The sequence below is a fragment of the Desmodus rotundus genome, chromosome 3 (genome assembly GCF_022682495.2).
Source record: "Desmodus rotundus isolate HL8 chromosome 3, HLdesRot8A.1, whole genome shotgun sequence".
Classification (NCBI taxonomy): domain Eukaryota; kingdom Metazoa; phylum Chordata; class Mammalia; order Chiroptera; family Phyllostomidae; genus Desmodus; species Desmodus rotundus.
In genome coordinates, this window is record NC_071389.1 from 114400573 (window position 1) to 114644365 (window position 243793).

Sequence of the window (243793 nt, forward strand, 5' to 3'; positions counted from 1 at the left end):
GGGTATAATTTGAACTGAAAGGAGCCAGGAGGTCAGAATGTGTATGCAGTTACAAATGACACTATAGAATGTGGGCGCCTAGAGATAAGAGGAGGGGAGGGCTGCCTCCCCTGTGGGTCAGGGAGGTGAGGAAAGTTTCCTCTGAGGAGGTGGAATTGACACAGGTCAGTCTGCAAGTAGCTGAGCCCTAATGACTTGGAGAATGTTCAGAAGACTGCTGAAAGATGTTGGGTCATTTCTAATGCTATCAGATTGGGCTAGCTGAGTCAGGATTGACTAGAACATGTTCTCATTGTGCAGAGCAGGTAGCAAATAGATTGATCTCCTGAGGTTAACTGAAATCTGGGTGGCCTGCCCACCTCTACCAAAGTTGAGGCTGGGACAAATCCTGAGAACTTGGCAAAAGTGCCACTTCGTTCACTCCTAGAGTAGCTGCCCTCCTGGTCAGACCTTGTCTGGCAGTTAGGAGGGACTCCTCTAAATGAGAGGGAGGTTGTGTCTCACTGTTGACAAGTTAGTGCTGACAGGACTTGTCGCCCTACACCTTGCCCCACAGGTAGAGTTGTGTGAGTTCAAGGGAGAGGACCTAACAGAGGAAGAAGATGGAGGAATCATCAGGAGAATACGGACTCGGGGCGAAGGCTATGCCAGGCCCAATGAGGGTGCTGTGGTGGAGGGTAAGACAGTAGGCAGGTTTTAATTCAGTTTCCGATACTTAGTCTCTGGGTGGCTTTGGGCAGGTTACTTCCTTTCTCTGATCCTCTTTTTTGGTCTGTAAAATGAGGGATTGGAACATACCCTTTTATCATCCCTCCAAATGTGAGAACACCAGGGTGTCCTGGGGGCAGGAAGTGATGAGACCATGGAGGGATGCCAATGGCATCCTTCTTCAGTCACCTCCCCGCTCATGCACTTGGTACATTGCCTTTCTTGCATGCCAGTCGCACTGGAAGGGTACTGCAAGGACCAGCTTTTTGACCAGCGGGAGCTCCACTTTGAGATCGGCGAGGGGGAGAGTCTGGATCTGCCTAGTGGGCTGGAGAAAGCCATTCAGCACATGGAAAAAGGAGAACATTCCATTGTGTACCTCAAGCCCAGGTAAGGAGTGGGCTTGGTAGAGCAGGTGGGTGAACTGAAGTCAGAGATCTACATGTCCCCAGTGAGTTAAATGACTGGCCATGTATATCGTCTCCTCGGTGTGTGTTCACTACCCCCCACAGCCTCATTCGTGTTCACTGTGCCTCTGGGCACACCAAACATAGGCCATTATGGCCTCTTTGCTGTATTTAGGAGTGTGGCCACAGTTTTCCACATCTCCTTGGATCAAAGCATAATCTTTCCAGTCAAGGCTGCTACAGACTCTCTCCTTCACCGACATCAAGGTTTTCGTGTTCATTGGTTCACTCACTCGTTGGTGACATTTATGGAAGCACACTTACTGTGTGCCGTCCACGATGCTGACAATCTCTAGTTACTCAGAGACATTGTTCCTGCCACCTATTGACTCATTTCTCAGTGAGATGCCATTTCAGTTAGTAATCACGCCAGTGTAATTTAGCATGAGTTGTCACAAGGGTATGGAAGATACTAAGAGAACAAGTAATGTGTTCGGAGGTCGGGGAAGATTCTGACACAGGACAGGGAGGTGCTTCTGGGGAAACAGGAGGTTTTTTCGGTGCAGAGCAGGTGAACTACTGATGAGATGGCTTAGAGGCTTTTTCTGCCCCCACAGCTATGCTTTTGGCAGTGTTGGGAAGGAAAAGTTCCAAATCCCACCAAACGCTGACCTGAAATATGAAATCCACCTCCAGAGTTTTGAGAAGGTAAGTTGGCTCAAGGTCCTTCCCATGCTGAAGTCCTGTCCTCCCTGGAGGTGACTGTTTGGGGTTGATGATGGTTGTGTTTCTCCTTTGGGGAATGGCAGGCCAAGGAGTCTTGGGAGATGAATTCAGAGGAGAAGCTGGAACAGAGCTCCATAGTGAAAGAGCGAGGCACTGTGTACTTCAAGGTGAGCCAGCAGCCATGGTCCTGAGGACACGCCCAGGGAGGGCTCCTCTGGGCCCACCTTTCCCTGCCAATGGCTGAGGTCAGTTTCTGCCAGGGAGTGGACAAGTGACACCTGCAGTCTTCACTTAGCACAGCTAGCTGGTCTTGCCTGGGGGCATTGAGGGTGGGGGTGGGCAGGACTCTCTTAGGCCTATGGGTCACTAATGACTGCAGGGTATGACAGCCTGGTGCCACTGAGCCTGTGCTGTGTACCTGAGCCACCCTCCCAATCTAGGAAGGCAAGTACAAGCAGGCTTTACTTCAATATAAGAAGATTGTGTCCTGGTTGGAATACGAGTCAAGTTTCTCTGATGAGGACGCACAGAAGGCACAGGCCCTTCGGCTAGCTTCCCATCTCAACTTGGCCATGTGTCATCTGAAACTACAGGCCTTCTCAGCTGCCATTGAGAGCTGTAACAAGGTGAGGCCCCTTTAAGGAAGTATGAGAGCAGCATTCACAGGCGAGGTTGGGGGTGAGCTGCTAGCATGTCTGAAAGTTGCCCTCAGTGACTGAGGTAGGAAAAAGCAGGATGGACCATTGGGAGCTCAGCGATTCAGGACCCAGAGGCAGGGGATGAGAAGCAAGCACCTTGGCTTCAGTGGTAGGAGGAAACTGACCCATAAGTAAATGGACACACTGAACGGGAAGAGCTACTTAAGTGCTTGTTTCACCCCGATTCTTAGCCTCTCCCTCTTACATACCTCCCTTATTCTAAAGAGAATGAGAATGATATCTAAGGTCCTCCTCCATCTGAAGACCTGTCTTCCCTCTCTGCCTCTTGGATTGAATGAGATTCCTTCATAGACCTTGGTCTTTTCCATTTACTGCCCCAAGTTTCATTCTTTTATGGGCAGAGCCAGCCATTTGCATTCCCCATCATCCTGCTGAGAATACCTTGAAAACCCAGTCTTGGTCAGATAGCTCATCTGACCTCTGTAGGAGCTGAGGTCTCACTGTTGATTCCTCCTCCATTATTAGGCCCTGGAGCTGGACAGCAACAATGAGAAGGGCCTTTTCCGCCGGGGAGAGGCCCACCTGGCAGTGAGTGACTTTGACTTGGCACGGGCTGACTTCCAGAAGGTCCTGCAGCTCTACCCCAGCAACAAAGCCGCCAAGGCCCAGCTGGCTGTCTGCCATCAGCGGATCCGCAAGCAGCTTGCACGGGAGAAGAAGCTCTATGCCAATATGTTTGAAAGGCTGGCTGAGGAGGAGAGCAAGGTGAGGATTTAGACAGGTGTAGGGACGAGGTAATATCTCTTCCGTCCATCTTAACTCCTCGTCCCTGTGTCCAACCCAGGTGGGCTCTTTGTGCCTGTGGTTGTCTGTGCCAGTTCTGGAAACCAGAAGTTGCCCTCATCCCTGGAGCAGTGGCATGGATGTTCTCTGAGTAAAAACCCCTGCTGGCAGGGTTAGCATTCCTTGGTGGTCAGGACAGGAAACCACTTGCAAGTCCTAGAGGTCAGGACTCAATTGCCCAGTGTGCTTCCCAACGTGTTCTCGGTCCCTTTTTAAAATAGTAATGCAATTACATAGTTAAATTCAAATTGTACGAAAAGAACGTGTAGGAAAAAGTCTACCACTGCTCAAAAGCAACTGATATTACCGGTTCTTACATTATTCCAGTATATTGAACACATTTACAAGCAGACACATTGATGTTTTCTCCCTTTTCCCTAATAAAAGGCAACATGCTCTACCTGTTTTCTATACCATGCTTTCTTGATATCAAACCTAGATGCTTATTTTACATCAATAACCAAAAGAGCTTTCATGTTCTTTCCTATGCTTATGTAGTTAGTATTTGATTGCACAGATACATCATATCTCATTTGCCCAGTACCCTATTTCTAGTCAGTGTCCTAACCTAACACTGTCCAATAAATATAAAACGCAAACCACATACATAATGTTAAATATCCTAGTAGCTATGTTAAAGAAAAAGAAATAGGTAAAATTAATTTCTTTTAAGATTTTATTATTTTTAGAGAGGGGAAGGGAAAGAGAAATATCAATTGACTCCCTCTCACACACCCTCAACGGGGGACCTGGCCCGCAACCCAGGCATGTGCCCTGACTGGGAATCTAACTAGCAACCTTCTGGTTCACAGGCCGGTACTCAACCCACGGAGCCACACCAGCCAGGGCTAAAATTAATTTTAGTACTTTCTAGGTGACCCAGGGCATCTAAATATTGCAACATGTAATTCTTTTAAATTGAATTCATGTGTTTTAGACTAAGTCATAAAAATTCAATGCTTGTTTTATACTTAAAACACATCAATTTGATCTAGCCATGTTTATTTTTTAATTTTTTTTAAATTTTATTTATTTTTTAGAGAGGAGGGAAAGGAGGGAGAAAGAGAAACACCAGTGTGTGGTTGCCTCTCACATGCCTCCCACTGGGGACCTGGCCCTCAACACAGGCGTCTGCCCTAGACTGGGAATCGAATGCTGGTTTGACCCTTTGAATCGCAGGCCAGTACTCAGTCCACTGAGCCACACCAGCCAGGGTGTGATCTAGCCATGTTTGAAGTGGTCAGTAGCCACATTGGCTACCATGGTGGACAAGTACAGTTCTAAACAGTATTGCAAGAAATCATCTTATAAATTCATAGTTTTGAACATGTGCAAGTGTATCTTCAGGACACATCTCGAAAAGTAATTGCTGTGTCTGTCTAATTCTGCTAGAAGTTAATGCTTTTTGGGTTTTATGTTTTTGTTTTTGGGTTTCTTTTTTAGATTTTATTTATTTTAGACAGGGGAGGGAGGGAGAGAAACATCAATGTGTGGTTGCCTCTTTCACATTCCCCCACTTGGGACCTGACCTGGCCTGCAACCCAGGCATGTGCCCTAACTGGGAATCGAACAGGTGACCCTTTGGTTCACAGGCCAGTGCTCAATCCACTGAGCCACACCAGCCAGGGCAATGTATACATTTTTTTTTCACTTGGGAATGAGTATGTGTGGTGAATATATACATGGTGTCAGGGTGCTAGGTATGTCTCACCAGATCGGTTGAGTGCAGGTAGGCAAGAGTGTGGGGACATGGAATAAAAGTCACCTTTCTCATCAGGTGACTGCATCAAATGAGAACTGGAATTCATCCTCTTTCTTCTCACAGGCCAAGGCAGCAGGGGACCATGCTGATGCAGAGATGAAGGATGAGCAGAAGGATGTGGCAGGGAGCCAGTCTCAGGTGGAAACGGAAGCATAGCCTCTCCCCAGCCTTATTTCTGCAGCTACCTGCTTCCCCTGCTCCCTCCTCTGCTCCACCCTATTCGTTTTGTAAAAAACTGAAGAATTTTGAGTGAATTAGACCTTTATTTTTCTATGTAGTTGGATGGTGGCTTTGGCGAAAGGGGGAAAGGAGTAGGCTAAGGGGATTGAGGTGGGGATCATTTCAGGTGTTTTACCCCTTCTTCCTCTCCCCCTTCCCCCATTACACATGAACGAATGTCCGTCTACACACCCTCATAAGGATGTTAATTTATTTTGCTTCCTCTTTGTTGTCAATTTGTCAAATGGTAGAAGGGGGTTAGTAGTATGGATGTGGGGTCAGATGTGAAACCAGGGTGTAGAGGGACACCTCCTGGGCAGCCATTTTCCTCCTCCCTGTCCATTTCAAAACATGTGGCCTCCATGTGGGTGCTAGGGGCATGGGAAAAACCACTGTTGTGCCCATTACCTCTCTCTGTTCCCTTCCTCACCCAGATGGTGTGGTTGATGTCTTCTGGTATCATGGTGACCACACCCTGTATCCCCTTCCAGTATTTCCTCTCAGTCAGGTCACGTCCCCCCCACCCCCCCTCACCACCTCAGCCTCTTTGCATGTTGCTGAAGGTCCAGGCTCATCTCAAGTTCTGCACTTGAGCAATAAAGTGGAAACAATAAAACCTGTGTCAGGCATCCCTTTTTGTTACTGCCTCAGAGGGTGGGCACTGGTGGCCACCCTGGGGACAAAATTAAGGGAGTTACCCACCACATACATCCCCAGTCCTGCTTAAAATGCAGCACCTAGTAGAGAAGCTGTATTTGGCCTTCTGGGCCCCACAGGCTGCAGCCAGGGCCTTTGTTGAAGCCTGGCCATGGCTTCCAGCACTGCCCCCAGCAGCCTGGCAATGTTGCCAACTTTGGTCATCTTTCCAGACACAAAGAGGAAAATATGAACTTCTAAAATATAGGGGCCACTTACAATTATTTTGAGGTTAGATTTGTTTATTTCTGCCTGATTGAGCAGAAAGCACAAGCGTCCTTGGTTTCTTTAAAGTCTCAAAAGTCACTAACATCTCCTGTCAGAGACCTTTTCATGATGATGAAGCAGGAAGAACAGTCCTCAAGCTGGGGAACACAGGCACTTCGGGCAGTTTTCCAACTTCCTTCTGGGCCCTAACAGGAAAAAACTTAATGCCTTTTCTGTTTTGACCCTTCACCCCTATGGCATGGGGCCCTGGGGAGAAGCCAAGGAGCACAGGCAACAGGCTAGAGTGACATCCATGCCCCTGTCCTCCTGTGTGGGCTGTTTAATTCCTGCGCAGTGACAGCTAGCATGCCTACCCACATGCCTGCAGAGTTCCTTCCAGAAGAATTCCTGCATACTTTTACTATGGAAGATGAACTTACATGTGGAAAAGTTTTGCCAATTCATACAGCATGGCTGGTGCTGGAGCTAGAACTAATATTTGGGCATTATGTTTTCCCAGTGTCCTCACTTTCTCTTTTGATAGATTTACATCATCATCCTGGGCTTGGCCCTTGTGTCTGGGTCTTTGTGTTATTCCAAGGTTAGATGTGGCCCTGTAGCCAACGATAACAGCTAACCCTCATTAAGTATGGTATAAGCCTAGCACTAGGCCAAGAGCTTCATGCAGATTCACATCCTTGCAAACCATCCTACAAAGGATGTATCGCTCCATTTTACAGATGAAGAAACCAAGGCTCAGAAGTTACTGGAAAGGTCTGCCTGGAATGTGAGATCTCAAGCAAATCCAAAGTCAGCCATGAGATTCATGTGACCTTGAACAAGTTGAGCCTCTCAACTGCAAAAATAGGGAAATGGACAAAGTGCTCCTGAGGTTCCTTCCAGCTCATAGTGCTTCTATAGGAATCCAAGAATTTAAAAGAATCACTTGTGCCCTACCTGGGTAGCTCAGAGCATCGTGATATACCGAGGTTGTGGGTTTGATCCCAGGTCAGGGCACATACAAGAGTCACCCAATGAATGCATGAATAAGTGAGACAAGTTGATGTTCCTCCCTCTCTGTAAAGTCAGTAAGTAAAAATAATAATAATAATAAAAAAATAAAACCACTTGTGCAGCACCCTGTAGTTGGACAAGTCTTGCTTTATGTGACATAACTTTTGTGAGGGTGTTTCATTAAATGGCCAAAAGTCTACGGTTAAAGATAAACCCACCACCTACTCCACTCTGGGTCAATGCTCACATTCATTTCCCTGGTAGTTGCATGTTCTTCACCAACACTCAAATCTTTCCATATGGAGAGGATGTGCTTGAATGAGGAAAACTCGTAGCAACCAGTACTTTGAGCTGTTAGTGCAAATTTGCAAGTTTCTAGAAATTTTAAATAGGGTTTATCTTCCTAGTGCTGATTCAAACATCAAGTTCTACAAAGTTTATATCCCAAGTGCTGTATTTCCAGTCTCTCCAGTCTATCAAGTCCCTCCCCACATCACTGTGCACCTCCAGCCCACTCTCTTGTCCTACAAGACTTATGTTGCATTTCCTCATGGCCCACCTATATTTCATTCTGCACAGCATTCAAATTATATCCTTCCAACTGTTTAATACACTGTCAATGATTTCCCGTCCCGTTTATGCATAAGATCAGAATCTATCATGGGCCACAAACCCCATTAAGGTGTGGCCTAGCCTGCCTTACCCCCATAATTACACATTTGACTCCAGTCTCTATCAGCCACACCACCCTGAGAGTGAGTGTAAGGGTGAATTGTGTATCTCATCTCATTTGGTGAAAAAATCTGTAGAAGATGTTATAGGTGGGACTAGTAAAAAATAGTACCTTTTGTCTTGGCTGGTGTGACTCAGTGCAGTGAGTACCAGCCTGCAAATGAAAAGGTCACTGGTCAGTTTCATTCCTAGTCAGGGCACATTCCTGGGTTGCAGGCCAGAACCCCAGTTGGGGGACATGCAAGAGGAAACTGACTGATGCTTCTCTCCCCTTTCTCCCTCCCTTCCCCTCTCTCTAAAAGTAAATAAAATCTTTTTTAAAAATAGTACCTTTTTAGAAAACATACTAGGAAATGGAGAATTACACAGTGGAAAACCACAATGAGCTATCACCTCACATCTATCAGGATGGCTGTTATCAAAAAGTCAATAAATAATAAATTTGGCAAGGGTGCTGAGAAAAGGGAAGCTTCATACACTTTGGGTGGAATTGTAAACTGTCCAGTTTTTTTGTTTATCCAAAAGTCGATTCACTTGTCATCGATTCATCTATTTCTTAATTTATTTATGAAAGAATATCCAGACAGATAATACTGTTTGTAGCATATGATATAAAATAAACTGGCTTGTTTTTTTAAAAAAAAAAAAAAACAGCAGAAACTTTCATACCTTATTCCTTCTAATGACCAATCTTCCCTTTGCAAATGCAGAACACCTCAGGGCCTTGTAACCCTTAAGTTGAAATAACAACGGGCTAAGGGCAGTGCTGAACAAAGCCAATGTAAGAGTTGGAAGGCATTCTAAGAGAAAAACTTGTCCTCTTTCAGGAAATTGTTATTGCTGACTGTGGCTATAGTTTCCCGGCTGCTTGCCAACCTCAGATAACTTGACAACACACCAATTATTCTCATTAAATCTAAGAATCATAATAAAATCTTCTTATATAATGAATACTAAATATGCCTTGAGAGGTAGTGAGATTGAGACTCAGGAAGTGAGATTGAGAATGGTCAATTAAAAGCAATGCCTTCATGAACTTTGAGAGTTCTTTGGCTACAAGAGACCAGCCATACCCTATTACCAACCCCCAAAACATGTATGCTTCTTAGGATTGCCTCTTCCACTGTTAGAAGTGTTTCACACATAAAACAGTAGCGGTTTTATTTTTACTGAGGTGCAATTTACATAACAAAAAATTAACCATTTTAAATTCAGTAGCACTTAGTCCAATTACAATGTCGTACACGCAACACCTCTGTCTAGTTCTAAAACATGTTCATCATCCTCTGTTTTAAACTCATTTCCTCATGTTCTTCAGTGAAGAACTACTTATTGCCCTGACAAGTGTGGCTCAGTTGGTTGGACATCTTCTTGCAAAGCAAAATGTCATCTGTTTGATGCCTGGTCAGGGCACATGCCCGGGTTGCAGGTTTGGTCCCCAGCTGGGACACATAATGAGAGGCAGCCGATGTTTCTCTCCTACATTGATATTTCTCTCACTCTCTTCCTCTCTCCAAAAATAAATAAAACATTAAAACAAAATAAAACTACTTATCATCCTTCAGTTAATGGCTGACAGACTCTTGAACAGACAACAAACCTGACAGATTCTAGGATCAAAGCTTTCCGGAGTCGGTCCTTTCTGATAGGGCCAAACTTATGATGGGTGGGACTTTAAGTAAAGCTCTGAATAACAGCATTTCACTCAGAGGGTTGGCCACACTATTCTGCCTAATTTTTAGGTCAAGTAAGTTTGAGAATCAGGTTTCTGTACTTCATGAGTTCTTACAACATTTAGTATGCTAAGGTGCACTGTGAACAAGAGGGGGAAGGGGAATGAGGAAGTCTCTCAAACTGAGTCCATTAGAAAGCCCTAGGTCCTGTCCCCAGGATAGTGAGTGCTATGGGCCTCACCTGTAGAAAAAGCTTTAAGGTCCCGTTTCCTACCTGGGCATCTGCAGCAGACAGATTTTGCCCACTCTGACAACTCCTGGAGGGAAAAGTGGACAAAGAATCTCCCTAGAAATATTTCCCACTTAATGCCTCCCCTCCCATAGCAGGTTTCTACTGAAGCTATTGTTTGGTTGATTTGTAAAGAATATGCCACCTGCTCTGGCTGGTGTAGCTCAGTGGATTGAGTGCCCATCTGCAATCCAAAGAGTCATTGGTTCCATTCCCAGTCAGGGCACATGCCTGGCTTGCGGGCCAGGTCCCCAATAGGGGGCCCTCAAGAAGCAACCACACATTGATGTTTCCCTCCCTTCCCCTCTAAAAAAAAATAAGTAAAAATCTTTTAAAAAAAGAGTATATTACCCACACAACTGTATCCATGTCATGTAACCAGGAAGATGGCATGGTTAGGCAGTTCCGGGAAATAAGCTAAAACCCATGCTGAAAGATTGCTTGTCTGAAACAAGATGGGCAGTAGATGGTACATGTGGAGACTCACCAACCATCCCACTAGAAAGAGCCATGAACAAGAGTGCTCCTTGGAGAGCCAGGGATCTGTCTACGTGACTCTGCAATGCCCAGTCTTGTAATCCACTTACTATGAATTTAACACTCAATGAAATTAAAGTAATTGATACAAGGTGTGAGTGGCATAAAAATGAAAAGACTTGATTCATGCCATATGTATCTGGAAACTCATATCTCCTTCCTAACTTTATTTGGCTCTCCTGGCAAAAGCCAAAAGGCAGGGTATCCGAGCTGTGATCAATAATGACATGACCTTCATGGCAAAAACAGAACAAATAAAAATAGGTACCTGCTGGGCACAGAAAAGTCAAGAACAAGAGGCAAAGTGATGAGGAAGATAAAACTAAGGCATTGTGGAGAGCTGGGTCAGAGTATGATTTCAGACAACTGGGTCAGGCCAGGGCACATGGTGAGAGGCAGGGTGATCCTCATCTATTTTGTGCTGAATTAGTTTTGTTTGTTTGTTTGTTTTACAATTTCATTCATAGGGCTGGAAAAAGAAAAAACAATGTAGAAATCTTAGTGAAAAGAAACATAATTCAAACTATTTTACTTGACATCTAGAGGTTAATATTTTAAAACTGGCCTTTGTTTTTCCATCCCTTAAAACCAACACGAAGCTTGGGGTTTGAGCTAGGATGAGAATAGAGATGCTGTATGGCAAGATGTAGTAGCATGCAACCCCTCCATAAATAAGATCATGTATTTAAAGTGCCAGGTACACCTGTGTAACCCGAAGACTTTGAATGGACCTGGCCAATCCCACAGTACACCACAGAAACAGAAACTTCAGTGTATCTGAGGTCCCAGTATTTCTCTAAATTGCCTCCTGTTTTGACCTTTTTGTTCCTTGTTCTCATCTCATCTGGCCTTCAGACCCATTGGGACCCCCTAGGACAAAATGTGTCCTTCTTCCTCTCTTGCCCCCAGGCACCAAGGTCTTGCCCACCAGTGCCTTCTCTTTCTAGGTTCAGAAAGCAAGACCAGCCCTGGTCCAACATCCTCAGATGAAGTACAGATCCTCACTTTCACAAAGTTGACTTCTGGAAGACCAATGTGTTAAATCAGCCTGGGCCAGCAGACCTAAACCTTAAAATGCATGAAGTACCTGCAGATTTCACAAATAATACTTTTGGTGCCTTGATTGATGAGGCACCCCAAAGAAAGACTGGACTTGATTCAACATGAAAAGTTTCCCTAAGAGGCCAACCATGACGGTGAAGTCCCATTTATATTACAGAGTGAGGCCACTGACAGTGGGAGGCAAGAGCTTTGCAGTGGGGCCACAGGGCAGGGCAGATCCAGTGTCTAAGCAACCTTGACTTGTAGCCTCAGGACTTTCCTAGGAACTATGACATAAATGATAGAAAAGATCTGAAGTTTTGGATCAAATAATCCTGGTCTGAGCTCCACCTCTACCATTTTCTGCCGTGTTACTTAATCTTACTGAACCTATTTTCCTCATCCAAAAAATCGGAATTATACAAGCTCACAGGTTTTTTGTGTTAATTACATGCAATAATATATGTGAAATGTGCTTTGCACCAAGTGGTTTTCAAACTACTGACCAGAGCACACACACCGTTAAAAAAAACTTTTACTGGACAGCTACATGCAAAAAAATGAAACTCGATCATCAACTTACACCATACACAAAAATAAACTCAAGATGGATAAAAGACTTAAATATAAGTTGTAACATCATAAAAGTCCTTGAGGAAAACATTGGCAGGAAAATCTCAGACATTCCACACAGCAACATCCTCACAGACATGTCCCTAAAGCAAGGGACATAAAGGAAAGAATAAACAAATGGGACCTCATCAAAATAAAAAGCTTCTGCATGGCTAAAGAAAACAGCATTAAAATGCAAAGAGAACCAACAGTATAGGAAAACATATTTGCCAATGATACCTCAGACAAGGGCCTGATCTCCAAAATATATAAAGAACTCACATGACTCCACTCCAGGAAGACAAACAACCCAATTAAAAAATGGGCAAAGGACTTGAACAGACACTTCTCCAAGGAAGACATACAGAGCGCCCGGAGACATATGAAAAGATGCTCAGCATCACTAGCCATCAGAGATGCAAATTAAAACCACAATGAGGTGCCATCTCACACCACTCAGAGTGGCCAACATACACAAATCCACAAACAAATGTTGGAGAGGATGCGGAGAAAAGGGAACCCTAGTGCACTGTTGGTGGGAATGCAGACTGGTGAGGCCACTGTGGAAAACAGCATGGAATTTCCTCAGAAAACTAAAAATGGAACTGCCCTTTGACCCAGCAATTCCGCTGCTGGGATTATACCCTAAGAACCCTGAAACACCAATCCAAAAGAACCTGTGCACCCCAATGTTCATAGCAGCACAATTTACAATAGCCAAGTACTGGAGGCAACCTAAGTGCCCATCAGCAAACGAGTGGATCCAAAAGCTATGGTATATTTACACAATGGAATTCTACGCAGCAGAGAGAAAGAAGGAGCTTATACCCTTTGCAACAGCATGGATGGAACTGGAGAGCATTATGCTAAGTGAAATAAGCCAGACGGTGAGGGACAAATACCATATGATCTCACCTTTAACTGGAACATAATCAATAGAAGAAAAAAGGAAACAAAATATAACCAGAGACATTGAAGTTAAGAACAATCTAACAATAGCCAGGGGGGAGTGGGGTGGGGACAGTGGGATGAGGGGATTACAGGAACTACTATAAAGGACACATGGACAAAATCAAGGGGGAGGGTGGAGGTGGGGGAGGGAGGTGGGTTCAGCTGGGGTGGGGTGGAGGGATGGGGAGAAAAGGCATACAACTGTAACTGAATAACAATAAAAATTTTAAAAAAAAATTTTAATATACATTAGCCGCTATATACAGATATAAATATATACAACTGAAACAAAGTTTTCATAAGAACAATACTTTTCTTACTATGAATCACTTGATATTTTCTACTCTCTCCTATTCGTGTTTTTAAATGCTGGTTCAATTCACTACGTCGTTTTCACAATTCCTAAGAGGTAACTTTTAAAATACACTGCTGGGAAGCATACAATTGTCAGTTATTACGATTATTATGATTCTCAGGGGTGCTCTGATGGCTGGAAATTTTCATTGCTACGGCAACAAAGGAAGAGGTCAAGGTTACTGGGTCAAGCGCTAGAGCGCCCCACTGCCAAGGGAATAGAGGAGCCCGGTTAGGGTTGGTCTACCCAAGCGCTCTAGCACTAAGGTGAGAAGGAGTGGCTCACACCCCTGTCACTCACATCAGTAGCAGGGCGAGCCCGCCCCACGCCAAGAAGGCTCAGAAGGCCCGGAAGGCCCGCCTCCTCGCTAAGGTTAAGCGAAGAAGGCTAGGATTGGAAGCTCGGGCGGTGATGTAACTTCCTGCTATCAGTGGCCTTTCGCTGTGGCGGTGCCGGGAGGGGCTCAGGAAACACTTAGCGGTGCTCCTCGACCCCCTTAGCCCTTAGAAGTGCGATGAGATCCGTTAGTTACGTGCAGCGCGTAGCCCTGGAGTTCTGCGGAAGCCTCTTCCCGCACGCAATCTGCCTCGGAGACGTAGACAACGATACGGTCAGTGCATGCGCACTACCAGAGACGCAGCCCGGGTCTGTGCAGGGCCGGGCCGGAGGGCGGAGCCAGGGAAGTGGAGGAAGCCCGCCGAGCGAGTGACTCATGCGCAATAGAGCTTGCGTGGCGACCTAGGGAACAAGTTTACTAATAGTTTAAGCGTCGCGGGTCGTTCTGACTGAGTTTGACTCGCGCACTGGGTCTGGTAATCTTTTACGAGCGGGGGTAACTGTCTCTCTGTCTAATTAAGTAACATATTCACCGAAAGAGCCTAGTAAACTTTGGTGGCTAAATTTCCAGGTTCACTGGTTCTGTTGTTAGGCTTCCTCCACTTTACTTTTCAAAGCTTCAAAATAGGCTTTAAAAGCACCTCTGCTGCCCTGGCCGGGTAGCTAAGTTGATTGAAGGGTCATCCCGGACCCGTAGAGGTTGCGGTTCGTCCTGGTCAAGGCACATACCTAGGTTGCTGGTTGGATCCTTGGTCCAGGCCTATAGCGGAGGCAACCGATCACATCGATGTTTCTCTCTCCCTCTCTCACATCAATAAACATATTCTCTGGTGAGGATTACCGTACCCCCCCCCCCCCAAAAAAAGCACCTCTTCTGCTCTTACACTTGGCCCCTTGCGACGCTGGAATACATTGCTCTATCTTGCCTCACCTTCCAACTGGTAGAATATGCTTCTCCCTAAGGCAACAGATGTCCTCGCCGACCCAATCTCAATGTCTTACTGCGGTACCTGTTCCATACTACCCGCAGGTGTCTGGAAACTTTTAAAGTGCTACACCTTGACTGACAAAAATAATTTTCATCTACCATTGCTTTCTCTAGAGTCGTTCCTTATTTGAATGAATTAATGCAGGTAAAGCAGGTAGCATCATGCCTGGCACACAGTTACAGCTCAATTAGTGTTAGCACTATTGTTAGTATTTGATTCTATTTTAATGAAAATATTGAACTGTCCATTATGTGCCAAGGACTCTGCTACATTCTGGGAATTCAAAAATGAACAAGACAGCCCCAGCCCTCAGATAGCTCAAAACCAGGTGGAATGATAGTAATAAGGTGCTTTGATTAAAATACATAAAATGTTCTAGAGTGGAGCATCAAAAGGGATAGGGGCTATTGATAATGTGAAACACTCTTTTCCCCAGACTTTATCTTTTCATTCCTTAGCTCTATTTAATATTTTTAATACAAAGCACCTTATTACCTTTCTCTCCTACCCTCTGTCCCATCTTCCTAGTCTGCCTCTCTGTTCTGTACTGTCTTTTCCCTGAAAAAAAGGGGGGGAGGGGAGTGACTAAAACATCCTCCTCTCTTTCCAGACTTCTTTGTGCTGTGATGATGAATGAGGCCTTCTTTGGCTCTACACTCTCTGGGGAGGAAAAAGTTATTTTCATGAATTTGTATTATGTTTTCTGGGCTTTCACATTTCTTCATATGCCAAGCAGAACAATTTTTATGAGAAAGTCAAGGGAGGCATTTTTAAATAGTAAACTGACAAAATGACTTTAGATGTACATTATTTTCCTCTTTATCTGATTGTCTTCTTTGTTTACAAGAGAAAAATACACACATTTTTTATAGCTTCATAGCACCAGCTATTTTGGAAATTGTACTTTTCTAAGTGCAATATTATACACTCAATTCTGCAATATTAGGGATATTTATATTTTTTCCCATTAGGGTAGGAATTTTTTGGGTTTTTTTTGTTGTTGTTGCTGTTTTGTTTTTTGTTTTTACTGCTATATTCCCAACACTGAGAATAGTGCCTGGCACATAGTAGGCACTCAGTAAATGTTTGTTGAATAAATTAAGATTGTTATGAAGAGCAAATGTGATTATGTATCTCATAGCAATTTGAAGGGCTCTTCCTGTTATTAATAAATATAATGGAAAGAAGAACAAGTAGTTGAGATAGTTGGCTAGCAGTTAAATGTGGTACACTCAGTATACATAGAAATTTTGTTATTAGTCCCCCAGGCCAGCATTCGGAGATTTGGGGCAAGAAAAAAACTTACTTTGAAAACATACAATAAAAAAATAAATAGGACTTCCAGCCAAGATGGAGGCATAGGTAGATACACTTTGCCTCCTTGCACAACCAAAAGAAGGACAACAACAAATTAAAAAACACAAAATAATCAGAACTGCCAGAAAATCAAACTGTGTGGAAGTCCAACAACCAATGAGTTAAAGAACAAACACTCATCTAAACTGGTAGGAGGAGTGGAGATGGGCAGCCAGGGCAGAGAAGATGCACGGCAAGGTGGCAGCTGGAGGACTGGGCAGACGAGACAACAGCTGGTGGTCCCACATTTCTATGTGGGTAAACCGGGAGGAACAGCCAGGGAGTAAGACAGACCACACAACCTAGGGTTCTGGAGCAGGGAGGTAAAGCCTCAAAACCTCTGGCTGTTAATACCTGTGGGGTTGTGGCAGTGGGAGAGACTCCCAGCCTCACAGGAGCGTCCACTGGAGAAACCCACAGTGGACTAGAATGTACACAAACCCACCCACCTGGGAATCAGCACCAGAGGGGCCCAATTTACTTTGGGTAGTGGGGGAAGTAACTGAAAGCCGACAAAGAGCTGAACAAGTGGCATTATTCCTTCTCTAACCCCTCCTCCACATACAGTGCCACACCACAGCAATAACAATGTGGGTTGCCCCACCCTGGTGAATACTTAAGGCTCCATCCCTTACTACGTAACACGTGTGCAGAGACAAAGAAATAGGGCCCAAATGAAAGAACAGATCAAAGCTCCAAAAATAGAACTATGTGATGAAGGGATAGCCAACCTATCAGATGCACAGCTCAAAACAGGTAATCAGGATGCTCACAGAAATGGTTGAGTATCTTCCCAAAATAGAGGAAAAAGTGAAGTCTATAAAAAGTGAAATAAAGGAAAATGTACAGGGAACCAACAGTGAAGGGAAGGAAACTGGAACTCAAATCAATGATTTGGACCAGAAGGAAGAAATAAACATTCAATCAGAACAGAATGCAGAAACAAGAATTCAAAAAAAAGAGGAAAGGCTTAGGAACCTCCAGGACAACTTTAAGTGTTCCAACATCTGAATCATATGGTGCCAGAAGGAGAAGAGGAAGAGCAAGAGAGAAATGCAAAACGTAATTGAAAAAGAAATTCGTGCTTGTTTTGCTATTGCACCTGAAACTGCAACAGTGACAGACATGTTGTGTGATAGATAGAAAAGGCATTAAATTTGTGGGTGGGAGACCTGAGCAGAAACTCTGTTCTAATTGATGGCAACATGTCACACTGGAAAGCTTTGAGACTATATGAAGACTTCAACAAGGGACTCCCTGAAATGAGTGACCATATTTACATAACTTTTATTATAGTACTGTATATTGTTGTAATTATTCTATATTATTAGTAGTTCTTGTTAATCTCTTCCTGTGCCTAACTTATAAATTAAGCTCTACCACAGTATGTGTATATAAGAGAAAATAGTATGTGCAGGGGTGGGCAAAAGTAGGTTTATAGTTGTTCATATGAAAAAAGACACGCAGGTTATGATTATTATTATTATAGCTTTATTAACTCAAAAGAATGTCGTAATGGCAGAGTAAGCCTATTTTGCCCACTCCTGTATGAGGGTTCAGTACACTCTTCAGTTTCAAGCATCCACTGGTGTCTTGAAATGTATCCCCACGGATAAGGGGGGGCTACTGTAGCTGCCAGAGAGCAGATGGGCTGTCCTGGGAATATCCTCCTCCAGTGCCATTGCCTCTCTCTCTGCCTGGCTCACTGCACCTTCCACACTGTTTTGTGATTTTATTCCTGTGTCTGTGCCCTTGTTAAACTGTGAGATCCTTCTCAGTAGGGAGTCTGTGACATTTTGTCTTTCTATCCCTAACTGGTTGTCCAGCTTTACCTGCAAACTCAAGGGCTGACTGCACATTCTCTTTCATTCTGATTTTTCTTTGTTTCTTAAAACAATCTTTTTTTGGTATTTGTCTTTTAAGTAAACATTTTATCGAGGACTACTATAGACTTATTTGTTGAATGAATGTATAAGAAAAAGAATGGATTGTACGAAGGATGCTAACATCCCTAGCTTTGCAGGTGTTTTAACTAGAGGCTGAAAACCACCTGATATTAGTGCTCACAATACACTAATCACTTCTAAATACTTCCCTCTGTTAGCTCAATTCTTGCAACAACCTTATGAGGTAGCTACTCTTATGATTCTCATTTTTTTTAAGAAAAATTTTAAAGATTTTATTCATTTAGTTTTAGGGCTATGGGAAGGGGTAGAGAGGGAGAGAATCATCAATGTGAGAGAAAAACATCCATTGGTGGCCTCTTGCATGTGTCCTGACTGGGGACTGGACCCGCAACCCAGGCATGCACCCTGCCAGGGAAACCAACGGGTGACCCTTTGCCTTGCAGGACGAGGCCCACCCAACTAAGCCACACTGATCAGGGCATGATCCTCATTTTGCAAATGAAATATAGGCATAGAGAACTGGAATCCAATGCAGGCAGCTGCACTCTGAACCTCTGTGCCACGCAGCTTCTCTCCTATGCATCTGCAAAAGTTCTCCGAGGATGGAATAGTAACATCCATTTCTGTAATAGAAACATCAGGTGTAGAGGGTTTGATGTAAACAAACCTGTTTTATGCTTCTGTGATCTAATACTCCCATAAATAATTCCCATAACTATTAAAAATAATGTAAGATTCAAATCAAGTAAATCATTATTGATAAATTCCAATTCATTGTTAGCTTTTCCTTACTGTTTTCCTTTTATGTCTTTGTTACCTTTAAAATTAAATCTTCTGGGAATCTAATATTCACTCTACTTTGAGGACAGGAAGGGGGTGTTGGATGTCCCCACGAGGGGAAATCCTGAAGCTGTTAGTAGAAATAGGGTTTGGAGTAACCTTATTATCATTGTTACCCCCTGGGAAGTGGAGTATTCATATACAAATAGTGGTGAAGAGGCTTCATGCAGGGAGCCTGCCATCCTGAGAGCTTAGCCACCACTTGGGGGCACCAGAGGCCCAGAACATGGATCCTGACACACAGCCCCTTCCTGCTGCTCCCCACTCCGGCACCACCATCCCTCTTTATTCATTCTTAGGACACCAAGATCAAAAGTTCTTGCTAAAGGAGGGAGGGCCCCCAGAACTGCCTTTTTTTCCCCTGGCCCTAATGGAATATGAGGTTTGGAGTTAAATTCCCCAAAAGTTGAGTATTTTGGGTTGTTTCCAAAATACAAGGTGGGGCAAAAGTAGGTTTACAGTTGTTAGTATGCAGAACAGAGAGTTTACTCCTGTATTATTATTTATTAATTATTGTATTACTTTCCATACAAACAACTGTAAGCCTACTTTTGTCCCTCCCTGTATGTATGGCCTGTTTGTAATGGATGAATCAGAGCCAAAGTCAAGCATGGGGCATTGAGCTGTTCAAATGTCAAACTTCTCTGGGATGGAGTCTGTGTTCCCCCATTCCTCTGGCCTCCCCTGTCCCTGACACACGCACACACACACACACACATGCACACACCCACAACCCCTTCCCCATGGAAATTAAGAAACTTAGAAAACTATGGCTGTGTTGGTCACAAAAGATTCTTTAATATGTTTGATGAAGATTCAAGTTGATGTCCTGTGATTTCCCCAGGATGGGCCCAGTAGAGAAGAGTTTGAGGTGGGTCAGCAGGACCCATGCTAACACTCCTCTTTCTCCATCTGAAGTTGAATGAACTGGTGGTGGGAGACACCAGTGGGAAGCTGTCTGTGTATAAGAATGATGATAGCCGGCCGTGGCTCACCTGTTCCTGCCAGGGAATGGTCAGTATTCAACTACCTGCATCTGAAGGCGGGGGAAGGGATTTTTTCTGTCCAGGAACCGTCAAGGCTGAGATGGACACAGGAGCTCACCAGTGTGCCCTCACTCACCAGTACCCAGCTTAGCCACTGGTTTGGGATTTGCTTGATTCAGGGAGGGAAGCCCTAAGGCAGCACTTGCATGTACACATCCACACACATCCACACACGAGGGACTCCCCAAGCACTTTAGGAAAACTGCCTAGGTTGTCTGATCTTATAAAGTATAATAGATATTGGGGGTAGTATTTGAATAAGTCTAGAAACATGATAGTCTTGCTAAATTGGAGTTTTGTTTTGTAGAGATTTTGCTTTCAGCCCAAATTGCCTTTACTTCCTAATATGAAGAAGTAATAAGTCTTCATATTACTCTGTGGGTAAACCAAACCAAATCTATAGCACAGTAGCTTGGTTAACACAGACCATCAGCACAGGTCCCATGGCACCGGTTTCCAGCACATGCTAGTAATGAGAAAACCTGCTCCTTCCTGCTTCACAGAGATGAGGGAGTACTGGTCTCCCTCTGGGTCACCCTGAGCCTCCCTTTCTTCTTTTGCAGCTGACTTGCGTTGGGGTTGGAGATATATGTAATAAAGGAAAGGTAAGAACTTTCGGGGGTCTTGGGACTTGAGTGTAACTCCAAGGTCTTAGCTGGATGGATCCCTGCCTTAAGGTGGAAATCAGTTGAGAGTTAATGACCTTAGCCCTAATTTCTGTGTTCTAATGATCAGTTCTGCGCTCAAACTTCCCTCCCCAGTCCACCTCTCCCATACCTCTATCTCTCCCAGAACCTGGTGGTGGCAGTGAGTGCTGAGGGCTGGTTTCACTTGTGTGACCTGACTCCTGCCAGGACCCTGGATGCTTCTGGGCACCATGAGACCCTAATGGGAGAGGAGCAGCGTCCGGTCTTTAAGCAGCACATCCCTGCCAACACCAAGGTCATGCTGATCAGTGACATCGGTAGGAATGGCTATCTTTGCAGGCAGTTGGGGCAATAAGAGTCAGTGGATAACAGAGCAGATCTCAAGGGATTCAGTGGCGGGGGGTGGGGGGATCAGTATTCATTTGCACAATTGCTATGGAGAAAATAAATCACGGAAAGGACCTAGAGAGTATTGAGGTACAGGTAGCAATTCTATATGGAGTGTCAGGGAAGTTCTTGCTGAGAAGGTGACACTTGATCAAAAATTGAAGATGGTGAGGGAGTGAGCTATATAGATACTGTGCTGATATTTTGGCCGGAAGCTGTCTCAAAATTGGTGGTGGGTGTATTGGATGCATCTGGACACCCTGAGGTGCGTATCTGAGAGAAGCAGTGACAGGGCCTGTGGAGCAGGTGGATGGGTAGGGCCAAGGGACAAGGAGGTGCTGTCGGTACAGGAAGGGCGGGGAGGCACACCAGACTCAGAGCATGTGAGATGGCTCCACAACAGGTTGGGCTTGAAGTCAAAATGCCAGCGGTAATGTTAGCAGAGGAGTAGGGATGGGATGCTTGTAGGGTTCAAGCTGACGAATGCAGCTTTGGCTCCAAACTTGTCTTATTTTCTGGACCACAGATGGAGATGGGTGTTGTGAGCTGGTGGTAGGGTACACAGACCGTGTGGTACGGGCTTTCCGTTGGGAAGATCTGGGCGAGGGCACCGAACATCTGACAGGGCAGCTGGTGTCTCTCCAGAAATGGACGCTGGAAGGTCAGGTGAGAAGCTGAGTAGAGGGACCCCGGAGCTTAGAGAGCAGGGAGGAAGGCCTCCTAGAGGGGGGTTGTGGGCCATGATACAGGGTGGAAAGAAGGGAAAATCATCTTGCTGAGAGAGATCTAAAGATCATTTCAAATCAGTCTTAGGGGAAGTTGCTAGTCATGGCAAATAGGAAGGAACCTAGTGCTGAGAACTGGGAATGTGAAGGTGGGTGTAATGTCTGTGTCAGGATCTGGACCCGGCAGCGGAAAGCAGATAGCATAATTAGAGAGGATGGCACTAGGCAGGAGCCCTGTGAACTCCGGAATTCCTACTGCTGCTGCCCTTGAAGCCTGGGGGACTGCCCCCGGGGCCCCTACTCCGATTCTCTCCCATGTTCTTTGCAGGGTCCCACTTCCTCTCTCTCCAGCCCCCTTTAAGCCTCTGTTCCCTGGTGCAGGTGGACAGTCTCTCAGTGACTCTGGGGTCCCTGGGTGTTCCTGAGCTGATGGTATCGCAGCCAGGCTGTGCTTATGCAGTTCTACTGTGTACCTGGAACAAGGACACTGTGCACTCTGCTACCTCTGAAGGAACCACGGAAAGCAGTAGGTAAGTGGTGCAGGCCTGTGGATGGTGTGGGGTACATGGGAGCAAGATGGGGTCCTGGATGTACATGGCAGTGGATGGGTCTGCAGCTGGCAGAGCTGCTTCAACTAGCTTCGGCAAAAGCACCTCCACCCTAGTAAGGGAAGACCTATATTTTGGGACCCAGGGAATCTTGACTCTAACGTTGTAGCATCTTGAAGAGGTTCTAAGATTCTAGCCTGGTAGCTCTGTCCCTCTCTTTCCAACTTGCCACACAGGCCACATGGGTCAGCTATAGGTTCCTAGCTGATTCCCATCTCAGCAGCTCTTTCGGAAATGGGGCCGCAGACATGCCAGAGGACTAAGCTCACTTGGTCTCCCACTTAGTCTCCCAGTCTCCTGCCCACAGGGAGACCCCAGCTGCCCGAGATGTTGTGCTGCACCAGACGTCCGGCCGCATCCACAACAAGAATGTCTCTACTCACCTCATCGGCAACATTAAACGAGGTGAGGGGGTGGAGGGACAAGGCAGGTTGCTGGGGGCAAACATTACTTTTGGGAAAGGAGATGTGGGACCTTCTCTCATTTCTAGTCCTGTCCCTCCCTCCCTCCCTGCCCTTGACCATCCCTCACCCAATATGCTGTGATCTTGCCTTGATCTTCACATTTTCTTCTTCTGGTCCTTCTGTCGCACCCACAGGCCACACCCCTGAGAGTGGTGGCTCTGGCCTCTTTGCCCTCTGTACCTTGGATGGTGAGTTCCCCGGGTCAGCTACAGGCCCCTGCTGGGGTGGGAGGTTGTGTGCCTGGGGGGTCTGCTCAGGGGTCCCGTTCTCCCCATCCCAGCCTGCCTCTCCCCCAACAGGGACACTGAAGCTTATGGAGGAAGCAGACAAGCTGCTGTGGTCCGTGCAGGTGGATCACCAGCTTTTCGCCCTAGAGAAACTGGATGTCACGGTGGGTGGAAAACCTGGTGGAAAAGAACATTCTCACCTTCTTTACATGGAGATACAAGGTTTCAGTGAGGCCATTATCACTTCATAGTTAACTCTGAACCTTTACCTTAAGGCCCTCTTTAGCCAGGTAGCTCCCTTCGAAATGAGTTGTTCCCCTATTGCTTAGCACTATTCTCTGTGCTCTGGGGAACCTCACACTTCAGTACCATTCAGCAGCAGAAAAAGCTCCAAAGAGAACCAGCTAATTACTAGGGTCCAGAAGTTTGTCATCAGTCCCAACTCCAGATGCATATGAAGTTTTTTTCTTGTTCCATGTGAATCTGTCCTTACTGAGGCTGTGGCCCCTGAGTCTGGAGATGGGGGCTGCCTTTGCGCTGCTGTCACGCATGCTGACGACTGTAGGAGAGGAGGCATGAGGCTGTGGGGTCAGACGGGACAGGCCTAGGTTGGAAGCCTGATTCCACCATCTCCCCACTGAGTGACCTTTGGTGCATGATTTTATTTCTACAAGCTGAAGTTCCCTCAGTGTCAAATTGGGAATAATATTGCCTACTTCACAGGGTCGTTGTGAGTGCTATGTGAGGTGGCTCATTGGACAGCAGCCCCTTTGGTGCCTAGCACATGGGAGAAATTCAGTAAGAGGCATATGGTTGTTTTCTTTCTCAGCCAGCTGTTTGTCCCATAGCGAAGGCTATAGCTTCTTTGTATTTCATCCAGCCCCATCGTGAGATCTCTTTTTAAAATGGTTCCTGGCCACCCCTGCAATCTTGTCTCTGACCTTCTTCAGGGCAATGGGCACGAGGAGGTGGTTGCCTGTGCCTGGGACGGACAGACGTATATCATCGACCACAACCGCACGGTTGTCCGCTTCCAAGTGGATGAGAACGTCCGAGCCTTCTGTGCAGGTGGGCCCCTGCCCCCGGCCCCCACTGACCACACTCATCTGCCTCCTGCTGTTATTCTCAGCGTGTCCCCTCGCGGGAGTCTGCACAAACAAATGCGTTCCTTACCTCTTTCAGTAGAGGGTGATGGGTGGGTACTAAATTGCCATCTTTACAGGTTTAAATAAGGAAAAATAAAAGGTGACATCAGAAAGCTCTTTCCCATCTGAGTATATTGGAACTCTGTGCAGAACATTCCCCTAGAGCAGCGATTTTCAACCTTTTTCATTTCATGGCACACATAAGCTAATTACTAAAATTCTACAGTGCACCAAAAAATAGATCTTTACCAATCTGACAAAAAATAGGTATAATTTTGATTCATTCACACTGGATGGCTGTTGTTATGTTGGCTGTTGTCATTTTTTTAACTTGACAGTCTTAAGAGAAAAGAGGTCAGTGCCCCTGACTAAATAGACAGGAATTGCATGTTTTAAAAATTCTTGTAGCACACTAGTGTGCCGGCCGCAGCATACTGATTGAAAATCGCTGTCCTAGAACATTCCCATTAGTTCCAAACTGGGACCTTGGAAGCCAGCGCTCACTCTGTGGGGGGCATGGAGGATCTGTGGTCACTGAAATGAAAAGAACTAAACAGTGCTCTAGCCCACATACCCCAGTGACCTGAGAGGTCAGTATGCCTTTGCAGAGGGGCTGCCCCTCAGAGAAGCCTCAGTTTTTGATCTACCCCTTGGACTAGCAAAACTAGTCGTTACTCCAGGGCCATCACTATGATAACAAAATCAAGCATCACATTTTTGGATGCTATTCTGCCTGAGTTTTGTTACTATGGTTTTTCTATATCTGGAATTGGCCGAGTTGTTTATTGTTTTACCGAGTTTACAACAGAGTAGACCTAGAAAGAGAGCCATTAGTTTTCTGCTTGACATATGTGGAAGGGCCAGAACCGCCAACTCTAGAGCCCCTATCTTATTCTTACCTCTCACCACCGGATGAAACTTCTTGACCTTTGTCTCACCACCCACACCTCCTAGGCCTGTATGCCTGCAAAGAGGGCCGCAACAGCCCCTGCCTCGTGTATGTCACCTTCAACCAGAAGATCTATGTGTACTGGGAGGTACAGCTCGAGCGGATGGAGTCTACCAATCTGCTGAAGTTGCTGGAGGCTGAGCCAGAGTACCAGAGCCTGCTGCAGGAGCTGGGCATAGGTGAGGCCCAGCAAGCTGCCACAGTGGAAAATCAGGGGCCCAGGAGAGCCACGGCCTCTTACCAGCCCCTTTCTTGCCCTCAGATCCTGATGACCTCCCAGCAGTCCGCACCCTGGTTCACCGAACCCTCTACCATCCTGACCAGCCACCACAGTGTGCTCCTGCAAGCCTCCAGGATCCCACCTAGCTGGACTTTCCCTCCTACCTGAGGAAGGATCCTCCTGAACCTCCCTACCCCCAAGGTATCCATGGTATTGGCAGGATAGGGAATACACATTACAGAGGTGCGTGGACAGATGGCAGCAACCCTAGGGTGACTGTGAACTATAGATCTCATGTCTTCTTGGTGAAAGAAGAGACAAGTTGACCCTCTGCCCATTTTCTTGTGTACTTCACCCATCACATCAGCAGGGTGTAGGACCCTGGCCTTATTCCACACCACCTGGGACTTCTCCCTCCCCAGAGCTAACCCACTCTTGCTATATGGAAAAGAGACTTGCATGTGGCCCCAACACTCAGAAGGAAACTAGGCTTTGGCTCCAGTGGAACAGTGAGGTAGGGGCTGTACCCCATCCCAAGTGCCATCTTCCACGTCAAAATTCAAGGTTATTGATAGTAGTAATTATTACAGGAATGGGAGACTATTTGTTTGTGGTTTTTTTGAGATGTCTTTCAGAACATTTTACAGTCTCGTTTTTCTGTGTCCCCAGCAATCCTGAGATGATTTTGCTCTATTTTCTGAAGAAACTGGACCAACACTCTCATTTGGCCATACCTTTCAAGTACCATGCAGCTTCATAGGCCTTGCTCCATTTCCACCCACTCATTTCCCCCAAATACCTTATGTCTCTCAGACAATAGACATTTAAAATCTGGTGCAGGTTCATGATCCAGACCATAGTCAGAATTATATTTTGGCCATTTATATCCCTTCTGCTCTTAATTCTGTGTGCTTTAAATCAGTATCTTTCAAATTGTAGGTTGCAATCAGCATTTTTTGAATAAATGAAATAGAATATAATAGAATGAAAAATATATAGCTTTCAGTGTAGGGAAAGGTTGTTTTGCTTTAATTGTATGTGTTTACTGAGTATAATATAAAATATATTTCATATTTCCTGCTTTGAATTATGTTCAAAGGAGTTTGAAATCCATTGCTCTCAATTATATTGACCCCTTTCTGAAGGGTATAGGGCAGAGTTATCATTCAGCCTCTGATGGGCATGAGGGAAGACCAAAGAAGCACATTACCATAGAGAAACAGATGTTTATTCAAGTTGGGGAGCAGCTGAGCTGAGGGCCTGCCATAGTGCCTGGGGGTCTGCAGTCCGCAACTACAGAAGCAGCAGAAGACACAAGGGAAAGGAACAGGGTGAGATCAGGAAAGCAGAGGTCATGGAGCAAGGCAGTGAAGGACCAGGGCACTATCTATCACACATGTGATAGTGAGTCCCTCTCCTCTCCTCGTGAGGGCAGGAGACTTGGCTGAGAGAGGTAAGGCCAGGTGTCACGGGGCAGCTTCTTACGTCCTGGTTCTTCTCTAATCTACCCCACGCTCAAGATTTTGTTTCCAGCCCAAGGTCCTAGTTACCTAGTTCAGGTTAGTTACACACTTTCTTCCTCTAGACCACATCCATGATTTGAGAGGCTCAAACCTGCCAGAAAAACACTCAGGGGTCTGGCTTCTTACGGTTTGAGTTCCTCTCTTCACAGTGAAGTCAGAAGAGCCTCCTTGTCTCTTTGCCATGGCTTAGAACCTGGTAGGGGATAGAAAGCCATTGATTCTAAAACAAGACAAGCTCCACCTATGGAAGCCAGAGATAAGGGGCAGGAAGAAGATCTAATGGAGTGGATAGTTCTAGAAATAAGAAGAAATACAGATTCAGTAAAGTCTGAGTACTGACAACTCTACTACCCTGTCCACCTTTGGGGCCAGCTGTCTACAGGGCTCTTGCACACTTATCCCAAAGTTCAGGGGCCCAGTGGATGAAAAAGCAAGTGGAGAAGAATGAATATCTGGGGCAAATATTAGAGGTATATCCAAGGGCTTGCACTGGGTAATCAAGTAGTAACTGGCTTCAGACGTTTGCAAGCTCAGGAAAGGTAACTAACAGAGATCCTAGTCTTGTGAGCTGGCATTCCTCTACCAAACCACCGTCCTACTGTATTGAATTACTCTGTTCAGCGCTTCTTCCCCCACTGAACTGTGAGCACACGTGTACAGAATCAGAAAGGTAAGCACCAGCCCGGCCAGGGAACCGGTTGGTGAGGTGTGGTGTCTAGCTGTGAAACATAGTGAGCCAAGAGGTGAAGTGAGAGACGTGAGAGTGACGGCAGTGGGCAGTGGAGAGGGTTTGGCGGGAGCTGGGGCACAGGTGGAGGACAACAGAAGGCTGCAGCCCTCGACTTGGCTGGTTTCTACCATGCCAGGGCCCCAGCCTGGAACCCCATTTTGCTTGTGTCGTTTTCTGCAGTCCTGATTTTGGCTTTGCTCTTCTTGGGAGGGGAATGAGAGAAAACAGGGAAAGCAGAGCCCTGAGCTCCTGGGCCGCCTCTGGGAAAACTCCTGGGGGGTAGGGAAGTTGCCAAGAAGCAGGGAAGAATGTGGCCAACTGAGGGCAATGGAACAGCAGGGGCAGGGCAGTGACAAAAGGCACAGACAACATAGTCCCCAGCTACCTGGCTGTAGTAGTGCCCCCATTCCCCACGTGGCTGTTCCCTTAAGTCACAGTGCTTCCTCCTGGGGACTGACTGGAACAGCAGTCACTGGCCAGGCTCTTGATACAAAGGCAGGAAGGGCAGCTCTGGGAAGGGGGCTTTCAGCCGCAGCACTCCATGCTCCAGGTCAATACAGCACTGTGGGGTGTGGAGGGGAAATGTAAGCTTGTCTCAGCAGGTAACCTCCCTCCCAGCCCCCTCTTTTTGTGTCCCCTCCCATTTCCCACAGTTTTCCCCTGCTCCTTGCTTCCCCCTGTGGTCATTCACCTGGGCCCCTGTCAGCAAGGGACCCAGTTCTCCACATTTTTCACTTGTGGGGAGATCAGGAGCCTCTAAGGAAGCAAAGGTGCATTTGCATATCACATCTTTCTCATCAAAACCTGACCTGCACCTGTGTTCCCTGTTTCTCTGTCCCAGCCCTTGGTCAAGCCCCAAAGTGCTAGCATCCTCCTTACCTTGAGAGAAAGCAGAGTCTGCAGTCCAAGACAGAATTCAGGACTCTCAACATCTGCAGGAACCATTTGAAAACAAGGTTCTGGAGGGTACCTAGGGGTCACTGCTGCCCTCCTGTCAGCACGTGCCCCTTCTTTGCCCCCCTCCATCCCCAGGTCTGAGAATCTTGGCACAGATATTGGGGATAGTCAGAGCATCTTTGGGGACAACTTGTCTGGTGCTGGCAGGGCTGAAATCTCTGCCTTTGCCTCACCCAGCAGAGAAAGGTAGGAGAGATGGGAAGTGGGGCTGTCGATGAAGGGAGAACTTACCCACCACCTGGGCCGAGCACGCCACAGTCTGCTGACCTAGCTGCAGCTCCAGCTGCTCCACTTGGATTGGGGGTCCAGGGGCCAGGTCTTCCCCTGAGGCTTTTAGGACCCTCTTCCCTAACCTGTGGTTGGGAAGCAAGGTTATGGCCACTACAGCCCCCACCCCCATTCCATTTGTCAGGTAATGTCCCTCCCTCCCCACCACATTTTGGGTTCTCACCCAATTGCTGGCCCTACATAGGGTCTAAATCCTTGTCTTCTCTGCCAGAGCCCCCATCAACTCTTTGGTAAATAACATCTTTATTAGATATAGTTCATATACCATAAGAGCCACCCTCTTAAAGTGTACAATCAAGTGGTTTTTAGTATATTCAGAGTATACCCACTACTACCTAATTTCAGAATATGATCACTCCCAAAAAAAGCCCCATCCCCCATCCACTGTTTTGGGCCACACTCTTACCCCAGGCGGGTGAGGCATCCAGTGGAGATCTGGTTGTAGTGGGTGCCTGTGTCCACGGCTACCCGAAGCACCTGGTCCTGGCACTGAGAGAGAGGGTTGTAGGGGATTTAGTGAGTCCCAGGAGAATAGACTGGGACCTTCACCTTCCTAGCCTTGGGTGGTTCCCTTTCAGAAACCAATAAAGGGGATGAACTGAGTCTTTAAAAGAGGCTTTTGTGGGACTCATGTAATTGAGGCAAAACTAGTTCAAATAAAGGAATTTTTAAAAAAAGTAAATGAGCTGCACTTTGTAGTGAGTCCCTCTGTTTGGAAATGATTTGATCAGGAATGGAGATCTGTTTATTTAGAGGAATTCTTGGGAGCCTGAGGGCCACGCCGTTAGAGAAACCTAGTTGGGAGTAGAGGGGCGGTGTGGAGATTGGGATACCTTATTAGGAAGTTCAGGTGTGGGTAAGAGAGGCGTTGACCACAGGAAGAGAAGGAAGATACATTAATTTTCTTTTGGATTTATACAGACATTTTGGGTTCCACTTGGGTATCATAAACATGCAGTTTTCTCATTGCAAACATTTATGGAGCATATACTATACACAGATGTTGCTGGAAGGCCCAGCAATGAATACTATTGTTTTGGAGTCTAGGGGAAGTGAAATGAAACTACCGTGTGGTAGAAATGATTGTCAGTAAATTGCTCTAGACATCGAGAAGGAGGAAAGGCTATTTCCTACTGGGGAAATCAAAAGGTTCCAAGGAGGAGGTAACGTTTGAGCTTAAAAGATTGTAGAATGTGGATATAAAATTATTGCAAAGCAGGCAGAGGCAATGTTGAGCAAAGACCGTGATGGAAAAGCAGTGGGCATTTATTAATTTATTAGGAAAGTTCAATTCTGTTGAGTGGTCAAATGGCTCCAGAGATGACGAGGCCATCACATGATTTTTTGCGGGATGGTTGCGTTTTCCATCCGTGGGCACACCGTTCATTATTCGGAGCACTCTGAAGGGCACTGGCACATCACACGCAGAGACTGTACTTTGATCAAAGAAAGGGGGAGTCACAGTGGTGACGTGAAATTGCAGAGGGAAAATGGTCAGAGGCAGAGAATAAAGGAGATAGGGGATCCCATTTTTTTGGTCCAGGCTTGGGGGAGAGGTTCCTTTCCTCCCTCCCTCCTTCCCTCACAGCCCAGGGCAGAAAGGAGTGGGTGGAGTGAGCCAGTCACAGGCAGGATAGTTAATGAAAGCCAGTGCCTTGGGAGGTTCTCACCTTGCAATTGACCAGAAGAGCTGGAATCTCTGGTGTGCTAGTCTTCCTCCTGTTCTCCTGGCCATGAATCAGGGCCTGCCCCAGGGGAGACTCCCCCTGACTCCAGCTCTGGTTTCTCTCTACCAGGCGTCTTTGGATCACACTGTGCGGCTGCTGGCTCCATCACAGAACAATGAAGGTAGATAGGTCTAAAGCCAAGTGTCCAGGCTGCTCAGTTTCCCCCACCTCAGATATCCCAGGGTGCTGTCCCCAACCACGCCCCATCCTGAGTCTCAAAGGAGTAAGAAAGGGGCAGGAGCTCACCCGAGGCTCCTAGCAGTCAGATTACCACAGCAGAGTGAACCCCAGTATCAAACTATGCCATTTTTCCCAGCCCCCAGTGGATTGCTCAGTGATGAAGAAATGGAAAGAGAATAGTCCATCTAGTTTAGACTGATTAATATCAGTTGATGGGACATTTCAGGAACTAGTATTATGCTTGGGATAAATTCTCTTTCAGATCTACAACAAGCTATTTTTTTTTGGACATGTTTCCCCCTTTGACCTCGTCCTTCAGTGGGTTGCAGGTCCTAGGGTGAATGGTGCAATGAAAAGAAGTGAAAGCAACAACAAAAACGACAAAGTTAAAATCCTTAAAACTAAAATGCTGGGAGTCATCCTTTTAATCTCCTTCACCCATAACCCCCACACCCTGCCCAATCACTTCCTAAATTCTGCCAGTTTTGCCTCCTGTGTTTATAGTCCATCCCTACTTTCTATTACTGCCTTTATTTCAGACTCACCACAGCTCCCCTGGATCACTGGGATGCCTCCTTATGTTCATAAGAACCTGCCTCCAGTACTGTCTCCTCTCAGGTACACCTGCTCCAAGTCAATGGTTATCTAAAACCCTTGTTATTCAAAGTGTGGTCCTCATACTTAGAATAACATCAGCACCTTTCACATCACTTGGAAGCTTGTTAGAAATGCAGAAAAGCTACTGAATCAGGAGCTTCATTTTGACAAGATGCCCAGATGATTCCAGTGCACATTAGAGTCTGAGAAGCACCCAAATAAAACAAAGCTAACCATGTTACTCCCCTTTTTAAAATGCATGAAAGCACCCCTCTCCCCATTGCTTACATGGTAAAGCTCAAACTTTTTAAGGCAATCCACAGCCCAGATGACCTGGTTACTGCCCGAATCTGCCTCTTCTCCCCTTTCCCGTCACGCTCTGCTTGGCTCACCCACCCCAGCCACCCTGCTTGTACCGCTTGCACCAGGCTATTTTTCCACCTTTGCTTCTCCTCTCCCCTATTCCTGAGACTGGATGGCTAACTCAACACACTTTGTTCAAGAACTAACCATTCAGGAGAGAGTTCTGGGATTCCATGTGCATCTGGTAATTAGTGCAGGTTTACCTCCTCCAGGAAGCCCTCTCTGACTTCTTTGTGCTCTTCCCTCCACACACAAGACTGGGGTAGCTCCTTTTGTCATTCTTCTCACAGATGTCATTTGTGGATTTCACTCCCCCATTAACTTAGAGAGCCCTTGAGATCATGTCTGTATCTTACACATCTTTATATCCCAAGGCTTTCAGCGTATAGTAGTTACTCAATAAATACTTGCTGAAGAATAATGTATCCCGTCAGCCTCCACACATGCTTCTCCACCTGCCCTCTCTCTGTGGGAGCCTGAGATTGTTTTTCCACCCATGGCTTAATGAGGCCCTTGAGACTGCTCCCGCCGGCAAGGCTGCCAGCAGAAGACCCAACTCTGGGAAAAGGGCAGCAAGCTCTGGGACTGGCCAGAAAGAGCAGCTCTGCAGTTCCCAGCTCTCCTTCCACTTTTCCCATGGGGATGGCCTTTCTCCAGAAATCATATCAGATGGTTCCCAAAGAGTAGAGGCTATAAGATTCTAGCCACTGGGAGCCAGAGAACCTGCTTCCCTGTTCCCTCATTTCTCAGCTGTGCTTGCTATGCTTGCAAGGAGGAACAGCCCCTGGAGTTTCTCTGAATTGAAATCTCAGTCTGATTACTTTTCCTTTTACGGGGCTGCTGGGATAGGGCTGGGGGATTGCCTGGCCTCTGGGCAAGGTTCCAGGAGGGGGCACATTTGACTGGGAGGAAGGTGAAAGGTAGGGCTAGGGCACAAAGGGTAGTGAGGGCCTGTGATTGCCTCTAGGTTCCCAGGTGGCAGGGTCTGCCGGAGTGGCCTGAGGCCCCCAGAAATGGCTTTGTACCCGTCAGGTTGCAGGAGTTCCCACCCTCCTCTCAGACCCTCTGATGAGGAGATGGGAGAGTGAACAGAGTGCTCCCAAACCTTGGTACAGAAATATTTCTTCTATGAGCAAGAGGTTAGATATGATTTCATGTTCTCTGGACCCTACAGAGCTTCGTTTCTCTCTCAGGCTAAATGAAATAGTAGCTGAATGAATAATATCAGCATTTGGATAGTGCTTTCTCTTAGTCAGGCACTGTTCTACGTTCTTTATAGGTATTAGCTCGTGCAACTCTTGCAACAACCCTATGAGGTAGATACTATTAATTTTATCCTCATTTAATAGATAAAGAAATTGAGGCACAGAGACATAAAGTAACTTGCCTTGGTTAGTGTCAGAGCAGGATCTAAATCCAAGCAACATGGCTTCAAAGCCCAGGGAAATGCGTACATGCGGTTGCCCCTGACCCACTCACCCCTTCACTGTCACTGCCCCACCCCATCCCCTCTGGAGGCCAAAGCTGCTGCAGGGAAATGGAAGGAAAGGAGCCTGGAGGGAGGCTTGGAGGGAGGAAAGGGACACTCAAGGAGGTCGGGTGGCCTGGCAAGAGCCGTAGGAAATCCTGATACTTTGGCAAGGATGGAGGACTTCAATGCTTCATTCCAAGGGTAAAAGGCAGCCCTGGCATGAGGGAGCATGGTTTAGGGAGAGGAAGACAATCACAGCCCTAAACTGGCCAATCCTGCAGCCCTCTCAGCTGTAAATGACCGCTCCAGAGGCTCCTGTGTCCCTGAAAACCTCTACTAAACAGCAGAGCTCACTCCAACATAAACCTTGGATTTTAGAGGGGAAGCTGCACAATGAGAATGGGGTCTCTTAGCCACTAAGTTCAGGGAATATCCCAGTGAAGAGCTGAGAATGGCCAAAGGGAGCCCCTCAAGTTGGGGGGACTGCCTGTCTCCCACTCTCAGTGAGGGAGGGAATCTGAAGGCTCAGAGTCTGCACTTAAATGTCCTTACCCCAACCCTCAGGGTAGGGGGTAGGAAGGTGGAGAAAAAGGGCCAGAGGAGTTCTCCAGGGTGGGGTGGGGAGAGGGCTGCCTCACCAAGTCCTTGGAGGTGCCCAGCCTCTTGAGGCTGTCCAGGGGCAGCAGGTCAGCAGAGTCCTTGTGCAGGAACTGGGTGGCCTGTTTGAGCCTGCGCTGCTGGCTCAGGTGGGCTCGGTCCCGAAGCTCTGCCTCTTGTCCCCTCCTGCTGGAGTCTCCCCCCTCTCTCCTGGCCTCCTGCCTGGTGCTCATGGCCCTTGCGAGGCTTGTTGAGCTTGATGAGCCGGGTGGGGGCTTCTGAGGGGTCCTCCCCTCCGTCCTCTCTGCCTCCTGTGTCCCTGTGGTTCCTGTCTGTCTCTGTCCCGGGCCGCAGCTCTCCTGACTGGAGGGTCTTAGAAGGAGGAAGAGGAAATAAATAAATAAATAATACTCAGGAGCAGCCGCGTCAGACACCAATTCCCAGAGAGCTCAGTAGAGGGAGTGAGGCTCCGCTGGAAAAACCCAGCACTGGAGAGAGGGTGGCGGGCCTGCAGCTGGCAGGTTCTGCAGCGTCTCCAGTTCTGGGGTCCTGGCCAGGGTAGGTAGTGGAAGGGTGTGTGTATGTGTGCATGCGTGAGGGGCTGTAAAAATGCTGTGGACTGTCGGGATGCCCATGCTAGGTTGTTTGAAAGGCAGTGTGTGTCGTGTGGGGGTGGCAGCCTGCGTGGGTGTGCTTGGTGTGAGTGGGATATGCAGGTCTATGCAATCGTGGGTGTAGGCCGTGATCTGTTCGGCAGACACCGCCCCCCACCGCCCTCCCCAGCCCACATCTCCTCCACCTGGGGTTCTTGCAGCCCAGGAGTTGGAGTGCAGGCTAATAACTAGGTTCAGAACCAGAGGGGGCAGCATCAAAATGTCCTTCCCTCCTTTCCTCCCCCTCAATAGGGGACCTTTCTGGTCTTAGCCTTTCAGTGTGGCCTATGTCAGATGAGTCTTTATTTTATTTACTGTGGGATCTGAGCTCCAGGGATGGCAAGAGCAGCTCTGACTCTCCCCACAAGCAGGCCCTGTTTCTCCCTCTGTTTTATGTAAGGCTTTTCCAGTCCTGGCTCTTTAAAAAAAAAAATGTTGTAATTCAAACATGCAGAAAGTTATAAAGAAGAACCAATAACCTTTACTTGGGAGCCTCCTGAGAAAAATAAACGGTTGCAAATATAGCTGAATCTCTGCTTATACCTTCTCTTCTCTCCACATAATGTCCCTCCTGAATTTGGTGATTGTCGTTCCCACACCTGTCTTTATACTCTTTATGCACATACATGTGTGTGTATCCTGAGCAACAGAGCATTTGGTCTTGCCTAACCTATTGTATTTATTCTTCTGCAACTTGTCCTTTTTTGCTGAATATTTTATTAGTGAGATTCATCCATGAGGTATGCATAGCTCTAGTTCATTCATTTTAACTCCTATATAGTATCCCTCTATACGAATACAGCATATTTAAGAAATTTAGGTTTTCATTATTTTTCTTGCAACCAGTGCTGCTGTGAACTTTTCACACATCTCCCTTGGGGACATGTATAAGCATTTCTTTAGAGTATATACCTAGGAGTGGAATTGCTTCCCCATTTATGCACAATTCCAAATTGCCTTTCAAAGTATTTATACCAGTGTATACTCCAGTCAGTAGTGTATGGGGGTTCTGGGGCTTCACTTCCTCGCCAGCACTTATATCGGACTTTTTATAACCCTGGCTCATCTTTCTTCAGATTTTTCTCTTCCGGCCTTTTGTCTTCAAATCATCAAGATGCTCTGTCCAAGCACCTGCTCACATGTGTTGGACACTCACAGGATGAGTACCCCACCAAAGCCCTGCTCCTTAGGGACAGTCTGTTCCAAGGCACATGCACATTCAGACAAACCAGATGCCCACTGGTCTTCTATGGACCAAGCCTCTCTGAAGCTGAAGCATCTTCGCAACCACTGCAATGGTATGAGAGAGAGTTGTGTCACGATCCCCATTTATAGATGAGGGAACTAGCTATGTGTTATGGTTTGATTTGTGTCCCACCCAGTTCAAATGTTGAAGTCCTAACCTCCAGCACCTCAGAAGGTGATCTTGTTTGGAGATAGGGTTTTTACAGAGATAATCATGTTAAAACGAGATCAGTAAGGTGGGTCCTAATCCAATATGACTGTGTCTCTATTAAAAGGGGAAATTTGGACACAGAGACACAAGGAAGAATACTATGTGAGCACAAAGGCTGAGAATGGGTAATTCGTCCACAAGCTAAGGAATGCCAAGGATTGCCAGCAAACCACTAGAAGCTAAGAGACATACATGAAACAGATCCTTCCTCATAACTCTCCAGAGGAAGCAACCTGGCCAACACCTTGATCTTGGACTTCTATCCTCTACAATTGTGAGACAATAAATTTCTCTTCTGTAGGCCAGCCAGTTTCTGGTACTTTGCTATGGCAGCCCCAGGAAACTAAGACACTAAGATTTAGAAAACTTGCCCAAGACTCAGTTATTATAGGGCAGAACTAGGTGGCAAACCTTTGTGTTCTGTCTCCCAGGTCTTGCTCAGTTTCCACTATGCCAAAAGGAGAATTCTGACAGAAATGGTAAGTGTTGAATGAAGACCAGAGTGTAGTAGGATTCTATTTATCAAGCTCTGGCCCACCAGATCCTGGCTTCAGTTAGACTCAGTTCTAGTGGAATATTTCAGCTCCCTCTCATGCCTTTGATAACCATCAACACCACATATTTGCCTGGAAAGAGCTGTTTTCTGGTGGTCGTTTCCATGGGATTAACGGTGTGCGTTGACAGATCAGTGAGTGACCTGCAAACTGTGATGCTGCACAGACCTCAACGCCGAAAGGTATCTCCTCCAACTTTATTCTCAGGAATTCATTTCTTAGGTTTGAAAATTCTTCAACATCTTCGAGTCCTTTATTAATTCACTTTTTGGAGGGGTAACACTCTCAATGAACAAGAATGAGATGACTCCAGGCACTTAGCAGAGCTGCCTTGGGCCAGCCTGGCAACATGAACGAGATGTCTCTGTACTCAGGTGCACTTCGGTCTGTAGATTGCATTCCAGGGAAGACTAAATGTACCTTTGGATGGGGTGAGGTTGGGGACATCGGTTTCTCTTCTGCAGTGGGTCTGATAAGGCCTTTGTTGCCTGGCCCTAGGAAACACTTTTGTTCAGGAAATGCCATTTCCTGGAATGTAGCTGAGTTACCCCAAATTCTGCATGTTCTGCAGACTAGGACTGCCTCATTCACTATCTATCTCACCATCTTGGGGTGGGACTCAGGGGCAGGGAGATTCTTTTTTGACTTTTTGTGTCCCTTGGCTTCTTCCTTTGTAAATTTGTTCTTTACCCAAAGTTGCAGGGTGAACAAGAATGTTCTTGCAATACAATGTTCTGAGCTCTTTTTTGTCAGGGGCTAAAGACATTTTGTTGGTAGGATGGTGGAGAGTACCAGGGAATGTACTGCAGCAAATCTGTAACCTCAGCTGGGTTGTCTGTATCTTTACCAGTAATTCACCTCAGATCCCTCCTCTCATTTTTAACCATTGAATCTAATGATGAGACATAGAAGGAGAAAACTTCCAAGAACACTATGAAGGAAGATTAAACCATTCTAGATTGTAAAGAAGCAGAGGTTTTCCTTTCCAAGATGCTTGGGAAATATCTATAATTTCTCTTATTTATTTCATCTTGTGGTTCACATAGAAGTGAATGGACCCAAATTCTGAAATTTTACGAGAAAAAAAATGGAAATGTGCTATATGACTCCATCACTACATTGGTTCTCCTCTGAATTATAACAAGTTTTCAGAATGAATTCAGTCAAAAAATATTTATCGAGTACCTACTATGTGTCAGATACTGAGCTAGACCCTGGACATGTAGTGGTGAACCAGATGAAGTCCCTACCGTCATGGAGCTCACATTCTTATGAGGAAGGCAGATAGTGAACAACTAAACTCATAGTGTCAGATAGTGGTAATAGCTGAAGACAAAGCTGAGTGAGAGGAGAGTGTGATGGGATGGGGCTTGGGAGTGGCTCTTTTAGAGCAGATGACACTGTGCAGCGATAAGAACAAGGTGAAGGAGAGAGCCATACAGGTACCTGGAGAAGGGGTGTTGCAGACACAGAACTTGGAACAGTGCAGGTAAGAGAGGATAGGCCAGGACAGGGCTTATGTCGCACACTGCACCCCAAACGGGGCAGATTTCATCTTCTACAACCCCTCTGTCCGACCTGGCTCCTCCTGTGAGCAGTTATTCAAACCAGCAAGACAGGTGGAGTAAGAAGAGAATAGAGCTACCTGTCTCCCCTAGGATGGAACCATTTCCTTGATTTCCTAGACACAGTGCTCCCCCCACCTGGGATAACACCCCCCAAACACGGAATCAGACAGACCTGAAGGAGAACACAGAGCACTGCTGAGTAGTTTCCAAAGATTGCTGGAGGGCAATGTGCCTTCATATTTCTAGCAATGAGGAAGGCTGAGAAGGCCTCCAAAAGGTAAGGTTTTCTTGGCCTTTACCCACATAGGCCCTCAGTCATTCTAGAGACTGGCTTTAGATAAGACCAGACAATACCTTGTATTTGCCATTGGGTGTCTGACTGCCATTAGCAATTCTAGACTTGTGCTGATCAATACAGTGGCCACAAGCCACATATGGTTATTACACACTGACATGTGGCTAGTCTTTGTTGAGATCTGTTATAAGTATAAAATTGCTGGATTTTGAAAACAATATGAAAAATATGTGAAATATCATTAATTATTTTTACATTGATTACATTATTTTGTTGCCAATATTTTGGATCTATTGGGTTAAATAAAATATATTATAAAATGAAATTTAACCTGTTTCTTTTTACTTTTTTAAGATGGCTACTAAAAAATTAGAGTTATATATATGGCTCTATCATATTTCTGTTGGAAAGCACTGTTCTAAATATATTCACAGCTCATTTCCTTAAGCCTGATATAATCTGAATTCTAGTCAAGATGAAGGCATAGGTAAACAAGGCTTGCCTCCTTGCATAACCACAGCAAAAATTACAACTAGACTACAAAACAAATATCACCTAGAATTGTCAGAAAATCAAGCTGTATGGAAGTCCAACAACCAAGGAATTAAGGAAGCCACATTCATCCAGACGGATAGGAGGCATGGAGATGTGAGACACGTGGAGAAGTGCAGAGAGGCGTGGAGAAGTGGAACAGGCAGTCCGACACCCATGTGTGGTGAATAAAAATCGGGAGGGATACCTCTCGAATGAGGGATTCCCAGCACCACACCAGACCACCCAGCCCAGGGTTCCAGAACCAGGAAGATAAGTTCCCATAACTTCTGGCTGTAAAAACCAGTGGGGGTTGGGGTGGCCAAAGAAACTGAAAGATTCCCTGGAGTCTCTTCTTAAAGGGACTGCAATGGACTTAGGACTTACTCAGACTCACATCCTCTGGGCTTCAGCACCAGGGCAACAGCTAGAAGGGCACCAGTGGCATACGGGGAGAAAGTGAAGTGTCTGGCATCAGGGTGAGTGCCAGGAGACAACTTCCTCCCAGACAAAACTACAGAGGCCAGGCAGCAGCATTGTCCCTTTTTTGAGCCCAACCCCACACAGAGCCACAGAATGGCCCCATGTGTTGCCCCACCCTGGCAATTATGTCAGGTTCCCCCCATCCACTTAACAGTGAGCTTTTCTACAACAGGCCACGCTACTAAGACAAGGAGTCAAAGCAGCTCTACCTAATACACAGGAACAAACACAGAAGGCTGCCAAAATGAAGAGGCAAAGAACTAGCGCCCAAATGAAAGAACAGAACAAAACTCTAGAAAAAGAACTAAATGAAATGGAGATAAGCAATCTATCAGACACAGAGTTCAAAACACTGGTTATTAGGATGCTCAAGGAACTTATTGGGTACTTCAACAGCATAAAAAAGACCCATGCAGAAATGAAGGTTACACTAAGTGAAATGAAGAAAAAATTACAGGGAACCAACAGTGGAGGGGATGAAGCCAAGAATGAAATCAATGATTTTGGAACATAAGGAAGAAACAAACATTCAATCTGAACAGCAAGAAGAAAAAAGAATCCAAAAACATGAGAACAGGCTAAGGAGCCTCTGGGGCATCTTCAAACATACCAACATTTGAATCATAGGGGTGCCAGAAAGAGAAGAGGAAGAGCAAGAAATTGAAAACTTATTTGAAAAAATAATGAAAGAAATCTTTCCTAATTTGGTGAAGGAAATAGACATACAAGTCCAGGAAGCATAGAGAGTCCCAAACAAGTTGGACCCAAAGAGGACCACACCAAGACACACCATAATTAAAATGCCAAAGGTTAAAGATAAAGAGAGAATCTTAAAAGCAGCAAGAGAAAAGCAGAGACTTACCTACAAAAGAGTTCCCATAAGACTGTGAGTTGATTTCTCCCATCCAAGTACTAACCAGGCCTAACCCTGCTTAGCTTCTGAGATCAGATGAGAATGGGTGCATTCAGGGTGGTATGGCTGTAGACTGTCAGCTGATTTCTCAAAAGAAACTGCAGGCTAGAAGGGACTGGCAAGAAATATTCAAAATCATGAAACCAGGACCCAACAACCAAGATTGCTCTCCCCAGCAAAGATATCATTTAGAATAAAAGGGCAGATAAAGAGCGTCCCAGATAAGAAAAAACTAAAGGAGTTTATCATCACCAAATCATTATTATAGGAAATGTTAAAGGGACTTATTTAAGAAAAAGAAGAATAAAACTATGAACATTAAAATGACAATAAATTCACAACTAACAACAATTGAAGCTAAAAAACAAACTAAGTAAACAAGCAGAACAGAAACAGAATCATATATATGGAGATCATTTTGAGGATTATCAGTTGGGAGGTAGAAGGCGGGGAATGGGGGAAAAGGTACAGGGATTATGAAGTACAAACTGGTATGTACAGAACAGACAGGGGAGTGTTAAGTACAGTGTAGGAAATGGAGAAGCCGAAGAACTTATATGCATGATCCATGGACATTAACTAAGGGGAGGGGGTTGCTGGAGGGAATGTGGGGTGCTGGATGGCTAAGGGGGGAAAATTGGGACAACTATAATAGCATAATCAATAAAATATATATTAAAAACATGATATAATCTATTCTAGCATCTCTCCACTGTATCAGAAAGTTCTTCACAGCTAATCTAAATCTCTATAACTATATTCAAAATCTCTCCTTCTTGTCCAAACCACAGTAGAGACAGAAGTAAACTGGTTCCCACATTCATCATTTTAACCTTTTATGCCTTTAAATGTCTGTATACCTTTTCTTTTTAATGTTCTTCCTCAAGGCTGAATAGTGCCAATTCTTACTTCTGGTTGTAGGAAGGGGAGGAGAGTTAATTTGACACAGTAAAATCATTCAGTCAAATGCCCTGCCACATAAGGAAATTCCCAGAATATTCTTCGTGGAATGGGTTATTCAGAGCCACACTAATAGCTCCCTTGAGCCCATGGAGGGTGAAGGGCAGCCAGTTCTATTTTGAGCTTTCTCCTCTGGCCCCTGTCAGATCTGCTGAAGAGAGGAATGAAGCTGTTTTCCAGAATTCTCCTGTCCAGAAGTTCTGTGCCAATTTTGAAAATTTATCACCTTACTTCCACCCCCAAAGGTGATCTTCCAAAGATTCCAGGCTAGGGAAAATTTGCATTTTTGACACTAAGATGTTTTTCTCCTAATTTACAGATGGCAAAACCAAGGCCATGTATGTGTATTTACTGATGAAAGCACACCAAACAGAAGATTTTGAAATGAACTCAAACAAGCTTGGTCAAGTATTCCAACTCAGTCATTTACTAACTGGGTGACTTTGGGTGAACTGCTTAATCTTTTGGAATCCATGTCCTCAACTATAAAACTGAAATATCAACATGTAATTGTAGAATTGCTGTGAAGTGTAAATGAGAAGCAGAAGCAAAATGATTAAGAGCCCTCTATGCCTCAGTTTACTCATCTCCGAAATGGAGATTATAGTGGCACCCACCTCACGGTGTTGTGAGGATTACATGGGGTGACAAGTGAAAAGCTCTCACCACGTTATATAACACACAGTAAGTGCTGAGTAGATGCTAGCTGTTATTTAGGAACCGTACAAACGCATGCTCGTGCTTGCACGGACAGGCACACACACGCCTCTCCTTTGTTCTCCTAGGACAACCGAATCAGGTGTCTGGTACATGATTTCTCACCCTATTTTAATTGTTTATTTGTCCATCTTCCCACCAGATCCTCGGCTTTATCAGGGTAGGGTTTGTGTGTGCGGGTGTGTGTGTTTCTTCTCTCTCTTCTTACACAAAATTTGTTGAATGAATTGTTCAGCAGGACTCCAGGGGACGCAGGAGGAAACAGGCCATTGTCTCCGCAGCTATTGAGATGACGAGACACTGGAACAGCCTGTTGTGCTCCCCACCTGATTTTTGCAGTCACAGAATCCAGCTGATGCCATAGGCATTCAGTCAAGGGCAATCACTCTTCCTACTCATCCCCCTTCCCTCCCACCCATAGGGGATTATTTGCTGGGCCCTCATCCCCTAGGCCCTGTACCCTAATCTTCATCTGACAAGTGCCCTCAGAGAATCTGGCAAAGTTGCCCAACTCTTTCCAAACATTGTGGACTTCTGAGTTCTGATAGAGACTCTTGTTTCACCTTTCTTTGGGCATTAGCATTTCTCTTCCTCCCTCTTGTGTTTATCTACTTTCTTTCCTATTTCAGTTTCCATCCTTGCCTAAGCTGTGACCTGCCCTCGGCACCCCTGGACATGACCTCCACTTCCTAGTGATGCTCATGCTGAAGAAGTCACTGGCCATTATCTAGCAAACATGTCATGATACCCTGTGTCACTGTTCAGCGAGCATCCAATGAAAATGGTGGTGGGCTAAAAGAGGCCACATCAAAACTTCTACCTTAGAAGTAGAGAATGCAGTGGCATTATCCCACTAGCACACAGCATTTGTGAGAGACTGTCTTGGGACCTGCAGAGAGCGCATTGGCTGGAGACTAACCTGAGATGGGCAACCACTCAGGCACAGAACCACTATATACAGCAATAGGCAGCAGCAATTACTTCCATGGTGTGATGAAAAGAGTAAATGTATGTGGCTCATTGGACAGTACAACTAGGAGAGAGCTCAAAGGTGGAAGAGAAGCATGAAGACAAAGGGCTTGAGCAAGCAAGCCCGTGATGAGTAGAAACAAGACGCCAGAGTGTCCTGGGGAAGGAGGAAGTGAGTCTGGGGAAGGCTGGAGAGAGGATCTCGGCTCTGATTTGTCATCTCAGGGAGCAGCAATGGGGATTTTTGAGGCATGACATTTAGATGGGAGACATCCAGATGAAGACCGAAGGTCATGATTGGCCAAGTGGCTGGCCCTGCATCTCTCCCAGGGGTTCCTAGCCCCCACAGCTTCCAGAACTCACTGACCCCTAAGCATTCCTCAGGCCCCCAGCAGCTCGGGAACCTGAACTGGCCTCAGCAACCCAATTCATGAGACTAGTCCTGGGCATAGGGAAAGTGAGGTTGTGGAAGGGGAGGCATTAACCCAGAAGTGGCTTTGAAAGCCTCTGTGCTGGGATTAATTAGGGTCTGTGAAGCTGGTGGTATTCAGTAGAACACGGCATGTTCTGCAGAGCAGTATGCTGGGTATTGGGCAGGGGAGAGGTCCATCCCCATCATCCTCTCAGATATACTCTTCAAAGTTGCAGTGAGAGAACAGGTCTTTAAGGCAGACCCAAGTTACAGGGATCCCCAACTCCACGCCACCAAAGGCTTTCAAGAACTCCCTATTCATTAGGGTATGTGGGAGGGTGGGGGCAGGGGGTGGTGTTCACGGTTGCTGGCTTGCTCAGCTGAGGATTGCCTTACAAAAGTCCTCAGGCCCAGGAGGACATATGGGTGGATGCTATTCTCGTCCCCCATGATCTCCATGGCCCACTGGTGGTCAGGAACTTCAGGAGCCTTGCTTCCACATCTCTGGCTGGCTGCTAGACGAGAGGGCCCCTGATAATATTGGAGTCCACCTGCCAGTAGGAAGGAGGCTGCTGTCTGGAGAGCAGAGCGGGAAAGTGATTGGGGGTTTGGGTCCTGGAGGTCCTTCTGACGTGAGGCTGGCAGCCGGGGGGTGGTTTGGCTTGGCCAAGGCCCAAGTCTATATAAGTGCAGCTTACCTCTGTGCTCTCCACTAGCTCTAGGTCAGAGAGCAGGCAGCTTTCTCTGAAGAATTCCGATGGTCTCCTTCCTTCAGCCACCCACGTCTTCATATTAACCCTCTAAATATTCCCAGGCCTGTCACTGTGCAGGCGACAAAACCCTGGCCTTGTGGGCAAGTAGCCTGAGAAGCAGGATGAGAACACAGGCCCTGGCGTCCTCCTAGAGCATAGCCCTGTGCCTCCTGTCCTACCACCAGGAGGCCAGGGACTGCCTTTGTTTGTAGCCTGGAGCTAGTCTCTTCTCCAATGGGCCTTGATTTGGCCTCTGGCCAGTGAGAAGGTGTTTTCTAACGGCCTACCCAGCTCTGACATGGTAGGATCCTAGGTAAAGGGATCTCGTCCTTTCTAACACCATTCCCAATCCAAAATTGGGAGAATGGGTCTATTCCCAGAGCCCCTGCCCCTCCCCAGAGTACTCAGGAAATTCTCCTTCACCCAACTCCTCTCCACCTACCCCATACACATACCATGGAGAAAGGTGGCAAAGAGAAGGACTGTTGAATAAAGTCATAGATTTGGAACTATAAGGAAATTTGGAAACTCTGTATACACACCATATTTATTAAATTCTTTTAAAAAATTGTTTTAAATATTTTATTTTTAGGGAGAGGGGAAGGGAGGGAGAAAAACATCAATGTGTGGTTGCCTCTTGAGTGCTCCTTACTGGGGACCTGGCCCGCAACCCAGGCACATGCCCTGACTGGGAACCAAACCTGAAACCCTTTGGTTCACAGGCTGGCACTCAATCCACTGAGCCACACCAGCCGGGGTATAAAATTATTTTTAACTGAGATGAAATACACGTTAAATGTACCACTTAAGGGAAACAATCCAGTTGCATTTCATTCATTCGTGATGTTGCGTAACCACTCATTCTATCTAGTTTCATCATCCCCAAACTCAAAACCCATTAAGCAGTCAATCCTCATTTTCTTCTTTCCCAGCACCTGACAACTAGCAGTTTACCTTCTGTCTCTATGGACTTGCCTGCTCTAGTGAGCTCGTATAAATGGAATCATACAATAGGTGGCCTTTTCTGGCTTCTTTGGTGCAGTACAATGTTTTCAAGGTTCACTTACATTGTAGCATGGATCAGTACTTCATCCCTTTTTATGAATAAGTAATACTCCATTCATTCTTTACTTTTATTCTAGAGGTAATGGTTCATAGCTTTATTTTCAGAGGGTCTACAATGTGCCAGGCACTTTGCAGGGACCTCACTTATGTGATTTTACTTATCCCATTAATTTATACCCTAGTGGCTCCTGGGTGCACATGAAAAAACTGTAAACCCGAGGGGACCGACGACCTCCCCCAAAGGTCACAAGCAGGTTAATAGATGGTTAACCAGGACTGGAGCCCTGTGGTGTTTTGATTCCCAGATGCCTGCAGGGCTTGAGAAAGGTGGAGACAAAGGGGCAGTGGGAAGGATGCCAAGAGAAGCCCCACTGGGGAAGATCACCAATTTGAGGTTTGTCGGGGACAAGAAGAGGTGAAGTGGCTTTCTCTTCAGAGGCCTCCCAGCTGCCTCCCTGCTGCCACCTCTACCAGGTCTCCTGCAGGCCCTCCCCTACATAATCTCCACCCAACCTGGGGCAGCACCTTTCTGACTGATGTGTTTTGCCTGCTCCCACTTTAGGCTACTTGTCCTGGCACCCCATTGTAAAAGCTGAGGAATCTGGGTCACTTGCAGCACAGGCCCAAGGCCCTCATGTGATGCTCCAGGGGAACCAGTCTGATCTTTACCTTGTTCTTCTCCTGTCCCTTACAGGAGACCTGGTCAGCCTTCCTCAGACTTCACTCTGCCATCCTCTGGCACCAGCCTTGGCCTGGCCCTGCTCCCCCAAACCCGTGTAGGACCTGCAACCCAACAGAGTTGCTTCCAGTCTTTGTCCAGACATCAAATTGTCCATGGAGGGATGGAATTGAAGTTATTTTTGCCTAATAAGCTTCCTGTACTCTGGCCAATCCCAGTCTTGTTCCAGTGGGCTATGGGAGTGGAGGTAACTTCTTACCCACACTTCTTAGAGTGCCTCTTCCCCCCAACCCTCCCCCACCACACACCTCCTTCCTGCCCACTCCTTGTTCTGTCCCTAGGAATGGGATCCCCACTCTGCTCTCCCCACTCCCCACCCCTATTCCTCCCACTTGGTATGAGAGAGTCCTCCAAGGAAGACATACAATTTAGAGTTTCAATAGCATCTCAAGAATCTGGACTACAAAGATGGCTTGAAGTTGGGGGTATTGGTGGAGAGGCTCTGTTCCTCAGAAGCCAGAGTCCTTCAGCCACCTCAAAGTCTTCTTGCTTAAGGAGCATTGGTTGAGAACATTGGAGCCTAGGGGTCTGTGAGCCCGGCATGGTCCCCATCCATTTGGAGGGTTTTCTAGGTGTGTCCAGATCTTCTTTTTCTCTTCCTCAAAAAAGCTTTGCTGGGCTGTGCCTTGGAGAGATAGTGGAGGGGCAAGGCAATGCGGTCCTCTATCAGGGTTTGGTAATTCCTCACGAGGTCCTGTGTCAGGGGTGCCCTTGGCAGCAAGGCCAGCTTTAGCGCCTTTTCCTGGTAATGAGGCACAGGGTTTGGGCAGGGCCAGCTCCTGGCAAAATCATTGGGAAGTGGGTTGGGTAGGAGCTGGAGGCCGAGGGGTTCAAACCTTCCACCAGCTGAGATGTGTTGGTACCTGTTGGGGGGCAAGGGTGTGAAGAGAACAGGAGGTCAAAGGAGAGATCAGGCATGGTAGAAGGGGTGAGATGGGAGAGCGGGAGGTAGCTCTCCATAAGCTATGACCAATCAGGCTGTAGGGAATCTCTTCTATCTCCTAAATGGACGTTGATCTATTCCAAATGGCCTGTACCCTGTGTGTATTTTGCATTAGGCTGGAATAATCGTGTCTGGCTGGTCAATCTTTCATCCTTTTGCCATATCGTAGGTAATATCATTATCCAGATTCTAACTACTCTTCGAGTCCCATCTCCACCACTGACACAGGGCCCCTGGGAGGCAGAGTGGACGCAGCACACATGCTCCCCTCATCACTGGTTAACATGACGCTGCTACCCAAGAGCACTTCCTGCTCTGCCCTGCTGCCTTCTGACACCTGGTCCGATGGCTCCATCTTCTACAGGTGCAGTGTTAGAGCCGACAGTGGGAAATTGGCTTTGTAAAAACTGTAGTTGAATAGTGGCAAATTTCCTGTGGCTTAACATGCTTTGCACCTGGTTCAAAAGATGGGCCCTGTTTGCTGTCTTCAGTTACATCAGAGGTTCTCGGGCCTGGCTGCACATCAGAATCATCCTCAGGAGCTTTTAAAAAATACCATGCCCAGGCTGCCCCAGGCCAAGTAAATTAGAGTCTCCCAGGAGGGGCTCCAACCTCGACATTTCTCTACAGAGGCCGAGATGATTGTCAGGCACTACCAGAGTTAAGAATGACTGGGTTTGTATGTAAATGTTCTATTTCCCACCAAGATCATAAGTACCTTGAGGCTCAGACCTTGTCTGAAATCCTTTGGGATTCTCGTGCCCAGAATGTGCTCTCTCATGGATCTAGAGCCACTTTAACAACTTATTTTAACCCCTCGCAGAGCTGTTTAAAAGGGACGACAGAACATCTGGCCCTGTCATTTGTCTGCCTGGTATTGATACGCATTAGCCATCAGTAATCTTCACTGCAGGGACAGTAGAGAGAAGTCCAAGGTCCTGAATAATCTTCTCTCAAAATCACCAATCATTGGCATTTTTTTAAGTTTACAAATCTCCATAGCCTACTCCCCAACCCCTCAATGCTTCTCTTAATGCCCTTGGGATCAGAATTTGAGACATTCTATCCTTATTCATCTCTCCCTTTCCTGGCACTCACGCCCAGTCAGTTCCTACCATGGTTAGGGTGGTGGGGATGGGGAGTGGAGGAATAGAGGGGTTAGGGTGGAAGCTGCAGGGTTCTCCAATGGTTCCTTTCGCTTTTGCATTCCTGTCCCTGTTCACTGCAGTAAGCCCTCCTTTCTGCTTTCTGAAGGCTTCCCACCCATGAAGCCTTCCAGAGGGGGATGCTCTAGCCCACAACAATCCCTCCCTTCCTCTTCTGAATTTCTGTTATAACGTCTATTTTTTGTTTAGTGCTTCTGTACATTCATTAACCCATTTTATCTTCACCTATTAAGGACGGCATGGTATTTACCATCCCCATTTTATCAACAATGGAACTGAGTCAGAAAAGCTAAGCAATCCAAGCCTCTGACTCCAGCTCTCAGCTCTTCACACTAATGACTGACAGCCTTACACCACCCTCCCTTTGCCTCACACCTAGCTCTTAGCATGTGCGAGCTTGCATTGACAGCTGTCTTTCCTTGCATGTATGTAGGTGTCTGCCTTTTGTAAGCTCCTCAAGGGCAGGGATTGAATGACTTTCTCTGTACCCCCAGGGTCTATAGCAGGTGTTAAGAACATAGTTGTATTTCCTAATTTTTAGTTAAATAATTGAGCCCCTTCCCTGGCTGTCCTTTCCTTGCCTCCATCCCTTCCTTCCAGAGTTTAGTTTTCAGATGACCAGAGGTGGGAAGGTTAGAGTACCAGTCAGATATCAGAAACAGTAATCAGAGAGGAAGGGGTCACCTGCAGACAGGTAGTGTGTGAGCTCCCTGAGGAAGGAGCGCCTCTTACTTCTTAAAGTCCTTTGGCGGCAGGATGTTGCCCTTGGTGTCCAGTGGAGGTGCCCTTGCTTCACTCCTCAGCTTGAGTTTCTCCACCTCTCTTAGTTCCTTCACTGTCCTGAGAATCACCTGGTTCTTCCTTTTCGTGTCCACGAAGATAGGATTACAGCTGATGAAAGTTAGAAGGCTGTTTTGACCCATCCAGGAGGGAGGGGGGATGCAGGGCTCTGCTGGGAGCCGGCGGTGGGCCCTGGAGTCGGTCAGCCAGCGCCAGACATTGCTATCATAGGGCCTGTCAGGCCTGGTGGGAAAGGTGGCGGGCAAGTGTCCCACATCAAGCCACGTGTGAAAGCCCCAGGTGTGCTCAGTTTCATTCTTCCAAGGGTGGATTAGTCGGTGGCGCACCTTGGACTTCATGTCTGTGCAGGGTGGCAGCTTCTGGGCCAGCCGGTGGTAGGCTTGCGGCGTGAAGCCAGGCAACTCCCAGGGCTCATCAGGGAGGAGAAACTCATGCTGCACCCATGTGTGGTAGGTTGGGAGAGTCTCACTTGCCCGGACCATCTGGAGAGAGACAAAGGGAGCCTGGGGGCACTCTGCCTCTCCTTCCCAGGGGCAGCCCCAGAGGAAACAAGCTGCCCGCCTCCTCCAGACCCAGGGCTGTTCAGGACACTGACAGCCTGGCAGGGAGTCAGGCCTCTGCTCCTGCCCTGCCCAGCAGTAGTTACCATGGCTCCATAGTATTCTCATGGATCTTTCGGCTTTTGTTCTCTTTCCATCTACCAGATTTGGGTTTTGATCTCCCACCCGCTACCCTCAACTTGAATTTTCCCACTCTTCACCCATCCTCTTCATTTGGCGCCCCCACATCCCGGCGGAGGAACTTATGCTCCTAACAGGGCACGTCAGGCCTGAGGAAATCCTGAGGAAAAAATGCCTCATACCAAGCCAAGTGTTGAAGGGAAATCTTTCTCCAAAGGATAGAGCCTGGGTGCTTTTCTACCTGGACTCCTCCCATTACTCGTTTTGCTGTCATTGGTGGATTGTGCTTCTCATTAAAATACAAGCAAGCATAGAAAGCGTCTAGACTGTTGGTCCCTTACCTTTTCTGTGCCCCAGCCCCCATGAAATAAACAGTAGCAAATATGTAGGCACTGTGCTAAATACATACCCACATCTCATTTAATTTCCACACCCTATGAGCAGGTATTGTTATGTATGGTCCTCATCTCAAAGATGCAAACAGCAAGACACAGTAAATAAGTCACCCAAAGTGCTGAGTGAGTGAGCAGCGGAGCTGGGGACCTTGGTCATCTGTCTGCACCAATCATGAACTGTGCTGTTCGAAAATGCCTCTCCCTCCCATCCACTCCTAGGACTTTTCTTGTTCCCAAAACTCACCTGTTTCTTGGGGCCAGCCTGCTAAATCATTTCTATGTGACCACCCAGTGGGTTGGTCCAGGAGATGTAATAACCAGGCATCTCCTCTCCTCTGTTCTGAGCTGTGTTCACAGTACCATAGGATTGAGAGAGGACGACAGCAGAGTTCACAGGCTAGAAGATCTACTGTCCTGTAGAAAGCATGCCCTCCCTGACCAGGGGGAGAGTCACTAGCCCAGTGGGGGTACAAAAAGGTAGGCCTCAGAGATGGGGCCTTACCTCCTACCTGCAGGAAAGGTTCTCTGACATGGGATGGATTACCCTGCCCTCTGGCTGATCTTCCTGGCCTATAGGCCATTGTGCTTCTGGGCCTGATTGCCAGGAGAGGCAGCTTTGTAGGGAAGACCTTACTGGCAGCATTGTTTGCTGTTGGGGTTGCTATGGTGATGTTTCCTGGATAGTGATACAGGGAGGAGGGCTCATTAAGCCCTTGGGCCCTGGCTGTCTCAGGTGAGACAGCTGGGGAAGAGACAAGTTCTGACTTCAGAAGATGGTAATGGGAGCTCTTCTGGGGAGGGACTTGCTTAGGGAGGCCTGGGGAGAAAAGCAGGGCAGGCTTTCAGGACTTGGGGTGGGAGTAGAGGTGGTCATGAGGTACCTGTAACTGGACCCATGCTTTCTTAATATTCTGGGAGGTCTGCCCGCATGTCCTCCTTTCCCTTTTTGGGGACTGACTGCGAGAACAGTAATGGGAAAGCTGTGGATTTCTGTGCTAGGAAGCTACGTGCCTGTGCAGGACGTGGGAGGTGATCCACACTAAAGCCCTTTGCACTCAAGTGCTTCATGTTAGCTTCAGGCCTTGCTCTACCATCTTCATCATCACCCACATTCTTTTCCAATCCATCTTTATGCAGTTGGGACCAGACACCAACACACCAGAGACCGACGTTTCTACCCTGGATTTTATTGAATAGTAGTTACAGTAGTGTTCTTGAGCTGGCTCACATGCATGTGGTCAGCTGGGGCCTCGGGTGGCTCTTTGCAAAGCTACAGTGCATGCTAAAGAAGCCAGGCAGATCAGGGCCTTTTTAGCCTTCTCAGGTCTCAGGCCAAGTCCCCATCAGTGCTAGTCTCTCTGGCATTATTAGGGACAGTATCAGAGAAATGTCACATGGGCGCACAGCAGGGCCTGCACACTCTGCTTCAGATGCATCCTTCCCCCACCCTGAATTCAACTCTTGATGTATCACAAGGGACGTTTTTACCAGGACTTCTACTTGCAGGAAAGCTGACTTGGAAAGCTGGGGAGATGGGAGGGGCAATAAGAGGGGCGCTGGCAAGCAGATCTGCTGTCTGTGTGCCTACAGTAAAGGACTCGAGGCAGGTACCTTGGACGTGGAGGAAACCGTGCACTGCAGGTCTCCCCTTCTCTAGGAACTAAAAGCAAGGAACAGAGGCAAACTGAAACTTCTGTCATCCTACCCACCTCCTGGTAGTCTGTAGATAATGATCTAAGGAAATAAGCTTGCATTTAAAATTAGAGGATAGTTTGGGGGACATGTACTATTTACAAGGGCACCCTGCAAGGAGCAGGGAAGATGAGACTGCTGGGTGCAGAATACAAATAGTTTTGGGAGTTCCTAATGTTTTTTCACCCTTGTTTCTGCTATGCCTACCCTTCCACTCTCACAGGAAGAGTGAGGAATCATTTTCCCTAGGGGAGCATAGGGTGGCACAGAGTCCAGTCACCAGGGCCTCGATGCTTGCAGAGGGCCGAGTGGCAGCTGGAGCGTGATGTCTGCCTTGGCATAACCAGGGGCTAGAGGCGCGGACGGATGGTCCCTGCTTGCTGTCCTTACTCAGAGGCTGTGGATGGCCCAGCCACATGAGTGCCCAGAAGAGTGGACAGCTTGAGCAGCAAGGGTAAGGTCAGGTCTCTACCGCAGCTCAGGAATGAATTGAGCCCAGTTGATGTTGTCAGGGCCCAGCGGGTCCTCCTCCAAGCCAGGGAAGCTGATGTCCAGCAGAATCTTGCTCAGGCTGTCATTCATTGTGTCCAGAACTAGGCCCTCTGTCAGGGAGCGGTTGGCTGAAAGGCTGGCAACCTGTGGCTCGGGGGAGCCTGGCTTGGGAACTTCCATATCTGAGGGGGAACAGCTGCTGAAGGGGCCAGAGTTGAGGTCAAAGGGTTCAGAATTGAGGAGTTCTCGGGGTGAGTCAAAGAGGGGGATACTTTTCAGTGGGGTGGTACTGAGATCCGTTAGCCCCAGGGAATCGGGTAGTGGGCCAAAGGCACCCTGGGGGGTTCGTACTGGGCTGAAATCTAGCCCCTCGACTTTGGCTGGGGGTGTAAGCCTCCAGGATTCGGGGGTCAAGGGGAGGACAGATTTGCTTGGGGTGGAGGAGATGGGCAGAGTTTCCTTAATGGGTGTCTTAAAAGGTCCACCCTCCTCCTGGGAGTAGCCAAACTGGGAGGCAGGCACAGAGGACTCTGAGGGGAGAGCGAGCCCTGTGGCTTGTCTTGAAGTCCCGGGGGCCTCTGAGAAGAGCAGCTCGGGCTCATCCACACAGGGAGGCAGTAGGTGCTGCTTCCTCCGAGACCGGCTCATCTCCCTCCTCTCCCTTCGTTTAATCACAAGCATTTCAGAGACACACTGGGCTGGGGACCTGAGCCCACTGTAGGACTTCTTGGGCCTTGGAGTGGGAGAGTGGGATGAGTCATCCCAGGATTGAGACAGGTCCTCTTTGACAGATGGGCATGGTGAGGGCCACTCTATCAGGGGCGGGCTCTCCACCTTCATGGGCCTCCCTAAGTGTGGCGTATCCTCTCCGGGTTGGATTTCCTCCTCCTTGATGGACTGAACTGGAAGCAGAGGAGACAGCCCTTCTCCAAGCAGGAGCTTTTCCTCTTTTACTGGCCCTGCAGTAGGCAGAGGGGCTATCCCCTCATCAGCTAGCAGCACCTGAAAGGGAAACAGGGACAAGGTGAAAGGGAGCTCTCGAAGCCTTGAGATTCAACACAGTCACCAGGCAGGACACAAGATGATGACCAAAATAAGTGGCATGCTACCACCAATCCTCTTTTTAAAGTCATAAAAACTATTATATACGAGAATAAACGATGAAGATGGTAGTTCAATTACAGGGGAAAAGACAGATTGGACAGCATCTAATGTGGTGCTGGCATAAGTACCTATCTGAGAAGAATACAATTGGGTGCCTATTTTACACCACATACAAAGACAAAAGAAAAAATTAAAACCATACAAATCCTGAAAGAGAATCTAGGAGACTACATGTACAATCTGAGGGTAGGGGTGACCTTCTTAACCAAGACTGGAAACCCAGAAGCTGTAAGAGAAAAGAGAGATGTATTTGACTATATAAAATTTTAAAATCTTACTGTGGCAAGAAAAACTACAAACCAAGTTAAGAAACAAACAATAGAAGTTAAAAAAAAATCTCCAACATAAAAGACAAAGGTTAACATTTTAATAACAACTTTCACAAATCATTAACAAAGCCCTATGAAAAATAGGCAATGTCCAAGAACAAGCATCTCACAGCGAACAATTCCAAGTAACCAAACATAAAAAGAAGGTGCTCACACTTAATAAGCAAAGAAATATGAAATAATTTTATGCACATTAGATGGGCAAATATTGAAAAGATTAATAATACCAATTGCTAGCAAAGACACTGGTCTTGTCATATATTGCTGGTGGAAATGTGAGTTATCACAGATTTTCTGGAAAGCAATCTAGTAATATTTAGTAAAATTTAAAATACCTCTTTACTTAGCAATCTCATGCCTGGGACTTTATCCAGTAGAAAATAAAAGCACTAGTAAGAAAATACTTGCAAAGATATTTATTGCAATGTTGTTCATAGGGATAAAAAAATTAGAAACAAAACATGCCATAAAAGTGGAATGGTTGGAAAAATTACGGCGCAGCCACACCATGGAATACTACGTGACCATTAAAAAGCAATCAGGTGGAGCTATGCCCAGTGACTTGGAAGAATTTCTATGAGGCAGGAAAGCATCTGTAATGTAATCCCATTTTCAATGTTCTGTGTGTTATGCGTGTATAGATAAGATGGCTCTGGCTATGGATGTATGTCTGTTACACTAAGTATGGATAAAATATGTAAGACAGCGTAGTAAAGTGCCGACATGGGTTATCTTGAGGAGCAGGGTAATGTAGGTGAAGTTGGGGGAAGGGAAGTGGAGGGGAAGCAAATATAAGAAAAGGGGGGAAAGGACTTAACGAAAACAAAAACAATATACGTGCTACAACCACATTAATGCACAAAAATACAATTATATGTGGTAGTATGTATAATTTTATGAATATTAAAAAAAAAAAAACAGCAAACCCAAGTCTCTAAACTCCAGAGACCATTCTGTTTCTATTTCAGTGAAGGGGGTGGAGCCTTTTCCGTACATTTTTTACAGGTCAGCTCTTGCTCATAACAACTTCTCTAGAAGGTTAGGTCCAGATTTGGTAGCCCATCAAAGTACGGTTTTAACTTACCTTCTTCACCTTTCTCTCAAACTAGACCAGTGATGCTTATTGACTGGGGCAACCCCTCCCCCTGGGGGCCTTTGGCAATGTCTGGAGACATTTTAATTTAATTTTCCCATGGGTTGGTGGGGAGGTGCTCCTAGCATCTATTGAGGAGAGACAAGGGATGTTGATAAACATCATTCAGTGCACAGAACAGCACTTTCACCCCAAGCAAAGAATTATCCAGCCCTAAACATAAATAGTACCAAGGCTGAGAAACCCTGAGCTGGACTGACGAGTTCACTCCACTATTACTGGGTACAAACTGGCATTTCCTGCCTCCATACTCTCTCCCCTCTTGTCTGTTTACCCAAATCCACTTGCTTGTAAGACCCATTTCCTTTGAAAACTCTTCCTGATCCATCCCAGCCCATCTATCATAGTGACCTTGTCTGAATTCTTATAAACTCATTGGTATGTAATCCAGATTCCTTTATAGCTTTTATAATGGTATTATATTTTCTTTTTGTTTTATGCCTTATCTACCCAGCTAGATTTATGAGCTTCTCAAGGACAACTTAGTAGAGTGCAGTTGCAAGACATAGGCTCAATGCACTTAATCCTCAAGAGAAAACAGAAGCCACTCACCTTGGGGGCAATACGGACCCGCTTGCTGTGGCGGGCAAGCTCTGAGCTCATGAGTGAAGCTGCTAGGGGCAATGGCACCTTTACCGAGGGCTGTAACACCAGTGGCTGGTTCACTGGGAACTGAATGGGTACCAGGTAGGAGCTGACCCGGGGTAGCAATGGCTTCATCTTTCGCCCTAGAAGGAAATAGGAGAGATAAGGGGTAGGGGTCCAGGGACACATCCCTTCTCAGTCCCAGGAGCTGTGCTCTCCTCTGGATTCAGATCCCTTTGAGCTAGGTATAGAATCCTGGAGTCTGATCCCCTAAAGTTATGCCCCCAGAACAAGGATTAGGCCTGAGGCCCACTCTCCCATACTAACGTGCGCCCAGTGGGAGTTCAGTTTTGATGGTCACATTCCGGCGGAGCTCAGGATTGTGTCGTTTCTGCTGCTGTGTGTGGCAGATAGGAAGAGAAAGAAACCTGGATTAATAAGGTGGGGAAGAAGGCGGGAGAACCCACTGGCTGCTCTGGTACCATGCACTGAGCTCCCTGACAGCCCAGAAACCAAAGCCGCTCTGGGAGGATGCAGGCGAGCACTGCCACCGAAGCCTGGTTAGTGGGAAAGGTGGACAGCACGCAGATGTACTGTGGCAGGTCCCAGCACCTCATCCATGTGTCCTCACCACCCCCAGGGAATGCTGAAGCACGTAGCTCTATGAGTGGCAACGAAAAGCCAGGGCAAAAATGAAAGGAAACACTGCTTCCTGCTAGGCCTATGCCATGCGCTGTGGATGCCGCTCACACCAAACTCGTGGCATGTCCTCTTGCCATGCCCACTCTGCTGAGCATACCTTTATTATGCTGTGTGAGGGGGAGGAGAAGTGGACACGAGCCCTCTTCTGGGGGGATGAGGTGGCAGTCACAAATTTCCTCACTCCCAGAAGTTCGGGGCGCTCTGCATTTAGGATCAGCAGTCACATGGCCACAGGCTCCCTTCCCCTGCTGAGAGTCTTGTCCCTGTCCACTAAAGCCATGCTGAGCAGCAAAAGGAAAACAAGGCCAAGCCCCGAGCCAGAGGGAAAGACTCTTACTGATTCCAAGTGCTCGGGCGATTGTGGAGACCCTGGGTCCAGTGGCTGTGGCGGTCAGGCATTGTGGGAGAGAAATGAGATGAAGTTACAACCAGCATGGCCAATCAATCTGACCACATTGGGAAAAACATCTATTCCTGCCTGATGCTGAGAACCATGCTGGACAACTGTCCCTCCCAGCAGAATAGTTATGGGCACTCTGAAATCCTAAAACAATTGCTTCTGAAGAGTTGTTCTGCTGGCTCAGTTTCTGGTCTCCAGCCTAAAGAAGGGTTTTGTTTTTTTTCCCCTTAAAAACACAAGTTTTCTTAGATTTCATAATAATCACCTGAGATGCTTGTTAAAAATACGTAATTCTGGGCCCATCCCAGACCCACTAAATCAGAAACCCTATGACAGGGGCTTGAGAAGTTGTATTTTAACAAGCATCCCAGGCAGTCCTCATCCACAGGGCAGCTAGGGAAACACTGCCCCAGGTAGTCCTCTCATTTGGATCCAAGTGGTCCTCTCCATGGCCTGGTCTAGCATTGCAGTGTGTTGTCTGGTGTTTGTCAGCTGTACTCAATTAAGTGAGTTTTATGCAAATCACCCATGGGCTGGCTGGCTTCTAACTCTCCCTGGATCAGTTCAGATCATCACAAGGACCAATTGTTTCCTTCTGAGGTGGATTTGCAACCTCCAACTCTGGCCCCATTTAGATGAAATCAGGACACTCACCTTAAACACCTGATCCAAGGTCAAGTAGCGATTGGCACTAGGGTGAATGGTCCAAAAGGAGACCTTGCCATTGGCAGATGTCTCTCGAACAAACATGTCATGGAGAGAAAGGTTATGGCGAATGGAATTCTGAAAGAAGAGACAACCAGTTATCAACTACTTTAGATTCAGAAATATCACCGTTGAAGTTTCCTAAGGGGAAACCAGCCTCAGATCTCATCCACTGTAGCCAGTACAGGCTTCGTCAAGTGTCCCACTCTGTCCTTGGCCTCCAAGTTGTAGAGCCATCCACCTCAGCCATAAACCTCTCTGTCCTACAGGGATAAAGGCCAATGCCATTTCTTAGGTGGTGGTTACAGAAAAGACCTGGATAGCTGTCAATGGCTTGGAAAGAGGAGTGAGACTGTGAAACAATAATCAATAGCAAGATAGATGAGTAAAGAAATTAAGAAACTAGGAAATTTAGTTGAGGTAAGGGGATGAATTTAAAGGTTCTGCTGTGGGGAGAACAAAACAAAAAACATTTGGCTGGAAGCTGAGTATCTGTCAGAGGACTTGAGCTGTGGCTCTGACATTGTAGTGAGAGCCACAGGGACTCCCGGGCATCTCTGTGTTCCCATGTATAGGATGAAGAGAAAACCCCCTGCCTTCTAGAAATATTAGGTGACATTAGAGGCTCAAAGGCAGCACTGTTTTTAAAAGATCTTTTCGTAAAGCTACTTAGTCACTCCAGCTGCTGTTCAATGTAGCACAAAAGTGGGCTTGGCACTACATTGAAGAGTCACAGTAAACCTTAGGTAGTGACAGATGAAGTGGCCGCAGCTTTCTCATTGACGATTTTGCGGGACTCAGCAGGATCAAGTCCTAACCCACAAGATACAACTGTCTATAGTTCCAGCACCCTTTGCATTCAGCACTCGCTCACACCAGACACCAAGTGCTGCACCTCTGTGAAGACCAACTGTCGGAATAGAGTGACTTAAACCTGGGTGGTTATGGAACACAGTACCTTCCAGCCTGGTTTGGCCATGTGCTTAAAATAGGGGAAGTGGTCCTCGATCCAAGTGTAGATATCTTTCAAGGTCATGCGCTTCCTTTCGGTGCTGTTGATGGCGAACTGTATCATGGCCATGTAAGAGTACGGGGGCCGCTCAGACACAGAGTCCTGCCAGGGTGTCGGTGCTCCTGGGGGCTCCTCAACCTGAGGGTTGTGAGAAACCCGAGGGGAGGAGAAAGGGAATGACAGAAAGAGTTCGCAAGACCTCCTCCAGCCCCCCTTGAAGAACATTCCCTAGAGAAACCTCTTATCCCATAAAAATCACACTAGAAACAAACTCATCTGAGACCAATATTCCATGGAATAAAAGTTTAGAATTAGGAAGCATCTTAGAGATGGTCCGGTCCAGTCCCAATTTTCTGTCTTCATTCATTTTGTTGAAGATATTATCCAAAGAGGTAGTTGAAACCTCTCAGAAAAGTTTGGGCGTATGTTATGATTCTTAAAACATTGATTTCACACAAAAACCACACCCATTTTTCACACCTTGGGGGCCAAGGTCTTAGTCCAATCCTTTCTCCTGATGTGATGTGAGTAAACCCATCTTCTTTCAATGTTTGTGTGAGAGAAATATTTCTGAGCACAGGAGAGAAAAATGTCTGCAGATGACACATTTGACTCCATCTTAGGCAAGTATGATTCACATTATTAAAATACTAATGTTAAGCCCTGGCTGGTGTGGCTTAGTGGATTGAGTGCTGGCCTGAAAATCAAAGGGTCGCAGGTTCAATTCCCAGTCAGGCCACATGCCTGGGTTGTGGGCCAGGTTCCCTGGTATGGGGCATGCGAGAGGCAACCAAACATTGATGTTTCTCTCCCTCTCTTTCTCCCTCCCTTCCCCTCTTGTCAAAAAATAAATAAATAAACTATTTTTAAAAATAAAAATAAAATATTAATGTGAATATTTATTCACATTTTAAAATATTAAGCTTTAAAAATAAATAAAATATTGAGCTTTCTTATATTTATAAGTTTGTATATTCGTTGTCTATAAATTTTATTATATTTATATATTTGTATATAATAACTTTATAAAGTACACAAGTTTTAAGTGAACAGCTCAATTTTTATGTATGTGCATATCCATGTAAATATTCACTTTTAAAGTCTGTGGAATGAATGATTAAAAGAAATATACAACAGAATCTAGGTGTGCAGCAACTGTGAAAAACAACCTCAGGCCACATAATTGGGTCAAATCAATTTTGATTGCTGGGGAAAAATTTAAAATTCACATCTAACTCACTTTATTTTCTATTAGTATAACTTCTAAGAAAACTATCTGGTTAGAAACGCTGTATTCCTTTCATATTGTTGGGTTGCTCCTTTAAAGTTTAAGTGACTTTCCAAACTAAGAGCTCTTCATCATTTCCTGAATACCTAGTAAGGGTGGAGTACTAAACTCAGTGGTAATGGAACAGAGGGAGCCAGAGGAATCTGCCCTCAAGCAAATTTCACAGATGGAGGAGAAAGATCCCCAGCAGAAATGTAGCTCAAAAGTCATACAGAATTGCGTTAATTGAGTGCTAATAGCAGCACTTGCAAATTCTGCTGCACAGGCCACTTGATCCATTTCCCTTCTTAGAAGTTCCCCCTATGGTCTCTGATTTCCCTAGTGAGTGACAGAACAGTTCACCTTGTCCTGACTCTGCTCCAAGTGCAGATTCTCCTTTCCCTCCATCTCTTGCTTGATGTTGCAGGGGCCCAGTCCATCGGAACTCATCTTTCCAAGCCACTGGATGTTGGTCAAGCTGTTATTAAGAGTACAGCTTGCTGCCTCACCGCCAGCTAGAGGGGAAATAATCCAGATGTCACTTAGCTGCTTGGGCTGATGCCCCACAGGCCCACTGAAATTGGTGCTTAGGGAACCACCTCACCAAGAGCTCTATCCTTAGGGACAAGGGAATACATGCTGTGGCCCTCAGGTACTCCATGCCACTGTGGATTTCGGGAGAAATTCAGGGGCATAGTTTAAGGTACATTTCAATCTGGGCCACACAGCCTTAGAGATCAGTTAAAACAACCTTATAAAAGAGTCTTGAGTATCTGCACAGAGAAAACCATTTTTCCTCCTCATGCTTCAGTGTTCTCTTTTATTAAGATGGAGAAAGATCCCTACTTCTTTATACAGTCGATGAGAAGGATAAACAGAAACAATAAAGAAAGCTTTTTCCAATATAAAGAAGGCAATTAGGAGCCCTAAATAATAATTACAAACCTTTGGACAGTGCCCAAAGGATCTGGGTCAAGGTTTCAGAATGACTTTCCCCTGGTTCAGGATACATGCCTGTCTATTGTAGGCATCAACACGGCTACAATGGCTACCTTGCCACCAAAGTCCTTGCCACCAAAGGGGAAAGGCTAAGTTCCTCAACCCTTTGCCTTGCAGACCACATACCACAGTTCTCCCATCTCTGCCCGAGAAGGGCTCCTGGTGGTCTAGGAAGATTCATATCTGTAGAGGCAGGTTTTGGTCCCAGGGTCTCGGTGATCACTTCTGTCCTCTTATGGTCACCACTGGTTTGGGCTTGAGGCTGGGGTCCTGGAGGGTGAGTGGGGGCTCCCCCACAGCTGATGAGGATGAATTTATTGGGCCCATTGCTGCCACTCTCTTTTCCTTTGGCGGTCAATGCTGTGATGATGCTTTGGATATTGGCGTTGTTGGGGATCACCACCACTTGGGTGTTGGGCATGGTGGGGTGGTTAATAATCTTTATCCCAGCTGGAAACTTGCAAGAGGTGGACTGTGCCATCTCCTTGGAGGCCTGCGCTTGGCCAGGCTCTTGTTGGGCAGGGGGCCTCTTAGGCTCCTCCTCCAATGTTTCACTTGGGCCATTTTGAACAGGAAGGGGCAGCCTCCGTCTTTTGAGAATCAGTGGCCGACGGGGGCTGGTTTTCATTATGAATCTGTGCTTTCACTCTCCATTGAGAATCACAAGCATGGACCCTGGAAAGTGCAAGGAACAGCAGAAAGAGAAATGTTAGGATGAGGAGTTCTATTAGAGAGGTGTGTTCCTCTTCCTATGACCAGGAGTGGGCCCAAGTGAATGCTCCCTAAGCCTTTGTAAAGACCTCTGACAATAGATAAGTTCCACTGACAAAAGAAAGCTGAAACTGGAGCAAACAGAAGCAACTCAAATGGGAAAAGTAGGATTGGGTTGAACATAGGTCATCACAGACAAAGGTCTTCTGGAAGCTTAAGTATGTTTGGCTATAGAAACAAGTGGTACTTACAAAAATGTAGGAATGTCTAGTATCACCTACTAAAATACAGATCACTGGCAGTAACTGTAGGCACAGGGATGCTGGGATAGGAGGGCATTTGGTAATTAGGAGCCCTGACAAAAACCTAATCCCATAATCCATTCTAGGATCGAGCCTTTACATTTTATGTCATCTTAGTTTACAAATAAACGGATCAGTGCCAGTAGAATCAGGGGAGAAAGGCAGATTGTACCATTGCACTATTGCCACACCACTGAAGAAACCATCCCCAATTCACAAGACCCCAGGTAAAAGGGAAGCTTCTCACTTCAAGGTAAAGTTGAGCAGATTGTACACTGCATCACAGAAGGGAGTGCCATTCATTTCACAGACTGTTATACTTGCAGTGTGTTGCCATCAATGTGCTAAGGTGGTTGTGTAATGTTAAAATATAGTTTTATCTTTTTAAAAATTTGTGCTTTGTTGATTTTTTTAAAATATTTTTAAAATTTATTTTTAGAGAGGGGGAGAGAAACATCAATGTGTGGCTGCCTCTCACATGCCCCCAGCTGGGGAGCTGGCCTGCGACCCAGGCATGTGCCCTGACTGGGAATCAAACTGGAGACCCTTGGTTTCACAGGCCAGCACTCAGTCCACTGGGACACACCAGCCAGGGCTGTGCTTTGTTGATTTTAGTAGATATATAGTATACTCTACCATTATGTAAAATTGTGTAATCTTATTTATAGATACTTTGACAAAGGAACAGGTTGTCTCTTTTTTAGGACATCTGATATCACCCTAAAAATGATTGTCACACTCACGACATTTGCCATCTGCTTCAAGTTCTCAGGCCCTCTCCACTCTGACGCCTTCCTTTCCTTTATATCTAGGTTTCCTCTACCTTCAAATCTCAGTTTTCCTTCCATCTCCCATTCATCAAGCCTCCCTCTCTCCCTCATCAATAGTAGATACTATTATCCCCTCCCTACTCCCCAAAGATATCTTCTAAGGCTTAATTCTCTCTTCTAATCTCTGGCCAGCCTCTTCCTATCATTGCCAACACTTTAGCCCAGGAGACTTCTAGAGTGATTCCTCTGACCCACCCCAATCCTGACCAGGGTTCTCAAAAACCAGAAGGGTCCTTTAAGATGCTGGAGTGGAGGCAGTGTGGTATAATGGTGAGAGCACCTGGAGGCAGAGGACTGTGCCCGCAGGTCTGTCTTTGACTTAATGTAGAGTCAGCTCAGTCTTCATCAAGGCCACAGTCTGCCTAGGAAAGTAGGCCACTCCAGCCCTCTCAAGGCTGCGGGCAGGGTGCAGAGGTCAAGCATCCAGGGAAAGCCAAGGGGTGCTTTGAGAAAGAAATGAGGACAGGCCAGGGGGTTGGATGCAGGAAATATTTGCACCCTCGCTCAGATCTAATTCCTGAGTGGCCTCAAACCTCCACTCTTGTCCCGCACCCTGCTGCTAGACCTCCTGACCGCGGCACCCGAGAGACCTTGCTCCCTGCCTGCGCCAAGACCCGGCCTCAGCCTCCATTCCTCGGCTCCCACTCACCTCCCCACTGCAGTCCCCGTCGTTGCTGGGCTGTGGCTCCTAGGGCGGGCTCCGGGCTCCTCCAACCTGGGGGCCGAGCCAGGGTGTCGGACAGGGACTCGCGCCAGGTCCGCCGGGTCCCCGGCGGTGCGGGAGGGGTGGGGAATCCCGGGGGATCCCGGGAGGGGAGGGGGTCCCAGGCCAGCGGCCGGGGGTGGGGTCGGGCACCGGAGCTTTCAGTTTGTTCCGCTGTTTGAAATTGGCGCCGGCGGAGCGTTGCTGTCACGTGAGGGAGCGTCGCCAATCGGCGCCGGCCCTTGTCTCCGCGTTCCGGGGTCGAATGCGGCGCTGCCTGGGGATCAGCGGACCCGACGCCGCCCGGCGGGTAAGGCGGATACGCCGGCTCGTGGGTAGGGAGCTGCAGTGGGAGGCTGGGAGGGCGCCGACCGGGCGCAGGCGAGGGCGGGTCAGCGGGGACTTGGGGTGACGGCGGCGCCTGGGCAGCCCATTGGGCTTGCTGTCCCTCGCGCGGTGCTGTCGCTTCCCTAATCACTACAGAGATCCTCCTCCTCGCCTCCCTGGGGATCTTCCTACTACATTTTCGATGTCTACCCTGGTTGATTTCCTTACTGGGGAGACTTGTATACCATGTACCAACAACCGAAGATCGTCTAGTTCCCCCCACCAGATTGAGAGTCTCTGAGGGCAGCATATGATCTTAGTAAAGTTTCCAACAGCTTTTTAAAAATTGTACACCTTACCTCAGCTCCAAATCTTCAAATACTGATCTGTCTCATCCTCCGCCCGCGACCAAGGCCAATTTTTTGTATACACTAAAGTTCTTCGTTAACCTACTGAACAAGTTTTATTGAGCACCTACTAGTAGGTGCCAGGCCCTGCTAGGATACAATGGCAGAGGAGGTTTTGACTTCACCGTCCAATGGGAGGAAAGAGGCAGCACAGAGGTTTTCCAAGAATCAAAAAAGCTAGTGGAGGGTTATAGCTGTGAAGTGATAAATTAGAGGTCAGTGATAACTTTGAGTATCTACAATAAGGAGATCTTCCCTTAGGTAGGCCAGGAAAGCCCTTTCTGATGAACTGAATCGTGGTAAGATCTGATATCTTTATGCAAAAAGAGGGAAGGAAACCCTCAAAGCAAAGGGATTAAGGTGTGAAAGCTGTGTGGCAGGAGGGAGTGTGGTGAGTAAGGAGGCTGAAGAATCTCTGAGGAGTTTGAACTGAGACCTGAGTGGAATCTGGTGTGAGATGAAGCCGGAACCACAGGAAGCAGGACCTTAGTCTAACTAAGGAGCTGGTCCTTACGCAAAACTCAAAAATTTTAAGCATAAGTGAGTCAAGATCAGACGAGTGGTTTTTTTTCTTCAGCTAAGACAGAAGAGATGATTATTGCACACATTACATTCATCAACAACTGAGAATAGAACCAGTCCAGAATGTCACAGGTCGAGGACAAAGGACCAAAAGGGACTGTTTTTGTAAGAGCAGGGTGGGTCTCCAAAAGGTGGTCTCGGGCTATCAGACGACGTGTAATTTCTAGATCCATTGAGAAGTTGTCAATAGCAGGCCTGCAGTCCAACACTTTGTACCAGTGTCCCTGGCCTCTGGCCTCCCTTATTTCTGCTCCTGTGGCTTCCACAGGTGCACAAGCTAGCGATTTACTTGGACCGCTCCCTCTTGCGCTTCAGCTGGCTCATTCGCTTCTTCCTCTACTTGGCTGTAATGGTAGGAAGGTTTCTAAGATGGTGCTAAGGTTGAGCCCGATGTGCATTTTTAAAAGGTCTCTGCAGGGGGTGCCAGAGTAGATTAGGATAGAGTAGTTAGGCAATTATCGCAATTATCCAGGCCAGAATTGTCAGAACTGAAGGGTGGTGAGGAGAGAGGGGGAGAAAGACAGAAAGCGGGAAAAGGGGCCTTATTGAAGACATGTTTAAGAGGTGTTGGGTCTGATGGGAGAGGGGAAGGGGAAATGTCAGGGTTTCTGGATGCATAACTGGATGAATAATGATACAGTTCCCCCGGGAGATAGTCACTTTTTGTGGCGGGGGTGCAGGGGAAATGATCATGAACACAATTTTAAATGTGTTAAGTTTGAAGTGCATTTGAGACATCTAGTTGCTGTCAAATAGGCAGCAGGGTATGTGGGTCCTGAGTGTGGAGAATTCTAAACTGAATATATAAATACTTAAGTCTCCTTCTAGGTGGTTATTGAAATGTGAGCAGATGATTGCCTAAAAAAGGTGTAGTGCGTGAGGAAGGCTCCAAAGCACTGCTAGAGGGAAAGGCCTTAGAAAGCAAAAGGGACTTGATCTCTAATTACAGAAGAAAGAGGATGGATGCAGATATATGCAGATTTGCATGATTTCTGGAAAATGTATTAACTTTGATGTCTCTCCTGTATTTTTTATGCAGTAGGAAATAGGTCATTTGTTGAGAGAGGAGAGTTCTAAAGTTTTAAGAGAGTGGAAAAGTTTTCAGGTGATCTTTGTGGAAAACGAGTTCCTACATTAACAGTAGAAGTGTTGCTCAACGTAGTGTCCACTTGAGGCTAGTTAATTTCAACACTTCTCACTGGAGTCGTTGCTACCACTGTCACCTCCACTGGACTCCTGCAGTACAGCCTTCTCACTGGGTTCCTGCTTCCTTTCTCACCCCTCCCTGCAACCCCCCTTTTCTCACAAAGCACCTCCAGTAAACTTTTTTTTTAATCCTCACCCAAGAATATATTTATTTTAATTTTTTAAAATCCTCCCCTGAGGACATTTTTTCATTGCTTTTGAGAGAGAGAAGGGAGAGGGAAACATTGATGTGAGAGAGAAGCGTCATTGGTTGCCTCCTGTATGCGCCTGGACTGGGGATCGAACCCACAGCTTATGTATGTGCCCTGACTGGAAATCAAACCTGCAACCTTTTTGGTGCATGGGACAATGCTCCAACCAATTGAGCCACATGGACAGTGCTCAAGTTAACTTTTAAAAGTGTAAATCAGATTATGTTACTCTTCTGTCCAGAACCTTTCAGTGGCTTCCTATCACATTAGGAATAATTAAATACAGAGTCCTTAACCTTGCCAATGAAGACTGGTGCCACATGGACTGCTCCTTGTCCCCTGCCACTCCCCAGTGCAGCTCTGCTGACGTTGCTGTTTCTTGGAGAGTCAGACATATCCCCACCTTGTGATTGTTGCACTTACCATTCTCTCAGCCTGGACTGTTCTTTGCTCACATCTTTCTACTGTTTACTGGTTCTCCTCTCTTCACTCAGGTCTTTGCTCAAATATCACTGTTTCAGATAGGCTTTCCCTGACAACCCTGTCTAAAATAGCAGTCAGCTTTAAGTGCCATAGAGCAGGGATTTAATTTTTGTTCTCTGGTATATATTTGTAGCACCTGGAACAGTGTCTTCCACAGAGCAGGCGCTCAGTAAATATACGTTGAATGAGTAAATGAACAAACAGGTATATTTATTCCCTGTGTTGTCCCTAGAAATGTTAGCTTCTTGTGTGTAGAGACTTTCTCCTTTTTTCCGTACCTGTATCTGCACTGCCTAGTGACATAAGTCAGAGGATGCTATTTTTGCTGTTATTGGGACCGAAAGAAAGAATCATGAAGGTAGAGTGGAAGCAATCACACTGTTGTATGACTTTCTAGGTCTAGCATGCTCAGCTGCACCTCCGATTTACCTCTCTTCCTATCACATTCAAACTTCTGTCCCACTGTCACAACGATGAATTGAACCTCTTATTAAAGTTGATCTGGTTACTGAATTCAGTGAATACTTTTTCAGACTTTCTATTACTTTCTGGGTCCTGTTGTCCCTGCCTCTGTCTCCACCCTCCCATCTCCACTGACAGCCCAGGCTCCGGCCTCATCATTTTTCACTTAGGTTACACAACCCCTTCCTAAAACTGGTCCTCCCACTTCTGGGGTACTTGTTTTCTCTTTTCACACTGTTGCCAGGATGATCTGTCCAAAAGACAAAAAGCAAACAAAAACCAATTATGATATATATGAGATGATTGAAAATTTGAACATTTCTGAACACTTGATAATATTAAGGAATATGTATATATATATATATGTTGTGTTAATGGTAATGATATAATGACTGGGAGTATCATATTTTCTTCAAATAATACAGAGGTAGGGAGTGTGGATGGGTTAGGATTGGCTGTGTGTTGATTGTTGTTGGATCTGGGTGATGGGTAGACTCATATTACTTAGTCTATTTTTGCGTATGTCAAAATTATCTGGGGTGAAAAGTTAAAAAAAAAAAGTGTGATCATATCATTTTGTTTGAAATTCTTCACTGACTACTTAGGCTGAAATCCAAACTGATATCAGGTACACATGTTTTTTCTGAACTAACCCTGACATCATGTCCAGCCTCAATTTTTGTAATTCATCTTTTCATACCCTGTGTCCAGCTACATGTGGTCTGTGATTCCCTGAATTCATATGCTCCTTCATGTCATTGTGCTTTGTTTGTGCTGCTCCTTAGCCTGGAGTGCCCTCCCTGCTTTTTGGCTTTCCCTTGCCCTTCCTAGCTCGGTTAGGTGTCTCCTCTAGAAAGCTTCCCCTGGAGTGGAAGCGTTGGTCCCATGATTGTAATTGTCTCTCCGCAGCTGGACTCTCAGCTCTTCGAAACAGAGACAGTCTGACCTCTGTGTCCCTACAAGGGCTTGGCACTCAATAAATGATATTGTAGACTAAATTCCAAACACATGCTCAAAAAGTGTTCATTGAATAATTGTTGAATGTAAACTACTGTGTTTTAACTCGGTGTAGTTTAGGAAGGTGCACTCTCCAGAGCCTTTGGTAGAGTGGTAAGTTGAGAGTGGAACTGGCTGACAGAGTATGAAGAAGAGCTTTTGTTTCTTCTCTGCAGGTATGGCTTGGAATTGGAGCCTCTTCCGGTACCTGACTACAAACAGCACCATGTGGTTACTAACTGCTGTTCACTCGCCTATTGATGCCTCCCAGAAAAAAACGCCGCCAAACGTCCCGGAAAGCCCAACTGCAGTTCCACCAACAGCCACTGGAGGGCCCCAAACACCAGTATGGATCGCCGCAGCTTCCCGTCACCCACACTAGACAGGTGCCCAGCAAGCCCATTGATCACAACACCATCACTTCCTGGGTAGGCCATGGAATTCTTACTTTGACTATTACTCTGTTAAGCAACTCAGAACATTGACTTTCCTGCCCCATGAACCAGGACCTCCAAAGAATAAGATTCTTGGGGGCACGGACAAGGAGGCAATATACTCTTTCTGTCTGTTGTCGGCCATCTCTTCCGGTATATCTCCTTTTCTAAGTTCAAACTGTAAAAGTAAGAAAAGTCCAACTTGGGTTGGTTGGAACTGGAGTCTCGCCCCCCACGTCCCACATTCATCTGAAAGGGTTTAGTATAAAAGTTTCACTATCCAGTAGCTGGGTGAGAAAGCCAGATAAATGGCAGAACTAGTAAAAAAATGAGATTGTTTCCTGAGCTTCATGGAAGAGGTATTTAGCTAAGTACTCTATGTACTGTTTAATAGAATGAACTTTGAAAAAATCCCACAGAAACAGTATATGTCATGTTTTGACAGCTTAAAAGCCCTGGAAAGAGAATATAGCCACTAAATGTCTGGGAAATAGTATAGCAAAAGGACCAGACAAAAGCATTAAATCTTCTTAGGAGTACTTAATAAATATAATTTGTTCAGGATTGCTGAGGAGAACCATAATACTTGCTTCTTCGTTATGAAGAAACTTAAATGTTAAGCTCCTGTGGATGAGAAGAGGAATAAACATTTACTGAGAACTCATCATATGCCAGGTCCTGTGCCACTTGCTTTCCACCCATGATCTCCCTATTCTTGTAATCAGTCCTTCATTCTTAAAGGGGGGCCTTTGTGCAGGCCTTCTGCTAGGTGCTGGGATCAGTGGTAAGTAAGACTGCTTGTCTCTGCCCTCAAAGTTTAAAGATAGTTAAACAAGTTGCAGCTGTATGGTGTGACAAAGAAAAAGAGGCATTGTCCCCTTTGTTACATAGGAGGAAACTGAAAGCCAGAGTCATTGAATAGATTGCCCAAAGCTCATATTGCTTTCTACTAATATCCCATTAGAAAGGTATTTTTGTTTTGTATCCCTTACAATAGTGGGTCCCATTTAGGATTCTTGTGTCTGGTCACTGTATATTTTGGGTTGACTAAAAAAGTTTGTCTAGTTTTTTTTGCATATGATGGCTCTAGTAGTACTTAGTTGTCTCTAACTTCATTTGAAACAATTTTGTTAGATTGTATTGTGACAGCTGTCACATCAGTGTGCATTTTAAAAAACAGTTATCAAAATTGGTAAATTTTTGTGTAGCCTTTTTAATATTGAAGATTGAAGAAAATAAGCAACATTTTCAGCATATTATGCTTTATTATTTCAAGAAAGGTAAAGATGCAACTGAAACACAAAAACAGATTGATGCAGTGTATGGAGAAGATACTGTGACTGATCGAATATGTCAAAAGTGGTTTGCAAAGTTTCATGCTGGAGATTTCTCGCTGGATGACGCTTCATGGTTGGGTAGACCAGTTGAAGTTGGTAGTGGGCAAATCGAGACATTAATTGAGAACAATCAGTGTTATATCATGGGGAAGAGAGCTGACATACTCAAAATATCCAAATCAATAAAGTTTCAGTGAAAATGAAAACTGTGTCTTTTATTTTATGGAAAAAAACTGAACAGACTTTTTGGCCAATAGCTTCTTCCCTTAGGTTTGTACTTGATATGTGGCTCTTCTCACCTTATCTTTTCTTTTTTTAATCCTTAGGTATTACCTCAGTTTGATACAACAGCAGATAGCTGGTTCCTATCCAACAGGAGACAGAAATGTCATTATCAAGACCAGTTAAGACATTCAAGTCGAAAATCTACCACCTCCAAGTTTCCACATCTAACATTTGAGAGTCCACAGCCTTCTTCCAATTCAACCACACTTGGAAGCCCCTTAATCGAGAAGTGTCCCAATCATTCAGAAATGGACGTGTCCAGAAGGGCCTTAGTTCCAATGCTCAGTCCTCAAAGCTGTGAGGAACTGTCAGCACATGCACTTCAAAACTTACCTTATGTGTTCATTGCACCTGATATCCAGACCCCAGAGTCATCTTCTGTGAAGCAGGTGCCTGTTCTCCCAGATCAGAGGGAAAACAGCCTGCCCGGCTGCTCCTGTCACACCAGCACCCCTGTGAGCCCAGAGCCTGGGGCAGTCCTGGTTAAAGACACTCCTGAAGAGAAGTATGGTGTAAAGGTCACGTGGAGGAGACGACAGCACCTGTTTACTTACCTCAGGGAGAGAGGGAAGCTGAACAAAAGCCAGTTCCTTGTGAAAAACTGACAGGATTTCTCAGATATCAGTAATCTCAAGAAATTGATTGCTGGTTTTCATAGACTTGGTAAAGTCACTTTTCTGGGTCACAGAAGAGTACATCAATAGAACAAAGTAAAAATAACACTAATAACATCAATAGAAAAAAGGCCTTTTAGCCAGAGCCTTGGAGTCATAAGGAAATTCAGTTCCCAGATTTGCTTTTTAAAATACAGTTTTTAGTGTCAAAAACAGTTCACTTCATATTTTTCTTGTATGAACTGTTAAAAATTTTAAATATCCTGTAGTAACTGTTTAAGATGTGTGTAAATAAATGGTTGCAGAAAGTTTTTAGGGAACCCTTCTTGCCATTAATGCAGTAACATTGCCCCCTCCACTATAGTTCTTTCTTAATTGTTTGCTTTAACCACTACTCATTAATCCTTTAATCGCCTCATTCAAACTAATTCATTCTGCATCTTTGAGTGCCAACTCTGTCAGGCTCAGTGGCAGCTCCCTCTATGACTCGTTGGATGGAAAAAAAGCAAAGCAAACTCTGACTTTATAGTTGAACTGCCACCTGTGCAACTTTGGCTCTTTGGCTGAAAGGCAAGAGGAAGAAAAGGCAGCAAGCTCTGTTTTAGTGACTACAGTAGAATCCAGGAGGTAAAGGGGCCATGGGTAAGTTGCTTAGGTTTGCTATGTTTTGTTTTTTTCCAACCAAAGAAATCTGTAAAAATTAAATAGGATGGCAAAATGATTTCTTGGAGTAACTTTAAAATTTATGTAAATAAATGTGGAAACTTTCAGAGAATACTACTTACTGTAATGTAGGACTGCCCAGTCAACAAAATATCTCCGTTGTCCTTTCACCAGTACAAACAGCATCTCATTCAACTCCATTCCCTTAGATTTAAGAATCTACTTCTGTCAGGTTCAGGCCAAGCTAGACAAGCAAGGATTATTCTGTTTATTTTATAGATGGGGATTTGAAGCACAGATAATGAACCATGTTCAGGGTCACACAGTGGAGGCTGACCCAGCCAGTGTAAAGCTCTGCTCTCCTAGCTTGGGTCAAGTTCTAGGCCTCTTAGAACTTCAAAACCAGCCCTACCTGGTGTGGCTCGGTTGGAGCGTCAACCTGTAGATGAAGGGTGGCAGGTTTGATTCCTGGCCAGGGCCCATGCCTAGGTTGCAAGTTCCATCCCCTGCCCAGGTGCTTATGGGAGGCAACTGATCCATGCTTCTCTTTCACATTGACGTTTCTCTTCCTCTCTAAAAGCAATGGAAAACTGTCCCCGGATGGCGATTTTAAAAAAAGAAGAAGAAATTCAAACCCAATGTGGAAACAACTTTGACCTTGGAATGCTATAAAATAAATTGAGTGTGCAATAACTTTTGCCAGGACTCTTTTAGGTATTACAATGTAAGTTGGTGGTGAGAAAGGACGTGATGGTTGGGGACAAGATTTATTGGAAACGAGAGTACAGATTTAGATAGCGGATTTCCTTAAGGTATTTGGATGTCTGAAGATGGTCCGTGGGCAGTAGAGAGAGGTAAATGGTAAAGATTTATAAGAGTCTATAGAGCAGGTCTAGGCATGCTCTGAATGAAAGCTTAGGCAGGAGTCGGGGAGGCTAAAGGAGTTCTGTGTGGTTCCAGTGTGAGAGCAAATGCTCTTCACTGGGAATAACCGCTGGAAGAGGCCACAACTGTGGGTCCCAGGAAGGATCTGTTGTGAGGGAAGGCTCGGGCTGTGAGGGAGCCAGCAGACGTCTGTAAGTCCTAATTAATATTACAGACTCAGGAAGCGCTCTGGGTGGTCTCTGTACAAACCGTTTTGAGTGCAGGGAGGCCACTCAGTTTGTGCGGTTAGTGGGGGCTGGGCGGATCTTCTGACGGACTCTCTTCCTAGCGTCTGGGAGCCAACAACACTGCGGGAAACATCCCTAGCCTCTGTGGCTGCTGTGGTCCAGACATTCAGCTTTCGCGCGTCACCCAGGCCTCGGCCCAAGCTCCTCTAACTCGGTTCCACCTCTCCTTGGAAACCCTCCCGCAACGCCGGGCGGCGGCAAGAACCAATGATGGAGGAGCGGCTGGTCTGTGGGCCAATAGACGGTGGCGACAGTGCGGAGTGCGGTTGCCAGGGGGCGGGGCCCGGCAGCGTTCCAGGCTTGCCACCCTAGCAGCGGAGTCGCGAGTCCGGACGAGTTGGCTACTTTCTGAGCTGTTGGAATGGAGGCGTCACGCTGCCGGCTCGGACCGCTCGGTGACAGGTCGGAGAGGGGTGATGGCTAGTCTCGTTTTGAGCGGGGCGGAGGGCCGAAGCTGGACAGTGCAGTCCTCTGTGCGATCTCTGAAGCAGAGGGCGGTGGGCTCAGGTCGGGGAGGGAGGGGCTGATTTGGAGCCTCCTTACTCTTCCGAGGCGGAGGATCCCCTTTACCCAGGGCGGCGGTGGGGAGCGGCGGCTCTGCCTTCTGCACCGGGAGAAAGGACTTGGTGTTGAGTCCCTGCTTGGGAAACTCTTGGAGTTTTCGTTGTGAGCTCGCCTTGCCCTTTGTGGGCCTCTCTTTCTCAAAACCCGTTAGCCCTGCCCTTCAGGAATGGCTCCGGAGTGTCATAACAGATTAGATGAAGTTTTTCTTCAGGACGTCGAAGTGGAAGGTTGGGCAGTATCTAATAATTTACTCTAATGCCGTGGCTTTTGCTAGGCAGTGCTGAATTCTGGAACAGAATCCAAGGGCTGAAAATGCGACAGTATTCCTTTGCTTCTATCCGCTTTTGTAGTAATTCTCTCTTATTCAGGATTGGCTGTCTTATTTGCAACATTAAACATACCCCCTTTTTGTGCTCCTCTTTCTCGCTCACGTCCCTTTATCTGCCTCTGCCAGAAATAAAACATCCGAAATCTCAGCGTGTCAATTACTTGTTTGTCCGGTTAATGAAAAGTTAATGAGGAGCGGCATTGACTTAAAATCATTGACTTAAAACTTTGGCATTGTCTGAAGATTTTAATCATACATGCCTACTGCATTTCCTAATTTTTATTCCATACCACAGCAAATAAACATTTCGCGTATGACTTAGTCTGCTATTTAGACTAGTAAAGATAGATATAAACAATTCTAAACCATTTAAAAACATTCTCAGAAGGAGGTACCCATTTTCCTCTTTCATTAGGGTTTCTTTGTGTGATAACTGTGCTCTGTGAATTTTGCTCACTGCACTTTTTTTGCAGGTCGACAGAAAAATAATCTACACATATAAAAATATTTGCACATATAAATACCGAGGTGCTAGGAGAAGGTAAAGTTAAAATTGAGCGCTTTTGTTAAATTCAGGTGGTTATTTGTCCAGTAGTGGGCACTCAATAAATCTTAATTGAATGAACTTAAGGCGATAAATTTCAAGGATACCAGATGTTTGATATGACTCATGATTTTGGGGGGGGAATGGAATTGACTTTGAAATTGAGAATGGTTAATTTATTGTATCTGGAGTTTGAAAGGATAAGTTTAAAGTTCTCCCCTCCTTTTTCCCCCAAAGAAACCAACATCAAAGGGGAATATGTGAGTCATCAAATGTTTCTCGTGCCCTAGGTAATATTAGTGCAGCCTCTGTTACTATTTAACTCATTTGTTGTTGAGAGGGAGTGGAATGTGACTTGGTTTTTTTTTTGTTTGTTTGTTTTTTAACAAACAAACAAATATGTTTTTTGGCTCCAGGTTATGTGTTTAATGTTTTTCATGAAATAAATGGATAGAGGGTTTAGAAAAAAAATCTCATCTGAATAAAAATATGTTCATTGATTTTAGAGAGCGAGAAAGGGGAGGGTGAAGGAGGGGGAGAGAAAGAAACATCAATCCGTGGCTTCCCGGTACCCTCCACCACTGGGGTTACCCACAGCCTAGGTGTGTTCCCTCACAGGGAATGAACCTGCAACCCTTTGTTACACGGGCAGGCAATCCAACCAATGGAGCCACCAAGGCGAGTTTTTGGCATTAATACCTTCCTTTCCCTTTCCTTTGCCCTTTCCCTTTCCTTTCCTTTTCCTTCCTTCCTTCCTTTCGAAAGGGAGGGGGAAAGAGGGGGAGAAACATCTATGGTTGCCTCTCATATATGCCCTGACCAGGCTGAACCTGCAACCCAGGGAATCCAACTGGCAACCTTTCATTTTGCAGAGACGTCCAATCAACTGAACCACACCGGTCAGGGTTGGCATTAATACCTTTCAGAGTGAAGTATAACATCTGACCTCTACATTTCCTGTAATTTTTTCTTTTTTGAATTATGTGACAGTTTTGCTATGAGGTGGATTTATTTTCAACAAAGTGGAAAAATTAGCAAACTTCAAATATTTTTCCTATGTCTGAAATATTTAGTGCAAATTGGAGCTGGAATTTGAAACAACACTCTGAAGACTTTTGATGAGGCTAGGCATTTGATATTATAGATTCCCTAGAGATGACAGCAATTGGCTAGTGCTAGAATTGGAGCTCTCTTTGGCCTTTTGTTCCTGATCTAGAATTGAAGGTGTGGTGAGAGAGACTTCTCAGGGTTATGTGACCTTGTGACCCATAGTTGACTAAGAATGTCTTCAACTGTGGTTTCTCCATATGCCATGATTTCTCTTTTAAAAATATGAGCAGTGGAAGTGCCTGGAGATTGTGTCTTGGCCAGGCTTGTTATCCTGTCTCATGTTCTTCCTTTTTTAAATGTTTCATCAGATCAAGTAATTTTAAAAAAAGTTTTTTCCATTACCACTTAGTCCCCTTATACCGCCTCCCCCCAGATCAACTAATTGTTGGCAAACAGACCTACCCAGTGCTTTAAAATACTTAGATTAACTAATACATGACTACAGTATGTTTGGCAAATATCAAAAGATAGAGTAAAGGCCTCATAATGTCTAACAAATGCATGTATTTCTCCAGTTGTGAAGGTTACCTACAGACCTGAAGGGAAAGAACAAATTTCCTTTCAAGATCCTTCTGTCTATGCAGACAGACATTTTTGGAGTAGTTTTCCTTTCTGGCTTCTCTTATTCCTACCTGTAGGAACTCTGCTGTTTGCCTGCATTTGTGCCCATTGAAAGAAAAAGTTGTTTTTTCGCACCAAGAGGAAAAGTATGCTTGAATTGCTCAGAGGAGGAGTTGAAACTGTCCTGCTTCTTTGTCTTTGAGGATTTTAGGACCAGAAGGGGCCTTGGTGATTCCCTTAGTTTTCCTATTTGAGAGTTGTTCCACAGTGGAATTAAGGCTTCTTTCAAATTCGAATTTCCAGTCTTCCGCTTTTGCTTTATTTCTTCTGAGTCAATTCACTAGGAATAAGCTCTTTGTACTACTAACTCTATTCTGCCTCATCAGACATCCTTACTATTAGTAAGAATGAAAGCTGCAACATTTCCTGGCCTGGTTAAGCTTAAATCCACTATGCCTAATAGAAGACATAGTATCCACATGCTGATTGATGTGTTTTTATTCACTCAATACTTGCTATGAATCTCTGGCCCTTTGCCTTAGAACTTCTGTGGAAACATACATGATGAGCACTGTATCTTGAGCCATGGGCCTCTGGAGAACCACAGTTCTGAAAAGGATTGTAGGATTACTTTTATTTTGTACAAGATGGCACTTGCTGTTTTAACACATGACTTTGTGGTAAGGTGGGAAACACTGGGAGCTTCTCCTGGGTTCCTGAGTTCTAGTCCCAGCTTTTCTCTCCTCAGCAGTGTGAGCTTGAGCAGCTCATCTCCTCCTGTTGCTTCAGTTATCTCCTCTGGGAAGTGAGGGGTTCTTCAGGTTCCCTCAGTGATTTATAATGAATTAATACAATAACAAATACATACATCTGAGCTGCACATGGCTCAAATTTCAAAAGGTACAGAAGGATATTAAGTGAAAAGTATGTATTTTCTCATTGTCTCCATTTCACCCAGTTCATTCATTGGTAGGTTTCTTAGGGGGCCTTCCAAAAATATTATGTGTGTTAAATAATCCTTTCCAGACTTAAAAATTTGATGATTTTCACTTTTAGGGTAGAATATAATATTGTAAACTCTGATACCTACTTTTATCCTGGGCAAGATCTATTTTTAGAAAATGAACTATAGTTGCTGCAAGTTTTAATTATTTCCTATGATAGTGTATAGAAAATAGGACTATAAGAAGAAAACAAGAATTATGTTTTTCAGACAGACTTCTGGAAAAATAAATCATTCTATTTAGCTTTGCAGGAAGAAACTTCAATAAGTCTGTAGTTTGCCTTTAATGTTGGGTGAAATGAGTTTAATAATTGACTTTTTTCCCTATTGAAACGTAGTATAATTTTGTTATGGTGATTTGATATGCCATACAAGCTAGAGACCAAACAGAGAGGAGTGTTTTGACTGAGTAACATAAGCTATGTGGGACATGCAAAAAGAAGAGGGGTTCACTCTAAAGTAATTTTCCTTGCTGCATTCTTTAGGGCCAAATAAAAGATCTAAATCAGTCTGATCGGTTGCCAACTTTTCCTTCTTGCCTCTCTCTCCCCCCGAGCAATTCTCTTCTTTCTGATTGCCTCTACTAAATAGGTCTCTTAGGAAATGGATTTTCATTCCCTGACTTCAGTTCCAGGTTGTGGAGTCATTCAAGTAGAAGACAGATGAGCCTAGAATACTAACATTTCTGCTCAGATGTGGAAGGATGGATTCCAAAGGAATCTTTTTCTGGCAGTTCTAATTTGATCTTTGAGTGCTTTTTCCCAGGAGCAATGTTTTGTTCCAGCCAGATGTGTTTCTAGGTGTCTTATTTAGGATTTGACAAGATGAATCTATTTGTCAATTAACTTAGAGACAGTTACTTTATTAAGAGCCATTGCCCCAAGGGACACAATGAAATCTGATGACTCCTTTTTCAGTACATTAACTGCACTAGGTTGCTCCCAAGGGCTTCTTCAAAATCTATTTACTGGCCTGGAAATTCTGCTACCTAAAAATACCAGATGAACTGGCATTTTTACAGAAGAGATCCTTGGCAGACATTTTGAAGTAGCATAATAATGAAATTCCAAACTCTCTGCTGGCAGTTTGAATATATGTGGTCAGAGGTGCAGGTTAGCATGCTGAGGTGGTGAGTGAGACTTGTGATTGAGTTCTAGATCATTCACTGATCAGCTGTGTGACCTTCAGCAAATAGCTTCATCTTTGAGTTTCAGGTACCTCTGTAAACGGGATTGTAGGTTTATTGTGAAAATTAGATGAAATGATATGTGAAGTATTTAATGTAGTTTCTGGCACACAATGGGCACTAAATGGAGCAGTATTGCAACTGGCACCATGACATTTTAAGTGTGCAATTCAATAGTTCTTAGCAAATTTGCAGAGTTTTGCAAGTGTTACCAAAATCTAATCTTAGAACAGTACCATCACCTCCTTCCCAAAGAGACCTGCCCATTTACAGTCCTTTCCTCTCCCCCCGTCCTCACTCCTAGTCCAAGGCAAGTGCTAATATACTTTAGGCGTCTGTGGATTGCCTATTCTGAACATTTCATAGAAATGGAATCATGATACATGGTATTTTTGTGATTGCCTGCCTTGACTTAGCAAAATGTTTTTGAGGTTTATTCCTGTTATGTGTTGCACATATCACTGCTTCACTCCTTTTCATTAGTGCTAGTCTCTCTTGTATGGCTGGTTCTACCATGTTTTGTGTATCCATTCATTACTTGATAGGTATTTGAGTTGTTTCTGCTTTTTGGCTATTGTGAATAATGCTGCTGTGAATATTAGTGTCTGAGTTTTTCTGTGGACACGTATTTTCTTTTTTTTTTAATTAAAATTAACTATTATTATTGTATGTTTTTTCCAGGACATATATTTTCATTTCTATTGCATATATACCCAAGCGGAGTTGTTGGGTCATATCATTACTCCATGTTTCACAATTTGAGGAACTGTCAGACTCTTTTCCAAAATGTCTGCAACATTTTACATTCCCCCTTGCAGTGTATGAGGGTTCCAATTTTCTGTGTCCTCACCAACACTTCTTATTGTCTGTGTTCTTTTTAAATTAAATTTATTGGGGTGACATTGGTTAATAACATGTAAGTTCCAAGTGTACAATTCTGTGATACATCACTGTTACATTGCATTGTGTGCTCACCCCCCACGTCTGTTCTCTCTCTGTCACCATGCATTTGGTCCCCCTTTGCCCCTTCATCTTCCCCTCAGTCTCCTCCCTCTGGTAATCACCTTCTGTAGCCTGTGCCTAGGAGTTTGTTTGTTCATTTGTTGCTTTCCGTTTTATATCCCACGTGTGAGTGAAATCATGTAATTCTTCTTGTCCTTTTCCATCTGACTGACTTTGCTTTGCCTGATAGTCAAGATCCATCCATGATGTCGTAACTGGCAGGATTTCATTCTTTCTTATGGCTGAATAATACTCCATTGTATACACACCACATCTTCTTTATCCAACCATCCATCGAAGGATACATAGGTTGTTTCCATGTCTTGGCTACCATGTATGTAATGCTGCAGTGAACATAGGGGTACATATATTCTTACGAATAAATGTTTTCAAAAATTTCATGCAGATACCCAGAAGATGGATTGCTGGGTCATATGGTAACTTTATTCCTAACTTTCTGAAGAACCTCCATACTGTTTTCCATTGTGGCTGTACCAATTTCCATTCCCACTGGCAGTAAGTGTTCCTTTTTTTCACAACCTCTCCAATACTTGTTATTTCTTGTCTTCTCGATAATAGCTAACAGGAGTGAAGTGGTATCTCATTGTGATTTTGATTTGCATTTATTTCCCATATAGCTGGTGAATTTGAGATGTGTAAATCTTTCCACACATCTCTTGGCCATTTGTACGTCTTCTTGGGAAAAGTGGTCAGATCTTCTGCCCATTTTTAATAGGATTGTTTATATTTCTGTTGAGTTGTATGAGTTCTTTATATACTTTGGTTATTAGCCCCTTATAGGTGTTGTTTACAAATATCTCTTTCCATTCAGTCAGTTAACTTTTTGTTTTACTGATGGTTTCTTTTGCTCTGCAGAAGCTTTTTAGTTTAATGTAGTCCCATTCATTTATTTTTTCTTTTACTTTCCTTGCCTTTGGGGTCAAATTCATAGAAACCTCTTTGGGATCAAGGTTTATAAGTTTAGTACCTGTGTTTTCTTCTGTGTACAGCGGTACCTATGTACTCATCATTAGTGGGTTCTGGAACTCGTGACAAGTGCAGAAACCGAGGAGTACCTAACGGTGAAGCATTTTCTTTTGCGGGGTGGTGTCATTACTCTTACAAGTGCTGGTAGTGCCAGCAGTCTTGAGTGAGTGCTGAGAGCTGAAACATTTTTCTTCTTGTCAAAATGCAATGAGTACAGGGTTTGACAAGTTCTGAAGGTGACGAGTACTGAATTATGACTGTATTTTATTGTTCCAATTCTTATATTTAGATTCTTGATCCATTTTGAGTTATTTTTATGTATGGTGTCAAATAGCAGTCTAGTTTCATTCTTTGTGTGTGGCTGTCCAGTTTTCCCAACACAATTTATTGAAGAGGCTTTCTTTCCTCCATTGTATGTTTTTGACTCCTTTGTTGAATAGTAGTTGCCCATATACATGTGGGTTTATTTCTGGGCTCTCAATTCTGTTCCACTGGTCTGTGTGTCTGTTTTTCTGCCAATACCATACTGTTTGGATTATTGTAGTTTCGTAGTTTAACTTGAATTCAGGGAATGTGATATCTCTGGCTTTGTTCTGTGCTTCAGCTATTTGGGGTCTTTTGTGCTTTCATACAAATTTGATGATTTTTTTCCTATTTCTTTGAAAAATGCCATTGGGATTTTGATGGGGATTGCATTAAATCTGTATTATGTTTTAGGTAATATTTACATAATAGCCATTTTATTTATTTATTTTTTTAATTGAATGCATAACTTTATTAAGTAAATGCTTTGTCATGAGAGTAATATGGTCATTTAAATTATGTTGATTCTTCCAGTCAATGAACATGGAATATCTTTCCATTTCTTGTGTCTTCTGCAGTTGCTTTCAGTAATGTCATGTAGTTTTCAGTGTGTAAGTCTTTAACATCCTTTGTTAAGTTCTTTCCTAGATATTTTCTTCTTTGTTGCAGTTGCAAATGGACTTGTCATCTTCATTTCTTTTTTTTATATTTCACTGTCAGTATGTAGGAACACACTGGGTTTTTGTGTGTTGATTTTGTATCCTGCAACTTGACTGTATTTTTTTGTTTTTAACAGGGTTTTTTTTTTTTGGTGGAATCTTTAGAATTTTCTATGTATAGAATCATGTCATCTACAAAAAGTGACAGTTTTACTTCTTCATTCCCAATTTGGATGCCTTTATTTATTTCTTCTGCCTGGTTGCTCTGGTAGGACTTCCAGTACTGTGTTGAATAACAGTGGTGAGAGTGGCCATCCTTGTTTTGTTCCTGACCTCAGAGAAAAAGCTTTTAGGTTTTCATCATTGAGTATGATATTGGCTGAGGGTTTCTCATATATGTGGCCTTTTTGATGTTGAGGTACTTTCCTTCTATACTCATTTTATTGAGGTTTTAAAAATCATAAGTGAATCTTATATCTTGTCACATACTTTTTCTGCATCTGATATGATCACATGTGTCTGTGTTATAGCCATCCTAGTGGAGATGAAATAGTACCTCATTGTGGTTTTGATTTGCTTTTCTGTAATGATGAATAATGGTTAGCAGTTTTCATTGCTTATTGGTCATTCCTATATCTTTAGAGATATATCTGTTAATTTACTTTGCTCATTTTTAAATTTTTTTTGTCTTTTTATTATTTAGTTGTAAGAGTTCTTTATATATTATGAATACAAATCCCTATCAGGTAAATGATTTGCAAATACTGTCTCTCAGCCTGTGGATTGTCTTTTTACTTTGTTGACGGTGTCATTTGATTTTTTATTTTGAGGTAGCTTAATGTGTTAATTTTTCTTTTTATTTTGTTGTCATAATAAAATATCATTTTGATTTGTTGTCATGTTAAAATATCATTGCCTACCCCAAGCTTACAAAGATTTATGGTTATGTTTTCTTCTACTGGGTTTTAAAGTTTTAGTTCTTATATTTAGGTCTTTGATTCATTTTGAGTTAATCTTCATGTATGCTGGGAGGTAGGAGTCCAAATTCATTTTTTTAAAGATTTTATTTTATTTATTTTTAGAGAGAAAGGAAAGGAGGGAGAAAGAGAGAAAGAAACATCAATGTGAGAGAGAAACATCAATTGGTTGCATCTCATACCTGCCCCATCTGGGGACTGAACCTACAACCGAGGCATGTGCTCTAACCAGGAATCAAGAATTGAACTGGACACTTTCAGCTTTGCAGGATGACACCCAACCCACTGAACTACATGGGTTGTGGCTCTTTTTTTTTTATGTGGCAGTTCAATTGCTGTAGAGTTATTTGTTGAAAAACTATTCTGAACTAAGTGTCATAGACTACTTTATAACTTAGTATGTCTACATCTATGTTTTATTCTTTTTAATGATCACAAAGTATTATTTTTCATAAATTTATTGTATTCTTTTAAAATTTTTATGTATTGACTTTTTTAGAGAGAGAGAGAAAGAGGAGGGGGGGAAGAAACACTGATTTGTTGTTCCACTCATTTATGCATTCATTCGTTGCTTCTTGTGTGTGCCCTAACTGGGAACTAAACCTGCAACCTTGGGTGTATTGGAACGATTCTCCGACCAACTGAGCTATCTGGCAAGGGCATACATTTATCTTATTAATTTGCTGATGTATTGACAGACATCAATATCACTGTCACTTTTTTTCTTATTGAAAACAATAGCCCTGGCTGGTGTGGCTCAGTGGATTGAGTGCATGCCTGTGAACCAAAAGCTCTCCACTTTGCTTCCCTGTCTAGGGCACATGCCTGGGTTGCAGGCCAGGTCCCCAGTAGGGGGCGTGTGACAGGCAACCACACATCGATGTTTCTCTTGGTCTCTCTCCCTCCCTTCTCTTCTCTAAAAATAAATAAAAGCTTAAAAAAAACCCCAATAATGTCCTTGTTACATGTATCTTTGTATATTTTGCCTAGTATTTTGTATGTTTGGGGATCAGAGTTTAAATTTTGATAGAGGCTGCTAAGTTTCCCCCCAAATGTTATAAAAATGTTCTTCAACAGATATGAATGCCCACTCTGAAGTGCAGCAATTATCATCAATTCTTGTTGCTCAGTCCCTTGTATGTACATACTGAGTACACAGTAGGCACTTAGTAAATCTTTATAGGTGATAAAGGTAAGTGTACAACTGAGAGACTATAATTTTATCAGAGTCAATTTAAGTTGGTCAGGTGAGACAAAGAATGTACAGCTAACTAAAGCTTTATATTTAACAACTAATAGCAAATTTACATATTGGAGTAGGAACAATGGTAGTCAAGATTATATAGCTAACCTTATAAGATGTCCTTTGTAGATGAAATAAAGCACATTGTTTTGGGGTTCTTTTTAAAGATTTTATTTATTTTTAGAAGGGAAGGGAGGGAAAAAGAGAGGGAGAGAAACGTCAATGTGTAGTTGCCTCTCAGGCACCCCCTACTGGGGGCCTAGCCCAAAACCCAGGCATGTGTCCTGACTGGGAATTGAACTGGTGACCCTGTGTTTTTCAGGCCAGTGCTCAATCCACTGAGCCACGTGAGCCAGGGCTGTTTTTCCTGTTTTTTTTTTCCCCTAAGATTTTATTTATTTATTTTTTAGAGAGACAGGAAGGGACAGAGAAAGGCAGAGAAACATCAGTGTGTGAGAGATACATGGATCAGTTACCTCTACATGCCCCCAACCAGGGATCTAGCCGCAACCCAGGCATTGACCTGCTGATCGGGAACCGAACCAGTGATCTTTCTGTCAGCAGGTCAGTGCTCAGTCCACTCAGCCACACCAGCCAGGGCAGCACATTGTGTTTTGAGTTCAAGATTTTCACTGGCAATTATGATAGGGGATTTGTTAGAAATGTGTGAGAAATAGAGGCAGGAGGAACCAGAAAATCTGATCCAAGTGCCTTTATCTGATGCTGTGCTTACAGGCGGGGTGGGGGTGGAGGGTGAGGGGAGGAAGGAATGGGGATTTTAAAAGAAAAAGCACGGAGTTTGTGGTGGGGGAGGGGAGGGGTTAGTCTCTTGTTCTTCTAGGTGGGTGCCTTGGGGTTCCAAGATGTGAGCCAGGACAATGGGTTAGGAAAAGGGCGGGCTGTTCCCAGGTACAGGAGGGTCAGTCTGATCGCCGGCCATTGTGGCTGGCGCCTGTGCGCGCTGGGAGAGGGTTTTGATTAAGCCGCGGATACCAAGTACCAAGCGAGTTGAGACACCTGAGTCATGGTCAGTCCGGAGGTCAGGGAAACTGGCCTGACCCTTTCTGAATGGACGCAAAAACTACATCAGATGTATATAATAAAAGAAATTTTGATTAATGGGTATAAGAGTTCTGGTTGACAACGTGTAATTGAATGTATAATTGGAGGATGTACCAACTTGGAGGTGCTAAGATTAATCATCATCATTTGGTTTTCAGATGTAGTTTGATAAAATAATTAGTAGTACAGTGAGTTCGAATTTAAGAATATGTTTAAATATCACAGCTGCCAGCTTTTCTCATACAGAATAATAATCTCAGACTGATAATCAGTTTATGTGATATGACTGATACTAATAGTTTGAACCATTGAGCCAATGAAGTACATATGGTAACTGTCAGAGGAAAATAAATGAGGAAACCGAAGAAGAACAGAGTAGAAGAAGCCTCTATCATCTCAGCAACTGGATTGATTGTACCTCTAAGAGATTTACTTTTTTAAAGCCTATGATAATGTGTAAAGTCAGTAGGGTATGTACTTTTCTGTTAAATCTCAGAAAGATTCATCCGAGGTTTAGAACTAAAAATCAGTCAAAATTTTTTTTCTTTTTTTAAAGCAATGGTTTTAGGCTTACCTGTGTTGAAATTATTTCTCATAATTAGGCAATGTAACCAGATGATCATTTATCATTTTCTTACTTATTTCCTATAGCCCTACAGCTATAAAGTGGGGATAGTAATATTTAATTTTTACCTACCTTGCAAAATCAAGACAAGGGATGATGAATTAAAATATTTCTTTAAGGCATAAATAAGAGGCATCTTTTTCTTCTAACTTTGAACGTTGTTTATCAAATATTTATTTTACATCCTCCATGTTATGGGCACCATGTTTCATTAGTGATGTTGAGTAATGTTAGAAAAGTATTGATGTTTGTAAGTTTCTTTTGTAATGTTGCTTTTGTTTTGAGTGTTAGAAGTGTTGTCTCTAAAGTTATGAAAGTAATTACTATGTACAGTAAGTCACATAAGTGCTTATCAGAGGCATTATTTTGGTAGTTGCTCTGTTGTAGTGAAAACAAGAGAATTCCCAGAGAAATGTAGAGTGTGTCTCCAGACATCACTGCTGTTGCATAAACATCATATAAAAGACACTGATGTAGATAAATTCAGCTTCATTACCTACAGGCTTGCACTTGAACCACAGGTGTGTACCTACTTCCTTAACAGGTCCCTGCCAGAACTGTTAAGTGTCTTCCCAAAACAGAGCAAGTCACTCTTGAAGGTGTTCTGGGAGTTCATGTTGATAACTGTGATAATGGCATCCGTTTCAATTACTAGTTTAAAAATAACAAAATTTAAAATAATTTTTTTTTCAGTTTAAAATGCAGCCATTCAACCCCCCTGGCAATGGGCAAGGAGACACCTGATTGCTGGTGTTGCTCTTATATCAGTCGGGCAAAGCAGATGTACAGTCCTTAGTTCATCCTAGCTTGCTGCCTATGTTGGTGGCCAGAGCTGTTTCATGCCTGGGGCACATAAAAAAATGGAGTCATTTGGAGCCATTCAGCACATTCTGAGTGAGCATGGATGGCAGTTAGCACAGCTCAGATGCATGTACTCATAACTCAGACACTGGGTTGATTAATATGTAGCAGAGCATTGCTGGCTCCTACAGCAATTTCAGCCATTTGTCATTTCAAATTATTTTTTTCTCAGTCACATTTAATGGGATAAAAAGTTGACTTTTAGTATAGTATATTTTTAAAATGCTAGTCCTGGCTGGGGTGACCCAGTGGATTAAGCGCTGGCCTGCCAACCAAAGGGTCACGGGTTCATTTCTCAGTCAGGGCACATGCCTGGGGTGCAGGCCAGGTCCCCGGTAGGCGGGTGTGCGAGAGGCAGCCACACATTGATGTTTCTCCTCCTCTCATTCTCCCTCCCTTCCCTTCTGTCTAAAAATAAATAAATAAAATCTTTTTAAAAAATTTGTTCCTTTAAAAAAATAAAATGCTTTTACATGGTACAAAATTTAAAAGATCAAAAGGGTATGAACGAAAAGGCTGCTTTCCATTCCCTTATCTGTTTAGTTTTCTGCCCTAAGGCAATACTGATACAGCTTATATTCTTCCAAAGATACTCTCTGCATTTTAAATGAAATACCTATGTATACTTCCTTTTATAAATGGTAGCAAATAGTACTTCCATGTTTTGTATCTTGCCCTTTTCCAATAATTAATACAAATCAGTATTTCTGTATTTTACTCATACCAGTGCAATAGTAATAACTACAAAGTCATATAAAGTTTAATTTGTAATCATACTGGACAGTTGGCTAAAGTCAGGAAGTAATAAGCTAAGGAGCATAAAAATAATAATTCTGTAAATTTGCCCAAAGATGAGTTTCTCTAAGAAATATACGTTGCATTTATTAATGTTCAGAAATGTTAATATTTCATACCAATGAGTAAGTATGTGATCATTGTATACAATTGGGCTTTTTATTTATTGGGAATAAGGAAATAAAGGAACTCTGGGCAGTGGCAGTTTATATGTTTAGATTGTTCTTGTCCTTTCTCTTTATCTTATCTGTCAACTTGGTGGCTTTTTTAACTTTACACTGATAAAACAATTAATTCACAAGCAAGGGTGTGTTGTTTAAAAATATAATAGTGGAGGAAACAAGAATGATTATTTATTCACTGTGCTCTGTAGAGAGGAATTGCTTGTATTCGTGTTTCTATATCAACTCTAGAAGAAACTCTCTAGGAGTCATGAGCGTTAAGCTCTGCTTCAATTGTTGACTTTCATTGTTTTTTTTTAATTCAACCTTAGGATTCTTGTAAATATATTTCAGTCTTGAAATACCCTTTGTCTTTGATATTTAGTCATCTGAGTTCCATAGAAAGGCATGAAATTCAGAATGATGCCGATAATTGAAATAATTGATCAGGCAGAAAACAGAAGGTAGCTCCAAGAAACAAAGATCGGGGACTACATTTGGGGGGGAAATGAATCTCTTCATTGGTGTCAGCAAAGGTCTGATACTTGTTAAAGTGGACCTTTGCTGAGCAACTCCAGGGATGTGTGCACGGTCTGCACTAGGGGGTGGAGAGGGTGGGGGTTCCCTGTTCCCCTTCCATTGACTTTTCTGGTCTCTTTCATTTATCTGCATCTTTTCAGCAGTTTATTTATTAATTTGTACCCATAGTCACATTTATAAATGTTTATTATGTGTTTATAAAGCACTGAAACTAGCTTCTATGTAGCTTATAGAGTTACTCTGATTTCTTTGTTACATAGGCTGTATATGATTTCACAGATACACATGGCAGAATTCCTTGGCAGTGAGAAGTGAGGTAGTGCAGGATATCACAATGTAACAAAATATCATGATTCAGTAATTGGGAATAAATATATTAAAGTATCAGGTGTATTAATTTGAACAGCATATGGAAAATTTAGGTATTTCAGAAGAAAGAGTTCTAAAGGAAAATTTTAAAAAGAGTTGTATCTTGAAAATGTCTTTAAAAATGAAGTAAAATATATCACTTTGCATTGGTTGATGATGTAATTAGTCGTTCTGTTCTCCTGGAGAGTTATATATCTTCATGTATTTTTTTTCTTAGCTTCCAACTCTGTCCGTTCTATTAGAGTTAGAGATGGCAGTTGCAGCTGTACCATCAATTTGTGTCATTATTAGCTTTTTAGTAGGTGTCTTAGTATTTTTTGTTACAAATAAAATATAAAGTACACTATTTTTAATATAGTGGTTGAGAGCACAGGCTTTGGAAACTAGACTGCCTGAGTATGGGTCCTGGCTGGTTGTGGCCGTTTACTGATTGTGGGACCTGTAACTTAGCTGTGCCTTAGTTTCCTCAACTGTATCATAGTGATAAAGGTTGATTTACTTAGCTGAATAACCAACACTGAACTCAGGTCTCAGATATCTCAGATCCAATTAAAAATCCCAGGAGAGTCTGATTACTTCAGCGTGGGTCAGGTGTCTACTGCAGTCTGTCAGTTTATGGCCATAGAAACAGGACTGTGTGGGATAAGTGCGCTCTACAGACATAGCCTGGAGATCCAGTCTTGTTGGAGATAGGGGGGTTGTCTGGGTCCGCCAGAAACCCCAGAAGGTGCTTCTAAGTACAGTATTGACACTATCTCTTTTTTATTAATAGATTTTATTTTTAGAGGAGTTTTAGGTTTAAAGAAACATGAACAGGAAGTACACTGTTCCCATATATGCCCTCACTCCATCTCCCCAGTTTTCCCAATTAGTAACACTTTGCATTAGTGTAACACACATGTTACAGTTAATATACATTTTTAAAACACTGGTACTTATCCCTGAACTACCTACTTTAAACCCTGTAATAAATCATTCTGCCATTTGGATCACATCTGAATTGCCATGTCTGTCACCAAGTCTCCACTGACCCTCACCAAGTCACATAATAGTTTATTCAAACCATGGTTTAGTCTTATCCCATTAGTCCCTTTGCTCCTTGAAGAAGGACCTGTGTCTGATAAATCAGTATCACCCACAGCACCTAGCACAATGCTTTGCACTTAATTATCCTCCTTAAGGTTTTTAATGAGTGAGTGAATCATGAACGACCATGGTGAAGTAGGAAAACGAGGTGATTAGAGTCAGGCGACCTTATTCTGGCTGCCACTAACCAGCCTTGTGACCTTGGACAAGGGTAAGTCAAAAGTCAGTCGCACTCTGGAGGGAGAGGGCAGTGCCTTCATGAAATCTATAGTCCCTTGTTGTCCTTTACCAGATACTTTGCTGGGTTTATGGAAGCATAGCACCTGCCACCACTTTTCACCCTAAATATTACACATTTTATCTGCTAATAAAATATGTACTTGTCGCTACGGCCAGTTGGCTCTGTTGGTTGAAGCATCATCCCATACACCAAAAGGTTGTGGGTTTGATTCCTGGTCAAGGCACATACCTAGGTTGCCGTTTGATACCTGGTAGGGGTGGGTACCGGAGGCAACCAGTCGATGTTTCTCTTTCACCTCCATGTTGCTCTCTCCTTTCCTCTCTCTCTCTCTAAGATAAGTAAAAATCAATCAGTCGATCAATAAATAAGACAAGTATTTGTCAAGAGTTTCAAAAACATCATTTGACCCTCAAAAACCACCTTGATTTTTGAAATAAAAATGAAGTCAGGCTAAGTGGCTTGCCCAAATCATAACTTGTAAGTAATGAAACCAAAAGCTAAACTTCAAATCTCCAAATCTTGTGTTCTGTATACTCTTAATTATCAATAACTACTTTAACTTTCCTGCATTATAATACCAAGACTTTGTTTTTTTCCCTTATAACTCCTCACTGGTATCAACAAATTTGGCTGTTTGAAATATGCATCAAATTTTTAAAAAACTCAAGAAGAGAAAATCAGCTTAATGTTTGAGAAATCATTTTCCTGAAGATAATGCTTAATAAATTGCTTGTTGGTGTCTGTGAGTTTTCATATTGCTAAAATAATAGAAGGCTTGAGCAGCTGACTGTTATAGATGAGAATACAATATTGCCAGGATGGTTGATTGTTACTTGATTACCTGTAATAATATATTATTAGTAACTAAACTCCATAGTTCATTCAATGGGTTTTGTGTTGTTCATTCTATGGGTTTTGACAAATGTATAATAGGATGTATATATATGCCATCATACAGTAGCATACCAGTATACAGTAGCATACAAAATAGTTTCACTGCTCTCAAATCCCCTGTGTTTCACCTATTCATCCCTCCATTGATGTTTTTACTGTCTCTATGGTGTTGTCTTTTCCAGAATGTCATATGGTTGCAATCATACAGTATAATTAATTAATGAATTGATTACGTTTATTATTACCAATTTTATTTTTATTTTACTTTTATTTTTTTTAAGGATATTTTATTGATGATGCTATTTTTTCCCCAATTTTCTCCCTTTATGTCCCCTCTACCCTGCACCCCCCAACCCTCCAGCATTCTCCCTCCTTAGTTCATGCCCATGGGTCATACACATAAGTTCTTTGAGTTCTCTGTTTCCTGTACCATTCTTAGCCTCTCCCTATTTTATGCCTACCAATTAATTCCCTGTACCTTTACAGGGAATTAATTGGTAGGCATAAAATAGGGAGAGGCTATTCCCTATACCTAGGGAATAGGTATAGGGAATACCTATTCCCTGTACCTTTCCCCCCATTCTTCCCCTCTGCCTCCCCACTGATAAACCTCCATGTGATCTCCATTTTTATGATTCTGTTTCTGTTCTAGTTGTTTGCTTAGTTTTTGTTTTTGTTTTTTAAGTTCAGATAGTTGTGTTTGTTGTCATTTTACTGTTCATAGTTTTTGATCTTCTTCAATTTCTTAGATAAGTCCCTTTAACATTTCATATAATAAGGGCTTGGTAATGATGAACTCCTTTAACTTGGCCTTATCTGGGAAGCACTTTATCTGCCCTTCCATTCTAAATGATAGCTTTGCTGGATAGAGTAATCTTGGATGTAGGTCCTTGCCTTTCATGACTTCAAATACTTCTTTCCAGCCCCTTCTTGCCTGTAAGGTCTCTTTCGAGAAATCAGCTGAGAGTCTTATGGGAACTCCTTTGCAGGTAACTTATCTCCTTTTCTCTTGCTGCCTTTAAGATTCTCTCTTTATCCTTAATCTTGGGTAACTTAATGCTGATGTACCTTGGTGTGTTCCTCTTTGGGTCCAACTTCTCTGGGACTCTCTTAGCTTCCTGGACTTCCTGGAGGTCTATTTCCTTTGCCAGATTGGGGAAGTTCTCCTGCATTATGTTTTCAAATAAGTTTTCAGTTTCTTGCTGTTGTTCTTGTCATTCTGGCGCCCCTATAATTTGGATATTGTAGCGTTTAAAGTTGACTGGGACATTAACTCAGTAAACCAGCAGTAGAAAAGTGACCCTTTCTTTTTTGTCTCCTCAGTATTTTCCAGTCTATTAGAATTACTGTTACTATTATTTAATATCCTGTATTTGCCTTAAAATGCTGATGCTGTCTGGAGGGTACACTATTGCTATTGTAGCCTATGGTAACCTTTTTTTCTTAATCCTCACCTGAGGATGTGTTTTTTACTTATTTTAGAGAGAGAGAGAGGTGGGGAGAGAGAAACATCAATAGGTTGCCTCCCATACGTGCCCCAACTAGGGACTGAGCCCACAACCTAGGTATGTGCCCTGATTGGGAGATGATCATGTGTTTTCCCTCCCTCCCTTATTTTGTTGATGTGTACCTGTTACTTTTTGAGAAGCAGGGTGACATAAAGGGAAACAACATGGACTTCTGGTGTTGGACATATTGCATAAAAATTTTGTATTGTTTTTTCTAATTTATGTGACCTTAAGCTTGGCTCAGTATTTCTTAAACTTTTGGAGCCACACTTTTTTATTGTAAAATAAAGAAAATAATACCAACCTTACATGGTTTACATGAAGAGCAAGATTTATTTGTATAAACCCCTTAGGACTCTCCCTAGCAGGTAGTAGAAACTTTTTAACCTTTATGCCCATGACATATTTCTATTATTATTACCTTTCTGTTGTTGTTAGACTTTTGTCGTAAGTAGTGTTGGTTAGGTTTATATTAATATTATAGACAGTTTTTAAACTTTTATTTTAAGGAAAATGTAAGGAAACTTGTAGTAGACTTCAAGAATAAGATGGTTAGATAAATTAAAAGTATTTTAAAGGCAAAATTAAAATATCTCTGGTGCTAGAATAGGTATGGTCAAGCGATACCTAAATTATGAGATTTTATTATGAAGATGATGACTGCACATGTCAAACAAACAAAGTAATTTAGCAAAAGAGAAACTTAGAACATTATTTTTTCACACCCTTAAACAAGTTATCTGAATGTCGGCTACCCAGAATGATAATTTTCTCTTTATGTCTGATCAGCAGTGCATTGCTGAGGAGTGTGAATTGAGGTAGTTTGTTTGGAAAGCTACTTGGCAGTAAAACTATTCAGAGCCTTTGACAAGTCTTCTTGTTCCAAAAAGGATTTAAGGTCACCCTGTAACTTTAGTAATTCTATTTCTGGGAATCTATATCAAGAAAAAATCTTGAAATGCAGATACAAACTTTATTTAAATTTATTTGTTCATTTGTTATAGAGGTATGATAATTTTTAAAATTAGTAAAAATAAACTCATATTGAGAAAAAAGTATACAAGTGTATCCTGACAAGGACCAGAAATTCATTGTGAGGACTTCCAGCCAAGATGGAGGAGTAGGTAGATACACTTTGCTCCTCACACAACCAAAAGAAGGATAACAACAAATTTAAAACAAAGAATAACCAGAACTTCCAGAAAACCAAACTGTATGGAAGTCTGACAACCAAGGAGTTAAAGAAGAAACATTCATTCAGACTGGTAGGAGGGGCGGAGATGGGCATCCAGAGCAGAGAGGACGCATGGCAAGGCAGTGGCTGGAGGACCAGAGTGGGCAAGTCGGTGGCTGGCAGTCTGGGCAGTTCCACATTTGTGTGTGTATAAACTGTGGGAACAACTGAGGAACAAGACAGACTCCACAACCCAGGGTTCCAGCACTGGGAAATAAAGTCTCAAAACCTTTGACTGTAAAAACCTGTGGGGGTTGTGGCAGTGGGAGAAATTCCCAGCCTTATAGGAGAGTTCATTGGAGAGACGCACAGGGTCATAGAAGGTACACAAGCCTGCCCACCCACCGGGGAATCAGCACAGGGAGAGCTCAGTTTGCTTGTGGGTGGCAGGGGAAGTGACTGAACCCCAGCTAAGAGCCAAGCAAATGGCATTGTTCCCTCTCTGACCATTCCACCACATACAGTGCCACAGTGCAGCGAAGTGGGTTGTCCTGCCCTGGCGTATACCTAAGGCTCTGCCCATTACAATGTAACAGAAACACGAAAAAATATGGCCCAAATGAAAGACCAGGTCAAAACTACAAAAACAGAACTAAGCAGTGAAGAGAGAGCCAACCTATCAGATGCAGAGTTCAAAACAGTGGTAATCAGGATGCTCACAGAAATGGTTGAGTATTGTCACAAAATAGAGGAAAATGTGAAGGCTATGCAAAGTGAAATAAAAATATACAGAGAACCAACAGTGAAGGGAAGAAGACCAGGACTCAAACAGTTTGGACTAGAAAGAAGAAAGAAACATTCAACCAGAACAGAATGAAGAAGTAAGAATTCAAAAAAGATGAGGAGAGGATTAGGAATCTCTGGAACAACTTTAAATGTTCCAACATCCAAATCATAGGGGTGCCAGAAGGAAACGAGGAAGAGCAAGAAACTGAAAACTTATTTGAAAACATAATGCAGGAGAACTTCCCCAATCTGGCAAAGGAAATAGACCTCCAGGAAGTCCAGGAAGCTAAGAGAGTCCCAAAGAAGTTGGACCTAAGGAAGCACACACCAAGGCATATCATAATTACATTACCCATGATGAAAGATAAGGACAGAATCTTAGAAGCAGCAAGAGAAAAGGAGACAGTTACCTACAAAGGAGTTCCTATTAGAGTATCAGCTGACTTCTCAAAAGAAACCTTGCAGGCAAGAAGGGGCTGGAAATAAGTATTCAAAATGATGAAAGGCAAGGACCTACATTCAAGATTAATTACTCTATTCAGCAAAGCTATCATTTAGAATGAAAGGGCAGATAAAGTGCTTCCCAGAGAAGGTAAAGATAAAGAAGTTCATCATCATTAAGCCCTTATTATATGAAATGTTAAAGGGACTTATGTAAGAAATAGAAGATAATCAAAAAATAAGAGCAGTGAAATGACAATAAACATGACTATCAACAACTGAACCTAGAGAAAAACAAACAAAAAACTAAGCAAACAGCTAGAGCAGGAACAGAATCACAGAAAGAGAGATTACGTGGAGGGTTATCAGTGGGGAGGGGAGGGGGGAAGAATGGGGGAAAAGGTACAGAGAATAAGAAGCATAAATAGTAGGTAGAAAATAGACAGGGGGAGGTTAAGAATAGTATAGGAAATGGAGAAGCCAAGGAACTTACATGCACGACCCATGGACGTGAACTAAGGTGGGGGAATACTGGTTGCAGTTGGGGTGCAGCGTGAAGGGGAATAGAGGGTAGAAAGAAATGGGACAACTATATGCTTGTTAATGGGACAACTATGCTTAAATGGAACAACTATGGGACAACTATTAGGCTTGTAATAGCATACTCAATAAAATATATTTAAAAAATTCATTGTGATATGAGAATTTGTAGTATATTGGGATTTTTCTCTGTAAAGTTTTTTTAAAAATCTTTAAACAGCTATATGTGTGTGCACATGCATTTGTATTATGTGTGTATATGTATGCTAAATCACATTAAATAATTGTCTCATTGTCAACAATTTTTGAGAGTCACTGGTCTAATGGGTGGAAACTGATGTAAACATAACGTGAAGATATTCAGGATAAGTATAATTTATAACTAAAATGTAATATTAATATGATTTAGAAATATTCAAAGCATTTTCAAGGTAGAGCAGAAGAAATTATGGAGAAATTGAGGACCTTTTCATAGAGAAAATGATGACTGAATTAGCAGCATATGTGTGTGCATGCGCACATTTATCCATCTTGGGCTTTCATTGAGCTTTCGAATCTCTGAATTTATGCGGAAATTTTAGTGATTGTTTAATTACAAATATATTAAATGCTTAACTGCAAACTCAGTTGGAAGACAACAGCTAAAGTCTCAGTTGTTCCTTTTAGTCTTTTTATTAAAATTACGTTTTACTGATTATGCTATTAAAGTTTTCTGAGTTTTCCCTCTTTGCCCTCTTCTATCCACCACCCCCCTCTCCTTCAGGCAATCCCCCTACCACTGTTCATGACCATAGGTCATGCATATAAGTTCTTGGGCTACTCCATTTCCTATACTGTACTTTACATCTCCCATGGCTATTCTGTAACTACCTATTTGTACTTAATCGTCTCAACCCTTCACCCATTTCACCCTCCCCCCATCTGGCAACCCTTAAAATGCCCTCTGTATCCATGATTCTGCCTCAGTTCTTGTTTGCTTAGTTTGTTTTTTTAGATTTCATTATTGGTAGGTTTGTATTTTTTGTCATTTTATTGTTCTTAGTTTTGATCTTCTTTTTCTCAAATAAGTCCCTGTAACATTTCATATAATAATGGTTTGGTGATGATGAACTCCTAGTTTTTTCTTGTCTGGGAAGCTCTTTATCTGCCCTTTGATTCTAAATGGTAGCTTTGCTGGGTAGAGTAATCTTGGCAATAGTTCCTGCTTTTCATGATTCTGAATATTTCTTGCCAACTCTTCTAGCCTGCAAAGTTCCTTTTGAGAAATCAGCTGACAGTCTTATGGAAACTCTCCTATTGGTAACTAACTTCTTTTCTCTTGCTGCTTTTAAGATTCTTTATCTTTAACCTTTGGCGTCTTAATTATGATGTGTCTTGGTGTGATCCTCTTTACATCCATCTTGTTTGGCACTGTCTGTGCTTCCTGGATTTGCATGTCTTTTCCTTCACCAAATTAGGGAAGTTGTCTTTCATTGTTTTTTCACATAGATTTCTAGTTTCTTGCTCTTTCTCTTCACCTTCTGGTACCACTATGGTGCGAATGTTGGACCTCTTGAAGTTGTCCCAGAGGCTGCTTATAACTCTTTATTTTTTTTATTCTTTTTTCTTTGTCTTGTCTTGATTGGTTGTTTTTTGCTTCCTTATGTTCCAAATCATTGATTTGATTCTTGGCTTCATTCACTCTACTGTTGTTTCCCTGTACATTGTTCTTTATTTCAATTGGTGTATCCTTTGTTTCTGACTGAATTTTTTTTTTTTGTGCTGCTGAGGTCCTCACTAAGTTCCTTGAGCATCCTTATTATCAGTGTTTTCACCTCTGTATCTGGTAGATTGCTAATGTCCATTTTGTTAGCTCTTTTTTTTGGAATTTTGATCTGTTCTTTAATTTGGGCCCTGTTTCTTTGCTCATTTTGGCAGCCTCCCTGTGTTTGTTTCTGTGTATTAGGTAGAGCTGCTTTGACTCTGTGTCTTGGTAGTGTGTCCTAATATGGTAGGTGTCCTGTAGGGTCAGCCTCCCCGATCACCCAGTGTGGGTACTTGAGGTGCTCCCTTAGTGTTGGCTGAATACACCCTCCTCTTGTAGTAGAGCCTTGATTGCTTTTGGCAGGTCAATGGGAGGGATTTACCCAGGCCAATCAGCTATAAGGACTGGCTGTGACCACTGACCACCAATTTCTGCTGTCCATGGAGGATCAGCTGTGCAAGGGCAGTGTGGCGGTGCTCCAACATGGCTGTCCACTGGGTGTGCTGGCTCTGGATTTTCCCAGGTCTTGAAGGCCAAGGTCAGCCCCCTCCTCTGTTTTGCCTGGGCCACACTCTCTGAGCTATAAAGGAGTCTGAGATGGCTGCTACTTATGCTGGGTGTGGAGATTCTCAGGTGAAGCCAAGATGTGAATCTAGGCTGGCTGCTGCTAGTGCCATGCCTGGGGCCTCTTAGCAAGAGGTACGGGGGCTGGGGAACTCACTGAGGCCAGCTGTTGCTTGTTTGAGAGAATTTAGGAAGTTGTGAAGCATGAGTCAAGACCAGCCATTCATATGGGAAAGCAGTTTGAGTGGGCCTGTAAGCTGGGTTGGGCAGAGTCTCAGGGGATATCCAGGGCAGGGCAAACAGTGTTAACCAGGTTGATAGAGTTTCAGATATGGCACCGAGTTGCCAGCTCTGTTGGGGGAGGGTTTAGAAAAGGGATAATGGCCTCTGCTCACCTTGATGCCAGAAACTTCAGTTTCACCCCTGTATACCACTTGTGCCTTTCAAGGAGCTCAGAGGGAATAAATCTGAATAGGTGAGTCCGTATATGGGTTTTTTAAGAGGAATTGCTTGGGGCTCCAGAAGTTTCTTTTAACAACTCAATCCCCGCCAGTTTTTGCAGCCAGAAATTATGGGGATTTATCTTCCTGGCACTGAAATCCTTGGCTGGGGGGGCCTGATGTGGGGCTGGGACTCTTTGCTCCTGAGGTATCCCTCCCTAATTTTTATCTACCACATGTGGGTGAGGGACCAGCCCATTCTGCATCTGTGCCTCTCCTCCCCGTTTGGATGGATGTGGTTTCTTTTATTCTGTAGTTGTCAGACTTCGTTCAATTCAATTTATGACAGTTCTGAGTGATGGTTCTATATTTTAGTTGTAATTTTGTTGTGGTTGTTCGAAGAGGCAAGGCATGTTTGCCTGTACCGCCATCTTGACTGGACATCTCCTTTTGGTCTTATCAGGGCTGCTTGGAGTCTGACTTATACATGCTTCGTTCAGGGGTCAACCAGATATTTGGGCAGAGTTTATAGTCTACATGCTAGAGATACAGATTTTGGGGTTTCAGTCATGGAAATAGATTAGATAATATAGGAAAGACCTGTAGATGAGCATGTAATCCTAACTAGTAATGATGAATGGAGGAGAATGAAAAATAAAGGAATGTAAGTATTATGAAGGCTGAGACTAAATCCATGTTAGTTGCTGTATCCTTAGTGCCTTGTAGGTAGACATGCTCAATATTCGCTGAATGAATTTAATGAAAAGAGACTGAGGAGCAGTTAGGTGAGAGTAGAACCAAGGAGTTTGCAAGAAAACAGTGGAGGAAAGAGTTTCAATGAGGAGCTAGTAGTTATTCTTGTCAACTTCTTCAGGGAAGTCACACAGGAATGAAGAATGAAAACAAGCTATTTTGGCAATTAGATAAAGAGTTTCAGGAGAACAATAAGGGAATAAAGCCAGATTTTAATAGTTGAATAGTGAACTGTAGTTGAAATGGTGACAGTGAGTGGTGACTATTCTTAAGTTACTTAATAATGATGGGAAGTGGAGAGATAGCTTCATAACTTTATGGATAGATAGGTGTAGAAGGTATTGTAGTTTTTAAAAGAATGACTAGGAGCAGAGAAAAGAACCCAGTAGAGGTAGAGAGTCTGAAGATACGGGAGTGATGTTCAATATTCATCCCGGGGGAGGAGGAGTCCGAGTCAATGTGCCAGCATCAGAGTTCACTTTATGGAAGAGAAATATCTTTTCTTCTTTGATAGGAAGAGAGAGGAAGAGTGTATTTTTATGAGTAAGGTAGGAAGGGAGGACAAGAATTGCTTTGGAAATTGCCTGCATTTCCTCAAGAAAGAAGAGCTTTGTGACCACTGGGCCCTTGAGCCCCCTTGAGAGTAATAACCGAGTGGCTAAAACCTAATTCACATTGTAAGTTTCATTTTCCAATTTACATGGGTATATATTTTGCTTATTTTTGTGGTAAGCCTGATCTTAGAACTTCTTTATATCCAAATATTTATAAAAGGTCTGAAGTATGTACATGGGAACACATCTAACATAGTTTTGATGTTGGAGATTTTTCATCATTATAGTTTGTAAATGTTTAAAATACATAGTTGCACAGGTTTAACATTGAATTGATATTTATATTATAGTTGGAACTGGATTGTGAATTATTTTAACTCCTTTTTGTACGTGGATTTTTAAAATAGCTTGAAGTATAATTGATGTATCTCAAACTCCACACTTAAACTACATGTTTATGAGTGTTGACATGTGTATACACCTGTGAAACTGTCACTACAGTCAGGATAACGAACCTGCCCTCAACGTTTCCTTCTGCCTTTGTAACCCGTCTTTCCTTCTCACCCTCAGACACCCACTGGTGAATTTTTGTCACTATTGAATAGTCTGTATCTCTTAGAATTTTATGTAAATGTAATCTTACAGTATGTTCTCTTTTGTGTTTAGCAGAATAATGTTGAGATTCATCTATTTTGTTGTGTGTATCAATATTTTTTCCTTTTTATTGCTGACTAGTATTCCATATAAAATTTGTTTATCTATTCATCTGCTGATGGGCATTTGAATTATCTTCAGTTTTGGGTGATTACAAATAAAGCTGCTATAAATGTTCATATATATACATATATACATATATATACATACATACATACATACATACATACATATAGGTTTTTTATGGACATGAGCATTCATTTCTCAGGTAAATATCTAGGAATCTATGAGTGGAGTGGCTCTTTCAAATGGTACATATATGTTTGACATTTTAAAGAAATTAACCAACTGTTTTCCAAAGTGGTTGTACACTTTACGTACAACCGCTGGTTGACCAGAGTGTAAGAATTCAAGTTACTCCATAATCAACACTTTGTATGGTCATAGTCTTTTAAATTTTAGCCTTTTTAGTGGTTGGGGACATACTGATATATCATTGTGGTTTTAATATGCATATGCTCTTTTGTGAAATAAATCTTGAAATATTTTATCCAACTTTTATTTTTTTAATATTTTTTTATCCTTACTTGAGGACATTTTTTAATTACTTGGAGAAAAAGTGAGAGGGAGAGAGAGAGAGAGACTTAATTGCCTTCTCTTACATGCCCTGACTGGGTGGGGATCAGACCCACAGCCTGGGTATGTGCTCTTACAGGGAATTGAACTCATGATCTTTCCGTCTATGGAACAATGTTCCAACCAATTGAGCCACACTGGCCACGGCTTTTGTTCAATTTTTAATTGGGTTTTTTTTTTGTAAACTGGTAAAAGTTCTTTCAATTTTAAATGTAAGTCCTTTGTTGGGTATGTGTTTTGCAAACATTTTCTAGCAGTATGTGGCTCGCCTTTTAATTTTCATAAGAATTTACTTTGCAGAACCATAGTTTTTCATTTTGATGAAGTCCATATTGTTAATTTTTACTGATTTTTTTTACTATGTGAATTTAAGTAAGTCATAATCAAACCTACAGTTTTAGATATTTCTCCAATGGGAGTGGTAGTCAAATCTTCAATTAAGTGTGAATAACAAACTAGAATTAACAATAAAAAATTATGTTGTTTTTTTTGTTGTTGTTTTGAGGTAATCCTTCTTTCCTTTATCTTTCCTATGCTAGCATCTTTCCAATAATACCTTGTCACACATAGTAAGTACATTTATTAATATTTCTGATAGGTTGAGTTGAACTAAATTTTTATAAATTGTATTCATTTTAAGTTCATACATGTAGCTAATTACTACAGATTTAGAATTTTGAATTCTTCAAACTAACATGAATAAATTGCCTTCCAAGTTGTCCTCTTTATCAATCCATATTGGCATTTATTGCATTTACTTAATAAAGTAGGGTAAGTTCTTCTCTTTTACGTTTCTTAACTATTAGTTTCTGAGACTGAAAAATATTATTTGTGATGTTATGAAGCAATAATAAAGTCAGTAAGGGAACTGTTCACTCAAGTTGCTATCGAAAAAGTCATGGGCTGTTCACAGCCTTCCATTTTTCAGAGTCTAATTCTGCTGCGTTCCTGGCAAGGATGGTGAGTACTCCCTCCAGTACCAACAGAAGGAGCCTGTTTAGCCTTCATCATTGGCTAAATTGCAGTTAGGCGCTGATCACAGCATCCTTATTATTTGGCACAGTGTAGGCGGCAGCAGGAAGCACACTCTTATTGTATAGTAGCGAGGGATTTTGTGTACCTGGCAGCTAGGAAATTGTTTTCTTTTTTGTAGGCTAAGAGAGTTTGATAGGAATGTTGAGAGTTAGAAGAATCTAGGTGATAGATACATTATTAAATGCTTCAAACTAGTCAGCATGATCTCTTAGGTAGTAGTAATTGAATGGGTAATGTTTTAAAGTAGGCTCTAAGTTTCTCAGAATTTTGATCTTGGGCAAATTTCTTTTGGGGGGGGTACTATTTATTTATGACATATATTATATATGTGATCCTCTCCAGTTAGAAGTTCTTTGAGACGATGCCATCAGCCTAGGGCAATTGGACAATGGAGTCATCTGACTCACCCATCCTGTGAATAGCCCTGCAGGTAGCATAGTTTCTAAACTGGCCATTGGACCCACTGTCACCTTGTCAACCTCAGCCATGTTCATTTGGGTGGACATGTGGTTCTTGGCCCTGATGATGTGATTGCTGGTGGAGCATTTACACAGCACATGCAGGTCCATGAACTTGCTGGTGTTGTCCTGCATGTCAAGGGCACACTGGCTGCCACCATGACAAACGCATCTGCAGAAAACTTGGACAAATTTCTTTATTGTTTCATACCATCGCCGTTCCTTAGAAATATTGTGTGTGTAAGTGAGGTGCTAGAGTAAAGGGCATATGGATTTTTAAATGTACTCACTTAAAAATAGACTCTAAAATAGACATTCAGCAAAATGTCTGTATCTTGTTTTTATCTTCCAATTATTTTGAAAAAAATTAAAATATGCTGAAAAGTTGCAAAAAAAGTACAACTGATGACCTATGCCCTTTACTTGGATTTATTGCTTATTAACATTACTTTTTAATATTTTAATTTAAAAAAATCTTTTTCATTAGACTTATAGAAGTGTTGTAGAAATATAAGAGAATTCCTCTATATCTTTCACCAAGCTTTCTCTAATATTAATATCTTACATGACCATATACAGTTATCAAAATTGGGAAATTGGTATTAAATACTTATAATTAATTCAAGGTTTTATTTGAATTTTGCCAGTTTTCCCACTAATGTCCCTTTTCCAGGACCCAGACCCAGAACCCTGCAGTGTATTTTAGTTGTCATGCCTCTATAGTCTCCTCCAGCCTGTAGAGTTTCTTACTCATTCTTTGCCTTTTCTGACCTTGACATTTCTGAAGAGTACTGGCTAGTTATTTTGTACAATATTTCTAATTTTGGGTCTGTCTCATGTCTCCTGATGATTAAATTAAAATTATACATTTTTGTCAAGAATATCACAGACATGATGCCATGCCCTTCTCAGTGCAGCATATCAGGAGGAACATGGTGTTGCTATGTCTCATTGCGGGTGAGGTTCATCTTAATTACTTAGTTACGGTGCTGCCTGCCAGATTTCTCCACTATGAAGTTACTGTTTTCCTTTGTAGTCAGTAATTATCTTGTGGGCAGATACTTTGAGACTCCGTACATTCCGTTTCTCAGATACTCTCATCTGCTAATTTTAGCATCTGTTGATGGTTCTTGACTGCAAATTATTACAGTGGTGATTGCCTAATGGTGATTTTCTGCTCCCATTATTTTATCTTTATTAATTGGATTTTTTTTTCTGTAAGAAAGAGCTGCGCCTTCTCCTCCATTTATTTATTCATACCATTATGGACTCATGAATATTCAGGGAAGTGTGTATCCTCCAGGCTACTACCCTGTTCCTGTTCCCTCATTATTTCTACCCCACCCTCTCTCAGAAAGGCATTCTCCTACATGACCACAATACTGTTACTACACATGGGACACTTCACATTAATACGTATTCTTGTCTAATGTGCAATTCATCAAATATCCTCAGTGTACCCATAATAGTCTTTACTGTGTGTGTGTGTTTTGATCCAGAATCCAAGGATTATGTGTTGTTTGTTGTCAGAAATATATTAAATCTCCTCTACTTTAACCTAGAACAGTTACCCAAGCCTTTTTTTTTGGGGGGGGATCTTTCTTGATACTAAGCTTTTGAAAAGTCCTGACAATTGTCTTAAAGAGCTGCCCTCCATTCGGGTTACTTTTCTCCTGAATAGATGTAGGTTAAGCCTTGTTGACAGGAATATTACATACATTATATACATTATATTGTATTCTCAATATGTCACATTAGAGCCAGTCTGTCCCATGAGAGTTGCTGTATCCCATCACTTAGTCAAGGTGATGTCTACCAGATTTCTTCATTGTAAAGTTACCTTTTTCTCTTTGTAATATAATCTGTGGGGACACATTTGAGATGGTGTTGAATATCCTACATCACTCAGTGGTTATAGCAGCCATCGATGTTTCTTTCAAGAGTGATATTCTACGTCTATCATTTATTCTATTTTTATTGGCATTATTCGGGAATGCCCTTTATTTGTTGTTCTGCCACTTATTTATTTACAATCAGTATAGACTCATGGATTCTTTTTTTAAAATCCTCACCAAGGGTATGTTTATTGACTTTTAAAGAGGAAGGAGGGGAGAGAGAGAAACATAGATCAGTTGCCTCCCACAAACACCCCTACGAGGGATCGAACCCACAACTCAGGTGTGTGCCCTGGCCAGGGATCAAACCGGAAACTTTTTGGTGTATGGGGTGACACTCCAACAAACTGAGCCACCTGGCCATGATGATTATTTTAATAACAGCTTTGAGAAGATATAATTCATATATTATACACTCCACTCTTTTGAAATATATGTACTTCAGTGATTGGTATATTCACAAAGATGTGCAGCCATCATCACTCAATTTTAGGACATTTTCATCACCTCAGAAAGCTATCTTATATCCTGTAGCTATTGTCCCTCAACTCCCATTCCCCAGCCTTAAGTAGTCATTAATCTGATTTCTGTCTCTATTTGTCTATTCTAGACATTTCATAAAAATAGAATTATAATATGTGGTCTTTGTGATTGGCTTCTTTCACTTAGCGTAATGTTTTTAAGGTCCTCCCATGTTTCAGTACTTATTCCTCTTCATTGCTGAATAATATTCCATTGTATAGCTATACTAGATGTTTATCCATTTATCAATTGATTGACATTTGGGCTGCTTCTACCTTTTGGCTATTGTGAACAATGGTGCTTTAAATGCTATAAAAGTTTGTATGTACACAACAATGTAAATATAATTAACACTACTGAATGGTACACTTAAAATGGTTAAAATGTTAAATTTTATAGTATTTTTTACTACCATATAAAAATAAATTATGGAATGTCTGTATGATAGAATTTTATATAACAATTTATTTTTTAAAGATTTTATTTATTTATTTTTAGAGACAAGTGGGGAGGGAGGGAGAAAGAGTGGGAGACAAATACCAGTGTGCAAAAGTGATGTGGATCCCAGCCAGCAGGATCCATGTGTTGAGGTTGCAATGGACAAATTCACACGGACTACAGAAATCCTGTGGAGAAAAAGGGATGGCATGGCCACTCTCTAAGAGAGAGAGAGAGAGAGAGAGCAAGAGAGCGAGCATGCCAGAGAGCCCGACCCCTGCCTGGACAGGCTTTTATTGCTTTTCTGGGTACATTACATCGAGGATGGTCCTCATTTACTTTGCACAGGTTCGCTGTAGGTGATTACCTTTTACAGACAACAAAGGAAAGAACGCTGCTAATTACTTCAAAGACAAGTATGTTACAGATCAAGGGGAAAAGTGGTTGAACTGGTTACACTCCATAGTTGGGAGGTTTAGCTCAAATTTAGGAAGTTAAAGATACTCAGTAAACATTTGCTGCCTCAATCCAGGGTGAGGGAGTTTTAGCAAAAGCAAGTCTCATGGCAGCAGCCTAGGTACAATGCAGTCCTAATTCCCCACGGGAGAACCTATCTGTAGGTGTGGGTCCTGTGTGCCTGACCTCGCACCGCACTGGCTTTTCCAAGTGGGGGCTGGGTTACATTTCCCATGCCCGGAATGGTTCCCTATACAAAAGATATATCAAGCGATTGCCTCTTGCACACCCCCAACTGGGGACTTGGCCCGCATCCCAGGCATGTGCTCTGACTGGGAATCGAAACAGTTACCTTTTGGTTTGCAGGCCAGCTCTCAGTCCACTAAGCCACACCAGCCAGAGCTCATATAGCAATCTAATATTGTAATTATAAAACCTAACATAAAAAGGTGCTTAAGTGTAATCTTAAAATAATGTAAAATTATGTAAATAAATTATGTAAAAATAATGTTTCAAATCTATAAAAATTGATAGAAATATATGGAAGGATGTTTGCCACAATGTTAGCAGTGATCATCACAAGATGGTAGGATTATAAGAAACAAGATGGCGGTGTAGGTAGACACACTGTGCCTCCTCGCACAACCAGAACTGACAGAAAATCGAATGGCAAGGAAGTCCGACACCAAGGAAATAAAAAATAAACATTCATCCAGACCGGTAGGAGGGGCGGAGACGGGCAGCCCAGGCGGAGAGGACTCGAGTTGCTGTGGAGGGACCGAGACTGGCGGAGTGTGGGACCAACAGGGCAGGCAGTCTGACCACTGGCAGACCCTGTGACCCCACATTTGCGCACAGATAAACCGAGAGGGCCGGACTCAGAGTGGTGGAGAACGGGGCAGGCAGAGCGGCGGGTAGCACCTCGTGGCCCCACATTCACGCACAGATAAACTGGACAAACGGGGGGAGCAAAGCTGACCGGGCAGCCCAGGGCTCCAGCGCAGGGAAATAAAGCCTCAAACCTCTGATTGAAAACACCCGTGGGGGTTGGGGCAGCAGCAGGAGAGACTCCCAGCCTCACAGGAGAGGTCATTGGAGAGACCCACAGGGGCCTAGGGTGTGCACAAGCCCATCCACTCGGGAACCAGCACCAGAGGGGCCCAGTTTGATTGTGGGTAGCAGAGTGAAAGACTGAAATCCGGTGGAGAGTGAAGCGGGCGCCATTGCTCCCTCTCGGCCCCTCCCCCATGTACAGCATCACAGCGCAGTGACCAGCGTTACCCTGTCCCCCCCCCGGGAACACCTAGGGCTCTGCCCCTTTAGGTAACAGACGCGCCAAGACAAAAAAACAATGGCCCAAGTGACAGAACACTTCAAAGCTCCAGAAAAAATACAACTAAGTGAGGAAGAGATAGCCAACCTATCAGATGCACAGTTCAAAACACTGGTTATCAAGACGCTCACAGAATTGGTTGAATTTGTTCAAAAAGTAGAAGAAAAAATGAAGCCTATGCTAAGAGAAACAAAGGAAAATGTACAGGGAACCAATAGTGATGAGAAGGAAACTGGGACTCAGATCAATGGTGTGGACCAGAAGGAAGAAAGAACATCCAACCAGAAAAGAATGAAGAAACAAGAATTCGGAAAAATGAGGAGAGGCTTAGGAACCTCCAGGACGTCTTTAAATGTTCCAACATCCGAATTATAGGGGTGTCAGAAGGAGAAGAGGAAGAACAAAAAATTGAAAACTTATTTGAACAAATAATGAAGGAGAACTTCCCCAGTCTGGCAAAGGAAATGGACTTCCAGGAAGTCCAGGAAGCTCAGAGAGTCCCAAAGAAGCTGGACCCAAGGAGGAACACACATAATTACATTGCCCAAGGTGAAACAGAAGGAGAGAATCTTAGTAGCATCAAGAGAAAAGGAGACAGTTACCTACAAAGGGGTTCCCATAAGACTGTCAGCTGATTTCTCCAAAGAGACCTTACAGGCAAGAAGGGGCTGGAAAGAAGTATTCAAAGTCAGGAAAGGCAAGGACCTACATCCAAGATTACTGTATCCAGCAAAGCTATCATTTAGAATGGAAGGGAAGATAAAGTGCTTCTCAGATAAGGTCAAGTTCAAGGAGTTCATCATCACCAAGCCCTTATTATATGAAATGTTAAAGGGATTTATCTAAGAAAAAGAAGATTAAAAAAAATATGAACAGTAAAAATGACAGCAAACTCACAGTTATTAACGACCATACCTAAAACAAAAACAAGAGCAAACTAGGCAAACAACTAGAACAGGAACAGAGCCATAGAGATGGAGATCACATGGAGGGTTGTCAATAGGGCAGTGGGAGGGGGAGAGGGGGGGAAAGGTACAGAGAATAAGTAGCATAGATGATAGATGGAAAATAGACAGGGGGAGGATAAGAATAGTGTAGGAAATGTAGAAGCCAAAGAACTTAAATGTATGACCCATAGACATGAACTATAGGGGGGGAATGTGGGAGGGAGGCGGTGGGCAGGAGGGAGTGGAGGGGGGGAAATGGGACAACTGTAATAGCATAATCAATATATTTTTAAAAAGATGATAGGATTATGAAAAGTCCATTTCATTTTATATTTTTTTACAAAATTTATGAAACATATGGATTATTTTTATTTATTTTTTATATTGTAGAAACTGGTGTTTATTCAAGTCATCGCCTTAATTTTGCAAACCAGCTTAATGAAGCATAGAATGCAGTGAATTATTCAAGGTCAAACCATTAATTAGTATGATATGAATATGGATTATTTTTATAATTAATGAAAAACACTGGAAAAAAAAACATTTCATACAAAAAGGGTTTGGCACAAGAAATCTTCTTGTAACATACATATTATTTCAAAAATCCTTTCAATTAAAGAAAACAGTACACTTATAAAGAAAAAATGTGTGCAAGTAAGAGTGGATTTCCTGGATCATATGGTAACTTTATGTGTAATCATTTGAAGAACTGCTAGGCTCTTTTCCAATGTGTGTTTGTACCATCTTACAATCCCACCAGCCCAGCCACATATGAGTATTCTGGTATCTCCAGATCCTTACTAATGCTTATTATCTTTTTTAGTATAGCTATCTCAGTGAGTCTGAAGCAACATCTAATTGTGGTTTGGATTTACATTTTCCCAATAACTAATAATGTTGAGAATCTTTTCATGGGCTTATCAGCCATTTTTATATCTATTTTGGAGAAATGTCTATTCAGATTCTTTGCCCATTGGAAAAAACTGGGTTGTTTGTCTTTTGGTTGAGTTGTAGGAGTTTTTTGTAAATTTTGAATACCAGAATAATCAGATATATGACTTGCAAATATTTTCTCCCATTCTATGTGTTGTCTTTCTACTTTCTTCATAATGTCCTTTGATGACAAAAGTTTTTAATTTTGATGAAGTCCGATGTATCTGTTTTTATTGCTCATGCTTTTGGTGTCATATCTAAGAATTCATGGCCAAATCCAAAGTCATGAAGATTTACTCTTTGAGTTTTCTTTTAAGAGTTTTAGAGTTTTAGCTCTTACAGTTAAGTCTTTGATACTTTTTTTTTTTGGCTGTCAATTGATGTTTAATGAAATACTTTCTTTTGTAGTTCTTTACTAGCTGGGCATTCTGCTGCACCAGTGTCTATGTCACCTGTATGATTATGGGAGTGGCGGCCATCAACATTGCAGCCCACAGACTGGGCAGTCCCCGGGGTCTCTCTGATGGTTCCAGACAGTTTTCTAGCTAAAGATCAGTACTGTATCTGTTGGGAAATGATAACAGTCCCATCAAAAGTGATATTTCCACTGTGCTTAATGTTTTTTTTCTTCTTCCTATCTCTTGGTGGTTCTTTGAGGGCCTTGACGATCAGGGCAGAGGCAGAAGGTACTACCTTAGTCTGGGGCCTTCTGTTCTGAATGGTTGCTTTGGTGGTGTCATTACCAACCACTTCTGGAGACAAACCGTATCTTTAGAGCCAGGGCAAACATGGCACTGACTTCTCCACTGGCATCTCAGGTATAGACAATTGTGATCTCCTTGGGGTCAAACTTAGATGGCATGGGGAGGTGGCTGGTATTGGATGAACCTGGATTCAGGACAACCGGAGAAAGTTGTACCTTGGCCTCCTTCAAGCTGAAAGCTGAAATCATCTTTGATACATTTTGAGTTAATTTTTATATATGGTGTAAGATAGAGGTCCAACTTCATTCTTTTGCATATGGATATCTAGTTGTCTAGCACTACTTGTCGAAAAAACTGTTGTTTTCCCATTGAATTATCTTGGCACCCTTGTCAAAAATTGATTGGCCATAGATGTATGGGTCTGCTGCGACTTTAAAGTGATCATTTCCTTTTCCTTTTTTTTTTTTTTTATCATTTTGTCCTATGTGTGTATACTATAAATAGTCTAATTTGGTTTATGTTTTAGAACTTGATATAAAAGGAAGCTTTAAAAATGTAATGTTTTCTCTGTTGCCTATTTGTTTTACATAATGTTTACAGTCAATTTATGGATTTGTGTTAGGATGAAGTTCATTCATGTTCATTGATATTCATTCACATTCCATTGATATTCATTCACATTCCATTGAATGACTATACCAAAGTTTACTCTTGGCAGATACTTGTGTTAGTTTTAGTTCATCTAGTGATTCTTAAAAGTGTGTCTACAGGAGTGGATGAGTAGGGATAATCTTTTAACAGACTTTTAATAAATATTTGTTAGACAAATAAGTGAGTAATAGTATGGGGAGATAGGAAATATTTTTGGTGTCCATAAACAAAGGTAGGTAGGGCACGTTTTTAGAGAATTATACGTGTGCATTCTGCAGTGGTAAAGCCCTGTGCAGGTATCTTCAGCTTAGACTTTGGCTGGTCAGTAACTGGAGAATAGTTCAAGAGAATGGAGTTCTTTCTTTTTTTTTAAGTATATTTTATTGATTATGGTATTACAGTTGTCCCAATTTTTCCCTCTTTGGCCTCCTCTGCCTGTTTCCCCCCTTCCTTCCAGTGATCCCCATCCTTAGTTCATGTCCATGGGTTGTGCATGTAAGTTCTTTTTTTAAAAGTACATTTTATTGATATGCTATTACAATTGTCTCATTTTTTTCCTCCCTTTTATTCCCCTGCACCCCAACTCCAACCAGCATTCCCCGCTGCCTGCCCCCCTTAGTTCACGTTCGTGGATTGTGCATATAAGTTCTTTGGCTTCTCCACTTCCTATACTATTCTTAACATCTCCCAATCTATTGTGTACATACTGATTATGCTTCTTATTCCCTGTACCTTTTCCCCCATTCTTTCCCCTTCCTCTCCCCCTCCCCACTGATAACTCTCCATGTGATCTCTATTTCTGTGGTTCTGTTCCTGTTCTAGTTGCCTGCTTAGTTTGTTTTTGTTTTTAGGTTCAGGTGTTGATAGCTGTGAGTTTGTTGTCATTTTACTGCTCATAGTTTTGAGCTTCTTCTTTTTCTTAGATAAATCCCCTTAACATTTCATATAATAAGGGCTTGATGATGATGAACTCCTTTAACTTTACCTTATCTGGGAAGGACTTTTTTTGCCCTTCCATTCTAAGTGGTAGCTTTGCTGGATAGAATAATCTAGGGTGTAGGTCTTTGCTTTTCATCACTTTGAATACTTCTCTCCACTCCCTTCTAGCCTGCAAAGTTTCTTTTGAGAAATCAGGGGACAGTCTTATGGGAACTCCTTTGTAGGTAATTCTATGCCTTTCTCTTGCTGCTTTTAAGATTCTCTCTTTATCTTTAATCTTTTGCATTTTAATTATGATCTGTCTTGGTATGGCCCGCTTTGGATCCAGCTAGTTTGAGACTCTGCTTCCTGGACTTTATGTCTATTTCCTTTGTCAAATTGGGGAAGTTTTCTTTCATTATTTTTTCAAATAATTTTTAATTTCTTGCTCTTCCTCCTCTCCTTCTGGCATCCCTGTGATTCAGATGTTGGCCCTTTTGGAGATGTCCCAGAGTTGTCTTAAATTCTTGTTTTTTAAAAATTCTTGTTTCTTCATTCTGTTCCAGTTGAATGTTTATTTCTTCCTTATGTTCCAAAACATTGATTTGAATCCTAGGTTCCTTCCCTTCACTGTTGGTTTCCTGCGGATTTTTCTTTATTTCCCTTGGTGGAGCCTTCATTTCTTCCCTTATGCTTTTGCCATATTCAGTGAGATCTTTGAGTATTCCGATCACTAGTGTTTTGAACTCTGCATCTGATTCTTTTTCTGGGGTTTTGTTCTGTTCTTTCATTTGGGCCTTATTTCTTTTGTCTCCTGATTTTGGCAGCCTTCCTGTGTCTGAGTACTAGGTATAGCTGCTTTGATTCCATTTTAGCACACCTGTTAAGTTGTGTGGGGCGGGGCAACCATGGCTCCATGTGTGTGAGGGAGGAGTCTAAGAGGGGACAATGCCAATGCTGGCTGACTTCTGGGGGCTTGCCTGGCCCTTGTCCCATTTCCAGTCACTTCACCCACTTCCCATATGTGACTGACACTCCTCTAGCTACTGGCCTGGTTGTGGTTTCCAGGGTGGGTATGTGAATTTGTGTGTGTCCCAGGCTCTCCTGTGAAACTGGCAGTTTCTTCTACCACCCTAATCCCCACTGTGTTTATAGCCAGGAGTTATGATGCTTTCTTTTTCCCAGCTCTATGGTCTGGCCTGGGGCTGGGCTTGCTCTCTTACAATGTGTCTCCCTGATTTTTATCCACCACATGTCAATGTACGGCTGCCCATTCTGCTGGCTGCTGCTGGCTACTGCCACCTAGCTGCCTTGCTACCTCTCTGCCCTGGGCTTACCACTGCCACACGGAGTCCTCTTTGCTCCAACTTCCCATCTCAGTCCCTCCTACCCTCTGGATGAATAAAGCTTTTTTAAGTCCTTGGTTGTTGGACTTCCATACAGTTCTGGGTGTTTTTCTGGGTGTTTTCACTTTTAAGTTAGTTGTGTTCCTTCATATGGTCGTGCAATGAGGTGAGGCATGTCTGCTTGTGCCTCCATCTTGACCAGAACTCCTGAGAATGGAGTTCTTGTGTGCACTATCATCTACTACATTTGAATAATAGGTCTTTGTTTCTTTAAGATATGTATTTAGGGTTTTCTATGTTAATACCAAGTAAATAGAAAGTTTTCTGTGAGAAAAATACGAGGAAAATAATAATTTCATTTCTTTTACTCTGCAGAAATTTTGATTTCTTTTTTCACAGTGACCTGTTAATTTATACCATGGCTCTGTACAAAAATAAAATGGTTTTCATTAGATTAACAGTTTAAATAAATACCTGATGGAACATTCTTTTTCATTTTTATAGTTCATCTTTGGGGCTAATAGTTCATGCTTTCTTTTCTGTTCTTGAACCAGGATTGTGATCACTTTATTGGCCGTGTTCATTCCTGCAAAAAAGACAATTTATACATTTCTGTTACAAGCATAATAATTGGCCACAAGGCAGATGCTTTCCAAACACTTACAATAATAATCTGTTCATTGATTAGTGGTAAATCCAGTTAAGGATTGAACCTAATCTGTATCCCTTCACTGGTGCCTTCTCCTTTGTTCCCTAGGTCCTAAGCAATTACTTTCCAAGATTTCTGTCTTGTAGAGGTCTTGTATATTCAGCCATTTACTACCCTTTCTACTTTGTGGTCCCATGGGCATCTCCAGCTCAGTTCTCGAAATCAGTGTTCAAGCTGACTTCACCACTTTTGCCTCCACACATGATGCTCAGTGAAATAAATCAGACAAGAAAAGACAAAACCATGTATCCCTTGCTTTTCGAAAGCTTGCATCACACCACTTTGCTTTTATGAAAAAACCTATATTGGTACATGTTTTTGCTAAATGAAAGGAATCCAAAGAGAATTTTCACTTTTACCAACAAAAGCAAAAAGTGAAAACAACATTCAATGTTTGTTTTGCAACGAGACTAATAGATAGAGACAGTACGCACCCTGAGCAGCAAGAGTGGCCCCACCAATCTCCTTCTCCGGGAACTACACCCAGCATCTCAGCATCCAGCTGCCGAAGAGTTGAACTGTCTGAGAACATCTCTCCTTTCTTTGCACTTATTTTGTGTATATGTTAACAAGATGTGTCCCAAGTCACAAGGAAAGCCTAAGAGAGCTCATAAGGATGTTACACTTAGTGTAAAACTGGATGTAATGAAACATATTTGATATGATTTGATAGGTTATTATTGGGGTCTGAGAATGCTAAAAAAATTTTTCCATATAAATGAATGTTAATTGCTTCTTTGCTTTATGCCCTTATGGCTTATGAAGAGTTTCATAGGAATGCTACTTTCAGATAGCATGGAAACCTGTACTTATAATATCACTTATATGTGGAATCTAAAAAACCAAACCAAAATACCAAGCTCGTAGATACAGAGAATAGGTTGGTAGTTGCTGGGAGGAGGTGGGTAGACAAAATTGGTGAAGGGGGTCAAGAGGTACAAACTCCCGGTTATAAAATGAGTAAGTCATTTAGGATGTAATGTACAGTTAGGTGACTATAGTTAATAATATTGCATGGCATATTTGAATGTTGCTAAAAGAATAGATTTTTTAAAACAAATACTGGCTTTTAATTTAGTTCTTTACTGCTGAAAAATTATTTACAATGATTCCACAAAATTATTTACAATGATTCCACATGTGGCTAAAAATTTGGTGAAAATGATGGGTATAATCTCTTTTCATTTAAAAAAAAAATACATTTATTGATTATGCTATTACAGTTGTCCCATTTCCCCCCCTTCACTCCACTCCATCCTGCACACCCCCTCCCTCCCACATTCCCCCCCTATAGTTCATGTCCATGGATCATACATTTAAGTTCTTTGGCTTCTACATTTCCTATACTATTCTTACCCTCCCCCTATCTATTTTCTACCTACCATTTATGCTACTTATTCTCTGTACCTTTCCCCCACTCTCCCCCTCCAACTTCCCTATTGATAATCCTCCATGTGATCTCCATTTCTGTGTTTCTGTTCCTGTTCTAGTTTGCTGAGTTTGCTTTTGTTTTTGTTTTAGGTGTGGTTGTTAATAACTGTGAGTTTGCTGTCATTTTTACTGTTCATATTTTTTTTAATCTTCTTTTTCTTAGATAAATCCCTTTAACATTTCATATAATAAGGGTTTGGTGATGATGAACTCCTTTAACTTGACCTTAACTGAGAAGCACTTGATCTGCTCTTCCATTCTAAATGATAGCTTTGCTGGAAAGAGTAATCTTGGATGTAGGTCCTTGCCTTTCCTGACTTTGAATACTTCTTTCCAGCCCCTTCTTGCCTGTAAGGTCTCTTTGGAGAAATCAGTTGACAGTCTTAGGGGAACTCCTTTGTAGGTAACTGTGTCCTTTTCTCTTGCTGCTTCTAAGATTCTCTCCTGTTTAATCTTGGGTAATGTAATTATGATGTGCTTTGGTGTGTTCCTCCTTGGGTCCAGCTTCTTTGGGACTCTCTGAGCTTCCTGGACTTCCTGGAAGTCTATTTCCTTCACCAGATTAGGGAAGTTCTCCTTCATTATTTGTTCAAATAGGTTTTCAACTTTTTGCTCTTCTTCTTCTCCTTCTGGCACCCCTATAATTTGGACATTGGAACGTTTAAAGATGTCCTGGAGGTTCCTAAGCCTCTCCTCATTTTTCTGAATTCTTGTTTCTTCATTCTTTTCTGGTTGGATGTTTCTTCCTTCCTTCTGGTCCACACCGTTGATTTGAGTCCCAGTTTCCTTCGCATCACTATTGGTTCCCTGTACATTTTCCTTTGTTTCTCTTAGCATAGCCTTCATTTTTTCATCTAGTTTTCGACCAAATTCAACCAATTGTGTGAGCTTCCTGATTACCAGTGTTTTGAACTGTGCATCTGATAGGTTGGCTATCTCTTCATTGCGTAGTTGTATTTTTTTCTGGAGCTTTGATTTATTCTTTCCTTTGGGCCATTATTTATTTATTTTTGTCTTGGCCGCCTGTTACATAGTAAGGGGCGGAGCCTTAGGTGTTCACCAGGGTGGGACAACCCACGCTGCACTGTGGTGCTTTATGGGGGGGAGGGGCCGGAGAGGGAACAGTGCTGCTTGCTTTGCTCTCCCACTGGCTTTCAGTCACTCCCGCCATTAACCTGCAATCAAATTGGGCCCTTCTGGTGCTGATTCTTGGGTGGGTGGGCTTGTGTGCATTCTAGGACCTTGTGTGTCTCTCCAACGAACTCTCCTGTGAGTCTGGGAGTTTCTCCCACCACTGCAACCCACACAGGTGTTTTCTTTTTTTTTTATTTTTATTTTTTTTTATTTTTATTTTTATTTTTTTTATTGTTATTCAATTACAGTTGTATGTCTTTTCTCCCCATCCCTCCACCCCACCCCAGCTGAACCCACCTCCCTCCCCCCTCTCCACCCTCCACCTTGGTTTTGTCCATGTGTCCTTTATAGTAGTTCCCACACAGGTGTTTTCAATCAGAGACTTTGAGGCTTTATTTCCCTGAACTGGAACCCTGGGTTGTATGGTCTGTCTCGCTCCCAAGTTGTTCCTCTTGGTTTATCTGCACTAGAATGTGGGACCACCCAGTCCACAAACCACCGCCTGGCCAGTCTACCAGCCACTGCCTTGCTGCGAGTCCTCTCCAACTGGCTGCCCGTCTCCACCCCTCCTACTTGTCTGGATAAATGTTTCTTCATTAATTCCTTGGTTGTTGGACTTCATACAGTTTGATTTTTTGGCAGTTCTGGTGGTTTTTTGTTTTTAAATGTGTTGTTGTCATTCTTTTGGTTGTGCGAGGAGGCACAGTGTGTCTACCTCTGCTTCCATGTTGGCTGGAAGTACACAACCTTTCTATATACCTCTACTCATTCAGATTTAGCCGTAAGTCACTTTCAGTTTTTGTTCTTTTCCACACTGGGAAGGACTATACTCAAACTCTTATCTGGCAGCTAAAAGTCCCTAGCTTTACAAGCACATGAATGAAGTATAAGAAACATTGTCACCCTGTGTTGGGGGTCACTGTCCTTTTCCAGAAGAGGGATTTCAAATCTCCTTCAGGAGTGCAGATCCAGCTTTCCCTTTCAGCATCAACCATAGCAGCAGGGTCTTTGTCCTCCTCAGGGGGTGCCTGTTTTATCCTGGTGGATCCAGGCTTTGATTCCCATCAGCTTTAAGAAAGAATGTGATGTCAACAGGATGCCATTGGGACCAGTCCATTGTTCAGCAAACTGCTGTTCAGAGACTTGAGTCTTCCAGGTCTTTCATCTGTCTTTGGGTGTGGTTCCCACAAATGGCACCAATTGGATTTCAACTATTTCCCTGAGTGGGGTGATTTAACTATTTACCACCGTGGTAGGAGAGCAATGTAAACCATTTACTCCTAAGTGTCCTTGGTTTAGGGAAGGTAGGATTTTGTGATTTACTCGATGGCTGTAAACTGCTTGGCTGATTAATAGTCTACTTAGTTTCCCTATTCCATTTATCCTGGCTTACTGGCTTGTGTTATATTTATGCACAGTTGTATAAATTTGACACGAATAAATCTAAAAAATATAAAATGACGTGAATAAATCTCAAAAAATATTTTTCTGACCAAATGAGCCAGGAATAAAAGAGAGTACATCACTCCAATGGCCCCTTCCTACTCCTCCCCAGTGATCTGATCAGATCTCTCTGTATCAGTCTGAGAAGATGGCAGGTTATGGACCCTCAAAAACCATCTTAGTGTCTCATCTCAAGCCGACCTTTTTATAAAAAGACAGGTTAGGTAGGAGGCTTGGGGAAAAAAAGGTTAATCTGATAAAAGTTGCAGTCCAGCTGTGGTTTTCCTAGTACTTTATCTGTTGATCACCAATTCTTTATCTGTCAATTCTTTATCTGTGTCCCTCCCTGGAACACACCATTTCCATCACTTGCAGACCCCTGACGCACAATGGTTGAATTGCTCATCAACCTTCTAGGTCATGCATTCCAGTTCCTGGTATAACTGCTTTTTGCATACATTGATTACTTAATCTTATCAACTACAGCTAAGGCTAAAATCTTTTAGGTGCCTCTGGGGCCTCCTGAGAGATGAAGGTCAGGGTCAGCCACCACCTGTGTTCTGCCCAGAGCCACTTGGCATGAGCTAAAGTGATCTGGAGATGACTGCTACTTGTGCTGGGCTTGGAGGTGCCCAGGAGAGGCCAAGCTGTGAACCAAGGCTGACTGCTGCTAGGGCTGGGCCTGGGGCCACTTAGTGAGAGGTGCAGGGCACACTGAGGCCAGATGCTGCTTGTTGAGAGATTTTAGGAAAGTCTGACACATGAGCCAAGACAGGCCTTTCCTGTGGAAAAACCACTGGAGACGGCTTGGGTGGGCCCACAGGTTGGGTGGGGCATCCGAGAATCACCAGGACAGGGTGAGCATTAGCCAGGTCATTGAAGATATGGCACCCACCTGCCAGCTTTGTCAGGGGAGGGCTAATCAAAGGAACAATGGCTTCTGCCAGCACTTCTGTCTGGGATAAAGCTGCCCCTCCAGCTCCTATCCTGATACCAGACCCTTCAGTTCCTCCCCTAAGTCCCTGGTGCCTTTTGTGCTGCTGCCCTAGTGCTGGAGTTCAGAGGGAGTAAGTTGATTTAAGTCTTTGCAGGCCCTTTTAGAGGAACTGCTTGGGACTCCAGAAGGGCTCCATCTTTCTCAGCCTGAATCCCTGCTGGTTTTTACAGCCATAAGTTATGGGGACTTCTCTTCCTGGCATCGGAACCCTAGGCTTGGGGGCCTGGTGGGGCTGAAACCCCTCACTCCTCAGGGAGGGCCTTCATAGCTGAAATATCCCCCCCAATTTTTATCTTGCCACACGTGGTTATGGGATAAGCCTGTTGCACATCTCCACCCCTCCTACTAGCCTCTGTGTTGTGTTGATTTACTAACCAGGCTTAGTTAGGATTGCTATTCAACAACTTAGTTTGCAATGAAGAAAAGAGAATATTAAAGGAAAGTAGGAAAGTTTTTAGTAAGATCGTATTCCAATTTAGGCTAGAAATTCTAGTTCAGATTTAATATAAGTATATAAAATATCTTTACTATTTCTGCTAAGTTATAATTTAACAATAGAGCTCAGAAAAAAAGTAGAGCTTTTGATGTATAAGAGGCATCTAAATATTATAGTTACATAGCTTCAGGTTAAATGCTTTGATTATACCCTGTTCAGTTAAATTGCTCAGCTTGCCCAGGCTTGATGAAAGGTTAAGTGGTATCAAGACAGGGCATAGAAGATACACCTGGTTTCTTCACTATTAGAGGCCTTAAGAGAAATGTTGAAGGACTTTAGTCGTGTGTCAGAATTTAGCTTTATTGTAGCATTTGAGGGACGGGATAATAGGGGTTTTTGTTTTGTTTTACCAGCCAGAGGGTTTTGCAGTTCTGGTTTAGAGCTGAGGGCAGAGTGAATTGGAAGAAAGGCAGAGTCATAGCTGTAATTGTTGAAAATACTACTTTGTAACAGCGGATTTTTTCACCAAGTTACCCTTTTCTATGTAATAGTCATAATTTTTTTGTCTTAGTTGTTTTACACAGAACTTTTTCAGATTTATACTAATATTTTCTGAATACTAATAATATTCTAGCACCGTATTCATAAAGCTAGAATTGTAAAATATGTGAATGAGGATAGACAACATTAAGGCAAACCGGAACATATCTGGGAGAAATTCAGCACCCACAGAATTGAGGCCAGAATTTTATCTGGTATTTTTATTTGTCTGTCTTTTCTTTTGAGCAGGGAAAATGGAGATGGTTTATTTTGAATGCCCAATGTTTTTTTAAACATAAAGAATATAAGGGAATTAATAGAGGAGATTGTCAGAGAATCAGAATGCTCCTCTACACCTGTAGTTAAAGGGTTAATATGCAGGAAGAGTCTTGGAGATAGTATTCAGATTCCAAGTTGCTAGGCATTATTAAAAGCATAAAACCTTCTACAATGTAGGAATGTAATGGTAAACCATTTATCCATGGATGGATACTTCTGTGTGCTTACTCCAAGTGTAGGAAAAGCCATGCTTCCCTTTGCAGCCATGGCAATTTTCTTTTTCAATAGGATCTTGTTTTTACAGTTTTTTTTCTGACAGTAAGCTCCTAGTGAAAATTTTTAATAGAAATATTTCGGATTCATTTCTGCCTTGTTCCAAGTTTATTCTTTCCAAGAATGCTGTGTCACAAAATAAAATCTTAAATTAGGAACTCTGGCTGATGTGGCTCAGTGGAGTGAGTGCTGGTCTGGGAACCAAACGGTTGCAGATTCGATTCCCAGTCAGTGCACATGCCTGGGTTGTGGGCCAGGTCCCCAGTGGGGGGTGTGCAGGAGGCAACCACACATTGATGTTTCTTCCCCTCTCTCTAAAAGCAAATAAAATAAGTAAATAAAATCTAAAACAAAATATTTTAAAAATCTTAAGTTAGGAAAAGGCTTCAGAGAGAGTTTTTAAAAAGCTCAAAAGGTTTGGTTTGTCAATTGAAGACAGAAATTCATTCCATTTTTTTTGTTGTTGTTCTGTCTCCTACTGGTATTAGATCTTATCTGTTCATCCATATTTCTAGTCTCCAATGACTGACATGCTTCATTAATGGCAAACTTAAAGAGTAAACCTAGAACCAATGGGATATAGTGAGATGTTATACATAATCTAATTCTTCCTCTCTTAGAACTAGCTATAAATAAATAAATAAATAAGTAAATAAGTAAATAAAGTATATTTGGTCTCAGGTGAAAATTAAACTCTGGAAAGAGACCAGGATTAGGGTCTGTTTGTGCTGGTCAGTCTTATGCATGGCTCTCCAAGTCTTTTGTTACTTCATCTTCAAAGTGTGAAAAATAACAATATCTGAGTTATAAGGTTGTTTTGGGGGAATAACTAAAATAATGCATTAAAATACTTAGCAGTGCATCCTGAATATAATGAGTACTTAATAAATGATTTAAAAGATTTAAAAAATTCCTGCACGTGTGGATCTGTGTTCTCCATCTTTTCCTTATCCTTTGGGTTTTTCAATCTCCTCAGGTCCTTTGTGAAATAAATATGGCATTAAGGACAACGAGTCCTCCTGAGGTCAATGTGGGCAGCATGTAGAAACTGCTGCCTTCCCGAAGACAGAATTCATTGGTTCCAAATAGCCCAAAGGAGTAATACATGGAAAAGATGAAATTGACATTTTAAAAGGATTTTCTCATTATATGCTTGCTTTTCACATTTTTTAAACAGTGCCTTTGAAGATGAGACCATGAAGCTTCGACAGCTGAAACTAGATAATCAGGTGAGCAGAGTATTCTCTTTTGAAATAAGTAAAGATCTGTACTGGCCCTGATGCTGACAGTCTTGACTCTGAAGTCTTGGTAGGGTCTTAGAAAGAAGACTTGAAAGTAAAAGGCTTTGATGTTACTCACTAAGCAGTGTCTGGACTTAGCAGCTGTTGAACCAAGGTCCTGGACTATGGGAAGACCAAAGTGATTTGAGGACATCAGCAATAAAACTGGCCTTGGATTTGTAATCACTGGAAATCCCTGGGCACCCTTCAAAAGAATTAGAAGAATGTTAACACTGTAATTTTATGTACTTATCTGGTCCTTAAGTACCTCTCTACAGTGTAATTTCATTTAACTACAAGATTTTTTTCTTACCCAAATCTTACCCATCCTGCTGAATTTAAAAACTTCCATTGCTTGCAGAATAATTTTATTCACAGCACTGGTCCCAACTTTAGCTATACATTAAACTTTTTTTTTTTTTTGCAATGATTTCATTTACATTTGTTTCCTCCACTAGACTAAGTTCCATGAGAACAGGAAGCAAGTTTTTCTATGATGACTGTTATGTCAGAAGCTCATAGCATAGTGCTGGGCATACAATAATTCTTCATTAAATATTTGAGTGAAGGAATAAGTGAACAGTTTTGTATTTTTACATGTTATGATTATCATGATTAGTCAGCTTAAAACCTATAGCCAACATAGCATATTTGCTATTTCATATGAATGTTTTTTAATTCAGGAAATTCTATAGCTCTAGTCCACCCGTGTAGGACAATTAACAGTCAAAGTGTTTCAACTCCATAGGTAACTAAAAAGACCTCTAAAGTTTTGTCTTGCTTCTTTATGTTGCTGTTGGAATTAATAATGGGACTTTAAGCATAATAAATTAAAGGTGGAGTCATGAAGAACTAGGAAAGAGGTCTCGGCAGAGCATGCAGGGATGTGTGAAGCAACCCTCCACAGCAGGACGAAGTAGAGATGCAGATGGGAATGCCACCCTGATCCCTGAAACTGCACTGGTACTTGTGATTGATCCTGGCCTCCTCTGCAGAGCACGTTCCAAACCCTTTGTGACAATGGCACTGCCCTGGAGACTGTCATCGCATCCTGCTGCCCTTCAGGTCACCAGATGGTGGAGTGGGTGCCCATTGGTCTTCAGGGATCTCATGTGCTAGCCTGTGCCACCATAGGAGACCTTTTGCTTCAAGGCTGCAGTGACCACCTCCAGTGCCTGCTGCCCTAGCAGCCTACTTGACAGGGCCTTCCTCCTGCCTCATGAAGTACATGGAGAGGAGTGAGCCTCCAGCCTTGGTGCTCCCACAGGAGCCACCCAGCTTGGCCTAAAGCACCTGAATAATGACAGCAATGCCATGGCAGTTCCTGAGCCATGCGGCTCAGCCCAACCCGTGTAGACAAGGACCCAAGACCCATGCTCTGAGCTCTCCCCACACCTGGTGGCCGTGCACAGGGCAGACCTCACCTGCTCCAGGTTGCAGGAGTGCCTGGCCACCATACCCTCTACACCTTGAGGGCCAGGCTCATCCCACTATCTGGTCTCCTCAATCTCTATGTCCAGCATATGTCCAGCTCCAGATTGATCAGTAAAATCCACTTCTAGGCTTAGGGATCCTTCAGGAAGAGCTGACTGATGTCCAAGGCTGGGGGCCCCAGTGCAGGTGACCAGTCCCTAGGGAGCCCGGCTATAGTGGTTTTTATGGTTTGAAACCACTGCTGAGGTTAATATACCAGCTGCAGCCTCCCTCCACGTGGCTTCCTTTAAAGATACTGGGGACATGTTAAGCAAATATTCATATATTCTAAACCCAAGTTTTTTATTAGAAATATTTGTAGATATTTTCTCTAACTGTATGGGTTTTCTTTTTACTTTCTTGAGGGTATCATCTTCAACACAAAAGTTTAATTTGTCTACTGTTTCTTTTGTCATATGTACTTTTGTGTCGTATCTGAGAAACCATTGTCTACCTAAGGTTACAAAGACTTGCTACTTTTTTTTCTTCTAATAGTTTTTACACTTTTTCTGATTTGTTTTGACCTTATTGTTATCTATGATGTGAAATGAGGGTTTAGCTTCATTGTGTTGCATGTAGCTATCCAGTTGTCCCACCACCATTTATTGAAAAGCTCTCTTTCCCATGGAATATATTTTGTTTTTATATTTACTAGTTTTGCTATGGTATTTGTATTTTTAGGGTATGCAGACACCTTAGTTGGCTACAGAAAGTAAAAAATTTCAGACCCTTCCAGTGATGTCACTGAGACATGGATACACATAAGGGTGCCATCTGGTGGACGATGGATTCGAGTATAACACAGGCTCTTTAGGCCAGGTTGCCTCTCCATTTGTACACACCCTTAAAGGAGAGGCAGTCATCAGTGCATTGAATTGGTATTTTAAGAAGTCTGATTTAGAACTTTTAGTTTTTTTCTTCCTATGAGCTCACTATTTGTGCCAGGGAAGCTAATTCTTTTTAGCCAAACTGATAGATATCAGGCAACCATACTGAACATGTTGGTTGTATCTTGTGATCAGCCAGTCTGTTCCAAGAGTGCCATAATGTAACCAGCCCGTCATCTCTAGGGAGTCTTTGGAAAATTGAGAACCAGTGAAGTTAAGCTGTCATTAATTTGAGGGTTGCCTAAGCTTTATTATTTTATTGAGTTAAGCCCCTTGATGGAAATATCCCCTTTCCCCATCTAATCTCTTTTATTTCCTCATTTATTTTGCCATCAATTACCATTTGATATTTTGCCCCCAGGGAAAATGGAGTAGAGCATACCACTAGATTCTGGAGAAAATGGATCCTTTGAGTCACTGTTCAATTTCCAAGGGAATTGGGAAATTTAAAGGTTATATAGCACTTAATCCTGAAGGCAGCATATTCTAATTGCATAAAGGGCACTGAACCTTTGGTTCTCTTCCTAACTTCCTAACTCCTTTGTGTATGCAGCCTTTAAAACATCCTTAGCTTCTTATGGGAGGTAAAACATAAATGAGCCCTGGCTCAGCGTGTGCCTACCCTACGCTGGCAGGCGCGGGTAACCTGTTGAACTCCATTTGTGATGGGGATCAGGGGTTGCTATTATTCCCCATGAATGAGGAGTTTCCAGTAAGTGCAGGTCATAAGCTTGCGTTAAGTCCCTGCCCTTTGTACACACTGCCTGTTGCTACTACCGATTGGATGGTTTAGTGAGATCCTTGGATCACCCAGGGTTGGTCCATGGCCCTGGCAGAGCACTGAGAAGATGGTGGAACTTGACTATCAAGAGAAAGTAAAAGTCCTAACAAGGTTTCTGTAGGAAAACCTGAAAAAAAAAGCTAAATCGGGTGACAGTTTCTACCAAATGGCAATTCACCCATGTGTAATGTTTACCTTAAACGAATAGCCAGATATGTCTCCAGCAAAATGGGTTTACTAGGGAACAACAAGGAATTGCAGTTTGGGACATTTGGTCTAATGGCAAACCATGGGCAAGTACAGAGAAATAAAGGAAAGAACCACTCTTTTATGGACTTGCTAGTAGTTGTGGCTGTGAAGTTCACAGTTTGAATCTACATTTTTTTAACAAACTAATTTTAGTTTTATTTTGACATCTGAAGCGTCTGAACAAAACTTTTAGGGATACTGTGTAGTGGGTTGAAGTGTGCTGCTTATGGGTTGAGCTCCAAGGGGCTTTCACCTCCTGAGTCATCTCAAACCTCCTACGTGTTCCAGTTTCTCTCCCCAGCTGTCTAATACTACCATGAGGACTCAGACTGCTAGGTAACCAGCCTTTATGTGCATGTCCCTGGACGAGTCAATTAATTGCAATTCCCTATACGGATCCTGCACATCGTGTGGGGATACCCTTTGATGTCTCCACACAGATTCTTAATCATCTAAGAATACTTGAGATTTGAGCTAGAGGAAGGAAGTACCCTTTATCTTCGGAGCAGAGCAAGTTCAGACTCTCATTTATCCAGCCAAAGGTTTTGTTCAGACTCTGAAAAAACATGGTGGGGAAAGAACTGGGTTGGGGGTGCCAGAGGTGTACTCAAGAAAAAGAGAGTACCTGTTTTTCCTCCCCTTGAGTTGTTGATATAAGTGAATTGAAGCGTGATGGAGAAAGGTTTCAGCAGGTACCTTGTTAAGCTCTCTGTGGCCAGGAATGTAGTTGGCCCTTTGTGGATCTAAGAATGTGTTTTTTTTCAGTGACTCTAGATGTAATGTGTGACACCTAGCTCTTTGGCTTCCCTTTTCTAGACCACAAACACACTAGTCAAACTCACAATAGTCAGTTCTGAAAGCAGGCATCACTTCATTAAGTTACAGTGAGAACTCTTAACTCTTCCAGTGGGCATTCAGGTCTACTGTACATGATTCTCTGTTATTGGGAATTTGGTGCTTTAGAAGTTAAACTGAAAATTAGAAGGCTAATTGGAAAGCAAGGGATTAGAGGAAATGAAATTAGATGGTACTGAGGTATAGTTAGATCATCAAGGCCTTTATAGTTTCTTGTGCTCAAAATGAGTAAGCTCTGCCAGTAAAGAAAATATTCTTGTCTACCAAATTTAGTATTTCTCTTTCTTGGACAGGCTGGATAAAAAACTGTCAAATTCTAGCTCTTTGGTTTCCCTTCTCTAGACCACAGAGAATACTCCTTTTCTATTAACATAGGTAAATAAAAAATGTGTTTCTGTTTCATCTGTTGTTTCACGATTAGGAGACTACGTGACACTAAACAGCTGTGGCCATGTAGGTAAGATGTGGCAATTTCTCCTGTCCTTATACTTCATAGTTACCATATCTTCAGGCAGGTTACTTTTCATCCATTACACAAGACTTCTCAGTTGCTAAAAGAACCTTACCAGTAAGTTCTATGAGGAGGTCCTCATTATAATCTCCTGTGTATTTAGTGTTCCCGGTACATTAAGGTCCATCTATTCATATTAACTCATGAGTCTCATAATAATCTCAGAAACCCCAATTATTCCTTCCATCTTGCTCTAAATTCTCTATTCATTCTTTTTCTTATACAGTAAGTCCTCACTTTATGTCCTCAATAGGTTCTGCAACTTTAAGCAAAATGATGTATAGGAAAACCAGTTTTACCATGGGATAATTGATATAAACAAGAGTTAAGTTCCTATGCATCCCTTCAACATTATAATGAAATGATGTTGTTCGAGGATCTGCTGTAAACAAAGTTGGGTAAAAATAGTCCTATTTCTTCCATGTCTTCTGAATTTATCTGCAAGTTTTCATCAGGCCAGTTCAGGAAAAGCACATTTCCTTTCCCATAGATGGTCTCACCTCTTGGAGCAATTCTTGTTAGTGGCACTTTTTAAAAGCAATATTAATGAATAAAAGTAAATAGATATATTTTTGCCTAAGAAACAATAAAGTAGGTTATAATATCTTTGCTTTTAAATAATGGCTTAATTTTTTAGCTTGAGACTTGGTACTTTCCTATTCTGAGATATCCTAGAACCATAATAATTTCTATGTATTATAAAGCCTTATTTGCCAAAGCTTAAAAATAATATATGTGCCAGTACCTTCCTTTCCATCTTGTTGGATATTTTTCTCATACTCTCACATGCTTTTTTCCTGAATTTTCTTTCTATCATGCTCCTTATCTTCTTTTATGCATAAATTGATTGCTTTCTATTTGCAGAGTTCCAAGTGCTATTTTTTTTTCTTCTCGTCCTTTGCCCTAATTTTTTATGTATTTGGTTAATATATAAAAAAGAGCAAGAAAGCAACAGTTATTGTTTTTTTGCTAATTAAAACATGAAAATAATTTGGGGTTTAGACTATATTAAATTTTATTTTTCTTTCAATCACAAAGGTAAGAAAAATTAAAAATACAGAAAACTAGAAAGCACTGGCCAGGTGTCTCAGTTGGTTGGAGCATTGTCCCGTACACCAAAAGTTGCGGATTTGATTCCTGGTCAGGGCACATGCCTAGGTTATGGGTTTGATCCCCAGTCAGGGTATGTACGGGACGCAGCTGATCAATGTTTCTCTCTCATGTCAATGTCTCTATCTCTTTCTCTCTAAAATCAATAAACATATCCTTAGGTGAGGATTAAAAAAAAAATAAGAGGAAAAAAAGGAAATTAATTATTTAATTCTACCACCCAAAGAATGTTTTTTTTGTGTTGTTTTATCTTTTACCCATGCTTATGTGTTTATATAGTTTAAACTTGTGTTGATAATAATATGATAATTACTATATATATTTTAAGTAGACTTGGATCATGGAATGCATTTGTATCATTATTAGTATAGGTGCTCAATAAATATTATTTTTGTATTATTAGCTGCTCTCTTTCGGGGGCAGGTTTATACACACAGGAAGTTGTTCAAAGTGTACTAATCCTAAATCTACATCGGGATGATTTTTTACATGTGCATACACTCAATATCAACAGCTCAGTTCATGATGCAGAGCATTTCTAGGACCCTACAAGGTATGTTCTTGCCACTTCCCAGGAAACTGCCTCTGCCCCACAATAGTTACTCTCCGACTTCCATCACCTTCAGTTAGTTTGCTTTGCCTGTTCTTGGACTTGATATAAATGGAATCATCCAGTGTGTACTCTTTTGTGTCTGGCTTCTTCTACTCAGTAAGTGTGTGGTGGTGGGGGGAGTCTTTCCATGTTATAGTATGTATCACTAGTTTGATCTCTTTGTTGACATGTAAAATTCCATTCATATGATGGTACCACAATTTATTAACTCTCCTCTTGATGGATATTTGGGCTGTTTCTAATCTGGAGCTATTATGAGTAAAAATTCAGTAGTCCTTTGAATCCAAAGAATAGAAAATCATATTTCTCCTCATTGGCTCCCTCCTGCCAGCCCTTCATTTACTGCAAACCTTAGAAAATCATATTTTTATTCAATGTTATTCCACAAAGAAGTTTACACAATAAAATAATAGTAAAATAGTGAAAGAAATACAGAAAATTAAAATAAGGATAAAATACCAATGCCTGGGCAGATAAACATAGTATGCAGTCTTTTAGGTCTAATAAATATTTATTAAATGAATGAATCCTTTTCCCTCTCTGTGCCTCAATTTTCTCATAAGTGGGAAAATTAATTCACAAGGATTTTGTGTGAGAATCAGTGTAACACTGCAAATGTTCAAAGTAGATAGGCCTTATCATAACTCTTCTGCCTATAATATCAAAATTTTTTCCTAGCGAGCGCTTCTGGAGAAGAAACAGAGAAAAAAGCGCCTGGAACCACTCATGGTACAGCCGAATCCGGAAGCCAGGCTACGTCGGTCAAAGCCAAGAGGTGGTGAGGAGCAAACTCCTTTGGTGGAACCTCATACCCCTCACAACCATGTCATCCTACACGGTGTGTATTTAGGCAGCATCTCTTACTTTTGGGGTACAGTTTTCATAAAACCAGAGGAAGGCAGGAGGATTCTTAGATAGATCAAAGGAACAATATTAGCATTGTCATTGGGTACCTTCATAAATTTTTATAATCAAATTCTGATCTTTGAGTTAAAACAAAAGCAATAGTCTAATCAGTAGAAGGTACTGTAAAGTTAATGCCCACACTAGAATTGATATTTTTAGATGCCAGATGAATTAGTCCAAAATAGTCTATTTGAGGAGCAGAGTTAACTTTGAAGCCAGAAGTATGTAGAGAGCATCCATTCTTCTAATAGATAGATTCAAAGGATCATCTGAGATGATGAGAGGAAGAAGAGAGAATAGGGTTATGAACCTCTAAATCAAGCCCCCTGAGCTACTGACTTGTATGGGATCTGAACTTTGGCAGACCTAGTTTGTTTCCACAGTCCCATTCTTAAGTTTCTCAAGGCAACATCAAGTACGTTTTACTTTAATAAGAGTCAGCATGTTAATAAAACGAACACCGGTTCAGGATTACTCTGTTAACAAATGTCCTTGCGGATGTTTAGGAAAGAGGAGAAATGAAATGATTTGGTGGTTCTTGATTCTGATGACTTAAACCAAACCCACACAGCTCAATAGTGGATTATGTTTTCCCTTTTCCCCCCTTTTTGTTCCCTAGGCATTGATGGGCCAGCTGCCTTCCTGAAGCCAGATGCTCAAGATTTGGAAACCAAACTTCATGTTCTCTCAGTTGGCTCTTCTGCTACAGAAGAGGATACTGAAGGAAATGTTGATGGGGAAAGCACTTTGGATACTGCTTCTAAGCCAGATCTTCAGGAAATTCTCCAAAAACACAGTGAGGGTTGTCATGATTTTAAGGCAGTTTGTCTTAGCCATTTATAATCTTTTATTTTACTTTCTTTGTTGATTAACAATCTAGATGACTCAGCGTTGCTTGTCATGTGGCTTAGGGCTTTATAGAGGTGACAGTGTTGGGCATCTTTGACATCTGAGAATTAATTGGTCATTGTCAGTGATAGTAATTAGTATTTATCCTATTGCCTAAGAAAAATAAGATAATTAAATCAAATGTGAAATATTAGCAGCATTAGCTACTATATATGACTATTTCTTTTTGATATTTTATGTTTAGTTCCTACCCTTTTCCTTTGACAAGGTTGCCACTCAAGTCCCATGCTGTGCTTCCATTTCACGGTTAATACTGATCTAGTGATAAGGGAAAGATAAATAGCCAGCTTAATGGAAACACACACTGGATCAAAATGTATTTAAGCTAACACTTCTTTTTTCATCTTATAATGCTGGTTTCTTTTATGAAAATTAAAAACAACCTACAATTTCAATCACTGTTTCCAGGGACAACTCTTTAAATACTTGAGCCAGCTATCAAGCATAAGCTAATACTTTTTTTGACTAGAGCCTACTTTCTGCCAGTTGAAGTTGCCATTTCCATAAACATTCCTGAAAAGGGATTTCAGACATCCCTTTTAGTCTTCTTTCCTTCTTAGAAAAATAATTATGTTTATTTTATTATGTTTATGTTTATTAAATAATAATAATTCCTTCCTCTTAAGAGAAGGAATTTAAGTGTCTCCTTTTCAGATGAGAAGACCAAAGCCCAATAATGAATTAATATTTGTTGGGTGCTTACTTTGTAATAGGTAGGCATTGCTACGTCCTAGGCTGTATGAATCAGAAGATTATACCACAAAATTTTAGAATAGATGTACATTCAAACAAGTTCACACATTCATTCATTTAAGAAACATGTATTGCGTATATAAATACTACGTAACAGGCATTGTTCTAAGCACTTAGGATACAATAGTAAACATGGTTCCTGCCCCCATGGAGCATTTATTCTGATTGAGACTTCATGCACTTAAATAGCAAAGAGAGCATGGAGAGGGGTGTCTAACCCAGAGTTGAAGGTTTAGGAAGCTTTCCAGAAAAAGTGATGTTTAATGTACAGCCTGATTCAGGAAAAGGAGCTGGCAAGTTTAGAATGGCTGTAACTGAGAGTATGATGTGATGAGGTTTTAGAAGGGGAATGTAGAGAGATGAGTCTGGAGAGGTAAATGGGCTCTGATGATATAGGACATTATAGGCCACATTTGGAATTTGGGCTTTATCTGAAGAGTAATAGGAACCAACGAGGGATTTTAAGCTGAGAAATCATATCAGATTTGGGCTGTAGAGAAATTACTCAGCATTATAAAGAATAAATTGGAAGTGGGGCAGGTGTGGAAAGCAGGAAAACTGCTTAGGAGGTGGTTTGGCTGATGGCCTGTCCTAGAGTTATAACGTGGAGTACGCCAGAGTAAAAATAAGAGAGAGAGGGAATTACACTGCCAGGGCAATGAAAAAGGGACAAGGAAGGGGTCAAAGGAAAGTGATGATTAACTGAGTTGTGGAGGGTGCACATCCTCCTGTGCACTGGTGTCACCTGTGCAGCAGCTGGAGATGGACATTTTTGAGTGTCTTTTGTATGTCAGGCATTTGACATACATTAAATTACCTCAATTTAATATTTGTAGCAGTACTTTGAGGACTTTATGTATTATTAGTCTCTTCATGTTACATATAAGCAGATGACATGATAGTGTACATGGAAAATCCTATAGACTCTACCAAAAAACTAGTCAACCTAATAAATGAATTTGGCAAAACAGCTGGATACAAAGTCAGTACTCAGAAATCAAAGGCATTCTTATATACCAACAATGAAACATAAGAAACAGAAATCAGGGAAAACATCCCATTTGATATAGCAAGAAGAAACATAAAATACCTAGGAATAAACCTAACCAAGGAGGTAAAAGACCTGTACTCAGAAAACTACACAACACTGAAGAAAGAAATTAAGGAAGACACAACCAAATGGAAGCATGTACCATGTTCATGGATTGGAAGAATTAACATCATCAAAATGGCCATACTGCTCAAAGTGATTTATAGATTCAAGGCAATCCCTATTAAAGTACCCATGACATATTTCACAGATATAGAAGAAGCACTTCAGAAATTTATATACAACCATAAACGACCCCAAATAGCTGCAGCAATTTTGAGAAAGAAGAACAAAGCAGGAGAGGTCACAATACCTGATATCAAATTGTATTACAAGGCCACTGTAATGAAAACAGCCTGATACTGGCATAAAAACAGGCGCGTAGACCAATGGAACAGAACAGAGAGCCCAGAAATAAACGCAAGTCTTTACGGTCAATTCATATTTGACAAGGGAGGCAGGAGCATAAAATGGAGCAAAAATAGCCTCTTCAACAAATGGTGCTGGGAGATCTGGATAGACTACATGCAAAAAAATGAAACTTGATCACCAACTTACACCATACACAAAAATAAATTCAAGGTGGATAAAAGACTTAAATATAAATCATAACACCATAAAAGTCTTAGAGGAAAACATTGGCAGGAAAATCTCAGACATTCCATGCAGCAACATCCTCACAGACATGTCCCCTAAAGCAAGGGACATAAAGGAAAGAACAAACAAATGGGACCTCATCAAAATAAAAAGCTTCTGCATGGCTAAAGAAAACAGCATTAAAATGCAAAGAGAACCAACAGTATGGGAAAACATATTTGCCAATGATACCTCAGACAAGGGCCTGATCTCCAAAATATATAAAGAACTCACACGACTGCACTCCAGGAAGACAAACAACCCAATTAAAAAATGGGCAAAGGACTTGAACAGACACTTCTTCAAGGAAGACATACAGAGAGCCTGGAGACATACGAAAAGATGCTCAGCATCACTAGCCATCAGAGAGATGCAAATTAAAACCACAATGAGGTATCATCTCACACCAGTCAGTGACCAACATAAACAAATCCACAAACAAATGTTGGAGAGGATGTGGAGAAAAGGGAACCCTATTGCACTGTTGGTGGGAATGCAGACTGGTGAGGCCACTGTGGAGAACAGTATGGAATTTCCTCAGAAAACTAAAAATGGAACTGCCTTTTGACCCAGCAATTCCGCTGTTGGGATTATACCCTAAGAATCCTGAATCACCGATCCAAAAGAACCTGTGCACCCCAATGTTCAAAGCAGCACAATTTACAATAGCCAAGTACTGGAAGCAACCTAAGTGCCCATCAGCAAACGAGTGGATCCAAAAACTATGGCACATTTACACAATGGAATTGTACACTGCAGAGAGAAAGAAGAGGCTTATACCCTATGCAACAGCATGGATGGAACTGGAGAGCATTATGCTAAGTGAAATAAGCCAGGTGGTGAGGGACAAATACCTATGATCTCACCTTTAACTGGAACATAATCAACAAAAGAAAAATGCAAACAAAATATAACCAGAGACATTGAAATTAAGAGCTATGTAACAATAACCAGAGGGGAGTTGGGAGGGGATAGTGGGGAGATGGGTTTTCAGGAACTACTATAAAGGACACAGGGACAAAACTAAGGGGGAGGGTGTAGGTGGGGGAGAGAGGTGGGTTTGGCTGGGGTGGTGTGGAGAGGTGGGGAGAAAATGCAGACAACTGTAATTGAACAACAATAAAAAAATGTTTAATTGAAAAAAAAATTGTTCTAAGAAAGAGACTAAGTAATTTGTCCAAGATCATGCTGATAGTTTAGGTGGCAAACTTGGGCAGAAGAAATAACATGTGCAAAGGCATTAGCTATAAAAACATATAAAAATATGTTTGTGCAGACTGGGACAGATGACCAGAGTGTGGGTGTGGTAAAGGCAGTTTAGTGAAATGGATTACAACATAATGCTGGAGCCAGCTGGCTTGGTTTCGAGTCTCAACTCTGCCACATCTGGCTGGAAAAGGGGGAAAACAACTTTTCTTTACCTCAGTTTCCCTGTCTGTAATATGAGAGTGATCATGGTACTACTTCCCTATTACTTTACAACCACTATTATTACAAGAAGAGAAGAGCAGAGAGAGCTTTTCTGTTTAACCAAAAGGTAAATTACCCCAAGTTATCTAGCTGAACAGTGGGTAGACCTAGACTTTCTGACCCTTAGTCTCGTTCTTTCTCCCTTACTATCTAATTCTTTTTCCTTCACTGCCCTACTAAATGACTGCTGTGTTCTTACTCAGAATTGGCCTCTCAGTGCCAGATACATCAGTGCCTTTTCATGTCTCAACAGTTTGCAAGTTACAGTAACCCATTAAATGCACTCTTGATTAGGATCTAAGAAGTGTCAATTTGGCAGATTATATCCAATCTGCTTGTCTTATAAGTTTGGGAGAAATCTTTGTGCTCCGTCTTTTTTCTTTTTATCCTCATCCAAGGGCATGCTCATTAATTTTAGGGAAGGGAAAGATAGGAGAGAAACATCAATGTGAGAGAGAAATGTGGATTGGTTGCCTCTCCTACACACCCCCACTGGGACTGAACCCACAGCCTTGGCATGCGCTCTGATCAGGATTCAAACCCACAATCTTTTGGTTTATGAGACAATGCACCAACAAACTGAGCCACACTGGTCAGGGCTGATCTCCATCTTAAGACATATATCCATATAAACAGAGTTCTTGGTATAACAATGGCATTTCAAAACATAGTACTAAGTGAAGCTACCATGTCATAGTGAGATCCAAGAGTTTTATACCTTTTTGCTACCAAAAACCCCCCACAAAATTTTAGAAAACAAAAAAGTCCTTTACAAACCAAATATTTTTTTCTTTTTTTAATCCTCACCTGAGGATATGTTTATTTTATTTATTTATTTTTAAATATATTTATTGATTATGCTATTACAGTTGTCCCATTTCCCCTCCCACTCCACTCCATCCTGCCCACCCCCCTCCCTCCCACATTCCCCCCTTATAGTTCATGTCCATAGGTCATACTTATAAGTTCTTTGGCTTCTACATTTCCTACACTATTTTTACCCTCCCCCTGTCTATTTTCCACCTATCATCTATGCTACTTATTCTCTGTACCTTTCCCCCCCTCTCCCCTTCCCACTCCCTTAATCACAACCCTCATGTTCTAGTTGTTTGCCTAGTTTGCTCTCGTTTTTGTTTTACGTGTGGCCGTTAATAACTGTGAGTTTGCTGTCATTTTTACTGTTCCTATTTTTGATCTTCTTTTTCTTAGGTAACTCCCTTTAACATTTCATATAATAAGGGCTTGGTGATGATGAACTTCTTTAACTTGACCTTATCTGAGAAGCACTTTATCTTCCCTTCCATTCTAAGTGGTAGCTTTGCTGGATACAGTAATCTTGGATGTAGGTCCTTGCGTTTAATCTTGGGTAATGTAACGATGATGTGCCTTGGCGTGTTCCTCCTTGGGTCCAGCTTCTTTGGGACTCTCTGAGCTTCCTGGACTTCCCGGAAGTCTATTTCCTTTGCCAGATTAGGGAAGTTCTCCTTCATTATTTGTTCAAATAAGTTTTCAATTTTTTGTTCTTCCTCTTCTCCTTCTGGCACCCCTATAATTCGGATGTTGGAACGTTTCAAGATGTCCTGGAGGTTCCTAAGCCTCTCCTCATTTTTCCAAGTTCTTGTTTCTTCATTCTTTTCTGGTTGGATGTTTCTTTCTTCCTTCTGGTCCATACCATGGATTTGAGTCCCAGTTTCCTTCTCATCACTATTGGTTCCCTGTACATTTTCCTTTGTTTCTCTTAGCATAGGCTTCATTTTTTCATCTGTTTTTCGAATAGATTCAACCAAGTCTGTGAGCATATTGATAACCAGTGCTTTGAACTGTGCATCCGATAGGTTGGCTATCTCTTCCTCGCTTAGTTGTATTTTTTCTGGAGCTTTGAAGTGTTCTGTCATTTGGGCCATTTTTGTTTGTTTGTTTGTCTGGGCGCGTCTGTTACTTTAAGGGGCGGAGCCTTAGGTGTTCACCGGGGCGGGGTAATGCTGGTGGCTGCGCTGTGACGCTGTATGTGGGGGAGGGGCCGAGAGGGAGCAATGGCGCCCGCCTCACTCTCCTTCGGCTTTCAATCTTTCACTCCGCTACCTACAATCAAACTGGGCCACTCTGGTGCTGGTTCCCGAGTAAGTGGGCCTGTACACACTCTAGGCCCCTGTGGGTCTCTCCAACAACCTCTCCTGTGAGGCTGGGAGTCTCTCCTGCTGCTGCCCCAACCCCCACGGGCGTTTTCAATCAGAGGTTTGAGGCTTTATTTCCCTGAGCTGGAGCCCTGGGTTACGTGGTCTGCTTCGCTCCCCGCTGTTTGTCCGGTTTATCTGTGGGCGAATGTGGTGCCTCGGGGTGCTACCCGCCACTCTGCCTGCCCCACTCTCCGCCACTCTGAGTCCGGCCCTCTGGGTTTATCTGTGCAAATGTGGGACCGCAGGGTCTGCTAGTGCTCAGACTGCCTGCGCCATTTGTCCCACACTCTGCCAGTCTCAGTCCCGCCACAGCCACGCGAGTCCTCTCCACCCCGGTGCCCGTCTCTGCCCCTCCTACCAGTCTGGATGAATGTTTATTTTCTATTTTCTTGGTGTTGGTCCCCCTTGCTGTTCGATTCTCTGTCAGTTCTGGTTGTGCGAGGAGGCTCAGTGTGTCTACCTACGCCGCCATCTTGGTTCTCCAATTTGATATGTTTATTTTATTTTATTTTATTTTTTTGGTCTTAGAATGACTTTTATTTATCAATTTTTAAATAATTAATAAATATATATTTCATTGATTGTGCTATTATCTATTAAAATATGTTTTATTGATTATGCTATTATTTTATTATTATGCTATTAAAGAAATGTCCCATTTCTTTCTCCCCTTTGTTCCCTTCTGCCTTCCACCTGACTTCCCCCAACATCATTCTCCTACCTCAGTTCATGTCCATGGGTCTTACATATAAGTTCTTTGGCTTCTCCATTTCCTATACTCCCCCTGTCTATTTGGTACCTACCATTTATGCTTCTTATTCCCTGTACCTTTTCCCCCATTCTCCTACCTCCTCCTCCCGGCTGATAACCCTCCATGTGATCTTTATTTCTGTGATTCTGTTCTAGGTCTAGTTGTTTGCTTAGTTTTTGTTTTTCTTATTTTTTAGGTTCAATTGTTGACAGTTGTGAGTTGGTTGTCATTTTACTGTTCGTATTTTTGATCTTCTTTTTCTTATATAAGTCCCTTTAACATTTCATATAATAAAGGCTTGATGATGATGAACTCCTTTATCTTTACCTTCTCTGGGAAGCACTGTACCTGCCCTTCTATTCTAAATGATAGCTTTGCTGGATAGAGTCATCTTGGATGTAGGTCCTTGCTTTTCATGACTTGGAATACTTCTTTCCAGTCCCTTCTTCCCTGTAAGGATTCTTTGGAGAAGTCAGCTGATAGTCTTATGGAAACTCTTTTGTAGGTAACTGTCTCTTTTTTCTTGCTGCTTTTAAGTTCTCTCCTTATCTTTCATCTTGGGTAATGTAATTATGATGTGCCTTGGTATGTGCTTCCTTGGGTCCAACTTGTTTGGGACTCTGAGCTTCCTGGACTTCCTGGAAGTCTTTTTCCTTTGCCAGATTAGGGAAGTTCTCCTGCATTATGTTTTCAAATAAGTTTCAATTTCTCGTTCTTTCTGTTCTCCTTCTGGTACCTCCATGATTCCGGTGTTGGAACATTTAAAAGTTTTCGGGAGGTTCTTAAGCCTTTCCTCATTTTTTTGAATTCTTGTTTCTTCATTCTGTTCTGGTTGAATGTTTCTTTCTTCCTTCTGGTCTAAATCATTGATTTGAGTCCCGGTTTCCTTCCCATCACTGTTGGTTCCCTGTACATTTCCTTTATTTCACTTTTCATAGCCTTCACTTTTTCCTCTTATTTTGCAACCATACTCAACCATTTCTGTGAGCATCCTGATTACCAGTGTTTTGAACTCTGCATCTGATAAGTTGGCTATCTCTTCATCACTTAGTTGTATTTTTGGAGCTTTGATCTGTTCCTTCATTTGGGCCATATTTCTTTGTCTCGGCATACCTGTTAAATAGTAAAGGGTGGATGGAGCCTTTGGTGTTCACCAGGGTGGGACAACCTACGTTGCTCTGTGTGGTGCTCTATGTAGGGGAGGGGTCAGAGAGGGAACAGTGCTGCTTGCTCAGCTCTCATGCTGGCTTTCAGTCACTTCCCCCACTACCCACAATCAAATTGGGCCCTTCTGGAGCTGATTCCCGGGTGGGTGGGTTGGTGTACGTTCTAGGACCTTGTGTGTCTCTCCAACGAACTCTCCTGTGAGGCTGGGAGTTTCTCCTGCTGTCTCAGCTCCCACAGATTTTTTCAGCCAGAGGTTTTGAGGCTTTATTTCCCTGCACTGGAACCCTGGGTTGCGTGGTCTGTCTCTCTCCGCAGTTGTTCCTCCTAGTTTATCTGCATGCAAGTGGGACTGCCCACTCTGCCCAGCTGCCTGTCTCTGCCCCTCCTCCTGGTCTGGATGAATGTTTTTTTTTTAACTCCTTGATTATTGGATTTCCATACAGTTTGATTTTCTGTCAGTTCTGGTTATTTTTTGTTTTTAGATTTGTTGTTGTCCTTCTTTTGATTGTGCAAGGAGGGAAAGTGTATCTACCTATGCCTCCATCTTGGCCAGAAGTCTTTTTGTTGTATTTTTAATTTCCATTAACCCCCTTATACCTTCCTCCCTGCTGCAATTACCACACTGTTGTCCATGTCCATGAATTCTTCTTCCTTTTTGCTCATTCCCTCCACCACCTATCCTCCTCTCCCTTAGCTGTCATCCTGCTTGCTATCTATGAGTCTATCTCTATTTTCCTTGTTAGTTCTGTTTGTTCACTAGATTTCACATATGAGTGAAATCATATAGTATTTGTCTTTCTCTGCCTGGCTTATTACATTTAGCATAATGTTCTCAAGGTTCATCAATACTGTTGTAAAGGGTAAAACTTTATTTTTTACAGCTGAGTAGTATTCCATTATATAAATGTCCCATAGTTGTTTTATGCAGTCATCTGCTGATGGTCAAGGGCTGCTTCCTATTTATTTATTTTAGAGAGAGAGGAAGCGGGAGTAGCAAGAGAAACATTGATGTGAGAGAGAAACATGGATCAGTTGCCTCCTATTTGCACCCTAACTGGGGATTGAATCCTCAACCTAGGTATGTTCCCGACTGGGAATTGAACCTGCAATATTTTGGTACACTGGACGATGCTCCAAGCAACTGAGCCACCCGGCCAAGGCAAATAATTTTTTTATAATAGCTTTATTTAGACATAATTCACATACCACACAATTCACCCATTTAAAGTGAACAAATTCATTGGTTTTTAGGATATTCACAGAGGTCTGCAACCATCATTACAATCAATTTTAGAACATATTTGTATCTCCCAAAAGAAACCTTGTACCTATTAGCAGTCACTATTTATTTCTCTGCAACCCCTACAACCCCAGGCAACTACCAATCTACTTCTATCTCTGGATTTGCCTATTCATGACATTTCATATAATAGAATACACTATGTGGTTCTTTATGATTTACCATGTTTTCCACAGTAGCTGCACAATTTTACATTGTCACCAGCAGTACATGAGGTTCCAGTTTCTCCATATCCTCACCAACACTTAGTTTTTTAAAAAAATTTTATGTATTTTTGATTGTTTTTTTTTTTAAGAGAGACAGACAGACATTGATTTGTTCTTCCACTTACTTATAAAATTCACTGGTTGATTCTTGGATGTGCCCTGACTGGGGATTGAACTTACAGCCGTGGCTCTAACCATCTGAGCTACCTGGCCAGTGCCTGTTTTTGTTTTTTTGTTTGTTTTTGATAACAGCCATCCCTATGCTTGTGAAGTAGTATCTCATTGATACTACTTTGATTTTGTAGTGCACTACTGTGATTTTGATTTGCGTTTCTGTAATGATTAGTGATGTTCATCTTTTCAGGTGCTTATTGGCTATTTGTAATTCTTCTTTGGAGAAATGTTTATTCAAGTCCTTTGCCCATTTTTGAATTGGGTTGTTTGTTGTTATTGAGTTGTAGTTCTTTGCTTATTCTAGATATTAATCCTTTATCAGATACATGATTTGCAAATATTTTTCCCCCACACAAAATGTCTTAAAGAGCTAAATTAGGGTGGCAACAGTGGGAAGAAAAGACAAGGGGTGCATCTGAGTGAGCATATGAAGAAAGAATTGTCAAAACTTGGATAAAGTAGCTGTATTTTCAGTCAGAATAGCTTGGAATGTTTTGAGCAAGAAAATTAAAATTCTCTTTGGTTCAAAGATTTCTTTTTTAAACCAGTTTTGTTGACAGTTCTTCCTTTTCTGCCAGGTATCTCAGGTAGTTTGAACTTTGATGAGGAGACTGATGGGGAAGAAGAAGGAAAAAAATTCAGATCTCATTCACCACGTTCAGAGGCAGAAAGACCCAATTCTGCACCCAGCCAGAAATCAACCACAGTATGTAGTTCTGAAATTTCTTCCTTTGGAACTAATTTAACTGTTTCCCAAATACGTCTTCAATATTTAAATACCATTGTGGAGTGAGTGTTGCTTCAAAAGATTTAAGCTCAAATTTAAAGTTCATAGCCTCTCTAAATTTCTTGTGTCTCAAGCCAGCTATCGTGAAGCTATATCCTATTTTTGTGCTCCTTCATTACTCCCAATATCCATATACTTACTTAACTTCTCAGACTTTTCCACTATTTTTTCAGAAGACTGAAGACATAGGGATAAATCAATGTTATTTTATCCATGAAGTGTTTCTCAAAGAGAATATGAGGTGTTTCTGACCCTGCCTCTTGCTCATATATGGCTATTCTTTCAGGATACAGGAGCTTCCGGTACTTCTGCCCAACAAAATGATAACCAGCTGGGGGAAGTAGAGAATTTAGAGGACTTTGCTTATAGTCCTGCCCCTCGAGGTATCACAGTCAAGTGTCGGATAACCAGGGATAAAAAAGGAATGGATCGGGGTCTCTTCCCCACTTACTATATGCACTTGGAAAAGGATGAAAATCGGAAGGTATGAGAATTGATTCTTTTTATTTTAAATTTGTATTTATTGATTTGAGAGAGAGAGATACGTCGATTTGTTGTTCTACTTTTTTATGTGTTAATTGATTGATTCTTGTATGTGTCCTGACCAAGGACCAAACCTACAATCTTAGCCTATCAGGACAATGCTCTAACCAGCTGACCTACCTAGTAAGAACCTGAGAATTGATTTTTAAGACAAATCTTGAGAGAGAGGGGAAGAATGTGGGAATAGATTGTTGATGGGTCTTGTGATAGGGGAATAACACTGGTATTACACCAAGGCAGCTGGAAGTAATAGATTGTATTTATTAATTGCCAGCTGCTGTGTTCTCACTATTTTCAAAGAATTCATAATCCAATAGGCAAAAATCTCACTCCACACCAAAGAAAAAGAGTTTTATTCTGAATGTAAGAAACTGGAAGAGAATATTTGAATGTAATTATTTTACCTCTGTTCCTTTTTTGGGAGGAGCTGTTACTGTGTGCTCTTTGGTTTTACTTTCATTATGGTAGAAAGCAACATTGTCGAAGAAAGAACAAGTTTTAGGGAACAGGAGAAATTGGAAATATAGAAGAATATGAAAAGTCTTGTTTCTACCCTAGAAATTCTAATTTACTTTTGTACCTAAGTTTGAGACAGTTTAATATTTGCTAATGAACAGTGTATTTTGTATTAATACCAGGTCTAAGTGGATGATTTAAGGATCGTAGAAATTAGATTATGATAGTAGATATCATTGTTATTATGACCACTATTTATTGAGTGTTTAAGATGTACCAGGCATGTGCTAAATGCTTCATTATCACCTATAATCCTAATGACAACTTGGTAGGATGAGATTTATATCTCTGTTTTATGGACAAGGTAACTAGGTTTAGGAAGTGATATCCTGTCCCAGGTCACACCAGCAAATGGCAGAACCAGGTTCAAACCCAGATGTTTTTGTTTTTGATTCCAAAGTCTCCCCTTAGCGTATACTAGCATTCTTCCGCTTCCCATTATGGTCCAAGTCCAGTAGGGTTTAACAAGGAAGCATAAATATGAGACTATTCATATCACTGAAGTCACAAAAGTTTAAAAAATACAGTGTCCCCCCCCCCCCCCAGCAAAATACCAAAAGGAATATTAGGAATGTAGTTGTAGTAAAGAATGGGAAGGGTAGGTATTTACAACCCTGTCTCTCCTAAAGTTGGAAGAATTTCATGGAATTGGATGAAGCTTTTTAAAAATGTCACTAGAGGTTTTAGGGATACAGTTGTAAATAGTTAGGTAGAGAACCAAGCTAGCAAATTTAGAAAAGTTGCACAGTCAGGAAACACTGCTCGTGAATTCTTAGAAGCATTATAAGGGTTATGAAAAGGGATAAAGACCCACACAGATTGGTCTTCTCCGAGAAAACACCAGATGGTGATGACACTGGTGCTGAGACAGGGTGAGATCCTGGGGGCCCTACAATGGGGGGCCTTGGTGGCTTCTGTCTAAGCTGGGGATCAAGACCATGGAGTTTGTGAGGCAAGGCCGAGGACAAGGACTGGGTGCCCCTCACTAAGCTTGGTCCTCTGGTCAAAGACATGATCAGGTCCCTGAAGGGGATCTATCTCTTCTGCCTGCCCATCAAGGAATCTGAGATTGTTGGTTTTTCCTGGGCCATCCCTCAAGAGTAAGGTTTTCAAGATTACGTCTGTGTAAATACAGACCAGGTTCAAGACATTTGTTGCCATTGGGAATTAGAACAAATTAGAACAGACATGTCAATCTGGGCAGTACATGTTAGAAGGAAGTAGTCACTGCCATTCACGGGGCCTTCATGCTGGCAGAGTTCTCCATAGTCCTTGTGTGGCGAGGCTACTGGGGAAACAAGGTTGGCAAGCCCCACACTGTCCCTTGCAAGGTGCCTGACCAGTGTTGCTCTGTGTCGGTGGCCTCATCCCCACTACCAGGGGCACTGGCATTGTCCCAGCTCCTGGGCCCCAAAAGCTGCTACTGATGGACAGCTGCTGATGGACAGCACAGAGGACTGCTACACCTGGAGCAGGGGCTACACCGCCACCCCAGGCAACTTTGCCAAGGCCAGCTTTGATGCCGGCTCCAAGACCTACTGCTGTCTCACCCCCAACCTCTGGAAGGAGACCGTGTTCACCAAGTGTCCCCAGCAGGAGTTCACTGACCATCTTTTAAAGACCCAGACCAGAGTCTCCATGTACGGGACCCAGGGGCCAGCTGTGGCCACCACATAGTCTATGTAAGAAAAATTAAAGTGACATAAGCCTGTTTAATAATAATAAACAAAAAACCAAAGATTTGACTGCTTGGTACTGGGTAGGCATTGCTAAACATTTACTAAATGATTAGACAGAATAAACCATAGTGATTCTCTTGACTTCATTTTTGACTTTTTTCCCCCAGATATTTCTTCTTGCAGGTAGAAAGCGAAAAAAGAGCAAAACATCCAATTACCTTATCTCCACCGATCCAACAGATTTATCTCGTGAAGGAGAAAGTTATATTGGCAAACTCAGGTGAGAGCATCCTTGTATCACTGTCCTATTCTTTCTTATACTTTTATTCCTGTTGTAAAAAAGTAATACAAATGGAGTCACTTTAAAAATGAAGTCAGGGTCCTGGCCAGTGGGGCTCAGTTGTTGTCCCATAGACTAAAAAGTCGTGGTTCGATTTCCGATCAGGGCAGGTTGTGGGTTCAATCCCTGCTCAGGGCGCATACGAGAAGGCAACCAATCGATGTTTTCTCTCACATCATTATCTTTCTCTCTCTCTCCTTTTCCTGTAAAAGCAATGAAAAAAAATGTGTTTGGGTAAGGATAAAAAAAGGAGGAGTTGGAGCTGCCATCCCAGAACAACTGACTTGCATGTCTTATGCCTCAAACCTTTGGAATGTTAAAACTGGACAAAATAACCTTTAGACTGAACTGAAAAATGTATTGTGCAAAGATAACAAGAAAGCAGATATTATGACTACCAGACTGATGACTATAGGACTAAAAATTAAAACCATTATTTAGAATATTTAGATTATTTAGAATGGTGTCACCATGTTAGCTTATCTGCACCAATAGCAGTGCCTTACTTGCATTGATGTAATAGTTCCCTTTTCCTTTCTCATAAATAACTCTTGCTTTTGTCTCCTAATCGGAATACTATTTGGGCTTCTGCCTGGATCAGTGCTTTCCGAATAGCTATTCTTTTTTTGGTCTCAAATAAATGCTTGTTGCCTCTCACTTTGGCCTTTTATTTTTAGGTTGACAGTGTAGTTTCAGGGCAACCCATATCTTTTTTATAATGAGCATTTGTAAATTACAATCTATTAATATTAACATTGTAATCTAAAGACAAAGAAGTTGAAATCTAAGTCCTTTCTTTGTTTTAATGAGAGATCTTTGCAAAAGTGATGAGGAACAGTTAGACATTTGGAAAACAGGCAGATAGGCTTCCATTCTGTTATGTACCTCTCCTAGACTGTGTTTATGTAAGAGAAAAAATATAGATCATCATTGTGACTTTTTTTTTTATTCTAGATCCAACCTCATGGGGACCAAGTTTACAGTTTATGACCATGGTGTCAGCCCCACCAAGGCTCAAGGTCTGGTAGAAAAGGCCTATACCCGGCAGGAGCTGGCAGCCATCTGTTACGTAAGTGCTGTCCTTGGAAGTACCTCTTCCTTCATTTCCGAATGCCCTGCTGACATCCTGCACTGAACTTACTATCTTCCCTCCCGGGCTTGTTTCTATTTCTGTGATCTCCCTTTTCTGTTGCTGGAATCATTTTCTCTGTATGTTCAAGTTTTAATTATTTATGCATTGCCAAGTTCATTTATATTTTACTGTTTTAATATGTCTTGCCTTATCTGCTCTTCTCTTTTCCTAATGCCATTGGATTAACACAGACCTTTATTACCTCTAAACCCACTGGCCAGAGGCTACAATAAATTACAAACTGATCTCTTTGCTTGTCTTTTTCTATTTATTCTGTACTGCTGCCAGACAAATCTTCCTAAAACAGTTGATCTTGTTCTCCTGCTTCAAATCTTTTATGACTACCCATTATGTACAGAATAAAATCCGTTCCTTGCAGACTGTTCTAGCAGCACTCTCCCTGTCCTGTTCCTATCATTCTGGCCACAACAGCTCCCTCCTGTTATCCTTTGCTCCACCTTACGATCTTCCCTCTCTTGAGAACCTTCCCAATTTTCCCTCCTTGCCCTTTGCCATATCAACTGACGTCATCAGAGGAGTCTTTCCTGACCACTAGATGTGGTTGACATTCTTCTGTATATATCCCCATGGCACCTGCTGCTTCCTCTCAGAGTTGTTAAGTAAAAAAAAGAAAGCAGGAAAGAATTAACCCAACTCAGCTGTTGCTTGATCCCAAAGTCTCAACATTTTAACTATGCATGATTGTCGTTTGTGTGCATGTGGATATATATATGAATACACACACACACACATATCCAATACAAGGGAGGACCCAAAAAAACCCATTTATTTATAAAAAATTGTGTATTCTTACATGTTTAAACTTTAGTCCCCTTCAAAGTACTCTCCATTTTATGCAATACACTTATTGAGACCATTATTCTACTGCTCAAAACAGTTTTTGAACTCATTAATTTTGATGCCTTTTAATGCTTCTGCTGTTTTTTGTTTCATGCCTTCCACATAAGCAAAATGTTTCCTTTTGAGGACTTATTTCACCCAGGGAAACAAAAAAAAGTCACTTGGGACAAGAGTGGGTGAATAGGGAGGGTAGGGCATGAGGGTCATGCACTTTTGGGTCAAAAACTGCTGAACACTCAGTACAGTATGGGTTGGTACACTCATAAATCACCCATCATGAAATGGGCAAACACTAGAGTCTTCAAAAAAAAATTCACTGAAGCCAAATGTAGCCTCGCACACCACCACCACCTGGTACACTGATACAGATGTGTTCCTAGAACACTGACCTCGTGGGGAAAGGGGGAAGCCTGAACTATAAGGAGCCTGCCCTCAACAAGATAATTATGGTTTTTGGGGGGTCTTCCTTCATATTTAATGTACTTATTTTATTCATATATAATCTGCCTGGCTTGACAGGCATTTGAGTTTTTTACCTCCTGACACAGGCCCCATTTAATTGCACTGCAGTTTTTACTGTAGATCATACAATGCCATACCCTCTTTGGGAAATAAAGATTTATTTATTTATAATTTTTTAATCCTCGCCCGAGGGTATCTTTACTAATTTTAGACAGAAAGCGGGGCAGGGGGCAAGGAGAGAAACATTAGTCAGTTGTCTCCCACACACACTCTGGCTGGGGATCAGTCCTAAAACCTAGTATATGCCCTGACCAGGGATCGAACCTGCAGCCTTTTGGTGTATGGGATGATGTACCCACCAACTGAGCCACCTGGGAATAAATACTTACTGATGACAAAAACTGGACAGTTTGCTCACAGTTGTCTCAAAGTTCATTTAAGATTAAGGACTAAGTCAATTTTCAAGCCAGTAGACTCTATTTAAATTCAGGTGTTCAAATTAGGTTTAAAAAGAGGAATACGGATAATTACTTTCCTGGTCTTGATTCTCTGTCTCTCTTCAACTATAGTAATAATATAGTAGCTTTTAGTGCTCTTGACCTTGTCAACATTTTACATGCCCAGGTAAGTCTTGTGTCAGTATGGTCTTGGCCCTGGCCAGGTATCTCAGTTGGTTACAGCATTGTCCTGACATGTCAAGGTTGAGGGTTTGATCCCTGGTCAGGGCACATACAAGAATCAATGAATGCATAAGTGGAACAAATCAATGTTTCTCTGTCTCCCCCTTGCTCTCTCTAATAGAAAAGAAAAAAGGAAAGTGGTCTTGTTTTCCTTTCTGTTTCCAAGTTCTGTCTTCTTTACCTGTCTTCCAGGAAACAAATGTACTTGGATTTAAAGGTCCTAGGAAAATGTCTGTGATCATTCCAGGGATGAATATGAATCATGAACGGATCCCATTTTGGCCACGAAATGTAAGAACATATTGAATCAGTAAAGGACTCTAAAAGACAAGAATACAGAACAGAAGAGATCAACCCAAAACCCCAATCTGGAGTATTGCTCATAGTCTTCTAATTTAGGAGATCCATCACTCCAGAACCTCAGGATAAGTACAGTTACAGACTAGCTGCTAGACTGTTTGATTTGCAACCAGTCTGGAAAGACAAATGCTAGACAATCTGTAAGAATCAAAAAACCCAGCTTAATTGATGACTTTGTTTCTGTTTTACCCTTTCTGAAATGGAGAAAATATTCCCCTACTCTACTGTCTCCGTCACAGAGTTGAGAACGAATGGTTTCTTATGGTTCTCTTACAAAGTAGTGATTTTCCTTTCAAACAGGACCATGAGAGCTTGCTTTCAAAGTGGCAAAACAAAACCATGGAGAACTTGATTGAGCTGCACAACAAGGCCCCAGTCTGGAATGACGACACTCAGTCCTATGTCCTGAACTTCCATGGCCGGGTCACTCAGGCTTCTGTGAAGAACTTTCAGATAGTCCACGAAAACGACCGTAAGCCACAGGAAGGGCTGGATGGGCACAGGAGGAAGGATGTTCTTACACAGTAGGGCAATGAACATTTCCTATCACTGACAGGAAGCTATATTCAGGAGAGAATTATCTCAGAAAGAAATGATTTCTTTGGAAAGACAAAACAACAGTTTTACAGTAAAACTTCTGAACCACTGTTTTGAGGGAGACTGAAGAGTGTGAGGCTGTTTGGGAAGCAAATGCAAGTGACCCTCACTCAATACAGGTTCCTTGGCAACTCTAGCTCGTGAAACTTGTGCTGTCCCCAGCAAGCTACTCTTGAATCATCTCTCCTCTCTCCCTTTCATGCTGGTCAGGAGTAGTCTCTCATCTCTGTAGTTGAGACCTGCTGATTACCTAACCTATTTGGAGGATTTTTTTTTTCTGTATTAACAGGCATTTTCCCAGTACAACCACATTATCTTCTAATACCATATTTTCTCTGTGTTTCCAGCTGACTATATAGTCATGCAGTTTGGACGTGTGGCAGACGACGTATTCACCCTGGATTACAACTACCCACTGTGTGCACTTCAGGCCTTCGCCATTGGGCTTTCTAGCTTTGACAGCAAGCTAGCGTGTGAGTGAGACAGAAAGCACACACAGAGCTGGACTTTCTCACTACAGAGCTTTCAGGAGCTGGTAGTTGCCTACCTTGCTCTTGGCACAGGACATGAAGAGAGACAATCTGCACCTTTTGGAATAATCCCTGAATGTATGTATATGTATATGTGTATGCGTATGTATACACATGTACACACACATATGTATACACACACACACCCCACTTCTCTGGCTTTCACAGACCTGGTCAAGGACTACAGTTTAACATAGGTGAGAAATTATTAAAAGCAGAGGAAGGTTCTTGTCCAGAGCACAATGATGATTCTTGAGGTTATTGCCTCTTATAGATTCTGTACCTCAAGAGTCAGATTTCCTGGGAAACTTGTAGCTAGAATCAGGTTCTAATAATTAAATACTTGGGTCTCTTTTTTGAAGACCTTTTCAGAGAGGGACAGTTCCCTAAATTGACTTTAGTCTCTAGGTCTGCAAACTTTTTCTCCTAAAGGGCCAGATATTCTCCCTCAAACTCCTCAGCTCTGTCATTGTAGTGCAGAAGTAGCCATAGCTGTTCATACATGGGTGAGGGTGGCCTTCTTCCACTGAAACTTTATTTACCAAACCAGGCAGCAGCCAGATTTGGCCTGTGGGCCATAGTTTGCCAACCTCTGCTTCAGGTATATCTTTATACTCTCTGGACTCGGGCATTTCCAAAATGGGCTCCTAGTCATGCATTGGTATGAATGGGAAATGGAGAAGTCCTACAGATTGGATCCAGAGAGGTACTCAGCTGCATTCACTGTTAGCAAGGCATTACCTTGTTTTGGTGACGATAGTTTCTGGAGTATCGTTTATCATCAGAACTGGAAAACTCCAAAGTCCGTGATCATTTTGAGTCCACACAGGTGACTTAATTCCCCTAACCTACCCAACACACCCATGGGAGAAGGCAATGCCAGCTACTTTACCTTCCCCAAGAAAAGAACTTGCTCTCACTAGGAAACAAATCTAGAATTGTATTGTCTTTATGACAGGGAGTGTAGTAGTTGTTTCTTAGAGGTAGCTTGTTGTCCCCATGGTGCTTGGAAGGTACTGATGTCACAGTCCCCCCCTTCCCTCAGAGCAGACTGGCTGGCACTCAGCCAAAGAGCCTATGGTCACATTTGAGGTCAGTGATGTGAGAGTTTTATATAATTGTCTTAATTTCAGTTCAGACTGAAAACTCCAGAGGTGACTTAGTCTATTTAAGACTCAGCATAATTTGACAGTTGCCTTCATTTTCAACCCAGGAGTGCCTCTCCCAGCTGTATCAATATGGAGTGATGGTACAGAGGGACACCTGTACCACCTGTACACACCTGTAGACCATGTAAGAAGTAAGAGATCAGTATGTGTCGAAACTTTCAATGTAGTTATCAAAAGCGGTGGCAGGAGAAGTTTGGTGAGGACCAGCTAACTCCTGAGCTCTGCAGACCTTATTGGGCAGACCTTTGGGCCTTTCTTCTTGAAATAAATATTATCAGCTCCCTAAAGCCTGGTTCATTGGTACAGATGAAGCTCCTGTCTTCCTCATAGATCATGAGTTTTGCTAAGTTGTTCAGATTATTAGCACCTCCCAACACAATGTGACTCTGCTGCCAGCTCACTGGTCTCAGAGTGTACCTTGAGAATTTTGAGAATCTTGAGAATTTTGTGAGTGCTGCATTCAGCATTGCTCAACACCCAAGCCTTTGTGCATTGAGCTGTTTGCCAGTATGGGGCAAGAAATCAATGGCCGTTGCTCCACTTCGTTTCCCTTCTGTGGACTTTTTCCCTCTGCTTCCTGTTCCATGCTCCACATCAAAGAGCAATGTGAAAGAAGGAGGTCTGGGAAATGAAAAGTCCCTTGGCTCCTCCCCACTGGAAAGTCCTACGTGATGTGTTTTGATATGATTGGTTTCCATCTCAGGCATGCTTTCCATCAAGTGCCTCCTTCATAGAAGTGCCCAAAGCCCTTCAGACCCCTGATACCACCTTCCTCATGTACTGTCAGATGAGCTGCCCTCCTTGAAAACAGAAAGCTGATCACTTGTGTCTGGTTGCAGTAATTGACAGCGTCTGGAGAAGGGGAGCCTCATGGGCTGTCCAGATCTAATAGTGCTTCTTCCTGCTTGCTCTGGCTCATTTATACTCCAGCTTCATGTACTTGCTGCTTGAATGTGCAGGTGATTGGTTTTATGTAAATCGTATTTATACCTTTTGTATGCTACAAAAATAAAAAATACTTTATATAAAAATGGAAGTGTTGGCATTCTTCTTTTCAAAGCCCCATTTCTTTAAAAAAATTTTTTTAAAATTTATTTTTAGAGAGAGGGGAGAGAAGGAAGAAAGAGAGAGAGAAACATAGATTGGTTGCCTCTTGCACACCCCCAAATGGGGACCTGGCCTGCAACCTAGGCAGGTGCTCTAGCTGGGAATCGAACCAGCAACCCCTTGATTCACAGGCCAGCTCAATCCACTGAGCCACAGCAGCCAGGGCACAAAGCCCCACTTCTTACATAGTTCCTACTGTCACCACTTTGCAAGGGTGAACTAATCTTCAAGGAAGGATTACCATAAACTCTCATCACAGGGTCAAGCGGAAGCCTGGAGACTGAGAAGTCTGCATTCCAGAGACTGTAGCCTCATCATACACATGTCACCAAGAGTTTTCTGGACAGATAACGGAGCTAAGAGACAGGCATAGAGGGGGTCACAGAAGGGTAAGTTTTATCTCATTCTGGACACCTGCACTGGTCCCCCTTCTCCTGGATCATCTTTGTTGTATTGCTGACTGATTCAGCAGCAAAACAAATATCTAATAGTGAAATAGCCATATCTCTTTCCATTAAGTGTTCACATTTAAAGCTACCCTATGTGGATAAATTTAGAAAAGTATGTGTTCACAAGTCTTTACCAGGCTTTCCTGCCCTCATCAGTGTTATAGTGATGAGTCCCAGGAAAGCAGCAGGAAGAGCCTAAAAATCAGGATGAGAGCCGGAATCAAAGTTTAATTCTTAATGGCTTTTCACACGATTATTTTTGGCTAAGGTGCATGGCTGGCTAAATAGGTTATTTATGACCAGTTTCATACACTTTTCAGTGACCAGGAATAATATCAATGATTATTGACATGAAAGCTATCAGCAAGTGTTAATCTAAAAATCTAAAACAGACCTGCAAAAGGCTCTTTTTGATTATAAGCTTGGTAGATCATAAAAGAAGCAAACTGGCATCAATTCACTTCCTTTACATAGCATGATTGGTGCAGAAATAAAGCAGTGAGTCAACTGAGGCAAAATCCCTGGGTTCTGGCCCTTTTTCTGCTAGTGATTTGCTAGTGATTTGTCATATGCCTCTTTCCTCATCTGTTGATTGAGAGATTGTCAATTATACAGTCATCTTCAATTTTTGAATTACATGATTCTCCCCACTCATGCTGGCAACAATCTGGAATTCCCATGAATGTTTTGAATTGAGCTCTCTGGCTACCTTTCGGACAGCTACAAATTGTTTGTGGCTGAAGATAGTGCTGGGCAGAGAACATACAGACCTCAGGAAAAGACCATAGGTGCCTAGCTAAGGAACTAGAGAGGGGAGATTCTGGAGTGGCAGAAGTGCACAAAATAGGAGAACTATAATCTCACACTGAGGAAGCACATAACCTTAAAGCTGCTTTTTCCCAATCACTAGGGACACCTTGCTTCATGGAGAAAATCCTGGGCGGTTACAAGCTGCTCTTCTCAGCCTCCAACTCCCCCTCTGGAGAGAATGGCTCCTGCCCTGTCCTCAGGCCATATGTCTGATATCTGCTTCTTTCCAGTCTGTAGCCCTCTTAAAGTTCCTCATGTGGACCCTAACCTAGGGGCTTGCCAAGGACTGACCAGATTCTGTCCCTCGCCTCAGACTTGTGTTCTTGACCAATTGCATATTATTTTGCTTCCTCTACCGACTTTGGTCTCCTAGTTATCATAGTCAATGTATGCTCTTTAAAAGTGTTACAGTCTTCTTTACCAACCAACACATAACTCCTCTCATTCACAAAAACCTAAGGATGCCATAGTGAATGCAGGATTTGTCTTCGGTGCTGTCAGAACTTTAGGCAACCCCTAATTACGCAACAGATGGTTTCCTGGCACCACCTACTGACCAAGGATGCACATTACAAACTAAAATGAGTAGCACAGATTGAGCCATCCAGATGAGGGAGTCACAAAAGGCTCAGGGTGATTTCAACAACTGGACCTTGTAATATACCCACTAAAGTTGTGCTATGGCATGACTTTTCTGAAGGACTGAGGACAGTAGTATTTCTGGAGTTTAGAAACCAATTGAGTTAGTCCAGGTAGAATGCCTGGGATCTGGTACATAGTAAACATTTGGTATAGAACAGTGGCAAATATTATCATATTTATGCACATTCTTTTAAAATAAAACCGTGCAGCCTGAGATGGTGTGGCTCAGTGGATTGGGCACCAACCTCCGAAACAAAAGATCACTGGTTCAATTCCCAGTCAGGGCATATGCCTGGGTTGCAGGCCAGGTCCCCAGTTGGGGATATGCAAGGGGCAACCAATCAATGTATCTCACACATCACGTAGATGTTTCTTTCTCTTTCTCCCTCCCTCCCCCTCTAAAAATAAATGAAAATATTTTTTAAAAAAGATTAAAAAATAAAACAATGCATCCCAGTTGACTTTTTAAGGCATGCAGTTACACAAAATAGTTGTTAAGTGCTCATACAGCAATTTTAAGGGTATTTTTAAAATTTTTTGTTGATTGGAGAGGAAGGGAGAGAAACATTGATTTGTTGTTCCAGTTATTTATGCATTCATTGGTTGATTCTTGTATGTACCCTGACTAGGGATTGAACCTACAACCTTAGTGTATCTGGACCACACTGTCTAACCAACTGAGTTACCCAGCCAGGGCCATATACAGCAGTTTTATATGGGTGTTCCAGGCACTGTGTTGAGAAGAAAGAAAAAATAGCATTGCTTTTCTGGGTAACTAAACATCCATGTTCAATTCTCAGCCCAGTCCTACCTTACATTCCTTATTCTGTACCCATCTCTCTGTTTCTACTTGAAGGAACAGCTCAGGCCAAAAATAGTCTTGATATTACATTAATGGAGGTTTTTAAAATATGAAATGGGCCTCCCTGATTTGTTCTGGCTCTGCTTAGTCTTTTGGTCCATCAGGCCCAAGCACGCTTCTTTGCATATTGACTTCTAGCCTGGCTGTGGTCCAGGAGTGGAAGTGCACAGAGGGTGAACCTGGTGAGGAGTGGCAGTGGGAGTGCTCCAGGTAGCTCCACCTTTTATTACACATTTTGGTTTAATGTAGTGGTTCTCAAGCTTCAGGGTTATTTTGACATCTAGTTAAGCACTACCTACCCAGATTCTGTCTCTCATGATTTTCAAGGATTCTGAGAGTAAAAATGCAGTAGTTTCCTCTCTTCTGTAGCCTGGGGGTCAGGAAGGTTAGGAAGGAAGAATGGTCAGAGAGGAAAGGAGGGGGACACTCAGACAAGGGCCAGGAATTAGATCAAGATTTTAGAAGTGGGGTCTAAGTGGAATTTCTAGAGTACTAAGGCATGCTCAGGACAAACTACATCAATGTAAGATAAAAATATGACCTTAAGCACTGACCAGTGTTGGCTCATTTGGCTGGGCATTGTCCCGCACAGCAAAAGGTCTATGGTTCGATTCTTGGTCAGGGCACATACCTGGGTTTCAGATTTGGTCCCTGGATCCTTATGAGAGGCAACTGATGGATGTTTCTCTCTCACATTAATGTTTCTCTCCCTCTCTTTCTCTGTCCCTTCCAATCTCTCTAAAAATAAATAAAATAAAATCTTTAAAAAATATATATGACCTTAAGCCCTGGCCAGGTGGTTCATTTGGTTAGAGCAGCATCCCATACACCAAAAAGGTTGGGGGTTTGATTCCGAGTCAGGGCACATGCCTAGATTTCTGGCAATTAATTGATGTTCTCTCTCTCTACCCCTTCCTTTCTCTCTAAAATCAAATATATACTTGGGTGAGGATTAAAAAAACCATGACCTTAAACATATCCTGATTTTGCCTTTGGTAGTCTTATATATTGGGAATATTGGTACAAATTTTAAATAGTAATAATTTTATATGGTTTTTATAATGTTTAAAGACTATATATAATTAAAACCTCCTTCCACATGTGTCCTTGTTTCCCTTGCTCTGTCCTACTCTTATATACAGTTAACCACATTTAATTTTGTTTCTTTATGCAAAAAAAAATGTAATTTCCCATCCTCTGTGCACAAACAGTAGCATATGATATTCTCAGTTCATTAGCTTGCTTTTCTCGGTTGATATATCCTGGAAATATTCCCATGTCCATAAATATAGTCCTTGTCTGTGCTCCACAGTATTTCATCGTGGGAAGTACCACAGTGCTTTTAACTGGTCTCCCATACAGGAACAATTTGCACATTACGGAATTTTATCAATCTGTTTTGAGTATATACAGTGTTCCAGAGACCCCTGTTATTTACTTTAATCTTTTTCACTCTTCATGCTCAATAACTCTCACATTATACCTTTACACTTGATGTCTGCCGCAGTCTGGAATTCTTTTCTTGGTTCTGCAAGTGTTATCTGCCTGCTCAACATCTCCTTTTGGATGCTACACAGCTGTGCTGTCCAATGCCATAGCCGTTAGTCACATGTAGCTATTTAAATTTAAATGAAGTGAAATGCAGTTCAGTTTTTCAGTCATACTAGTTATTTGCAAGTTCTCAATAGGCACATGTGGCTAGTGACTACCATATTGGACAGGCAGATGAAGAACGTTTGTTATTTTAGAAAGTTCTCTTGGAGAGCATTGGTCCACAGAAATCTCATCTTTAGGTTTTCAGAACTTAACTATCTTCTCAACAATTCTCCCAACTGGAAGTTGTTACTTGTCTAGTTCCCCCATTAGCCTGTTAGCTTGAGAGGCGGGGATTGTGCTGTTTCTCTGTCTATCCCTACTGCCTACCTAAGCACAGTGCCAAGGACATCATTCATACATGTTCAATGCGTATGGAATGAAAAAGTGATGAGGAACCTGAGGCTCATAATATGTGTGCCCAAGGTCATAATTAGTATGTGGCCAAGCTTATTTGACCTGAGATTGTTTAATTCCCCACTAAGGTCACAGGACATGACTGCGTTAACTTTCATTTTTAAAATATTGTATCAGAGTTACTGAAAATGAAAATTTAACTGAATAAGGCTGGAGGAAGCCTTTTCTTTCTTTTGATTTTTTTTTAGTAGGCATTTTGTTTAGTGAAGGTGTATTTTTTAAATATATTTTATTGATTATACTATTACAGTTGTCCCATTTCCCCCCCTTCACTCCACTCCATCCTGCCCACCCCCTCCCTCCCACATCCCCCCCCCATAGTTCATGTCCATGGGTCATACATTTAAGTTCTTTGGCTTCTACATTTCCTACACTATTCTTACCCTTTCCCTGTCTATTTTCTACCTACCATTTATGCTACTTATTCTCTTTACCTTTCCCCCCTCTCTCCCCCTCCCACTCCCCTGTTGATAACCCTCCATGTGATCTCCATCTCTCTGGTTCTGTTCCTGTTCTAGTTGTTTGCTTAGTTTGCTTTTGTTTTTGTTTTAGGTGTGGTTGTTAATAACTGTGAGTTTGCTGTCATTTTTACTGTTCATATTTTTTATCTTCTTTTTCTTAGATAAATCCCTACAACATTTCATATAAGAAGGGCTTGGTGATGATGAACTCCTTGAACTTGACCTTAACTGAGAAGCACTTTATCTTCCCTTCCATTCTAAACGATAGCTTTGCTGGATACAGTAATCTTGGATGTAGGTCCTTGCCTTTCCTGACTTTGAATACTTCTTTCCAGCCCCATCTTGCCTACAGGGTTTCTTTTGAGAAATCAGCTGACAGTCTTATGGGAGCCGCATTGTAGGCAACTGTGTCCTTTTCTCTTGCTGTTTCTAAGATTCTCTCCTTATCTTTCATCTTTTTTTTAAATATATTTATTGATTATGCTATTACAGTTGTCCCATTCCCCCCCACTCCACTCCATCCTGCCCACCCCCCTCCTTCCCACCCCCCCCCATAGTTCATGTCCATGGGTCATACTTATAAGTTCTTTGGCTTCTACATTTCCTACACTATTTTTACCCTCCCCCTGTCTATTTTCCACCTATCATCTATGCTACTTATTCTCTGTACCTTTACTACCCTCTCCCCCTCCCACTCCCTTATTGACAATCCTCATGTTCTAGTTGTTTGCCTAGTTTGCTCTCGTTTTTGTTTTATGTGTGGTCGTTAATAACTGTGAGTTTGCTGTCATTTTTACTGTTCCTATTTTTGATCTTCTTTTTCTTAGGTAACTCCCTTTAACATTTCATATAATAAGGGCTTGGTGATGATGAGCTTCTTTAACTTGACCTTATCTGAGAAGCACTTTATCTTCCCTTCCATTCTAAATGATAGCTTTGCTGGATACAGTAATCTCGGATGTAGGTCCTTGCTGTTTAATCTTGGATAATGTAATTATGATGTGCCTTGTTGTGTTCCTTCTTGGGTCCAGCTTCTTTGGGACTCTCTGAGCTTCCTGGACTTCCTGGAAGTCTATTTCCTTTGCCAGATCGGGGAAGTTCTCCATTATTTGTTCCAATAAGTTTTCAATTTTTTGTTCTTCCTCTTCTCCTTCTGGCACCCCTATAATTCGGATGTTGGAACGTTTCAAGGTGTCCTGGAGGTTCCTAATCCTCTCCTCATTTTTCCAAGTTCTTGTTTCTTCATTCTTTTCTGGTTGGATGTTTCTTTCTTCCTTCTGGTCCATACCATTGATCTGAGTCCCAGTTTCCTTCTCATCACTATTGGTTCCCTGTACATTTTCCTTTGTTTCTCTTAGCATAGGCTTCATTTTTTCATCTGTTTTTCGAACAGATTCAACCAAGTCTGTGAGCATATTGATAACCAGTGCTTTGAACTGTGCATCCGATAGGTTGGCTATCTCTTCGTCGCTTAGTTGTATTTTTTCTGGAGCTTTGAAGTGTTCTGTCATTTGGGCCATTTTTTTTGTTTGTTTGTTTGTCTGGGCGCATCTGTTACTTTAAGGGGCGGAGCCTTAGGTGTTCACCAGGGCTGGGTAACGCTGGTCGCTGGTGGCTGCGCTGTGACGCTGCACGTGGGGGAGGGGCTGAGAGGGAGCTATGGCGCCCGCCTCACTCTCCTCCGGATTTCAATCTTTCACTCTGATACCCACAATCAAACTGGGCCACTCTGGTGCTGGTTCCCGAGTAAGTGGGCCTGTACACACTCTAGGCCCCTGTGGGTCTCTCCAACAACCTCTCCTGTGAGGCTGGGAGTCTCTCTTGCTGCCGCCCCAACCCCCACGGGCGTTTTCAATCAGAGGTTTGAGGCTTTATTTCCCGGAGCTGGAGCCCTGGGCTGCGCGGTCTGCTTCGCTGCCCGCCGTTCGTCCGGTTTATCTGTGGGCAAATGTGGTGCCACAGGGTGCTACCCGCCACTCTGCCTGCCCTGTTCTCTGCCACTCTGAGTCTGGCCCTCTGGGTTTATCTGTGCAAATGTGGGGCCGCAGGGTCTGCTAGTGCTCAGACTGCCTGCGCCATCTGTCCCACACTCTGCCAGTCTCAGTCCCGCCACAGCCACTCGAGTCCTCTCCACCCCAGTGCCCGTCTCCGCCCCTCCTACCAGTCTGGATGAATGTTTATTTTCTATTTTCTTGGTGTTGGTCCCCCTTGCTGTTTGATTCTCTGTCAGTTCTGGTTGTGCGAGGAGGCGCAGTGTGTCTACCTACGCCGCTATCTTGGTTCCTCCTCCTTATCTTTCATCTTGGATGATGTAATTATGATGTGCCTTGATGTGTTCCTCCTTGGGTCCAGCTTCTTTGCGACTCTCTGAGCTTCCTGGAAGTCTATTTCCTTTGCCAGATTAGGGAAGTTCTCCTTCATTATTTGTTCAAATAAGTTTTCAACTTTTTGCTCTTCTTCTCCTTCTGGTATCCCTATAATTCAGATGTTGGGACGTTTAAAGATGTCCTGGAGGTTCCTAGGCCTCTCCTCATTTTTTTGAATTCTTGTTTCTTCATTCTTTTCTGATTGGATGTTTCTTTCTTCCTTCTGGTCCATAGCATTGATTTGAGTTCCAGTTTCCTTCCCATCACTACTGGTTCCCTGTACATTTTCCTTTGTTTCTCTTAGCATAGCCTCCTTTTTTTTCATCTAATTTGCGACCAAATTCAACCAATTGTGTGAGCTTCCTGATTACCAGTGTTTTGAACTGTGCATCTGATAGGTTGGGTATCTCTTCATTGCTTAGTTGTATTTTTTCTGGAGCTTTGATCTGTTCTTTCTTTTGGGCCATTTTTTTTTGTCTTGGCGTGCCTGTTACATCAAGGGGCGCAGCCTTAGGTGTTCACCAGGGTGGGGTAATGCTCACTGCAGCACTGTGAGGCTCTATGTGGGGGAGGGGTCTCATAGGGAGCAATGGTGCTTGCTCCACTCTCTGCTGGATTGCAATCACTCCCTCTGCTACCCACAATCAAATTGGGCCCTTCTGGTGCTGATTCCCGAGGGGGTGGGTTTGTGTACATTCTAGGACCCTGTGGGTCTCTCCAACAAACTCTTCTGTGAGGCTGGGAGTTTTTCCTGCTGCTGCCTCAACCCCCACAGGTGTTTTCAGTCAGTGGTTTGAGGCTTTATTTCCCCACGCTGGAACTTTGGGTTGTGCAGTCTGTCACCCTGTCCACCAGCTGCTGCCTCACTGCCACCTGCAGCTTTGCCCACCCTGCTCCACAATCTGCCACCTCGCTGGGTCCACCAGCCTCCACCTTGCTGCGAGTCCTCTCCGCCCGGCTGCCCATCTCTGCCCCTCCTACCAGTTTGGATGAATGTTTCTTCTTTATCTCCTTGGTCGTCAGACTTCCATACAGTTCAATTTTCTGTCAGTTCTGGTGGTTTTTTGTTTTTAAATGTGTTGTTGTCCTTCTTTTGGTTGTGCAAGGAGGCACAGTGTATCTACCTATGCCTCCATCTTGACTGGAAGTTCCCTTTTGATTTTTTAACGGAGGATCCTAGATACTTGATCCAAAAGATACCCTGGGAACCTCAGAGAAACTGCGAATTACATGGAGAAGGCTTCAACCACTGGGCTCTGGAAACCAATCGTTTTGTTTCACTGTGGAAATACACTGTATTAGTTTGCTAGAGCTGCAAAACAAAATACCATGCATTGGGTGGCTTTGACAGAAATTTATTTCTCATGTTCTGGAGGCTAGAAGTCCAAGATGAAGGTGTTGGCAAGTTTGGTTTCATTCTGAGGCCTCTCTCCTGGGCTTCTAGATGGCCCTCTTCTCCCTGTGTCTTCACATGGTCCATCCTTTGAGTCCTCTGTGAGTTGTCTGTCTTAATTTCCTCTTCTTAAAAGGATACCAGTCAGATTGAATTAGGGCCCGAGCTACTAAAGATCTGAGTTTAACTTACCTCTTTAAAGACATTATCTTCAAATCTAGCCACATTCCAATGTACTGGGTAGTAGGACTTCAACATGGATTTGGGAGGGGGACACAGATAAGCCGTAGTCTCTTTCACAGTTTTTTAGGGTTTCATTTTTATTTATTTATTTATTTATTTAACTTTATTTTTATTGATACTATTACAGATGTCCCCATTCCCCTCCCTGCTTTGCCCTCCTCCACCCAGCCCCTGCCCCCATCTTCCTCAGGCCATCATCACACCATTGTCTGTGTGTATGGGCTATGCATGTATGTTCTTTGGCTAATCCCTTCACCTTTCATCCAGTTTCCCCTCCCCTCTGATAGCTGTCAGTCTGTCCCATGTGTCCATGCCTCCGTTTCTATTTTGTCAGTTTATTTTGTTTATTAGATTCCACATATGAGATCATATGGTATTTGTCTTTCTCTGACTGGCTTCACTTAGCATAACAATCTCCAGGTCTATCCAAGCTGTCGAGCTGATGCAAAAGGTAAGAGTTCCTTTCATTTTTACTGCCATGTAGAATTCCATTATGTAAATGTACCACAACTTTTTATCCACTTATCTACTGATGGACACTTGGGCTATTTCCAGATCTTGGCTGTTGTAAATAACATTGCTGTGAACATAGTGGTGCTTATATCCTTTCAAATTGGTGTTTGGGATTCTTAGGATATATTCCCAGAAGTGGAATTGCTGGGTCAAAGGCAGTTTCATTTTCTGAGTAAATTCCATACTGGTTTCCACAGTGGCTGCACCAGTCCGCATTCCCACTAACAGTGCACGAGGATTCACTTTTCTCCACACTCTCTCCAATACTTGTTTGTTGATTTATTGATGGTAGTCATTCTGGCAGGTGACTATCTGTAAGGTGATATCTCATTGTGGTTTTAATTTGCATTTCACATTTTTATTTGATGAAGAGATAACAGAACTAATAATATGCTTCTCAATTTACAGACTGCTTTTATTCTATATGGGGGAAAAAAAGACTCCAAACAACTTTGATAAAAATCTGTTTGTCCTTCAAAACACAAGATTCATTTCAGTTGTGATGGAGTGAAGAGTCTTCTTAAGGAATAAAACACCTGGAAATATTGTCTGGAGAGGTTAAACAAGAAAAGGAAGCAGAATACCAGTTGACCACAGCAGCTAGCACATCATAGTTTTGAAGGTGGGGTGGGGTTGAAGGTGGGGTGGGGCATGCTTGGGAATATCTCAAAAGCAGTAGATTTGCCTTTTACCTGAAGACTAGGAAACAATCTTTCCTTGACTCTGTCCTTGTCAACTTTTTATTAGGCTATTAAATTCAGTTGTAGGATTTTATTTCCTTACCAGGTGGAACAGTTACAGAAAGGTTAGTTATATGGTTCTAGTCACCTTTTTTCTTCTCATTAAGAAATAAGGACAAGTTTGTTATAGAAAATAAAGAAGAATAAAAATGAGATAAACAAATCCTTTATCTTCAAACTGTCAGAGATAAGTATTCTAAAATATTTTTCACCCTGGCTGGTGTGGGTCAGTGGGTTGAGCACCAGCCTGCAAACCAAAAGGTCACTGGTTTGATTCCAGTCAGGGCGCACGCCTGGGTTGCAGGCCAGGTCCCCTGTTGGGGGCGTGTGCGAGGCAACTGATTGATGTCTCTCCCTCTCTTTCTCCTTCCCTTCCCCTCTCTCTAGAAATGAATAAATAAAATCTTTAAAAATTTTTTCAACTTATTTTTCAAAAACAGGATCAACCTATATATACTGTTTTTAAAATTCACGTTCCCCCCTTCCTTTCCAGCTCTGGTCCCAGATGCGGCAGCCACCACGATATTGATGCCCAAGAACCAGATTGCCATTTATGAACTCTTTTTTAAGGAGGGAGTGTTGGTAGCTAAGAAGGATGTGCACATGGCTAAATACCCTGAGCTGGTAGACAAGAATGTGCCTAATCTTCACGTTATGAAGGCTGTGCAGTCTCTCAAATCACGAGGCTATGTGATGTAACAGTTTACCTGGAGGCATTTCTACTGGTACCTTACCAACAAGGGCATCCAGTATCTCCGTGTTTACCTCTCCCTGCCCCCTAAGATCATGCACTGTGGCTGCCCTGAGATTGGCAGGCCAAAGCTCACAGGTCTGGAGAGCAAGTGACCTGCGAGACTCACACAAGGGGAAGCTGACAGAGACATTTACAGATGGAGCGCTGTGGCCCCTGGTGCGGACAAGAAAGCCCAGCCAGGGCTGGGTCAGCAACCAAATTCCAGTTTAGAGGTGGATTTTTGGTCGTGGACCTGGTCAACCACCTCAGTAAAGTTGGAGGGATTATTTTGTGTTAAATAAACTTGTGGTCAGAAAATTAAAATAATAATAAATAAAATCCACTTTTCCATTTATTATAGCATGAATGTTTGGTTTATTAAAAAACATCTTGTTATTAATAGCTGTAAAGAAGTTCATCACACAGATGTGGTTGCACTTGATTAACACAGTATCATATGGATAATTTGTTTATGACCATAGAGGTTGGAAAAACAAAATTTATTAAAGGAATGGAAATTATACCAAACAACATGATAAAAGTAATATGATTTTTGACTTTGATTTTGTAGTATAGACAACACAGATACCCTCCCCACATCAAGATGGGCTTGGGCCACCCCCCCATCCCCCACCCCCTGCCTTTCTGCATCACTCATGTGCAAGCCTGAGTGACTATCCATTTGCAGGACTAGATAGAGCAGCCTGGATCACTAGGAAGTGAGGGGAGTTGTGGATTATAGGCTGTAGTTTGAAGGGAGCTATATACATCTCTTCTAGCTGGATCCAGACAGATGAAATATTTCCACCAATAGAGTCATTCCTGAGGGTCAATGAATGAGAGTTCTGTCCCTTAAATACCCCTGGTAAGGGCAGGGCATGTGTATAAAATCAATCTTTACCCAGAGGGACTTCAACAGCTTGGGAACATGACATTTCTGAAGAGCTCTCTAGAAGCCAGTGAGGGCATGGACCAGGAGGCTCAAGTCCTGAGGTCACACACTGCAGCTGGGATCATTTATGGTCTTGGATAGTTAAAATTTGGAAGGAATAAGCCAGTCTGTTCTCCAAATTTCCTCTCAGTCCAAATTTCCTCTCACTGAAGTGACACTGAAAGGTGGTTCTGTCTATACCCTGGGCTCTGTCTTACCTTCCTCTCAATCCTATGACCCTGGCTAGACCTACCCACCAACTCAACCTATTCTTCCCTTTGTTTGAATTGTCTCAGTTAATGTTACCACCATTTGTTCAGTTATCAAACTTAGTGCCTTTAGTTTCCTCTCTCACTCTCACAGCCCACCTAGTCACTAGTTCTTACTGATTTTGCCTCTGGATTATTCCCTAAACCCTTTCCCACATCCTCAACCTCAGGACCACTGCCTAAGTATAAGGCATCTGATTTTCCAATCCAGCCCTAGAAGGGTCTATCTGACATTGGTACTGATTACATAACAGCTGTGTCTTGATACCCAAACTCTTCAGTATGGGGTGCAATGATCATCACAACCTGGCACCCACTAATTGTAATCTATTCTCTCCAGCTCCTATTCTCCAGCCACATCTGTTTACAAGACTTCTCCTTACCACCCCTTCTGCACCATACCTTTGTGGGTATTCCAGTCAAAATTTGGTACTCTCATTTATCTGTCAAGAGCTAATTATATATCCCCCTTGTAACTAGAATTTCATTGTTCCTTATTTTGGTATAATTGTCTCCTCTCCCCACCTAGATTGTAAACTTCTTGAGGGTAGGGCAGGGACCTACCCCTGCACGTAGCATGGTGCTCAGTAAACACTCAACAAATGGTTATTATATTAAAGGGCTAGTGCCTATATGCTGTCGTGTATTGCAATCTGTTCATGTGTATGAGGTGTGACCAGGTCTGGTGTGACTCATCATTTAACAAGCATACCAGAATTTATATATGCGAACAAGAGTTGCTGCCTTCAAAGTCTTCTCCTTATGAGATTGGATACTTCTGACAGCGATGCTGTCATTGCTCAAAACATCTTTGGAATACCCCTCAGAAACAACTTCAGCATTTACATCACTTTCTTTCCAATATCCTCTGTGGTAGCATTTTTCGTTTTTTTCAATATTTTTTAATGCACTTATTCCAGACACCAAGATGGTGGTGGGTGAAAGGTAAGATAAATCAGATATTTACTCAGTCTTCAAGGAAGTTTCTGATTGGTGAGAGAGATAAGACCTGGACAACTATTGCAATTCAAGGTTAAGTGGTAATAGTCCATAGAGGTTGTATTTGATTTTTGGAAAAAGCCAAAGTCCTTTGGTTTCAACCTCCCAACAAGGTGGATGACAAAGGTCTGTGATAAGACACTGCTTTCAGCCAGTATATTCTGAAGACTTCCAAATGGGAGCCCAGTGCGTTTCCAGGACCTCTCTCCCCTTGAGGTACTAAATTCTTCTGGTGTGTCTGATTTAAACCGATATCTCACTTTATGGCAATGCTCTTCCGTGTATAGTCTTCCCAGCTAAATGATGAGCTCTTTGAGGGCAAGTGCTGAGGTCTTACCCTTCATCATTGTTTTCACAGCACCTGGTGGACAGATACCTGTTGGATACTCATTGAGTTACTCCATTCCCCCGTATGTACTCTGTACTGACAGCTCTGCAGATCAGCAAGCGAAGGGAAAGGCTGAGGACTAATGCCACGAGTGTGGGCACTGGAAGAGGAGCTGGGACTAGAGCCCGCAGTTCCTGCTTCCTAGTTCCCTGGAGCGAAGGCCCTTTGGTGGGAGCCGCTGAGAGGCACCAGCCCATCCAGCGCGCCGGGCACCCTCCCCTTCCCCTGACTTACGCGGACCTGTGCTCAGGGACGTCCGTCCGCAGCCGGGGACTTGGAGGGTGGCGAGGTGCGATGTGGGGGCCACAGACTAGACACCCCCGCCCTGGCTAAGGGGAAGGCTTTCAGCTCCTAGGAAACAGTACGAGACTCCGCCCGGTGGGGCAGGAACCCGGAGCTTGGAGCGAAGAGTCCGGCCGACAGATCAAAGGGAAAGTTTGTGTGCAAGCAACCTCTGAGGCAGGATCCCGAAGCTGAGGTCAAAGTTGGGGGTCAGCGCCCCGCAGCTCCGCGCCCACCGCCCCTCCCCCGTCCGGCTCCCTCCCGCTCTGGCCCCGCCCCGCCCCGCCCGGCATCCCCCTCCCCCAGTCGGCCCATTTCCCAGTCTCCACCCCCCGGGGCCGTTGGCGGGGCCGCCACTCCCTCCGGCTCCCTCCCTCAGCTGCGCTCATCTCATACCAGCCCTCATTCCGCACATTCCAGGCTCCCTCCTTTCAAACTCCAGGCGGGTGGCGGGGAGGGTCCGCAGCTCCGGCTTAAGCGCCAGCCGCCTGGTTCCCCAGGTGAGTGCCCGGCTCGCCGCGCGCCCTAGCCGCGTGCTCCACTCGTTCTTTTCTTTCTGCCTCGCCCCTTCCCGCCCTGGACCGCGGGCTCCAGCCGCGCTCCGGGCTCAGTCTCCCTCTTAGACTCTGCTCCGTCCGCGGCTGCCCGGCCCCTCTTCTGTTCCCCCGCCCCCCGCGCCGGCCAGCTTCTCCGGCTCCCTTCCTCTGGCCGTTGACTCACCGCTCCAGGAATAGGGATCTCCCGTGTTTTCCCGGCAGTCCCGTTCTGGGAAAACTCCTCCCTCCACGCACCGCTCCGCGAGTCGGACGGGGAGGCAGCGAACTGGGCTCGGGGCGCTGGGTCGGCTGGATTTGCTGCCCCGCCTTCCTCCCCGCCCCGCGGGTCGTCCTCAGAGCTGGAGCCGGGTTTCCGCGCGCTGACCCCCGCCGTCCCTGCAGAGCCTGCTCCGAGCGCCCGGGAACTCAGCGGAGTTGCGGATTCAAGAGTTGGCGCGCCGAACAGACTCCTAGAACTAGCTTAGCGCAGCCGCTGCACCTTCCCGCACTCTGGTACCGGTAAGGCTGCGGCGCCGGGAGGTGTGGAGAGGTGTTAGGTCTTCGCCGGCTAGCAGGCAAGGGGGGGTGGGGGACGCGTGAGGAGCTCTGACCCGGATGGACTAGGAAGAGAGCTGGGCACGTGGAGGCTTTGCGGACCGCAGGGTCTGTGTGGGATACGAGGCGCGTGGGGAAAAGGGAGTTTGGAGAGCTGAAAGGACCAGAGGCAGAACCGAGAGCCCCGGCAATGGAAGAGACCTAGCATCCATACTCTATCCTCCTGCTTGGCCCTTTTGGGGCTTGCAAGATAGCCCTGGAGGTAGGTGTGTTGGTTGTTTTAAGTGCTAAGGCTTTGCTAGAGCGGAGGGGACCCTTACCAAGGTCCTTGCCCTTCAGGGTTGAGAAGTCTGATGTTTCCATGATGGGATTTGTGGGTCTAGGGAGTTGAACTCCCAGACCTCAAAGCAGACATTTCCCAGGAACACGCCCTCTGTGCACAGGTGTGTAGAGGGAGTTCTGGTCAGACCTAGTGGGTATCTGATGAGCTCACTGTGAGGTAGTCTGACTGTCCTATCTCCTTAGTTTTGGGTGTATGTGAGGGTGGTATCTGTTCACATATGACTCACCTTGGCTTCCAGTAGGTGTATTTGTTTGAGTATATTTCAACCCCCCAGTCACTTTCATCTAACAGTTCCACTTGAGAAGAGTGCTGTCTGCCTGAGTATTTGTGCATCTCTAAGTGTGTATTTTCCTGTGAGGATGTTGGCTTGGGGCATGACTGGTCTTCCTCCCTGCATAACTGGGCCAGAGACAGGGCCTCTGGTTGTTTGTGTGCAGGGATAATTTGTGGCTGTTGGAGCTTGTGGCCCTCAGGCTCCATTGGTCCTGGACTGAAAGTTGTCTTTCTGAGGGAGAGTGGGTTCTGTACTAGCCTGAAACAGTTAAGAAAACGAGCTGGCAGAAGGGTAAAGGAAGCTGAGATCTTTGTGGTTTGTTGATGGGACAGGTTGTTGAAGATGAGAGTTGAGGATGATTATGGGGATGGACCCTCAGCAGCCAGAAAGAGGAGACGGTTTGAACCTTGAGACTTGTGTAGACAGCACTTTTGAAGTGGCCCCAAGGATAAAGAGGAATTCATGTGTGCCAGCCAGAACTACTCTCTACTGGTCTAATTCTCCTTGGAGCTGCCCCTGCAGTCAAATGGATGAATCCTTCTGTCTTTACAACTTGCTAGACTGTTCAGTACTGTCCTACTAACACATAACTAGGACATATCATAAGTGCTACAGTGCCAGCCTGGCAGGGAAGGGCTGCTTCTGATTTGTTAGTTGACCAGTGGGGATAACCCCACTTGGGTGTCTCAGTTTCCCCATCTCTTTATTTCTGCTTTGCTTTCTGCTTTCCCTCCATTTGGGGTTTTACTATCTGAAGCATTTTCAAGGAGTGAACTGGGTAGGGGAGACAGCCAAAATGTCCAGGAGATTCAGAGAAGTGACATAGCCAGTGGGGTTACAGAGGCAGACCTGACCTCAGAGTTCTGCACTTCCCCATGATGATGTGGGCATAATGTTTAGGGTTCCTTGGAAGGAAGGAACAAGACACTCTCGTTGGGGTGGGGACTCTGGTCATAGCTCCTCCGTGGACCCTGAGGGTGCAAATGTTCTGGTGGGTCCGTCCTCATTCTCACTTGCTTAGGCCCGGTGTGCAGCTGGGGCTTCCAGGCTGTCTGGTCTAAAGGCAGCATTGATGGAGTTGAAAAGGTACTGGTTTGGGGTCAGACATACCTGGGTACAAATCCTGACCATCGCTCACTGCCTTTGAGGCTCTCAGGCTGTTTCCTGATGAGTGTGATGTGAAAGGGGGTTAGTTGATATCTATCCACAAAGTTTGTTGTGAAATTTTGACGCTTGCAAAGTACGTAGCACAATGTATGGCACAGCCCAGGGCCTCAGTAGTCAATCTTCCCTGGACTTATTTCAGCAAGAAACCTTTTTTCCTGGGTACCTCTCTGAACACCCTTTGATAAACTCTGCTGTGTTCATTCGTGTTTATTTAGCAAACATGAGTTGAACATTACTATAGGCCAAGCCCTTGACCATGTTCTTCATCCTTAGGAACCAGGTAGCTAGTGAACCAGGTGAAGGTGGGGGCAGGGCTTTGTCACAGTAGAGCACAGGGCCTCCAACTCCTATGTTTTAATTCCCATATTTCCTTGACCCCAGAGTGAACTTGCTGAACATTAATGGACGCTCTAATGTCAGCATATAACTTCCTCATATTGAAGATGGGGAAATTGAGGACCCTGGAGGGACAGTAACTTGCTTAAGATCACACAACCAGTGAGCTGCAGACCTGGGACTAGAATCCACTGTTTTCACTTTGCATTCTGTCCCCTGTCGTGATCCCTAAGCTCAGACCCCCAGTCACTTTCATCTAACGGGTGGAGGCCAGAACCGTGTGACTTGGGCAACATCTCTTATGTTGTGGCTCAGATAAAGGTTGTTAGGAGGCAGAAATACTCCCCTCTGTACCAGCATGAAGCATAGAAGTGTGGAATCTGAGAATGCCAACTCCGGAAGGGACCCTTAAGAGGTTAAGAGGTCTTTAAATGAACCCTCTTGGCTGGTCTGTACATTACTCAGCCAGGCGGAGAAGGGTCTCTATCTTTCAAGATCTCCCGGGATGCATCTGTGGCAGCCTCCTGTGGTTTCCATTCTGGAGTCTTGTGTGGGTGCTATCACAGCAATACCTGTTGCCTAATCTGTGGTTTCTCTCCTCACCTGGAGGAGGTGGGGGACCTGGGTCTCCACGTTGCTTTGCTGCTTTTCCTGTAGTTGAGGTCAGTCTGGGGGCAGTAGGAAATTCGGGGCTTATAAGGTTGGCTCTACCTTGCCTGTCTTCCTTTGCCCCCCATGACCCTTTGTTGGCAGGGTTTGGGAGGAGAGCTCTCTTTAAAGCTCTGAAATTAGAGCTGAACAGCTGCTCTCCAGTCCTCCCTCCCTCCCCCCAGGGGTTTAACTGCTTAGGGGCCCAGGTGGAGGTCGGGGCAGGGCTTTGTGCCTGGGCAGCATAGTCTCCAAATCCTATGTTTTAATTGCAGCTTTGCCTTGACTGCCTCTGAAATGACAGTTCTTCCCTTGCATTTGGGTTTTCCATGTAGATATTGGGGAGATTCTAATCACCTCCTCTGTGATACAGTCCTGGAGCCTTCAGCTGGTAGTGACTGGACCTTTGGGAACATTTCCACTGGAACTGCAGTCCCTAAGATCTGTGATCTGTGCTCACACCTCCTGCCTTTATTATTGGCAGGCTCGTGGAAAGGCCAGAGGGTGGGCCTGGCTCCCTGTGGGCCAGTTCGGTGGTGGTGCTGAGGGTAGGCGGGCCCCCATGGGTGGGGACTCAGCTTCCTTTGACCCAAACTTCATGGGAACAATAGACTTCAGAGGAGTCACCAGGGACAGGAAATGGGAGCTGTGCTAAGGCAGGGTAACCCTCCTGGGGGATGGGATTGCATATCCGCCTGATAGGAAGGGCTGGGTGTTGGGGGCAGTGCAGAGGGCACCGGGGAGGGGCTGATGACACACAGGGTGGGCCTCTCCTCTGAAGTGGGCTATTGACTCAGTGAAACCTGAGCTGCTTAGAGCCCGTTATTTGGCCAAGCCTTCTGCTTTATGTTTTACTAGCAAAGGCATAGTGTGTAGTACCTGCCACTGTCCCCTACTGCCCACCTCATTTCTAGACCAGGTCTTCCCCTTCTCTTCAAGCTCCCTAAGATGTCTTCATGAATCGTCCTGGCCCGGATAAAAGGCTAGATTTGTTTCTTCCTGGATGATCTCCATCTTGGCATTGAGCCTTGAGTAATAGTTGACTGGGGAAGCGACTTGTGCAGTGGGCAGAGCTCTGGGTGGGGAGGCAACAGGCTGGACAACATAAAGAGGTTTTTTGTTGTTGTTGTTGTTGTTGTTGTTTTTTGCCATAAGCAGAGCAAGAAGACTCAGACAGGACTGGCAGGGGAAGATTCCTGCTTGCAGCAGGTGGTGGAAATGTTCTGGTAGCAGAGTGCTGCTGTCTTGCCTTTGCCTTTGTAGGGGCAGAATTGACTTTGTGAGAGGCTTCAGGAGGGCTGTGGGAGAAAAGAGAGTCAGACCACACTGAGTAGCTTTTTATGAGTTCAGGTTACCAGACTTTTTACACGTCAGGTTTTGGGGTCCTGAGAGAAACTACAGGGGTGACCACAGAATCATTCTAGGGTCTGGGAGAAGGTAAAGGTGGCAAATAACAAACACCGTCCTGATTTATTTCTTCCGTGTGGCACGATGGGGATCCTGGAAATGGCAGGCGGGTAAGCTTCATCTTTATCCCCCACATTCCAGGTCAGGTATTTCAGTAAACAATCTAAGGGGACTTCAAAGAGAAGTTGAGATAACTAGTAGCCAACAGGTGTTCACACTGTCAAGTCTTGGAAAACAGTCTAGTTTGGGTGGGGGAACGTTCAGCAAGAACTTTGAGTCTCATGGTTTTCTTGGGTTTGAGAGAAGGAAATGTGATCTGGCTGATGTGGCAGTAAGGTGGTTTTGTGTCTGGCTGAGAGGCTGCCCTGGGTCCTGGACTGAGCTCAATCACTCGTCACTCTGGGGGAGGAGTCCAGTAAAATGCCACAGAGCTCTCTTTGTGGCTTTGTCCTTTATCGATACTGTGGGTGTGTAGGACAGCAAGCATATGGGATGAGAGAATCATGATTCACAATCATCTTAGTTGACTAGAGTGCAAAAATTAAGCAGAAATATGAAATAACTAAGATTCTGTCTTAAAATTAATACATGCTCATTGTAGAAAACCTTTATAAATTAAAGGAGTAACAAAATGGTACTTAGTATCACAACTTAGGGATGAGCACAGTTAATATTTTGGTATATATCCCTCCAGATTTATATTCATGCAAAACATGTATTTTAACATAATTGCAACTTATATGTCCTGTTTTTTCCCTATACTATATAGTAAATAATAGCTCATGTCATAAAAAATAATTTAAAACCATAATTGTAAGGGTCCGAATAATATTACATTGTATGAATGCACCTTAATTTATTTAACTGTACCCTACCGGACTTCTAAAAATTGTTTTCAGTCCTGGCTGGTGTGGCTCAGTGGATTGAGTGCCAGCCTGCAAACCTAAAGGTTGCTGGTTCAATTCCCAGTCAGGGCACATTCCTGGGTTGCTGGCCAGGTCCCCAGTTGGTGGTGTGCAAGAGGTGACTGATCGATGTATCTCTCACACATCGGTATTTCTCTCCCTCTCTTTCTCCCTCCCTTCCCCTTTCTCTAAAAATAAATAGATAAATAATCTTTAAAAAAGTAAAAATTGTTTTCAATTTTTAGCCATTGAAAATTACTTGATATCTAGCAATGTTGAACATGTATACTTTCCTCAAGATGAAATCTAATTGATTTAAGTGTAAAATCCTGCATTTAAGTCCAAAACATTAATTGTATAAGTATAGAATGGGAATTGACTGTCAATTCTTGTAGGGAAAAAAATACTTGGGCTTTTTGTTTGACAAAGGAAAGGGAAGGGAAATGAACATTTATGAAGTGCCTACTAGGTACCAGGCTTTATTCTAGACACTTTTGCCTACATCATATCCTTTAATCTTTTTTTGTTTAATCCTCACCTGAGGACATTTTTCATTGCTTTTAGAGAGAGAGGAAGGGAGCGAGAGAAACTTCAGTGCTGGAGAGAAATACTAATTGGTTGCCTCCCATACATGCCCAGACTGGGCATTGAACCCACAGCCTTTCAGTTACAGGATGATGCTCCAACCAACTGAGCCACACTGGCCAGGGCTCCTTTAATTTTAATAGCAGTTCTATGAGATAGGGCCTGCTTTTTCTTTGTGACTTTTTAAAAAAATTTCTACTGTACAGAAGAGGAAAAACGCTACAGAAAGGTTGATGCTGGGGTTGGAGTTTGAACCCAGGTTGCTCTGACTCTGCAGCGCCCCATTAAATAAACCCTGAGCCCACGAGCCCAGTGGGGTGGTGGGGTCTGCATTAAGTAAGTCTTAGTGCACTAAACTCTGTGATGCTCAGGCCACTTTGGCTGTCACATCTGGCTTTGGAGGGTGGATACAGCCTGACATGTTAAGTATTGAGCTTGCAATGTTGTGTCTTCATAGAGGTCAGATGAGGATTGGACCCTGTCTGGTCATCAGGGTGCTGTTTCACCTCCAGAGGGTATGCCGTTTCTGCAGCGATAGTAAGTTAGGTCCATCTGCTCGAAGTCAGTTTCACTTAGGCAGTACCACAAAGAACTATGTAGAATTCCATTATGTAGAGCTTGTTAGGGATGGTTTGGAGGAAGTCTCTGCACTGGGTGGGAAATTAGACCAGGTTACCTCTAGGGCCTCTGCTTCCTCCAGGTGGTCCTGGGCTTCAGTTTCTCCACATGCAGTGGGTGGGAATTGCACTAGGTGTCATGGGAGGTGTCTTCTCACTTTGACATTCTGAGGTTCCTGCTGGAGATGAGGCTGAGAGATGTGGGGTAGACCAGTAGTTGGAGGAGACAGAAAGGGGAAATGTGGCAGTTACTGCCTGGCTCCCCATCATCTTTGTTTGCTTGTTTTTTAAATCCTCACCCGAGTATGTTTGTTGATTTTAGAGAGAGAGGAAGGGTTGAGGGGAGGGAAAGAGGGGAGAAAGAGAGAAACATCAATCTGTTCCCTCCCGTATACACCCTGAATGGAAATCGAACCTGCAACTAGGTACGTGCCCTAACTGGGAATCAAACCTGCAACATTTTGATGCAGGTGATGACGCTCCAACCAACCCATCCACCTGGGTAGGAGTCCACATCAACTTTCTACCAGCTGAATGAAAAGGACAGGCTGCACCCCTGCAGCTGGGGCAGGGGAAGATGACCGCAGCCTGGAGTGGTGGCCACAAGCACAGGCTCCAGGGCAACGCCGCTGTTCAATAGAGATATAATGTAAGTCAGATGTGTAATTTTAAGTCATCTAGAGGCCACATTTAAGAAATTAAGAAAGTGGTAAAATGGCCCTGGCTGGTGTGGCTCAGTGGATTGAGTGCCGGCCTGCAAACCAAAGGGTTGCTGGTTCAATTTTCAGTCAAGGCACATGCCTGGGTTGCAGGCCAGGTCCCCTGTTGGGGTGTGCAAGAGGCAACCAACTGATAGTTTCTTTTCTTCTCTTTCTCCCTCCCTTCCTCTCTCTTTAAAAATAAATAAAGGAAGAAAAAGAAGTGGTAAAATGAAATTCAATAATATATTTTATTAAACTATGTCTAAAATATTGTTTAAATATGTAATCAATACTTTATAAAACAATTGAGATAGTTTACATTTTTTTATACAGTGTTAGAAATCCAGCATGTGCTTTTTTTTTAAGACTTTATTTATTTATTTTTAGAAAGAGGGGAAGGGAGGGATAAAGAGAGGGAGAGAAACGTCGATGTGGGTGAGAAACATGGATCAGTGGCCTCTCGTGTGCCCCCAACCAGCAACCTGGCCTGTGTAACCCAGGCATGTGCCCCCACAGGGAATCGAACTGGTGACTGGTTTCCGTCCAAGGGATGAAGCCCAATCCACTGAGCCATACCAGTCAGGGCCAAGTGTATTCTTTTACCCTTAGCAGCACGTCTAAATTTGGACTAGTCATTTTTCAAGTGCTCAGTAGCTACGTGTGGCTAGTGGCTCGAGTTTGGACAGGATAGTTTCACAGCCAGCCTGCTTGGGTTTGAATCCCATCTCCACCACCTTGTGCACGTTACCTAATTCAATGTGTCTTATTTCCCCCCTGCAAAATGGGGATGATAATATTAATAGAACCAACCTTATGTGGTTGATGTGAAGATTAAACTTGTCACTGTTTATGAAATGCTTAGTTTTTTGCCTGGCACATACTAGTCACTGTATAAATGACTTTAGATGGTTCTTAAACCCTGGACAAGCTCAAGTTTATAAGAAGGAGAGGCTGGTGATATGCTTGGGAAAACCCACTTGCAGAGTGGTCCTGTGGTGTTACTGGTCCACTATACTGGTTCCCAGAAGTTCTGCATAATGAAATTGACTTCATATCAGGTGGACTGGACCTGCTTTTGCTGCAGAGAAGGCCTTCTGGAAGTGAGAAATGCCAGCACCCTGATTGACAAGAGAAGTTCCAATCCTTCAACAGGTGTGTTCTGAACATCTGTCTGCTTGGGGCTTGGAACTGTTCTGGGTGGCCTGGAGGAAGCAGAAGCATCCTCAGACATGCTCCATTGTAAATTGCATGACCTCGTGTTGGAATGGGAGCAGAGGTCATTCCATCACTTAAAGGGTTAAGCAATAGTGTGCAACTTGCGCAAGAGAAGAAGTAAAGCTGTATCAGTGGTTTGCATACCCTCCTCAGAACACTACCAATCCAGTTCTCTTGCGTCAGCACCCTCCACTTGCTAATCTATCGAGGTCTCAGAGCACCCACTGTGTGCCTGGACTGTCCCAGGTGCACTGGGGGGAATGTGGGTGGAAGACCTATTCCCTGTCCCCAAGAAGCTTGCAATCTGATCTGGGAGGGGAGGGAGACTGAAGAGCAAAGTTGACAACCTGCAAGATGAAAGAAGGGCTAGTTAGAGGCACAAACAAGGGGGTGCCTGGTAAAGGTGATTCATTCTGATGCAGCTGGGAGGGGTCAGGGAAGGCTTCACAGAGGAGGAGGCACTTTGTGGGATGTGTAGGGTTTTGATTGCACTGTGTATAAGTAAGAGAGGGACAGGAGAGGAGGAGAAAGAGGGATAAATGTCTGTGGGGGGACAGAAAAAATAGTGACTTCAGGGCTACAGTCATGAAGTAATTAGAAGAGAGGAGATGACTGGTGTGTATGGAAGAGGTAGATTTGAGCTGGGCCCTCTGTGTAGAATAAGGAGGACTGTTTAAAAATTTATTTTTTAATTTACAGCAAAATTTACTCTTTTTGATGTATAGTTTTGTGGGTTTTGACAAATGCATTCAATTGGTATTCACCACCACAATCAAGAGGCAGAATTTCAGTGTCCCCCAGAGGGTGCTCTCATGTGCTGCCCCTCCCCCACACGCGGATCCACTCTCCACTCCTGTAAGTACCTTTTCAAGAATGGACTCCTGTAGTATGTAGCTTTTCAGTCTGCTTTTTAAAAAGATTTTATTTATTTATTTTTAGGGAGAGAGGGAGGGAGGAGAAAGAGAGTGAGAGAAACATCAATTGGTGCCTCATACGTGCCCCAACTGACAACAGAACCCACAACCCAGGAATGTGCCCTGACTGGGAATTGAACCAGCGACCCTTGGCTTTGCAGGACGATGCCCAACCCACTGAGCCATACCAGTCACGGCTCAGCATAATATTTTGAGATCCATCCAAATTGCTGTGTGTATCAAGAGTTCATTCCTTTTTTTTTGGCTGAGTAGTACTCCATTGTGTGGATGGATGTATCGCAATGTGTGCGCCCATTCACCTGTTGAAGGGCTTTTGGGGTATTCCTAGCCTTTGTTGGTTGTGAGTCAAGCTTCTGTCAACATCAGTGTCCAGGTTTTGGTGTGAACACAGGCTGTCATTTCTTGTGGAGTTGGAATACCTAGGAGTGGTATTATAGGGGCCATATGGCATATGTGTGTTTAATGTTTTAAGAAACCACCAAACTGTTTCCAAGTCACACCACTTTGCATTCCTGCCAGCAAAGCATGAGAGCCCCTTTGCTCCGTACCTTCAGTAGCACTCGGCATGTCAGGCTTCTTTTTGTTACTGCCATTCTAATAGGCAGGTAGCAGAATCTTATGGTGGCTTTAATTTGCATTTTCTTACTGACCGATGATGTTGAACATCTTTTTGTGTGTTCATTGGCCATTCATATGACATCTTTGGTGAAGTGTCAGTTCAAATCTTTTGCCTGTGCTTTCTTTTGATTGTTTTATTTTGAGAGTTTTTTAATATTTTGCATGCAAGTCAGATACATGATTTACAGAATTTCTTTTACAAATTTTTGGAGAAAACTCACTTAGGGAGAAAATCTTCCAAAAGAAGGTGGTGGGTGTGAGAGACTCTGAGAGCAAGGTTAAGAGTTGATTGTCCCGAGCCTTGGCCTTTCTTCAAGGGTGAAGTGTGGCTAGGGTGAGGTGGGGCCTGGATGGGGTAACACCCAGAGGATGACATATGAACAAGATAGGAAGGAACAGGTCCTTCTGTGAAGTCTGTTCCTGGCTTAGCACCTGCCATTGAGCACACTTAAGCATTGGAGGCACCAGTGGTGGTTTGGTTTGCTGGGCACCTCCCTGACTAGCCAGCTGTGCCTGCTCTATTCCACATGGCTGGCTGGGTCAGGGTGCACTGGTCCCATCCAGGACAGCAAATGTCCCCAGCCTGGGTATCAACCACGTACATGGCCTTGTTTCCAAATTGGGTGACCATGCATTCTGGAATGGGAGGTGGGGCAGTTGTCAGGCCTGCAAGGGTAAGCCCCTGGGTAGGAGTGTGGCTGGTGCAAGAGAGAATCAGTGGGGTGTATTTTCTGGGTCAGGGTGGGTCCTCTGTGATGGTGACCTCAGCCAAGGGTCTGAAGGCTTTGGGCCACTGGGCTTTCTAGGGCATCTCGATCCCTGTTTCTGTCTCTGTCTAGGTAAGGTAGCTCTGATATGGAAGAACATTTCTGTGAAAAATGACCAAGGGTGGCATGGGTGCTGCCTCCTGCCCCTTGTTCATACTCAGTCCAGCGTGTCCCACTCCTGTGTCCTGGGAGCTGCAGCAGGCCTTTTCCAGAGACGACTAAGGCCTAGAGGTGGGCAGTGGGGCAGAGCTGAAGAGGAAGTCCTGCTTTGCTGGAGCTGCTAAAGATGGCAGCCCCAGAGCCCTCAGCTCCCCAGGCTCCCTGGTGCTCTGGGCACTGGAGGGCTACTCCCCAGCACTTAGAGCCCCCGCCTCGAGTGCCTTGTACTGCAGGGGTGCTAAGCATGAGTGCCCCCTCTGGCCCCGGCATGGTCTTATCTCTCTTTGGCCAGCAGCTGATGGGGCAAATCCATCCCAAGGCTGGGAAGATGAGCTATTGGTGAGCAGCGCACTGCGTGTGTATAAACTTAGGGTCTGCCTGTTCCCCACAGGACCGCCATCTGACAGGATGTGAGGGCGAGTCCTGGTAGGCTCAGCCTCAGTTACCTGTTTTCAGATCTGAGTTTTCATAGGACAGGCCTACCTAAAGAGAAGTACTTTCATAAGTCCTGCTTTATTTTAGAATCCTGAAGAAAGGCCCTGAGGAGAAAAAAACAGGCAAGACTTATTCTCCCCACCTTTTAAAAAAATTAATAGCCTTTGTTTATATGTTTGAACAGTTTTGGGTTCACAGAAAAACTAAGCAGAAAGTATAGAGAGTTCCTTCCCTTTTCCCCCACTTTCTACTTTTATTATCACCTTACACTGCAGTCCATAGTTTTCCTCAGGGTTCACTCTTGGTGTGGCTCATTCTGCGGGTGTGGACAGAGGTGGGGCGGCATGCACCCACCATTGCAGCACCACACAGACCGCGTCCCTGCCCGCAGAGCCCCAGGGCTCCACCCGTTCATCCCTCCTTTTCCACGGTGCCCCGGTGGCCAAGCATCTTTTTCCTGTCTCCACACTTTGATTTTTCCAGAGTGTCATATGGCTGCAGTCATGCAGTATTTGCCCTTTTCAGACTGGTTTTCACCCAGCCGTGTGCCTCTAAGGTTCTTCCAGGTCTTTTCCTGGCTTGATAGCTCACTTCTTACTGTCGATGAATGATAGTCTACTTCCCCCGCCATTTCTCTTTGTAAGTGGAGATGCTGAGACGTGGAGAGGAGAAGTGACTGGCTCCTGAGCCACTGGGGGGGAATGTGCAGCAAGGCTGAGCTTGGAGCCTAAGTTGCCTCCCTTCCCAGAGCCTGTGCTGGGCCGAAAGCCAGTTTCACTGCAGCTTCCTCGGCCCCTTCAGTGGCTCCAGGGCAGGCCGCAGGGTGGGGTGGGAGTGGAGGTCTGTGACACCACTTGCCATGACCCACTTCCTGGATGGTTAGAGCTAGGCCAACAGACACCCACATCCCTGGCTGCTTAGAAGAGGTGGCTGGGGACAGTGTCCCAGGTCCCAGTTTTTGGAGAGCTAAGGGGTTAGGATGCTGACCCCTGAGGGTGTGGGGCTGTGGAATGATGGAGACTCTGCTTCCCAAAGGGCTTAGGGCCAGTAGCCATTCTGGAATCTTATCTCCTTTTCATAACCCATGGCCCCTCCCTGTTGAGCTACCTCCCACTGTCCTGCTTCCCTCTCCACCTATTTGCTTATCTCTCTTCTTGTTGTCCCTCATTCCTTTTGCTCCTCTCGTCTCTACTGCTTCCCAGATGGCGTCACTTCTCTCTGGTTCTTGCCCTCTCTGTCATCCCTCCAACAACCACAGATGTTTGAGGAGCCCTTCCGAGAGCCAGCCTCTGTGCCCATACCTTTGGACATGATTGAACTTAATCCTCAAGACAGCCCCATGAGGAGATAACATTATTACCTCTGGAATATACTGGGGAGGACACAGGCTCAGAGAGTTGAGCAGCTTGCCCAGGGATACTGGATCCCGGGTCAGCATGAGCAGAATGCAGCCCAGCCAGGATCTGAGCCCAGGACTGACTCCAGGGCCCGTGCCTGACTCTGCCCCGCAGCCCCTCCCCTGTACAGGCTAGGCCCGATGGGGTCTGCTCTCTGTGACTGGTTCTAACACATCTTACACTGGGAGGGTTGTGGGGCCCTCTTGCCTTTTCTGTCACCCCCTTCCCATTCCTGTCCTGTCAAGAAGTAAGATGTGACAAACACCCTCACAGCAAGAGGTTAGTGAGGGGTGGTGGGAGGTGTGTCCAGGTTCTTTACCCGTGTTGCCTCATGTGACCCTTCGTCTCTCTTTGTGGCATGTCTTTTCCTCCCTACTTGAGCGATGAGGAGACAGAGCGCTAGGGAGGTTAAATAAGTTGCTGGGAAGAGGCAGACTTTAACTCAAGCCCTGCTACTCTGAACCTTCTTTTCCGTGGAGCAGACTCCTGCCAAGCTTCCCCATGCTTCCTGCAGAGCCCTGTGCCTGTTAGGAGAGGAAGAAGCATGACTTAGGGTGGAGGAAGGGTGGTGGCAGTTCAGGCAATGTGACACCTAGACTGGTGTGGTTTTAGGAGTTTTTGAGAATGGCCTTTTTACGGCCTCTAGCAGGCCCTGAACAGCTTTCTGAAGTCACACTGGGGGCAGTTGTTTCCAGCTGAGTATGTGGCCGAGCCCATTTCTCTGCTGCGCTGTTTTCTTCTCTTCCACTCCTCTCCTTCCTTCGTCCCTCTGGACTTGCCTACCTCTGGCCTGGGAACTGTCCTGTCCTATCTCTTTCTACTTCTATAAATCACCATTTTCCTCTGTCTCCTGTATTTTCAGCCCAGAGGGACTCCGTTGCCTCTTTCTCCCCTTCTCTGCCCCCATCTTTTCCTTTCTATCTCTTGGTACTATTTTTAAAATATTGCAGTGCAATATACCTAACATAAAATTTTCCATTTTTAACCATTTTAAAAGAAGATTTTATTTATTTATTTTTAGAGAGAGGAGAAGAGAAGGAGAAAGAGAGGGAGAGAACCATCAATGTGTGGTTGCCTCTCACATGCCTCCTACTGGGGACCTGGCCCACAACCCAGGCAATTGAACCAGTAACCCTTTGGTTCACAGGCCACCCCTCAGTCCCCTGAGCCACACCAGCCAGGGCCCAGTTTAGCCATTTTTAAGTGTCCTGTCCAGCTTTGTACATTGACAGCGTTGTGCTGCCATCACCATTCGTCTTCAGAACTTTCCATCACCCCAGACAGAGATTCTGCACTCATTGAACAGTGACCCCCTTCCATCTTCCTCCAGCCCTTGGCGACCTGTGTTTTTACCTCCTGTCTCTGAATTTGCCTGCTTTAGATACTTCATATAAACGGAATCATAAAATATTTATTCTTTTGTATCTGGTTTATTTCACGTAGCGTAATGTTTTCAAGGCTCATCCGTGTTGTAGCATGTGTCCGAATTTCCTTCCTTTTTTAGGATGAATAATAGTTCATTGTATGGGTATCCCACATTTTGTTTACCCGTTTATTTGTTGATGGGTCTTTGGGTGGCTTCCACTTTCTGGCTATCTTGGTACCTTTTAACATGTCTCTCTCTGTTCAAAGACATTTTATTTAATGTATATTTTGGTTCAGTATCATAGAGCTCATGACCAGCAGCAGTATGACTCAGGCCGGGACAAACCTTGTCCAGCACACGTATCTTCTCCATGAGGCACATCACAGCCTTCTTGCACTTAGGACGCTAGACAGCACTTCAGCATTATGACTTGGGGACCATTTAAAATAACAAAATCACCAACAAAAAGCACACAGATGCAAAAGCCATGGCAGTAAATAGACTGTGAAAAGGACACTTGTGTACTGTATGCCAGGCAGCTGCGGCCAGAAGGCCGAGTGCAGCCTTGTTTGAACTCCGCTGAACTCGGCTCCCATGTGCACGTCTGCAGACGACCAGGAGAGCACTTCGAGTGTTGATGGGGCTACAGGTGTCCGTGATTAGGTGAATTTGCATGTCTGGACTCTGAACATTCTGTGAATACTAAGATCGACTGTATTTACATATTCACAGAGAATCCTGGACCCCTGCTGCTCACTAGAATAAAGGATGTTGAGGGCAGGCCACGTCCCATGTGGCTTGCTATCCAGTGCCCAGTATATAGTAGGCACTCAATATGCAACTGTGAATGAATGAGTGAAAAACTCAGAGGGCTAAGGTGCTCCTGGCAAGGTGTTAGGCATGAAAGTAAGCCAGGGAGGAATCTTTTGGCTGGGGAACCTGCTTAACCATACGTGTCGGTCGCCTGCTCTGCTCCTTCCTAGGAACCAACTCTCCTCATTGAGAGGCACCCAGATGCTGGTCATGGCACTCGCAACTGTGTCACAGTGAAGTGCTGGGCTGAGGGTTAATACTGGTCCCCCGTTCAACTGATGTGAGGCCTTTGGGCAGCACACTTCGCTTGTTGGTTGGAGGGCAGCCTTCTCCTCTGGGGTTTTTCCTCACTCACACCAACCTCGGGAATCCCACACCTCCCAGCTGGGACCGACCTTCAGTGGAGGCTGTGGGGGAAATGGAGTCTGTGCTGAGAAAAGCACCTGGAAGACTTTTGAATCCACGGAGAGAAATGCCTCTAGCTCCCCTTCCCTGCTCAGGCAGGGTCTGGTGCCCCTCCCTGTTACTTCACCTCTAACCTAAATCCCTCAGGCTATACACTCTGACCACTCCTCTCCTTTCGTCCACCCAACTGTTGATAAGGAGGTCAGAGCAGCATTGTGGTGGGTGAGTATCCGGTCTGCTGTGGGAAGGAGCTGAGCTTATCCACTTAGAGCTTTAGGGCTCAGCACAGCTCTTCACCCTGGGAACCCCAGCCTTGCCACCTGAAATGGGGTGGTACAGGCCACCTCAAAGGGATGTTGGGAGGGTTAGAAGAGATGTTAACCCAGGGCCAGGCAAAGAGTGGGCATTCAGAAATGGTACCTACCAGCCTTAAATTGGGTAAGTGATCTCCAGTAAGCAGAATGTCTGTGTTCCTCAGTGTCCTGGGTACCTCCTCCACAGCTGGGCCTCCCTCCGTGTTTGCTGGGCCACCACTCTGTCCTTTAGGGTCATCTGCCCAATGCAGGGGGGCCATGCATGGGGGTGCAGAACTGTGTCAGGGAGGTGGGTTCCTGCTCTGACCAACTCTGCCTGGAGGACAGGTTCTCCTCTCTGGCCCCAGGCCCCAGTCCTCTCCTTCCCTTTCTGGCCTCCAGAGTTACAGCAAAGCAGCCTATTTCTTAGGCACCTGAGGCATGCAAATTTTCATTGGTCCTCGGACATCCATGGCTGTAGTTGGTAAGAAAATGACTTGGAATGGAAGACAGAAGCCACGTGAGGAGGCCTAATGAGTGGTTGAGGCAGCAAGTGTTCAATTCCTGAGGCCTTTGTGTGCTGGGCCAGGGAACCCTTCAGGGCAGAGGCAAGCCTGGGCGGAGCTGTGCGCCTGGTGTCTGCTTCCACTGGAGCCTCTCACGCCCCCTAGCACTTAGGTATTTGCCTGTCTGTGCCAGCCTCCCACCCTCCAGCTAAAGTCAAGCCTCTGAGGGCCTGAACCCATTTCTTCAGAGTTTAGTGTTGGTATAGGCACCCCCCAAAAACTTTCGTTATTTTGCAAAATTTTGGCTTTATTTAGGTGTAATTGACATAAAATTGTAAGATATTTAAAGTGTACATCTGGTAATTTGATCTATGCATACATTATGAGAGGAATTACTCCTATCTGGTTAATTAATACATCTATCACCTCACATTTTTATAATTTTCTTGTTTTGGTGAGAACATTTAAGTTCCACTCTCTTAGCAGATTTCAGTTACCTAATAGCGTTACCACCTGCGCACGGCACCATGTTTTACACTAGGTCCTCAGAACTCTCTCTCATCTGATACCTGAGAGTCTGAACCTTTTCGCCAGTGCCTCCCTGTCCCCCGCCCCCTGCCCCCCTCAGTAGATGTTTGTGAATGGACAGGTGTCAGGAATTAAGTAAGTACAGAGGCTCACTGTAAGCAGGAAAGCGATGCAACTAGACTTGGGGTTTAGGAGGTGGTGAGGAGACCCAGGGGGCTGGGGAAGACTGGGACAGGTCTGGAAGAAGGCTGGGGTCTCCTAATATCCCTTCCTGTTTTTATTTAAGAAACGAGGTCAGGGCTGTGAAGGCTCAGGCAACCCCCCATCCCCCCAGCTCCCCAAATTGGTGTGTTTGCACTTCTGCTTCAGTATGTGCAACACCTTTTGGCCCAGTCTCCAGAGTCTAGTCAGGTGGGAATAGCCAGGATAATGATGGGAGGAGCAACTTTTGTCTCTGCTCTGAAATGAGTTGGATGGGGAAGATCCACATTCCATTTGGTGCAGATGTTCTGTGGCCACAACTATGTTAGGTTGGGCTAGGCACCTGGGACTCAAGACACGTGACTTCTGGCCTTGATAAGCAAGCCTTGTAGATAAGTCCACCACCCTGAAGAAGGATTCCTGGTCTGTGGTTGAGACCCAGGGGACCCACCCCCGCCCTGAATTACTTTAGCCACTGCACCTGCCTTCTATGTCTTTATACCTTTGGGACAAATGTATCTCGAAGATTAGGATAGGTCTCCTGGAAGAAACTCCAAGTTTTCTTTTTCTTTGCAGCTTCTCAGTTATGGGAGCCATCGGGGTAAAGGAGGTAGTTCTTTCAAAGGGCCCCTGGAGAGAAGTGGCAGACTGAGAGCTGAGGTGTCAGTGGGCAGGATGTCAGAGCCCACAGGTTGTGAGAATCCTGGTGTGGCTGGCACCTTTAGCCTAGATCCCAGAGCTCTTGGAATCAGAGTAGGGAGAAGAGGGGCAGAGAGAACCATTTTTATCTTCATAGTAGGGAGGGAGATTTGGGCCCTCTCCTAATTGTCTCTTTGGAACTTTCTGGATAACACCAGGCCAGTCTTACAAAGTTTTTGAGTTTCAGTCTCCATCGCTTTCAATTTGGGGTCAGAGAGCACAGGGAGGTGATTATAATACTGTATGTGTTGACTTCCAAGGAGTTGAGACATTGTAATGAACGGAAATTAGTAGATTTCTCCCTGTCTGAGGAATGGGGATCAGTGGAACAATCCATTTCTTAAGGATGACATCTACTACCTAAATTCCCAACACTGAGGCAGAAGTGGTGGGGGTGCTAATGTATGAGAGCTAGTCTCTGGTTCTCAAGGAGCTCACCGTCCATTCGGGCAAACAGGTGAGCAAGATGCAGGCCAGAAGTTGTCTGGTGTTGAGTTGCATGTTGGGGGCCCTAGAGGCTAGTGGGAGTTCGGTGAGGCTTTCGGATCACTGAAGGCTGTGGAAGGCTCCTGAAGGAGGTGGGCTTTGAGAGCTGGAGTTGGTGTCTTAAAGACACAGCCCTGGATCAGCCAGGGGACAGGACTTCAGGGTCTGAGGTCTGGTTTTGCCAGTTTCATAGGGCAACTTATTTCCCATCCTTAAGCCTTGGTTTCTCCATTTATAACGTGGGGACAGTGATTCCCTTCCTTTTCAGAAAGAGGTATGGAGGAACTTACTGTTCTCGTTATTAGAAAGATCAGAATAAAAGCCTCTTAAATTCATGACTCTTCTGAAAATTCCTAAGTATCCAGCATCTGTGGCCCCTAGGATAAAGCCTGGAGTTTGAATTGGGTGGGCTTTTGGGTGGGGCAGGGGCAGAGCAGAAGGCCTCTAGGCCAGGCCCTGGGAGCCAAGTCAGCGATTATTTTTATTCCTCTGGTCATGGCACATAGCCCGGGCTTAACGATGCCATCTGTTCCCCCCACCCCTGGCCCGCCCCAGTTCTCATTCTGGCAGGCCCTGAGGGTCACTGTGGAGCACTTGGGAAAGGAGGAGAGGAGTGGGGATCCTTTTCTGGACTGGTATTGGCTTACCCCCCATTCTCCTAGCCGAGGACAGAGGCTGTGTGGGAGGTTTGCCTAGTTAGGGAATTAGCTGCCAGGCCAGGCACTGGGCGATGAGGGTGGGAGAGGCGAGACCAGGAGATGGGAGCAGGCCACACAGGGCTGGGAGCAACTCCATGTCAGGAATGAGTCCCGTGGCCCAGGGCCTTGGGTGACCTGCTGCCCTGCTTTTGCTGGGATAGACTCAGTCTTGGGGACATGGAGTTCAGGCCCTCAGAAAACCTGCCTTATGGGGCAATGTCTGACACAAGTCTGGGCCTCCCCAGGTCTGGTGTTCTGCTGGGCCCAACTTCTGCAGGGTCCCAGGGTGCTCATTTCACTTGCCAGTCTAGCACAGCAGGGGTGAGGGACAGGCCTGGAGACCACAGCCTCTTGGGGGACTCATGCAGGATCTCTTCTAACTTTCTGGCCTCCACAGATCTTCAGCCTGTCCTGGACTACCCACCCACGTTTAGTGTCAGGTCCCAGCAGAAAATCTAGGCTAAAGCCAGGACATATGGACACTTAGATCTTAATAGTAATTAGTTAATGTCAATTAATGTTAAGTATTAAGGATTAAGGTATATGTACCTATCAGGCCATTTAGGGCTTTTGATCTTCCAGTTGAGGCATTTATTTATAGCTTACTAATAATGATTGTGAGGGTGGTGATGGTGACAATAAATGGCTCTAATTGTGTCAGGCTTCATACTGGTTAACATATCATCTTATGGACTATCACATGGGACATCTCTCCACGGCAGGTCTTTTCCTCAGCCTTCTATGAGCAAAGCACAGGTGAAAGTTTGCAAGGTATGTCAAGCAGCTGGCAGGGGAGCTCTCTGAGGACGTGGAGGGTCTGGGCAAGGAGTGTGAGCCACAGACACTGCTAAGACCGAGGGACCTTTGACCCCAGTGGGAGCAACCCCTTGTCTTGCTGTTACGGATGCACACACTGAGGCCCGGAGAAGCAGGGGGCTGGCCGTGGTTGTACAGTTGCCTGTGGAACTGCAGCCAAAACCAGTCTATTGATTCCCAGACATCACACATTCATTTTACAAGCCTCCAAAATAAATCCCAAAGGGATTTACAGCAACTCAAGCTCTCCCTCTAGTATGACAAAGTCCAGACATTTATGGAGATTTTCTTTTGTTTTCTGACACTAAACACAGAGCGAACAGTTCATCTTCCCAAAAGAGAAATTGTCATTTTGCAAAGAACACTCACCAGATACCCATTCATTTGCTCCTTCTTTGGTTCTCCAGCACTGTGCAATGCGCTTGGACTTACTAGATAAAGACACCCATCCCTGTCCTCATGGTATCTGAAGTGTGGTAAAAGAGACCAATCTGTCCAGGGGCACGAGAAGCACAGGGCTCTGCTGGAGCACACAGGAGAGCGCCTGATCCAGACTTGAGGTCCGGGTCATCCCACCAGAGGAAGTGACAATTTGTCTGGGCCTGAACTGGGTGGAAGAGTGGGGGTGGGGAGGAAAGTTACAGGCAGCACTTCCAGGTGTGGAGAAAGAGCTTAGCATGTCGAGGGTATCATGTGTATAAAAATTGAGTTTGGTGGTTGGGGGTAGGTGCAAGGAACAATATCAAGAGGATGGTGCCACTGGCTGGAGTCATGGCAGAAGAGCAAGAATTAGCTGATGAAGTACCATCTGAAGTCCCATAATGGAGTATGACATTTTATCTAACATCATGGGGAAGCTACTGAAAGATTTTGAGTAGTAGAGGAGTCACATGACAGCTTTGTACTGCAGAGCAGTCATTCTATCCGCAGTGAAGAGATTAGGGAGTCAGGGTGGGGTTGCCATGGGCATCCTGGTGAGCATTGGCAGAAGCTTTGGATTAGGGGTCTGAGACAGAAAGAGAAGTGGGTTACAGACGATGTTTAGGAGATAGAGAGACAGGTTGTGCTCATTGTGTGTGGGAGATACAAGGAAAAAGTCAAAATACACTCCTAGGTTCCTGGCCTCTGGATAAATGGTGGTGTCATTTCCTGAGAATGACAGAGGAGGAGGGGCAGGACTCCATGGCAAATTACAAATTTGATTTTGGACATGTTGAATTTGAGAAGCTTTGGAGAGGTCTGATTAGAGCTGCCTGGTAGACATTTGCTATCTAGGCGTAAACTGAGGAAAGACATAACTGATTTGGGGATCAAAAACATGTAGTGGTACAGCTCAGTGGATTGAGCACAGGCCTGTGAACCAAAGTGTTGCTGGTTTGATACCCAGCCAGGGCACATGCCTGGGGTGCAGGCCATGCCCCAGTAAGGGGTGCGCGAGAGGCAACCACACATTGATGTTTCTCCCCCTCGCTAAAAATAAATAAAATATATTTTTTAAAAAATGCAGTGGTAATGTAAGCCATGGCAAAATGTGAAGCCAAGGAGAAGAAAGGAAGAGTGAAGACAATGAGTTAGACCAGGGGTCCTCAAACCCTGAGCCATGACTGGTAGCCAGCAGTGGCCTGTTAGGAGTCCGGCTGCATAGCAGGAGGTGAGCAAGGAGCTAAGTGTCATCTGTATTTACAGCCGCTCCCCATCACTTGCATTACCACCTGAGCTCTGCCTCCTGTCAGATCAGCGGGGGCATTAGATTCTCCTAGGAGTAGGAACCCTACTGTGAACTGCGCATGCGAGGGATCCAGATTGCGCCTTCCTTAGGAGAATCTAGTGCCTGATGATCTGAGGTGGAGCTGAGGTGGAGCTGAGGCGGTGATGCCAGCACTGGGGAGTGGCTGCAAATACAGAGTATCATTAGCAGAGAGGTGGGACTGCACAGAGACCATAATAAATCAGGTGCTTGCAGACTCATATCAAAACCCTATCAGTGAGTGGGAAGTGACAATTAAGCTTCATCTGGTGGCAGGCTATAAAGCCATCCCCCCCAGCCCCGGTCCGTGGAAAAATTGTCTTCCATAAAACTGGTCCTTGTTGTCAAAAAGGTTGGGGATCTCTGAGTTAGACGACTGTAGAGTGGTCTTGGGCCTTCTATATATTTTGAAAATCAGCTTAGTTTTGTGAAAACTTGTGGGATTTTAGTAAAAACTTAATTTATTTTCAGAGATACAACATCTTTATATATTCCCAATTATGAACATACCATTTCCTCTTCATTTATTTAGGTATTTTGTCCTTTAAAACTGTTATGATTTTCTCTGTTAAGGTCTCATTTGTTGTTACATTTATCACTAGATAAATTATGGGTTTGGTTTCTAAATGGAATATTTTTTAAAATTATAGTCTGGTACCTTATTTCTGGTATAAAAGAATGTAATTGAGTTTGATACTGATCTTGCTGAATTCTCTTAGAAGTTTTTTGTTTTTTTTTAAGATTTTATTTATTTATTTTTAGAAAGAGAGGGAGAGAAACATCAATGTGTGGTTGCCTCTTTCATGTCCCCAACTGGGGACCTGGCCCTCAACCCAGGCATGTGCCCCAACTGGGAGTGGAACTGGCACCCTTTGGTTCTCAAGCCAGCGCTCAACCCACTGAGCCACACCAGCCAGGGCTCTTAAAAGTTTTTATAATTTGATTGTCTTTCTTTTTTGACCACTGCAGAGGTAAGCCACCAGCAGGCTGAGGAGGGTGAGGAGGAGGAAGCCTTAGCACTTCATCTCACCTGGTTGCCCATCCCTCCCACTGGGCTGTCCTTTTGTGTTTTATGGAGGCTTCATCACCTAGGCATGACTGGTTAAATCCTTGGCCATAAGTTGGCCATAGGCAGTTGATTCCACCTTCAGCTCCTCTCTCCTTCCCAGAAGGTGGGGGTAAGTGGGGACTGAAAGGTACAACCCTCTAAGCACATGGTTAGTTCTCCTGACCACCAGCTCCATCCTTAGGCACTTCCCAAAAGTCACCTTGTTCACATAACAGGATGCCCCTATCCCTCTCATCACTTAAGAAGTGCCAAGTGTTGTAGGAGTTCCGTGCTAGAAACCCAGACGAAGACCAAATTTATAGTTCCTATTATAAATTACAATATCACAGTAGGTTTTGTGTAGATACCTTTTGGCGGATTAAAGAAGTTCCTTTTGTTTCTCATAGTTTGCTAAGAGTTTTTATTGTGAATAGGTCTTAAACTTTTATCAGATTTTACCAAACGGCATCTTCCGAACGTACGGTTCAGAAACACGGTCTTTCTGCACACACACGTGTGGGTATTGCATGGCCAGACTCAGCTGTCATCACTGTTGTGAATGTTTTTATATAGTTAATGTTGCTTAGATTCTCTCTTAGTTTTACCAGTTACTTTGCTCACCACTCTTCCATGTGTGTAATGCCTTCTTTTCATATCAGTTCCTTTTTTTTTTTTAAATACCTCCTTTACTGTTTTTTTTTGGGGTTTTTTTTTTGCAGTGAGGGTGTGTTGGTACTAAATTCTCTCCATCTTTATCTGAAAATACTTTTATTTAATATGAACAATATTTTGGTTGGGTTTTAAATTCTAGGTTGACATAAAATGTCACTCATACATGGGAGATAAAACCAAAAGCCGCAGATGAACAATCAAAACAAAGCAAAAGAACTATTGACACAGACAACAGCATGGTAGTTATCAGAGGGGGAGGGGGTGGAGGAGGATGAAGAGGGTAAAGGGGGTCAAACATGGTGACAGACGGAAACTGAACTTTTGGTGGTGAGTACACAATGCAATATACAGATAATGTGTTATAGAATTGTACACTTGAATCATATAATCTTATTACCAATGTCACCTCAATAAATTTAATAAAAAGAAAAGAGTCTAGGTTGGCAGTTAATTTTTTTCTCAACAATTTGGAGATGTTACTTTGGGTCTACTCGTGTTACTGTTGAGAAATCTACGAGCATGATCCATGTACACGATCAGTGTGATAGTCATTGCTTTGTAGGGAGTTGCCCTTCTGGAAAATTTCCTCCTATTATTATTTTAAATATTGTTTTACTTCATTTTCTTTCCTTTTTTTTTTAAAGATTTTATTTATTTATTTTTAGAGAGGGGAAAGGAGGAAAAAGGGAGAGAAACATCAGTGTGTGGTTGCCTCTTGCACACCCCTTACTGAGGACCTGGACTGCAACCCAGGCCTGTGCCATGACTGGGAATCAAACCGGCAAGCCTTTGGTTTGCAGGCCCGGCGTTCAATCCACTGAGCTATACCAGCCAGGGCAGAAAAGGCAATTCTTGTTTTGTACCTGGAGCTTAGGCCAAGACAGACAATCTTCCCTGTTAATTGGGATTCTACCTTTTCTCTGAGAATTGAGGTATAGTTCCCCCTCCCAACCTCCCTGTATCTCTTAGGTCTAGGGTCGCCTTTCTGAGTAGCCATTGAAACTCAGTGGCTTTGTTTTTAAGATTAGCTTCACGCCTTGCCTCCTAGAGCTACTGTAGTAACAACTTACTCGCTTATTACTATTATCTTAGAGTTCATTCATTTTGGGCTTCTAGGGTCCTACTTTCTTCTGAAGTTAGTTATGTGTTTAAAAGTGTATGTGTTATTTGTCATTTCTAAATTGCAACTCTTTAAGAAGTTTGTTTTGGACGATACAGAAAAATGGTTAAACGTTCACAATAAAATAAAGACCAGATTTTCTGGTGGACAATAAGTTAGTTTTTCCCAGATCAAGTGACCCCCTAAGGCGCACTTTGAGGAAGAGTTATTTTAACAGCCACAGGGAGAAAGCCAACGTTGATTATGCTAAACAACCTGGGACACTGGGAGGCAGAGATCCAGACCCAGCTGCTCTGTTGACTAGCTCTATGACTTTGGGCAAGTCCTTAGGCCCTTCTGTGCGGGCTTTAGTGTAGTCATTTGCAAGCCGGGGGGATGGGGTTAGGTTTCCCCCTAGGATTCTGCTTTAAATTTCAATGGCTTAATCTCTTTCTGACTACTGCCTGTGCCAGCAGTCTCACTAAGCTCTTTGGGTCCCCCATTCTCTCCCAGGATGCCCCCCAACACACACACTCAGCTGCTCCTTTCCTTCACTGCATGGTGACCACACTGACCCTCATACCCACGTCTCTGTGAAGAACTGTGTTCCTCTAACATGCCTGGGACACAGGTGAGGGGCTTCAGGCATGGGGAGTGCTCTGGGAAGGTCTTACCTCAGGGGGTTCTGGATGGAAGAGGGTTGGTTGCTGGGCTACACTGCGCCTCATGGCTGATGGGGGAGAAGGAAAGGGATGATATGTGTAATGGGGCAGATTGTCCTTTGCAGAGGTGCTCAGTGGCCGGGGGCTTGGGGAGGTAAATGGTACCTACCTGGTACTCATTCAAAAACTGTCTTAAGATTGGTAGGATGTCCTCCTCCTTCCCAAACTCCTGAGAACTGTGTCAGAAATTTACCTCTTAGACAGTTGGTGCGAGAGGTCACTGGATTTGTCTTGCGTTGGTGGCAAGGACAGGGTTGTGTTGTCAGATTCTGGAGGCACCAGCAAGCCAACCTTGCCAGAGCCCCCACATGTGAGAGTCTGCCAGAGCTAAAAGCTTCCTTTTAAAATCAGCCCAAGCTGGGGATGGAGTAGAGGATGGTGAGCTGCATTTCATTTTGCATACTTTTTTAACTTAAATTTTTAGTTGTGGTAAAGAACCCATACATTTTATCATCTTAACCATTTTAAGTTGCATTAGCTGTATATTCACACTGTTGTGCAACAGATCTCCAGAGCCTTTTCATCTTGCAAAACTAAAACTCTACCCATTAGCGCCAACTCCCCGTTTCCTCCTCTCCCCCAGCAACCACATGCTACTCTCTGTCTCTGTGGGTTTGACTGCTCTAGGTACTTCGCTTAGCATAATGTCCTCAAGGTTCATCCGTGTTGTGGCATGTGACAGAATTTTCTTCCTTTTTATGGCTGAATAATAGTCCATTGTATGAATAGAACACATTTTGTTCGTCGATTCATTCATCTGTGGACATTTGGGTTACTTCCACCCCTTGGGTATTGTGAATGATGCCGCTGTAAACATGGGTGTGCACATCTCTCTTCAGGACCTGTTTTTAATTCTTTTGGATATGCACCCAGTAGTGAGATTGCTGGATCACATGATAGTTCTATTTTTAGTTTTTTGAGGACTCTCCATATTGTTTCCTACAGCAGCTGTACCGTTTATATTCGTGCCAACAGCACACAATGTTTCGTATCCTTTTTGCCCATACTGATTTAATGCCAGACCATCTTTGTCTCCTACTCCCCAGCCCCCTGTCTGGGTTCTTAGAGCTGTGGTCAGAGAGTGCCCAGGTCACTGTGCTCAGTAGTCAGGCGGGAAGCTGAGGCCTACAGAGTGGAGATGACCTGCCCCAGGGCCCAGGCCTTCTGGTCCTCCTGGACTTTTCACGTCACTCTGTCCCCCTGGCCTTGTCCCTCCAAGCTCCTGCGCTGTGAGTGGCCGGGGCTCGGCACTCCCTGGGTACCCCTCCCCCATCGTCTTCATAGTTCTTCACCAATGCTGTTATTTCTGTCCAAACAGGTCCAACAGGCGCTCCTCCAAGCGGAGCCTTGGAGGGCACGGCCGGCACCATTACCTCCAACGAGTGGAGCTCTCCTAACTCCCCTGAGGGGAGCAACGTCTCTGGGGGCAGTCAGGCATTGGACAAGCCCATCGACAATGATGCAGAGGGGGTGTGGAGCCCAGACATTGAGCAGAGCTTCCAGGAGGCCCTGGCCATCTACCCACCCTGTGGCCGGCGCAAGATCATTCTGTCAGATGAGGGGAAGATGTACGGTAAGGACCCTATTGGGGTGGGGCAGCCGGCCCCTGACTTGTGGTTTAGCTCTGGAAATAGAGCCTAGGCGGAGGGTGAGGTGCAGCAACCTTGGGGTCCCCTCCAAGTGGTAGAGGGGAAATGATCTCTTGAGGCTTGTGTCAGATGGACACTGCTTTCTTCTGAGCTAGGTTCCCAAGGAATGGGAGGGCATCTGAGGAGAAGCCTTTGTGAGTGTGAGGAGCTGGGATGGTAGGAGACTTGGGAAAGGGGTAAAATACTGGAAAATCCCACAAGCCGTCCCACAGGCTTGGCTTTGCAGGCTGGTCGGGAAGGCAGCTGCTGGAGCCATTCTTTCCTTCATGAGCCTTCTGTGTCCCAGGTACAGAGGGCAGATCTAGTCCCTGCTCACAGTGTGTTGAGCACACATAGAATGGACTGCGGACTGCAAGGCAGACCGGAGCGTTTCAGCAAGGGTTCCAGCTGTGGGATCTGGAAAGGCTTGCTCTTCTGAGGGGCTGGGGTGCAGAATATACAAAGACAGAAACGCTTCATATCCAGCGGGCGAGTGGGAAGGACCAAGTGGTCTACCTGGGGCTGAATTGACTTTTGGATGGAAGACAGGGTATTTGGGAAACTAAAACAAAAACTGAACAGCTGCTGGAAGGCCCAGGTGAGGCTTCCATTCCCAGTGGAAAGTCCCCCAGGACTCCCAGCTAGAAGCACTGGCCTTGGGCAGGAGCTGAGAGGGTCTCTGTGACTGGCAGAAGCCCCTGAGGACAGAGGGCTCTGCCCTTGCTTCCAACAAAGTAGCTGTAGCCCAGGGGGCTCCATTCCGTGTCTCTCTGCCCAGCTACACCGGAGCCCCCGCTCCAGCACAGATCCTCTGCCAGCTGTTTCAAGAGCACTGTGTGAGGGGCCAGTGGGGACTGACTGTCTCCTATGGCTTTTTTAAGAAATGACCATAAAGTGGGGGGGCTTAAAACAACAGAAATTTATTCTCTCACAGTTCAGGAGGCCTCGAGTCTGAAATCAAGGTGTCCTCGGACAGGTCCCTTCTGAGGGCCTGAGGGAGGATCTGCTCCATGCCTCTCTCCTGGCTTCTTGTGCTTGCTGGCAACCCTTGTGTTCCTTGGCTTGTCCAGTCTCTGACTCGGTGTCACATGGCCGTGCTCTTTCTGTGTCTGACCCTGTGTGTCTTCTCATATTCTTGTAAGGGTACCGGTCATTGGACTAAGGGCCCACCCTAATCTAGTATGACCTCACCTTAACTAATTACACTGTACAAACCCTATTTCCAAATGAGGTCACATTCTGAGGTTCTAGGTAGACAAGAATTTTGAGGGAGACACTATTCAACTTAATTCAACTGACTAAATTCACACCTGGCCCTGGCTGGTGTGGCTCAGTGGACTGAGTGCTGACCTGCAAACCAAAGGGTCGCCAGTTGGATTCCCAGTCAGGGCACATGCCTGGGTTGCAGGCTAGGTACCTAGTTGGGGGCGTGCGAGAGGCAGCCGATCAATGTATCTCTCCCACATTGATGTTTCTCTCTCTCTCTCATTCTCCCTCTCTTACCTTCTCTCTAAAAATTTATAAATAAAGGGTTTAAATTCATATCCGATTTGTTACTGGCCCAGCAGGTCATGAGCCCTCACTGCCCCTTCATAATGCAGAAGGGGCAGTGAGGGCTCATGACCTGCTGGGCCAGTAACAAATCGGATATGAATTTACAACCTTCCCTGTGAGGCTGAAATGAGTTCTTCTCTTTCTTTTGCTTATTGGGCAAGCAAGTTCCTTTTGAGCTAGGCCCTACATCTGCTCCTCAGTCACCAATAAGTAAAACTGCTTACCTCTCTTAACCAGCCTACCGCCGTTGTTTTGCTCAGTTCCCACAGAGTCTCTCTTACTTTTGTGGGCACCCATGCCCTGGGTCAGCCCCCTGTTCCACTCCTGATCTAATCATTTCCTTTCCTGATGGTTGCTTCTCACTTTTGGCCCTATGAAAGCTTCGTGGAAGAAACAACTGATATGCATGGAGCACCTGTTGGATGCCCAGTGTGGGATTAGGTGCTTTATTAGGTCACCCCTGTGGAGCTAGTGAGGGCCGGAGGCTCTTGGACCCTAGGCTCTTCCTGCTACTTTGGTGGTGAGTGGGATGGTGTTGATCATGAGCTGAGGTGAGAGGGGCAAGTGTGTGCAGGGAGGGCTCATAGTTTACCTGCAGAGCTGTCAGGGCCCCTGGTTGGAGGGCCATAGGGTGGGCCGGGACACTGCAGGGAGAGAGCGGAGGTTGCTGCAGCTTTCTGGGAAGGCCCATGGAGATGGCAGAATGTGGCAGGATCAGCAGACATTCATGTGAGTGCCACAGTGCACCAGGCTTTGGGTGCTGAGCTGTTTCTTTTTGTGTGTGTGGCAAAATATATATAACATTTATCTTTTTAACTGTTAGCATGCAGCTCAGTGGCACGAAGCCCATTCACCTTGTTGTGGAACCAGCACCACCATCCACCTCCAGAACTTTTTTATCATCTCCAGCGGAACCTGTGTACCCATTAAATATGAATTCCTTGTCCAGCCCTTCCCCAGCCCCCAGCAACCACCACGCCACTCATATCGGAGGTACCTCCTATAGGAGGAATCAGACAGTGTTTGTCTTTTTTGTTTCTGAATTATTTCACTTAGAATAATGTCCTCGTGGTTTACCCATGTTGTATCGTGTCAGAATTTCCCTCCTTTTGAAGACTAAGTAACATTCCCTTGTGTGGCTAGACCACATTGTGTTTATTCATTCACCTGTTGGTGGACGTGTGGGTGGATCTCAGTTTTATGTAGTTGTTATGGGTAGATATTCCTACTCACTTTACCTGTAAAGGAACTGGGTTAAGAGACTTTATCTTCAGTCCCCAGCCGATTGTGACTGAGCCAGGGTTTGGTGAATCCAAGCCTGCAGACTTTCAGCAGGCCTTGGGTTAGAGTTGTTTGGCAGGAGGAGAGCTGTTGAGTTGGGGGCGGGGTGTGGAGCAGGATGAAAATGGTGTTTGGCAAACTGTCCTGGCCTTGTTGGTGTCCACTGTGGAGACAGACAAGGAGGGGCCCAGGGTGAGGGGATGGCACAGAAGAGGACCTGGGAGGAGAGAGGCTGCAGCTAAGGAGTGTCTTAATTATGCTTCATCTTGTTGAGGGAGGGAGAGAGGAATCTCTGCCTGCAGAGGCAGAGAGAAGCTCAGAGAGGCCAAGAGTTTCTTCCGTAGTCTCTCAGGTAGTAAGTGGGAGAGGGGGCTAGAACCCAGTTCTCCTACCTCCTCACACAGTGCTCTCCCGTAGAGCTGTACAAAGCCTCCCACCTGCTCCTCTCTCCTGCCCTGCCTGGCCTCCTGCTTAGCCCCAGCCCCAGGTGGGTCAGGCTTTGGGCAGGTGCTGGTGGCTGCTCGGCAGTGTTTGGTGCCTCGCCCAGCCCCCACAGCACCTGTCCTGCGTGAGTACAGATCCTCCTGGGGTTCAGACGCTGGCTTATCCTCATCTCCTCTTACCAGGCATGGGGTCTGGGCCAAGGCACGGACCACGCAGGGAGTTGATGGAGGGGCTCTCAGCAGGGGCTCTGGTCCAGCTGGAAGGTATATATATAGCTCTGAGCTCAGCCCGAGTGTGTGGGATGGACCCCAGGGAGGTGGAGGAAGAGGGACAAGCTGCCAAGCTGACTCAGGCATCATCACACTGAGGCTGCTGTCCTCCGTCTTCTCATCTTCCTTTGGAGACCCTTCCTCCTGTGCCAGAGTCCCCCAGAGCCCTGGGCTCACTCTCCCCCACTCCCACATCAGGTGTTGTCCAGGTGGGCTGGCCCAGTGGAACACAGGGTGGGAGCTGAGAACAAGCAGGCAGGAAGCAGATGCAGGTGGGAGGAAGAACACACTGGCTCTAGGGTGCCTAGAGGATGGTCTGGACCTGCAGACTGTGAGGACAGCAGCCCAGCCCTGGTCTGGCACACCCAGAGCAGCATGCTGACCAGGGCCAGGCAGACATGCAGATGACACGCAGAGCCGTGGGACAGATTAGCGCCTGTTATTTCTGAGCCCAACCTCCCACACTGTGGACTGGCTTCTGGGCCAGGGCTGTGAGCCCTCTCCTGCTCACAGCTGCTTTCATTTTTGCCCCGTCACTGTGTGACCCTTGCCCTGGCACTGACGTGCTGGTCATTCTGACTTCCTTTAGCCAGGCTTGGGCCCTAGCCCCGTGGGCAGGTGTGGGGAGGTGAGTGTGGGGCAACCTCTCTCCTCCTCCATCTGCCCTCACACTCTGCCTTTCTCTCTCCTGACAGCTCTGCCCTGGCCTTGCTGTCTTCCTTTCTCTCTGCTGCTTGCAAAAGACTGTGGCTGGTTCTGTCTTCTCTGTGTATACAGCCAGTAAAGCAAAGGGCTGGGTTATCTTGCAAGTTTTCTGGAAGGCAGTGGGGCTTGGGCTGGTAGAGGAGGGAGGTGTGTGCGCAGGCAAGGGAAGAGATTGTCGTTGGCCCAGAGGCAGGACTTTGTGTGGTGACTTTGGGAGAGCTGGGCAAGGCGCTGTGATAGAGGACTGTCAGAGGTAAAGGGATCCTTATTTTGGATGTGTCAAAGCTAATGAGAGGCAGAGCAGGGACTGGACCCAGGTTGGAGATCTTGTCACTAAGGTGATGGGACACAAGTCATGGAGCTTCATCCGAGCTTCTCCTCCCACCTCCTCGCCAAGTTCCTAGGATTCTTTGCTACCCTTTGCTCTGTCACCTGTGGTTTCCAGCTCCTTCCGTGCTCTCCTTTCCAGGCTAGACCCGGACTTCGTGCTTCTGGAGGCCTGACAATGTGAGCCTAGGTTCAGATCTGCTGCCCCAGTAGCCACGGTGACATTGGACAAGCTGCTTAACCTTTTTCAGCATTAGCTTCCTCGGTTGTGAAATGGGATGATAATGGTACTGCCTTTTTTGGGGAGGGAGCGTATTTATTTATTTATTTTACTGTGGGGATAATATACATTACATAAATTTTACCATTTTAACCATTTTTAAGTTCAGGGGCCTTAAGTGCATTTATGTTGTTGTACTGCCACCACCACCGCCCATCTGCAGAGCCTCCTCAGCCTCTCCCCGGTGGGGACTCCACACACAGTTCAATACTTGATGCCCTGTCCCCCTCCCCCCCCCCCCCGGCCCCTCCAGCCCTGGTAACTTCTGTTTGATTTTCTGTCTATAAATTTGACTGTTCTAGGTACTTCATAGTAGAGTCATACAGTATTTGTCCTTCTGTGACGGGCTTACTTCACTGAGCACAAAGTCTTCGCGGTCCATCCGTGTTGTGGCGTGTGTCAGAGCTCCACTCTTTGTTCTGTCCTGCATCATAAGGAGGAGCCACATCTCGTTCATCCATTTGTCTAATGGCGGACACTTGGGTGTCTCTACCTTTTCGCTGTTGTGAATACTCCTGCTGTGGACATGGGTGTACAGGTATCTGAGTTTCTGCTTTCAGTTCTTTTGGGTATATGCCTAGAGGTGGAATTGCTGGATCATATGGTAATTCTGTGTTTAATTTTTTGAGGAACTGCCAAACTATCTTCTACCATGGCTGCACCATTTTACATTCTACCAGACATGCATAGGGTTCCAGTTTCTTCACATCCTTGTTACCACTTGTTGTTTTCTGTTTTTTTAAAATAGTCATCCTTGTGGCTGTGAAGTGTTATGTTATGGTTCTGATTTTGATTTCCCTAAATATTAGTGATGCTGAGCATATTTTCCTGTATATTTGGAAGAGAACACTGCCTTTTAGCGTTGCTGCTGGGATGAGAGCACATGAGAGGCCCAGTGAACACCCCTGGGCGGTGGAGCTGGAAGGGACATCCGCCCGCCCTTAGGAGCTCGCATTTGATTGAGGGAGTCAGACAAGAACTCACTGACTTAAGCCAAGGATTGTGAGAAAGGTGCAGACCCTGTACCAGGGCTTAAAGGCAGGAGTGGGCACACCCACTTGGGTGGGAATCAAGGAGCCTTCTTGGGCCGGTGGCCTTGAAGCCTGGGTAGGGTTTCACCAGAAGCCTCAGAGCCCTCCAGGGACAATCGTGGTAATGGCTCAGATGTCAGGCCTGATGACTGCCTTCTCGGGCTTCAGGCACAAGTTTCCCCACAAATAGCCTCCTCCTTCTGCAGGTGTTTATAGCTTCAGCTGATCCCTGGGCATTGCGCTTAGGGCTGGTTGTGGAGGAAGGGCCTTTCTCCCTGTCCTATCCTGCAGGGGCCAGATGGAGAACTAACTGGGTGGGGAGGCTCCTGCCTCAGGTTCTCAGCCCATTTCAGTTTTGAAGACTAATAATATCAGTTACAACAATACCTTGTTAATGATATGAACAATAATAGCTGTCTCTACTGACCTTCTGCTAAGTGCCAGGAGTTTTACTTATTGTACTTTATGTCATTTAATGTTTGTGGCCCAGGGAAAGGGCTGGTGCGGAAAGGGAGTCAGTACAGAGGGAACAAGATACAGAAATAACCTGTCTCAGATAGGACTTTGCAGGTGGGATAACAATTTTAGTGGTGATGCATAGCTGAAGAAAAGCCTGGGGTAGCTGGCAGGGTGTGTGGGAAGGCAGGGTCACCCTGTGGTCCCTGCATTGGGAGTGCCCCTGCCCCCAGCCTGTGGTGAGGCCCTGTTCTCCATTGGCAGGCCTCCCCCTTGGTGGGGTGGGGCTGTAGATGTGAGCTGGGGGCCGTTGGACACATATCCTCTGACAGATGGGCCACAGTCTGGTGGGAGTGTCCTTTGCAGCCCCACCTAGTTCCTTTCTGGAATTGGCCATAGCCACCTGCCACACAGCAATACCCAGCTGCCCAACTAGCCTCCACCAAGGTTCAGGCTGGCCTCCTGCTGCACTTAACCACCAGAGGGGAGAAGGCCTTGGGTTTTACAGAGCTGGGACAGGATACAGGTGTCTTTCCCTCCCACTGACTCCTAGATTTCCCACCTGTTTCTGACTGCCCTTGCCCTTCTTGTCTGGCCTTCACTGGGGTTTCAGGGCTCTACCTCTGGGTACATGCTCCCTTCTACCCCTGACTCTGTGGGCCTCCTCTGTCTCCATTATCTAGGGCCCATTGGCTGCCATCAGCTCTGGGTACCATTGTCCCTGAGAGAGTGACAACAGGTCAGCAGGCTCTTGGGCCCAGATAGTTGGCTCTCCCTCCAAAACCTGGGGCAGTGCGTGGGGCAGTCAGACATCATCACCAACAGCTGACTTCGTGCAGAGACTCAGAGAATTGGGGATGGAGGCAGAGGGGGGGGACAGAATGGTGTCTCTCAGAGGAGGCGGCCAGCTCGGCCAGGGGAGGGCATCTGTAGAAAAAAGCAGTCTTGGAAAAAACCAAGATGGAGGCGTAGGTAGACACACTGTGCCTCCTTGCACAACCAAAAGAAGGACAATTTAAAAACAAAAAACAACCAGAACTGACAGAAAATCGAACCGCAAGGAAGTCCAACAACCAAGGAGATAAAAAAGAAACATTCATCCAGACAGGTAGGAGGGGCGGAGACAGGTAGCTGGGGCGGACAGGACTTGCGTTGCCGAGGCCAGACACAGAGACGTGGCAGATTGTGGAACGAACAGGGCAGGCAGTGCGACAGCTAGCAGACCCCTCGGCCCCAGATTCACACATAGATAAACTGGGAGGAACAGCGGGGGAGCGAAACCGACTGTGCAACTCAGGGCTCCAGCGTGGGGAAATAAAGCCTCAAACCTCTGATTGAAAACACCCGTTGGGGTTGAGGCGGCAGCAGGAGAAACTCCCAGCCTCACAGGAGAGGTCATTGGAGAGACCCACAGGGGCCTAGAGCGTGTACAAACCCACCCACTCGGGAATCAGCACCAGAAGGGCCCAATTTGATTGCGGGTAGCAGAGGGAGTGACTGAAATCCGGCAGAGAGTGGAGCAAGCACCATTGCTCCCTCTCAGCCCCTCCCCCACATACAGCATCACAATGCAGCTACCAGCATTACCCCACCCCTGTGAACACCTAAGGCTCCGCCCCTTTATGTACCAGGCGCACCAAGACCAAAAAAAAAAAAGGCCCAAATGAAAGAACAGTTCAAAGCTCCAGAAATAATTCAACTAAGCAACAAAGAGATAGCCAACCTATCAGATGCACAGTTCAAAACACTGGTAATCAGGAAGCTCACAGAATTGGTTGAATTTGGTCGCAAATTAGATGAAAAAATGAAGGCTACACAAAGGATAGTGTACAGGGAACCAACAGTGATGGGAAGGACACTGGGACTCAAATCAATGGTGTGGACCAGAAAGAAGAAACAGACATCCAACCAGAAAAGAATGAAGCAACAAGAATTCAGAAAAATGAGGAGAGGCTTAGGAACCTCCAGGATATCTTGAAACGTTCCAACATCCAAATGATAGGGGTGCCAGAAGGAGAAGAGGAAGAACAAGAAATTGACAACTTATTTGAACAAATAATGAAGGAGAACTTCCCTAATCTGGCAACGAAAATAGACTTCCAGGAAGTCCAGGAAGCTCAGAGAGTCCCAAAGAAGCTGGACCCAAGGAGGAACACACCAAGGCACATCATAATTACATTACCTAAGATTAAAGATAAGGAGAGAATCTTAGAAGCAGCAAGAGAAAAGGACACAGTCACCTACAAAGGAATTCCCTTAAGACTGTCAGCTGATTTCTCAAAAGAGACCTTACAGGCAAGAAGGGGCTGGACAGAAGTATTCAAAGTCATGAAAGGCAAGGACCTACATCCAAGATTACTATATGCAGCAAAGCAATCATTTAAATGGAAGGGAAGATAAAGTGCTTCTCAGTTAAGGTCAAGTTCAAGGAGTTCATCATCACCAAGCCCTTATTATATGAAATGTTAAAAGGATTTATCTAAGAAAAATAAGATAAAAACTATGAACAGTAAAAATGACAGCAAACTCACAGTTATTAACAACCACACCTAAAACAAAAACAAAAGCAAACTAAGCAAACAACTAGAACAGGAACAGAACCACAGAAGTGGAGATCACGTGGAGGTTATCAACAGGGGAGTGGGAGGGGGAGGGGGGAAAGAAAAAAAGAAAAAAGCAGTCATTGTGTAATAGTGGTGAAGCCTCAGACATGGGTGTTTTGTGGCCTCTGGGGCACCGAGACACTGCATGGCAGCTCTCTGGGCCTCAGTTTTTTCTTCCTTAGGCTAGATAAGACCTCTGGGGTCAGCTGGTGCAGCCCCTGCTTCTGAGAGAGATGGCCCTTCATCCTAAGTTAAAAAGAAGTAATACTGTGCAGTAGTTAAAAGAGAGACTCTGGAACCAGACTACATGGATTTGAATCTCAAAGACTTGCTGGCCTGTGACCTTGAACAAGTTCTGAACTTCTGTACCTCGACTTCCCACCCTGTAGCAGCAAGGTGACAGCACCAGTTGCACAGAGTTGTTGTGAGGATTGAAAGGGTAAATGCAAGTAAAGCTGATGGAGTATGCGTTCTCTCTTTGCACACATACCTGGCACATGTAAGTGCTCAGTAAATGTTCATTATTGTTATGGCAATATTATTACAAGAGTGAAAGAAACTACAGCAATTCCCTATGTATATGTAAGCCTGGATTAAATGCTAGCTGGTCTGGAGGCAGTAGAATGGCTGGGTTGACCTCTGGAGGGCCTCTGGTTGCAGGAAGGAAGCTATTTGGTCCCTCTTGGCCCAGTACACCCACAGAAACCCAGCACTTCACTCCCACCCAGGAGGGAATTCTCAACTGCTAGCATCACCTCCGATTAGCAGAACGAGACCAGATGAAAGCTGTCTGAGATGAGCCAGCGAGGGAGAGGTGGGTACAGCTCCAGAAAGAGGGAGGGAAGAAGCACAATATGAAAACTACACAGCCAGCTTGGCCAGACCTAGACCCCTTGGGTTTGGCTCCTTGGCCCCACTGCTGGCCTCTTGCCAAAGTTTGAGACAGCCTGTCTGGCAGCAGAGCTCCTGAACATTGCAGCAGAGGGCAGAGGTGCATGTGGGGCTGGGTGGGCCTCCTTGCACAGGAGGTGGGTCATTTGGGATGTCTGGAGGAAGGGTCTCAGTCGGTGGTGGCATGTGCCCCCTCAGCTGCCAAAGAGGAAACACTACTGTGTTGGGGGCCAGGAGTCCTCATTCACTGAACATCTTCTCTGTGATGTGCTACTTGCAGTGGCCGAGCCAAGGCTCAAACCTAAGCAGTTAGTCCTGGATCTGTGGGGGATGATCCGGGTGAGATTTTCTGACCTCAGTTTTCTCATCTGGCAAACAGGTATAATTGCCTGCCTTTTTGTAAGCAGGGAGGTGGGTTTTCTATGAAGTTAAATGAGGCTCATGCTTTAGGACCCCTCACTTGCACGGGCCCCTTCCAAATCATAAACTTTCTATTTTTAATTTAAATTTGTAAAGTAGTTTTATTGAAGTATAGTCACCATATAGTAAACTACACATACTTGAAGTAGACAATTCGATAAGTTTTGACAAATGTCTGTACCTTTGAAGCCATCACCACCATCAAGAGAGTGAACATCTCGACTTCTGGCCAAGATGGACGTGTAGGTAGATTTGCCTCTTCCCACAACCAAAAGAAGGACAACAACCAATTTAAAAGCAAAAAACAACCAGAACTGCCAGAAAATTGAACTGTACAGAAGTCTGACAACCAAGACTTAAAGAAGAAACATTCATCCAGACTGATAGGAGGGGTGGAGACTGGCAGCTGGGGCAGAGAAGATGCACAGCAAGGCTGCGGCTAGAGGACTGGGTGGGTGAGTTGGCAGCTGGCAGTCCCATATTTGTGTGTGGATAAACTGGGAGGAACAACTGGGGAGCAAGACAGACCACACAACCCAGGCTTTCAGCCCCTGGAAAATAAAACCTCAGAACCTCTGACTCTAAAAATCTGTAGGGGTTGTGGCAGCAGGAGAAGCTGCCAGTCTCTCAGGAGGGTCCCTTGGAGAGGCCCAGAGGGTCCTTGAACATACACAAGCCCACCCACCCAAAAATCAGCACCAGGGTAGCACCTGGAATGGTGTCATTCACTTGAGGGTAGCAGAGGAAGTGACTGAAAGCAGGGTGAGAGCCGAGCAAGTGGTATTGTTCCCTCTCTGACCTTTGCCCCACATGGTAGAGCAGGTTGACCCACCCTGGGGAATACCTAAGACTCCACCCCTTGTAACATAACAGGTACACTGGGACAAAGAAATACGGGCCAAATGACAGGACAGATCAAAACTGCAGAAAAAGAGCTAAGCAATGAGTAGATAGCCAACCTATCAAATGCAGAGTTCAAAACACTGGTATTCAGGTTGCTCACAGAAATGATTTGAGTATGGTTGCAACATGAAGAAGTGAAGGCTATGCAAAGAGAAATAAAGAAAAGTATACAGGGAACCAACAGTGAAGGGAAGGAAACCATGACTCAAATCAATGGTTTGGAACAAAAGGAAAAAATAAACATTCAGGGGGAATAGAATGAAGAATCAAGAATCCAAACAAAATGAGGAGAGGCTTAGGAACCTCCAGGACAACTTTAAACATTCCAACATCCGGATCATAGGGGTGCCAGAAGGAGAAGGGGAAGACCAAGATTGAAAACTTACTTGAAAAATAATGAAGGAAAACTTCCCCAGTCTGGCGAAGGAAGTAGACATACAAGTCCAGGAAGCTCTGAGAGTCCTAAACAAGTTGGTCTCAAAGAGGGCCACACCAAGACACATCATAATTAAATTGCCAAAGATCAAGGATAAAAATAGAATCTTAAAAGCAGCTAGAGAAGTGAGTTATCTGTGAAGGAATTCCCTTAAGGCTATCAGCTGATTTCTCAAAAGAAGCCTTGCAGGCAAGAAGGTGCTGGAAAGAAGTATTCAAAGTCATGAAAGGCAAGGACACTATATCCAAGATTACTCTATCCAGCAAAGCTATCATTTAGAATGGAAGGGCAGATAAAGTGCTTCCCAGACAAGGTAAAGTTAAAGGAATTCATCATCACCAAGCGCTTGTTATATGAAATGTTAAAGGAACTTATCTAAGGAAAAGAAGATAAAACCTATGAGCAAGTAAAATGACAACAAACTCACAACTATCAACAATTGAACCTAAAAAACAAAAACTAAGCAAACAACCAGAACAGGAACAGAATCACAGAAATGGAGATCACCTGGAGGGTTATCAGTGGGGAGGAGGAAGGGAGAGAGAGGGGAAAAAGGTAAAGGGAATAAGAAGCATAAATGGTAGGTACAAAACAGACAGGGAGAGGTTAAGATTAGTATGGGGAATGGAGAAGCCAAAGAACTTATATGTATGACCCATGGACATGAACTGATGCTGGAGGGAATGGGGGTACTGGGCAGAGAGGGATAAAGGGGGAAAAAAAATGGGACAAGTATAATAGCATAACCAACAAAATATACTTAAAAAGAAAGTGAATATCTCCATTTAAACCTGAAACGATCTTAATATAATTTTGTATTTCTATTTTAAATTCTTTTCCTCAAAGAGAGCCTTCCATCAAAATGGCCATACTACCCAAAGCAATTTATAGATTCAATGCAATTCCTATTAAAGTACCCGTGACATATTTCACAGATATAGAACAAACATTTCAGAAATTCATATGGAACCATAAACAACCCCGAATAGCTGCAGCAATTTTGAGAAAGAAGAACAAAGCAGGAGGGATCACAATACCTGATATCAAACTGTATTACAAGGCCACTGTCATCAAAACAGCCTGGTACTGGCATAAAAACAGGCACATAGACCAATGGAACAGAATAGAGAGCCCAGAAGTAAACCCAAGTCTTTACAGTCAATTAATATTTGACAAAGGAGGCAAGAGCATAAAATGGAGCAAAAACAGCCTCTTCAACAAATGGTGCTGGGAGATCTGGACAGCTACGTGCAAAAAAATGAAACTCGACCACCAACTTACACCATACACAAAAATAAATTCAAGATGGATGAAAAGACTTAAATATAAGTCAAAACACCATAAAAGTCCTAGACGAAAACATTGGCAGGAAAATCTCAGACTTTCCACGCAGCAACATCCTCACAGACATGTCCCCTAAAGCAAGGGACATAAAGGAAAGAATAAACAAATGGGACCTCATGAAAATAAAAAGCTTCTGCATGGCTAAAGAAAACAGCATTAAAATGCAAAGAGAACCAACATTATGGGAAAACATATTTGCCAATGATACCTCAGACAAGGGCCTGATCTCCAAAATATATAAATAACTCACATGACTCCACTCCAGGAAGACAAACAACCCAATTAAAAAATGGGCAAAGGACTTGAACAGGCACTTCTCCAAGGAAGACATACAGAGGGCCCAGAGGCATATGAAAAGATGCTCAACATCACTAGCCATCAGAGAGATGCAAATTAAAACCACAATGAGGTATCATCTCACACCGGTCAGAGTGACCAACATAAACAAATCCACAAACAAATGTTGGAGAGGATATGGAGAAAAGGGAACCCTATTGCACTGTTGGTGGGAATGCAGACTGGTGAGGCCACTGTGGAAAACACTATGGAATTTCCTCAGAAAACTAAAAATGGAACTGCCCTTTGACCCAGCAATTCTGCTGCTAGCATTATACCCTAAGAACCCTGAAACACCAATCCAAAAGAACCTATGCACCCCAATGCTTATAGCGGCACAATTTACAATAGCCAAGTACTGGAAGCAACCTAAGTGCCCATCAGCAAATGAGTGGGTCAAAAAACTATGGCACATTTACACAATGGAATTGTACACTGCAGAGAGAAAGAAGGAGTTTATACCCTTTGCAACAGCATGGATGGAACTGGAGAGCATTATGCTAAGTGAAATAAGCCAGGCTGTGAGGGACAAATACCATATGATCTCACCTTTAACTGGAACATAATCAATAGAAGAAAAAAGCAAACAAAATATAACCAAAGACATTGAAGTTAAGAACAATCTAACAATAGCCAGGGGACAGTGGGGAGAGGGGATGACAGGAACTACTATAAAGGACACATAGGTAAAATCAAGGTGGAGGTGGGGGAGGGAGGTGGGTTCGGCTGGGGTGAGGTGGAGGGATGGGGACAAAAGTCATACAACTGTAATTGAATAACAATAAAAATTAAAAAAAAAAAGAGAGAGAGAGAACCTTTCAGTTTGTAGATGCTTCAGGCCCCACAAAAGTCTGAGTGTGCTCCTGTGTAGAGAGACCGAAATGAGACGGTCTAAGAAAGCGATTTGAAAACTGTCAGGCTAATCAGGAGTGAAATGTTATTTCCTTTATCTGACTCGCACCCTGCCTTGGATGCTAAAGCACTTAATGGGACATTGGACCAACATCTTATCTTTTTTTAATAAAGATTTAGGCACATTATTTTTAATAGCAATGTAACTATACACTAAATGTCCAAAAGTAAAAGACTGCTTAAACATATTATAATGCCTTAATAAATCAGAATAGGATATAATTAAAAGTAATGCTGTAGACCTACTCAATTTTACAAGACTCATAATCATGGAAAATAAACCCTGGAAAGACAGTCACCAAAATGTTAATCACGGTTATTTCTGGCTTTGAGGGTTATTGTTGATTTTTTATTTTGTTCTTGGTACCTTATTTTATACATCATGTAACAAGTATTTATTGGGAGCCTACTACATGCAGGCGGTGTCTAGGTATAGAGTGTAAATAAGTAAATAAACTGACAAAAACCGCTGTTCTGGGAGCTCTTGTCCCGTGGGAGTGGGGTGTAGACAGCACTCTTAGTGAGTGCGTCGGTCCCGTGGCATGTTAGAAGGCGCTGTGGGGATTAGCGGGGACTGTGGCCAGTGAAGGGTGAGTGAGAGGTGATCTCTGCTTTCAGTGGGGGTGGTCAGGGAAGATGTCCTAAGACAATGGAATCTGAGGAAAAGAGCCATCAGGGACACAAGGTTGTCTGGGGCAGAGCACAGGGTGTGTGAAGGCCCTGAGGTGGGAGTGGGCCTGGCATGTTCCAGGAATAGCCAGGAGACCTGATGGTGGATGGCATGAGATCAGAGAGGGGCTGAGCTGGGGACTGTGGACACATCCTGTGGGGGCTTCCAGGACATTGTAGGGGCATAGACACTTCAGTCTGAGGAAGATGGGAAGCCATTGAAGAAGAGTGTTTCAGCCACAGTATCTCTGTGGCCACTGTGCTGAGAAGAGACTGGGGTGAGGGAAGTCGGGTCGAAGGCTTTCATCAGAGTCCAGCCAGAGAGCAGGGCAGCTGGACCATGCAGGGCGAGGTGGTGAGAAGTGGCTGGATTCTAGACAGAATTTGAAGATAGAGCTGTCAGGATTTGCTAGTAGACTCATCTATTCATTCACTCATTTGACAAATAGGTGCCAGGAGATACAGATTTGAGTGGAGATGTGAGATGTGGCCCCTTCCTCTGAGGTATTGGGAATGTAACAGGAAAAGACAGAGAATTGATAAGCTGCTACCTGTGTACGAGGTGTGGGCTGCAGAAGCAGCGCTGGAACCACTTCCCAGATGGTCTCCCTCCAAATCAGAGTGTCTCCTGCCTTCCCCATCCCTCCAGCTTTCCCACCAACCCCATGATTCTCCAGCTTGTCCTTTTCAATACCACATCCGTCAGCACTGCCACCGGCACGCTTGACTCTCAGGAGCCTTCTCTCTGCCCTTGCCCCTTCCTTTACCCTGCCTGGTCTCCGAGCCAGACTGCCTACCCCAGCCTGGAGTATGTTACATCCATTTTACAAAAATGAAAACTGAGCCATAGAGACCTGTCATGGAGCCAAAGTGAAAGTCTGTTTCCTAAGTCTGTAAAAATTCCGTTGGGAAAATCTGGGGGGAACCTTTAAAGGGCCTAGGCTTAAAGAGACAAGGCTGTTGAAGGTCTGCAGAGGAAACTGACTTTCAGAGGTCCCACCGCCCGTGTGTGGACCTGCTGAGCGAGAACCTGGCTCCCAGCTCCCAGTTCTGGGACCCATTTCAGTCCCTGGTGGTGATGACTTAGCACTCTTACCAGTGAAAACAGTATCTCATAACTACAGCACGAGTGCCCCTAGTTAGATGTAGGGTAGGACATTCACTGGACTGCCAAAGGCGCCTGTGGGATACCTCTCCCTGGAAAGCTTTGAGAAGAGACATCTTGTGGGACCTGGGTTTTAGGTGCAGACCAGCCCACAGGGCGGTGTCCCCAGGGTCTGGTCCTCACCCCACTCCTTCTGACACAGACAGGCCAGTGCTTCCAGGCCAGCAAGTGTTCTGGCCGAGGAGACCTCCTGAGGGTGGCCCCTTAATTCAGCCTTGGCAGTGGGGAAAGGTCAGCTGGGGGGGGGCAGCATGGTCTTGTCTGTGCGCTCTTTTTACAACCCAGGTGGCAGTTGGCCCACTCGCTCTGCCTCCCCACTCATCAGCAGCTTCCTCATTCACAGTCTCAGCCCTCTGGGCTCAGCAGGACCCCACAGGTCAGAGCAGGCTGGTGGCTATGGCCTCTGGCCCCAGAGTTGAAGCAAGGAAGTGAGAGCTGCTGCTCTCAGGCCTCCCTTTCCCCGACCCATGCCCTTCTTTATGGTCTGATCTTCCCAGTGGTCAAGGTCCAGCTGCAGGCTCGCCTGACCACCCAGCCTGAACTGGCCCCTCGTCCTCAGAACACTGCACGTTGCCCGTCAGTCCGTAGCCCGAGCTGGAGCCATTGTGTGGGCACATGCCCCCCTCAGCTGGATGGCGAGCTCTTTGACACAGGGGACCCGTTTTCATAATCTCATTTGTAGTAGCAGGGCACAGGGGTGGCTCCCTACAGTTTTCCAGGATCCCTCAGATGTGGCATCAGCCCCTAGGAGGCTGGGCCAGGGGAGCATAGTGTTACTGTTGACTGGTCTACTCAGAGCCATGGAACTGGGAATGTGGTTGGCCGGGGTTTTCTTTATCTGAGTTAAGGGCCTTGGGCCTCCTTTCTGGCGGTACTCAGTGTCTCAGCACTTATGTCCCCTGCAGCCCACAGACAGCACAGGACACACTGGAAGGCCTGCTCATGTATGGAGGTGGTGGGAACTGTGGGAGTTGCACAGGGGAAGGGCCAAGGCCCAGGCACATCCTTGCAGCCTCCCAAAATGTGCAGAAGGCCCCAGGAGGAGGTGGGAGCAGAGGGGCAGCTGTTGGGCTGCTGTGGGGCAGAGGTGAAGAGGTGCCCAGCGTGGATAAGGAGGGAGCTCTGAGAGGGCTCTTATAGCTGTGCGTCCAGCTGGAGGCCCACAGCCCTGGCACCTCCTTGTTTCAGTCTTCCAGCCCCACAGTGAGTCCTCAGCTTCCTCTTGCTGCTTGGAGATCCCTCAGATCCAAAGATGGCAAGAGGGAACTTGTAGAGTCCTCACCCCAAGTACCCACTGAAGGTGGGCAGAGGATGTAGGATGGGACCTCTCAGACCCTCTCATCTGCCTGCTTCTGGTCCTCCTCCTCCCGCTGATGATTCTTGGTGTCTCCACAGGTCGGAATGAGCTGATTGCCCGCTACATCAAGCTCCGGACGGGGAAGACCCGCACCAGGAAGCAGGTGGGCCCGGGAGACGGGCATGGGTCTCCAGTGGGGCTCCCCAGCTTGGAGGGGTTGTCTCTTTTGGGTGTGCCATGGACAGTTCATTTTCCCTGCTGTCCCTGGGAGGAAGTCCCTTGTCTTCCTGGGAAGTCAGCAGCCCCCTCCCTGTCCTTCTCCAGGACACCGGAGAACAGAAAGTACAGTGCTGGCACTGCACTTTTATTTATTGCCAAACTCTGGACTAGCCAGGACTGAGGACCCATCATTGACTTACACTTCCTTTCACTCATTCACGCATCCATTCATTCATTCAATCCACCCATGTGGATTAAGGCCCTCTCTTCTTGCCATAGGTCTCCAGCCACATCCAGGTGCTGGCTCGTCGCAAAGCCCGTGAGATCCAGGCCAAGCTAAAGGTAAGGCTGATGGCAGCAGTGGGAGGAAGGACTGGGGCATAGATGGGGCTGCTTCGAGGAAGCTGGGGCTTTTTTTCCCAGCAGGAAAAGTCTTCCCTGTGTGTTTAGGGGCCGACTGCTTGTGTGGAGCCAGCATGCTTCTTGGTGTTCATGAGGGCAGAGTTCAGCCTGTAACCTCCTGTCCACACAGGGAGGGACACTTGACCTTAGAGCCGTGTGTGACTGCTGGGCTCCGCAGCATCCTGGGGGCCACAGGCCGGTCCATTGCTGTGCCCTCCCTCCCTCAGGGGCAGTGCCCACACCAGATCACAGCAGATTGCCCTCTAGACCCCACTCCTTGAGAGCTCCCCGAGTGCCTGGCTGGTGCCTTTAGCCAGAGCCTGCCGGTGGTCAGGCATGGGAGGCCCTGCTGTGGCCTGGGTTAGATGCTGCTGCGGGAGCAGGTGGAATTCCTCCCGGTGCCCTGCTTTCTGGGACTGGCAGTTCCTGCCCCTCCCTGGATCAGCCCCTCCTTGAGGACCAAGTGACAGGTGACTGCTCTATAGAGGGCCAGCTGCTGGCAGCATTCCCCTCAGGGTGGCCCTGCTCCCCACAGGACTCAGGCCTCTTGATGGACTGGGAGCCAGGAGCCCCTTGTGGTAAATGCTAGGAGGAAGGGCCGCGTCACGGAGGTGCTCACAACAGAGGCTGCTCAGCCACTTGGTAGCAAGAGCTAATGTTTGGGGGATTACACTAAGACAAGCAGTTTACAAGCATTTTTTTTAGGCAGTAGAAGCCTCTTTGGGTTTTCTCTCCCAAACAAAATACCACTCCAATATGTTATCAAAGGAGCTACTCTGGTCAAATCTAGATTGGTCAGGAATAGGCCAGAAGCCAAAGACCCCTCCTTCAATTCACCTATAATGCCCATGGCTCTCGACCCCAAAAGTACCTCGGAACCCCGTCTAAGAGTCCTGGAATAGATGGCCTCGAAGGTCCTGTGTGGCCCCAGTAGTCCATGATCCCGTGGTCCCAACTCCAGAGGCTCTGAGTTGAGTGGGTGGGAGCTCCTAGGGAGCCACACCCCACTGCTGAGTCAGCTCTGTTCCCCCAGCTATCAGCCCAGCTGTCCCCCATCCCCTTTGTCCCTGGACAACTGGCCGGGCCTCAGCTGTCCATCCCTCTCTATCAGGCTGGCACTTGTACCTCCAGACCACCCTTAGGGTCCCGGAACCCAGCTTGCCCTGCATTTCCCCTCAGAGGTCTGCCTCTGACTCACTGGGACCCCAGGCAGGGACCAGAATGGAGAACAGCCTTTCCAGTGTTCTGAGTCATCAAGGGGAAATTTTAATTCCGCTGGGGTCTGGCTGTATGGCTCATGTTTGTTTGGAGGCATTGCGCCTATCCTTGTCCACCAGCTCTAACTTGGGGCCTAGGGACAGCCTTCAGTGGACCGCTAGACAGACATAAAGGAGAGCCATGAGCCCCCTAAATAACATGCAGATTTTCACGCTTATGTATTTTCCCATGGAGATTGGTCTGAAGATTTTGTCGTATTCTCAAAGGCGTCTCAGAACAAGGTCAGGCAGAAATCCTCTAGGTTTTAGGCTCGGTCTGGCCTGGCTCTGCCCTTGTGCTGAGTGAGCTTAGGCGAGTCACTGCCCCTTCTTGAGCTCCAGTCAGCTCTCCATATATAAATAACAGCGTTAAACAAAGTAGTGTCTGAGATCGCCTCCAAAATTCAGTGACTCCCCGACCCTGTAGTCTGGTCACTGATGTCATTGCCCATAATGTCCTCCTCACTCTCTCCTGATCCCTAATCCACCCGCGGAGCATGTAGTTCCGGGAGCCCCAGTGCCTTGTTTAGGTCGGTTCTCGGGAAGGGATGCGAGTGGCTGGCGCTCTGCAGCCTCATGATACAGTTGTAACTGCAGGGTCTGCAGGCTTTGGGTGTACTACCTGTGCATTCTTCATGTTTTGGATGGAGAGGGCCTGGGCCAGTGACCCAGGCGGGTTTGGCTTTTGCCTCTGAGCAGGGAAAGTGTTCTGGGGAAGAGGTACATGTCATGCTGGTTATTAGCTAGCTCCCTGTGATTATCAGACAGCCTGAGAGCAAGGCCCATGTTTGGCCTCAAAAGGACAGTGGGTTGGGGATGACCCCACCTTATGGGTTGGGTCCTGTGCCCTCTATGCCCATGCTTTCAAAACCTGACATACCTCTTCATCCCTGCTTTGCGCAGCCCCACCACACATGCAGAGGTCCAGAGGTGAACTGATAGGCCAACCTGGATCAAGCTCCCAGGGCAGACTGTCACCACCGTCAACACTCTAGTCACCTAAACTCTCTGAGGCTCAGTTTCTTCATCTTAAAATGGGGATCCTTCTGGTCCTACCAGCCAGCCTCACAGGAGTGCTATGATGTTCAAAATCAAGTGAGATAGTGTTCTTGACCTTCTGTGGGCCACCTCTGCCAAGTGAGCAACAAAGGTCCCTGAGAGGCCAAGTGGAAGGGCCTGTTGAGTTCTGGCTCCACAACCTTGTGGCATTGGCATGCTGGGTGGGTCACCTGGACCTTCTGAGTGTAACACCATGGTGATGCCTTCCTCAGGAGGCCCTGGGAACTGAGCGCAAAAATGCCTGTAAGCCTTGAGGACCTCCACCAGTTCTCGTTTTGTTCTGTTTTTTAATTTATTGATTTGAGAGAGAGAGAGAAACATTGATTTATTGTTCCACTTATTTATGCATTCATCAGTTGCTTCTTGTGTGAGCCCTGACTGGGGACCAAACACACAACTTCGGTGTGTCGGGTTGACACTCCAACCCACTGAACTGCCCGGCCAGGGCCACTCTAACTTGTTTGTCACTCGGGTCAGGTCTGGGTACATAATGCTCGTTTTCCCCTAACACAGAGAATTTCTTTCTTTTTTTCTTCTTTAATGTTACCATTTTTTACATTTTTTAAAATTGACTTTTAGAGAGAGGAAGGCAAAGAGAGAGAGAAATGGATTTGCTGTTTCATGTACTCTTGGTTGATTTTTTAGAAAGATTTTATTTATTTTTAGAGAGAAGGGAAGGGAGGGAAAAAGAGAGAGACAGAAACATCTGTTGGTTATGTCTCTTACGCGCCCCATCCAGGGATCTAACCCTCAACCCAGGCACATGCCTTGACCAGGAATTGAGCCACTGACCTTTCACTTTGCAGAACGATGCCCAGCGAACTGAGCCACACCAGTCAGGGCCCTGGCTGGTCGTTCATTGTATGTGCGATGACGGAGATTGAATCTACAACCTTGGCATGTCGGGTTCATGCTCCAACCAACTGAGCTATTCTGCCAAGGCAAAAGATAGAATTTCTAATCAGAGCTTTTGGGTTGACATGATCCAACCCATTAGTCCCAATAAAGCCATACACACTGAATAATACTAGCTGTTCCAGTCTGTACATGTGATCTTATTTTGGACAAAGACACAATTCCCATTAGGCTTTTTGAAATATAGAAAAGAATGTTGTCTTGTCGATTTTAAAGACCTTTGGAATTGGGGAGCTCAGGATGGGAGCCAGGCTTATAGAAGTATAAAAAATTATTTGTAATGATATTATTATTATCGTTAGCAGTGTCATATGTGCCTGTTTATTTAGAGCCTGTGCAGGGCGAATCCATTCTTCAGGTTGGACCCACAGGGGCAGACAGCCAGTGTTTACCTTCTGACCTGTAAAAGGCAGGGGGTGCTGTGGGCACCTGCAGGGCGAGGTTGAGACACAGGAGGCTGTTTGTGCCTGCAGACAGTCCGTGGGACCGTCCCGGGGGGATCTGACAGATAATTAAGTATCCTCTGGCATGAGCCAGGTGCAGCCCAGCCACCAGAGCTGTGGAGGTGAGCAAGGACTAAAAGGTTCCTGTTCTCAGCTGGTGTTTGCTAGAAGGGAGGGGATGGGGAGAGGGTGAAAAAGGTGAAGGGCAATGAGAAGTACAAACTTCCAGTTATAAAGTAAATAAACCACAGGGTATGGCACAGGGAATATAGCCAGTAATATATTGTGATAACTTTGTGTTGTGACAGATGGTTACTAGACTTTGTGTAGAGATCATGTCGTAAGGCACATAAATGTCAAATCACGATTGTGTACACATGAAGTTAATATTGTATGCCAACTATACTTTAATAAAAAGTTGTTTTTTAGTCTGATAGAGATAGATAGATAGATAAATCAATCAATCAATCAATCAATCAGTCGTCCCTGCTCTCAGAGTATCCCTGTGGTTAGTAAATTGAAAGCTATGGAGACCTTCTGGTCTCCAAAGCACTCTTTGATTAGCACTTAGCTAATTGAGAGAGATTATGCCTCTTTGACAGATCAGGAAGCTGATCCAAGAAACAACTGACTTGCTCAGTCATAAAACAAAGTAATAGCCTTGCAAGGACTTAAGCCTTGTCCCCTCGGGCCTAGTCCAGGGCTCTGGCCGGTTGCAGTGGGACAGCTTCCCTGGCCACAGGCCCTCCCTGCCTCACCTCAGCCTGCCAGAGCGACCCTGCTGAGGTCGTGCCTTCCGCTGTCTTCCCCAGGACCAGGCAGCTAAGGACAAGGCCCTGCAGAGCATGGCTGCCATGTCATCCGCCCAGATCATCTCCGCCACAGCCTTCCACAGTAAAATGGCCCTCGCCCGGGGCCCTGGCTGCCCAGCAGTCTCCGGGGTAAGTGGGGCTGCCTGGAGCCAGAGGCCAAACCAGTCCTCTCCTTCTCGCTCCTCCCCATCCTGTGGAGCCACAGCACTGGCCAGACCACATTTCTCCCACATGAGTCCTCCCAGGCCAGGAGAGCTAGGGGGAAGGAGGGACCAAGGGCCAAGGGCCATGCTGGGTCCCGGCTCAGCTGGTATTGGAACCGCCTTCCTGGGGGCTGTGGCAGGGACACAGCAGACCTTCCATAGGAGGCACAGCTGCCCCCATTAGCTGACCACCCAAGAAGCTCTACAGAGTCCACCCCATTTACAGAAGGGAAGGCTGAAATCCTAGGACAGGGGCTAGTCGAGGCTCTGGTGTGGCACCAGCATGACCCTGAGTGGCCCTACTGTTGGCCTTGTCCCCACGCCCCCTCAGGTACTCAGCACTGTTCTCCTTCCAGCTGGAGGGCTGATGTCCATGAACAAACTCCTGTTCGAATTGTAAATGTTTCTGCCTAAGACCTGGCCTCTCAGCCTTGGCCAGGTTGGTCACACTTTGAGAATGGTCCAGAAAGGCTCCTCCTTTCCTGGGCTGTGTCCTCACAGGGTTTTCTTGGCTTAGGGACTAAGTGGGTCTTAAAGAGCTTCCCTGGGGCCAGTGACAGGCCCTGTCCTATGCTCGTGAAGCTCTTGCCTAGCATTTTTTTCAGAGCGAGTTCCAGGGAGCACTAGCCCACAGAGTGGCATGAGTAAGTCTGGGGCAGCCCAGTAGCGTTCCCGACTCCAGGACTGTTCTGAGCCTCATGTGCTACTGTGCACTGGGCATCTCTCTCTAACAGAGGTGTGTGAGATTCTGTTTACCAAAGCGGCTGTTTCTCCCATGGAGCACCATATCCCCAGAGCATGTCCAGAGACTAGAGTTCCTTAAGGCACACCTTGGGATGTTGCTGTCGCCAAGTACTAGATCGTAGCGTTAACTCTCGCCCTGCCACCCACTGGTCCGGGCTCCAGCCTCGTCTTCCAGCTGAGGCCACTGTGCTGTCTCCCCACACCAGGGCCCTCGTGCAAATGGGCTTTGCTGACTCTACACTTTTTGCCTCCTCAGTTTTGGCAAGGAGCTTTGCCGGGCCAAGCCGGAACATCCCATGAGTGAGTATGGCCTGCCACCAGTTGCTCACTGAGCTGACCTTGAGTCCATAAACTGATGAAGTTGATCCTGGGCCCCAGGGAGGGATAGGACTTATGGTTGGGGCCTTGGGCTTGGGGATCAGGCTCTGCTGGTCTCAGGCGGCAGTTCAGTCTACATTGTGGACACCTTGGGTGCAACTGCCGAAATAGCAGTCTGTCCATGGTACAGCAGGGCCAGCACTGGGACCCCAAGGGAAATAGGCTAGGAACCAGGGCTGTGGTTGACCTGGGAGGGAGGGTTCCGGGAAGTGTGTGTTTTTCAATAGACAGGCTGCTTCTGTGAATCAACCATGAAACCTGAGGGAGTTGGCGGGAGAGGACGTGGGCAGCCAAAGCCCACCAAGGCCACTGATGACCAGACCACCAGGGCCTGCTGCACAGAGTGATGGACACTGCTCGAGGCTCTGGGGCTGCACCCTGCCCAAGGCTTACACCCCCTCTCTCCTGTTTCCCGCAGTGTGAAACCTTTCTCTCAACAAACCTACACTGGCCAGCCTTCACTGCCTCTACCAGGTGGGTCGGCAGTGCACAGCTCCCTTGCCTGTCACGCCCCTGCAGCTCCTGCCTCTCAGATGCCACCCTGGCCTGTGCTGAGACCATGCACCCCAGTCTCCTGGCTCCACCCTTTCCCCTGCCCAAGCACACACTTATCTTCCATGTGTAGGTCCCCTCCTGCCGCTCAGGTTGCCTGTTGTCTCTCCCAGCCTGGGCTCAGGCTTGCAGGGGCGCGCACAGTGTAAGGGCAGTACCTGCACCCGGGTACTGTTCCCCAGCTACCCCTGCGTGCGTGCTGCAGGTGGGCTGCAGATGGGCCTCATACACTGTGGTGCCTGAGATGGCCTCCCTCTTGGTGACCCTGTAATCCTCTCCTTGAAACTTCCTGGCCTGAAAAGGAACCTTTATTAGCAAAGGCACCTTCCTGGGAAGAGGCGGGGAGCATGGGTGGGGCAGGTAAAGGTCCAGCCAGGTGGGCCGGCACAGGAGCTCATCCCCTTGCACAGTTCAGGTGACCGCCTTTGTCCTTGGCTCTTTCTTTTGAGGGTCCCTCACCATTTTCCACTCCACAGGGCAAGACAGTATCCTCACCCTTTTCGGGCAGGGGGAGCAACCCCTGCCCACATTCAGGCCTGGCTCTCCCTACTTCTAGAGCGGCCCTAATATCCGGTTAGGTTCCTCAGTACTGCTTGCTGTCAGCCCTGTGCAGTCTGCCCTCTGCAGTCCAGTCCTCAGGGCCTTGCTGTCTGCTCCGCGTTCCTAGATCTTGCCTAGATTACTGCAGCAGCCTCTAACCAGCTCTGGCTCCCCATCTCCAGTCTCCTCTCTTCACCCTGTAATTCGCCTAGTCTCATCTAGTTGTCTTTTTAAAGCACCTCACCATGTTGCTTCTGGGCGTAAAACCTTTTCATGACTCCCTGGGGCCTTCAGGGTACAATCTAAATTCTGGGGTGCTTGCAGTGGTGTGTTGGCCTCACCTTTCTCCTCTCTCCCTTTCCCTCCTTCCCTTCCCAACTACCACCCCTCCCTGCCTCTGGGCTATGGCTCAGGCTCCCCTCCCTCAGGTTTCTCTGCCCTGCCCAGCCAGGTCAGGGGCACCCCCACCCAGCCCCTGACTGTTGTTGTCATCTATGGCAGGGGTTCGGGGGGTGCAGTGTGTGTGACTGATTAGTTCGTGTCCTCCGTGTATTCTGTCCTGTCCAGCGCTCAGCTAGCTGATGCATTAAGCACAGGTAATGTGTCTGTCTAGCGCAGTCCCTCCACCACCCCTCTGACTACTGTTTCTTCTCCATCTCCTTCCTCTGACCTCAGTGCCTGGAACACTGGTGTCAGCTGGAGGTTGGCCTGCTGCTCTCACCCCCAGTCACCACGGCCTGGGCTTGTGCTCACTTCATGTCCCTACTGTGTCCCTTCCTCTTCTCCTCTTCACTGCCCTGCTTTATACAGGTCCTGCAGGGACTGTGCTTCTGCTCTGCCTCACCCTGCCCGACCTTCCTCCAAACTGGAATAGGATCTTTCAGAAATGCAGATCTGAGCATTTCACTGCTCTGCTTAAAATCCTTAAGTCTCTCCTGAGCTCTCAGGCCAAATTCATACCTGTGTGGCCGGATGCCCCATCTCTTCAGCCTTATTCCTGCCACTGGTGCAAACCCGCCCTTCTGTCCAGTTCTATCACAGACTTGAGTTTCCAAACTCACGGAGCATGTCACAGTTCCCCAACCTCTGCCTCTGCTGTGTCCTCTGCTCAGAATGTCTTTCCCTGGCTTCACTTACTGCTGTCTACTGCCTAACTCCTCTCAGACATCACCTTCAGAAAAAACTTTTCTGACCACCCCCAAATCGGACTAGGAGCTCCTCTGTCATGCTGGGTGCTTACCTTATCAATTTATCCCATTCATGACTTCCTTTATCAGCAAACCTGTATCAGAATGCCCATTCTGGGCCAGGCACTATTCTAGGTGCTGCAGAGACAGCAGGGAACCAAACAGGAACTCTCTTCTTGTTGTGCTTACATTATTGCATATAATTATAGATTTATCTGGTCGGTTCCCCGCTGAACCAGAAGCTTCTTGAGGGTGAGAACCTAGCAGGGCCTGCTCTAGAATCCCTCTCAGCCCAGTGGACATCCGGCCCCCATCCAGCATGCAGTCTCGCTTGAGTGTCGTTTTGTGGGCCAAGGGGGCTGAGTGGTACCTCCTCACCAGGGCTGTTCCAGGACTCCCTAGCCAGTGCTTTGCACGCTCCTCCCAATACCCTGTCAGAGCCCCTTTAGGGGAGACAGGAGATCCCCTTGCCAGCACAGGGTCTCACCGGTGGGCCTGGGATCCTCATAGAGGGTGTCGCCAGGGAGGGTGTGTGTGAACAGGCTCCCATGTGCCTTTCCCACTGCCTGCAGGGTTTGAGTCTGCTGCAGGACCCGCCCCATCGCCCTCAGCGCCCCCAGCACCCCCATGGCAGGGACGCAGTGTGGCCAGCTCCAAGCTCTGGATGCTGGAGTTCTCTGCCTTCCTGGAGCAGCAGCAAGACCCTGATACGGTAGGTCCTGGCCTCTGTCTGGCTGCTCTTTTACCCTGGAGCTTCCTCACCTTCTCCAGCTCTTATTCTACCTGCTGCTGGCTTTCTTGCCCAGCCCTGCTGCCCCACTCCACTTTGGCTTTAATTTAGGTTCCTCATTCCTTTACAGCCTTCCCTTCCCTTGACCTTCTCTTTCCTTTTCCTTTCCTTCCTCAAGCCACCTCCTTCTTCTTTACTCACTTCACCTATGTGTAGTTATTGCTTCCATCCCAAAGCCCTCCCATGGTTTCTTTGCCCCGTCCCCATTCTCTCAGGCCCTCTCCCCTTCCTGTTTGCTCCCAGACCTCTGTTCTTCCCTCCATGTCCTCTTTCCTCCCAACCCATCCATCTCGTAGTCCAGAGTTGCTCGTCCCAGACCCACCCCCAGGCTCTTCCATCCTCTCCCTGTGGCTCTGAGGAGTCTCCTGTGTCTGACCTGCTTCTCTGGGAGGTCAGCAGGGAGCTGAGCCCTGCCCTCACCCTGTCCCCTCCAGTGTCTTGCATCATCTGCAAAGGTCAAACTAGCACTTGGAGGAGACTGGGCTGTCTCACTTTTGCATTCTCAAACTTGTTTTTTAGCTCAAGGAACCCATTAATCAAACCACCTCTTACTCAGAAGTCCAGTGTGTACAAGAAAAGTAGATTTTGGTTGTAGCAACAGAGGCACCCAGCCCTGTCTCCAAGGGTGGAGCACAGTCTGAAAATGCCTTATCTAGGTTAGTGGTCTTGCCTCACAGATGAAATAACTGAGGCCCAAAGGTAGAAAAAGACTTGGCTATAGAAATTTTGTGACAGAGGCTGGACTAAGAATAATATAAATAACAACTACAACTTGTTGAGTACCTACTGGGTGCCAGGTTCTACACTAGATGCTTTATACCATTAACTTCTTTCACATTCAATCCTTGGATTGTCTCCATTTTACCAGTGGGGACCCTGAGGTCCAGAGAGGTGAAGTCACTTGCTCCAGGTCACATGGCTGGGATCTGAGCTCTTGTCTGTTCTGTCCCCCTGCTGCCCTCGCCTTGCCCTCAGACCAGCTGTTCTCTCCACAGTACAACAAGCACCTGTTCGTACACATTGGCCAGTCAAGCCCTAGCTACAGTGACCCCTACCTCGAAGCCGTGGACATCCGCCAGATCTATGACAAGTTCCCAGAGAAAAAGGGTGGACTCAAGGAGCTCTTTGAACGGGGACCTTCTAATGCCTTTTTTCTCGTGAAATTCTGGGTAAGCCTTTGATAGACTCTGCCTTCCTACCCCCAGCACATCAATGAGAGTGAGGAGAAAAGAGGAAGAGTGGGCATGCGGTGCCCTTGCCATGGTGGAAACCTGCGGAGCACAGGGCTGGTGAGAAGGGGAAGAGCCAGCTGAAATGGCTGAGACCAGGAGTTGGCCAGTGGGGCTGGAGAGCTGGGCTAGTAGGAGGCCATTTTTCTGATCCGGGGTAATGGCAGCCACGCCTGGGCACAGGTACAGCCATAAGAAGACTGTAGAACTGGAAGAATACTTACAGGAGATACTGAGGGGTAGGTGAAGAGCCAGTGAGGACCCCCTAATCAGCTGAGTCTTTGAATAGCAAGTCCTGAGTTGGTTTCAGGGCCTCAGGGAGCAGGGTAGTTGACCAGCGTGGCTCATTGGGTTGGGTGTCATCCTTTCAGCAAACTGAAAGGTGGCTGGTTAGATTCCAGGTCAGGGCACATGCCTGGACTATGGGCCAGGTCCCCAGTTGTGTGAGAGGCAACCAGTAGATGTTTCTCTCACACACTGATATTTCTCTCTCTCTTTTTCTCCTTCCCTTCCCCTCTCTCTAAAAATAAATAAAATCTAAAACAAACAAAAAATTAATCTCCCTGGCCTGGTAGCTCAGTTGGTTAGAGCATTGTCTCAATATGCCAAGGTTTCAGGTTCAGTCCCTGCTCAGGGCATGTACAAGAAACAAACAATGAATGCATAAATAAGTAGAACAAAAAATTGAAGTTCTTCTCCCCCTCTCTCTAAAATCAATTTTTTCAAAAAAGTTTGTCTACAAGGACAGGGCTTGGAGAAATGGGCTGTAGGGTTAGGAAAGGCCACCCCAAAAGAAATACCCACCCAAGTTTACAAACAGCTCAGCCTATAGATGTGGTCTCTGCTGCCCTCCTTACCTTGCCCCTAGAGAGATGTTATATGGGTAGAGTTTGCTCCTTTCAAAGCATCTTCTCTAAGACTAGGAGGCATAATTAATACCTGCTTGGGGAGCTTACTTTCCAGGGTGCTCAGTACACACAGAGGAGAGGCAGGGAAGGGTCAGAGAAGTGCAGACTAGGCCAGCCGTGAGGAAGTGCAGGGAGTCCTTCTGGTTGGTGATGGGAGGCTTTGAATAGTTTCAGGTGTTGACACAGGGCCTGGGTGGCTCCTCCCTTGTTAACACCTCGGAGACAGGGGAGTTTTAGCCTTTATGTGGTCCCTGACCCCTTTGATTATCTGACAGCTTTACCTTTCATAGAAAGAGGCATATTCACACAGTTTTATATACGTTTCTCAGTGGCTTACAGTCCTGGGCTGGAATTCCTAGCCTAGCTCTCATCCACAACCAAACCTGATGGTCTGGCTCTCTCCCGAAGAGGCAGGTGCTGGAAGTGAGACCCAAGGCCCCTGGTCTGTAAGATGCTTGGTTTTTGCACTCGACAAGACAGCTTCTCCCGTGAGCAGGATGGCATTGGACCTGGGCCATCAGGGGCAGGCAAGCTCTGTTGGGCAGAGATGTGGAAAAGCTTGCAGCTTGTGTTGCAGCGTGGGGAGGCATAAGGAAGTGGGCTTCAGACAAAAAAAGTCATGGGTCCAGGTGTACGGCAGGGAATAGTAGAAAATAACACTGCAGAGGTGAGTTAGACCCCAGGAGGCCTGATCATGTGAAAGTTTGGGTTTTAATCTATCCTGGGATGAAAAACAGGTCATTGTTTCTTTTACTTGTATCTTCTTTTTAAATCAGTGCATGCTTATAGTTATATATTATTAATTAGTACCAAGAGGCTTATAATGAAACACATCAGATTCTTGTCCCGCTCCTCCCCGACCCATCCCCAACCCCCAGAGACAATTGCTGTAAAATTTCCATGTTTATTCTGGTTTTTATCTCCTTAGTTCTAAATAATAAGCTTATACTGCCACACCTTGCTATCATGATTAAGACATTTATTATGGTAGAAAAAGTTAGCCGTGTTATATGCCATTTTCTCCTCATCACACCAGTATTATCATACTACTAAGTTATATAATTTCATCAAAGCAATGAAATGTTTATACTTTTGACACTGTATGTTGGCCACCAGAGGAGCCAGGATTCATTTTATTTCTAGTACAGCTTTTTGTTCTGTCCTATAAATAAATGGCTTTATCACTTGCATATTTTTAAATAAACCTATTATTAAAATTTTACAGATTGCTCCATTGTAACTACCATATAAAAATTTTTAAAAATTTACCCCAAATATTCAAACATATCAGATAATTTATTAGTTCCCCCTTTCTCCTAGATATCTTTCTCCTAAATGTCCCTCTTCTGCTCCAGTTTAACTGGTATTCTCTAGGCCTGTTGTTATCCTGAGACCTTTTTTTAAAGGTTTTATTTATTTATTTTTAGAGAGAACAGAAGGGAGGGAGAAAGAGAGGGAGAGAAACATTGATGTGTGAGAGAAACATTGATCAGTTGCCCTGCCCGGGAGTCGAACGCACAAGCTAGGTATGTGTCCTAACTGGGACTTGAACCTTCAACCCTTTGGTGTATAGGGTGATGCTCTAACCAACTGAGCCACCCAGCCAGAGCAAGAATCATTTTTTTAATATATTTTGTTGTATTGTCTTCTAACAGGCGTAGTCTGATGGCATTTTAATTCTCTATCCTTTGTTGTATAATTTGTTCTGGGCTGTTTTGTTGATTTTTTTGGTCTCTAGAAGTTTTACATTTCTTCTCTATCCCTTATGTTCTTAAATTTCACATTGATAAGCTCTGTTACGTACGTGTGTTATTTTACTTTCTATTTTTTGAGCCAGGCACTTGGTAGGTACTTTTCATCAAGAAGTAGCATCTCTTAGTCTTGGGAAATTTACTTGTATTGTTTCTTTGATGATTTCTTCCCCCCCTTTTTTTTCTGTTCTTTTCCAGGAACCCCTATTAGTCTGATGTTGGATCTCCTGGACTTACCGTCTGTGATTTTTATCATTTCTTTATTTTCAAACTCATTTTCTTGAAGATTTCCTTAACTTGTTTTCCTAATTCTTCTAAATTAGTTAAGAGTATCATATTACATAAAACCCAAAGTAACAGTGGCATAAATACATATTTTGGGGTTTTTTTCCATGTAAAATAAGTTTGGAGGTAGACTGTCCAGGGCTGGTCCAGCGCCTCCTGAAATCACCAGGGACCTGACTCCTCTCTGACTGTCTGCCATCCTTGGTGTGTTGTTTCTGTCCTCAAGGCCATGGCTGCTGGAGTTCCAGCCATCAACCCATATTCCAGGCATCAGGGAGGAGGAAGCCAACTTAGTTCCCTCTAAGGAACCTTCCTGTAAGTCCCACACAACACTTAGTTAGTTGTTGTATGTTGCATCTAGCTACAGAGGAGCCAGGGAAATATACTCTTCATTGAGTAAATTACCAAGTAAAATCAGGGTTCAGTTGATGCATTTTTCTTTCTAAGTGGTCAAGGGGCAGCGTACATGTAATGATGAATTAGATTAATGGAATACGGTGGCATTCTCTGCTACACCTTCTGTCCAAATTGAATTTTGACCATAAACTTTTTAATTTTTAAGAGCTCCTTTTCGTTCTTTGATTACATCCTGACCTTGTTGGATGGATACAATTTTTCTCTTATATTTCTAGGAATATGAAGTGAAAATTCCTTTGTAAGTTTTCTTTTGCTCCCTTTGTCTTTGTTTCCCTTTCATTCTTTTGTTCTGTTGGGTCTGTTTTCCAAGTTGGAGTACTTTCTCAAATATCAGTAATCTTTGGCCATATTTTTTGGTCCCTATTTTTTAAAAACAGCTTTATTGTCACATAATTCCCTTGCCATACAATTCACCCACTTAAAGTGTACAATTCAGTGTTTTTAGTATAGTCACAGAACTGTGCAACCAATTAATTTTAGAACATTTCCATCACCCCAGAGGCAAACCTGTGCCCCTGAGCTATCAGCCCCCTCCCCGACCGCCCCCACCGTAGGCAACCATTAATCTGCCTCGTCTCTGAATAGCTTATAGCCTTTTCGGGACCCTCCATATAAGTGGAATCATACAATATGTGGTGTTTGAGTCTGACTTCTTTCAGTTAGCACAAGTGAAGGTTCAGTCATATTGTGGTAGGTATTAGTACTTCATTCTTTTTTAGAGCTGAATAATATTCCACTGTAAGGGTATACCACATTTTGTTTTGTTTATATGTTCATCAGTGGGTGGACATTTTGGTTGTCTCCACCTTTTGGTTATTATGCATAAGGTTGTGAACATTTCTGTAAAGTTTTTGTCTGGACTTAACGTTTTCATTTCTTTTGGGCATGTACTTCGTGGTGGAATTGCTGGGACATGTAGTAACCCCGTGTTCACCTTTTTGAGGACCTGCCAGACTGTGTTCCAAAGTGGCTGCACCATCTCACTTTCCCACCAGCAGCGTGTGAGGGTCCCACTTTGTCCGCATCCTCCCCAACACTTACATTCTCTGTGATTATTGCATTCGTATATCTTCTTGGGAGAATTGTCTGTTTGGCTCCTTTGCCCATTTTTTTAATTGGGTTATTTGTCTTTTTATTGACTTATGGGTTCTTAATGTATTACAGGTAGAAGTCCCTTATCAGATACACGATCTGCAGGCGTTATTTCCCATTCTGTCAGCTGTCTTCACATTTTTGATAGTGTCCTTTGAATCACAAAAGGTTTTCATTTTGTTTAAGTCAAGTTAATTCCTTTTTTTGTTGCCTGGGCCATTTGTCCCTATTTCATACCTGGGAGCTCTGTACCAGGCAGGAATCGTTACCTGGAGGGCTTCATTTAAGGTAATAGGGGCTGGGAGCCAGCTGTTGTATTGGGGAATCCACAGCGTGTTTACTGGACTTTTTTTTCTGAGGTGGTTAAGTTTCTCTAGAGAAGCCTCCTTTCATTCTCGCCGCCCACCCCCAAAAGGGATGTACTTGATCCCTAGAATTCTAGGAGTAGAGGAGGGACGAGGGCTAGGGAATCTCACCCTTCTTATGCAGGTTTCACTTAATTTTTCTGTTTTCATCCTTTCTTCCCTGTCTTCTAAGCCCTGTTTAATTTTTAAAGATTATTACCCTTTTGTCCTCTGCTGATGGGTGGGAGAGGTCACCTGGAGGCCTGCCCCCCCTCATACAGTCTTCAGTCAGCTCCTTGTGGCATTTCCTGTGCCTCTCCTAGTCCCAAGCCACTTGGGGCTTTTCTGAAGTACATCAGCTCACTTCTTGCCTGTCCCTGCTCCAGAGGCACTTTCAGGTTGTAATTCCTTTTGCTTCCTTTGCCCCACAGAATCCATTCTAGTTCTGGTCAGCCTTCTCAGAGCTGTTGGGCTCTCTTGTCATTGTGGTCTCTTCTCTGTTGTCTTTGTCCATGGTGCAGCACATTTTAAAAAGTCCTCTGCTATCATTCTGGTTGGCTGTCTGGAAGGGGAACAAGTGAGCTTGTATGGTTCATCTCCCATTTTAACCAGATGTCCAGGAAAATCGGTCTTTTTTTTTTTTTTTTTTTTTTAAGATTTTATATAATTTTAGAGAGAGGGGAAGGGAGGAAGAAAGAGAGGGAGAGAATCATCAATGTGTGGTTGTCTCTCACACTCCCCCCACTGGGGACCTGGCCTGCAACCCAGGCATGTGCCCTGACTGGGAATCGGACCAGCGACCCTTTGGTTCACTGGCCGGCACTCAGTCCACTAAGCCACACCAGCCAGGGCGGAAAATGGGTCTTAACTGAGGGCCACTTGCAATGGATCGGTCGTCATCGTTTGGAATGCTGGGTCCAGAAGGGTCTAGAGAAGGTGCTGGACTGACTGGTAATGTCTGTCATGGGTGTGGCAGGGGAAGAGAGTGGCACGTTTACTACGTGTTTGCTGCCCTTACTCTTTAGGCAATGAGGGATCGTTGATGTTTTTGAACAGGGCATGACACGGCTAGAGTTGGGCCTAGTTGGATAGATGAGCTCTCCAGACTGGAAGCAAGTGAGAGTCTGCTATAACACAGGCCAAGGAAGGGGCAGCAGCCTGTTTACAACCTCAGCCAGAAAGGACTTAAACAATCTTTACTTCCCTTTTCTCTCCCTGCTCTCCCTTCCAGCCCTGACTGTGGGAACTGGAACCAGGAGCCCTTGCCATGGGCAGCCAATGAGCACTGTCTCTGTGCAGCCAGCACTCCTGGCCCCTTTCCAGCGGTGTGCCCAGGGAGGCGCCCGGCCTGTCCTTTGGGGAAGCCTGCACCCTCTCTTGAGTCCTGCTTCCTCTCCCCCAAACCTGTCCAGGCTTAGCCTTGACTCAGAAGAAGGAGCTTGGGTGAAGTGACTTGTGGCTGTTCCCCAGCACTAGCTCAACTCTGCTGAGGGTACAATTTCAGGTTGGAAGGGAGGCCTGGTGGACCGGAGGCATTTATGGGAACATGACGGTGGAGTGGGGAGATGGCATATTTGGATCTCTTTTCACTGGCTCCTGTGTTCTTTAACTGGAGACAGTATTGTGCATTTTTCTAGCCACCGTCCAAGGTCTCAGAAATGGGGGGAGACGGAGGCGAGAAGTAGGGACCTGGCTTTGAGATACCCAGCCAGAGTGACACTCTGTGTGGTTGTTCTTGTTAGGTACACACGGTGAGGTGGGCCAGGGTGGTCGGTGAAAGGTTACCTCGGGCACTGTTACTGTTACATATATCAGCATGTTGTATTCTTTCTCAAAGGATAGGTAGAGGTGGCATGTTGTAGCCACACCCTCAAAGGTAGGTAGAGATGACAGCCACAGTCCAACTAGGGGAAACAGGCACAGAGACCTCGTAGGCTTGCCAGGGTCACCAAGTTCATAGTGGCAGGGCCTGGATTCAGACCCAGGCAGTTGGGCTCCAGAACCATCACACTAAACCACCTGCCTTACAGAGTACCTGGGTTGCCCTCCATGCAGGGCCTGGTGCTCCCTCTGCTCCTATTAGAAGGGCTCTGGATTGCCCAGACTCCTGTGGAATGGCGGGGCGTGGCAGCATGGAGAGCGCAGACGCAGCTCTGTGCTGTTGGGTTTCTTGGGTTTCCTAGAGCCCAGACTTACCTTCCAGAAAGTGGGGAGGGTCCTGTCTGTCCTGCAGCCTTGCTTGTGGCCCATTTCTGGCTCTGTGGGGAGGTTGGAGGTGGGATCGCTGGGAGGAGAAGAGAAGGTAGGGAGAGTGGGGGCCACGGAAACAGGGTTAGCAGCTCCCAGACATGGCCTTGGTGCTCTAGTCAGGGGCTCTGCACACCATCTGTGCACACCATCTGTGCTGTGTGGGCCTGTCGTGGCCTTTGTCCCCCAGGAGCTCACATCCCTGGGGCAGTCACTGCTATGCAGGGGAGCTTGGCGGTCAAGCCAGGCCTCCCAGTGTCAATGGAGCACTGGATGGGCCACACTGGGCCCAGCTGGCATGTAGAGGCTCTGGCCTTGATTTGAGAACTATGTCCTGAGCAAAGCTCAGCTTCTCTGGGCCTCTGTTTCTGTTGCTCCATCTGAAAGTGAGCAGTTTGTTTTTGATGGCTCACCACGAGCTGTCTCTGAGGTCCTGATGTGTGTGGGGTCAGCCGGCAGTGTAGGGAGGCCATGTGCCTGCCTCCTGCTGCCCTGTGCCCAAGCTGGGCCCTCTCTGAAGGCCCGAGGTGTGGGCAGCATGAGGACGGGTGAAATCAGAGATGGGGGCACGTCGATGGCCAGGGTACCTTGGTGGTCATCTTGTTTCCTCCTGTCTGGGGATGGTAGAGGCACCAGGGAAGCACAAATCTGTGATATGGGGGGGAAAATGCTCCTGTTTGCAAACCAAGAGACTTTGGGTCAACTGTGGGGTCCTCACAGGCAGCGTGGAGTCCCAGGCATCTGGACCCTCATCTCCTGGGCCCTGGCCTGGCTACTCCTCCCTAGCCATCAGCTGGTGTGAGACTGGCCACAGGAATGGTGAAGGCAGCAGAACAGCGCCACCTCTCCTGAAGACTTCCTTTCTTCTTCTGCCTGGCAGTTTTCCGCTTCCAGCACCAGGCCTTGTATGGGCCTCCTGGGGAGTTGACCAGAGCCCCCTTGGAGTAGGAGAACGTTGCTCTTTCTCACCCAGTCTCCCACTGAAACTCCTGCTGTTATCGAAGGGATGAAGCACTACCTCCTAGACTCATGGACCATCAGGACACCTTGTTCCTGGCTAGAAGTGGCATCTGGGTACAGGAGGGGTTGAATCGTGAGGCTGTGCCCTGTTGGATTCGTATAGTGGAGTCTGCAGCAGGACTGAGAAGCTGAGACCCTCTCCCTGCTCCTGGCTCCCCCAGAACATGTGAGACCAGCAGAGGCCACCTCTGCCCTTGGGATGAGGGTAGAGAGGACTCTTAGATACTGATGGCCATTAACACCAGCCTGCAAATTGAAAATGCTGGACAGAGCTGAGCCGAGGCCATGAGGGGACGCGAGTACCCCAGACTCTCTGCTCATCCCAGCCTGGTGTCCCCTTTTGGGCCCTGACATTTCTCCCAGGCACATACCAGCACATGACAATGAATCTGAGCCCCTCCAGCCCCCACACCCGGCTACGGCTGTCCTGGCTCATCTGTCAGTCACCGGATCTTCCACACCTGTTCCGGGCACAGCCTGTGAGCTGCCCACCCGCACCACAGCTATGAATAGGGTGGAGGATGGGGAACAAGGGGGCATTCTGAGGGCAGGAGGGCGAGATGGGGGGGCCACCTCTCAGGGTAGCGGGAGCAGCTTTCCTCTTAGACTGAGAAAGTAGAGAAGCAAGCTTGTTTGGGAGAGGTACTTAAAGTCGGGGGATACAGGGATGGAAAGGAGAAGGGTGAGGTTATAATGAGAGGAATGGGGCATCCTGGGGTGCATGGTCTACATCGCTGGCGGCATCTCCTGGGTCTGTGGAGTGTCACCACAGGGCAGGTTCGGGGGCAGACTGGATTTCACTTGTGGGATATCTGTCTCCCCCAAACAACCAGCTCACTTATTCTACTTGCTCTCCTGTAAGTTACAAACTTCTTGAGGGCAGTGACAATGTTTCAACGTCTCTGGCCCCCCACTGTCCCTAGCTGTGCTGGGCTGGGGCAGGATAAATAGGTGATTGACTGGTTGGAAGGGTCAGGTGAGTGGGAGGTGGTGACAGAAGTGTATTTGAAATGGGAGCAGAGCTGGGGCTCAGAGGACTCCCCCATAAGCAGGAGATGGTAGGTCCCTCCCTGGGACCAAGGGACCTCTGTCCTCACCTGGTGCCACCTATAGGTGAGAGGTGGAACAGCCACATGTGACCTTTATGGAAGGCCCATCCTGTACCCGGCATTGCCCAGGGCCTGACAAATCTTAGTTCTTGCCTCCAGGATGCTTACCGCCTGGAAGGGACAAGGCCGACTGAACCACTGTGGCCAGCACAAGGCAGCGAGGGGCATGTCTAGATCACTTTGGGGGTGCTGGGCAGCTGCTACCTTCGTATAGTAGGAAGAGCCTTAGGAGAGCTGGGCCGGTCCTGCCCAAGCCTGGTGAGCAGCGTTCTTTTAGGTGGCACGTGAATAAACATTTAAAAAAATAGTTATGCAGTTATTTTCACATATAATAGAAAAACAGAATCCCTGATTTCTTGGATATATGGCTAGAATGGAGTTAAAGAATACCAGTGATGAGGGGCACAGTAGGACCTATGGTGGGTGGTATGTGAATGTAGCGTCACCAGGAGGCCAGCAGTGGCTGAAGTCCGAGAGGCATCATTTTGTGCTGTATCCTGGTCCCTTAGATGGCCCACCCCGTACTCCGTGTCCCATGTTCAGGTGCTACCCTTCCCAGACAGCTGAGCTTCCTGCCAGCTCTTTTTCAGGCGTGGTCCACATTTCTGCCCTGTAACTAATGCAAGTCCCAGTGTTCTCTGTTCCACTGTTTAGGCAGCACAACCTGATTTTATATCAGGCCTGCAAGTGGGGAAAGCTGGGAGGTTTCCAAGCTCCTAGTGTCCAGGTTCTTTTCAAGCCCTCTTGATTGCTTCCTGGCCCTGGAGCCTGGACTGTGGCCCTGATAGTGTGCCTGCTGATTTACCTGTCACTTCTTGGCTTTCCCTTGTCTCTCTCCAGGCAGACCTCAACACTAATATGGAAGACGAAGGCAGCTCCTTCTACGGGGTCTCCAGCCAATATGAGAGTCCCGAGAACATGATAATCACCTGCTCCACCAAGGTCTGCTCATTCGGCAAGCAGGTGGTAGAGAAAGTGGAGGTAGGAGCAGCCTGTGTGTCTGTTAAACCAGGCCATTTCCCTACTTCAGACTGGTCTTCATCTGTGTCCTCCTCTGTCTCCAGTTTGTCTGAACTAGTGAAGGCTTTCCCTCACTCTCAGTCACGGGTAACCCACCTCATGTTGGACATGCCCAGGTGCCTGGCTGCTACCGGGGAGACGTTCCCTCTCCACTGTTCTCTCACCTGGCTGCACCTTCAATCACTAGAGCTCTTGAAACACACCGGTGCCTGAACCCCACTTCACAGCACTTAACCCAGAATTTCTGGGGTAGGATCTGGGCAATAGCTGTTTGTGAAAAGCTCTTCAAGTTATTTATTTTAAGTTAAATTTTTATTTTGAAATAATTGTGGATCCATATGCAATTGCAATCCCACGTCCCTGTCACCCAGCTCCCCCAACGGCAACGTCTGGCACAGCTGTTGGCAACCAGGAAATGGGCATCAGTGCCTCTCACCAACCTGATTTGGATTTCACCAGTTTGCACGGGCTCATTCTGTGTGTAGCTGCAAATGCATGACCACAAGGGCCCCTGGACATCTTTCCCCCCGTGTTATTTCAGTGTGGGGCCAGGGCTGAGTTGTCCTCTCTCCTGTCTTTCCTATTGCCGCTGCTGTTATGTCTTGAAGCACTCCTCTTCCCACACTCGCCTTCTGAGTATCAGAGGTCAAGGTGAATGGTCCTTCTGCTGCCACTTGGGCCCCTGTCACTGAGGGAGGAGGGAGGCTCTGTTTTCAAGCATCTCTAGCCCTTCTGCCTTTTCTTCCTACTTAAGAATCACTGGGCCATGGAGCTTCCCCTTGCAGTTGGGTCTGGGCTGGATGTGGTCAGAAGAGAGTCTAAGCCCTGTTGTCCCTTGGGTCCTACAGACGGAGTATGCCCGCTATGAAAATGGCCACTACTCCTACCGCATCCACCGGTCGCCACTCTGTGAGTACATGATCAACTTCATCCACAAGCTGAAGCACCTGCCCGAGAAGTACATGATGAACAGCGTGCTGGAAAACTTCACCATCCTGCAGGTGTGGGTGGGAGCTGGGCATGCTGCAGGGGTGGGTCAGAGGGTGGAGCTAATGGCATGCCCTCTTCTGGGGCCTTAACCCCGATCTTTTCTCTCACCTGCAGGTGGTCACCAACAGAGACACGCAGGAGACTTTGCTGTGCATTGCATATGTCTTTGAGGTGTCAGCTAGTGAGCACGGGGCTCAGCACCACATCTACCGGCTGGTGAAAGAATAAGAGACTTGGGGAGCAGGGCGGGGGAAGAGACATTGCGTGTGTAGGGATGTGGGGAGGGGACCTGCAGGGGAAGCCCCCTGAAGTGCCAAGAAAATTGATTCTTCCTACCCAGAAACAAACTGTGCCTGAACCTGCAGTGCCCAACCCCAAATAAACCCAAGATGTGTATTTTCAGAGGACCCCATCTGGCTGTAGGAGCTCTGGGAGGGCTGTGGGACAAGGGGAGCTCTGGGAAGCGGGCCAGAAGCAGCCCCAGAGATGTACTTGCGCAGTTCTGAAGCCATTGCCTCCATGGACTCAGTCAGGAGTGTCACCAGACACTGAATCTCAAGATGAGATGGTCCGTCTGCTGCCTCGAGCCCTGCACCCTGCTGCTGGCCACCCTGGGAAGCCTGTGGATAGGCGCGTGGGCTCTCCATCCTGTGTGCACTCAGGTGTGCACCGTGGCTACATGGGCGTGGTGTGTCTGCACTCCCTGGCCGCCTCTGCACCCTGCTGCAGGGCCACTGACAGGGAGACCGGTCCAACGCAGGGGAGGTGTTAGGTGACTGAGTTGTTGGGAGGGTTGGAAGGGGATGCAGAGCTGTTTAGTTTTTATCCATCTCCAGTGGTGGTGGATTCCATGGCCCTGCTGGCTTATTGGGGGACTGGTTCCAGACCAGAGGGGCCTGGGACAGGGAGGGCAGGAGGGCAGTGCTGAAGCCGTCCCGAGGAGTTGAGGTGCTGAGGCTGGCATCATGCGGCATCTTTTTAGGTGATGAGAACTGAGAAAGTTGGTCAGAGGTCTGTGGTGGACCAGTGGTCTCTGAGACCCTCCCGTTCTGGGGTTCTGAGTCTTAACTCCCTCGCAGCCAAGGTGCCTGTTGGGTGGTGACCACCTCAGAGCCAGCATAGGCCATCCACTCCCTCCCCAAACAGTTGTTTCTGTGCTCCCTGGAGGTGGCGGTGGGGGGTGGCGTGGAGCCTACTCTGGGCCCAGAGGCAACCAACCAAAGGGGTTCCCTGTTTATTTCTCCTGGGAACTGGCAGGGACTTTGGGTTTCAGCAGTACTGGCTTCATCCTAGTATTCCTAGCTGCCTGACTTTGGGCAGATGTCTCCATCTTTCTGGGCCTGCATAGGGGGCAGTAATAGTATCTGCCTTAGAAGGCCTTACTGAGCAAGAGAGACAGTGTCCACAAAGTACCTGGTGCAAGATGCACTGAACAAATGTTTTCAGTAGTTAATCACTGTCCTTAGGGAGGCCTGGGCCTGGCTCTTTGCCGCCACCTAGTGGCTCTTTGTAATCATCCCCGGGGGAACCGCAATCCCAGGAGCCTGGGATTCAACCTACAGGTGTTTACTGTGCCCAGCTCTACGGGACATAGTTATGGGAATATACAAATGAGGAAGGCAGCATCTAGGAGGGGGTACAGAGTGTAGTTAGGAGCAAGAGCTCTGGTGTCAGACCACTAGGATGGAAATCCCAGTGGTTGGCTACTGCTCAGCCGTGTGACCTTGGGGCAAGTTACCTAATATCACTGTGCCTCAGTTTCCCCATCTGTAAAATGGGTATAACAGTACCTACCTCATATATGTAGAGAGCCTAGCATCGTGCCAAGCATGTAAATGTGTTTGATAAATATACTTTATTATTAATAAGTTGGAGTTTTTGGTCTAATGAGTTAGATTGGACAACTGGCTGGCCTGGTCCTCAGAGCAACTGGACTTCAGAGATGGGACAGATCAGGGTGTGGAGGATTCCGGGAAGGGACCCAAATGAGAGGGGCTGCCCCTTAAAGGATGAGCAATGTTTAGATAAGCAAACAGGAAGAAAGCTGGCCAACAGTCCAGGTGGGAAAAGAAGCCAGTTACCCAGTCTCACTCTGTCCTCCACAGGCCAGCACCCCCTGTCTTTATTAAAAATCAACTTTAACATTTGGACTACTGCTAGGCGCCATGCTAAGTTGCTTAACTCTATATGGGGGCCAAGGTGGCGTGTGGAGGTCCCTGAGTCCCCAGCTCGGGTGGCATGTTCTCATATGTCTGTGAGGATTTGTGTTTGTGCACCGCTGTCCTGCCCCTCCCGCAGTTGCCTGCACAGCCCTTGCCCTATCCCCCCACCCTTCCCTTTTTCTGGGGCTGTTTGGATAAGGGAGCTCATGATGCCTGGCCTGCTAGCTTGACTGGAGGTGATCTTTTTGTGTCGTGGGTGGGAAGTGGTCTGCAGGTGCTGGGGCCAAGTGTTGGCTGTGAGTTTTCCCTTTTCTTTAGGAACTGACCTCAGTAGCCTACTGGAGAATCACCTACTTATAACTGTCAATTACAAGTCAGTCTGCTGTGGGGATCACAGGTGAGATGTAGATTCCTGTCCCACTGGGGTAGCACAGACTGTGATCTTTGGGGCAAACTGGAGACCTGACCTGGCCCCACCTCTCCTGCAGCCTCATCTGGCACTCCCAGCGCCCTGTGAATCTCCCTTCCCGGCCTGTCCTCCTTGCCTTTCTGCCGTGGCACCACCTGTCCCCTAGCCCTCTGCCCCCACTGGAGAGCTGTTGCTCATTCCTCAAGAGCCAGTGTGGAGTCGCCTCTCCTGGTGCAGAAGGGTTCATTGCTACTGCTCTTTGTAGCAAAAGCATTCCATTCATGACCTGTCGAAGCACCTGTTCTGTGGTGTCAGAAAACAGGTACCTCTGTCATCTCTGCTAATTCTCACCTGACAGGTACTGTGCTATTACCCCATTTTAAAGGTGAGGACAGTGGGGCAAAGAGGGGAACTTCTTGGGGTAGTCATACATTTCTTCATTGTTTAGCACATATTTATTTAACTCCTGCTTTGTGCCAGGCACTGGAAATGTGTCAGTGGCTGAGACAGATGAGGTCCTCCGGGGAGCTTAGGTTTTGCTGAGGAGGAAAGACAAAGCGAACAAAGAAACGATGTGTAATTCGTGATACATGCTGTCAAAGAATGAGAGTGTGCTGATATAGGGAGTCACTGGGGAGCCTCTCGGAGGCCTGGGGAGGTGAGGGCAGGAAGGGGACTTGTGTGTTCCAGGTACAGAGAGGAGGGTGTGTCAGGAACACAGAGGGTCAGACACCTGGGTCAAGTGTGGCGGCAGGCTGGGGCGACATCCTGCACAGGCCAGCCATCCTGATGGGGAGGAGCTGGGGACCCGGCTCCCTTTTCCATGGGCCCACACCCCTTTACTTGGTAAGGGCTTTGGATTTTACTCCATGTGGATGGAGGTCCTGGAAGTGTTCTAAGCACGGGTGTAAGTCTTTCTGATTGGATTTTTCAGAAAGCAGCACTGGAGCTGCTGTGGACTACTGAGAAGCACGTGTAACTGTCTGCTTCGGAGTCCGTCTTTCCTCCTAGACTTGGCTTCTGTGAATCTGTGGGATTTGGCTTTCCTGGTCTGCTACTTTCTATAAGCCAAGGACGGTGTGTGGGGCCTAGTGGGTGCTTGGTGGATGGGTGGTAAATGACTGCATGTGTACAAGGCAGTGGGGCCCACGCCATGTGGGCCTGGGAGGTGAATCGGGCTTCCTGAGCCCTCTGGGACAGACCCTTTGCCGTCCTGGCACGAGCTAGAGCTAGCAGGCACTATCATCAAGACAAGAATGTGGAAACACTGCCTGTCTCATGGGGTCTGGTGATGACTGAGCAGCCTGTGTCCCTGTGGCCACCAGCGAACTCCCATAGAGTAGCATGACCTGACAGAGGCACACACAAAAGGAGTTTGTGGTGCACGTGTGTGTAGATGCAGGCTCTGCCCTCTCAGGACTTCAGCCAGGGGAGTGAGGAACAGGGGACTGCCATGGTGTGGCCCGGCATGGCCCAGGTCTCCCGCACACTGGATGTGCTCAGTGTGTCCCCTGCTCCCCTTCCCTGACTGTAGGGTCAGAGGACAGTGTGCAGGGTGGTTCCAGGACAAGAATTTGGAAGGCCGCATCCCTTGTAAGCAGGGGTGATGACAGCAGGTAGCTCTGATGGACAGCAGGGCTGAGCCTGGTGTGGGCTCAGTGGGCCACCAGTGCTCACCCAGGCCACACCGCAGAGAGGAGGAGTGTAAGGTCAAGCAGGAATGTGTCTGGTTTTATCCAGCAGTCTTTGGGTTTGAGTCCTTCTTACATTGTCTGTTACTTCCGCTCCAAGAATGAAAACAAGAAGCTTTTCCCCTAAGAGTTAAATCTATACAAGTTGTTTTTAAGACCTTCAGCCCTGGGGCCAGGCTAATCTGGGCTGAATTCGCTTCTTACAAGTTGTGTGATCTTGGGCTAAGGACCAACCTTCTTGGAGCCTTCTTAACCCCATTTGTGGAATGGGGATCAAATGGCTTTGGCTTTCGGCTGCTGCTGGGAGGAAGAGAACAGCCCACCCCTAATTCCCAGTGAGTGCATGGGGAGTGTCGGTGACTCAGGGCAGTGATTTTCAACCCTTTTCATTTCATGGCACACAAACTAATTACTAAAATTCTGCAGCACACCAAAAAATATATTTTTACCAATCTGACAAAAAAAATAGGTGTGATTTTGATCCATTCACACCAGATAGCTGTTGTTGTGTTGGCTGCTGTCATTTTGTTTATTTGACAATCTAAGGGAAAAGTGGCTTGGGTTAGGGGCATAAAAACTTCCCCTGGCTGCTTTTCACACTCACACACACACACACACACACTCTCTCTCTCTCTCTCTCTCTCTCTCTCTCTCTCTCTCTCTCTCTCTCTCTCTCTCTCTCTTAGATAGAAAAACCAGCTCTACTGAAAGCAGGCTTGGAGGAGCCCTCAAGGCTGAGAGCAGGCCCCATGGCCCTGGGAAGGGTCCCGAAAGGGAGGACAACAAATGGCAGCTAAGTCACTCTGAACAGGAAACTGTCTGGAATTCAGTTTTTGTTTACTTCCCGAGAAAGGATGGGGAGAGGTGGTCAAGAGCCTTTGCAGACAGCTGGAGTCCAGTTGGAAATGGCTAAGGGTCTTTATATGCACACAGATGTTTAATATTCAACTAAGTTTTTGTATTTTTGCTATGAAAACCCCCTCTTTCTCTTCACATCTTCAGTAAAGTCTGCCGTGTACATAAAGGCTTTTGTGTGACTGATTTCTTTTTACAAAAATGAAAGTCTCACCTGTCAATAGAGCAACAAAAGCAGCAGCGGCCACAAAGGCATCATAACTGAACCAGGCCAGTGGAAGCCACGTCAACGCCCCAGCAGCCCAGTCCCTCGCAGGAGAATGGAAAGTACTCAGGGGTGTCTGCAAGCATAGGGTACAGTTCCAGCCAGTGTCTTTGGGCTGTCAGAGAACCAGCGCCTTGGCTGCTGTACCTTATTAACCACCTTTGAAACAAGGAAGGTCTGGCGCCAGTTCTGTGAGCACTGCAGCTTTAGAAGCGTAGCATTAGGTACTTAAACAACAGAGGTTCACAAAACCCATTGGATTTGAAAGTGGTCAACATGAGAGGTTCAGGCAGGGCTGGTAGGATGTGGTCCCTGGCTAAGCATCTTAGGAACTTGCTGTTAGCCTTCGACTCAGGGGTGAGCAGGCCTGCAGGACTAGTTTGCTCACCAAATTCAGAACAGTGTGATTGATAGGCCCATGGGCCACCTCACTGATGTACATTGGGCAGTACCACTCCCAGGTCATGGGAACACCTGTGTCTGCTTGTCAGCACACTCCTTCCTCCCTAGGGAATCCTTCCTCCAGGGGAAACTGGATCACTTGTGTCTGGGGGCTTGTGCACACGTTCAAGCAGGGAGTTGGGTGAGCTTAAAGGACGCAGCAGCAATATTGAGAGTCTGGTGCCCCTGTCTCCACTTTAGGGACCTGAATTCTCCCATCCAAGGATCAAGGAATCCTTTTTTCTGGACATTGGTTAGAGGTGGCTCCTTTTTTGTGATCACAAGACCCATTACATCATGATGAAAAGCTCCAATTGTTGTATTGTTGATCAGCATTCCCAGGTGCTGTTGAGCCCCTAACATGTATTAGCTGCTGTATTACACTCACTCTTACTAGTTCTGGGTTCAGAGGGAGGATAATTCTGAAGCCCCGTTTACCTGGACCAACCCTCTCCCTCTTCCTCTAGGAACGGTGAGCAGGAGAGACCTTCCCTCGCTGGCAGTCCCAGGCCCGTCTGTGGGCTGGACCAGTGGCCTGGCATGACTCCCTAACCTTAGGTCTCAGGGCGCCAAAGACAGGTGGCCTTACACTGTTAGCTTTTCTTGGCTCTCAGGTTTGTGGGTAGCCTTGGGCATCACAGAGGGGCTTACTGCTCTGGACTGAGGAAAGGAAGAAAAGGGGAAGGAGCAGGAAAACGAGAAAGGGTGATGAAAGAGCAGGGAGAGAGTGCCACTCTTGTCCCCAAAGATGTGTCCCTTCAGGCCCTGCCAGCAGGGATTTGCGGTGCGGGGAGGCTGGTGTGGCACAGCAGCCTTCCTGCACATGGGAACACTTACTGAGCACCAACTGTATGTCAAGCACTATTCTGAGGGTGCTGAGGGTGCCAGAGGAGAAGGCAAAGGTCCCTGCTCTCATGGAATGCCCAGTCTAGTAGGGGAGAGCAATAATAAGCAAGCAACAAGAAAAGATAAATAAGAGAATATCAGGAAGTGATTAGTGCTTTGATGAAAATAAAACAGGATGATGTATCAGAACAGGGTTTGGCCGTATCCCACCCACTGCCTGTTTTTTATCCCTGGGAGCTAAGAATGGTTTTTATGTTTTTAAATGGAAAAAAAATCAAAAGGAAATAACACTTGTGACCTGTGGAAGTGATAGGAAATCAGAGTTTCAGTGTCCGTAAACCAAGTTTGGTTGGAATGTGGTCACAGTCACGTGGCCCACAGACGGGCCACACCACAGCCGATGGCTGCTGTGCTGTAACACACAGCTGAGTGCTGACAGCAGACCATGTACAGCTCTCAACGCCTGAAGTACTGACTGTATGCACTTCATTTAAAAAGTGGGTGGTCGCCAAAAGTCTTTCTGAGGTGACAATTGGAGCCAGCCATGTGAAGATCTAGGGAAAGGAACCCCCATCTCGAGGATGCTGAGATGGGAAGGAACTCGGTGTCTTCAAGTGGCAGGAAGGACTGGGGTGCAGCTGGAGGAGTAGCCTGTCCTTATTCCATGGTGGCCATACCTCCCCTCACCTGAGTATAGCAATAGTTTCAGGTTTGTGGTTCATCTCCCAGCATGCTCTGTTCCCTCCCGGTTGCCTTTCTCTTGGTTCCTTTTGGTCTTAGTTATTTGTGTTAGAGCCTTTCCTCAGAAGCCCCTGCAAGGGGGCACCAAAAGCCCAGGGAGGCTCTGGCCAGGTGGGCAGGTGTTAGAGGCCGGCTGTGGCCATCAGGCAGGGCTCTAACTTTAGGAAGTGGATTTCATATGGGTATTTCCCTGGCCTGGTCAGATTTCATGGAAAGTGTTCCCCCAGTTTCTTGCTAGAGAGAACTGTCTGGCCACCAGCATTCTGGGAACTAAGTGGGAGAAAAATGCCAGGGACGTCTCGATATTTAGTATGCAGACATTCACCAGCTCTCCTGTGTTCTGCACAGTACTCTTGCATTTAACTGGACCTGGTGTCCTCTGGCCTGGGGACACCCATGTTACCCTCTCCCCGGGGAAGAACTCCTGGCTTTGGCTGAGCTGGCGAGGGGCAGCCCCCACTGCATGGAGTTGAGGAGAGGATTTGGGGAGCTATCTTTCTTTGAGCTGATGTTGAGCAGTCCCCTGTCTTTACCTCCATTTCTAGAGATACCTGGTACCATCAATTCTTTTTATTTATTTATTTTAAGATTTTACTTATTTATTTTTAGAAAGAGGGGAAGGGAGAGGGGGGACAGAAACATCGATGTGTGAGAGGTACATCAATCAGTTGCCTCTCACACACCCCCATCCTGGGGCCTGGCATGTGCCTGACCCGGAATTGAACTGGTGACCTTTTGCTTTGTGGGATGATGCCCAACCAAGCCATGCCAGCCAGGGCTAGAGACACCTTTAAAAAATCTCTTTGTGGTCATCTTAGACAATTTCACGATTGAGAAAAGTAGTTCTGTTGAGTCGACCACCTTTGTCCAGAGTGACTTAACTGAAGTACCACTCTGGTCATTGTGTGAAGACAGAAAAGGAGAGAGAAATGCAAGCAGAGAGACCCAGTTAGAGGGCTATGCAAAGGTCTAGGTGAGAGACAATGGTGCTCTGAATGAGAGGGTCGTGGTGGGGATGAAAGGAAGTGGGTGGCCTCCAGTTACATTTTTTTTTTTAATGTTTGTTGGGTTTTGTTTTTTTTACTTTTTTAAAAAAGATTTTATTTATTTATTTTTAGAGAGAGGGCAAGGGAGGGAGAAAGAAAGGGAAAGAAACATCAATGTGTGGTTGCTTCCCATGTGGCCCCTTCTGGGGACCTGGCCTACAACCCAGGCATGTGCCCTGACTGGGAATCGAACTGGCAACCCTTTGGTTCACAGCCCGCACTCAATCCACTGAGTTACACCAGCCAGGGCTCCAGTTACGTTTTGAAGGCAGTCACTACGACTTCCTGATGGCTTGGTCATAGAGGGTGTGGGAAGGTGAGGAATTAAGATTAACTTCAAATTTCCTGGTGCCATTTCCTATGATGGGAAAGTCTTGGGGAGGAGCAGTTTTGTGGGTGGAGATCAAGACTCAAGGTTGAGATGCCTGTTTAGACATCTAAGTGGAGATGTCAAGTAACAGCTGCATATATGATTCTGGAATCGAGGAGAGAGGTCAGGGCTGGATTTAGATTTCACTGGCATCTGGATCGGCATTTAAACCCTCTGGACTAGATGAGGTTACTTAGACGGACAGTATGGCTGGAGAAGAAAGAGGTATCCCCAGGACTGCCTGGAGCCACTCCAGCACTTAAGGATAGAAGAGAGGAGGATGAAGACCAGGAAAGTGTGGGTTTTTTCTCAGTAGTGAAGATAAGAAAGTATTTCCACAGGGAGAGGTGAAACACTGCTGGTAGGTGGATAAGAAGAGGATGGAGAAATGATCATTTGAGATAGAGATGTCTCCCCTTCTTCATGAGTAATAGTACCCCTTCATTTTAGCTGGGCATGTGGTCACTCAGAATAAAAACCATATTTCTCAGTCTCCTTTCTGGCTGGATGTGGCAGTGGAGATAAACAGAACTGCAATTTCCAGATGTGTCCTAAAAAGGAGGAGGCATATTCTTCACCTCTTTCCAGTTGACTGTATTGTGATGTAATGGCTGAATTTCCTGCAACCTTTAAAAAAAATTTTATTTATTTATTTTTAGAAAGAGGGGAAGGGAGGGAGAAAGAAAGGGAGAGAAGCATCAATGTGGGAGAGATACATCAATTGGTTGCCTTTCATATGCCCCCCACTGGGAACCTGGCCCACAACCCAGGCATGTGCCCTGCCTGGGAATCGCCCCGGCGACCTTCCGGTTTGCAGGTTGGTACTCAGTCCACTGAGCCACACCAGCCAGGGCTCTGCAGCCTTTTTGCACCTTGGATGACCTTAGAAGTGGAAATGACCCATGCTAAAGCAACAGGTAGAACAGGGTCTTCAGTCTTTGATGCCATGAGCACAGTGACAGCTCTGGACAGGTCTTATATGAGAGATGAACAAACTATCTTGCTTGAGTCACATTTTCTAAAACTGATTTTAGAAAGAGAGGAAGAGGGGGGAGAGAGAGAAACATCCATTTGTTGTCCCACCCACTCATGTGCTCATTGGTTGATTCTCATTTGTGCCCTGATCAGGGAGCAAACCCTCAACTGTGGCAAATTGTGACAACGCTCTAAGCAACCGAGCTACGTGGCCAGAGCCGTTGTTTAAGTCACTGTTATTCTGTGTTTTTTATAGTATCAGTGGAGCTGGGAGCAAACATTAGAGGCATAGTGGTTGAAGCACAAACAGCTGCAAACACGACAACAACAATACCTCTGTGACTCTTTATAGCACTTTTCAGTTTGCAAAACACTTTCAAATACAGTCTTGACTGATGTTTGCAGCGCCACTGTGATACTGTAGACATTTTCTTTGTAGATGAAGAAACTGAGGTTCAGAGAAATCACCAACTCATGTCGCCTGATTACTAAGTTGCAGGACTTACACTCGAACCTGGATCTTCTGGCTCCTCACCCAGTGCTCGAGAATATAGGTGGAGAATGCAGGTCATGAGTGCCCACAAGGTTCTACCTCAGAGTTTGCTTGATATTGGGAGGGGTAGTTGGAAGTTTGTCCTCAAACCTCCCAGAGAGGGCTGGCATTAATAACAAAGTTTTTTTTTGGGGGGGGGGATGCGCAGCAAAGTTTCCTCACTTTTCAGGAAAATGCCTAAATTTCTATAGGGGAAATGTGGGGTACAAGAGGTCATGGAAAATAAAGGGAATTAAAATTAGACAACCACCAATATTGGAGGCAATATGTGTTTGCCAGCTGGCTTGCTAGCAGTCCCATCTTGGAGGTAACTGGGAAGCAATCAGAAGTTCAGACCAGGAGCTGCTGACCAGGAGTGCCCCGTGACCATATAAATGTTTTCTCCGTATCATAGGATCTGCTTCTCTTTGCAGTCTCCGCTGCTCAGAGGCCAAGCTGAGAACTTTTGAAGTTTGGCACGATTCTCTCCTTCTGCTTTTCCTCTTCAGTAACTGCTTTGCTGATTTCTTTCCAATTTCTTTCCCTAAATCCCCATTGATCCTGGTGGAGACACTTTGCGGTGAATGTGTGCCAAATGTCATTTTAAGATTGTTGGGGATCTACAGATTTTAAGGTGGTTAAGACTGCCCACCTTCCTAACAGTAAGCCAAAGTGAGACCACCTTTAAGTGACTCAAAGTTACACAGTGAGAAAGTGGAAGCTGGAATTTGAAGGCAGCCTTGTATCTCCCCAGTTTTCACTTTAGAAAATCAAGAGCCACCCCCCACACTTGGGAAATACCTTTCTGTTCATCCCACCCATGGGCCCTTTAATCTTGTCTGACCCACCCTAGCACTGCTGCTGGAGACACATTAAAGCAAGCCTTTCGTGCCTGCTGCAGGGAAAGGCCTCAGCCCCTCCCCAGCTACCACCAGCCCACTGGCTTGCTCTCTTCATCTCCCTGGATCGCAGACTCCTGGCTGTAGTCCCTGGCTTTGATATTTGCTTCTGCTCGCTCAAGTTTGGCAACTCATCACATTCCCCTGGAAGCTTTTTTTCATGAGCTCTCTGTTCTGTTCCTGCCTCTGATTTTGTGTCCTTCCACGGCCTTGGGTGAGGAGAGCTCTCCCCCCTGGCCTGGGCCCTCAGAACCCTACAGCTGGGCCAGAGGTGGAAGTGGCATTGAGATGGCAAGGGGCATAAGAAGACCCAAATCCTGCCCTTGGCCACAGTTTTCCTCCCTCAAGGGAGATACGCACAAAAGAGGTTAAGAAGGCACTTACCACTGTCTTTATCAGGTGAGACTTGGACCCTGATGTCCAATTCCTGAAAAGTTGGCTTGAACACCTAGAGCCAAAACAGGCCTCATTCATCCTGTGAATACTTACTGAGCACCTAGGACGTGTCCGCACTGTCCTAGCTCCCGGGGTCCCCGGGATGCAGCGTGAATAAAAGCAAAGTACTGGCCCTCAGAGAACTTACATCTAGTGGGGTGAAGTCTCTCTCTCTCTCTCTCTCTCTCTCTCTCTCTCTCTCTCTCTCTCTTTCTCTCTCTCACACACACACACACACACACACACACTAAAATTACACCAGGCCTCCTGTGCTATTTATTTCCCCAGGGCCGTACCCAAAAGCCCTGCAGTCTTGGATCTGATCTCTGTGATGGGGGCAAGGCCACACTCACAACAGGGATCAGCACAGGGAATAGAAGACTTAAGAGTGGGGCGGGGGGGGGGTGGGGGGGTGGGTCAGTTGCCTCAAGGCCTCCTTAGAGGAGGACAGCGGCACCCCATCCCGCGGTCTCCCCTACCCCCACCCTCACCCCCACCCAGAACCCTGACAGCAAAGTACTGGTAGCTTCACCTACAGAGAAAAGGCAGGAGAGTGCCAGCACAAGGGTGTGGGAGAGCTGGCTCATCTGGCCGAGGCAGCAGCCCGAGCCGTCAGTCAGTGGTAACTGGGACTGTTGGAAAGAGCCACACACATGCGTGCTCGCTCGTGCGGCGTACGCACTTTACGGGCTTCAGTGTGTGGTTTCTGGGCTGGGGCAGGCAGCGCATCTGAAGCAGTAGAAATGCAAATTCTCATCCCACACATCTCAGTGGTTCAGAATCAATCTGCAGGTGATCCCCTTGCACATCCAAGTTCAAGAAGCAACAGTCTAGACTTGGACCAAATGCAAACAAAAGCCCCACCCCCAGACTGTGACCAATAATAATTCCTCCCTCTTGGAGATGCAGCTTGGGGTGGAACAGAGAGAGTTCCTTCCCCGGGGAAAGATACATACATATGTTTGAGTAACATTTTCATAATTGTTTGTAAAAATCAGTTACTATAAATAAAATAACATCAATAAAAATAGAAGAAAATTAAGTTCGAAAAGGGTGCTTCTTTTCATTTGACTTGTAATATTAGACTTGTAATATTTTCAATTGTCAAAATTTTAACAAATAAATGTCATTCTATACTTTGTATTTAAAAACAAGTTACTATCAATTGAGTTTTTAATGTCTGAGGGGATCTTTTATGCATGGAAAAGAATACTTAAAGTTGTTTATGTATTTTAATTTTTTAATTGTAAATTTTAAAGCCTGACTTTAAGTTCAATTTACAAATCTTGCTGTTTTGTTCATAAAGCTAATATTTTTGCTAAATCTTTTACTTGCTCCTTAATGTCAGTTAGCTTATAAATTCTCTAAATGTTTACTATCACTTACAAACTTCATTAATTAAATTAGCTTAGATGGTTAAACTATAAGCATCTAACAAAGCAGACTTACAAATCTAACAAAATCTTGGACACTAGAAATTTAAACATTATTCATGAAACATAGTAAGTTTCAAGTAGTAGATCCAATCATATTTATTTAAGCATTTACCCTTTAAACTTAATTCATCTAAGCATTAAATTAACATCACAAGTCTAATACACTTTTACACTTTCCAATACCTTAATAAGCAGATAAAAACGGTGCACTTAAAAATAGTTAATTTGCCCTGGCTGATGTGGCTCAAGTGGATTAAGTGCTGGCCTGCAAACTGAAAGGTCTGGGGTTTGACTCCCAGTCAGGGCACACACCTGGGTTGCCCGCCAGGTCTCCAGTAGGGGGTGTGTGAGAGGCAACCACACATTGATGTTTCTCTCCCTCTCTTTCTCTCTCCCTCCCCTCTCTCTAAAAAGAAATAAAATCTTCAAACAATAAAAATAGTTAATTTAGTGTTATATGAATTTTGTTAAGCAATTAAAATGTTAAGTTACTGAAAAGAACGGATAAGGTGTAAATTACCCCAGTGATTACAGCAGCTACTGCCACACACACCTTTAGACCTGTCACAAAGTGTTAATATGTGTGCTTGTGTCATTCATCTTTTTATTTATTTTCAAGCTGTAATCCAAACTTTCAAGCTTCTATCCAAACAAAGCAGGAAAAACCACAGGTGGGCTGAGGTGACCACAGTGAAGGTTCAGGATTTGTGTGCACTTGAGAGTAGGGGTTTGAGCCCCGCGCCTGGAGATGCCATGCTCTTACAGGCACAGAGAGTCGCCTGGCGACCGGGCGAGTCTACCTGGCCTGGCAATTGTCTGTGGGAATGCCTTCTTGTGGTCAAATTTTGTGTGCCACAATACCAAAATCCGTAAAGCCTCACTACAAAAATACAACTCAGTGCATCTTTTGTCCCAGGGTGTCGCACTGCCTGGATATAAATACAAGAATTCACAGCTTAGTTGTTGTGACCCATGGCATTCTCTGACTCATCGACATTTGGGGGAACTCACATGTACCTTTTTTAGTCTAACTCATACTTAATATGATTACAGACTCAAGCTTTTCATAAGACTATCATTTTCTTTCTGATACTCAGATTGTTTCCATTTCGTCTTTTTTTTTCCTGTGTCTTTTTCCCCCTTAACACTGCTTCAAACTTTGTTTTTTAATCCTTACCCAAGGATATGTTTATTGATTTGAGAGAGAGAGGAAGGGAGGGAGAGAGAGAGAAAGAAACAAACATGGATGTGAGAGAGAGAAACATTGGTTGCCTTCTGAACACATCTGGACAGGAGCTTGAATTCGAAACCCAGTACATGCCCTGACGGGGAATCAAACCCACAACTTTTTTTTTTAATTTTTAATTTTTTTTTGATGTATGGAATGACCAACTGAGAACCCAGCTAGGTCTACTTCAAACATTTCTAAAGTTAACATGCTTCTGGCATCATCTGTCAGACTTAGGTCTACTTTGACTTTTACTGTCCCGAGAAAGGAATCAGCTAGAGTCCAAGGAACCCTGGTTTCTTTAAGAGGTGAACGTTACTAGGGACCAATATCTGGGTGCTCCTGGTGTGAATCAAATTACCCATATGTGGACGGAAGGGGAGAAGGAGTCTCCATATCTCACCCACTCCACTGAGAGAGCCAGGAAGTGTGTTTGAGGTGATGTGTCCAATGTAACTCCAAACCTAAGATCCTTTTTTTTAAAGATTTTATTTATCTATTTTTAGAGAGAGGAGAAAGAAAGGAGAAAGAGAGGGAAAGAAACATAAATGTGTGGTTGCCTCTCATGCCCCGTACTGGGGACCTGGCCTGCAACCCAGGCATATGCCCTGATTGGGAATCGAACCGGCGACCCTTTGGTTTGCACTCAATCCACTGAGCTACACTAGCCAGGGCATAAGTTCTTTAAAAATACATGTTCTACTTTAAAAGCTTTGTACTTTATTCTCCCCCTTTTAAATACCAGCTTTCAGCTACCAGCTGCTGCTTCTTAAAAAAAAACTTTAATGTCATGCTGTGTATATGTTTTAATTATAATATTAGCGAACCTTTTGTGTCATAATGAACACATACTGACTTAGATTCCAGATGCCCTGGCCAGGGCTGCTAACGTGTCGCTCATCACTCTTATGATCCTTGTGTGTCTTATTAACCATCATCTGCTGGTCATTTTATTGATAGTTACACAATTTCATTTCATCCAACTCTATTGAATTCACTGGGCTTGAT

The 243793-nt window shown here is 44.9% G+C and overlaps 8 protein-coding genes, 1 non-coding gene and 2 pseudogenes across 19 annotated transcripts in view; 7 read left to right on the forward strand and 4 right to left on the reverse strand.

Annotated features, from left to right (window-relative positions):
• Positions 1-5944, forward strand: part of FKBP4 (FKBP prolyl isomerase 4) — a 9530-nt gene extending 3586 nt beyond the window's left edge. Inside the window, exons 4-11 of one of the 2 annotated variants that reach the window (XM_053920907.1) lie at positions 557-677; positions 942-1098; positions 1733-1823; positions 1925-2008; positions 2282-2467; positions 3026-3265; positions 4384-4522; positions 5169-5944. In XM_053920907.1, the coding sequence (XP_053776882.1) occupies positions 557-677; positions 942-1098; positions 1733-1823; positions 1925-2008; positions 2282-2467; positions 3026-3265; positions 4384-4515 (1011 nt within the window). In that variant the 3' untranslated portion in view covers positions 4516-4522; positions 5169-5944. The remainder of the gene's footprint in view (positions 1-556; positions 678-941; positions 1099-1732; positions 1824-1924; positions 2009-2281; positions 2468-3025; positions 3266-4383; positions 4523-5168) is intronic. The other variant, XM_024568158.3, reaches the window with a different exon arrangement.
• Positions 5945-13776: 7832 nt separating this feature from the next.
• On the forward strand, positions 13777-26352 carry ITFG2 (integrin alpha FG-GAP repeat containing 2). 4 transcript variants are annotated; one of them, XR_002975474.4, is made up of 13 exons: positions 13777-14041; positions 19778-19873; positions 20469-20510; positions 20698-20869; positions 21466-21605; positions 22046-22194; positions 22580-22677; positions 22871-22924; positions 23036-23127; positions 23914-24031; positions 25063-25236; positions 25320-25478; positions 25947-26352. XR_002975474.4 is itself a non-coding variant. In XM_024568274.3 (12 exons), exons 1-12 carry the CDS (start codon positions 13946-13948, stop codon positions 25421-25423), a joined length of 1335 nt encoding a protein of 444 aa, XP_024424042.1. In that variant the 5' UTR covers positions 13777-13945; the 3' UTR covers positions 25424-26352. The 4 variants fall into 4 exon arrangements, 3 of the variants coding, with proteins under 3 accessions (XP_024424042.1, XP_045055050.1, XP_045055092.1); XM_024568274.3 differs by having other exon boundaries at positions 25320-26352; XM_045199157.3 differs by having other exon boundaries at positions 13851-14041; positions 19704-19873; positions 25320-26352.
• Positions 26353-27964: 1612 nt separating this feature from the next.
• Positions 27965-34205, reverse strand: NRIP2 (nuclear receptor interacting protein 2). Of its 2 annotated transcripts, XM_045199272.2 has the most exons (6): positions 33752-34205; positions 30446-30598; positions 29182-29264; positions 28719-28840; positions 28410-28462; positions 27965-28092 (listed from the first exon to the last, which is right to left on the reverse strand). In XM_045199272.2, the coding sequence occupies exons 1-6, from the start codon at positions 33941-33943 to the stop codon at positions 28000-28002; spliced, it is 696 nt and encodes a 231-aa protein (XP_045055207.1). In that variant the 5' UTR covers positions 33944-34205; the 3' UTR covers positions 27965-27999. The 2 variants fall into 2 exon arrangements, with proteins under 2 accessions (XP_045055207.1, XP_053776885.1); XM_053920910.1 differs by lacking the exon at positions 30446-30598.
• Positions 34206-46132: 11927 nt separating this feature from the next.
• TEX52 (testis expressed 52) lies at positions 46133-50354 on the reverse strand. Its single transcript, XM_024564993.3, has 3 exons — positions 50272-50354; positions 48619-49169; positions 46133-46640 (listed from the first exon to the last, which is right to left on the reverse strand). The coding sequence occupies exons 1-3, from the start codon at positions 50341-50343 to the stop codon at positions 46346-46348; spliced, it is 918 nt and encodes a 305-aa protein (XP_024420761.3). The 5' UTR covers positions 50344-50354; the 3' UTR covers positions 46133-46345.
• A 583-nt stretch (positions 50355-50937) lies between these two features.
• On the reverse strand, positions 50938-62957 carry FOXM1 (forkhead box M1). 3 transcript variants are annotated; one of them, XM_053921597.2, is made up of 10 exons: positions 62755-62957; positions 60389-60937; positions 59627-59778; positions 57943-58134; positions 56934-57062; positions 56217-56261; positions 55505-55574; positions 55145-55320; positions 53253-53336; positions 50938-52948 (listed from the first exon to the last, which is right to left on the reverse strand). In XM_053921597.2, the coding sequence occupies exons 2-10, from the start codon at positions 60888-60890 to the stop codon at positions 51923-51925; spliced, it is 2376 nt and encodes a 791-aa protein (XP_053777572.1). In that variant the 5' UTR covers positions 60891-60937; positions 62755-62957; the 3' UTR covers positions 50938-51922. The 3 variants fall into 3 exon arrangements, with proteins under 3 accessions (XP_053777572.1, XP_045055330.2, XP_024412783.2); XM_045199395.2 differs by lacking the exon at positions 53253-53336 and having other exon boundaries at positions 55505-55571; XM_024557015.3 differs by lacking the exon at positions 53253-53336.
• Positions 62958-63019: 62 nt separating this feature from the next.
• RHNO1 (RAD9-HUS1-RAD1 interacting nuclear orphan 1) lies at positions 63020-71483 on the forward strand. 3 transcript variants are annotated; one of them, XR_006654698.2, is made up of 4 exons: positions 63020-63118; positions 67639-67890; positions 69560-70774; positions 71376-71483. XR_006654698.2 is itself a non-coding variant. In XM_024557301.3 (3 exons), the coding sequence occupies exons 2-3, from the start codon at positions 67723-67725 to the stop codon at positions 70121-70123; spliced, it is 732 nt and encodes a 243-aa protein (XP_024413069.2). In that variant the 5' UTR covers positions 63020-63118; positions 67639-67722; the 3' UTR covers positions 70124-71353. The 3 variants fall into 3 exon arrangements, 2 of the variants coding, with proteins under 2 accessions (XP_024413069.2, XP_053777944.1); XM_024557301.3 differs by lacking the exon at positions 71376-71483 and having other exon boundaries at positions 69560-71353; XM_053921969.1 differs by lacking the exon at positions 71376-71483 and having other exon boundaries at positions 67639-67848; positions 69560-71353.
• A 772-nt stretch (positions 71484-72255) lies between these two features.
• TULP3 (TUB like protein 3) lies at positions 72256-146806 on the forward strand. 2 transcript variants are annotated; one of them, XM_053920911.2, is made up of 12 exons: positions 72313-72369; positions 78672-78781; positions 118918-118969; positions 126178-126337; positions 127025-127201; positions 137617-137744; positions 138112-138309; positions 140731-140843; positions 141858-141972; positions 144231-144329; positions 144699-144870; positions 145343-146806. In XM_053920911.2, exons 3-12 carry the CDS (start codon positions 118937-118939, stop codon positions 145474-145476), a joined length of 1329 nt encoding a protein of 442 aa, XP_053776886.1. In that variant the 5' UTR covers positions 72313-72369; positions 78672-78781; positions 118918-118936; the 3' UTR covers positions 145477-146806. The 2 variants fall into 2 exon arrangements, with proteins under 2 accessions (XP_024424222.2, XP_053776886.1); XM_024568454.4 differs by lacking the exon at positions 78672-78781 and having other exon boundaries at positions 72256-72369.
• Positions 84836-84977, forward strand: LOC112317073 (small nucleolar RNA SNORA48). Its single transcript, XR_002976078.1, has one exon. It is a non-coding gene; the product is annotated as a small nucleolar RNA SNORA48 (small nucleolar RNA).
• Positions 100109-100583, reverse strand: LOC112312005 (small ribosomal subunit protein eS21 pseudogene; annotated as a pseudogene).
• A 9984-nt stretch (positions 146807-156790) lies between the features above and the next one.
• On the forward strand, positions 156791-159296 carry LOC112306743 (small ribosomal subunit protein eS10-like; annotated as a pseudogene).
• Positions 159297-161151: 1855 nt separating this feature from the next.
• Positions 161152-233740, forward strand: TEAD4 (TEA domain transcription factor 4). The gene is made up of 14 exons (XM_024557494.3): positions 161152-161168; positions 162215-162392; positions 171025-171118; positions 188910-189164; positions 206641-206705; positions 207041-207103; positions 211649-211777; positions 212852-212895; positions 213392-213447; positions 215825-215964; positions 217038-217211; positions 227285-227425; positions 228313-228465; positions 228569-233740. The coding sequence occupies exons 1-14, from the start codon at positions 161152-161154 to the stop codon at positions 228680-228682; spliced, it is 1623 nt and encodes a 540-aa protein (XP_024413262.2). The 3' UTR covers positions 228683-233740.
• The last annotated feature ends 10053 nt before the right edge of the window (positions 233741-243793 follow it).

Coding starts and splice junctions, on each gene's coding strand:
- NRIP2 (XM_045199272.2), bottom strand. CDS start 33,943: ATGAGCACCAGGCAGGAGGCCAGGAGAGAGGGGGGAGACTCCAGCAGG. Junction 30,599..33,751: donor TGGGCACCTCCAAGGACTTG/GTGAGGCAGCCC, acceptor TGATGGAGCCAG/CAGCCGCACAGTGTGATCCA. Junction 28,841..29,181: donor GGATGCCTCACCCGCCTGGG/GTAAGAGTGTGG, acceptor TCCCAACCACAG/GTTAGGGAAGAGGGTCCTAA.
- TULP3 (XM_024568454.4), top strand. CDS start 72,329: ATGGAGGCGTCACGCTGCCGGCTCGGACCGCTCGGTGACAG. Junction 72,370..118,917: donor CTCGGACCGCTCGGTGACAG/GTCGGAGAGGGG, acceptor TTTTTTAAACAG/TGCCTTTGAAGATGAGACCA. Junction 144,330..144,698: donor TCCCATTTTGGCCACGAAAT/GTAAGAACATAT, acceptor CCTTTCAAACAG/GACCATGAGAGCTTGCTTTC.
- RHNO1 (XM_024557301.3), top strand. CDS start 67,723: ATGCCTCCCAGAAAAAAACGCCGCCAAACGTCCCGGAAAGCCCAACTG. Junction 67,891..69,559: donor ACAACACCATCACTTCCTGG/GTAGGCCATGGA, acceptor TTTAATCCTTAG/GTATTACCTCAGTTTGATAC.
- ITFG2 (XM_024568274.3), top strand. CDS start 13,946: ATGAGATCCGTTAGTTACGTGCAGCGCGTAGCCCTGGAGTTCTGCGGA. Junction 20,870..21,465: donor CATGCTGATCAGTGACATCG/GTAGGAATGGCT, acceptor TCTGGACCACAG/ATGGAGATGGGTGTTGTGAG. Junction 22,195..22,579: donor GGAACCACGGAAAGCAGTAG/GTAAGTGGTGCA, acceptor TCCTGCCCACAG/GGAGACCCCAGCTGCCCGAG.
- TEX52 (XM_024564993.3), bottom strand. CDS start 50,343: ATGGCCTATAGGCCAGGAAGATCAGCCAGAGGGCAGGGTAATCCATCC. Junction 49,170..50,271: donor TCAGAGAACCTTTCCTGCAG/GTAGGAGGTAAG, acceptor GTCTCTCTCCAG/ATGGTCCGGGCAAGTGAGAC. Junction 46,641..48,618: donor CCGCCAAAGGACTTTAAGAA/GTAAGAGGCGCT, acceptor GCCCCCCAACAG/GTACCAACACATCTCAGCTG.
- TEAD4 (XM_024557494.3), top strand. Junction 171,119..188,909: donor AAGTTCCAATCCTTCAACAG/GTGTGTTCTGAA, acceptor CTGTCCAAACAG/GTCCAACAGGCGCTCCTCCA. Junction 213,448..215,824: donor GCCTTCACTGCCTCTACCAG/GTGGGTCGGCAG, acceptor CACTGCCTGCAG/GGTTTGAGTCTGCTGCAGGA.
- FOXM1 (XM_053921597.2), bottom strand. CDS start 60,890: ATGAAAACCAGCCCCCGTCGGCCACTGATTCTCAAAAGACGGAGGCTG. Junction 55,321..55,504: donor TGAACTCCCACTGGGCGCAC/GTTAGTATGGGA, acceptor ATTTCCTTCTAG/GGCGAAAGATGAAGCCATTG. Junction 53,337..55,144: donor GGGTCCGTATTGCCCCCAAG/GTGAGTGGCTTC, acceptor TTTCTCTTACAG/CTTCTGGGTTTCCAGTCTTG.